General features: G+C 40.3%; 5 protein-coding genes and 2 pseudogenes across 15 annotated transcripts; 5 read left to right on the top strand and 2 right to left on the bottom strand.

Annotated features, from left to right (window-relative positions):
- Positions 1–12,272: 12,272 nt before the first annotated feature.
- On the top strand, positions 12,273–91,795 carry WDR19 (WD repeat domain 19). Of its 4 annotated transcripts, none has more exons than XM_080681425.1 (37): positions 12,273–12,373; positions 14,733–14,824; positions 15,125–15,190; positions 16,993–17,118; positions 19,943–20,058; positions 23,913–24,028; positions 26,484–26,564; positions 27,794–27,906; positions 28,181–28,354; positions 31,189–31,259; positions 31,709–31,881; positions 31,972–32,086; positions 34,174–34,280; positions 34,963–35,085; positions 38,903–39,052; positions 41,374–41,521; positions 41,648–41,852; positions 43,311–43,470; positions 43,841–43,951; positions 47,390–47,499; positions 50,962–51,019; positions 55,616–55,756; positions 55,837–55,919; positions 56,396–56,479; positions 57,679–57,825; positions 58,158–58,282; positions 62,558–62,670; positions 63,964–64,032; positions 64,785–64,862; positions 66,178–66,274; positions 67,098–67,222; positions 69,702–69,783; positions 71,357–71,507; positions 73,080–73,203; positions 73,771–73,847; positions 74,185–74,309; positions 91,669–91,795. In XM_080681425.1, exons 1-36 carry the CDS (start codon positions 12,368–12,370, stop codon positions 74,294–74,296), a joined length of 4,029 nt encoding a protein of 1,342 aa, XP_080537551.1. In that variant the 5' UTR covers positions 12,273–12,367; the 3' UTR covers positions 74,297–74,309; positions 91,669–91,795. The 4 variants fall into 4 exon arrangements, with proteins under 4 accessions (XP_080537551.1, XP_080537549.1, XP_080537550.1 ...); XM_080681423.1 differs by lacking the exon at positions 91,669–91,795 and adding an exon at positions 80,137–80,426; XM_080681424.1 differs by lacking the exon at positions 91,669–91,795 and adding an exon at positions 79,586–79,623.
- On the bottom strand, positions 80,295–150,436 carry RFC1 (replication factor C subunit 1). Of its 4 annotated transcripts, none has more exons than XM_080681458.1 (25): positions 150,169–150,436; positions 136,036–136,164; positions 131,482–131,557; positions 129,580–129,699; positions 117,519–117,751; positions 116,607–116,684; positions 111,146–111,223; positions 109,889–109,976; positions 108,775–109,058; positions 106,146–106,253; positions 104,191–104,370; positions 102,919–103,023; positions 98,848–99,247; positions 97,139–97,251; positions 95,742–95,856; positions 94,391–94,482; positions 93,797–93,934; positions 93,564–93,659; positions 93,134–93,232; positions 91,793–91,947; positions 91,545–91,662; positions 89,756–89,901; positions 85,628–85,841; positions 84,358–84,549; positions 80,295–83,087 (listed from the first exon to the last, which is right to left on the bottom strand). In XM_080681458.1, exons 1-25 carry the CDS (start codon positions 150,169–150,171, stop codon positions 83,004–83,006), a joined length of 3,444 nt encoding a protein of 1,147 aa, XP_080537584.1. In that variant the 5' UTR covers positions 150,172–150,436; the 3' UTR covers positions 80,295–83,003. The 4 variants fall into 4 exon arrangements, with proteins under 4 accessions (XP_080537584.1, XP_080537585.1, XP_080537582.1 ...); XM_080681459.1 differs by having other exon boundaries at positions 97,139–97,248; XM_080681456.1 differs by lacking the exon at positions 150,169–150,436 and adding an exon at positions 140,183–140,380.
- LOC308239090 (small ribosomal subunit protein eS8-like) lies at positions 115,219–115,830 on the top strand (annotated as a pseudogene). Its single transcript has one exon. The product of its transcript is annotated as a small ribosomal subunit protein eS8-like (transcript).
- On the top strand, positions 132,728–133,469 carry LOC308253875 (transcription factor BTF3-like; annotated as a pseudogene). The gene has a single exon. The product of its transcript is annotated as a transcription factor BTF3-like (transcript).
- Positions 150,437–171,290: 20,854 nt separating the features above from the next.
- Positions 171,291–206,145, top strand: KLB (klotho beta). The gene is made up of 5 exons (XM_080649692.1): positions 171,291–172,200; positions 191,232–191,742; positions 194,221–194,489; positions 200,867–202,010; positions 205,456–206,145. Exons 1-5 carry the CDS (start codon positions 171,463–171,465, stop codon positions 205,842–205,844), a joined length of 3,051 nt encoding a protein of 1,016 aa, XP_080505818.1. The 5' UTR covers positions 171,291–171,462; the 3' UTR covers positions 205,845–206,145.
- A 5,972-nt stretch (positions 206,146–212,117) lies between these two features.
- RPL9 (ribosomal protein L9) lies at positions 212,118–216,762 on the bottom strand. Of its 2 annotated transcripts, none has more exons than XM_080677035.1 (8): positions 216,703–216,762; positions 216,214–216,260; positions 216,009–216,124; positions 215,400–215,495; positions 214,117–214,249; positions 212,748–212,828; positions 212,462–212,576; positions 212,118–212,214 (listed from the first exon to the last, which is right to left on the bottom strand). In XM_080677035.1, the coding sequence occupies exons 2-7, from the start codon at positions 216,257–216,259 to the stop codon at positions 212,470–212,472; spliced, it is 579 nt and encodes a 192-aa protein (XP_080533161.1). In that variant the 5' UTR covers position 216,260; positions 216,703–216,762; the 3' UTR covers positions 212,118–212,214; positions 212,462–212,469. The 2 variants fall into 2 exon arrangements, with proteins under 2 accessions (XP_080533161.1, XP_080533162.1); XM_080677036.1 differs by having other exon boundaries at positions 216,391–216,707.
- A 28-nt stretch (positions 216,763–216,790) lies between these two features.
- LIAS (lipoic acid synthetase) lies at positions 216,791–242,648 on the top strand. Of its 2 annotated transcripts, XM_080642099.1 has the most exons (11): positions 216,791–216,992; positions 218,364–218,536; positions 221,856–221,949; positions 222,796–222,876; positions 224,620–224,776; positions 224,861–224,918; positions 226,591–226,719; positions 228,790–228,935; positions 231,101–231,171; positions 237,969–238,080; positions 240,680–242,648. In XM_080642099.1, the coding sequence occupies exons 1-11, from the start codon at positions 216,948–216,950 to the stop codon at positions 240,730–240,732; spliced, it is 1,119 nt and encodes a 372-aa protein (XP_080498225.1). In that variant the 5' UTR covers positions 216,791–216,947; the 3' UTR covers positions 240,733–242,648. The 2 variants fall into 2 exon arrangements, with proteins under 2 accessions (XP_080498225.1, XP_080498226.1); XM_080642100.1 differs by lacking the exon at positions 218,364–218,536 and having other exon boundaries at positions 216,796–216,992; positions 240,680–242,639.
- Positions 242,649–245,046: the final 2,398 nt, after the last annotated feature.

Genomic DNA, 245,046 nt, shown 5'->3' with positions numbered 1-245,046 from the left:
ACACCCACTATGGCCAGCAAACTGGCCCAATCAGGGGGTGGGGCTGGCCGGCCAACCTCCTGCAGCCCCTCCCCCCGACCAGCCCACCCTTGATGGGGGTGGGTGGGAGAGTACCATCAGGGGTGGGCCACCAGCCAAACGCCCCCCCACCCTTCCCCCCAGCCAGCACCACCCCTGATCTGCCCGCCCTCCCATGATAGGCCTACAGCCTCTCCCCTGGCCAGCCCTGCCACTGATTGCACCCCCCACCCAAATAGGGGGCGGGGCCCGCTGACCAACATCCGGCAGCCACTCCCCCCAGCCGGCCCTGCCCCCTATGGGCCCCCACCACCCCTGATCAGCCCATAGCCCCTCTCCCAGCTGGCCCTGCCTCTAATTGCCACCTCCACGCCAAGAGGGGGCAGGGCAAGCCAGCCAACCTCCTGCAGCCCTTCCCCCCCCCCTCCGCCCAGCCCCACCCCAGATCGGCCCCCCCACCCCAATCAGGGACAGGGCCAGCGGGCCAACCACCCATGACCCCTCCCCCAGGCTGCTGGCCCCTGACCGGCACCACCCACCCCATTCGGGGGAGGGGTCAACCGGCCCACTGCGGACAGCCCCTTCACTTAATCAGCCCCCCAACCCCAATTAGGGGCGGGGCACACCAGCCAATCACCCATGGCCCCTCCCCTCATGGGCCCCTATCAGGGCTGGCTAGCCAGCCAACCTCCTGCCATCTCCTCCTCCCAACAGGCCCAGTCCCAATCCACCCAAATTGGGGCTAGGCCGCCGGACCACACCCACGCACGAATTTGTGCACTGGGCCTCTAGTAACAAAGCTCTTTGTTATTAGAGCTTTATTTTCATATTACTGACTTAGTATTTTTTAGCTGTTGCTCCCTTCATTCTATTAATTTGTGGAATATAGTAAACAACATAAACTGATAAACAAAAACAGATCTAGAGACAGAGAAGCATCGATCAGACCATCAAACCTAAGAGGGAAGATAGGGGAGGGTGGGGGTAAGAGGGAGAGATCAACCAAAGGACTTGTATGCATGCATATAAGCCTAACCAATGGACACAGACACCAGGGGGGTGAGGGCATGAGTGGGGGGGAGGGGCAATGGGGGGATAAGGACACATATGTAATACCTTAATAAAGAAAAAATAAAATAAATAAAAATTTAAAATAGAGAGGAAAATGGCATCATCTCAATAGATAAGAAAATGCATATGAAAATTTAACACCCTTTCATGGTAAAAACTCAGCAAACTAGAAAGAGAATGAATTTCCTCAACCTGTTAAAAGGCATTAATGAGTCCTGGCCGGTGTGGCTCAGTTCGTTGGAGCATGGTCCTGTACACATTCTGTACACCAGAAGGTCACAGGTTCCATTCCCTGTTCAGGGCACATACCCAAGTTGCAGGTTCAATCCCTGGTCTGGGTGTGTACGGGAAGTAACCAACCAATTGACATTTCTCTCTCACATCAATGTTTCTCCCTCTTCCTTCCTCTCTCTCTCTCTCTAAAATCAATTTTTTTAAAAAGGCATTCATGAAAAACCCACACCCAGCAATATACTAAATGGTAAAAGATTGAAAGCATCTCCTCTACAATCAGAAAAATGTTCACTTTCACCACTGTTAGTCAACATTGTACCAGAAGTTCTAGCCAAAGCAATTAGGGAAGAAAAATCAAGGAAACCCAATTAGAAAGGAAGAAGTAAAACTATCTCTATTGGCAGTTAAGATCCTGTAAATTAAAAATCATCAAGAATCCACACCAGAGGAGGATCCAAGATGGCGGCGTAGGTAAACACCTAAACTGCTGCCTTGCACAACAATTTCAAAACTACAACTAAAAGACAAAACGTCTATCACCCAGAACCACGGGAAAGCTGGCTGAGTGGAAGTTCTACAACTAGAAGGAAAGAGCAAACAGCATTGAGGGGTGCACAAGCGCTGAAAAGCTGAGGTATGGAGACGCACGAATCGGGCTGGCGATGGGTGACTGGGAGCGCTGCTGTTTTCAACCCGACGGGAGACAAGCTCCCGATTACTCTGAACTCCAGTTTCTGGGAAGACGCGGGGGACCCAAATTCCTATGGGGAGAAGCTGGACTGTCTGCCATGGGGTCGGAAAGTGAGGGTGGCTTGCTGGCAGGGCTGCGCGCAGGAATAATTGTTTATTGTGCTGGGGCGCAGGACACGGGGACGCGGTTGGAGACGCAGAGCCGGCTAACTGGCAGCCATCGCTGTTTGCCACGCCCTAGCCTAGTGACTGCCCTGAGACCTCGCCTGCACAACCTACAAACCCACCCAAGCTCCAAGCAGCGGCTTTAGCATATGAATGGCCTGCCCTATCGCAGCTTAACCTAGCAAACTTGCAGCCCAGGTCAGACAGCTCCAAAACCTCCAAACCCCAAGCAAAGAGGAGAAAACTGTAGTTCTCGCTGTAGCGCCTGCTGGGTAGCCTCAGACAGTAGCTGACCTGAACCCCATTGGAGATCCAGAAGCCAGTGTACCTAGTGGTCAGTGTGAGACACCAGATTTCAACTCCTCACATCCATAAGTGACACATTCAAGAGGCAGACTCAGTGAGCACCAAAGCCCCACAGAAACAAGTCCTGCACCATAAGCGTGTCTCCAGCGCAGCAGTTCTTCCATTATAGACACAGCGGGTCCTCACAGCCAATTGGCCTGGAGGTCAATTCCTCCCAGTGTACCAACAGCAACCAAGGCTTAACTATACCAAGACTTTGCACTCAGCCCACAAAGGGGTGTACCAAAGGCGTCCACCTATTGGGGAGGCTGAGCTACTAACCCCTATAGGTCACCTACCACACAAAGCCACTCCCAGCAAAATGCGGAGACAAAGAAACATGTCACGAATGAGAGAAATGGAGGAAAGCAAACTACTGGACGACATAGACCACATTTATAAGGTTACTCAAGAATCTTCTAAAAACCACTGAGGAACTTAGTGAGACCTTTAAGGATCTTAATGAGAATGCCAAAAAAATGGAAAAGGACCAGTCAGAAATTAAGCATACACTGTCTGAAATAAAGAATATACAGAAACTCAACTGTAGATCAACATACCCCAAGAATCAAACCAAAGATCTGAAATATGAGGAAACAAAAAACACCCAACCAGAAAAACAAAAAGAAAAAAGAATCCAAAAATATGAAGATAGTGTAAGGAGCCTCTGGGACAACTTTAAGTGTACCAACATCCGAATTTTTGGGGTGCCAGATGAAGAGAGAGAGCAAAATATTGAAAACCTATTAGAAGAAATAATGACAGAAAACTTTCCCTACCTGGTGAAAGAAATAGACTTACAAGTTCAGGAAGCACACAGAACCCCATACAAGAGGAATCCAAAGAGGACCACACCAAGATACATCATAATTAAAATGCCAAGGGCAAAAGACAAAGAGAGAATCTTGAAAGCAGCAAGAGAAAAACGGTTAGTTACCTACAAGGGAGCACCCATACGATTGTCAGCTGATTTCTCGGCAGAAACTATGCAGGCCAGAAGGGAGTGGCAAGAAATATTCAAAGTGATGAACAGCAAGAACCTACAACCAAGATTACTCTACCCAGCAAAGCTATCATTCAGAGTTGAAGGTCAGATAAAAAGCTTCACAGACAAGAAAAAGCTAAAGGAGTTCATCACCACCAAACCAGGATTACATGAAATGTTGAAGGGTGTTCTTTAAGAAGAGGAAGAAAAAGAAAAAGGTAAAGATAAAAATTATGAACAACAAAATGACATCAAATACATACCTACCAACAAGTGAATCTAAAAATCAAGTGAATAAAAAATCTGAAGAACAGAATGGACTGGTGCATATAATAGAATCAGGGACATAGAAAGGGAGTGGACTGACAATTCTCAGGGTGGAGGGGGTGTGAGGGGTGCGGGAAGAGATTGGACAAAAAGCTTACACCTATGGATGAAGACAGTGGCGGGGGGTAAGGGCATGGGGTGGGGTGGGGAATCAGGTGGAGGGGAGCTATGGGGGGAAAAAAAGAGGAACACCTGTAATAATCTGAACAATAAAGATTTATTTAAAAAAATAAAATAAAAAATAAAATATAATAAAAACATAAAAAAAAGAATCCACACCAAAAAAAAAAAAAAAAAAAAACACACAAAAAACTGTGAGAACTAATACAGTAATGCTTTGCAAGATACAAAATCAACACACAAATGTCAGATGATTTTTATACACTGGCAAAAAAAATTCTGAGAAGAAAACAATTTTATTTACAATAGCATCAAAAAGAACAAAATACTTGGGAATAAATTCAACCAAGGAGGTGCAAGGCTTATACACTGAAAAGTATAAAACATTGCTGAAAGAAATTAAAGAAGATCTAAATAAATGAATGGAAAGACATCTCATGTTTGTGATGTTAAGATGGCAATACTCCCCTAATTAATCTACAGCAGTGCAATCCCTATCAAAAAACCTAATGGCCATTTTTTTTTTTTTTTTAAGAAATTGGAAAAGCTGATCCTAAAATTTATATGGAATTTAAGGGACTCAAAAGAGCCAAAACAATCTTGAATAAGAACAAAATTGAAAGAGTCACATTTCCTGATTTCAAAATTTGTTAAAAGCTACAGTAATCAAAACAGTGTGGTGCTGATATAAGGATAAACACATAGGCCAGTAGCATACAATAGAAAATCCAGAAATACACTATAGTCAATTGATTCTAACAAGGGTACCAAGACCATTCAATGGACAAAGAATTGTCTCTTCAACAAGTGGTGCTGAACAACTAGGAGGAAAAGGCAAAGTGGAAGGACTACTAAATAAGTAAGGAGTTCCCTTTTGGGGTGATGAAAATATTCTGGAACTAATTAGTGGTGATGGTTATACAACATGGAGAATGTACTAAATGTCACTTATGGTAAATTTTATGGATATTTTACAATTGTATTAGGTACATTACAAAATGTTATTGAAATGTCATAACAGTAAGCATCCTATATAATAAAGAGGTAATATGCAAATTGACCATCACTCCAACACACAAGATGGCCGCCACAGGATGGCCAGCAGGGTAGGGCAGTTGGGGGGACCAGGCCTGCAGGGGAGGGCAGTTGGGGGCAATCAGGCCTTCAGGGGAGGGCAGTTAGGGGGGACCAGGCCTGCAGGGGAGGGCAGTTAGGGGGGACCAGGCCTGCAGGGGAGGGCAGTTGGGGGCAATCAGACCTTCAGGGGAGGGCAGTTGGGGGGGACCAGGCCTGCAGGGGAGGGCAGTTGGGGGCGACCAGGCCTGTAGGGGAGGGCAGTTGGGGGCGACCAGGCCTGCAGGGGAGGGCAGTTGGGGGGGACCAGGCCTGCAGGGGAGGGCAGTTGGGGGGGACCAGGCCTGCAGGGGAGGGCAGTTGGGGGGGACCAGGCCTGCAGGGGAGGGCAGTTGAGGGCGACCAGGCTGGCAGGGGAGGGCAGTTAGGGGCAACCAGGCTGGCAGGGGAGGGCAGTTTGGGGCGACCAGGCCGGCAAGGGAGGGCAGTTAGAGGTGACCAGGCCAGCAGGGGAGGGCAGTTGGGGGCGACCAGGCTGGCAGGGGAGGGCAGTTAGGGGCGACCAGGCTGGCAAGGGAGGGCAGTTAGAGGTGACTGGGCCAGCAGGGGAGGGCAGTTGGGGGCGACCAGGCCTGCAGGGAGGACAGATAGGGGTGACCAGGCCTGCAGGGGAGGGCAGTTAGGGGTGACCAGGCCGGCACCGGAGGGCAGTTAGGGACAATCAGGCCAGCAGGGGAGCAGATAGGCATCAATCAGGCTGGCAGGGGAGTGGTTAGGGGGTGATCAGGCTGGCAGGCAGAAGCAGTTAGGGGCAATCAGGCAGGCAGGCAGGCGAGCGGTTTGGAGCCAGCAGTCCTGGATTGTGAGAGGGATGTACTAGTGCCCGTCAGACATCCCTCGAGGGGTCCCAGATTGGAGAGGGTGCAGGCTGGGCTGAGGGACACCCCTCCCCCCCGTGAAAGAATTTCATGCACCGGGCCTCTAGTTATATGTATAATGATTAAAACTGCATGTATAGGCATCCCAAAGACAATTTTTTAAAATGTGATTTGCAATTAAATAAATTTAAAAGTCTGACAGAGGTCTCTTTAGATCTTAAATCTAGTCTAAAAAGAGAGTGATAAACACAATGGAAACGGTAAGGGGCAAGTTTGGTTTGGAGCTCTTCCCCAAGGCCTGGTACACAACACTCCATAAATCTTTGCTGAAAGTCAAGATAGATTTTTTTTTTATGAACTCTAAAATGTTTGGAATTGTTGCCAATATTTCAGCTCTTACTCAGGAACAAATATTCAGTAAAATGATATGTAATTTTACTGTGACTAGATTATTAATTCATATGGAATATTTTTATTCCATTTCATTTTTTAATTAGAGTAAAATAAATTAAATGCCATGAAAAGTCTAAGCCTGCTTTTGGCATTTCATCTTTCTGGATCTCAAATGCCTTTATCTTTACCAGGTGTACCGGTTAATAATGCGGATTATTTTTCAATAGATGGAGTTACACATATGTTGCTATATATGTGATTTGATATGTATGCTATTTTGTTGTATTGACAGCAAGCTTCAAAACTTCATATGTCAGCCGAAACCGGTTTGGCTCAGTGGGTAGAGCGTCGGCCTGCGGACTGAAAGGTCCCGGGTTCGATTCTGGTCAAGGGCATGTACCTTGGTTGCAGGCACATCCCCAGTGGGAGGTGTGCAGGAGGCAGCTGATCGATGTTTCTCTCTCATCGATGTTTCTAGCTCTCTATCCCTCTCCCTTCCTCTCTGTGAAATATCAATAAAATATATTTTTTTTAAAAAACTTCATATGTCAAATTTTGTGAAGGTGTTAACATCATAGATATTTTTACACTTAAAAATGTTGAATTTTGTGCCCAAAAAAAGAGCATTTGTGGGAAGTTCTAATTCATCACTTTATTTTGAAGAAAAGTGCTGCTGAATGTTATATATACTTCGGGAAGCTTATGGTGAACTTGCTCCACTTCAAGATACTTGTGAGTGCTGGTTTAAATGCTTTAAAAGTGATGATTTCAATGTGAAAGACAAAGAACGTCCAAGTCAACCAAAAAAGTTTGAAGACCAACAATTACAAGCATTATTGGATGAAGATGCATGTCAAACTCAAAAACAACTTGCAGAAAGATTAAACATTGCTCAGCAAACAATTTCCAATCATTTACAAGCAATGGGAAAAATTTTCAAGGGAGGAAAATGGGTGCCACATCAACTGAATGAAAGACAAATGGAAAACCGAAAAGTCATCAGTAAAATGTTGCTTCAACAGCACGAAAGAAAGTCTTTTTTGCATTGAATTGTGACTGGTGATGAAAAGTGGATTTATTTTGAGAATCCCAAATGCACAAAATCATGGGTTGATCCAGGTCAACCATCAACATCGACTGCAAGGCCAAATCGCTTCAGAAAGAAGTCAATGATCTGCGTTTGGTGGGATCAGGAAGGTGTGGTGTATTATGAGCTTCTAAAACCAGGTGAAATCATTAATACTGATTGCTACCGACAACAAATAATCAATTTGAACCACGCTTTGATCGTGAAATGACCAGAATGTGCCAGAACACATGGCAAAGTAATTTTGCTTCATGATGACGCACCATCACATACTTCAAAACCAGTTAAAGACACATTAGAAGATCTTGCCTGGGAAGTATTAACCCACTGTTCTGGGCCACAAACATTGCACAGCCAGGGGTACTCAAACTATGGCCCGTGGGCCACATGCGGCCCGCCGAGGACATTTATCCGGCCCGCCGGTGCCGCTGCCTGTCTTGCTTAGCAGCCAACTCGTCCCGGGCCCGCAGTGCACATAGGAATTTGTTCATAGTGTTTTTTTTAAACTATAGTCCGGCCTTCCAACGGTCTGAGGGACAGTGAACTGGCCCCCTGTTTAAAAAGTTTGAGGACCCCTGCCAGCCCCTCCGTTGCCTGGAGGCAGGATGCCTTAAGACAGAGGGAGGTGGAGTAGGTCACCGAACAATGGGTCCGTTGGAGTTTGGAGGGAGGTGGGGGTTCACGCTCCGGCCAAGCGTGCCCAGGCGTTGCACCTGAGCCCTGAGTTTCTTGGGAACGGCTGAAATGGCTTTTGTAACCTTTGGGTTGTCATTGTACCTGTCCTAACCCCCTCGTGTGGTTCCCGAGTATAAATTTGCTGTAACACCTGTGGTCCGCACTGCAGTTCGGCCTTTACCGCGGTGAAGTGCTGCAACTGCAGTCGCTGGCCAGCTTAATAAAGGCTCATAAATTTTGATCTCTGTCTCTGGTGGTCATCTCTTGCGGGTCGCCCCAGAACACCACCCACCGTATTCACCAGACCTTGCTCCTTCAGATTACCACTTGTTCCGATCGATGGCACATGCACTTTCTGAGCAGCACTTCAAAACATACGAAGAAGTGGAAAATTGGGTCTCTGAATGGTGTGCCTCAAAACAAAAGAAGTTCTATTGGGACGGTACCCACAAATTACCTGAAAGGTGGGGGAAATGTGTAGCTAGCGATGGACATTACTTTAAATAAAGCACTTTTGGACCTAACCGGTTTGGCTCAGTGGATAGAGCGCCGGCCTTCGGACTGAAGGGTCCCAGGTTTGATTCCAGCCAAGGGCATGTACATTGGTTGTGGGCACATCCCCAGTAGGGGGTGTGCAAGAGGCAGCTGATTGATGTTTCTAACTCTCTATCCCTCTCCTTTCATCTCTGTAAAAAATCAATAAAATACATTTTTTTAAAAAAGCACTTTTGATGTTTCTCTTGAAATTATCGGTTTTCTTTGATTACAAAATCCGCATTATTAACTGGTACACCTGGTATAAGAATGCACCAACTCCCCCATCAGACACCCTTATTTGTAAGGCCTCAGAAAGTACTGGTATGTCTATTTTTTATCTACTGGGCCTGAACAACTCTGACACCTTGTATTGATTGATAGGGATATTAGTGTCATGACTAGCCTTGACTGACACCCTAAGTTACCCAGTCCTGAGTAGTTATTTCCTTTGAGCTAATGAGGTGCATCTAGAAAGTAAAGTCAGGGAAGCTGAGGAACCATGTTCAGGGCCCTCAGTCTATACCCAGGCTGAAGGTGGGTCCATTTGATGACATTTCTTTGTGGGTAACAAACAATTATATTTAATTGAAGTATTTTAAAATAGCTTTATATTAGAGAGTGACTATTATTTATGTGATATTTGTGCCTTAAAAATACTGTAAGTTGGGAAGGCACACAATGGCTCAATGACTATTGGGTTATGCTGTAAGTGATGGCGTGACAACTGTTTCAAAACTAGTCAGATTGTTAATATTTTTCTGAGTGAATACTACTCATAAAAGTCTTTTGTTACTTTTTAAGATAGTAAAAACATTATAATTGTAATTAAGGAGAATCAAAATTTTTTGTATAGTCAACATTTTCTTTTTAAGTTAAATTTACTGGGGTGACATTGGTTAATACAATTACATAGGTTTCAAGTGTACATACAATTCCATGATGCATCATCTGCATATTTATTGCATTGTGTGCCCCCCTAAAGTCAAATCTATCACCATCTATTTGACCCTCTTTACCTTTCACTACCCCTCCCCCTTCCCTCTGGTAACCACCATGCTGTTTGCTTGTTTGTCTCACTTGTTCATGTGTTGCTTTCAGTTTTATTTCTTTAAAGTTATGCATCTTCACAAATCTACGTGATAAACTGAGCAGTTCAGAAGAGACATAAGTGAATTCTGTGGAAGGAAAGTGGTCCTTGCTTAGTGGTAGCTGGAGCGAGGAGGTTAGAGAAGCTGTCATTTAAAGAGCTGTCTCTGTTAGTGACAAGAATAGTTGTGCTGAGAGCTTCAGAGAAATAAAATGCTACGTAGTAAGTCTAGCAAAGGCTGACCTACTTATCTGTCTGATTCTGTATCAGAGACTCGGGAGCCAAACTGCAGACAAGGACTGGGGAAGTGAGTTAATCCAATTGAGAATTAATTTACCTCAAACTTTCTGATCAATAAGACACCGAGTGCCCTAACCGGTTTGGCTCAGTGGCTAGCGTCAGCCTGCGACTCAAGGGTCCCAGGTTCGATTCCAGTCAAGGGCATGTACCTTGGTTGCAGGCACATAACCAGTATAACCAGTAGGGGGTGTGCAGGAGACAGCTGATTGATGTTTCTCTCATCGATGTTTCTAACTCTCTATCCCTCTCCCTTCCTCTCTGTAAAAAATCAATAAAATGTATTTTTAAAAAAAGACACCGAGCAAAACAGTGGGGAGACTAAAATCTTACATGGTAATAGACTATAAAACAAAGATGGGCAAAGAATGTTAGTTCCTTAAGGGCACATACTTGGATATATTTTTGTATTCCCTGAAGCAATTAACATTTTATTCACTGTTGCATCTGTAATAGGCTCTCGCTGAACCAGCTAGGGCTGTTATTCCCACTTTAGATCTGGGTGCACAGATTCAGACGAGGGAATTGGCTAAAGGTCAAAGAACTAGTGAATGCCATGAACTGGGCTTAAACTGGGAGTTTAATTCATTATTACACCATGCAGTACTTATGAGAGTAATATTTTACAATAGAAAACACTTAAATATATAAACACATGAAGCAATGCACAAAAGTAAAATCATTTGAAAAATCCAAATGTGGTGCTCAATACTCGTATTTAAATGTTAAATATGCAACGGCCATTACCTGCCAGCTTTAATTATTAGGTTATTGAGAAAAGTTATGTTCCCACGCCTGAAAAGTTTCTCAGCCAATTTCTTGAATGCACATTAAATGGACCCATAATATTATGTAATTTTCATCACAATTGAGGTAAAAATGAAAGTTAAAAAATGAAAAGATAACAGCGCGATTTTATAATACAATAAGAGAAACAATGCGTACAACCTATCAGTAGGTTCTAGCATTCCTAAAAGGATGTCCACACTAGCCAAGAAAAGGAAATAAGACCATCCAGATTGGAGAGGAATGAGTGAAACTAGTAAAATTGACCATAGAAAATTCTAAGAAATCCACTAAAAAAAAAAAAAAAAAATCAATGAGTTGAGCAAGTTTTCAGGGTATGAGATCAATATACAAAAATCAATTCCATTTTTCTACACTAGAAATAAACAATCTAAAAGTGAAAAAAAATAAAATTCTATGTATAATAGCATCAAAAATAAAATACATAAGAATTTAACAAAATAAAGAAAATTTTGTACACTGAAAATTACAAAATTGTTTAAACATATTAAAAAAGAAAATCAATGTAAAGATAGATCGCATTCATGGATCAGGGAACTTCCCCCCCAAGCTTAGGGGAAGGCATTCAGTCTTTCACCATGAAGTATGATGTTAGCTATATGTTTTTTGCAGATGATCTTCCTCACTTTAAAGAGGTTACTTTCCACTCCTAGTTTAGTTTTATCATGAATGTGTATTGACTTTTTAAGGGTATGGAATTTTGTCAAGTGCTTTTTTTCTGTATTAATGGGATCATGTGTTTCTTTAAACATATTTTCATTTCTTTCAGAGAGGAAGGGAGAGGGAGAGAAACATCCGTGGTGAGAATCATCTATCGGCTGCCTCCCGCATGCCCCCTACTGGGGGTGGAGCCCCCAACCCAGCATGTGCCCTGACCAGAATGAACTGTGACCTCCTGGTTCATAGGTCGGTGCTCAACCACTGAGCCACACCATGAGGCGGGCAATGTGATCATGTATTTTTTAAATTCGGTTTTCTATAGCACTGAAACTGTTTCTTAAGAGCTCATTCTGTCCGCCCACTTACGCTGGCTCATTTAGTTGGCCTATTAAGGCCTTGGAATAAACTACCTCTCACATCTTATCCTTTCTAGTCCAGAAACATGGTGGGGGGCGGGAGGGGGGGAAGAGATGACACCGAGGCTCGCACACCCAATCCCTCTTTACATGGACTGTGTAAGAGTGTTTGCCCCAAGAGCCAATCCCCACCTCCTCCCATCCAGCATTCCGCGCCTTTCTCGGTGCCCCGGGCTTCACGAGAGTCGGGGACCCAAATTTACTCAGGGCTCACAGAGCCCGCCTCCCCCGGGCGAGTCTCCAGATCCCATCCAATCAGTGCCCAACCAGGAAACCGGGGCCCTGAAAGGTCTCGCGACGCTCATCTCCTCCGGGCCCTGCCACCCTGGCATCACGTGACGCTATCCGCGCCTCCCGCTCTCCTCCGCGGAGCACCGCCCTTCAGCTGGTGCTCGCCGATTGGCCACTGCTCGCCTGGTCTCCTGGGTGACGGGAACGCGGTAGCCTTCTTGGAGGAGACCAGGTGCGCCTGCGCAATCCCGCGGCCGCGCCAGTCTGGAGATGAAGGTAAGTAAGTTACAAACCGTTGGGGCGGGAAGAGCGGACCACCGGCCCTTCCCTCAGCCTGAGGAGCGTGGCTTTCAGAATCGGGACACCCCCTCTTCCGAGTGCGTGGAGTGGGGGAGGGGGCGGGCAGGGAGGGAGAGAATGGGGGCGCAGTTGAAGGAGCGAGGGGAACGGGAAGAAAATAGAGGAGAAAGCAGAGAGGGAGGCCTCTCATTTCTGGGGTCGCTACCGGAGTTGAAGCGTTGAGGGAAGGGGGAATCCCGGTCCGGCCGGAAATGAGCAGACTGGATCAGAAGAGAACCCAAACTTCGCTTCGCGGAAGGAACGAGTCGTGGGACTGTGTTTGCCGGGTGATGGTGAAAGGGACTCATTCGCCTGTCACAAGCTGCCTCATCTCTTGGAGCGACCCCCCTGGCAAGCTGTGCAACTAACCAGCTCCGTAAACAGAGTGAAGAGCCCCCGAAGGCGAAATCTCTAAGTGTACTGCCTGTGATTTGGTCCTATTTATAGATCACCTGGTGGCGAGTATACAGCATTCGCGGAGAAATCTGCACACGCAGGTGTACACGCTCAAAAGCGTCATGCTCTGCAGGCACGGTTTCCAGGCTTGGGCTTCTCGTGAACCCCACTCCTGGGTCACTGGCTGCAGCTCCTTCACCTTTCCGCTTTCCCACAGTACCCGCCCCACCCCGCCCTGATCCGGCAAAGAGATGGAAAGCTCAATTAAAAAATTCTTTTATACGTCCTTATGCTTCCTCGTGACTATTAGTGTGCAGATTGAAATTGACAGACCGGTCATCAGAACTCACATTTCTAAAGCTCTTCACAATTATGAAGAATCTGAAGGGAAGAGATATTATTCCTGGTTTAAAGTTGAGAATTCTGTGTTTGAGGCAATTTAAGCGACTTTAAGCCCTACAGCTAATGTAAAAAGCAAAACTTAAGTTTTGGTTTTCCGGTTGTGAAGTGAGCACCATTTCCACTGCTCTACCAATGAAGCTAATGAAATTCAACTTCACTAGCAGGAAGGGGTTCCAGGGAAATGTAGTCACAAAATTGCAAAAGTAAGATGCTTTTATACTCTTTTTTTTTTCTTTAAAGATGTCTTCATGCTCCACAAAATTGGATATACCTGTGATTTTTCCCACCTCTGTTTTCAATTGAGATGGATTTCATCTCTTTAACATACAAAATACCTATTGATAAGTGGGTAATTTGGAGCATTGTAAGCATCGTCACTGTGAATATTAAGCCACTTATAGCAGTAGTATGTAAACATATGCCTACATATGGACATCATTGTTTAATCTGTAATTTAACCTAATATTAAAATCTAAATTTTTTTCATTCATGTTCTATGTTCCTAGATGTTCTAATCAGCACTGTTTGATACAAATGTGTGAGCCAATATAATTTAAAAATTTTAATAGCTACATTAAAATATTTTTAAAACAGATAAAATTAATTTTAATGATATATTTTATCCAGTAGATCCAAAATATTATTTCAACATGTAATCAATACAAATATTATCAATGAGATTGTTTGCATTATCTTTTTTATAATCTTTGAAATCCAATATGCATTTTATATTTACAGCACATTAAATTTTGTCTACCCACATTTCAACTCCTCAATAAAATTTCAAGTCCACATGTGGTTTGTGGCTTCCATAACCACAGTTCTAGATTGTCTAAGTGAAAAAAAAAAAGAATGATTTTTCGATTGATACATTGTCCATCCAATGACCAAACTAAACACACTTAATGATGAAGTAAATATAACTGATGGGTAAAGGAAGAAAATAATTTTGAACGAAGTATATCTTTAATCTTAAACATCTATAAAACATGAAACATACATTTTTATAAAGTCAATATTCAAAAACGTTCCAAAGCAAAGAAGTTTTACAATAAACTCTCCCCTATATGTTTTTTAAATATGTTTTTATTGATTTTTAGAGAGAGATGAGAGGGATAGAGAGATAGAAACATCAATGAGAGAGAAACATCATCCATTGGCTGCCTCCTGCATGCCCCCTTACTGGGGATTGAACCCACAACCCTGGGCATGTGCCCTGACTGGGAATCAAACCCATGACCTCTTAGTTCCTGGGTGGCCATTCAACCTCTGAGCCACACCTGCTGGGCTCCCCTATATATTGAGGTCCATACTTAACCAGATTGTGAGCTTTTTCGTTTTGTTGATTAATCGTTTTGTTGTTCTACTGTTGCCTTCTTTTGGATAAGCTCTAACATAAGCCTTCACCATCCTGAATCCTACTGTTTTCATGATCATACTTTGACATCTCTTCTGACTAACCCTTAATCATATGTTTTTATTTATTTATTTTTTCTAGCGTGTTTTCTCGCTACTAGAAAAGAATTGGCTTGGTGCACCAATACAGTTTACCTGGCAAAAAACATCAGGAAACTACCTTGCAGTAACAGGGTAAGAAATCAGTGAATTTATAAAATCATCCTGACTCCCAATGGTTGTATGCCCACATAACCACCCATCTATTCAGTAGAAGTTATTGTGAGATGTTTATATGGTGGGAAAAGTAATATCTTCATCTCCATTAACATCAGAGTTCATGGAACCTTTTCCCCAGCAATAACTTTTTAGATTCAAATTATGAAATTATGATGAGAGAACATTGAAAGCACTTGTATGGCACCTAAACTTTTATATGCATAGAGAGATAAAAGAAACATTCAAGTCATATTTTTGTGTTCTAATTGCTTTTAGAGCTGACCATATTGTAAAAATCTTTGATCGCCATGGTCAAAAAAGAAGTGAAATTAACTTATCTGGGTAAGTACAGAGTTGGATCAAAAACTTTTTCAAGCTTTGTTGCCTAAAAGATTAAAAAAAAATATATTGTCTTAAAGCCACAATCAAATAGAATTTTATAAGATATATAACCTCTATCTCCTCTTTTGCTTTTTCTATTTGCAAAGTATTTTTTAAAATATCTTTAGTTAATGAAATATGTAGATAAATAGCATATGAGTTAGAGTTTAGAAACACCCATATATTCATAGAGAAGCTTAAAGGCAGGATTAGTAATGAATTCATATGAAAGAATTCTTATGTAATTATAAACATGCCTTAGATGTGCCTGTATCACTATAGTATCTCCTGCCTAATAAATTGTAGAAAAATAGTTACTTTCACATACTTTTTAAAAGACAAAGACTTTCTTGTATCTATATTCAGGAAATAATTCTAGATCACACTAAGCACAGTTGAAGATTTTTAATGATTCAGTGTAATCATTACCTGTGTTGTTTTTACTGATAGTCTCAGTGGTTATTAAGTGTGTAGTTGCTCTCACCTAAATGTTCTTACGCTGCCATCCTTTTACAGTTCAAGGCTGCTTTCTGTAGGTGATTGCCACCACCTTTGCAAATCTGTAACAGCCTTTTCCAATTCCTGCTCTGCCACCACCCACCTGAGGCCACCATTCTGGCATTTCCCATTGCTCTGCATTGTGGCCTCTGGTTTCTGTATTCTGGGAAAGAGGTCAAGGTAGTTCTGATTATGTCTAAAATACAAGAAGGAGGCACTTAGTAAAAACTTCAGTAAATTGTATGATCTTTATTACATAAACTCTGCAACATTTATTTTGGTTACACAATGACCTTTTTTTTACTTCCGAAAATTTTTTTTGCTATATTAATTATAATTGAGTTTGACTGACAAAGGATCTCCAGATAAATAAAATGCCTTTAGATTTGTCTTTAATTGATAGGTAATTTTAACAGCAGTTTGAAAGCTTTCCTCTTTTTATATTCCCAAATCTCTAAAATCTACTACAGAACAGTTAGGTCCCAGAACATTTTAACAGTTTGAAGAATAACTGAAGTAATCCCCAGCTATCTTAAATGTAAATCTGTGCAAGAACAAAGAATGTCAAAAGGAAAAATTTGGCATCAAGAAAGAAAGGTCCATCCCCAAGGAAGTTTTTTAAATTATAATAAACATTGGGAATAATTTTGAATAGTAAGAAGCCTGTTAAACAGAGCATTTCCTATTTAGAGCTATTTTGTCATCTCAGTTGAATCACTCTTCTCATTCCATTAAGATATAAAATGAAAACAAATTTCTTAACCATCACTTCAGAATTCAGTCTTTCCACTGTTTGCAATACTACATCTACCCAGCCTTTAACTATTTTACATGCAGTTTATCTAAATATGACTTCATTACATATTAGTACCTTCTTTTTCTCTCTGTAAGTCTAACCCTTCAGATGACCGATTGATTCCAGTTGGGATTCATTTGTAGGGTGTGTTTTACCAAAGGGCCGGGTTCTTTAGAGGATTCAAGGAAATCTGTTAACTTATTAGGTATAATTATATTTATTATGGCATATGAAAATGGTATTTAAAGCAGAATTAAAAATTTTCCATCCTGTCAACAACAAAATATTTAAGTTAGTCTTATCCAAGCAGTGAATAGTGAGTTGTATTTCTCACTAATAATTTTATGACGTATTTAAAATAGCTTGAATGGTCTTGTTGTAGACAAAAATCACAAATAGGTAAGTATTTAAATTTCTTTTCTCTACTTTAAAAATATGGACAGTGATGTTTTGCTCTCTTTTTTCAAAGTAATTGTGTTGCTATGGATTGGGATAAAGACGGAGATATCCTAGCAGTGGTTGCTGAGAAATCTAGTTGCATTTATCTATGGGATGCCAACACAAATAAAACCAGCCAGTTAGACAGTGGCATGAGGTAAGGACAAATCTTTGGTTTTTTTAAATCTTCACTTAGAAATATGATTACTTGTAGGTTTGATGCTAACATTACTTACTACTTTCATTAGAGATGTATCGAGGAGTTATCCTATCTAATAAAAAGGGAATATGCTAATTGACCATCACTCCATCACAAAGATGGCTGCACCCACAGCTGAGGCCAAGTTCCCTTAAGGAGCCTTAACGAGCAATCAGCAGGGACCTGAGGCTACACCCTCCCCCACCCCCATGGGGCTTGACAAGGGACCTCAGGCCATGCCCCCTACCCTGATGTCAGGCTGGGGGACCTCAGGCCTCACCCCCCACCTGGCAGGGCTTGACAGGGACCTCAGGCCTCACCCCCTGCCCCAGCGCCAGGCCGGGGAACCTCAGGCCGCACCCCCCGCCCCAGCACCAGGCCAGGGGAACCTGAGGCTGCACCCCCCTGCCTGGTGGGGCTTGACAGGGGACCTCAGGATGTGTCCCCCACCCAGCAGGGCTTGACAGGGGACCTCAGGCCGCGCCCCCCACCCGGCAGGGCTTGACAGGGGACCTCAATGTGCGCTTCTGTCCTGGTGCTGGGCTAGGGGACCTCAGGCTGCTCCCCCCGCCCCAGTGCCAGGCCGGGGGACCTCAGGCCACACCCCCCACCAGGCAGGGTTTGACAGGGGACCTCAGGCTGTGCCCCCCACCTGGCAAGGCTTGACAGGGGACCTCAAGGTGCACTTCCCGTCCTGGTACTAGGCTAGGGGACCTCAGGCTGCACTCCCCGCCCTAGCACCAGGCCAGGGGACCTCAGACCGCACCCACCCACCCCCGGTGGGGCTTGACAGGGGACGTTAGGCCGCGCCCCCCACCCCAGCACCGGGCCAAGGGACCTGAGGCTGTGTCCCCCTGCCTGGCTGGGCTTGACAGGGAACCTCAGGCCGTGCCCCCCACCCAGCGGGGCTTGACAGGGGACCTCAAGGTGCACCCCCAGTGCTGGGTTGGGGGAACTCAGGCTGCGCCCCCGCCCAGTGGGGCTTGACGGGGGAACCTCAGTCCATGCCCCCAACCCAGTGAGACTTGACAGGGGATCTCAGGCCGTGTCCCCCACCTGTCGTGGCTTGACGGAGGACCTCAAGGCCTGCCCCCCGCCCCGGTCTGGGCTGGGGGACCTCAGGCCACGCCCCCCCGTCCTGGCACTGGACCAGGGGACCTGAGGCTATGCCCCTGCCTGTCGGGGCTTGACAAGGGTGGGACTGGCCGGGTCTGGGCCCAATGAGGGGGGCTGGCTGGGTTTGGGTCTCACGTGATTTTGAGGCGCATGTGGGTGGGCAGGGACTTGACTCTGGGTCCTGTGGTGAGCCCCAGACTCTGACAGGAGGAAGGTTTTCATATACATTTTACTAATTTCCTTTCATCTCTGACACTTCTATTATAGAGAAAGGGCAAATAGCATGTTAAATTATTTCCTCTAATTAATCCCCTTTTAATGTGCACGAATTTTGTGCACTGAGCCACTAGTTTTCTTATAAAAGAAAAAAAAGTTCATTTCTTTTTTTGTTATATGTAGTCCTATTGATTTTGCCCATTAACTAGAATATAATAGTTATGTTCTAAAATATAAATAGCTTCTTAAGTTTTTTCTGATGAAACAGACTAAAAAGTTAAAAGATGAGAACAAAACATATTTGGGGAAATCTGGAGATGGAATTGGCTGTAGGCATGGCTGGACCTAGGGGTTCTGATGATGCAATCAAGATTTTTTTTTTTAACCCTCACCCAAGGATATGTCTTTATTGGTTTCAGGAGAGAGAGAGAGAGAGAGAGAGAGAGAGAGAGAGAGAGAGAGAGAGAGAGAGAGAGAGAGAGAGAGAGAGGAACATCGATGTAAGAGAGAAACATCGATTGGTTGCTCCCGTACCAGGAATGGAACCCACAACCTTTCTGGTTGGTACATGGGATGATGCTCCAACTGTGCTACCCAGCCAGGGCTCAAGACTATCTCTTGGCTCTTCCTTCCTCTATATTTTGTTCATTCTAAGTCAGACACTGTCCATGGCAACTAGCAGCTATTGGCTTATATCATTCTTCACAGCAAGTTATGCCAGAGAAAAGAGCATGTTCCCATCACATCACCCCTGTCCACTCAGTTCCTCAAAAGGTCTCTGAGTGGAGTAGGCAGAGCCATCGGATTGATACTTCCACCAAATGAAGAATGGGGTGAGGGTGAGGGCAGTTCTCAAGTGGAAAAAATCCTAGGCAGACAGAATAAATTACAAGATCTCTGCTAAAACCATTTTCTCATTGGAAAAGAAAAATTTGTCAATATTTACAACTTAAACTTTGCAGTTCTGACCTTGGATAAGTTTCTTAGCCGCTGAGTAAGCCTCAATTTCTTCATCTATGTGTAATGGGTATAAAAGTAATATATGCCTCATATGGCCCACAGGTGGGCAAGAAGAGATCGCACATATACCATAATATGAATCTATACATTCCCAGTTTATTTTCCAAGGAATAAACCCAGAGGAAGCAAGGTGGCCATGCAGAATAGGACCAAACATAACCTTAGCAGTTCCCCTTGACACCCCCCAAAGTGATCCACAAGGCATGCACCCTCAGGTGGTACTGCCCGCCCAATGTAAAGTCTTGCTGGGTCTAAGAACCTTCATTCCTTGCTCTGTCCTTTTACACTTTGGATGTACATCTATTGTTGAAAGTATTTACATATTCCTCCCTTTCCCCTCCCCCCATTGACCTCTTCTAACCCGAATACATTTTAAAAGGACTACTTAGAGGTTGTGAATTGTTTAGTAATTTATATCTTAATGTTACAGGGATCAAATGTCTTTCCTTCTTTGGTCAAAAATTGGGAGTTTCCTGGCTGCTGGAACTGTTAAAGGAAATTTGCTTATTTATAATCGTCAGACATCTCGAAAGATTCCTGTCCTTGGTAGGTTACAGTTGGAAACACGGTTAGATATTAGAGATGCTTTACATAAATGTAAATTTTACTGCCTCTGATTTTCCTGATATCGCAAGGGATGTTTTGTAGTATTAAGACTCCCCTGTCAAACTTCACATATAGCTAAACTAGAAGATCCTTTTTCACTGACCACTAAATGTGTCCTAGGCCACATACAATAGGTTGCTCTAAGGTCAAGGTCAGCTTGTGTCTTTGGGCACCAGTGCATTAATGACATGACTTCCATCTGTCCCTTTCTCTCCCACTTTGTACCTCTGGACATGGGTATGAACACATTAGTAGACGGACTAAAACCTTTGGTGACTGCTTGGACAGGGGATAATCCAGATTCCTAATTCTGACCCCTCATTCTCTGCAAACACCAATTTAACCCAGGTGTGGACTATGAGTTATATTTGCCTCAGGGTGTATGACCTGAGAGTGTTTGTGTGTGTTGGTTCTTTGGCCTTTTTGGTTCAGTCTGATTCTCTCAACCTCTGGTCACTCAGCATCTGCCCTCTGAATACACAAGAGGAAACAGTATCCATTCTTTTCTATTATTGTAACATGCTGGTAAATAGTGAAACCAGTGGACTTAATTACCTCCAAATAGCCAGGAAAAGTATAACTTACTGCTAATGAAGGAATTAAGCTCTGGACATAGAGTGCCTACAAACTACTTGAGAAAGTCCCTTTCAACCAAGGGCACTTAATCATTTTAAATTCTTTTCACATGAACGTATACTAATACTAATATTTTTAGTGCTGCAACTAAGCAGTAATGCCATTGATCCATTTGGAAATTAAACTAAAAATTTTTGAGTTATAAAAATCAATTTTCTCCATCTTAAATTAGTCGAGTTTACTTCAGTTAGACATTTTCTTTTTTTTTTTTTTTTTAAATATATTTTATTGATTTTTTTACAGAGAGGAAGGGTGAGGGATAGAGAGTTAGAAACATCGATGAGAGAGAAACATCGATCAGCTGCCTCCTGCACACCTCCTACTGGGGATGTGCCCGCAACCAAGGTACATCCCCTTGACCGGAATCGAACCCGGGACCCTTCAGTCCGCAGGCCGACGCTCTTTCCACTGAGCCAAACCGGTTTCGGCTAGACATTTTCTATATCTCATTTTATCTGTAGGTATATTCTACTACTTATTTTGTCATTTGAAGTTAAGAAAATAATTTGTCAAAGCATGATTATTTTGTGTCAGGTATTTGTCATATACACATGATTCTATATGTGATCTTTGTATTTAAGATGAATGTGGATTCTGCTCTCCGTCTTATTTATTAACTATGTTAAATGGGCCTGAAAAGATTCAGGATGATTACATATCTTGGGTTAAATATATAGCCTCTTTCAGAGTTGGTTGTGATTTGTGGCTCTGCTTTTTTCCCTTTTAAAAACCTTATTTTCCTAAAACGAAGCCACTTCATTTTAGATAACTACTCCATGGTAGCATGATCTGTCAGCGTGTTACAGTAACTAAATATCTGTGGCCTTGTCTTCTCTTGCACTGATTTGTTTCCTTGAACTAGTCGAGATTCAAGCAGTTCTCACTTTGCGTAGTTCTCATGTACATAAACTTCATTTACTACCGTTTCGATATTACCAGTCTGCCAATAACATGGCTCAAACTTGAGTACCATATATATTAACTATGAGTTAATGTTAATTAAATGAGTTTAATACATGTAAAGTACCAGAACACAATAAGTTAAGCACACAGAATGTGTTAACTATTATTGTAGATGTTAAGGCTAACCTAAACTCTGAGTCCTGGAAGCAAAAGGAAGGAGGAGCAAGAAGAGATTTCCTTCTCCCTTTCTTGGGTGTAGAAAAAAGTTGTCTTTGGCAGCTTTCTCTTCATGTGCTCCTTACTCCCTTCCTAATGCCCATCTCTTTGGATCTCCAGTTCCAGTGTACCACCCAAGTCCCTTACCCTATGATCAGCAGCATATCCTGTACCTCAGTCTCTTCTCTGAATGCTTACTTTTGGGCTCTGATCTCCTGATTTGAAATATTGTCTGCTCCTGACAACTCCCCTATTTATCCCTTTCACACTCTATACCAGCCGTGGGCAAACTACGGCCCGCGGGCCGGATCCGGCTGTTCTATCCGTTCTCTTGCTCTCCCCTCCGCTCCTTTACTTTGAATTTATATTAGTTCACACAAACACTCCATCCATGCTTTTGTTCCGGCCCTCCGGTCCAGTTTAAGAACCCATTGTGGCCCTCGAGTCAAAAAGTTTGCCCACCCCTGCTCTATACTCATACATCCACTGCTTACTCAACATCTTTGATGAGAGGTCTAATACACCGCACATTTAATATCTCCAAAATCATTTTGACCCACAGGTTTTCCTCTCATCATTAAGGATATTTCCTCCTTTTAGATCTTCAAGCCAAATCTTAGCCTTATCCTTGACTTCTCTCTTTCTGATACTCTCCGTATCTAACCTGCCAGAAAATTATACAGTCTACTTTCACATATCTCCAGAATGAAGCCTCTTCATAGCACATCGTGGTAAGGGCCTGAAACATCTTCCACCTGAATTTCTGCAATCTCTTCATTGGTCTCTATGCTTTACGCCTTACCCCGCTATAGAATATTCTCAGCCGAGGACCCAGAGTGAGGCTTCTGCTCAGAACTTACCAATCATTCTGCATCTCACCCAGAGTCAAAGCCAAAGTCCTCACAGGGCCAGCCAAACCTTGCATGTCCTGGTTTCTGCAGACTGTCTGCCTTCATCTCATGCTCTTCTCTCCTCCCTCCCTCTGCTCCCTCCCTCCAGCCACACTGCCTTTCAACACACTAGGCACTCTCCTGCTCAATGTCTACTCTATAACTATTTATTTAGAATCTGCTTTCTGCATAGGTTCTGAATTAGGTTCTCTAAGGGGTACAAAGAATAAAAGGAATGTGCTCTCTTCTCAATAACAGCTAAAACCGCTAACACTTCTATAGCACTTCTTACATGCCCGACACTCTTCTAAGTGCTGTAACTCGTTTGATCCTCAGCCCTATGAGATAGCTCCTACCATCATCCCCAGATTGTGGATGGTGTGACTAAGGAATAGAGAAAGGTCAGGTAACTTACCCACGATTCCGCAGTAAGTGGTGAGCCACTAATTCAAATATAGGCTGTCTGCCTTCAGAATATATACACTTAATTAACCTTGGTGCTCTTGAGTATTTGTTCCAGGACCTTCAATAAGTGCCCACAGTGTCAAGCATGTGATTTTTTCCACTGGCTAGAAGGCTCAATAAAAAAGCATCCTGCCATTAGTATTTATCTAATATCACTCTCTAGCTAAGAGACTCAGTTCTTAACACAAGTTTCCCTAAGGTGCATTCATATTTGCACCTCAGTATTATCACAAATCACTGTGTCCTTTTGTTATATATGAATAGTCCACGCTGTGAATGTTGAAAGCCAAGGGTCCACCACACCACGAAGCTAAATATCGTAACGGTAACTTCAGTGCTTTGGGATTTATTTGTCATACGGCATTACCATTCAGGTTCAGTGATGTAGTAAATAAACTTGTCAAAGAGTAGAATATCTTTTTATTTTAGGGCGACTGCTCATATCCACAGAAAATGTTGGAGAACACTATTGCCCTTATATACCATTATCTTGATTTACAACTTGGTAATAAACTATTTTAAATAATATTTGTCAGACACAACTGATTTGATAAGATTTTAAATTCCTTGTTTGTTTAATTTCCATGGTACATTACCTAAGCTTTCAGATTGACATTACAGATGTTTTAATTTTTTTTTTTTTGAGAAATCCATGTGTTTGTACAAAAGTCATCTCTTTTCCAGGAAAACATACTAAGAGAATCACATGTGGATGTTGGAGCACAGAAAATCTGCTTGCTTTAGGAGGCGAAGATAAAATTATCACAGTTAGTAATCAGGAAGGTGACACAGTAAGACAGGTAATACTGTAACATCGCTTTGGTTCGATATATTCAGGTTTTTACCTAAAGTAATGTTTGTCTATCAGACTAATCTATAAATGTTTAAATCTCTATATGAGAGATGTATACAGGAACTTCATATTTTAAACATCAAAAACTTTTGTTTTTACATATTAGGACATTTTTTTTAACATGACTACTTCATCCAAATATCCTCCTTTGTATGTTTCCATTGTTTAGTATTAGCATGGGAGGTCAGCTCTGTGGTTAGTCAGACAGTATATTTGTGAAATAACTTTTATAAATGTATATTTATAATATAATTGTTCATAGTTAGACCTAAGAATCCTGCTATACCTTGTTTTAGTGGATACCATAAGACATTTAGCAATGTGTATCTTTCAACCCGAGCAAAATAGCATGAACAAAGATGAGAAGAAAAACTTATAGTTTGTTTATGGCTTGCTCAAAATTGGCTTGGCTGAAGGTATAGACTTTGATGAAAATTTACAGAAAATAAGTCTGAAAAAGTTGATCCCCATATCTGGAAAGTTTTGAAAGTTAGGCTGAAGTAAGTAACTCAGCCATGTTGGGCAGAACCATAGTATGATTCAAGTGATTCTTAAGGAAGGTTAATCTGACATAGTGTAAAAAATATTTGCTAAAATACCTCATAATTTTGATTATTCTACTTTGCAGCTAACTAGATGCTTGAGCTCCCCATCCTGATATTCATGTAGACATCATTAGTAGACTCTGTTCCCCCTCCTCACTGAATCAAGACATGGCCTTACAATATTTTTCATTAGAACATCCCAGGAAGACACTACCATTTAGCTGTTATCCTATATAATAAAAGCCTAATATGCTAAGTGTCCGGTCATCTAAAGCATAATATGCTAATGATATGCTAAGACCACTCAACCACTAGCTATGACATGCACTGACCACCAGGGGGCAGACAGTCGACTAGTCGCTTGCTGCTGGGGTCCTGCCTATTGGGACTGAACGAGATGGGCCAGACATGCCCGGGAGCCCTTCCGTGGTCCCTCCCCTGCTGACCAACCTCTTGCGTCCCTCCCCAGCCCCGATTGTGGAACCGGTGGGGTCCCTCAGCCTGGCCTGCACCCTCTTACAATCCAGGACCCCTCGGGGGATGTCGGAGAGCCAGTTTTGGCCCCATCTCGCAGGCCAGGCAGAGGGATCCCACTGGTGCATGAATTTGTGCACTGTGCCTCTAGTTTACATATAAGATAACAGCTTCCCATTTCTGATTGCTAAGAAGTATGCTTCCAGAATTAGACATACTACTTAAGTTGTCCTGTGGTAAACAAAATATACATCAAAGGCATTGCTTTATTTGGTATGGTTTCTGAATGGTTTTGACTTTTGACTATTCTGCAGATCACTCCAAGTCTATGTGGATTTATTTTTTTTTATCCTGCTGAGTACTGTCTTGCTTCCTGAATCTGAAGATTGCTATCTTTCCTCAACTCTGGAAGATTCTTAGTCATTATCATTATCTCTTTGACTATTACTTCTTGCCCTGTCTCTTCTGTCCTTCTGGAGTGTCTGTTAGACATATGTTGGACCTTCTCATATCACTTAATTTCACTTTTATAGTTTCTTTTTGTCATGCTGTGTAATCTGGATAATACGTCAAATCAGTTCACTTATTGTTTCTTCAAATTTATCTGATCTTCTGTCTATCCCATTGAGTTTTTATTTTAATGACTCTATCCTTTTTATTTTTGGAAAGTACTTTGTGGTTCTTGTAAAAATCTGTCAATTTTTTAAAAGTTTTTTCTCATGAGTCATTTTATGTCTTTAGTTAATCTTAAAGTATTTATTTTATGATCTTTCTCTCTCTCTCTCTGATAATTATTTTTAGATCTGCTAACTCTTGCTCTTAGTACATTGTTTCTTTGTGAGTTTCCTCACTTTGAATTGTGAGCTCATATTCTCAGGGTTTTACTGTGGAAAATTTTTGCACCATTGGAAGAGGCTTTGGATTTGTTTTTGCAAAACACTGCAGAGAGTTTCTAGACCACTCACATATAAATTTGAATCTCAGACCATAATGAGGATAGAAGGTAAAGTCTTTGGTTAAAATAGAACCTTTTCAACTTTTTTTCTAACCCAAAGCACAGCCCAAATCAAATACACTTCCTTATTGTCTCCTTGTACCAGCTGCTCTGGATAGCTGCAGTCTCGGTTTCTACACACACTTTCGTTTTCAGTTTGATCTTTACTTACGGTCCTTGGAAATTTTCCTTAGCTTCTTTCAGGCTTCTCTATACATTTAATGAGATAGCTATTTTATCTAGGATTTGTAGATGTTTGTAGCAGTGGGAATTTAAGGTTATCAGTCCAACATATAACAGAAATTAAAGCAAAGTACCTGTTTTATTATTATTCAGAGTGACTTTGAGTGTTGGGTTCATTTGTAGTGATAATATTTTCATCCCTGCAGTCACCATTGAAATCAGAGCCTGGCAACATGCAGTTTTCCACGATGAGGAGTGACGACCGCACCTCTACTGCTGAAAGCACAGTAAGAATTCTAAGTCAAATGCATGCCCAAATTATGCTAATAATTTTGTAGAATACACTCTCTCCTTTTCTAGGGTGGCTCAGAACCTATCGTGATAAATAAATTATGGTCTGTCACTTATTAAACCAATGGTAGGCTCAGTCTCCCAGGCCTAAAAGTTGTTTTTCTGCTACTGACTACCTGGTATTACAGCAAATGAAGCCATCTTCCTAATACAGTTGGTGTGGTAACAAAAAGAGTGGGGGTACCTTTATAAATAGATGTATTGATTTCTATATGATTTCTTATTTTTACTACCAGATGTGACGAGAGCTCTGGAAATTGTAGTTGTTTTTTTAAAATATCTTAGAGATTTATTTTCCTGCAACATTTTAATATCCTGAAATCTAGACTGCTTTTACAGTCAATATGTCTACATTTAAATGAAATAATGTTACTATTTCTTTAAAAGCTATTATTAAATTGGTAGTGACTTATAATTGATCTCATCATAGAATCAAGGAAATATATCAATGTCTCATTATATATATATATATATATATATATACACACACACACACATGTACGTGTGTGTGTATGTATGTGTGTATGTATGTGTATGTGTGTGTGTGTATATATATATATATATGAGCCCTTAATGAGCCCAATTAAAAAATACACTATTTTACCTGCCCAACACCCTCCACTGAGAATTACAGTTAAGTATGGACTTGTGTGAGTAACAGAGGGACACTAGTCTAGCCACATTGACCAGTGACCTACAGGTGATGGAAAGAGTGATGGTAGAAAAAGTCAATCTATAATATTCACATGGGTATGGACCTATCATTCCAGATGACTCAAAATGAGAATGACCTTTTATGATGGAAGATTCTATATTCCAAATATGAATTCAATTTCAGTGGAACTATATCAGACTTACAGGCCTGTATTGCATAGTATTCGAATTAGAGGTATAGAGAATTTTAAAAATTACTCCACCTAGCTATCTATTATACTTCAAAGGATATATTAGATATGTATAAAGCCAAGGATTCTTCCCAGACTATATATTAGTAAAATTTATTTTTTTAGCTACATTGTTCACTTACTAATTACTAGTATAATATTTAACACATCTAAATTTGGCTTGTTTTCATAAATTATGTTCATCTGTTCGAATTTGCTTATTGGTCTTTTCGTGAAGTACTGAGTAATTCATTTCATAATCTCTTGGTCTTCTCTGGCAGATAAGTGTGGTACTTGGCAAGAAAACTTTGTTTCTTTTTAATTTGAATGAACCATATAACTCAGTCGATCTGGAATTTAAGCAGAGCTATGGCAATATTGTCTGCTATAGTTGGTATGTACAAAAGTTCATCATAGAATTTTATATGTTTTTCCTTACTAATTATATTTAAATTTTGCCTATATAATTTTCACTTCTTAATATAAAGTTTTCTGGATTACAGACTATGATTTAGTATGTGAAACTACCTAGCATATGTTATCTGGCACATAGGCCTTTGATAAATTATATTCTCTAATTCCTTTGTTTTAAGGTACTTGCTTTTGTACTGTATTTTCAATGACAGTTAATCTCCCTTTTTACTGATTTATTGCCTTTGTTGCTATAGGTATGGCGATGGCTACATCATGGTTGGTTTTTCATATGGAATTTTTGTGGTCATTTCCACTCATATTCGAGAGATTGGTCTAGAGATATTTCAAGCTCGTGATTATAAAGATAACCTAACCAGTATTGCAATATCACAGACCCTTAACAAAGCTGCTACATGTGGCGATAACTGGTAAGTTATATTTACAAGTTCCCAGGAAAGTTTATATAGGAAATATTCAAGAGATCAAACAAGACTTTGGTAGCCAAAATGAATCTGTCAACCATACTTTCTTTCACTCTTAGGACGTGTTTGCAATGGAAATTTCTAAGACTCCTTTACTTCTATCTTTAACACTCACAGCAAAACCTAAAATACTAAAGATATCCTATATAATAAAAGGCTAATATGCAAATTGACCGAACAGCAGAATGACTGGTCGCTATGACGCGCACTGACCACCAGGGGGCAGACGCTAAGTGCAGGAGCAGCCCCCTGGTGATCAGTGCACTCCCACAGGGGGAATGCCTCTCAGCCAGAAGCCAGGCTCACAGGCTGGCGAGCGCAGTGGCGGTGGCGGAGCCTCTCCCGCCTCCGGAGAAGTGCTAAGGATGTCTGACTGACGGCTTAGGCCCACTTCCCACGGGAAGCACACTTAAGCCGTCAGTCGGACATCTCCCAAGGTCTCCCAGACTGCAAGAGGGTGCAGGCCAGGCTGAAGGACCCCCTTTCCCCCAGTGCATGAATCTCATGCACTGGGCCTCTAATACTAAATATAAAACCTAAAATGGAGTATGCTTGAAAATCAGTCTTAAAAATAAAATAGGAAGTTCTAGGTAACATGGAATAAGCTCCACCCCCTCTCTCTCACTGAATACGGCTATAAAACCTCAACAGAATGCATAGAACAGCTATTTAAGGACTCTGAAAGTAAATAGTAGCAGGCGGATTGACGAAGGATACCAGAATTTGAAGTACAGCTGAACCAGTGATGAGTCTCCCATTTGTCTCCCAGTCTCAGGATTCAAGACAGCCTGAAATCCAGAAGAAGGCACAGAGGATAGACAGAGGAGCTCTAAGAGAAGCTCTCTAGTGCTGGCTCAAGTTGCAGGAAAGAACTCCTAACACTCAGAGAGAGGTGGGGAAATCCCCCAATTTTCTTTTTTGTTCTTTGTTTTCTCATGCCGAGCAATCAAGCAATCTCACCATGGCAGTGGCAGCAACTGATGGAGGGTAACCTTCCTCTCCATTTGGGGGAGCTATAATGCCAAGAAGGTGGGGCAAACCCCTGTTGCTTATTTTTCTCTCTGTCCTCCCCCTGCTTGGTCACAGATGCAGATGCAGTTGTGGGAAATACAAGGCAGAATATGGTAACTAGAGCCCCAGCTTCCAGCTGGAGGACCAAAAAGGGGAGCCCTCATGAAGCTGGAAAAATACCAGGTAGATCCCGGAGAGGGAGGAGTTCTGGAAAATAACCCTATAAAGATATTTATGAACTCCCAGATTTACCCTGAGCCGTGTATATGTATCTCACTCTAAACATATACCAAAGACTTTGAGAACTGAACTAAGGGATAGATCATAGTTCAAGTCCTATAGTGGTCACTGAGTGGGCCATATAGCGACATATCCAAATACCACTGCAAAGGCTTTGAAAATGGAACTGACATTGAAACCATAACCCAGAAGGCTCGTTTAAACTTGTGGCCTAGCCCATTTGGGTTGATTGCCTGCTTTAAAGGGGCGGGGTGGTGGTGGCGGGGGGGGGGGGGAATTAACCCTCTCCATGGGATTTAAACAATCAAACAATCACAGAATCTCATAACATAATATTCAAAATGTCCATAATATAACCCACAATTACTTGACATATGAAGAATGAGAAAATTTTCAACTCACTTGTGAAAAGGCAATTAAAAGACGCCAGGGTCAAGAGGATGAAGATAACAGCTATTATAAAAATGTTTTAAGAGGTAAGGGCTAGCTAGCATTTGCAAAACAAAATGGAAACAGTTTCAGAAAAGAAATAGAACCTATAAAGAAAACCCAAATGGAAAGTTAAGAACTGAAAAATATAATTAATGCAGTGTACTTAAAAGGAGAAGGAGAGTAAAGAGTCAGTGAACTTGAGGATAGACCAATAGAAATATCTAATCTCAAAACAGAAGAAAACTAGATTGGAAAAAATGAACAGAGCCTCAGAGACCTGTGAAATTGTACCAAAAGGTCTAACATTTGTGCCATAAAAATCTTAGAAATAATGGCTGGAAACTTCTCCATTTGGCAAAAGACATAAACCTATGTATTATAGAAGCTCAGCAAATCCCCAAAAGGATAAATCCAAATAAATCTAGTCCCAGATACATCATAAACAAACTGCTAAAAACCAAGATTAAGAAAAAAATCTTGAAAGCTGCCAGTGAACAACATTTTGAATAACCGTGGATTTTTCAACAGAAGAAGGAAACATTACAACATTCTTAAAGTGCCAAAAGAAAAGAACTATCAATTGAAATTCTATATCCAGTGAAAATATCCATCAGTAGGAAAGGGGAAATAAAAAACATTCTCAGATGGCCCTACCTGGTTTGGCTCAGTGGATAGAGCGTTGGCCTGCAGACTGGAGGGTAAAAAAAAAAAAGAATTGCTGAAGAAGTTCTTCATGTAGGAGAGAACAGATGACTGAAGGAAATTTGGGACATCAAGAATGAAGGACGAGAATAGAAATAGTAAATAGCTGGGTAGATATAATGGGCTATTTTTAAATTTTGAAATCTTTATATGTGGCTACTGAAAGCAAGTATTATATATTGTCTGAGTGTGTTCATTGCATGAAGATGCAATACATATGACAACTACAATATAAAGGGGAAAAGTAAGTTCTTATATGTGATGAGATTTCTGCATTCTGTTTGAAGTGGTCTGTTGATTATAAATAGACTATAATAAACATGTATAGCTTGTAATTGTTCATGAACAAAAACCATTTAACTTAGAGCTTGTGTTTAAATTTTTTTATTTTTCAGCGTTAAAATCCATGACTTGGCAGAATTAAAAGACATGTATGCTATAATCAACCTGGATGATGAAATTAAAGGTATTAATTCTTCTGAAACTGATTGACATTTTATCATTCCAATTACAGTGTATTGTGTTCATTTTTGTAGGAGGAATACAATTAGCACCCTCCACTAGAGTTCCCGAAAATAGCCTCCTTATTTTAGTAATTTCATTAAGTCATACTCCTTGACTAGAAGGATATAAGTCCACTTTGATCCAAAGAGTTATAGTGCATTTTATCCCAATTCCAATTGTAAAATCTAAATTATTATATATTTTCCCGTTAAGCCAGTATTGAATGAGTTGGTGCTCATGTTCATATGTCAATCCATTGCGAATTTCCACGTCTAAATAAAGACTTTAAACTTTTAAAGAAAACATTTGGAGATTTGTATGCCTCTGGAAGCTTAAGTAAAAACATTTGCTTTTTTGCCTGCAACAGTATATTTGTTTTTGAATAATTCTTTGTTTTATCAATTATTCCAGGGTTGAGTACCTTGTCCTGGACAGATGATGGCCAGTTGCTGGCATTGTCTACCCAAAGGGGCTCACTGCATGTTTTCCTGACCAAGCTTCCCATACTTGGGGATGCCTGCAGCACAAGGATTGCATATCTCACCTCCCTCCTTGAAGTCACCGTAGCCAACCCTGTTGAAGGAGTATGAAAATGCTGTTATTTTTATTTTATATATTAATAAAATCAAAGCAGTTATAGCAGTTCATTTACTAGTTACTTTTCTATATTATAGGAACTACCGATCACAGTTTCTGTTGATGTGGAACCCAACTTTGTAGCAGTAGGACTTTATCATCTGGCTGTGGGAATGAATAATCGAGCTTGGTTTTATGTCCTTGGAGAGAATGGCAAGTCTAAATCCAGTTGTTTTCTTATCTAGCATATAGTTTCTGATCTTATTTGGAAAGTATTTGTTATCAGACTCTGAGTCATGTGCCTTACACTTCAAAATGCCAAAATCAAAATGTCAGTTTGGTGTAAGGAAAGATTTATTGATCAAGAAGGTGCCAATCAAGAAGATATGAGACTTATCAATGCCTCAACTCTATCTTACCTGCTGAACTAAGTTAAGGATTTTTAAGCTGGAGAAGGGGAGTTGGGGGGCCAGGGGGGAGAGTTAGGGCAAATTCCTTAGGTCTTCTGGTCTCTTGATAAGGTCTCCAAGTAGATTCTAAGGCACTATCAGAAGGTCACATGCATCAGGGGTGGTCTTGGTCTTGTTTTTTGCAAAGTAAGCTTGTAAATTATTGTCCTGTGACCATTACTTTCTCTATGAAGCATCATATACATTGAATTGAGATGTTATCTATAGTTTTCCCAAAATGTTGTTTGACCCAGGAACCATGGCAGTCTCCTTGAGTCCCGCAGTCTAAACCTTAAGCATTCTATGACTACAAGGGAACTGGTAGGTTAACATAGCTTTGTTGGTTAATAGAGCTTTGTTAGGGGAAAAGCAGAAGATCTAACTTGTGGAGATGAGCAGATGGCCTGGCATGTGGGGTACAATTACACATTAAAAGTTTCTTTAAAGACCAAGTTTTTCTTTTATATTTTTCTTCAAACATCCATTTCTTAGATTGAAAGGTTTTATGATTCCTCTAAAAATTTTGCATAATTTTGGGAAAGGTTTTACTCTTTACCTTTATAGTGAAGACAGCATGGTATAAGGCAGTGGTCGGCAAACTGCGGCTCGTGAGCCACATGTGGCTCTTTGGCCCCTTGAGTGTGGCTCTTCCACAAAATACCATGGCCTGGGCGAGTTTATTTTGAAGAAGTGGCGTTAGAAGAAGTTTAAGTTTAAAAAATTTGGCTCTCAAAAGAAATTTCAATCGTTGTACTGTTGATATTTGGCTCTGTTGACTAATGAGTTTGCCGACCACTGGTACAAGGGATAGAGTATGACCTTTAGGATTAGGCCCGGGATTTAAATTCCCCTTCTGCCTCTTTTAACTAAATGACTGCAGACAAAATTCTTGACCCCTCTGAGCCTTGAGTTACTTATATGGAGAATGAGGATTCCTCTCCTTATAAGGGGTCATGTGGAAAATTAAATAAAAGTGTATCCTAGCCAGTTTGGCTCAGTGGATAGAGCCTCTGCCCATGTTCTGAAGGGTTGCGGGTTTGATTCTGGTCAACGTAGGCTCAATCTCCGGCCTTGTCTGGGAGTGTAGGAGGCAACTGATCATATGTCTCACACATTGATGTCTCTCTCTCTCTTTCTCTTTCTCTTTCTCTTTCTCTCTCTCTCTCTCTCTCTCTCTCTCTCTCTCTCTCTCTCTCTCTCCCCCTCCCTCCCTTCCCCCTCCTTCCCTCCCTTCCTGCCTCCCTCCCTCTCTCCCTCTCTCTCTCTCCCCCTTCCTTCCACTCTCTAAAAATCAATGGGAAAGATAACATCAGATTCGGATTCACAATAAATAAATAGATAGATAGATAGATAGATAGACAGACAGACAGACAGATAGATAAGTGGTATCTACCTTTGCACAATGACTTTCTTAGGTACTCCTTAGTCTGGTAGGTACTTAATAAAAGCTGGTTTCCTCTCTGATTTTATTGTTTGGATAATGACCATCAGCATCTGAAGGGAGCCTTGCTTTTCCCCTCCTTCCCCCTCCCACCCAGTCCTATCCCTCACTGGAGGTCAGACATCCCTCAGCAATAGAGCAAGCCTGAGAATTATTCTCAGATAGAAGACACCATTAAGCTTATTGTCACTAAGGTTTAACATTTGTTTTGCATGTGATTTTATTTTTGATTACTGTTTCATGGAAAGCATTATAGAATTCTGGAAGGCAAATTTATATGACAACCATTTTCTTTAGCGTGGCTAAAATAAAAATTTTAGGTTCAGAATATCCTTGCAAAGGTGAACATTATTTGCAAATCTTTATATAATTTTATTCATATTTTAATGTGTTCGTTTTCATTGCTACAGGTGTGAAAAAATTGAAAGATGTGGAATATCTGGGGACAGTAGCCAGTGTTTGCCTTCATTCAGACTATGCTGCTGCTCTTTTTGAAGGCAAAGTCCAGTTACACTTGGTAAGTATAATTTTGATGTCCCGGAGGCCTGCTCAGTTAACCTAGTGATGACGATGAACAGCCGTCTTATTAAAAACTTCGGTCAGGAAGCAACCTTGTACAGACTAGCTGGAAAGCCAGGTATGGATAAAGGAGTAACAAAAATCTTGACCCTTCTGCAGGAGATGTTCAGTTAGCTTTCTAGCTCTATTCCCAAGAAACCCAGAAGTTTATCACCTGTGCTACTTACAACATTGCTAATGGTAAAAATGACCCTGTTGGTAACTGTATGTAGAAACCATAAGTGAACTATAAAAACTGATGGGAACGCCATACATCTGGGCCTCCTGGAATGCACTGACTCATATATTTAGGCATGTTGCTTGCGGGGGTCCTTGAAGCTATGCCTCTTGAGTTGTTCAAGAGATATTGGCCCTGGAATATGGGGCTTCCAAACCAGGGCATCTTCCACATCTATTCTTGGCTCTTTACTTCTGAGAAGCCAGAGAATAGCCACTAGACAACTTCAGAGCCTGTGTTCCCACTAAAGTGGGGTGTCCAATGCTGCCCTGCTCATAAGCCGTGCTTCCTGCCTGATGCCTTTCTGAGTAAACTGGCCTGTGTAGTCTGCTGAGTCTGAATGTTTAATTGAACCTAAGAAAAAGATCCTCCCCTACGAGCCACTGCTAATTCTTTGTTTTAGATAGAAAGTGAACTCTTGGATACTCAAGAAGAGCGTGAGACTCGACTTTTCCCAGCAGTGGATGATAAGTGCCGGATTTTATGTCATGCCTTAACTGGTGATTTCCTCATCTATGGCACTGATGTACGTATTGTCTTCTTTAATATAGAACACGGGGCAATTTCTAGATTTTACTTTGTAATATAATATAATTATCATGTATATGTATATAAATATAGGATGTTCCAAAAAATGTATACACACACTTTTTTATCTATTTTTGTTGATTTCAGAGATGAAGGGAGAGGGAGAGATAGAAACATCAATGATGAGAGAGAATCATTGATCAGCTGCCTCCTGCAAGACCCCTACTGGGGATGGAGCCCACATGTGCCCTTGACTGGAATCGAACCTGGGACCCTTCAGTCTGCAGGTTGACACTATCCACTCAGCCAAACCAGCTAGGGCTATATACACACTTTGAATAATTATAAAGGTAGTGTTTATTAAAACACATTTTATTTTCACAATTGAGTTATCAGCTGTTAAAGTGCATACACATATTTTTGGGACACCCTGTATAACATAATACATAAAAATATATAACTATAATATTGACATAAATAAATAGAGCACAGAGGTGGCATGATTTGCTAGTATTAAGTGCTTTTGTGACTATAAGCAATTTTGAGAGCACAGCAAAAAGGGAAAACTATGGAGTGTAAAAAATCTGAATGTTGCCGAAACCGGTTTAGCTCAGTGGATAGAGCGTCGGCCTGCGGACTGAAGGGTCCCAGGTTCGATTCCGGTCAAGGGCATGTACCTTGGTTGCGGGCACATCCTCAGTGGGGGGTGTGCAGGAGGCAGCTGATCGATGTTTCTCTCTCATTGATGTTTCTAGCTCTCTATCCCTCTCCCTTCCTCTCTGTGAAATATCAATAAAATATTAAAAAAAAAATCTGAATGTAAATATTAGTTCTTTTACTTGCTTGGTGCTCTTTAACCCCTCCAAGCCTCATTTTCCTTATCCAGATGCTTTAAGGACTTAATTTGATGACAAATATAAGACACTTCGTTCAACTTTAGATTTCCAGTGCCTACATTTAGAAGGCATTTACTAAGTATTAAAATTAACGGAATATTGAGAATCCCACTTCAGTCTTTTGGTCCTTTGAACCATCAATACCCTGTACCTCTAAGTATTATGTTAGCCACATGAGCATAAAGCATAGTTACAGTAATAGCATCTATTATTTGTAAAAACATTTTCAAATATTTTTCAAAGCATGTCATACCTGTTATCTTGTTCAGTCTCTAAATTCAGTAAAGTTGGTAGAAGAAAAGGTATTGTTTTTTATGAGAAGAACAATTATTCACTATTTCCATTTTCTCTCATTAAGTTGTTTTTTAAAAAGAGCATGTCTTAAAGCATGCTTATTGCCATTGAGAGACTTTATAAGTTGAAAATAATCAGTCTTTGTGCTAATTTACACCAGTAGGGTAGGTCTGGTGTATCCAGTGAAGTAGTGAGTGATGTGGTAAATAACATTAAATACATACGTTTGCATGACACCTAACATTATAAAGCCTGATCTCACTCATCTCATTAACTATATAAAATAAGCAGGGACATTTCAGAGATGGGGACACTGAAGATTGAGAGGTCACTAAGTCTGTGACAGAGGTGGAACTTGGCCAAGCAAGATTTCCTGATGGAAAATGTACTCTTTCCACTCTGCCACAGGCACTTTGAAGTAAGAACTTAAAGTGCAGTCGCCTGTCAATAGGCAGTATTTATCTGTCTCATTCTTTTTTGTAACTGAAGTATAATTGACATATAACATTATATTAGTTTAAGTGCACAACATAATGATTTGATATTCATATATATTACAAAATGATCGTCACAGTAAGCCTAGTTAACATCCGTCACCATACATAGTTACAAAATTTTGTTTCTTGTGAATCTGAAAATATTGAGGCTTTATTGAAGTATAATTAGTAATAAACTACACATGTTAAAGTTAAGTTTTGACATATGTATGCATCTGTGAAACACCATCAGCTCAATCAAAATAATGGACATATCTATCACCTTCAAAAGTTTTCTCAATCCCTCCTTCCCACCCCTCCCCACTTAGTGCTTTGTCACTATAAATTAGTTTGTATTTTCTAGAGCTTTATGTAAATGGAATCACATAATAGGTACTCCTTCTTGTCTGGCTTTAGTATAATTATTTTGGGATTCATCCATGTTGGTGTTTGTCTCAATAGTTCCATCCTTTTTCTTGCTGAGTAATAGTCCATAGTCAGCATATGTCATAATTCACTCATCCATGAACCTATGGATGGATATTGATGATGTTTCCAGTTTGGGGTATTTACAAATAAAGCTGCTATAATTATTTGTGTTCAAGCCTTTGTATGGACATATGCTTTTTTTAAAAATATATTTTATTGATTTTTACAGAGAGGAAGGGAGAGGGATAGAGAGCTAGAAACAGCGATGAGAGAGAAACATTGATCAGCTGCCTCCTGCACACCCCACACTGGGGATGTGCCCGCAACCAAGGTACATGCCCTTGACCGGAATTGAACCTGGGACCTTTCAGTCCACAGGCCAACGCTCTATCCTCTCAGTCAAACCAGTTAGGGCTGCTTTCTTTTATCTTAGATAAAAACACCTAGAAGTGGAATGGCTACATCATATGGCTTGTGTATGTTTAATCTTTTGAGAAATTGACAAACTTCTCTGACTTGGTTGTACCATTTTACACTCCCATCAACAGTATATAAGTGTTTTCTCCATCAGGGTTGGGGAACCTTTTTCCTGCCAAGGGCCATTTGGATATTTATAGCATCACTAGAGGCCCGGTGCACAAATTTGTGCACTGGTAAGGTCCCTCAGTCTGGCTTATGAAGATCGGACCAAAACCAGCTCTCCAACATTCCCCGAGGCACCCTGGATTGTGAGAGAGTGGTTCTCGGGTGACACACCCCAAAATCGGACTCTCTCCTTTCTGGTTCCGGGTGCATCACCTGAGAACCACTGCTGCCAAGTGACCACAGCTCAGCAGCTCCTGCATTGAGTGTCTGCCCCCTGGTGGTCAGTGCGCATCATAGCTACTGGCCAGTCAGCTGGTCAGCCGGTTGCTTAGGTTTATATATATATAGATTCGAGGGCCATACAAAATTATCAACTTAAAAATTAGCCTGCTATCTTTGGTCATTTAATGAACTCACCCCTGATGCCTTGGCAGGGCCAGACCAAATGATTTCGTGGGTCTTATACAGCCCGAGGGCTGGAGATTCCTTACCCCTGCTCTACATCCTCACAAACACCTGATACTGTCACTCTTTACTTTTAGCCACTCTAATGAGTGTGCAGTGGTACTTCATTGTGACTTTAATTTGCATTTCACTAATGGACTAATGATGTAGAGGCATCTTTTCATATGCTTATATGCTATCTGTTTCTCTTTAGTGAAGTGTCTGTTCGTATTTTTTTATTATTTCTTAATTGGCTTGTTTATTTTCTTATTACTGAGTTTTGAGAGTTCTTTATACATTCTATAAAGTGGGTCACAGACCCAAATGTAAAACATAAAACTTTAAATTTTCTAGAAGAAAACAGGAGTAAAATTTTGTAACCTTGGGTTAGGCAAAGATTTTTTAGACATGATACCAAAAGCACAGTCTATAAAAGAATAAATTGATAAATTGGACTTCATCAAAATAAAATAAAATAAAATAAAATAACAGTATCTGAAAGACACTACTAAGAGAATGAAAAGACAATTTGTTTTATTTTCTTCTGCCTGTATATTGCAAATATTGTAAATACTATTCTTAGACTCTTTCTTCATCAGAAATATGACATTTTTCTCTTCATATTAGAAAGTATGTTTAACATAAATGTTGAAAGTATTTTCTTGACTGGATTTTTTTTTTTTTTTTGTAGACTGGTGTCATCCAGTATTTCTACATTGAAGACTGGCAGTTTGTTAATGATTATCGACATCCTGTCAGTGTGAAAAGGATTTTCCCTGACCCCAATGGGACCACATTAGTTTTCATTGATGAAAAATGTGATGGATTTGTCTACTGTCCAGTAAGTCTAGAAAAGCTTTGACTGCTTGTTTTTTAAATTATGCAACACATGAAGAAAAGTATTTTTTAAACATATTTTATATATAAAATCATTTTCTCGTAAGCAGAGCCAAGGATTATCGTACTTTGTTATTATGTCTGTGATACCATGTTTGTGATCCATTTCATGACTGTTCACATCAAGGAATCTTTTCCCATTATGCTACAATTTTTTATGTCAGCCCCAGAGAGATATTTTAGGGAAAAAATAGTTATTATATTCTGTACTACTTTTAACCTTCTTTATTGTGCAATTTTATAGTGTATCAGCATGTACATGACTTTCTCTCCAGATGTGCAATAAGCCCCAGAGGGCTGGGACTAGACCCTGTCCTTCCTTCACCTCAGTTGATTTTCCTCTTCCCTTAAGGTCCTGAATACAAAGAAAACGTGTTTTCGTATTAGATGATTAAAAACAGATAGACCATTTTCAGTTAACTCATATTTTTGCACATCCTTAAGTTTTTTGAAAATAGATTTAGAAAAAAGGAACTGTGTTTTTACATTATTTACTACTAGAGGCCCGGTGCACGAAATTTGTGCATGGGTGGGGTCCCTAGGCCTGGCCAGCTATCGGGGCCATCTCGCCCAGTCCCAATCGGGGCCAGGCCGGCTGCCGGACAGGCCTGGCAGATGGGGAGAGGGACTGTGGGAGGTTTGCCGGCCAGGGGGATGTTGGCTGCCATGGGAGATTGGCTGTGGGAGTGCACTGACCACCAGCATCTGCATTGAGCATCTGCCCCCTAGTGGTCAGTGCACATAATAGCAACTGGTCGACCGGTCATTAGGTCATAACAGTCGCTTAGGCTTTTATATATATAGATACTTGGAATTTTCATTAATTTTTTATATCCAGCTAATACTTTAATTTGTTCACAGTTTACATAAGCCTACAGCTGCTCTTGGCCCATCTTTAGTAGCCATTCCCAGACATCTGCTTTACCTTAGAGAAGACACATTCCAGTGAAGACAGCTTTCTCCTCACTATGCACTTCCCTCTCTCTCTTACCTCTCTTCCCTTTCTTTCTTTCTTACTTTCCCTTCCCTTCTCTTTTTTCTTTGACAAATATAACGGGTTACCACAGGAGTGACTGGATTATTTATGCAAAATCTCTAATATGCTGGTTCTTACTCAACACATTTCTCTCCCGGTCACAAACCAATGAGGGAAAATGACATAAATATAAAGATAACCTTGAGTTCCCTCTACACGATAAGGAAATCCAGTCTGGTACAGATTTCGTTTCTGTAACAGGCCTAAGGAAGCAGAGCTGCCTAGCTTCCCCGCGTGGGTTCGCCACAGGTGGGAACTGCTACTGAGGGTACACAGAGGGGTCCAGGGACATCGGGTATCTGACAGGAGTTAGTCAGAACTGGGTCTGACTACAGGGAAAGGGCAAAGAGCAAGACCTGCCTAAACACATTGCTACATCTTTCTCTTTTTACAGTTTTCCGTTCCTTGGTAATTTCTCTTAGAGGCCAGTATGACCTCCTTCATAGAGTTGGACTGAGGTATCAGTGAGTTAATCTTTCCATGTTATCAGGCACAGGAGCTAGTTAGCATATGTTGGTTAAAGCCCTGCCCTCTTTCCCACCCTTAAACCCCTCAAATCTGGAATTCTCTCTCTTATTGCTGCTCATCCCCACTCCCTTTTCCAGCTCTAACCTGCAGCTCAGGTATTAAGAAAAAATAACCTTGAGGGGAGAGGGCAATGGGAGGGGGAGGGGCATATGTAATACTTTCAACAATGAAGATTTATTTAAAAAAGAAAAAACAACCTTGTCAAACAAAATCCACACAAAGAATGACTCCATGAGGGCATGTGCTCTCCCTCCTCCAACATGTGGGTGGGTGTTTGCTTTTACTCAAATTAAGGTTTCTTTGGTAGGCTAGAATTTTAAGTGGTTGGGCAAGATACCAGAGGGGAGTGTTGTGCCCACAGGAGTAAATTCCTCTTTTAAATAATACCCAGTCTTCTTTCTCTGAGTGGGGCCAGCTTGGAAGGGAAGGAGAAGGAGGCTTTTTTTTTTCTTAACGTGAAGCTTTGTGCACAGACTTGTAGTTTTGCCTGCAAATTCACCAAATTTTAGATAAAACCCTTGATTTTCCATATAACTTTTTTTTTTTTCAAGCCAGACCTAATATTGGAATGGTTGGAGTGTTGTGGGGTGAGTATGGATCCATAAGCTATGCCAGCTAAGGCTACAGACAGGCTCCTGCCACTGCAAATGATAATGATTTATGTATAGACTGGGGGCAAAACTTTAAATCCTGTTTTGTAGGTTAATGATGCTACGTATGAGATTCCAGATTTTTCACCAACCATTAAAGGTGTACTTTGGGAAAACTGGCCATTGGATAAAGGTGTTTTTATTGCTTATGATGATGATAAGGCGTACACCTATGTCTTTCACAGGAACACTATACAAGGTACTTACTCACCTTTTTGTACATTTGTTGATAAATCAATTTCCATTGCAATGAAATGAAAATTCCTTTCTGATGTTTGTGCTGAGTATTACCTTTCAGCATTAAGATGTCTGTTTTATAATGTAGGATCCAAGGTCATTTTGGCTGATGGCACCAAAGTTCCCTTCTCTCATAAACCTTTGCTGTTATATAATGGAGAGCTGACCTGCCAGACACAGAGTGGACAAATAAACAATGTCTACCTCGACACTCACAGCTTCCTCAACAATTTAAAAGACGTGGGGCCTAATGAGCTGAGGCAAATGCTGACACAGACCTTAGTGCTGAAAAGGTAGGGTTTTAAAAACTTCTCACGGAGCTCGCTTGCTTTTGGGGTTGTAAAGGAGATGATAGCACTTACCTCGTTTACTTCACAGGATTTTTGTGAGGCTCAGGTAAGATCATGGATATGAGAATGTGTATGAATTCTAAAGAAAGTCCTGGTGAAATATCAGTGCTTTATGCCCTTCGGAAATAGTGCAGTTATTGTTATTTCAACAACATCTGACTTTCATCCTTATAAAGTTTGGTTTGGCCTTGCTTGAGATTTCCTCTTCCTGCCTTTTTCTCTTACATTTTAGGGCCACTGTGAGTTCCTCTGGGGTTCTAATGCTTCCCACCATCTCTCAGCTGCTGCTGCTGCTCCTCAGGGAGGGTCCTCTTCTGACTCTCATGCTTTTTCCTGAGTGAATCTTCTCTGCTTACATGGCTTCAGTACCATCTCTTCAAGGCTGACTCCAAATGTGCATCTTTGACTTGAACCTCTGTTTAGCACTGCCTACTAGTCGGATGTAGTTGGGAGTCCCTGAGCTCCTCATACTTGCCCTGTTTAAAAGTGTCTTTCCCACCCTAGCTGGTTTGACTCAGTGGATAGAGCATCAGCCTGTGGACTGAAAGGTCCCGTATTCGATTCCAATCAAGGGCACATACCTGGGTTGCAGGCTGATCTCCAGTAAGGGGCGTGCAGGAGGCAGCCAATCAATGTTTCTTTCTCATCATTGATGTCTCTTTCTTTCTCTTTTTCTTTCTTTCTCTCTTTCTTTCTTTCTTTCTTTCTTTCTTTCTTTCTTTCTTTCTTTATTGATTTCAGAGACAAAGGGAGAGGGAGAGAGAGATAAAAACATCAATGATGAGAGAGAATCATTGGCTGGCCGCCTCCCACATGCCCCCCACTGGGGATTGAGCCCACAACCCAGGCATGTGCCCTTGACTGGAATCGAACCTGGAACCCTTCAGTCTGCAGGCCAACACTTTATCCACTGAGCCAAACCAGCTAGGGCTCATCATTGATGTTTCTATCTCTCTCTCCCTCTCCCTTCCTCTCTGAAATCAATAAAAATAAATATATTTTTTAAAAGTGTTTTTCCCAATCCTCTTTTCTCCCCCATTACAATCATACATGCACATGTCCTAACACAGATACTTACCACACACACACCAGATCCTTTTCCCCTTCCGTGTTCCCCCATCTTAACCCAGGCCCTCACTTGGAATAATGTACTATAACATAACTACTTACTGACTTCACTCTCTGCTGATAGCCTCAAAACAATCTCATCTATTCTCCACTCTTTTAAAAACGTGAGTCTGGCCCTCTGACTCCCCTACTGAAGACCTTTCAGTGACTTCCACAGACTAAAAAGTGTTTTACAAAATTTATCTAGGGCATGACATTAAAGAACGTATAATCTGAAGATTGCCTAGTGGGGAGGAAAAAGAGCCCCCTGACTAAGCTTCTACTCAATCCTAGGTTTTCTGATGCTTGGGAACTGTGCATGATTCTGAAGGATCACGATGCCTGGAACGAGTTGGGCAGCAGTTGCCTCCATCACATGGACGTGGAGTTCGCAATCCGCGTCTACCGGGCTATTGGAAATGCTGGCATGGTGATGTCCTTGGAACAAATAAAGGTAAACAGCACCTTATGAGAATTATCAGGTTAGGATTTAAATGGTATTTATTCATGCATTTTACATTTCTGTAGTTAATCTTACCTAACTCATCAACAAGTTAATTGCTAGAACATTACCACTTCTTACTATGCAAAGTTTTTCGTTTTGTTTTTAGTTAAACCTTATGGCCTTGGCTGGGTAGCTTAGTTGGTTAGAATGTTATCCTGACCACCCGTCAGGGCACATACAAGTATCAAGCAATGAATGCATAAATAAGGGGACAACAAGTCAATGTGTCTCTTCCCCCTCCCTCTCTCTTTCTCAAGTCAATAAAAACAAAACAAAAACACAAAATTTGTATTCTCATTAAAGCTGCTTTTATTTTTAGGGGATTGAGGAGAACAACCTTTTGGCAGGACATCTTGCCATGTTTACTAACGATTTCAACCTGGCTCAGGACCTGTACCTTGCATCCAGCTGTCCCGTTGCTGCGCTGGAGGTATGGCAGCAAATGAGGGGAGGAAGAAGGCCATGTAAAGGGGGATCTCACCTCGTACATGGCTAACATTCCTCGGCACCAGATGCCACATGCCTTGCCCCTCTAGAATTCAGACTTTAGCTTTAAAGACCCTTGAGTACTCATTAACTTCAAAAATATTTTCATTCTGCATTCTGTGGAGCCATAAAAGGCATGGTATTGTACATTACCAAATAATTTCAATATAAATGCATCCAAAGAGAACAGACTTTATAACTTACAAAGACACATACAAATAAAAACAGCCACCATTTATTGAGTGTTCACATGTGCCAGGTACTTTCCTAAGCACTTGATATACTGTTCTTCATTTAAACCTCACAGCAATCCTGGGAAATAGTACTGTTATAGTCTCTATTGTCCAAATGGGAAAACTGAGACACATTTATCTTTTATTTATTGTATGGCATTCTCCTGTGCGTTAAAAGGTGGGCTAAGGAGACCTGGATGGTATGTTCAGTGGTTAGAACATCAGCCGGCACACCAAAGGATCGCAGGTTCGATCCCTGGCCCCAGCACATGTGGGAGGCAACCAATCGATGTCTCTCACATTGATGTTTCTCTCTCTCCCTCCCCACCCTCACTTCCACTCTATCTAAAAATCAATGGGAAAAATCCTCAGGTGGAGATTAACAAAAAAAAAGAAAAGGTGGGCTAAGGATTAGTGTACCATCACTAGTTTCCCAGAGATGAGCATTGCAGCGGAAGGACTAGAACAGAATAAACTACCTAGTTCAACACAAGGAGGAAGAGAGAAGTGGCCATAGGGAACAGTGATTAAGAATGTGGACTTGATGCCGAAACCGGTTTGGCTCAGTGGATAGAGCGTCGGCCTGCGGACTGAGGGGTCCCGGGTTTGATTCCGGTCAAGGGCATGTACCTTGGTTGCGGGCACATCCCCAGTGGGAGGTGTGCAGGAGGCAGCTGATCGATGTTTCTCTCTCATCGATGTTTCTAGCTCTCTATCCCTCTCCCTTCCTCTCTGTAAAATGTCAATAAAATATATTTAATAAATAAATAAATAAATAAAAAAGAATGTGGACTTGAGCCTGGCTAGCATGGTTCAGTGGTTGAGCGTCGACCTATGAACCAGGAGGTCACGATTCCATTCCCAGTTAGGGCACATGCTCAGGTTGCAGGCTCAATTCCTGGTAGGGGGCATGCAGGAGGTAGCCGATCAATGATTCTCTGTCATCATTGATGTTTCTATCTCTCCCTCTTCCTTCCTCTCTGAAAGCAATAAAAACATATTTTAAAAGAAAAAAGAATGTGGACTTTAGAGTCAGACATGTCTGGGCTTAAATCCCAGCTCTCTGCAACTCTGGACAAGTTATTTCATCTTTCCGTGCCCTAGATCCCATCTCTTTAAAGTAGGGGTAACAGTATCTAGCCCACACGGTTATTGTAAAGATTTAAAAAATGAGATCTCTTGGAACTAGGCCTGATCAATAGAAAAGACAAAAGTGGTAGCTATCCACCTCAAATCAGCTTGTCCACAGCTACAGAGAGGAGGTATTCTGAAAACATATTTGCTAATTTCACAACTTACCCTTTTTCAAATTGTTCTGTAGCAAATTTTCATTTTTAAATTTTAAGTGAACTAAATTAATTTTAAGAAAATATTTAGATAATTTTATAATATTATTTGAGATAATTGGGGACATCCTGAGAAATTTTCAGAACTTGGATGGGTATGCACTGAAGTAGGAAACTGGTTGCTAGAAGTGAGGGCAAAGACGTCACCTTAGCTCTTCCATGTTTAGCTATGTTCACATGTTGTGTGCTAAAGATTTGTAAGTCGTTGGAGATGATTGATGGCTCCACAATGGAGAGGGGAGATTGCACCCTGTCGTTCATTTAACCTCCTTTGGAACTGTACCTGATCAATAGGAAAGACAAACGTGGTTGACAGGCTAGCTCGGTAAAGGAAGTTAGAGGCAAAGCCCTCCTGCCCAGCTCTGCCACATGCTGACAGCATGACTCTGTACAGAGAGGAGGTATTTTGAAGCAGCTAGCCTCTTTTGCCTCAGTTTCTGGATCTCTAAAAAGGACACACGGACGATTAACTACAAAAGGCCTGGTTGTGATAAGCAAATAAGCTAATGCCCTAGAACAGTGGTCGGCAAAATCATTAGTCAACAGAGCCAAATATCAACAGTACGATTGAAATTTCTTTTGAGAGCCAAATTTTTTAAACTTAAACTTCTTCTAACGCCATTTCTTCAAAATGGACTCACCCAGGCTGTGGTATTTTGTGGAAGAGCCACACTTAAGGGGCCAAAGAGCCGCATGTGGCTCGCGAGCCGCAGTTTGCTGACCACAGCCCTAGAACATTACCTGGCAGAAAATAACACTTGGGCAATGTTAGCTATTATTCATTCTTTACAAAATGTGAATAAAGCGAGGAATGAACTCTAAAAGATTCTTGTTTAGTTATATGTGGGATTGTATACCAGACACAAATAAAAGACCTCAGGAGCCAGGGAGAAAGACAGATTCACATTTTATTTATGTTTGCTGTTACTCGTGTTGTGATATAGCTTTAGATTTTCTCAGAAAATAACCTCAATTCCTGTAGTAAAGTACTTCTCAACTTTTTAAGAAGGAAAATGAATAATTTAATTGGTTGTTGGATTAATTTTAATTAGTTTTGAGTACTAAAGAATAAGATTTTGTTGGGTAGAATTGAGTGTTTTGTTTTGTTTCATTACTTAAAGTGTCCTTTATTTTTTTCATTGTGATAAAAAACATATAACATACAATTTCCATCTTTTTTTTTCAATTATAGTTCACATTCAGTATTATTCTGTATTAGTTTCAGGTGTACAACATAGTGGTTAGACAATCACATACTTTACAAAGTGGTCTCCCTGATATTTTAAGTACCCACCCTGGCCCATACATAGCTATTACAATATTATTTTTTCCCCCATTGACCTCTCCCCAACCACTCCCAGCCCCCAGCACATGCCCTCACCCGACAGCCCCCTAGTGTCTGTGTCCACTGGTAATGCTTATATGTATGCATACAAGTCCTTTGGTTGATCTCTTACCACCACCCCCACCCTTCCACGGCCTTCCCTCTGAGGTTCGACAGTTCAATGCTTCTCTGTCTCTGGATCTATTTTTGTTCATCAGTTTATGTTGTTCACTATGTAGAATTGAGTTTTGGGGGGCCACAAGCCTTTATAATAATAGCTAAGATGTTTTTGCTCCCCCAAATCAATTTTTACCCCCATGGGAGTTCTGTCACCTCCATTGAGAAAATATACTAGAGTAATGTATTATATTTGCAAAGATCAAGTTTCATTTTTTAAACAAAAAGTTTTGTAATCACTTTACTAGCACTATATGGTGACTGTGCAAAATCACTTGCTCATTTCTTTCCATCCCTAATAGATGAGAAGGGATTTGCAGCACTGGGACAGTGCTCTACAGCTGGCAAAGCGTTTAGCCCCGGACCAAATACCACTGATCTCCAAAGAATATGCTATTCAGCTTGAATTCACGTAAGTCCTCATCCTTATATGTTTCAGTTGGTACCTAATTGCTGAATTACTGACTACTGAAATAATTACTGAATATCTTAAGTTCTAAACTGCCATTGTTATAAGGCCCTCCGTTGATTTAATAATTTCTTTTTCAGGGGAAACGAGATTAATTATACAAACAAAATAAATTTTTTCTAACTAATGTTGTCTTATCCATGCATTTATCCACTTTCATTTTTAGCATCAAGTTTGGGTCTTAGATAAGCCTTTTCTACATTTAGAGTCTAAATATTGTTTTGAATCACATTTGACCATCAGGGTGACATACTGCTTTTCAGAACCTAAGCTCATGATCTTGACTTCTTTGTACACTTTGAGGATTTATTGTGTAATTTCAAGGCAGAGTGAAAAATACCAGGTATTGGACTACAACTTCTATTTGCTTTATTTTGTAGTTTTTCTTTTTTAAATTGAATTGCATATGGACAATATTCAATGCTTGAGTGATGCATGAATAGGCTTCACAGATCTTTCCTTCCTTTGGAAATGCCATCTTCTGTTCTGAGAGATTTAGGATTTTCCAGTGCACTTAGTTGCTAGATAGTCTTAATTATCAATAGTCTTAGTTGACAGACTATAGATTTTTATTTCAATGCTGCACAAATGTGTAATCTTAGAAGCATTCAAGATCCACTTTTAATTCACATTCAGCAATGCTTAATGCTACTAATGCAAATACCCGTAGAGGCAATAAATGAATAATTCATTTGCAAATATAAGTCCCCATGTGTATGTGCAGTGTTAATTACATCACAACTGGACAATTTTTTCTGACTTTTTTTTAAAATATATTTTTATTGATTTCAGAGAGGAAGGGAGAGGGAGAAAGAGATAGAAACTTCAATGATGAGAGGGAATCATCGATCGGCTGCCTCCTGCATGCCCCATACTGGGGACCGAGCTTGCAACCGAGATATGTCCCCTTGACCAGAATAGAACCCAGGACCCTTCATTCCACAGGCCAATGCTCTATCCACTGAGCCAAACCAGCTAGGGCTTTTCTGACATTTTTACGATACATTTCAATTTCAAGAATAATTGTGGTAAAATATTATTCTTTGAACAAAGGAAATATGGTTCTAACATTTTATTTTAAGAAGTTTTTATATAACTCCATTTTATTTTCATATAGACTTTGGATTCATTGAGAATATTGACACACAGATTATAACTGTAGAAATTATTCTCATCAAAAAGTATTCTTTCATTTCTAACCAAGAGACCTTATTTTAAATTTTGCAAATAAAAAACTTTTTGGAGACTATATTTCTTCTTAATCAACCAGGATTTAAATTTGTCATATCTCTGATCCTTACAAAGAAAACTCATTTATTAAAAAGGACAAATTGGAATGTGAGTGCATATGACAGGGACAGGCCCCAGGGCCCTGGCCCTCCATCTCTGTCTGAGGGTGATGGGTCTTAGAGTACAAAGCTTCTGTGCAGAAGAGAAAGGGGCCACATTGGTGACTCACTATGTCCTGGCAGAGCACAAACACCCAGTAAGCCCTCAGACCATCCGAAGACTTGGATGTTCTCCTTCAGGGGAATCAAAGCGTTTATAGCCAACTCTCACATTGTCTCATTGCAGTCACACGAGCTGAGTCAACTGGAAGCCTGTGCTTTGTTGTTGGTATATTTTAACCCTTTCTGCTCAGTATTTGACCATGAAGCCACGAGTTCCCAAAACTTTCACTGCTACTTGTATGCTGGTCCCCAGCTGATCAGGAGAGTTCCTTTGTGATAATAGTAGCAAATTAGGTATATCTCATCATCACCAAATATCCCAGTAGCCTCCAGCTTCTGATTTTGACACCTAAGGCCCTAGGTCTATGCTCAGTTCCAAGTCTGCTTCTAATCAAGACCTTGATTAGGTCAAAGCAGGACCAGTCTGCCAGCTGTGGGAGGGATTTAGCTCTCTAGTCTAGGATTAGACTCATGAGCTAGATCCATAAGGGAGTTCCATAATAAAATGATAAAGTGAGTGAACTAAACCTAAAAATAAGTTTAGAGTTCCAAATACCTTTTTTTAATATTTTTTTATTTATTTCAGAGAGGAAGGGAGATGGAGAGATAGAAACATCAATGATGAGAGAATCGTTGATCGGCTGCCTCCTGCACGCCCCCTACTGGGGATCGAGTGTACATCCCAGGCATGTGCCCTGACTGGGAATCAAACCGTGACCTACTGGTTCATGAGTCGCCACTCAACCACTGAGCCAGACCAGCCAGCTAAAAATCTTGATTTAGCATCTCCTAATTGGGCTTGCCCAGGGAAAACCTTCGGCTCCTGAAGGGAAGATCTGTTGTTCCTATTGTCAGGAGACATTCCTAGCTGTGTTGTGACATAATTGGGTCCAAATATTAGAAATTTCCACTTAGTAACATTTCTGGCTGTGTATCCAAAAGAAAGTTCTCAATCAGCAGAACAGCTTATCTTAGAAAATAAAAATAAAAATAAATCCCCCATCCACCAACAGATGAGGAAACTGAGTGAGGCTTAGAGGGGTTGAATGACCTGCCTAAGCTGACGGGGTGGATCTTAGGTGGATCTCAAATAACACGATCTTCAGAGCTGATTAATTTATTCTGGAGGAGATGTTTTCTCAGAAGATGGATCTCCAAATGAACCTCAAAAAATCACTATCTATTCTGCCCCAAATAATAAAAATGAATGGAGGTCATTTATGTGTCTTCTGGATCTGCAGGTCCATGTTAGCATCAGTCATGGGATTAGGGAGTAATATTATTTATATTTTGAATAATACTTTTTATCAGAAAGAACCAGTGCCTTCAGTGCTGTAACCCCAGTGTTTTGTTCCATTTCTACCCAGATTTTCTCAGTACATATTGAACTTAAAAATATTGGGTGCTTGCCCTGACTGGTTTGGCTCAGTGGATAGAGCGTCGGCCTGCGGACTGAAGTGTCCCGGGTTCGATTCCCGTCAAGGGCATGTACCTTGGTTGCAGGCACATCCCCAGTAGGGTGTGTGCAGGAGGTAGCTGATCAATGTTTCTCTCTCATCGATGTTTCTGACACTCTATCCCTCTCCCTTCCTCTCTGTAAAAAATCAAAATATTAAAAAAAAATTGGGTGTTCGGGGGGGAAAACATTGATTTTTGTGGTCACGTGATTGTCATTTACTGTACCGAAGGAGATAATTAACCAAAAGTGGCCCATAAGATTTTACATAGAATGCTACACATTTAGTGCTTTGCAATCTAGTATAATCCAGTTAAACAGTTGTTTTTAAAGTAGCAACATAATAATGCACTGCGCTTGAAAGAAGCTGGGATATTGTTGTGTATCACGTCTGTTGTGAGCTGAAACAACTCAATGACAAAGATTAACTTCTTAATCTCATACATGTAAATAAGATACTTAAATATGTATTAAAATCCACTCTGATTTTTCTTTCAGGGGTGATTATGTAAATGCCTTGGCTCATTATGAGAAAGGAATAACAGGTGAAAATAAGGTAATCTTGAATAAAGATAAGATATACATAATTATCTTTGGGCTTGTTAATAATTTCATTTAAATATATCAAGATCTTATTTGCATTGTATTTATTCAGTACTTAGCAGGTAAGCCTTTTCTCCCTTTATTAACAATTTTGCAAGGGTATATAGATCATTTTAAGCTCTTACAAACTGAAGATGACAATACATTTAGCGGTTTGAAAAAGATGTTTTCCATTGCATTCTCAACATGAGCTCCTTATTAAGGTTGGGAGTAAGATGGGATCCCTTCCTACTTACAGGCTATGATTTTCATAGGCTTTTCCTTTTAGTCTTTTTTTTTAATTTAATAAATCTTTATTGTTCAGATTATTACAATTGTTCCTCTTTTTTCCCCCCATAGCTCCCCTCCACCCGGTTCCCACCCCACCCTCTGCCCTTACCGCCCCCCCACCCCCACCCCCGCCACTGTCCTCATCCATAGGTGTACGATTTTTGTCCAGTCTCTTCCCGCACCCACCACACCCCTTTCTAACCGAGAATTGTCAGTCCACTCCCTTTCTATGCCCCTGGTTCTAATATATTCACCAGTTTATTCTGTTCATCAGATTTTTTTATTCACTTGATTTTTAGATTCACTTGTTGATAGATATGTATTTGTTGCTCATAATTTTTATCTATATTTTTTCTCCTTCCTCTTCTTAAAGTATACCCTTCAGCATTTCATATAATACTGGTTTGGTGGTGATGAACGCCTTTAGCTTTTTCTTATCTGTGAAGCTTTTTATCTGCCCTTCAATTCTGAATGATAGCTTTGCTGGGTAATCTTGGTTGTAGGTTCTTGCTATTCATCACATTGAATATTTCTTGCCACTCCCATCTGGCCTGCATAGTTTCTGTTGAGAAATCAGCTGACAGTCATATGGGTGCTCCCTTGTAGGTAACTGTTTTTCTCTTGCTGCTTTTAAGATTCTCTCTTTGTCTTTTGCTCTTGCCATTTTAATTTTGATGTGTCTTGGTGTGGTCCTCTTTGGATTCCTTTTGTTTGGGGTTCTGTGTGCTTCCTGGACTTGTAAGTCTATTTCTTTCACCAGGTGGGGGAAGTTTTCAGTCATTATTTCTTCAAATAGGTTTTCAGTATCTTGCTCTCTCTTCTTCTGGCACCCCCATAATTCAGATGTTGGTACGCTTGAAGTTGTCCCAGAGGCTCCTTACACTATCTCCATATTTTTGGATTCTTTTTCCTTTTTGCTTTTCTGGTTATTTTTTGCTTCTTTGTAATTCAAATCTTTGACTTGATTCTTACGGTCCTCTAATCTGCTGTTAGATTTCTGTATAATATTTTTTATTTCAGTCAGTGTATGCTTAATTTCTAGTTGGTCCTTTTTCATATCCTCGAGGGTCTCGCTAAATTTATCGGCCTTTTCTAGGAAATTCTTGAAAAACCTTATAACCGTGGTTTTGAACTCTATACCCAGTCGTTTGCTTTCCTCCATTTCTTTCATTTGTGATCTGTTTCTTTGTCTCCGCATTTTGGCTTCCCTGAGTTGATAGAGTGGCTTTGTGTGCTAGGTGTCCTATAGGGCCCAGTGGCTCAGCCTCCCCAGTTACCTGAGGTGGACACTCTTGGTGCACTCCTTCATGGGCTGTGTGCACAGTCTTGTTGTATTTAAGCCTTGATTGTTGTTGGTATCACTGGGAGGAATTGACCTCCAGGACAATTGGCTGTGAGGATCAGCTGTGTCTATGCTGGGAGAACTTCTGTGCTGGAGACACCCTTATGAGACAAGACTTGCAAAAGCCTCTGTGCTCAGCTTGGATTGGGCGGAGCAGACAGCATTGGTTTCCCGTCAGCCCTGCCCTATGAGGCCCCTGTATCTCAATGTCCCTCGGTAATCACTGCAACCACCTCTGAGAGAAAGCCGCCCTTGAGTTCCGCCTGCTCCAGACAGTCCAGTTTCTCCCCGAATGAGTCTCCCCAGAGTCTCTCCTGGAACTGGAGTTCAGTGCAGTTGGGAGCTTTTGTCTCCCTCCCGCTTGAGAAAGCCAGCTGCATACTCAGTTGCCCACCCTCTCTGCGCGTGCGCCCCGGTACCTCTGCCTTCCGCAGTTGCTCTGAGTCTCAGTGTGCTTTTCTCTTTCCTGACAGTCCAGTTTCACCCCGTATGAGTCTGGGTCCCTAGAGTCTCACCCGGAACTGGAGTTCTGTGCAGTCAGGAGCTTTTGTCTCCCTCCCTCTTGAAAAAGCCAGCTGCGCACTCAGTTGCCAGTCCTCTCTGCATGCATCTCAGTACCTCTGCCTCCTGCTGCTCCTCTGAGTCTCAGTGTGCTTTTCTCTTTCCTTCTAGTTTTAGAATTTCCACTCAGCCAGCCTTCTTGTGGTTCTAGATGATGTCTGTTTTGTCTTTTAGTTGTAGTTTTGAAATTGTTGTGCGAGGCAGCAGTTTAGGTGTTTACCTATGCCCCCATCTTGGTTTCTCCTGAAGCTGGGGTGGACGCCACCGGGCTCGTGCAAATTCACAAGCCAGGTCCTCGGTGGCCGGAAGCAGCGACGGCGACAGCAGCTCTGCCCCAGAATCCCCACAAGGAGACCGCATGTCCTCGCCCCCCTGCCTGCGTCTGTCACCTTTTAGTCTTAAAAACTTGCAATAACCACTTTGAAAGTGAATTCTCAGGCCACAAAAGCTCCGCCGTTCCATCTCTCAGGCTGGGTCTTTTATGATGAACCTGGTAAGCATGAACTTTACCCACTACTCCGACCCATCCTCCCACCCCACAATTTTAGCTCAAGAAAGCTAAACTTTGCAATAAAAATTGATTTTAAGTTAGGTAATGTCTTATAAAGATGGAATTTTTTTATTTTGTTTTATATCTAGCATTTTTATTACAAAAGTAATATAATTTTATTAGAGTCGGTTTTAAAAAGTCACCAAAATATGTAAACATGAAAAATGAGAGTCCAACATTTCTCCTCCATCCACGCCCCTTAATGGTAACCACAATTAATGATTTATATAGTTCCAAGCAGACTCTCTTCTCAGCATACAAATATATATAATATGGGTTCTTACTGAAAATGAAATAATTTCCATTCACTAAGCAAAGATCAACTGAGAATTCATCCCATGAGAAGCAGCATTTTGCTGTCTTCATGGTCTTTCCAAGTCCATGCATATGACTTTGTGTGTTTTTTAAACTTTATTGTTGAAAGTATTATATGTGTTCCCTCCCCTACCCCCAACCCCTGTTGACCCCTTCTAGCCCTGATTTTGTTTTAATTTTAGAGCAATTCCATTGTTTGGAGGTACAGTAATCCCCCTTTACCTGCGGGGGATACGTTCCAAGACCCCCAGTGGAAGCCTGAAACCATGGACTGTACCAAACCCTAAATATACTATGTTTTTTCCTCTACACACATACCTATGATAAAGTCTCATAGGTATAAACTAGGCACAATAAGAGATTAACAATAACTAATAACCGTGGATAAGAGGGAAATACTGTACCATGATTTTTTCATCTATGCCCTTATTGAATTATAGTTGTTTCTGTTTCTATCAACAACACTGTAATGAATATTCTGCCTAGTACATGTATCTTTAGCTACCTAAGATGGTATTTCTGAAGGATATATTCTTACAGGTGAGATTTCTAAATAAAATGTGTGCTTTTAATTTTTTGTACTGCTAAAGGAAATGGCAATAATTCATACAGCTATTTGTCATGTATGAAAGTGTCCATTTCCCCCCACATTCTTAACACAATGAATGTTATCAATTGTTTTTATCTCTGCCAATTTGATCAGCAAGAAAAAGTGTTTCACTTTTTTTTATGCATTTGATTATTAATGAAGTTGAGCTTTTTTTTACTGACCAATTGTATTTTATGAATTGTCCAATCATATCCTTGGCTCATCGGTCTCTTGGCTTTTTGATATTTTCTGTTAGGCTACATCTATTCTAGTTCATTCCTTATTTGTGTTATTAAATAGTCACCTCTAGCCACATGTGGCTATTTAAGTAATTTTAAATAAAATTTAACATTCAGTTTCTCTGTCCCACTAGCCGTTTTTTAAGTGCTCAGTAGCCACTTGTGGCTGTTATAAGGCAGGCATCATCACAGAACATTCTACCGGACACGCTGCTTTACATAAAATGTAATCTGACATTACATTTTACTAGTTCAGGTTAGTTATTTGAAAAATTATTTAGTTATCTTCAATGAAGTAACCAACTTTAAATAAAGTTTTTATCTTTAATCATGCCTAGAGATATCTTCAATTTGATAAATGGGTTTTCTCTTAATTTTATCCATAGCATATATGCTTACATATCCAGTACAATTCTTCTTACATAAAATTTAACAGCAAGAAGACATACAGAGATATGCAAAGGTATTAGGACAAAGGGCAGTAAAAATTTGGTCTTATGTACAAAAGATGTAGACTTCCTAAGAAAAAAAAAATTCCCCCCTAATCTCAAAATACTCCTGAAGGGATTAATGAAAGTTAACCATAACTCTGGGCTCATTTTAGATTTAAATTCATCATTTGACTAAAATATAGCATTTTAAGTTAGGATCTGATTTGTTAGTTGTTTGCCTTTTAATTACAGGAACATGATGAATTGTGTCTGGCTGGAGTGGCCCAGATGTCCATAAGAATGGGAGACATACGACGAGGGGTTAACCAAGCCCTCAAGCATCCCAGCAGGGTCCTTAAAAGAGACTGCGGGGCCATACTGGAGAATATGAAGGTATGCTTTTCTGTGCTTATGTACTCATGTGATCTTATACATAATAAGTTTAGTATTTTAATAATCTCATATCCTTTTAGCAATATTCAGAAGCAGCCCAACTGTATGAAAAAGGCCTCTACTATGACAAAGCAGCATCTGTTTACATACGCTATAAGAATTGGTAAGAATTTGCTGAAATTTGTTCTGAGCAGGAATGGAAATGAAGGTGACCCAGTGGTCTTCCCACCTGTTTCCTTGTTGCTCCTCGTACCTATACATCCTGTTCCTCCTACCTGGGCCTTCCCTCCATCTCCTTTTTTTTTTTTCTTTTCATATGAATTCATATTAATAATACTTTTTTCAACGAACAGCACATTCTATTGACTTAGGGAAATCCCTGATCAGATAAGTTAAGTTACTAGAAGAAAGAAATAGGGATTGCCCCAAAGAGTTAATGAACTGACCACCATTTTCCTACCAGGGTGGCAAAGAGGGTGGTCAAGAGAAAAATCAATTAAATCTTTAACTGTAGGAGCCAAGATTTTTAAAAGCTCATGATAACTGTGTTTTGAATACTGAAATCTAACATTTGATTGTAGGAAGCTACTTTTAGATGAACATCGCAATGATATTTTTCTCCGACATCTACCTTTCTAGGGCAAAAGTCGGTGAGCTTCTGCCTCATGTCTCTTCCCCCAAGATTTACCTGCAGTATGCCAAAGCCAAAGAAGCAGATGGGAGGTCTGTACGATTTCTCAAATTTCCATCAATGTAAAGTAATGTTTTACACACCAACAATGGTGTTTGCAGCCCTCTGAGAAAGGCAAAGCAGAGAAACAGCAAACCACTCTGCCCTGCGCCTGGCCTGAAGTGCCAGGCTGTTAAATTCTCCCAAACTTTATAGATCTCAGTCGAGTCTGCATGTATTCAAATGCAGAATACTAACTCTTTCTATTTGAGCGTTAAATACTAGGAGTGGACATTTTTATTTAATATGGCATGAAAATGAAGTTGGTAATAGTCATTTTTCTTAAGGAGGATAACTTACTGATGCAGAGAGAGAAAAAGTGAAGAAACATGAATTCCACAACTGTGGTTTCACTTTTTAAGCTTCAAAACAGTATTAAAATATAGCAATTGGTAGTTAATATCCTGAATACACAAAGGTCTCTTGCAACTTCATACAAGAAACTCAAAGATGCTAGGAAGAAAAAGACAAGGAGACCCTCAGGAGGAAATACAATTATGAAATTGCATTTCATGCAAATATGAAAAATCTCTACCTTACTAATAATTAAAGCAACAGTGTATCATTTTAACCTATCATATTGGGAGAGATTATATTAAATCAATGACCATACTGTCCAAATGCACTTTCTATACCTTATTGATGGTAGTATGAATTTCTAAAGCCTTTAAAAAGTTATTAAACAATATGTATTAAGAGAATTTTAAAGGTTAATACCCTCTACTTTTAGAAAAGTAACCTTAGGAATAGAGATATACACTAAATAAATGAGCTGGAGAGCTAGTGTACTGAAGAGAAGTTGAACGCCATCTAGAGGTCAACACAAAGATTTTCTCTATCACTGTTAAGCTTTACTAGTATAATTGGGGGGGAAAAATCTATATTTTGTTTTCTAAAATAAGCCTATATTAATATTGTAATATTTCAACTTTGAAAAATAGTAAAATGTAAAATATTGAGATATGATTCAGATGAGAAGACAAAATTCAGTATTGGTATTTTACTGTTAGTTTATTAAATCTATAAAGAACATATTTTAGTGAGATGGTTCTTGTATTCCTTCTGAAAAAGAAGTTCCAGAAAAATAATCAGTTACCACAATAAAAGATAAAAATGCCCCAACCATTTATTGACATTTCCCCCCAAATGTGCAGTGAGAAGAAAGTTTGTCTGAACTAAGAATTTCTTTCAGATACAAAGAAGCTGTGGTGGCCTATGAGAATGCAAAGCAATGGAACAGTGTCATCCGAATCTATCTGGATCACCTCAACAATCCTGAAAAGGCTGTCAGTATCGTCAGAGAGACCCAGTCTCTGGATGGAGCCAAAATGGTAGCCAGGTAGCATAAGGCATTGATAGTTTGATTTCCAAAAACTAGCCTTAAAGCAAAGCCCCTGCTTCCCTTTAGCAAAAAAATTCAAATGGAATACTTATTATTTTCTTTCTTTTCTTTTTTTTTTTCTTTTTTTTGCCTAAGTGTTTAAATTCAAAGACTGTTGTGGTCACTGTATGAGAGGGTGTTTTTCCAATATAAGCATCATAGACTACAGAACTGCAGTTCACCTCATACATTTTTATTGTTAAATGGTTTCTCATGGTTGGGGAATATTTTATTTTGTAAATGACAAGCTTATTTGAAACGAGTCAAGCTCATTTAGTACTTTGTTTTAGGTTTTTCCTACAACTAGGTGACTACGGTTCTGCCATCCAGTTTCTTGTCATGTCCAAGTGTAATAATGAAGCTTTCACACTGGCTCAGCAACACAACAAGATGGAAATCTATGCAGATATTATTGGTAAATATCATTGTTTCCCCTGATTTCTTTTAAGGATTTTTACCATATAAACATTTTGATTCTCACAATCTAATGATCAGGTTGGTATAACCACAAGCACAGGGCATACCCACCATTTTTACATAGAAACACACAAATATCTATGTTACTTCTTGGATTTCAAGATCCCTACTATCACCTTAAAGGTGATACGCAATTATAAGGCCATTTTCATAACTTAAGGATTTGGGGGTAACTTTCAAGAGCAGAGAAGCCAGATTTCCCAAATCCTGCTTTGGATCAGCCAGTGGTAAAGCAAGGTTCCCAAATGAAGGTGATATAAATGCAGAAGAGTTTTGAAAAAATGAATGTTTTTATAAATTTTAAAAAATTGAGTTATAAATTAAGAATATATGGTTACTGAAAAAAAGAATATATGGTTACTTTTGATGAAGAATGATATACAAGATGTTTTTAAAGGTTTTGGAAGATCAAAAGAGAATTTTATATTCTGAGAACACCTGCTTACAGGTTTTCCTTCCCATGTGTGTGATTATTCTTAGAAACTACTGAAATAATGTTCAGGTTTTCATTTTATAGACAATACATAACATTGTCATGTTGTTTTGCTTTGGAGTTTGTTTGTTTGTTTGTTAGTTTTGGGGGGTTAGTGGTAAAATATATGTAACATAAATTTACCATTTTAACCATTTTTAAGTATGGCATTAAGTACATTCACACTGCTGTGCAATCATTGCCACCATCCATCTTCAGAACCTTTTTTCATCATCCTAAACTAAAACTCTATCCATTAAACCATAACTCTCCCCATAATCCTCCCCCCAGTCCCTGGTAACCACTGTTCTACTTTCTGTCTCTAAATTTGACTATTTGTGACACCTCATATAAGTGGAACCATAAAATATTTGACCTTTCATGTTACTTAAGAATTAATGATAGGATTCATGAGAAAAATTTTAAGTCTTCAAGGGAAGAAATAGGTAAAAGCATCTTCTAGTATCTTAGGAAGTCGTTCAGATAATTGGAAAAAATAGTTATTGAAAAAAAGGATGTATATGTAAAAGCAACATTAGCATTATTAATGTCCAACTTGGATATTTCTGTTCTAACATTAAAAATCACCATTGGGAGAAACCAAGATGGTGACATAGGTAAACACCTAAACTGCTGCCTTGCACAGCAATTTCAAAACTACAACTAAAAGACAAAACGGACATCATCCAGAACCACAGGAAGGCTGGCTGAGTGGAAATTCTAAAACTAGAAGGAAAGAGAAAAGCACAATGAGACTCAGAGGAGCTGCAGAAGACAGAGGTAGAGAGACACGAGCACGGAGAGGACTGGTGGCTGAGTGTGCGACTGGCTTTCTCAAGCGGGAGAAAGACAAAAGCTCCCGACTGCGCAGAACTCCAGTTCTGGGTGAGACTCTGGGGACCCAGACTTATTCGGGGGGTATCTGGACTGTCAGGAAAATAGAAAAGCACACTGAGACTCAGGGGAGCTGTGGAAGGCAGAGGTACCGAGGCGTGCGCGCGGAGAGGACTGACTGCTGAGTGCGCGGCTGGCTTTCTCAAGCAGGAGGGAGATGGAAGCTCCCGACTGCGCTGAACTCCAGTTCCGGCGAGACTCTGGGAACCCAGACTCATTCTGGGAGAAACTGGACTGTCTGGCAGCGGGCAAAACTCGAGGGTGGCTTTCTCTCAGAGGTGCCTGCAGCGATTACCAAGGGACACGGAGACCCAGGGGCCTCATAGGGCAGGGCTAAGGGGAAGCCAAGGCTGTCTGCTCAGCCCTGAGACTCTGCCCCATCCAAGCTGAGCACAGAGGCTTTTGCAAGTCTTGTCTCATAAGGGTGTCTCCAGCACAGAAGTTCTCCCAGCATAGACACAGCTGATCCTCACAGCCAATTGGCCTGGAGGTCAATTCCTCCCAGTGATACCAACAACAATCAAGACTTAACTACAACAAGGCTGTGCACACAGTCCACAAAGGGGTGCACCAAGAGTGTCCACCTCAGGTAACTGGGGAGGCTGAGACACTGGGCCCTATAGGACACCTAGCACACAAAGCTACTCTACCAACTCAGGGAAGCAGCGAAAATGTGGAGACAAAGAAACAGATCACAAATGAAAGAAATGGAGGAAAGCAAATGACTGGATATAGAGTTCAAAACCACGGTTATAAAGTTTTTCAAGAATTTTCTAGAAAAGGCTGATAAATTTAGCGAGACCCTCGAGGATATGAAAAAGGACCAACTAGAAATTAAACATGCACTGACTGAAATAAAAAATATTATACAGAGACCTAACAGCAGACTAGAGGACCACAAGTATCAAGACAAAGATTTGAAATACAAAGAAGCAAAAAATACTCAACCGGAAAAGCAAAAAGAAAAAAATCCAAAAATATGAAGATAGTGTAAGGAGCCTCTGGGACAACCTCAAGCGTACCAACATCTGAATTATGGGGGTGCCAGAAGAAGAGAGAGCAAGATACTGAAAACCTATTTGAAGAAATAATGACCGAAAACTTCCCCCACCTGGTGAAAGAAATAGACTTACAAGTCCAGGAAGTGCACAGAACCCCAAACAAAAGGAATCCAAAGAGGACCACACCAAGACACATCAAAATTAAAATGGCAAGAGCAAAAGACAAAGAGAGAATCTTAAAAGCAGCAAGAGAAAAACAGTTAGTTACCTACAAGGGAGCACCCATATGACTGTCAGCTGATTTCTCAACAGAAACTATGCAGGCCAGATGGGAGTGGCAAGAAATATTCAAAGTGATGAATAGCAAGAACCTACAACCAAGATTACCCAGCAAAGCTATCATTCAGAATTGAAGGGCAGGTAAAGAGCTTCAAAGATAAGAAAAAGCTAAAGGAGTTCATCACCACCAAACCAGTTTTATATGAAATGCTGAAAGGTATTCTTTAAGAGGAAGAAGAAGAAAAAGGTAAAGATAAAAATTATGAGCAACAAATACATATCAACAAGTGTATCTAAAAATCAAGTGAATAAAAAATCTGATGAACAGAATAAACGTGAATATAATAGAATCAGGGGCATAGAAAGGGAGTGGACTGACAATTCTCAGGGGGAAAGGTGTGTGTGGGGGGGCGGGAAGAAACTGGACAAAAAATCATACACCTATGGATGAGGACAGTGTGGGGGAGGTAAGGGCAGAGGGTGGGGTGGGAACCGAGTGGAGGGGAGCTATGAGGGGGGAAAAAAGAGGAACAATTGTAATAATCTGAACAATAAAGGTTTATTAAATTTAAAAAAATAAATAAAAATTAAAAAATCACCATTGCCCAGCCAGCGTGGCTTAGTGGTTGAGCATCGACCTATGAATCAGAAGGTTGTGATTTGATTCCAGGTCAGGGCACATGCCTGGCTTGCAGGCTTGATCCCCAGTAGAGGGCATGCAGATGGCAGTCAATCAATGATTCTCTAATGATGTTTTTATCTCCCTCTCCCTTCCTCTCTGAAATCAGTTTTTAAAAATCATCATTGCACTAAATTATTTAAATGTTTCTAATTTCATAAGGATGTGGCTTATGCTATATCATACACACACCCTTCCAGCCCTCCTCTCCCCAAAACAAAGCACCCAACACTTTTCTCCACCTTTCTTTACCCCCTTCTCTTATAAACTCCATATCTGCCTTGGGCTGGAGACATAAGTATCCTACTGGGTCTCCAACTCCCATGAGTAAATGTAAACAATGAATTAGAACTCCAACTTTCTTCCTCTGTGCTTAATATAGTTGAGCCTCAAACCAAAAGAATAACAGTAATTTTCTTCAAATGGCACCTGTTGGCCACTTGAATGTCATCTTCCTTACTTACCTGACAAATGCATAATGACTATTATGTAGACCAGGCATTGCATTATGGTTAACTTGGCTTCTGATTGTTCTGAAACTCTAGGCAAATCATGGTGGAGATTATAGTCACAGTTATTCCTGTTCTAGGAAATGAGATTGAGACGCCTAAAGAATGATAAAAGTTGCTAGGGGTAATGTCAAACCATAGCCTGGATTCTCACAGAGACTCATAATTTCCTCTCCTGATTCCTGTTTAGAGGGCAAAGCTGGAACAAGTTGATATGTGGAATAATTATGATGAATGTGTTTTGTGATGAAAACAGACACTGATAATAACATTATTTGCTTGTGAAGTTTTCAATCAACCTATTTTTAGATCTTATTTTTAGTTAACAATAAAAGTAAAGTTTTGCTCAAATATTTTACTCAATGAACTTCTATTGTAGGTTCTGAAAACACTACTAATGAAGACTATCAAAGCATTGCCTTATATTTTGAAGGAGAGAAAAGGCATTTTCAGGCTGGAAAATTCTTCCTGCTGTGTGGCCAATATTCACGAGTTAGTATGTGCCAAGGAAACATACATTGGACTCTACAGGAATGGTTACAGGAAATAATTAAAAATATACTATGTTTTTAATTCAGCTCTAAAATCTTCTCTCTGCCACAGCCAATCCCATTTTTCCTTCGTAGTGTCTCTCACATCTTCTTTTCATTCCAGCTACCATCAATTTAATCCAAACCCAGATAGCTTCCCCTAGGTTATTGCAATAGTTTCCTCCTATTTTCTCTGTTTTTAGTTTCTCTTCCTTTCATTTATCCTTCCCTTTGTTCCCCAAATGGTACTTTCAGTGCTAAAAAGCCCCTAACGTAGGGTTACTGTGTTCAAGCGAGGGACATACTAGTAAATACGGGAAGCTGTGGGGAACGCTGTGCTCATGTGCGACAGGACAGGGACTGCTGGGTGGCATCTGAGGGAACAGCTGCTGCTCCCTCCACAAGATTGTTGCCAGTCAGGAGTGTGGGCCCAGTCGTGCCAGATCGTATGATTTTTAGTAAAAAACAGTCTGAGTCTCCCAGTTTTAAAATACGGGCACAGGTATTTATAGACTACCTTGCTGGTCAGAGAAACGTGTGTGTGAATTTGCCTTCAGGCCATCAATTTGCGATTTCTAATACTAAGATACTAAGTCCAAACCCTTCCACAATTGGACCAACCAGCCTGCGCTTCCCAATCTGGCACCCAGCTATTTCCATTGAAGAATCCTACACTCCCGCTCACCTTTTCCCATCCTTGTTTTCCAATGAGATCCCTCTCTGCCCTCTTCCCCACTTACCAGTCTTTTAAGCTGTTATAACCTTACATTTCTTCATAGATGTGGTGGTATGATGATCCGGAATTAGACAATTATGGTCTAAATGGTTCCTTATCAGCACATCACACAGACCACCCCAATTAGATTGTACATAGTACAAAAAGATGCCATACATGCCCTCCTGGTCTTCTCCATAGCATCTAGCACAGTCCTATATACATAGTAACAGACTGTCCATAAATATTTGTTGAATGAGTAAGTGAATGAAAATAAATCCTACTGAAAGAGGGCATACTTTTTATTGTCATTTCATCAGAAATGAACTATATTCTTCAGAGGATTCACTGAATCCTTCCATTTTTTTACACTAAACTCAGCCCGTTAAGTATATATTTTAAGATTCAACTCTGCAAACCCCTAGTTGAGATGATACTTTTACAGACTATAATCACTTTGTGTGTGTGTGTCAAAGCTTTGTTTTTCTCAATGTGAAAGCAGTCCAAAGAGTTTTAATTGTTATACAATTCTCATTTCAGGCACTTAAACACTTCCTAAAATGTCCAAGCTCAGAAAATAATGCAGCAATAGAAATGGCAATTGAAACTGTAAGTAAGCTCTGTAATGAAACGTTCATGTTTTTAAACCCTTTGGAGACATTTCCAAACATGTACAAAAGTGACCAAGCATTGTAACGAACTCTCATAAACCCATTATCTAACATCAACAGCTATCAACACATAGCTGGTCTTACTTTGTTCATAGCCCACCCTCCTTCCCTACATCATTTTAAAGTAAATCACAGATGTTATTCTCCAGATGTTAATAGTCACTTCCCTTAAGAAAGTTTTTTTTTTAATGTATTTTATTTATTTTTTACAGAGAGGAAGGGAGAGAGATAGTTAGAAACATCGATGAGAGAGAAACATCGATCAGCTGCCTCCTGCACACCCCCTACTGGGGATGTGCCCGCAACCAAGGTACATGCCCTTGACCGGAATCGAACCTGGGACCTTTCAGTCTGCAGGCTGACGCTCTATCCACTGAGCCAAACCGGTTTCGGCCCCTTAAGAAAGTTTTTATTGAAACATCCAATAAGTATGTCCTCTCTGTGTATATTTTTTAAAAAGTAGTGTTTTGATATAGCAACTTTAAAAAGCTACAGTTTCTAAGGTAGGTCTTTATTAATGGCAACTCTACAAATGAATGAAGAAAAGACCTGAGTTTCTGTTTCAGGCACTTGACAATAGGAATTTTTACATATTTTTAAATCCCATTTCCTTAGCAGATTATTTGTTTTCTCCGTACCTCTTTTTAGTTTTAAGATTTGAATTTACAGGTTCTTTCTCTTCCTAAACAGGTTGGTCAGGCCAAAGATGAACTACTGACCAGTCAACTGATAGACCACCTGATGGGGGAGAGCGATGGCATGCCGAAGGTCCTGGAATGCTTTCTTCACTCTTAAGTGTCTCAGTTAGACTTCACTCTGTCTGTCTTGTTTTTACATATTGTGGCTTTTGCATCACAGACATAAAATTTTCTCTCTGAATAGCCCCGGGTCATCTAGACAGACCCTGCACTTTGGAGGGTATTCTGTACATTCTCCCTTTGAAATAAACATCAGTACCTATGAAATAGCCACAGCTCTAGATAACAATCCTCACCACCCACAATTTTTCTCAAATGTTATAGAGTTTTAGTTATTCTTGAACTGTGAAAAATGATTATTAGAACTATGAGTTAGTACTAACTCCTAAAAATTAGTGTACTTTATTTGTATTTCAAAAATATTGGGAATTAATAAAAATCATATTTAGCATAAAAGTAACTCACTAGAAATATAAAGTAGAAATAAATCATTAAGAAGCTATTTTTAAAATGTGTGACTCTCTTGGAGTTTGCACAGAAACTGGTCTTCTCTCAGTCCCAATGAGGACAGACTCATGCCTGAGAGATGCCCCCGATCTTTCCTTCCCTTTTGCTTTGGGGTCCTAGGGGATCTGCTTGTGAAGGAACTCGGGTCACGGGTTTGGAGAGAAGGCACTAGAATGTCACACCTGGAGAGGATTGTAACAGCCTGATCTCCAAACCCACTATCTGTTTCTTACAGATAAAAACCTTGAGGTTCAGGGAGGCCAAGTTAATCTGCCAAAAGGGCACAAGCCCTTAAACTGTTGTAAACCCCCTCTCCTTCCGTCCACTTATTATAGTAACCGAGAACCAGCACCAAATACGTGAAATTGTCCAGGGTTAAGGAGACTAGGAATGGATGGAAAATGCTCAGAGGCCAAAGAAAACTGTATAAGCCTGAGAAACTTAAATAGGTGTAAAATTCTTTGGAATTTTGCAAAGTTGGTACATTGTATAAGAATACATTTCGTTTTCAGCGTGTGAAAGGGAACTCCATGGAGCAGGGTGAGGAACAGGGTAAAGCCAGGTCACCGTGGAGGATCCTGGCTGGGAGAGGCCCTGCTGGTTCAGTTCTCCATCAGTGAAATTCTGTACCTGTGCCTTCCTCCCAGGGAGGGCATGAAGATTTAAATGAGCTAGTATTTCTCAAGTACTTAGACTATTACCTGGCACATATTAAATATAAATATTTGATAAACTAATTATTTATTCGGTTTTTTAAAACAGTATCAACCCTCAGTTACTGGAAAGCGAATGTGATTCTAACTGAAATGCAAAATGTTAGGTGTTTCTCCCCTTAGTTACTGAAGAAAGTGATGTTTCTCTAATGGTTTGTATGTCAGGATGCCAGGTACCTGTTTCGCTTGTACATGGCCCTGAAGCAATACCGGGAAGCCGCCCGGACTGCCATTATCATCGCCAGGGAAGAGCAATCTGCAGGTAGGTCCCTCTCCCCAAGCAAGTAGTGGAATCAAGCTCCCCAAACCCTCCTCCACCAGGGAAGAGGAGCCCGATTCTAATCGAGGATTGGTTTGAACCAAGAAAACTGGGGGGAACATCATTTTTAAGTTTTCAGAGAAGTGACATAATTCATCATCACGGGGGGATATTGAATATCTCCACTGAAGCCTGCTCTGGTCACATGCTGTTTCCTGTACTCCTCTGGGGCCTCAGCACATGAGAACACACATGCTCGAAGGAGTGAGGGACACTGCGGCACTGGCCATGACTGAGCGGGAGGGGAGGGCAAAGAGGAGGCTGGAAAGGTTGGCGGAGGCAAATCCTGGAGGACTGAAGTTATTGGAGACTTCACTTGGTCCCTAAGGCCTGGGGGAGAATTTTTGTAGGGGTGTGGCCTGAGGTTTTGGGGTGTGGGCTGAGACTTGAGGCTTTTACAAGAACACTGACATCAGAATGGAGGCAGATGATGCTCAGAGAGATGACAAGAAGCATTGGCAGAGGCCCAGGAAGAAAGGCTGAATTTGGGAGACTCAGAACTTGATGACCCATTGAACTTTGGGGCCAGGTGGGTGCCTTGAGGAAGAGAGACGTCTAGGATGATGCCACCGTTTTCTTCCTGAGGGGCTGGCTGGATGTTAGTACCATAATTCCAGTAGGAAAAACTACTGAGTTACTTTATGTAAGAAATTATTAGAATATTACTAATAACGTGATTAAAGTCATTTGTAAAATGAGGGCCCACAGAAAGTCCTCAGAATTCATCCTTTGCAATAATGTCATTTTACCACCTTTTTTTTTCCAGGAAACTATCGGAATGCACATGACCTTCTCTTCAGTATGTATGCAGAACTTAAATCCCAGAAGATCAAAATTCCCTCAGAGATGGCCACCAACCTCATGATTCTGCACAGCTACATACTGGTCAAGGTGAGGTGAGGCCCTTCGAGCGAGTGATGTGGGGTATAACCTGCCAGGTGTGCTTGCCACCTGTAGGGGTTTGCCCTGGGCGCCCCTCCACTGGATTACAGTGACGTCCTCATTCTCTATATTGTTAAGTGACAGAAGCAAGATACAGCATAATTATACAAGATCCCACCTTTTGTGTACAAAAATGCAAAAAGTAAGAATGAATATATATTAATTTCAAATAAAATTAGAAATATATATTTTTAAAAACTAGCAAAAGTAGTTTTCTAAAGGAAACAAGGCGAGGGCAGAGGAGGTGGGGCACCAAGGCCCACCAGTGGAGGGGTCAGAGGGACAGCAGGTTGCTATGTCTTTTTATATTGTTTTGACTTTGAAGCATATAAATGTCACCTGGACCAAAAAGACTTGTGGAAAAAATTTTTGTTAGTTTTCAGAGCTTGCTAGTTTATTAATTATAAGATAGTGGATTTTCTACAATTCCACTAGTTCATTCGTAAAAAAAAAAAAAATGTTTTTATTGAGGTATAATTGACATATAGCATTATATTGATTTTAGGTGTATGCCATAGTGATTCAATACTTGTACACATTGTGAAATGATCACCACCTGAAGTCTAGTTACTGCCCGTCACCATACCAAGTTAACTTTTAGGGTTTACTTTCTTGGCAACTTTCAAGTATGCTCTACAGCATCATTAAGTACAGTCACCATATCATACAGGCTCCAACTTACCTATTTTTCCAAATTTTCACTTACGTCAAAGCACACCTTCCCACATTAATGCTAACTTGGCTTTCAGGCCAGTCCACAAGAGCGTGTTGGACGTGGGAGGCACCCAGCATAGAGCAGCCATTTAATGAGTGATGGGTGGGGGGTGTCATCTCCGGGGCTCTGTCCGGAGAACGGCCTGCAGTGCTGGAGGGCGGGCCGCTCCATCTGCCCTGCGTGGCGGCCCCTGGCCTGGCTGCAGAGCACTGGGACTACAGGAGTGCACCTGATAAACACCATTTTTCAACTTGATATCACTTTAATTTTTAACCTTAAGTAGCCACATGTGGCTAGTGGCTACCATATCAGACCTCACAGGTCCAGAACACCGATTTTAAGGGAACATTCTGAATTCCCTCTGGCCACCCCCAGGAGTGCATTTCCCTTCAGAGCAACAGGAGGACCGTCTCTCACACAGAAAGGAGCAGAAAGGGAGGGAGCGCTTTCTCAGCTTCAGACAGGAGTGGTGCCGCCAGTGTCCTAGGAGCACACAGTCCAGCAAAATGGGAGACTTCAGCGGTCAAGAGGGGAGGATAGAAACAAGTTGGTGGAAGATAGAAGCAAAAATAGGGATTCCTGTAAGAAACCCTGTAGGGCCAGCGCTTTACCATCACAGCCATCGAGGTGGTGCTCAAATCTTTTTCTTTTCCTCTGGCCCCAAGAGCTGGCCGGTCCCTTCCTCCCCTCCCACTGAAGAGCACCCTTTGCTCTGCTCACTTATGCAAGCACCAAACACTTGCACGGTTTGCTAGGATTTTTAACTGCTTGTGATATTAAAAAGGAAACTAACAGACCCTATTAAGTAAGAACAAATTGATGTGAAAATGTCACAGGCATCTTTGCCCCACAGGACTGAAGAGTCGTCCACATTTCAGGGAAAATGGGGCCTCAGCTCTAGCAGACACTTCCTCCCCAGAGCTGGGACAGGGGTTTGGCTGAAGGACAGCCTGGGACCTTTGGGTGTGGGCGGCTGAGCTGGGCAACGAGGCCTACAGAGTCAGCAGGGGTCAGGGAGGACCAGCGGCCAGGGCTCCCCTCCCTGCTGCATGGCAGTGCGTATGTATGGTGACATTGCAGCGCTCAGTAAATTATACACTGTCCGCTCAGACCCGATGCCTTAATCACACAATGCTTGCCCTTCACATTCTGACCAGACATCATCAGTTCTGACTCCCAGTCTGTCCACTGCCCTCACCCCCCTGCCCACCTTTGTGGGTAACCTCTCACCCAATGACAGCAGTGACCTCAGGGGGCCCTGTCAGTTCTCCAGCTCATCATCCTCAGTGCACCCCTCCTGGCAGGCATCACAGACCCCACTGGTACTTACCTAATCTCTGGCCCCTCCGGCCATCATTGCCTTAGGACAGCCAGGGCTCTCCTTTAACAACTCATCCTCTCTTCCTGCATCACTAACACAGCCTCCAGATCTCACAACAACTTGGTAAAGTTGATATAATTAGCCCCGGAATACTGGCCAGTATGAGCTGGATCAGGGCTTCGAACTCATGTCAAGTGGTCTAGAGAACACAGTGTAGAGGAGGGGTGAGGCTGGGGAGGCCACGGTGCCGGCAGCCATTCGCCAGGTAAGTCTGCAAGGATCTCCTGGCTCTGTCCAGGGTCACGATCAAGGATTGTTTATTTGGAGGAACAGAGCACGATTAGGGCTAATCGAAGTCTCTAACAGGAAGTATAATATGTCATTTATTTCAGATTCATGTTAAAAAAGGAGATCATATGAAAGGGGCACGTTTGCTTGTTCGGGTGGCCAAGAACATTAGCAAATTTCCGTCACGTAAGTACTGAGAAGAGCCTGAGCCACATTTCGGCATTCCTACGGCACTGCAAGACCTCTACTCACGGACTGCCAGCCACTGTTCTCTGCATGTGTTAGCCCCCTAACCCTCACAACCACCCCATAAGGCCATGTGACAAGTTGGTAATTCACTAGGACTCACACAACTCAACACAGAGGGGTGCTACAGCCTAGGATTTACCACAGCAAAAAGATACAAAGGGAAAAGGCGCATGGCTGCGTCTGGGGAACGGGCAAGCTTCCAGGAGCCCTCCAGGTGGGCCACGCTTAACTCCTCCAGGAGTGAGCTGTGTGGCACCAGTGATGCCCAGGGCTGTCCTGGGGCTGGTCACACAGGTACCCCCTGCTTAGCACGTACCAAATTTCCAGACTCCCAGACACGGTTCTCAGCATAAACCACTGTTGTATGAAGAGTTCAGGCACAGTGAGCCCCTCAATCAGTTCTGGAAACGGCGGGAACTCCTCCAAAATCCAAGTTCCCAGATGCCAGCCAGGGCCCAACCTTGCACGCAGGTCTTTCAAAGGACAACAGTCTCAAGACTGCACACATGGGTACTATTCTTCTTTTCCCTATTTTACAGACAAGCAAACGGCGGCAAAAGAAATGAACTAACACTTGTCCAAGATCACTGTCGGTCAAATAAGTCTGTAGGCCCTTTCCCCTTTCTAAAAGACATGTTGTTACATTCTTCAGTGAAGAGATTGTGTCACCTTTTATGATGGGGGTCAACAAACTTTTTCTGTACGGGATCAGATGTCAAATGTTTGGGGCCTTGGGGCCACATGGTGTGTCACAATACCCAACTGCTATTCTGGCTTGAAACATACATAAACAAATGAGCATGGCTGTGTTCCAACAGAGCTTTATTTTTATGTTTTTGGACACTGAAATTTGAACCTCATATTTTTCACAAAATATTTTAAATTTCACAAAATATTATTTTGATATTTTCTTTTTAACCACTTAAAAATGTAAAAGCCATTCTGAGCTCACAGGCAGATGTGGCCCACAGGCCATAATTCACCACCTGTTCTCTAAATGTGTTCTTTTTTGTTACATGAAAATTGTACACCATGTTGGCAAAGGTGCAGTGGCACAGGCACTTGTAACTGCTGGGGGATGGATACTGGCGTGGCCTTTCTGGAAAGCAGTTTGTGCTAAGAGTATTTTTTAAAGGGTCATGTTCTTTGAGCCAGTAATTCAACGTCTGGGTATCTGTCCTGAAGAAACAGGTACATGCAGAGAGGTTAGTACATAAAAGGATTGATCTCTCTTACGTTCATCAGCAGTCCTGTCAAATGCAAAAGTGTGTCCAAGGTGTGTAAGGATACACGTGACCTCCAGGGAGTGCAGGCCCTGGGTTAAAAGGCAAAACAGCACCATCAGGGGAAGACATTCGATGAGCAGTTAGCCTGACTGCTCCTCATTCAACAGATCTCGGTCCTTTGCCAGGAAAGGCAAATTCAGAGAGGTGTGGCCCTGCCTTCTTCCCGCAGGGACGGAGGCACGCCGCAGGGACACTGTGCTGTCACTCCCCTGTTCATATTGCAGACGTGGTGCCGATCCTGACGTCCACCGTCATCGAGTGTCACAGAGCAGGCCTGAAGAACTCGGCTTTCCGATTCGCAGCCATACTGATGAGACCCGAGCATCGCAACAAAATCGATGCCAAATACAAGAAGAAGATTGAGGCCATGGTCAGGTACTCCGTGGCAGCGGTGCCCACTGTCTAGTCATGCTTCCCAGGTGTATCTTTCAGGATGCAGCCGCTGGTGGCAGCAGGAACTGCATTGGGGGGAGGGGGGAGGGGCAGTTAGGATCACACTAAGCTACCAGCGCAGAAAACCCCACGTGGCTGAACTAGTGGGGATTTGACTCACATACAAGCCGTTGGAATCCAGGGCTGGTGCCGCTGGGTTCTGATCCCTGTCGTCCAGCTTTACTATCCGGAGCATAGAGGTTCCCTCCACATGGCTGTCTGCCACCACTGGACATCACAGCCCCATTCAAGGCAGGGAGAAGAGGGGAATTAAAAGATGGAAAGGTCTTTGCCTTTTAGAAAGGACCCACCCCCAGGAATCCATTTACATCTCACTGGCCAGTACTCTACCTCTAGCTGCAAAGCATACTGCTGAGTAAAAACAACGTTGGGCTGGCCAGGAAGAATGGCTGTTGTTCTGGAGGCCTCGTTGTCTGCCACAGAGGGACAAATAGTAAATATTTCTCAGTATAAGAAACTTGATAATTACACATCCTATTGCCAGAAGACAGAAGAGAGTGCATTTCCAAACCTTGTGTAGGCCCCAAGGCACATAAGGCATATCTTCACAAAGCTGTAAGTGGCCTGGTTTTCCAAAGCAAAAAGCACTAGTGTTTACAGAAGGGAAGATAAATTGCAATCACACAGTGATTCCATACTCCACTTGTTCAAAGTAGGATGGCATTTGGGGTATCTGTCCGATCCCTTGTGACCAGGCACCCCAGTGTACCTGAATGTTGACCCCGCAGCAGCACTGTAACGAATGGCAGCTGGAAGCAGTCCCACTTTGTCAGCTGGGTTGGGACTGACCCTCACGGCAGAGAACTCTAAGCTGGATAGGGCTACATGAACACTCCCTCTTTAAAAAGGTGATAAGCCCTAAGTAGCTTCACACCAAATCAGACTACCCCAACATGCCTGCCAGCATGGAGCGAGGTGGGAGACGATGCTAGAGCACATTTATCCCCACAGCCCAGCACTGTGCAGTCCTAGGCACTAGCTTCGGAGAGATGCTATTCTTCCCCCATGCAAGAGTGCTCTATAGCTGTGTGGTCCAGTATGGTTCCTGGCAGCCACAGGTCACTAAATTTAAGTTAAATCTAGAACTTAGTTCGCCACACTGCCCATATTTCAAGAGCTCAACGCGTCATGTGGCTCATGGCTAGCCTGCCGTGTTGGACAGCACAGGACATTGCCACTGTCACAGTTTTGCTGGACAGAAGGGAGGTAGCCAGCTCACCACTCCAGTGACGAAGGAAGAGGACAGCCAACCCACCCATGTTCTGTGCCATTTCATGTGCCCTGAACTCCACTCCCCAAAAGGGCCCACGTAATGCTACACTCTGACCACTCCCAATTCCTCTTCCTCCTCCCTGCGCGACAGCGTGGGCCTCAGAGTCTATGAAGAAGTAGGTACCTTTCACGTTCCTCGTTTTCCAAATAAGCCTTTTCTCTGCTATCCACATTACATGGAAAATGAAGTGTTTTTAAATGACGTGTGGTTCTTCCTCACAGGAGACCAGATACATCTGAGACAGAAGAGGTCACAACCCCGTGTCCCTTCTGTAAATTTCTTCTCCCGGAATGTGAACTCCTCTGTCCTGGTTGTAAAAACAACATCCCATATTGCATTGCAACAGTAAGCTTCTTTATAATGATTTCCCTTTCTTTGCATATCTATTTATAACCCATTTGAATATGTGATGTATCAACATGTTTTTCACTTCTGAAATTTCAATCCCTCAAATTTCCTGCAATTTTTAGCATGTAATTTTATGGTCAACAAAGTGAAAGTTATATTCAAAGCATATAATAATTTTAAAAAACAACGAAGCATGTAATTGTTTGAGTATCTAGAAGGCACTGTGAGGCAGTGCAGCACACCCGAGGGGATCAGATGGTCCTGCGCTTACATCCTTTTGCTGCCACTTCTTCGCTGTGTAACCTGCTGCAGTTTGGTTTACCTTGCAATTTAGATAATGTTTCTCAAAATTGAAGACTTCTTCTATACACAAGTCTGATAAATAAAACCTGGCTTTAGTCCTTTTGATGCCATCTCTTTTTAGTCAGTTTCCACCTGTGTGAACTATCAATAATTTCCTAATTTAGAGTGCTAGCTTTTAACTGCTATCCAATTATTATAACTGAGTAACGGTGGGAGTTTTAAAACTAAAGATGAATTTTACTCCTAAATGCACTGTTTTAGGGTCGACATATGCTGAGGGATGACTGGACAGTGTGTCCACACTGCGACTTCCCTGCTCTGTACTCAGAATTTAAGATGTAAGTGTGCATCATTTCACTAGCTCTCGGGGTTTATCCAGAAATAGGCCTGTCATTCAGCTGCTCTTGATCTGAAACCTCCTTATTTGTTCGTGTTCCTAAAGATCTCTAAAGATTCAAATTGTCTTCTTAGGAGAACTTCTCTGACCTTTGAAAACATTATCCTGACATTATGCATGACACTGAATATTCCTAATTCTTTTTTAATTTCTCTAATTCTTAAATTGCATAATGAAGATAATACTAAGAGATGTGGACAGAAATAGTCGTTTTTCACAGAATAACACAAAGGAAAAGAAATATATTTAATCTATTCTGCCTTTTCATCTCCAAACAGCATGTTAAACACTGAAAGCACATGTCCCATGTGTTCAGAAAGACTGAACTTTGCTCAACTGAAGATGATCTCGGACTGCACCCAGTACCTGCAAACAGAGGTGGAGCCGTGAGTGGAACGTGCAGGTCAGTGCCAGACACCCTCACCTTCCCGGGCAGAGTCCACAGCTGTACAGTTTGTATTCGCATTCGCTCCTTTTTTGTGACTCATGTCATTTGTCAGATTTGAGCACAACAAAACCTCTGATTCGTTTTCTTAATGCTGACGTGTAGGTTGTAGTCTCCACAATAACACAGGCTGTTGGGGCAAGCCGCATCATGGATTCCAGCTGGGCCGTAAGGTATCACTGAGCGTTTGTCAGGAGGTTTTCAATTACCGATTCAATCTCTGTAGTAGTAAGTGGTCTAGTCAGATTTTCTGTTTTTTCATGCTTCAGTCTTGGTAGGTTGTTTGTAGGAATCAATTTCTTCTAATTCTAATTTGTCGGCATGTCATTGTTCATAGTAGTCTCTTATGATCTTTTTTGCATTTCTGTGGTATCAGTTGTAGTATCTCTTTCACTTTTGATTGAGTGCTCTTTTTCTTAGTGAGTCTGGCTAAAGGTATTTTGTTTTGAAAAACACAGCTCTTGATTTCATTAATCTTTTTTAGTCTCATTATTTCTGCTCTGACCATTATTTCCTTCCACTACCTTTCAACACAGCTTTTTCTTCTTTCTCTAGTTCCTTGAGGTGTGAAGTTGGATCATTTGAGGTTTTGTTTCTAACTGTAGGCATTTGGCACAGATCTTCCCTTTAGAACTGCTTTTGCTATATATCGTAAGTTCTGATGTGTTGTAGTTCCTTTTTCACTTATCTCAAGGTATATTTTTATTTATCGTTTGGCTTTGATTTCTTCTTTTGACCCATTGGTTTGTTCAGTTGCATGCTGTTGAGTCATATTTGTGAATTTTCCAATTGTACAGCCAGCCACTGTCTTTTGATCAGAGAATTTAGTCCATTTAAAGTAATTATCATTAGGTGTGGACTTACTGCTATTTTCCTAATTGTTTTCTGGCTGTTTTGTCAATGCTTTGCGCCTTTCTTCTCTTGCACTCTCCCTCTGCAATCTGATTTTTTGTAGTGGTAGCCTTAGAATTCTTTATCTTTTGTGTTTCTACTATAGGTTTTTGCTTGTGGATACCATGAGGCTTACATGAAACATCATGTAAGTCTATTTAAAGTTAGTAAGAACTTAAGTTCAAATGCATTCTAAAGCTCTACATTTTTACTCTCTCCACACACACACATTCTATTTTTTTTTTCTTTACAGTAAAACCTCGATATAATGAACTAATTTGGGCAAGGGGGTGTCCATTAGAGCCGAAAGCCTATTATATAATAAAATTTTCCGAATGTGTTAAAAATTGGGATGTTAGTTCACCTATTTTCACTTGTGTGGACACATTTGTGTAAAAAAATTATGTATGAAAAGCTTAATTTCACAGGAAAGTCTCCTACATGTATTACTATAACTTTAAATTTATACTAAATAGGTCTAGTAAATGTGTGCCTACACCAGTCACTGTGAGTAAATAAATGCACACGGTTTTCTTCTCAATGTGAACACAGTAGCACACGTTGAACGTCAGCAGGCTCACATTAAAAGTGCTGTAGAAAGTCACCATGGAACAACAGAACCAATTACTGCGCACAATGCGGCGTGATCGTGCGCTAATCATTCGCTGAACATTACGAGTAGTGACTCTTGGATTTAAATGTAGACTATAGTAGCAGATATGTAATATTTATGTAGGCAAAATTACTAGTGTTTTTTCTAACATATGGCCTATTCACTAAAATTTGTTAAAAATAAAAGTGAATAACAAAAAAATTAACCTGTTAATTATATGCAACTCTTAGTTAAAAGCATTTCAAAATTAACAGGGTGTTAATTTTCACATATGACATACAGACCAGAGATTTTGTCCATTAAATCATCGGTTTACTGTATTTCCCATCACTGTTTATCCCTCCTATACCCTCTTCCACCTCTACCCATTCCCCCCACCCTGCAGTCACCACTCTGTTGTCCATGAATTCTTTTATAATTTGCATCTTTTCATCTTGTGGTGTATCTTTTAATACATCATTGTAGTTAAGAATTTTTATTTTGTCTTTTAACCTTCATAGTAGATTTATGTGATTAACTCACCACCATTTACATTAGGTTATTCTGAATTTATGTATTTACCTTTACCAATTAAATTTACTCTGATGGTTTCCTGTTATTAATTAGCTCCCTGTCCTTTCAACTTAAAGAAGTCCTCTTACATTTCTTATAAGGTTGGCCTAACGGTGGTGAACTCCTTTAGCTTTTCCTTGTCTGGAAAACTCTTTTCCCCTTCGATTCTGAAGGACAGCATTTCCAGGTAGAGAATTCTTTGTTGGCAGTTTTTTCTCCCTTTCAGCACTTCGAATAGATCATGTCACTTTCCAGCCTGCAAAGTTTCTGCTGAAAAATCTGTGACATCTTATGTGGAATTCCTTTTATTTAACAAGTTTTCTTTTGCTTTCAAGATCCTCTCCTTTTAACTTTTGGCAGTTTAATTGTAACATGTCTTGGTGTGGGCCTCTTTCAGTTCCTCTTATTGGAACTCTTCCCAGATCTGGATGTCTCTGTTCCCTTCCCCAGATTAGGGAAGCTTTCAGCCATTATTTCTTCAAAGAAGTTCTATGCCCCTTTCTCTCTTTCGTCCCCTTTGGGTCCTCCTGTAATGCAAATATTGGTCTGCTTAGTGTTGTTTTTCTTTTTTCTTTTGCTGCTCTGATTGGATGCGTTCTGCTGCCCTTAGTTTGCTGGTCCTTTCTTCTGCATCTAGTCTGAGCTTCTCTATTATACTTTTCAGGTCAGTTATTATATCTCTAGCTCTGATTTGTATGGTACTTTATATTTTCTGTCTCCTTGTTGAAATTCTCATTTGGTTCATGCGTTGTTCTCCTGACTTTGATGAGCATCTTTATGGCCATTAATTTGGACTTTTTACCAGGTAAATCACTTACCTCCATTTTGTTAAGTCACTTTTCTGAGGTTTTATCTTGTTCTTTCATTTAACATATTCCTTGTCGGTGTCTATGCATTAGATAAAAAGCCACCTCTCCCAGTCATGGAGTGTTTTTGTGTGAGGAATGAACCTTATTCAACCTGCCCTAGCTCTTGGTTGTCTCTCAAACCTTTGTGATTGTCTAAGTAGCCTTCTTTGTTCTTGTGGCCCCAGTGGTTGAGGGAATGCCAAGATCTGTGTTCCAAATGGAAGGATCTCAGTCAGCAACTACATTCAGGCTGAATGAAAGCCCACGGCTATTAAGACAAGCAAATGGGCCTCCTTCTGGAAAGGTTAAGCATTTCTGTCAGCTGCCTGTGTTGAGCCTCGGTGGCAGGTTAAGAACACTCCCTGGAACAGTCCTGGGGACCTGTGAAAGTAAGCTCTACAATTAAAGGGTGTCCCTTGGAAAGCAGCAGCAAACACCAGAGGACCAAATTTGTACCCCAGGTCCTTTCTGGGAGACACCAGCGACCGTAGTCAGGGCAGAGGGAGAGGACGAAGATGATGCCTGCAAGTCTCTGGGGAGTACTGTACTTGCCCCTAGATATGTTACACTACAAGCCTGCTCTTGGCTGTAGCTCTCAAGATAAACAAATAGGCCTCTTTCACAGAAAGACTGGATGCATTTCAGTCTGCCGCCTCTGTGCTGGCCACGTGGGTTCATGCAATCCCATTTAGAACTAGTCCTTAGTTGTAGGTCGCGTGGATTCAAGGCCCATTGGCTTTCAAAGCTAGATGTTTTGGGGGTCTCTTAGTTGGAAGTCTTAAAATGCAGGATGCCAGCTGTGGAGTCCAAACCCTTCATTCCTCAGAAAGAAGCTGGAAGTTGTGGGGTTTATAGCAAGATTCTGTCTCAGTCTCTCATTTCAATGTGGGTTTTTCTCATTCACTTGCTGTTTTAAGTATCACTTGGCTAGATCCTGGATTTCACTCAGAGGGAACTATTCAGTATGCCACTGTAGATTTGCTGTGTCTGTAGGAGAAAGTAGTTCAGAAGCCTCCTACATTGTCATCTGTGGGTCAGGAGTAGAAGCATGGTTAGCTGGTCTTCTGCTCAGGGCCTCACAAGGTTACTGTTGGTTAGAGCTGTAATCTCATCTGAGGTTCAGTCTTCATCCAGCATGTTTGTTGGTAGAATTTTTTTTTTAATTGATTTCAAAGAGGGAGAGGGAGATAGAAACATCAATGATTGATCAGCTGCCTTCTGCAAGCCCCCCACCGGGAATCGAGTCCGGGCATGTGCCCTTATCAGGAATCAAACAGTGGTTGCTCTAGTTATAAACTGAGGATAAAATATAGCAATACCTGCGGAAGGATTCATTTGCAACTCTGCCACTTCCCAAAGTAGAACATTGTGTTTTTAATAATCCTCCGTAGAGTCTTAGACTGTGGTATCACTGCTACTCAGATAGGCTCAGTGCATGATTATGCATGACCTTTTGCAAAAGTCACTATAAATATTTTATTATACAACTAGAGGCCTGGTGCACGGATTTGTGCACTGGTGGGGCCTCTTGGCCTGGCCTGCAGGGATCGGGCTGAAACTGGCTCTCTGACATCCCCCGAGGGGTCCCAGATTGCAAGAGGGCATAGGCCAGGCCAAGGGACCCCACCGGTGCATGATAGGGGCTGGGAGAGACCATGGGAGGGCTCCAGGGCGTGTCCGGCCTGTCTTGTCCAGTCCCAATTGGCTGGACCCCAGCAGCAAGCTAACCTACAGGTCGGAGCATCTGCCCCCTGGTGGTCAGTGCGCCTCATAGCAAACAATCAAACGAACGGTTGGACACTTAGCATATTAGGCTTTTATTGTATAGAATGAGTACTGGTTGAAGCTATTGTTCACTGACTCCTTTTAGACAAGGAATCCTTAACAACCATTTCATTTCAGAAAAGTTTTTCCTCATTCTTTCCAGTAAGATGGGCCATTAACAGAGGTTCAACAGCTTGTCCACACCGTTTTGCTTTGTTTTGGAGTTTGGAGGGGTGTTTCTTTTTATTTATTTTTTTTTTGGGGGGGGGGAGATCTTCCTATATTTTAGTCTTTTTTTCAATTTAAATTCTTTATTGTTTAAAGTATTACATATGTCTCCTTTTTTCACCATTGATCTCTCCCCGGCTGCCCCCCTACTGTCTGTGGTTATGCTTATATGCATGCATACAAGTCCTTTGGTTGATTTCTTACCCCCCCAACTCCCAAAGCTCAACAGTCTGTTCCATGCTTATCTGTGGATCTATTTTAATCATTTTAAGTTCATTATAGTCCACAAATTAGATCATGTGATACTTATCTTTCTCCAACTGGCTTATTTCACTTAGCATAATGCTCTCCAGTTCCATCCATGCTGTTGCAAATGGTAAGAATTTCTTTTTTTACCGCAGCGTAGTATTCCATTGTGTAGATGTACCATAGTTTTTTAATCTACTCATCTGTTGATGGGCACTTAGGCTGTTTCCAAATCTTAGCTATTGTAAATTGTGCTGCTATGAACATAGGGGTGCATATATCCTTTCTGATTGGTGTTTCTGGTTTCTTGGGATATATTCCTAGAAATGGGATTACAGGGTCAAATGGGAGTTCCATTTTTAATTTTTTGAGGAAACTCCATATTGTTTTCCACAGTGGCTGCACCAGTCTGCATCCCACCAGCAGTGCACGAGGGTTCCTCACACCTTTTTAGTCAGTTGCAAGACAACTGAAACATAATGCTGATGACAGGCTGAAGATTTCTAACGTGGGAATGTGGAGATCCTGCTCCACATTCCATAAACAAGCAAAAAAACTTTAGTGTGCTTGGCTTTATCACTAAATGCCAGTGTTACTGAAACCCTTCTAAAGGAATGTGGGCTGTGTTTGTTGTGCTTTCTAGGTATGTTCCTGGGAAGACAGCATTTTTCCATAGGAGGCTGTGTTTGTACCCCTGGTGGACCTTCCTGGGTACAGAAGACAAAAACCAAAGTGACCTTTCCAGGTTGCCCCTTTCAACTTCTACAGAGTGACAAAACAGTACATATAACACTGCTGTTATTACACTTTGTATATTTCCTCTTCAAAGTCTTACACATTGTATGTTCTGCACTGTTAATAGTAAACCTATGACATAATTGTAAATATTCAGCTTTTTTGAAGTATGTCCTTTAAAATAAAATTGTTAACTAGATATTTGTAATGTTTCTCTGGATTTGGAGACAAAAGAAGGCAGCTTGAAGTACACTGTGCAGCACAGATATTAACACTGTTAAAAGTTTGAAATAAGTTTACACAAATCAAGACTATTTAGCCCTTAAATAAAAACACCCAAAACCACTAAAATCAAATATTTGAGAATGAAACTAGAAGCTGATAGTCATTATATATCATTATATATATAGTCCTGAGTTGTTCCACTGTGTACTATGGAATTCTTGTCACAAAAATTAAATCATTTGATTTCCCCTGAAGACAAAATTATTCAGAATCTTCCCCATATCACACACCACACTCTTCCTACATGCTCCCTTGCCATCCAAGGCCAATGTAACCACAGGCTAAGCAGCTAACAGAAATGAGTCGTGTAGCCTAACTTGAACGTTATCAGATGATAGGTCTTTGCAGAATGGCTACCAGCATTCTGAGCACTACAGAGGTGCCTGCAAGCCTAGGGGACAATCCAAGTATCCGCATGCCTGATGCCTCCAGCTTTATGACCTCTTCTTCCCTCCCAAAGGCCTTGGCCTTCCTAAGTGATACAACACAAGTCATTACCAATAAAGCCACCCGCTACAGGGATATTATAAAGATTTAGGAATAAGAACTGCTGGCACTTGGGATCTGTGAGGTTAAGTACATTATATTCTGGGAGTTTCAGGCCTTAGACACTCATTCATGTGCATAATTGTACCAGAACTTACTTAGGAAGACACTCCTTATTCATGAACTGCCAGATTTAAAAAGATGGAGGATATAGTAGTTTCTTACAGATAACAAAATGGCCAACATCCATCCAATGCATCTCCAAAAAAAGCAAGTATGCAGTTTTATGCTGCAAAGATAATGTGTGGCATCTAGTGGCTCCAATAAGGATACAGACCCCTTAGATTCACATCCAAACTGCTGTGGAACCCCGTTCCTACCTTGCATTACCTCAGTCACACACCTGAGTCGTAAGTGCTTCAGCCAGGAGTCAAACAGACCCATCTTGTCATTCTCATATTTTAAAAAGCACATTTATAATCTCTAATTCTAAAAGCAAAGTTACTCATCTTAATATAAAAATTATGCCAATCATGTGTAGAGCATTTATAATTAAAATCATGAGCAAGTAAAGGACACTGTTCATTGTTCCGACTGCAATGGTATTAGTCCCTTTGCTGGTGAGCACAGAGCACTTAGGCAGACATGACCTGCATATCCAAAAGCAGCAGAAATCCAAGAACATGCGTAAGAAACTCATGCTCGCCCCCCTGGTTAGGTGAGGCAGTCGTCAATCAGAGGTTTCAAGCCAGGCTTGAACAGAGAGGGGCGCGATGCAATAGGCAATGTTTTGTTCCCATAATGAACTTAATCTACATTTTCACATGGTAAATACACTTTAAATGTATGTCTCACCATCCAAACACCCCTCTCCATTCCTTAGACACGGAAATCAGTACCCTGATCCTGATTTTACATTCCTTTCCTCACATTCCTCTTAGCATTTACTGACAAGATTAAAAACAGCCAGACACCTAACTCCAGGCTAGTTCCACAGACTCGGGGCCACTCATCAAGGACAGTTACAACAGAAAGTTCCAGTAGGGTTTGTGGGCTCCATCACAGAACAGAACCATCTCCCAGGGACAAAGTAAACAAAAGCCAGTGTTCACTTTGCCCCAAGCCAGAGTAAGCCTGAGGTCTCACCCAGGTAAGCCCCCGGGTTTAAACCTGATGGGTTGAGACTCAAGAAGGACAGAAAGGACTAGCCATCATTTTGCAGCCACACCCTCTAGTAATGACAAAAAGTCCTCACCATGAAATTCTATTCACAGCATTCACAGCCGTAATGAAGTTGGAAATCAGAGTGCTAACTCTTCAATTGCCAAAGTTATGTTTCACACAACGGGTTAGTAGTAAAATTAACTTCTTTTATCCAATCACTTGCAAATTAGTAAGGAAAATCATATACCAACATAGTATTTTACTATACAAGATGACAGGCTTAGGAATTTGTACATGTATCATATGGGGCATTTTTATTCCTAATTTACATTTTGCAAGATACTTGACAATGTACAAAAAGAATACCCAGTTCTAGGTGGTGACTGTTTTGTATTATGATTTATTTACAAAATTTCACCACATAATAGTAACTATCTTTAAAAAAAATTCAGGATTGGACCTGTAAAGGCCATTAGAATAAATTGTTAAGTTTACAAAAGCTGCCTTAGTACCACTGTTCTCAGGCATATTATTGTTAAATAAAATCTAATTCCAAAGCCCACATGTAGTTTCTAATTCTGATTATACACAGTCATTTTGAAGCACAATCGAATTAGATGGACAGGGGACAGCGGAGGACCCACACAGTCCTATCAACCTCTATAAGAGGTGTACATCAGCCTACCGGTTACATCCTCTAGCTGTACCGCCATTTATCGATAATGGGACCACTCAGTCGCCCTATTATGGTTCCTTTGGAAAAAATAAGGCATCCTCTAGACCAGCTAGACTGGTCAACAGGGTGAGTAAAAAGTGACTTGTCAGTAGTGAAAAACAGTTTCATTTCTTTGAACCTTTTCCTTTTCCTTTTCTGGACTCCTTATCTTTTTCTGATTTCGAAGGATTTGAAGATTTTGTCTTTTTCTGTTGGGAGGGAAAGATGCAGAAAATAGTTAATATCTGTGTTTATGAGTAAATGAAGTAAGTTCATCTCTATAAAAATCTTTACCTGCAACTTAATTAGTAAAGAAGAACAGTTGCAAATATCTATATATCTTTACTGTACCCCCAATGAGCTTAATTTCAATAAACTAGTTGGAGCCTTTAAAAGATAGCCATAAAACTAAAAAGCTACTCAAAATCTAGAACCAACATATGTTCCTCATGTATGCCGTTTCTTGGATTTAGAACATATATTTAGGAACGACATATAGATATATTTAGGAACGACAAAATAAGCAAGACATAATTTACAAACAGAGTAAAAAGTTACTTTTCTTTCAGTTTCAGATTCGAGAGTCTAAACATGTCCAATTTGAGGAGAAGGCAGGAGACAACCTCCTATGTCTACACAGACTAGACAGGAGAGGAGCTGCCCTGGTGAAGGCCACTATTCCGACCCCTGCATATACAAGCCCAGGGAGGGCGAGAACAATACAGGAGGAGACAGACTCATTCCTTTGCCAGCAACAGCGGGCTGATACCATAAGTGATTTTAACCTATTCCAGCAAAAGACAAGGATGTCTGCTCTGAAAAACTTCTACAGGCAGTTCAGTGTCTATAGGAAAACAGAAATAATAGAAGGGAGAGATGATTTCATTGAAAATGCTCTTCTTGGCTGTGCTGTGAAAATGTGTCTGTGGGTAAAGCACAACCCATGATCAAAAGAGTAAAAATCTTACTTTTTCTAACACAGCATATGACCATCAATATGATGGCCTATTTTTCTGCTATTTGGCCCTTCCTCTATTATTAGAAGCTGTTTATAAAAGTGAAATCTAGCCCTGCGTGGGTAGCTCAGTTGGTTGAAGTGTCATCCCGTACAGCAAAAAGGTTGTGGGTTTGATTCCTGGCCAAGGCACATACCTAGGTTTCGGGTTCAATCCCCTGTCGGAGCACATTCAGGAGGCAACCAATCAATGTTTCTCTCATATCAATGTCTCTCTCTCTTTTCCCCAACCCCAAAAATATCAATAAACATATCCTCGGGTGAGGGTTTTTTTTTTTAAATGAAATCTACACCTTCTCCACCTTCAACTGTGATGAACAAAAAGACTTAGAAGTATTTTCAGAGCTTACTCTGCTACTTGCTAAACAGGCCCTGAATAATTTCTGAAGGTAAATTACACAAGAAAAGATAAACTGTTTTGCGGGAGTATCAGAGCTTCTCCTCTCTGTAGCTTGAACTACTACCTTGATCATAGCATCCGTTTCCACAGCGTCTTGCTCCTTCTCATCAGACTGAGAGTCGTCCTCCCGGAACTCCTCACTGTGCTCAGGCTCCAGCGCGGGGCCGGTGCTGTGCCTGGGGGCCTTCACTGCCTGCAGCGAGTACGGAGTCAGGTGGGCTTCCTTGTTGTAAGCTCTCGTAAAGGCTGCCTTCACCTGAAGAAAAGAAATGGAGGGGGTTTTAAAATCTAAGCGCCAGATAATCCTTCTGAATTCTGTACGCCCAAAGATTCTGAAAGACCCTGGGAGCCCCTTAAAATTATTTGCAAAGTATTTATATACATATGTGTGTGTGTGTATATATTATATATATCCATTTTTTATGGAGGTCCATATTTTTCATATTCTTAATAGAGCCCATGACTCAAAAAGATAATCAGTATTTGGAAACTTTAAGGTAGACCCAAAAAATCACTTTTAAGTCATCATTTTTACCTATTCAGTGCTCTCTGCAGTTCTACAAGTGATAAAGTTAGTAATCAATAAGTCAAAAAAGGCTCACAATAAGGTACAAGTTAAAGCTGGCCTTTAATTACCACAAAATACTTTTACTAATAGTGGCTAGTTCAATATACTAAATAACTTGAAAAGCCTTAACATCGAGCTTCTAATCATTGCAGAATTAGTCCATGAATTCTAACTGTAGACGTCTCCTATGAGAAATTACCCACAACCATTGAACCAGGTCAGAATTCTAGAGAAGGCAAGCCACAGAGAACGTCTTCTAAAACATCACCAAATAAACAGGCACAAAGTCAGGTATTAGATAGTACATATTCATGTTATGTCACTTTAGTTTTTTCATGCTCATTATGTAAAGTAGGGGGTACATTACTACACAACACATTATCCAACTGGCATACTGAATCCACAGAATAGGCAGACTAAGTGTAACAATCCTCAGCCAGTTAGCACTTCTTTCTTTTCCTCCGTTCCTTCACCTGGCTCATCTGCCCACCCTTACTGATAAGGAATATATTTATATTTGTTCCTCAACTTTCACATCCTGCTTTTCCACTCAGCATAAAGCAAAGATAAACATACAAATTATAAAGTTAAATCCAGAAGTCTTAAAATTGTACTCAAATACTGTATTTGGAAAGCATAGGCCATAGAAGCAAAAAGCACTGAAAAAGCTAAACCTTTTAAAGCATGGAAAACACCTCTGAGGTACCCCCAATACGAACCTGGTAATTATTACACAGTGATGGAGAGCCACGGGGTGACAATTTACCTTGGGATCCAGCTTGGAGAAGGGACTAGGCTTGCCTCCCCAGCTGCTCATCTCCATGATATTCTCAAAGTCTTCTTTCATCAAATAATAGGCATCCATAAGGGCAACAACATCCTGTACTCCTTCTACCCCTTGTGAGGTCAAGGGCTGTACAAGTGCATCCCGTATATGTGATAGATAATCCATATTTATAGTCCTTTTGCTGGAGTAAGTTCTTAAACCAAAACAAAAGAGACACACCTGTAGTCAATAGCGAACTACCACCAATTCAAGTCACAGTGTGCATACCAACAGCTAATGAGATGGGAGTTCAACCCACTTTTAAAAATGCACAATGGAACGCCTACCATTTCACAGTTGGTGTAGGGAAAGCCTAGTGCTACCCCAGCAGGGTCATGTATAGACACCAACACACTCCAAGGGAATGTTTTACTTACCGGCATCAGAGAGTGCAAACCACAAATGGAGGTTCTGCTTCCATCCTACTTTTTAAGGCCCAGGCAACAACAGTGTTTCTATGTGCTCATACTTCTTACAGCCAACAGCGTCCCTAAAAGTCAGTGAGATTTCCTACCTAAAGTGCCACTGCCACTTCCTAAGAAGGGTCTGAAAAACCTTTTGCTCTCTGGATTGTAACATACAAAATTATATATTAAAGCTTCCCCCACATTTCCTAACACTGTTACTCTGAAATTTTTAGTTCTAGAGCAGGGTTTTCACCAAATCTAATAAACTGCCCAGAATGGTCCTGCATTCTGGCCAGGGAAAAGGGAAGCAGTCTCCAACCGGCTGAGAACTAGAATGGTATCAGGCAAAGGCTGTTTTTCTTTCTATTTAAACACTGTCACTTAAAGACAGAAAAAAGCTGAACAAAACAGTATTTCCAATGTCGCCAACCTAAACCTTCCAACCCAGCTGCCGCCATCTTCAAACCAGGCAACTATCTATCTATGTGTACTTCAAACAAGACCCCTCAAAAGCTGTTGGCTCCAGGACCCACACTAAAATCAGAAAGGAAATGAAAAATCCTTTTAAAAATGACCTATGTCCCTAGCTTAGTGGTCGGCAAACTGCGGCTCGTGAGCCACATGCGGCTCTTTGGCCCCTTGAGTGTGGCTCTTCCACAAAATACCACGTGCGGGCGCGCACCTACAGTGCGATTGAAACTTTGTGGCCCATGCAAAGAAGTCGGTTTTCGGCCTGGCGAGTCTATCTTGAAGAAGTGGCGTTAGAAGAAGTTTAAAAAATTTGGCTCTCAAAAGAAATTTCAACCATTGTACTGTTGATATTTGGCTCTGTTGACTAATGAGTTTGCCAACCACTGCCCTAGCTGGTTGGGCTCAGCGGATAGGGCGTCAGCCTGTGGACTGAAGGGTCCCAGGTTCGATTCTAGCCAAGGGCACAGGCCCGGGTTGTGGGCTCGATCCCCAGTGGGAGGTGTGCAAGAGGCAGCCAGTCAATGATTCTCTCTCATCATTGATGTTTCTCTCTCTCTCTCTCTCTCTCTCTCTCTCTTTCTCTCCCCCTTCCTCTCTGAAATCAATAAAAATATATATTTTTAAATAATAATAATAAATAAAAATCACCTATGGGTCCTGCTCCTGCCTTCAGGCAACTGAATGTCTGAATCACAAGACCCCACGGAGTTCCCCTATCAGAAATCTAGAACCTGGCCTCACAATTGTTTTATTAACTAGGCAAAGAATTCAAACAGTGCTCCCCTTTTTAATTCACCCATTTCCTCTGAGTCTGTCTCCTATAATCCAGCATACTAGTACTTGAAGACAAGTATGAGCCGTAAGCCTCAGTGCCCAAGACAATCATGAAACCTTTTCCAAAATTAGTCTTGTAATTTGTTACATCATTGTTACCTTCTAGTAGGATCACATAATATTAAATCTAGTAAAGTCTGAAGGCATTGTCTAGCCCTGACCGGTTTGGCTCAGTGGATAGAGCGTTGGCCTGCGGGCTGAAAGGTCCCAGGTTCAATTCCGGTCAAGGGCATGTACCTTGGTTGTGGGCATATCCCCAGTAGGGGGTGTGCAGGAGGCAGCTGATCGATGTTTCTCTCTCATCAATGTTTCTAACTCTCTCTCCCTCTCCCTTCCTCTCTATAAAAAAATCAATAAAATACTTTTAAAAATTAAAAAAAATAAAGGCATTATCTAAATCAAGGGTCCTATCCTCAAAAATCTATTACTTCCCCTGAAATTATATTTGTACATTAGTGCATTTGGGGGGGAATAAAGACCAAAGCTTCGGCTTCTCAAAGGCATCTATGACCCAAAAAAGTTTAAGAGTAATAAAGTCACACTTTTCCATTTTTAAAGATAAAGAGAAAACTGGGCTATAAAAGTTCCGTGACTTAATCAGGGTTCAAAAGTTAAGTAGGAACATTTTTTTTTTAAATATATTTTATTGATATTTTACAGAGAGGAAGGGAGAGGGATAGAGAGATAGAAACATCGATGAGAGAGAGACATCGATCAGCTGCCTCCTGCACACCTCCCACTGGGGATGTGCCCGCAACCAAGGTACATGCCCTTGACCAGAATCGAACCCGGGACCCTTCAGTCCGCAGGCCGACGCTCTATCCACTGAGCCAAACCGGTTTCGGCTAAGTAGGAACATTTTAATTTACAAATTGAGAGGCTCAGCACAGATGTGCTTGATGATGATAGTGGCCTGTATATGATTCCTCAAGAAACACTTGCTCAGCAATTCCATGTGCGAGGTGAGTGAGCCTCAGTTCCTACCCCCAGAAATGTTCCGTCGAACGGGAGAAGGGGACAGACATCCAAAAGGACAGCCATGAAACACTGTGAAAGTCCAGTGCTCACAATCCACATGAGCACAGTAAGGCCACCGAAGGGGACACCCTAGGGCACAGGGTCCTGATATGAACAAGCAGTGGACAGGCAGCAGGAAGAAAGCTGAGAGGCCACAACTGGACCAGTGAGGACAGCGGGGGAAAGCAGAAAGCAGCCTTTTCCAGCTCCACAGGCCGCCTGCATCCCTTGGCTCACGGTCCCTCTTCCCATCTTCAAAGCGGCAGTGCAGCACCTTCAATCTCTCTCTGGCACTGCTACCTCCTCCCCCTGTCCCTTTTTTTAAAAAAATAAAGACCTTTGCAATTACATTGGGCTCACCCAGATAATCCAGGATAGTCTTCCCATCTCAAGATGGGAATGAATTTGTGTTTTAAGCCATTAAATTTTGGTCATATGTCACAGAGCAACAGAAAACTAACACAATGGTGGCAATAAAAGGCTCATGCCATAGGCTAGGAAGAGGGAATGGAGCAGGAAGTAGAAGAACTCAGTTCAGCTTTAACCAAAAGCCAAGGGTGAACCAAATATTAATGTCCTCTCCCCAGACCAGAAAGATAAATAAGATTGCTCAAGTAGTTTTCCATGGTTACAAATAAATCCCTAAAGTTCACTTAATATGTGTATGCATGCACATCTTCTAAGTTTTTAAACATTAACGAAATTGTACCAAGTAAGAATTTTGACCATCCTTAAACTTCTCCAAACACACTGGTTCTCAATCATCTGAGTATTGACTTCCTGTTAAAGCTAACCTGTATCCCCATCCTAAATGACTAGGTCACTTTACTACTGGGATAGGTAAAAACTAGTTCATTTACTTATATGGTTCCCTTTCCCAATTAAATTATTCTGAAGCAGAGATATTATATATGACTACTAGTAATAGGCATTATAATCATAGCACTATCTCAGAGGAATACAGTTTTAAAATGTATCTTAAAGTTATAACATTTCTACTACCTGGCTTTATTCTTCCAAAGTATCCTTTTAGTGGTAGAGTAAGTGTTACAATGATCATGGATAATAAAACTCAAGCGCTCTCTCTCTCTCTCTCTCTCTCTCTCTCTCTGTCTCTCTCTCTGTCTCTCTCTCTCTCTCTCTCTCTCTCTCTCTCTCTCTCTCTCTCTCTCTCTCTCTCACACACACACACACACACACACCTTACTCAGGAGTATTTATCTAGTCAGCAATAAAATCAAAACTAAAATATAAATCTCTTGACTAATGCTATCTTTACTAGATAAAGGCTAAATACATTACACTGATAAAATACCAGAAATGGAGTTTTACCACTTACCTGAGACTCATGTGCAATGCTAGATCCTGCACAAGACGATCGTGTCTGCCTGTAGACGAGTGCTTACCCAGCCAGCTCGGGAAGGTGGGGAACTGAGTCATGTACCCCCTCATTAACTCTCCAGGAAGAACACTGGCATAAATGGCCTGGGAAAAAACCAAGCGCAGGCCACAATTTAAATTCCGTACAAAGTTGCTTCCTTAGCTTCCAAGCAGTCTTTGGAAATGAAGCATCCATGTCCCACATACCTAATTCCAGGCCAGCCGGGCCCTTTCTCTCTCTGATCTGTGGGTGTGGAAAACTTACCCCAGAGAAAACAACTGATTATGGTAAACGCCTTGGTCCCAAACACATATGGCCCTAAGAGAGATCATCTTGCCAACTCAGCCTCCTCAACCAACTGATCTCATGACACCAGTTACCTTGTGGATGCCAACGTCAGAGAGGCGCATGCCTGTCTTTAACATAAGCTACTGATAGCTCAGGTGGACCAAAGCATGGGAAACCTAACCATTATGGAATCAAGCAAACTGAGAAAAGTGAAAAGGGGTGTCTTCGAGTATCTTCTATATTCAGGGTTTCACTTGATAAAGCTGGAATTATACATAATTTTATATCCTGCTTTATTCTAATAATTTTTTCATAATAGTTCATCTTTACAAATAATTTCAAAGGTGGCATAATATTCTAGTCAAGAGATTTTACCATAATTCATCATTCTCCTGTTGCTGGACATGGAGAGTCTGTCCAATTTATTGCTTTTGGAACGAATGCTTTCGGGAATACTTTTGTACATTAAGCTTTTTCTGTGTTTAAAATTATTTCTTTAAGATAAATTCTCAAAAGCACAAGTATTAGGTAAAAAAAAAAAAAAAAAAGGAACACTTTTAAAACATAAGAGAAAGAATTCTTTATGTCCAGAATAGTCCTTGTTTTGTTTTCAAACAACGTGTGGTAGGGTTCACAGAAGAGTAGACCACCGGAAGTCCCTTGTTTATTACTGTATAAATATAATACTGTATAAATATGCAAAACTCAAACAAGAACAAGTACTCTTCATTATGAATGTTGGCCAAATCCTATTTTGAGTAAAAGATATCGACTGAAGTAAAGTACCAATACACAGCTGCCTCTTTAGCAAGAAGAAAATGAGAATCCACGTATTAGAAAGTGGCTACTGATCTCCCCTGGCTGCAGTTCAAGGAAAAGCCACTAGTAACCATCTGCGAGAGCCAAGAATGGCAAAAAAAGAAATGTTCTTAAGATAAAACAGAGCAAATGAAACTTTTTAAAAAACATTTTTATTGATTTCAGAGAGGGAGAGAGAAGGAGAGAGAGACAGAAACATCAATGATGAGAGAGAATCATTGACTGGCTGCCTCCTGCACGACCCCTATTGGGGATCGAGCCCACACCCCAGGCATGTGCCCCTGACCGGAATTGAACCCGGGACCCTTCAGTCCACAGGCCAATGCTCTATCCACTGAGCCAAACCAGCCAGGGCAAGCAAATGAAACTTTTGACACATCTTAGTTATGACCAAAATCTAATGTTCCTAATTCCCATATGTCCATTTACATAAAACCATTCTGACTCACTGAAAAATAAGGCCAGATTAAGAAACAGACAATAGTGACCACAGAGTTTTGGACTCTACCAGATGGTATTTTTGCCATAAGAGCCTTAATGTTTTTCTGGTATTTCAAATAACTGCAGGAGCTGACAGCTGTTTTCCTCTCTTTAACTAAAGCAGAGCCTGCGTGCGCTTTAAGGAGAGCACTATGCTTACCTGTGTGGGCAGAAGACTCCAGTTTTGCTTACTCCGGATCTGCCGGTCCACTAGGTCACCATCACATATGCTATCTGCTGCTCTGCTTAAAAGCATCAAGTGCTTTTTTATGTCCCCCCTACAGGATAGAAACCAGTCTGGATTACACCATTGTGCACATACACTCCACTCCCCGCCCTCTCGGCTATCTGGCCTTCGCAGGGTTAGGGAAGTACAAATTCTAACCCTCACTAGCTCTGAACACTCACCCCGCAGCTACAGGCTTCACGTGTATGTAGTTCTCCTGGACAAAGAGGGGCGCTATTGAATAATCATGAAAAAAGAGATCGGATTTGTCCACAAGCGACATATGAGCAGTCTCCTCTCCAGCTGCAAACACCTTCCGGGCAACATCAAATGGGCCCTAAAAAGAAAGGGCCAACATCCAAATGCTGACAAGATAGAACGGTGGCAAAGATGTGGAGCAGCAGGAACTCTCAGCATGGCTTCACTTGGAAAGACAGTTTGGTGGTTTATTACAAAACTAAACATACTCTTAATCACACTACCCAGTGGCTGTACTCCTTGGTATTTACTCAAATGAATTAAAAAGTTCTACCACACAAAAACTTGCACATGGATGTTTAGAGCAGTTTCATTCATAATTGCCAAAACTTGGAAGTTGCCCTTTAGTAGGTGAATAAACAAACTGTGGTACATCCAGACAATGGAATATTATTTAGCACTAAAAAGAAATGAGCTATCAAGCCATGGAAAGAAATGGAGGAGCCTTAAATGCATACTACCGAGTGAAAGAAGCCCATATGAAAAGGCTACACAGTATGATTCCAACTACATAATATTTCCAAAAAGGTGAAACTACGGAGACAGTAAAAAGATGGGTGATTTCCAGGGGGGAGAGGAGGATGACTATGCAGAACAGGATTTTTAGTATGCTACCATGGCAGATACACGTTATTAAACATTTGTCAAAACCCACAAAATGTACAACACTAAATGTGAAGTATGGACTTTGGGTAATAATGATGTGTCGATGCAGGTTCATCAGTTAAACAAATGTATCACTCTGATGGCAGATGCTGACAGTGGAGGAGGTTGTATGTATTTGGCGACAAGGAGGTTTATGGAAAATCTCTGTACTTTCTGTTCAATTTGGCTGTGAGCCTAAAATTGCTGTAAATTTTTTTATTAATATTTTTAAAAGGAGGGGGAAAAATACTGCTTAATCACTGCTCTAATAAATTCTAAGTAGTGACTAGGTGAAATAGAACACAGAGATCACTGATAAGACCTCTAATTTCAGGGAGGTTATTAAGCCATTAAAAACAGTTCCAAACCCATTAAAAACACGAATGAAATCCATGCATCAAGGACTGTGAAAAAGCCACTTTATAATTATTGATGCATAATTATGATTTAAAACTTACCCTTTTCAAAATTTACAACATACATTGACAGTCCTTGAAAAGCATTTCGTTTGCATTAGAAACACTTTTAACAGCTGTCTGTATCTCTCATAAATATCCATAGGTTCCACAGGTGTGTCAAGGGAACTCCAGCCCAACCAGAGAAATGGAAATGCACTTTACCAGTTTGATGTCCTTTTTGGCTCTCTGAGAGTCAGCCTTGGCCTGGTCATAGGTTAGTGCCTTGCTTCGTGCACACCACATGCTCAGGTTGTGTAAAACCTAAGAGAATTGCAAATAAGACACTGTCATGGTGGGACGAAACTGCCACTCCTGCCCAGCCAGTGTGTCTCAGTGGTTGAGCATTGACCTATGAACTAGGAGGTCACGGTTCGATTCCTGGTCAGGGCACATGCACGGGTTGCAGGCCCGATCCCCAGTAAGGGGTGTGCAGGAGGCAGCCAATCAATGATTCTTCATTAATGTTTCTATCTCTCCTCTCTCCCTTCCTCTCTGAAATCAATAAAAATATATTCCACTCCCCCTCCTCAAATAGCTTAAGGCATTAATTCAAAAGAATTCTCAATTCTCATATAATATATATTTAATTTACCTGTCTGATATCTTGATTGGATCCCAAAATTATTTCATTCATAGCTGGAGGGGGAATCTTCAAACCCTCTTTAAATGCAATTGACATCATAGCACCCTAAAATTGACAAAGGAGAATCTTCAATGATTTTTTAAACTTATATAATCAGATATTTTAAAAATATTTATCAGGTACTTCTGAAGTTGACCTTTAAATAGGATAGTGTGATGGGAAAAAAATTCCAAACATCATACCTTAATCTGTTCAACCCGAGGTCTTTGAAAACGAAGATCAAAACAATAATGAACCAAAGAGCGAATCTTAGGATGATTTCTATCATTGCACATACAAATAATGGGAATTTTTGTATGTTTTATCAGGCCAATTAGTTCCTAAAAGGCAAATTTGCAACACAAAAATAATTATTTAAAAAAAAAATACCACACAACGTATGCATTTTCAGTTTTAAAAACCACCTCAGCAACATGCTTTAATTGCCATAGATACCACATAATAATAATTAGTTCTTTATATTTTTTGTGGAAAAAACACACACTAAAATCCAAGAGTAAATCCCAGCCAGGATGGCTCAGTGGTTGGTTGAGTGTCGACGTATGAACCAGGAGGTCAAGGTTCAATTTCCGGTCAGGGCACATGCCGGGGGTTGTGGGCTAGATCCCCAGTGTGGGGCCTACAACAGGCAGCCGATCAATGATTCTCTCTCATCACTGATGTTTCTATCTCTGTCCCCCTCTCCCTTCCTCTCTGAAATCAATAAAAATATATTTAAAATAAATAAACAAATAAAAACCAAGAGGAAAACTACAAAAATACAATGCTTTCTTTACCTGAATTCCTCCCCTGTCCTCATTGCCTGCCATGCCGTCTACTTCATCCATGATGAGGGCGTGTTTCATGCTAACTGAAGTGGCTGCTCCACCTGGCCCACGTTGAGAAGCAGTGGGAAGGGTCAGAAACAAAGTAACAGTTGTTCAAACACTGCTGCTTTATAAGCAATTATATCACACATTTGAAACTGATAACAACACATGGTACAAAATTCAAACAGTACCAGAGAATGCAGTGAGCAGAGATCCTCCCTCCCACCCTGGCCACCAAGGGCACCCAATTTCCCTCTCCAGGGCAAACAGTATGAACGGACCCTTTATTATCCTTTCAGAGATATGCTGTACATGTTAAAAATGTATGCAGAAAAATATACACCTTGGTTTGGTCATCTTATATATTTTTGTGATCTGTTCCTTACCTGTAGATATAGAACACCACACTTTTCAAGGCTGTTTAATAATGTTCCATTTTACACATCTATCATAATTTACTTATCTATTAATAAAATGTGAAGTTGCTTTCAATCTTTTGCTGTTATTAATCACACTAATGAATATCCATGTGTGTGTCATTTTGCTTATATACAAATATTAACAGTGAACCCAAAAATTAGGGTTTCTGGGTTAAAGGACATGTGTAATTTCATTTTGAGAAACACTGCCAGATTGCTCTGCTGAGCAGTACCAATTACACTACCTCCATCAATGTATAAGAGTGACATTTCCCAAGCAAGTTCTTTTTAACAATGACTTTTTACCGTTGAAAGTACCAAGAAATCCGGTGACCTGCAATATACCACAGGTTCTAAACATGCACTGTGCAGTCCGTAGTTGGGCATCTCTGTCCCCGTAAGCTCTGGCCACACTAGAACACAGCGGTACTTTCACACTGCCTCCCCCTCCCCTACTACTCTTGTCTGAAATAACCCCTTGCACCCACAAATGAGTCTCTTTCTCATTCTTCAAGGCCCTGCAAACAAATGTCCCCCTTTTACTGGTAGTTTCCCCCCAAAGCCTCAAACAGAATCACTTCTTCATCTAAAGGCCTCTATAACCTCCCTCAATTTATTTTCTTGTCCTCTTCACAGGATTCACCTGTGAATCCGCTAAAATCATATGCAAAATACATAAACATGTACATGTATGCATTTTTATCACATTCTCAGAAATTTCTAAGACCTAAAATAAAAGGTAACTATTGTCCTATTAGAGGTACATCAGAGGCTTTTCTTATTCTCTCATTTGCCCCAGGATTGAGCAGGGTGCCTCGTACATAGCAGTGGTTACCACACATTGAAATGAACTTGTTTTTCTTGCTTAACCAAAGAAAACAGTTCAAAAAGCCACATACTTGAATAAAAGCCTTTGATGCTGGTATTATTCAGTGACTCAGCAACAATATCCTTTAAACTGTTCTTACTCCGAGTATCACTTGCATTCAGCTCCACATAGCTATATCCCAATTCCTAATCAAAACATCGGAAACCATTACTATCACAAGGCAAATTAACATCTCCCCCGCCCTGAAAAAATGAGAGTTAAGGAAGAAAGAGGGAAGGAAAAAATCACATAAGGAACGAGGGGTAAAAAAAGTAAAGTGTGATAATAACAGACAATGAGGTTAACTATAATACACCTCACAATGAGTTTAAAACATCATATTCATACATACCACACACACATAAACACACATTTAGTTTTAAAACCTCTGCTGACAAATCACTAACCTGGAAGAATATATTCAAATAAGCAATTTTACTGTTTGCTTCTTAAAGTCCTGAAAAGAATTAAATATAACCAACCCAAGATTTCAATATCAGATATACAATTAATCTATTATAAAATGCCAAAAACTAATTCTTGACTTCAAGATAAATAATGAAGTTAAATCATTCTTTGTCTAATTATCCCTATTATAATTGTCCTCTGAAGAAAAATCAAGTTATTATAGTTCATTTCCCAAAATTGATCATTATCTTGATCATAAAGCCTTAAAAAATGCCTTAACTTAATTCCCAAAAAAGGTAGTGACAATAATAAAGGGAGAAAAAGAGTCATGTTTGCTATTGGAGAGACTAGGGGAAAAATATATTTCTTTGGTTTTTAATGTTTAGAGTAGAAAATAGTTATTATACCTGTTAAAAATTTATGCTCTGGTCCCCACAACAAAGATCAAAAGAAACCACCAGCTTATGGGAGAGGGCGGAGAAATCCAGCAATAAATTTAAAGTAAGTTTAAAGTCCTTCATTCTATCATTCTGATACCATTTCATGTATTAGTACATAGCCTTCTGATACACATAAGCTGTGGTTTGCTCTACCACACTGTCTAGATATAGCAGCCAGAGAGACACAAAGCAAAGGCAGGGCCCTATATGCCTGGGTTCACACTGGGCCACCACCGTCCTCTCTCATAGCCCATTTACATTTGTCACATGAAAATGGTAACAGCACACAAAATTCTTAGGAGGGTTTATAAGATACTTGTGTCTAAAGACTATTTATATTATCTATAAAATATTACAGTAAATAGCACCTATAATTATAATGACAAATACTTAAAAAGTATGAAAATAACAAATATCCCCAAAACCAAAGCAAATTCTAAAGGTTTAATTTCAGGAAAGTATATACTCAACAGGTTAAAATATATACACATCACACACATACTCACACACAAGCGCACATATCCCCTACACATGCCCACTCCTACGTTACTCTCCAACTGAACTACAAGCGAATACCCACCTGACAAACCAGAGAGGCCGTGGTGGTTTTGCCAACACCTGGAGGGCCTGAGAGCAATGCCGCTTTAAAACTAGAGCCATCATCTTTGCCGGCAAATTTACCAAACTTTGCTGCTAGGAAGAAAGAAGTTTTAGAGTGTTAGCTATATTAGCTAATAGAAATTCAAAACTAATTGTGCATGAACTTAGCATAGAGAGCAGTCCTCCAGTTTAATTCTAAATTTGCAGAATATTTTCTACAAAGTATAGTTCCCACAGCACTTAGAAAAAGTTCTACTCCCTAGATCACCTCCACCCAAAATAAAAAACTAAAACTCATTAACTTGAAAAGTCTGATTTGAAACAATACTTTTATGATTCCCTTTGCTAAAAAGCACAGGTCATGGAGCAGACTACCAGGCTCCAATCCTAACTCCAACTACCCTTAACTCCACCAGCTGGGAGAACTTGGGAAGTATCCCTCTGGCCTGTTGCCTCCTTTATAAAATGAGGGTAACAGCAGTAACGTGCCTGGTCGGGATGCTGAGGGGATGCATGTGCCCAAGCAGAGCCTGGCATGCCTCAATAAATGTTAACAAGCACCATCGGTTTACGTAATCACAGAAAGAAAAAATGAACTGAAGATGCTGTGCCTTCAATTATCTTGCACAGCTCTACAGAATTCTTCCTCCCCTTCTGACATGGGTGCCTGACACATACAGGGTGCTCATACATACTTACACAATGACTAAGAGAGACTTGAATCTCCTGCAGGCTTGGGAAAAGCCTTAATCTTCTCTAGGCACACAAAGCACTTATCTCCCCCTTTAGGGTAGATTGTATGTGGTTTTGGAAAGAGAGCCAACTTAAATTTAACCTTGTATCGTTACAATTATATTATCTGATACAAATAAAATAAATTGGCATCCTCGGCCAATGTCTAGTGACCACCCACATTAATAACTCAGTCACCACTTTGACGATGACTTTGCTGGGATGCTCACTAAACTTTGCCTTCTTATTTCTTACACAATATCCTCCAGGGCTGCGGTTGAAGCTCAAGAAAACACTACCCACGTTTGTGATCTGAAACCTCTCAACTCCAATAACATTTTAGGCATTAAATGTATATTGTGGTGTTCATATTCCATGACAAATACGTGGTGAACAAGCACAGAACCTAGAGAAGCTAGGACTATCAGGCCTACCAAAAGCAAGGTTTTTAGGCTGCCTAATCTATAACCGTGCCTCTATTTGCACCTTTCCCCCAATCTCCTTGGCACTCTTAGCAGTCTTGTTCACATAACCTTCAGATCTGGTACATGTACCCTTTCCCACCCAACACCCACCTTCACCTAAATAACTCCTACTTGGTTTCCAAGTCTTACCTTAGATACCCCTTCCTCCAGGGATGAGAGCACACATCCCCATCCCGGACTACACACCTCCATGCCCTTAACACCCTATACTAACCCCTATGCCAATACTTAGCACATTACATTTTAATTGCTGGCTCATATGTCCGTCTCCCCCACTGACTGAGCTCCTTGAGGGCTGTGCTTTGTTCACAACAGCACCTCTGGAGACTAGTGCAGCACCTGGGTTCAGAGCAGGCTCTCAATAAAGGCTTGCTGAGAGATGAATGAACCGACTATTATACTCCCTCACATGTGTGCAGCTGAGCAATGACATGGTGACAGACACACAAAAATGAATGAAGCTGTAAATCACCGTGTTTCCTATCTTCGGATGGACTCTTGTGCCAGTTTTGGAGCCAGCGTAGGAGTTTGTTGGCACAGCTCTGGTCACCTTGCTGTCCAATTATGGTCTTGAGTGAGGTTGGCTTGTATTTATCCACCCAGAGCAAATTTGCCACCTTATTTTCATTGCTGTCATCAGCCAAATTCCTAGCCCAGCTGTCACCATTTGTCTCCTCGGCCACCTGCTCCTTGAAGTCCCGGCCTCTCTGAAACACACTTGTTTCCTTTTTTACTGACGTCATAGAGCTGTCCTTTTTGGGAGTCCGTTGGCTCTTTCTGGATTCTGATTCCTTCTTATTTGGACTAATTTTTCTTTTTCCTTGGTGGTTTTTTGGGGGTGTTCTTTGTAATTTGGACTTTTCTTTATTCATCTTAAAAATTGGAAAAGTGAGGGAAAAAGAAACCTGGTGAGATAAAGAATTTCTATCCTGCTCCATGAACTCCAGAGGACAATCTGATATATCCAAATAAACTACCCAAGCTGGGTTTGTCTTCCCAGTGGACCCTGCTGTTTTTGGAAATCATTACCTTCAAAACTTTATAAAAATTAATAACACCCTGAAAAGTACCCAAATGCAATTTTTATTTTTTTTCAGTATTTTATATTCTTCATTTTATTCCAATATGTACGTGTGTGTATAATAAAATAAAACTTATGTATCATGAGTGTAACATTGTAGACAATTTTGAATTAATATATAAGCAAATTTTTACCACCAATTTAACTGTACTATACAAACAGCTTTTATACATTTTAAAAAATAAAACCAAATGCAATTTTTAAAAGTGAGAACCTTTTTTTAATAATCCAGTATGTTTGGGGGAAAAAAACAGGGTAAAGGATTAAGATATTTTTGTTTCAGTTTTCTAACTAGTTAAAAGTTAATGCCTCCAAGCATTATGCAAAGTGAAATACGACAATCAGAGAAATCAAACACCATATGATTTCACTCATATGTGGAATCTAATGAACAAAATACACCAACAAACAAAACAGAAACAGACTTGTAGCTAGAGAACAGAATGACAACTGTCAGAGGGGAGGAAGGTTGCAAGGCTAAGTGAAAAAGGTGAATGGATTAATTAAAGAAAAACCTCACAGACACAGACAACAGCACAGTGATTACCTGAGGGGGAGGGAGAGGTGGAAGTAAAGAGGTATAGGGGAGATAAATGGTGATGGAAGGAGACTTGACTTGGGGTGGTAAACACACAATACAATATACAGATGATGTCTTATAGAATATACGTGAACCTACATTATTTCATTAACCAATGTCACCTCAATAAATTCAATAAAAAAAGAAAAAGCCCTGGCCGGGTGGCTCAGTTGATTGGAGCATTGTCCTGTTCACCAAAGGTTTCAGGTTCGATTCCCGGTCAGGGCATATACCTAGGTTGAGGGTTCAATCCCGTGTTGGGGCACGTACAGGAGGCAACCAATTGATGTTTCTCTGTCCCGTTGATGTTTCTCTCCCCACCCCACCCCCACCCCCCCCGCAGCTTCCTCTCTCTCTCTGGAAAACAATGAAAGCATGTCTTCAGGTGAGAATTAATAAATAAATAATAAAAATTTAAAAAGGTAATGCCTCCAAATAACTGTATCTGGTGTCATGTGGGTGCAAGACTTATTGGGAGATCACTAAGTTATATAAATGTCTAACCATTATACCATACACCTGAAACTAATATATTAGAATGTCAACTGTAATTGAAAAATAAATTTTTAAACAGTTAATACCTCCACAAAAACCTATACACAAAATGTTCACAGCAGCATTACTGTATTATATAGATATTATTTTATATTATACCAAAAAATGGAAATAACCCAAATATCCACCAACTGATGAATTGATAAACAAAATGTCGTGTAGCCACACAATGGAATATTAATCACCAGTGAACAGGAGTGAAGTAATGGTACATGCTTCAGCGTAGGTGAACCTTGAAAATATTGTGCTAAGTGAAAGACACGAGACACCAAGGGCTACATATTGCATGATTCCTTTCAATGAAATGTCCAGAATAGGCAAATCCACAGACACAGAAAGGAGAGTGGTGGTGGCCAGGGGGTGGATATGAGGATCCACTGCGAATGGGTACAGAGTTCTTCAGGGAGTGATGAAAATGTTCTGGAATTAGACTGTAGTGATGGTTTTGCACAACCTTGTGAATATACTAAGATTCACTCATTTATATACTTTAAAAGGGTGAATTGGCCAAAACCGGTTTGGCTCAGTGGATAGAGCATCGGCCTGCGGACTGAAGGGTCCCGGGTTCGATTCCGGTCAAGGGCATGTGCCTTGGTTGCGGGCACATCCCCAGTGGGAGGTGTGCAGGAGGCAGCTGATCGATGTTTCTCTCTCATCAATGTTTCTAGCTCTATGTCCCTCTTCCTTCCTCTCTGTAAAAAAATCAATAAAATATATTAAAAAAAAAAAAAGGGTGAATTGTGTGGTGTGTGAATAATGTCCAAATAATAAATTTTGTGGTGTGAATAATAAAAAAGAAAAAAATTAGTGTCTCTTTACCAGTGAGTGGATACTAAAATTAGTGGGTGAATGTTTGAGGAGAAACAAGATATTACAAGATATTAGCATAGTCTTAAAGTATCTCCCCACTACATTTATCAGTTACAAAGGGGAAACAATCACTTTACTAGTGGAGAAACCCAGCAGACATTGACTTAACCAAGTAACCAAGATTATTATCACCAAAAAAAAAATAACAAAAAAGATTATTATCACCAATTATAAGAGATAGCACATGATGTGGTATCATGCACTGTGAAGGACACAATATCACTTCTTGCCAAAAATGCATAACCTCAAACTAATCATAAGAAAACATCAAATAAATGCAATTTTTTTGTAGAATGGCTCCTCCAGGAATGACGAAAGAACTGTCATAGACTGGAGGAGACTAAGACACAACAACTAAACTCAGTGTGGAATTCCTGGAAGAGAAAAAAAGACAGCAGGAGGAAATGTGAAGTTTGAATAACATGTGTGGTTTAGTTAGTGGCATGGTATCAATGTTAATTTCCTGGTTTTGATAACTGCTATGGTTACGTAAGTTGTTGATGTTAGGGAACACTGGGTGAAGGGCCAATACAAATCATTCCCCAAGATTTTTCTAACTGGAATAAATGGCAGACCACCTTGCACTTTAGTAACAGAGCCGGGGGCATTAAACTTGGCCTACTGGCACCCCTGTGTCCCGCACTTGGAAAAGGCCTGTATGCATGGGAATAAACGAGGCTCACACCAGGAGAAGCAGAGAGACAGGAACTGAAAGGGTCCTGAGAGCACCACAGTCTCCACCAGTAATCCTACACCAGACCCACCTGCCCACAGTTTAGTTATGTAGGTCAACACTTCTCCCTTTTTGCTAAAGCTAATATGGGCTGGGTTTCTATCATAACTGAAAAAGTTCTAATAGTTTTAATTAAAATTTAACTTATCATATTGATAACTATATCATATCTTTAAAGAACTTTTAAGCAATAACCTCTGCACAAAGTCATTGCAAGAATATGGAAAATATGGAAAGTTTAATAAGTAGATATGGTTAAGTGCAATACACTGTCCTCACTCTCTCCTCATATTCCTTTAAAAAAGATAAGGAAGCTCTAGCCAGTTTGGCTCAGTGGATAGTGTCAGTCTAAGGACTGCAGGGTCTCAGGTTCGATTCTGGTCAAGGGGACATACATTGGTTGCTCGATCCCTGGACATATGCGGAAAGCAACCAATCAATGCGTCTCTCTCACGTTGCTGTTTCCCTCTGTCTCTCCCCCTCCTTTCCACTCTCTCTATAAAAAACAATGGAAAAATGTCTTTGGGTGAGAATTAACAACAAAAAAGTTAAGGAGATATCCTGAAGCAGAGTCCACCTGCTCAAAAGGAATTAAGGTAGGACCATTTGCAGTAGAAGGGGAAGTTACTCTTTTCAGCCAACAAGCCTGTAGCCGCCCAAGAAATGTCTATGAAACAGGAACGTTGCTACAAATCAACTTAAATCAAGTTCGTTTTATACAAACCTCAGCTTCAACTGCTATTTCATATTTAGACTTCTTGCCTGGCATAGTTCGAATCAGATCCAATAGGCCATCCTCATCAATAATTTTTGTCCCCAAAGCTGCTGCCTAGTGATTAAAAAGGCAAACCATTAAAAACCTGTATTCCAACCATTACTTTCTGCTAAAAAGAAAAAAGAGAAAGAGAGAGATTTGGGCCTCTTAATTGGTGAAAAACCACATTTGTAAATTAGATAATACTGGAGTTATGTTTTTTAACCATATTCATAAAAACGTACCATTAGAAAGGAAGAAAATGACAGATATATCCCTAAGACTAAGTTGGTGCCTGATGTGTCACAGCACCACTGCTCTACCCTAGAAAGGCAAAGTCTCTAGGCCCTAAGTCCAGCTCTCCACCCCTCTCCCAGGATTGGCTTGTCTGGTAGACACTTTCCCCCACTGTCTCCCCTACTAACAGCACCCCAGTGTATCCATCCCCAAGTGATAAACTATGATCAGTCTAAGGCCACCAGGAAAGTGCTCACCCTCCAACCTTGTTTTTAAGCACTGAATGACCATGTGACAGCTCTGAGATTTAAGTGGGCTTTTACAAGAGGCGTTTCTGGGAAAACTCTTGTAAGGCCAGTCACAGCTGGAATGACATCTTGCCACCACTCCCTGCTTTCTGCCTTGAATGTGGACTTGAATGCCTAGAGCTGTAGCCATCTTGCAACACAGGGCAACATGCATAATGTTTAAGGTTAACAAAATAAGGACGAAAGAGGTGGAAAATGGAAATTGCCTGGCTACATTACTGAGCTGCTGAACCATCCCAGCAGCTGCCTACCTCTGGACTTCTTGTTACATAAGGAAATAAGCAATTTGTTTGAACAAAGGTAGGTAGAGTATTCTGTGACTTGGGAGCTAAAGACAATCACACTTCCAGAGTTCCAATAAAAAAATTTAAGTGGCATATATAAGAATACTTAGGACTAAAAAAAAAAAAAAAAAAAAAAAGAAAGAAAACTGCATTTGCTTCTATCTTCAAATAAGATTTAAATTGGAATACTACACTAAAAAAGTCAAATAAACAGGAACTGTGGCTTCAATTGGAAAACAAAAATCCTGGGATCAAAGCCAACACTTCCATGGAGAAGAAATAGCAGGGAAGAAATTACTTCTCCGTTTTTTCTCCTTAACTCTGTGTAAAGGGCATTACTACAAATGGTCATATCACGAGCCTGCCAAAGCCAGCAGACTGTCTCACTGTGTTGAGAACACAGCAGCACCCACCTTGTCACTCTTGGACTGCCCGCTATCACGACCCATGACAAGGTAGTTTGTTTTCTTGCTGACGTTCCCAGTTACTTTTCCTCCATAACGTTCAATTAGAGACTTGGCTTCATCTCTTTCAATGGACTCCAGCACTCCTGTGATTACAAATATAAGGCCTTCCAAGCAATTTTCAGCTCCCTAAAAACCAAAATGTTCAAGCAGAGAGGAAATTACATGGTAGCTTTCCAAAGAAATATTTGGCATCAAAACTGCAGGAAGTTGATTTTTCTCATTTGACATCATAAACAATCTCAGCATGGAAAAATTTCCCGGAAATTTACAGCAAATAAGCAGAAACTGAAATTAAATCCTGAGACATTCTTATGTAGGCTAACACTTAACAAACTTATAAAACCAGCAATGAAAAAATACATTCAATACAGTTAGCAGAGCTTATTAAAATTAGACAGTCATACTATTTTCATTATTATGTTTAATATTTAAGCTACGAGTGGACTAGTATAACTTTAAGTGAACAACTAGAAACTCCTGCTGTTGTTAAGAAGAAAAGCTTCCATTCTGAAAGCTGAACAAGTGTGAGCTCCTGCACTTCCCTCTGGCTGTTTACCCTATGACAGTAAATCTAACAACCTATATATAACTTAACGGCAAGATACCTCTTGGCTGGAAAGATAACTTGATAATATAAAAGACACTGGCCAAAGCAAGCTGGATGGAGGAGACATTTAATCTCAACTGGAACTGTGTATAGTTATAGACATTTTTTTATTTTTACAATGGTTCAATAAAAAGATATAACCATGCAAAATGAAAATTATGTAAACCATTCTCTTTGAATAGAGAATTAAACAGTCTTAAAACAGGTTTGAAAAGAAGCTAAACAAAATTCAAAGACTAGCACAATACAAGTTCAATCCTTCACCATCGAGGAAAAGAATCTTTTTCAGGGGGAAAAGAATAGATCTGAATCGACTGGGAGAGAAAAGGTTTAACTAACAACATCTGAAGGTCCCTTCAAGCCCTATGATTCTACGATTAAAATTATCTGTGAACACTGCAAGTACTTAAACACCTTTCAAAATAACCTTATAAAATTTGACATGCAAGCCCCTCTCCCACACCCCAATCTTCTATATCTCCTGAACTATCTATCACTCATTGTGGCTCTGGGTATCTTTTTACCTGTCCAACCCCAGCACTTCTAGCCTCCCTACCAAACTCTTCCACTCTAGAGCTCTCACTGCAGGACCAGCAAACCACCAATGTCTTCAACTCTTCTCCAACTTTGCCCCCATGGGCTTATCTTCCCTGAAACCTGACTATCCCATCCCCTAAGGACACCACTTTGCCTAAAGTCCTCTCAAGCAGAGGCTTTCATACACTTTATACAAGAGGCAAGACTGGCACATATATCACAACTATCCTATATAATAAAAGGCTAATATGCAAACTGTCCCCTGGGGAGTTCAACCGACCAGGAGTTCAACCACTCGCTATGATGTGCACTGACAACCACGGGGCAGCGAAGAACGAAGGAAGGCCTCAGCTGGCAGTCAGGGAAGGAAGGCCCTGATCGGCCCTGATCACCGGCCAGGCTTAGGGACCCTACCTGTGCACAAATTTTGTGCACCAGGCCTCTAGTAGGTAAATAATAATTTACTTACAGTCTCTTTCCTGAGTTAGACCATGAGTACCATGAAGGCAGTCTTGTAACTGCTGAATGCCTCAAAGCCCAGCCCCTGGGGTTACTTGTAGCTCACTGAAATTTTTCTAAGTATCAAGCAGTGACTCATAATGGGAATAAATACCTCTAATTAGTAACTATGGTGACTGTGGCTTTTCTGTTAATTTAAATTATCAATTCTCTGCTGCTGTAAAAACATAGTGAACACATACACCGACCCACCGACCAGAGGCCCTGACAGGACGCCATGCCTTCATAGCATTCTCACCTTTGGTATTTCTTTGGAGCCCAGAGCTTTGGGACCTTCTCGATTTAAGTAACTGCGATAAGCTTGATAATTAGTGCGTCTCTTTTCAGAATCTTCAGGACTTATAGACTTTAAGGATAGAGAAAGGAAATAGAACAAAGTCATGCAAAATTTATGTAACATTAAAAATATTAATAAATAAGCATTGGTCCTAAAATTCACACTTTTAGCTACACAGGTACTCCCCAATTTACACATGCCTGGATTGTAAGCATCTCTGCACGAGCCTCTGTCAAACCTTTCCACTCTCTCTAAAGGCACACATCTCAGGGCAGGTTAGGTGCATAAGTCTGCCCCAAGCCAAAAAAAAAAAAAAAAAAATCAAAGGAGTGTATTTCATTTCAAAGATGCATGTGAATTTTACAATTCTATTTCACAATATATCCATGTAAACTGGTTACACAAGAAGACATACTATGTATATCCTATGGCTTTGCACTCCCCTAAAACAGCCTAAATGGCTCTATACCCCTGAGGATATAAACACTACAGTTTTGAGAATTAATGGCTTCATAGAAACAGCTGGCTCAAACAAGGGGCAAACTTTACTCCAAAAAGCAAACACATTCTATATGCCACCACTCTTCCTTCTAGGTTTAATCTCTTCTATTCTATTTCAGGAGACCTTACACTGAGTATGTCTATCTCAGAAAATCATGGGGAAATTTTTCAAACTATATCTCTCTAGACTCACACTAAGTTTCTAATTCAGAGATATAGAGTATGGTGTCAGCATGTGTATTTGTAGGAAAAACATCCTAGATAATTCTGATTTTAAAAACACTAAAAATGGTCACTATTGTTTTTTCTACTCCGTTTTATATTATTTTTAATTTGTAAGCTACCTCAAATACCTCTGAGAGCAGACAAAAATATTACTTCAATACAAATAAGCGATTTAATCAATAAAATAAGTAAGCTGCTTTGGTTATAAAATAAGTAAACCATTATAGATTGGCCCTAGACCCTAACTCTACATTTTAACAGTGGTTCTCAAATGTTGGTGTGCATACCTATGAGAAGCTTATTAAAATACACCTGCCCAGAGAGAGATAGAAACATCGATGAGAGAGAAACATCAACATCAATCCGCTGCCTCCTGCACACACACCCTCCCACCCACAACCAGGGATCAAGCCAACTACTGGGCATGTGCCCTGATTGGGAAATGAACCGGCGAACTCCTGGTACATAGGTCAACACTCAACCACTGAGCCACACTGGCCAGGCTAGACTGAATTTATTAAATAGATGTTCTCAAAACTGCTTAAGTTCTCTAAGTCACTTCTATTCCAACTTTGAAAAATACAGTAAAGAGGAAAATATCACTTGAAGATTTCTTCTGCTTTAATAAATCAAACAAGCCTCTGTAAATTGAACATGTTTAGAGTGCCTGAAGAAAAACATTCACCCACCAGATAAGCATTTAGTGAAGAAAAATCTGAGACCAAAAAGTTCATTGTACCCTTAAGCGTATTTATGAGCACTGACCACAAACAAAAAAAAGCATCTTGAAATCATCACCGTTTCACTGTTCCGCACTAAAAAATGATAACGAGCAGTTAAAATAGGCAATATTCTACTTTTAATTCTAAGTCCCTAGAAGGCTTGAAGGAATGTGACTTCTCATTATGAATCAAAGGGCGTTCCAAATTGGAGATGAAAACACAGAAAACTTTTAAAAACCATTTTGCATTATTTCACTGTTTTCTTTCCTTTGAAAATGATTTCAGTATCTCAACATTGTTATACAAGAGCAAAAAAGCAGTACATTCAGGACAAATACAAATCATTATTTTAATAATAGCAAAAGCTTATATAGCACTTACTGTGTGCCAGGCATTGTTCTAAATCGTTTTACGTATTAATTCATTATTATCCCTATTTTACAAATGAGGAATCCAAGCAGACAAAGGGTAAGTGGCCAGTCCAAGATCACACATCTGCTCAGTAGCAGTGCTATGATCTGAAACTGGCTCCAGTCTCCATGTCAGAGCCACCATGTTATAATGCATTTTTTTGGACTCAGAAGTCCCAAGTTCAAACTGGCTCTGTAACCCACCAGCTGGATAATCTTATAAAAATTACTTAAATGCTGTCATCCTGTTTACTCGTCTTTAGATGTTGAATAATAAAGCCCTGGCCAGTGTGGCTCAGTGGCTTAAGCATTGTCACATGCACCAGAAGGTCACAGGTTCAATCCTAGGTAAGGGCATGTACAGGAGGCAACCAATCGATGTATCTCTCTCTCTCTCTCTCTCTCTCTCTCTCTCTCTCTCTCTCTCTCTCTCTCCCCCCCCCTCAACCCTTTCTTCTAAAAATCAATTTTTTAAAAAGTTGAATATTAAAAATAAATATCTAACAAGGTTGTTGTGAAGATTACATATGTTTTAGTACCATATCTGATACAAAATAACATTCAGTAAATATCGGCTAATTTAGCTATATTAGTAACCTATGACCTGCAACAGCATCTAAATAAGCTGGTATCTTAAAAGTGCCATAATGACTTATAAAGTTAGAAAACTTGAAAATAATCAAATCCAGATCAACACATAGCCCCAGCATGATACACTTTTGAAAATTCTACCTCTTTTTTAGCAGGAGAACTTTTGATTTTCTTAGGACTTTTTGCCTCTCCTTTCAATTCAACGGCATATTCTTTTCTTTTCAAGGATGTAGGCTCTGTTTCTTTAGAAGAACTCTCTTCCTTTTTTTTCAAAAGCGTCAGCTTGGAACTAGCTTTAGGAGAAGTTTCTCCTCTTTTGTGAACTGAAGACTTGGAATGTTGCTGAGATCCTTTTGAACTTTCACATTTAATTTGCTTCTTAGGACTGCAGTTCTTTCTTTCATCCAAAAATTGTTCTGTTTTTACTAGGAAAACAGAAAAGACTGTGATTGTTGTTTTTTGGGAAATGATACCCAATAACAAAATTATTTTTTCATTTTTCTACTGAGTAATCTTAGTAGTGCACAATGTCATAGGTGATTTCATAATGTTTACACTATGGTTTTAGTTCTTCATACAGCACACTTATTAAAAATTACTTCTTTGTATAACCAGTTCAAATTAAGGAATCTGTTTTTAAATACAAATTACTCATTAACTGAAATATGATAAACGACATCTAAGAACATGGATTTTATTCCACAAATAATCTTCAGTGGTCTGAAATTTACCTTGAGAAAACTTACTAAAATATGGCACATAAAAATTCTGTAATATGGTCTTGAAAGCCACAAATCCTGAGAGATTTCAAGACTAAGTTACTATATGAACAGATTTACTTATAGGATTAAGACCATGTATACTAGCAGATGGTTACATATCAGAACCACTAAAAAGTAAAACCTTTGGGCAGTCAGCAGGAGAGCTTCAGATGACCTAACGACCAGTCAGCTCTGAGTTGGAAACATCTAGTTCTTTGTCTTCACATACTGAAGTCCACAGGTTGCACTACACTTGGAGATTAACATGCAGCCAAGAGCTGTGAACTTTCTCAAAACGATCATAGAGCAGAAAGGCACTCTGACTGACTCATAGCAAAACAGCTTCCCAAGTATCTAAGTAGAACACGCTCCAATATTCCTATGAAATAATGTCTACTTAACAATTATTGAATAAAATGATTAAACAAGGTTACCATAAATTTTCTTCTATAAAGATAAATATTCCAGCTTATGTTTTTTTCTGCTAGTATTACCTTTATAAGGACATTTATGTTTTTCTGCTTTATTTAAATTGGCGTGGACAGATGAAAACGTTTCTCTCTCTTCTGGGTCCTTTAAAGCCTAAGAAAATTTTTAAAGTGTCAAATGTGAAAAATGATAAGAAAACTATTACCACAAAATATGTTGTTAAAATTGACCAGTTTTTAATTTAAGTTTTAATTTTAAGATTAAGGGCCATCTTCCAAAGTAGCAGGACAATACAATAAACTTTCATTCATTCATCCACAAAATTTCTGGGGCAAATGAAGCATGCTTTACTTCTTTTAATTTTACAGATGAGAAAACAGATGAAAAGGGTATAAAAAACATATTCTATAAAAAATTATCCCAATTCTTCCAAATTTGTAGGCCTGGAAATGAAAGCCTTATTTCTGCTTCTTTCGTCTCAATTCTCAAATTGTTAGCATTATGCGATTAAAAACTAAAATATAAACCCAAAAGACTACATGAAAAACAATCTAAAGCTCAAAAGAGAAAAAAATATCCATTCTCTTTCCACTGCTTCCTCAGAACTTCCTTTTACAAAGAGATCACAAATTAGGGTGTGTGACCCAGTTTTTGTGGGTTTTTTTTTAATAATTATAATTTGAATGTCTTTAGATGTACTAAGTAAAGCTTTTCAAATGACAAAGTCCTCACGACCCACGAGGTCATACATCTGACTGCCAAAAAATCTTTTTAAGTAGTAAGATATTGATAATGACAATATTAACAGAATGGGATTCAAAATAAATTAAGTCTAATTTTTTTATGATCAAGTACTTAAATAGAAAGAATCTTGATGCTTTTAAAAATTCCCCCAAATACTCATCTTTTGAGACTGTCCTAATACAGATCTTAAATTTAAAATGGCAAAATTGTGCTTCCCAAAATGGTAATAAATATTACAATTATTAAACGTTAGGTTCCACAGGAATCTTTATAAGCATTATTCTCTGAACAAGTATATAAAACCCCTTTGTGACATACAGTCACAATAGCAAAAATTGCAATCCATTGTTTTGTGAAGCAAGGTTCTGGTTGGCTTTGGCTCTATCAAATTTCCTCCGGGAAGAGTAAGTTCCTCAATAAGCTTCCCCAAAAACATTTTTATAAATTAAAACACAATTCAGCTTCTTTCTAGAGGTTAGTCTTGGCAGTATGTTCAGAGGTTAGACTACACAGGTATGAAAGGGAGCACTGATCTATGTTGTACACTCAGTGTGCAAACAGCCCAGTAAAAACGCCACCTTTTTGTTCTTAGGTTCTTCATCCAACATGGCTAATGTTCTGGCAAACTCTTCATCTTCATGCAGTTGTCTCTCCAGCTGTAAAAAAGTGTCAGCAGAGTGAGTTGTTGTTTTTTCTTTTTGTAAATGAAAGTTTTTAAATGTTTGATTCATGATACACAGAAGAAACCAGAAAACATTTTCCAGAAAGTAACTATGACATTTTTCCATTTAATATTAACAGTATCACATGTTTGTGTCACTAAGCCGTATTGGATTTCAGAACAAATGCATCTAGTTTTGCAGGCATGACAGATAAATTGAACATATTTTTAAAGCTATATTTATCACTTGTAAAGTTTGAAATATACAATTTTTTTCTTTATGGTCCTAATACAATACTTATAGATCTATTTTTATTTAAACTCTAGAAAAAGCTCTGAAAATAATCTCATCCTAATAGAAAAACAATAGTCTGGAGGGCACAAAAAAGCGTGAATCAAGAAATCAAGCTCTAGCTGGTTTGGCTCAGTGAATAGAGCATCAACCCAAGGACTGAAGGGTCCCGAGTTCGATTCCGGTCAAGGGCATGTACCTCGGTTGCAGGCTCAATCCTCAGCCCTGGTCATATCCTCAGGTGAGGATTAACAAAAAATAAATAAAATTAAAAATATAAATATAAAAAGAAATCAATAAAATTATACATTTCTTTGAAAACATAGTAAGACATACACAAATATAACTATCAATTACTAATCCAAATGTATCTGTCTGACTTTTGAAAATTTAAATCATCATATCAGAAGTTTTCCTAACATGCTAATGTTAGTACACAGACATTCTCACTTCAGCAAAATGGAGCTCTTCCAGAAATGTGTAGCGGTGGAATACATTTCTCATTAGAAACTAAATAGTTTTATGCCCCCTGATAAAATGGCCTAATGTAACATCAAACAAAGGCATCCCTATATTATTCAAACATATGAAAAAAACTCAAAATCCACCCAATCCTAAAAAGGCTTGGAAAATGGCATAAGTCTGATGAGGACACAGTAACTAAGCCTTTTCTTATTAATAAATGAACTAAATCCAACTATGCAGAGCTATAAGCCAGAGAGATGCATATCAATATATTCTGTTGTCTAATATTTCTTTACCATAACTGCACTACACATCTAATTGCTAAAGTGAATATGAAAACCTTCACCATAAAAAGGTCCTTCAAACTCTAAGCCTCCAGTGGCCCTGCAAAAATTTATGGTTGAACCCATACCATTTTTCCAAAATTTCACACTATGTAGTACACTTCTAGCACAGAGGATTCTAGATTATTTAGATGACAGAAGAAATTTAAATACTTTCATCCAAAATTCATTACTGGTGATTATGGCATCATATGATCAAAAGCCCTGTATTTTATTTTGTTTTTTAATACCTTTATTTACTTTGTCTCTAACAAAGCTAATCAGTAACACATAATGTATTTGTTTTGAAGAGGGTTCATTTCCTAGATTAAATATGCACTAAACATGTAAATGTGACAATATTTTGAGATATGTGATGAAAAGCCCTATATTTTAATACAATGTTTAGCACAGCAGATGGTGTTTAACATACTGTCTACATACTGACTTACTGATTTAGTTATTGGACGCACAACTTAACTAAAGGAACAAAAAGGTGAAAGTCAGAGAAAAAATGAACTTAAGAGGGATAATCAGGAAAGATATCATCAGCCACTAACACCCTAAAAACTCTTCATCAGACTAATAAATTACCCAAACAAGATTCTGAAAAAGTGTGATAGGAATGAGAAAATAGGGAATAATGATAGAGTACCACACCTGGTTTGAAAAGAATGGGGTAAGCCTCCAGTATTTGGGACAGATAAGAAGTCAGGTCCCTAAAAATTAACTCCACAATTCTACCTAGGCCATTTGTGCTGTCTTGAGTTGTATGGATACCTGGTTTGTAGTTTATGTAGTCCAGTGTAATCAAATAAGATGGGAAAAGATTTTAAAAGCCCTGTGAACTGTCAAATTAATAAAATATGGATAAATCAGATATATTCCAGAAGATCAGAATACTATTCTCTCACAACAACACACCAAGCACATAAGCAGTGATGGCACAATAGTTGAATGAGGCCATAAACAGCCCTGGTAGGTAGAGTTTACAGCCCACATATAGGAAGACATTTAGGTAGCAATTATAACAATTATCAATAGTAGCTACAATGGGGCACGACTGAGTATAGAGGAGGGGTTTCTAATATAGCTTAGGAAATATGAGAAAGTGACACTTAAACTAATAAACAGGAAGAGGGTTCAAACAGTAGGTACCAAGGTCTGGAACCTCTGATGGAGATGCTTACTTGGCTTCCCTGAAATACCAAACTCTCCTCATTTCCCTATTTCACTAGTCACTCTTTTGTTTTGTTTTTAATATTTTTATTGATTTTAAAGACAAAGAGAGAGGCCCTAACCGGTTTGGCTCAGTGGATGGAGAGTCGGCCTGCAGACTCAAGGGTCCCAGGTTCGATTCTGGTCAAGGGCATGTACCTTGGTTGCAGGCACATACCCAGTAGGGAGTGTGCAGGAGGCAGCTGATTAATGTTTCTCTCTCATTGATGTTTCTAACTCTCTATCCCTCTCCCTTCCTCTCTGTAAAAAATCAATAAAATATATTTTTAAAAAAATAATAAAAAAATAAAGACAAAGAGAGAGGAAGAGAGAGAGAGAGGGAGACATCAATGATGAGAGGGAATCATTGATCAGCTGCCTCCTGCACACCCCAGACCAGGGGCCAAGCCCACACCCAGGCATGTGCCCTGAACCGAGAATTGAACTGTGACTTCAGTAGGTAGAAGCTCAGCCACTAAGCCAAGCCAGATGGGCTAGCCACTCTTTCTTAAATCTTTGCTGGATCCTCCTCCTCTACCTGATATCTAAATGTTAACAGTGCTCAATCCTGAGGTTTCTTCTCTATTAACCTTCTCTCCCCATGCTCTCATTCAGTTACACAGGTTTAAATACCATTCAAATGCTAGTGATTCCCAAATATACATCTTCAGTTTATTTTTTATTTTATTTTTTTTAATATTTTATTGATTTTTTACAGAGAGGAAGGGAGAGGGGAAGGATAGAGAGTTAGAAACATCGATGGGAGAGGAACATCGATCAGCTGCCTCTTGCACACCTCCTACTAGGGATGTGCCCGCAACCAAGGTACATGTCCTTGACTGGAATCGAACCTGGGACCCTTCAGTCCGCAGGCCAACGCTCTACCCACTGAGCCAAACCGGTCAGGGCACATCTTCAGTTTAGACCTCATCCCTGAGCTCCAGATTCCACTATCCAACCACCCACTCAGCATATGCATTTGGAAGTCTATTAGGTACCTCAAACTTAACATGTCCAAAACCGAATTCTTGATTTCTCTGTACCAGTGTGTTCATCTTAATAAATGAATATTCAGTTGCTCAAGCCCAAAAACACACAGTCTATCTTTGAATCTTCTTTTTCCCTCATACCTTACATCCAATCTATCAGCAACAACTTGAAGTTTATACCTTCAAAGCAAAGATTATAACCACTTCTCACTATCTCTTCCATTACCACCCTGGTACAAGCTAACATCATCTCTCACCTACCTACTCCACATAACAGTGTCCATCTGATCTGCTTTTGCTCCTGCCCCACCATGGTTTATTAGCTTCACAGCAGCCAGAATAATTTTCTTTTAAGATCTGTAAATTCATGTCACATCTATTCAACATTCCAATGGCTTCTCGTCTCACAGAGACTAAAATCCAAAGTCCTTACCATCCCAAGTCCTTTGGGTAGGTACTAAAGGCCTGTCGTGACTTAAGAGTATTTGCCGCTGGCCGTTTCTCAAACTCATCAAACAAACTCTCCTACCTCAGGATGCTTGCACTTGCTGTTCTGTTTAGCGGAAATCGACCTTCGGTAGCCAGCCCCATGGCTTACCATTATCACTTCATTTTGTGCCCCAATATCGCTTCCTCAGAGGGGCTGTCCTGACCCCTCTACTTAAAATAGAATACTCATGCTCTTTCCAGCTGGCGCCAAGCTATGGGCATCTCTCGGGACAACTGGCAGAAGCACCACACGATCTGAGGCAAAAGAAAACTTTACCACAAGAAGTAAGTATATGAGCTGGGACACCCTGCCGCCAACACTAAGACTGGCCCTCGTCACATACACAGAGTCCACATGCGGGGAGGTAGCAATAAGTACCAAGCCTTGAGGCTGGACATGGCAACTTCTCCTGGGGCCCCAAGTGTTGTCCATGCAAACAAAGGATTACTGATGTTGTCTACAATGCATCCAACAACAACTGGTCCGCACCAAGACCCTAGTACAGCACTCCATCGTGCTCATTGACAGCAAGCACACCCTACTGACTGGTACAAGCCCCACTCTGCACTGCCCCTGGACAACAAGAAGGGGGCCAAGCTGACTCCTGAGAAGGAAAAGTTTTTAAACAAAAAATGATCAAAAAGAAATCAGAAGAAATATGATGAAAGGAAAAAGAATGCCAAAATCAGCAGTCTCCTAGAAGGGCAAGCTTTTTGCGTCCATCCTTCAGTACCAGGCCAATGTAGCTGAGCAGATGACTGTGTGCTAGAGGGCAAGGAACTGGAGTTCTAGCTGAGGAAAATCAAGGCCCGGAAAGGCAAATAAATCCTCTTCCCTCCCATCTTAGCTCATGTAATAACGTGCTCATTCTAAAAAAGAAACCCAAAACTATCCCTTTAGTTCTCTTCAAAGCATGACATAATTATTTTAAACCTGGAACTGTGCCATGCACTCAATAAGTGCTCAACAAATGCTTACTGAATGAATATATGGTTTATAGCTCAAGAGAGGACTCTAAATTAGAAACAGATATAGGGATCATCACCATATCCATACAATTAGAGCCACAGGAGTGGATGAGATCACCCACAGTGAAAAGAAAAGAGATATGACCAAATTAAATTATTTTTAACTATACTAAAGGAGGCTTCTATTCAAAGAAATTTAAGCTCTAGCTGGTTTGGTTCAGTGGATAGAGCATCAACCTGCGGACTGAAGGGCCCAGGTTCGATTCCAGTCAAGGGCACATGCCTGGGTGTCGGGCTCAGTCCCCAGTAGGGGGCCTGTAGGAGGCAGCCAATCAATTATTTTCTCATCACTGATGTTTCTATCTCTCCCTCTCCTTTCCTCTCTGAAATCAATAAAAAAATATTTTTAAAAAGATATTTAATAATAAATCTCTAAATAAATAATTATACCCTGCTCTTATCATTTTATATAAATTTAGATGTTTATATACTAAATTTTAACTTATTTTACACATAACTCTTATAATGAGGCTCAATCCAAAATTAGCCTAGAATAATCTTGATTGTTTGTCTGGATAGACTAACAAGTCAGAACATCAAGTTGTTAATGATATCTAAACAAAATGGCAATACCTCTGCATCTTCATCAAGTTGCAATTGTTTGGCAATGGCTTCATCATTTAATCTGGAATCATTTGCATTTTTTGAAGGCTGTATTTCAAAGAAAATCAAGCAAGATCAGCATAAAACTTGTTAAAAATAAGGTGTTTTTTCTTGACTGTAGCTGGTTAAATACACCAGGAGAGTTAAATGTATCAGTAATGAAGTAGTCAGTCTCAATGCACATCAGCCAGAAAGTCATGTTCATGACTACTCGGTGTCCACATCCGTTTTCCTAATGAGCATATATTCTGCAGAGATGGTTCTCACTTAATTCTATTGAAATGTTCAAGAAAAGTAACCCCCAATCTCTCCCCCCGGCCCAAAAAAAAAAAAAAAACACTTGTAGTTTTCTCCATGGTATGACATAATAGTGAGAAGGATTACACTGTCTGATGGAGGTGTAATCAACAAACACACACCATTTGGCAGGCTTTGACTCAGGGGACTACTTTCACTATAGTTTGTCTGTATTTCTGTTTCCTATATTTCCAGAAAAATGTAAATCCAACATCAACCAAAGTAGAAAATGTCAAAAGTGTAACATAGGCACATAAGTTATGTACTTAGAACCTCATTTGGGAACAAACTTATTGTCTAATTCTGTCTACTTGAGGTGAAGAGTAAAATGAGTTTGCATTCTAAGTATTTAAATTCTAAGAATTATAATTTTTTCGTGCAATTTAATCTTTTCCCACTTTCAAATATAAAAAATTAAATAGTCTAACTTCCTCATCCTCTAAAATGATGGCAATAAATTTTGTCCATAATCATAGAAAATCATTTTCATCAATAAAATATGTTGATCTATGACATCCAAATTTCTCCTCTTATTAATAACAGTGAATGAACATTCCTGAACATTCTTGCTTGCATAATACTCACCTCTTTTCTTTTGCTTGCCACCATCTTCTTATCTGATCTTTGGACACTTGCAGTTCCAAAATAATCAAGCACTGATGTGTGGGTAAGTTTTATTGGCGATAAAGGCTTATTCTTGGTCTTAGTGTTTTCTTCATTCTTTTTCATGTTTGATGCTCCAAGATAACTATTTGTAGATCTTCCATTCTCTTTTGATTTAGAAGCTGCCTTCTTACACATAAAGTCATCTTCTTCATCTTAAATAGAATATAACCAAATATTGTTTAATAAATCATCAATTCCAATTATATCAAGGAATCACTTCAACCAGCCCTATTTCTTTGATTCAGTAATTCACAAGAGAAAACACCCTTTGCTTTGGGCTAATAAATCCAAAAAAAAAAAAAAAAAAGAAAACTCTGAAAGGTAATCATGAAGACTAGGTCACTTCACAAGTTGGTGTGTAAAGCCACATATGAATGGGTCTTGTCTTCCTCTCAAGTACTCCCTTACTCAACCAGGAGCATCTGCTAAGGGTTTTATGTACCAGACTAGAGGCCCAGTGCACAAATTCATGCAGCAAGCAAAGACCACAGACAGAGCGCCCCAAACAGCCTAAACACCAGCTACGCTCTGAGGTGGAAATACAGCTCTACTTCGCTGCCCGCGCTCAGACCACCTCCCTCTCCCAGGGGCAGAGTTGCTGACAGACAGACAGGCTGTCTCTCCTACCTCAGCCTCAAGTTTTCTCGGGGCTCCGCCCCCCAAGCATGATAGGTAGCTGACTTCGGGCCATGGTGGCACACCACCATAGGAGCGCTAGCCAATCAGCGGTTGGGAGCCTGGAAAGGTGTGGGGCCAAGCTAGAAGTGGCTGACGGGGGGGGGGGGGGGAGGAGTCCGCATGGTACGGTGACAGAGGTAAGATGGCAGTGGTGCTTACTTTATGTCTTTGCAGTTAGACTGCTGCCTTGCCCCTTCTGCCCCCTCCGAGCTGCTACTCTGTCACAATCAGCATCGGGGTCACTCTCCTCCTGCAGGCTTCCCAGACCCAGATTCTCCAGTGCCCAGAGCCTTAGCAGCAGGGAGGGACCGGCCGGGGGTGGGGTGGAGGGGGAGGGACCAGCCAGGGGGAGGAACCGCAGGTGGTTGGCCAGCTGCAGGGAGGGACTGCGGGAGGTTGGCTGAGGGAGTGCACTGACCACCTGGGGGCAGCTCCTGCATTGAGTGTCTGCCCCCTGGTGGTCAGTGCACGTCATAGCAACTGGTTGACCAGTCGTTCTGGTCATTGGGTTGTAATGGTCGCTTAGGCTTTTATATATATAGATGTGCTATTTCTAGGTGAATGCCATCTCAAACATGAAAGTACCTAAGACAATGTAAAAAATCAAAAAGGATTTAGCCTTACTTTCTAATTTTTATATTTATATTAAAATGAAACTATAAAGTTTACAAAGTAAAACTCTTACAGGTTTCTGATTACTAAATGTATAAAAAGAATCCACCATTTAAAAAGCAAGAGTGGCCCCAGCCATTCTGCCTCAGTGGATAGAGGGTAGCCTCTTGGAATGAAAGGTGTTGGGTTCAATTCCAGTCCAGGGCACGTACCTCAGTTGCAGGCTCCAACCCCAGCCCCAGATTGGGACCATGTGGGAGGCAACCAATAGATGTGTCTCTCTCACATCGATGTTTCTCTATCTCTGTCTCTCCCTCCCTTCCACTCTCTCTTAAAAAAAAATCAGTGGAAAAATATCCTCAGCTGAGCATTAACAACAACAACAAAAAAGCAAAAGTGTACTTACTAGATGTCTCTTGAAGATGCCCATTGTCCTCTACAAGTCCATTTTTCCTAAAACTTACATCCCCCTCCCAACCTACCCTCCAAAGGCTTCCAATAAACATTCTTAACCTGTAACCAAAAGATTTTAATTAAAGCATTGTTTTACTTAACTTCAACTATAGTCAGTCTACCTTTAAGCTTAATTAAAAATGCATCCATACCCATAGATATAGAGAACCACTTGATGGTTGCCAAAGGGAAGAGTGATGGGAATATGGAAAAAAAATTTTTTTAATTGGAAAACTCAAAAATCCAGAATTCCAGCTTATTCTGGAAAAGCAGTAACTCAGGGGGAAAGAGGAAGGATTCATTCACAAATCTTTCCAAGCACACCCAAGGCTTGATATACTTCCATATTTCAGTTCAACCCTGTAAACAAGAGTTGGGAGACTAGGTTCAGTCACTCATATACCTGTTCTCCCTACCTAACAAATCAGTCCTTCTCCACCTGTGCCAAAAGTGGAAAAGATGTTTGATTCTGATCAGTACAACAGACACATGAATCACCCCTAATGGTGCAAATAGCCATTGAGAATATACTCTGAAACTCCTTTCCTTTTCTCAAAAATAACACCATAATGAATTATCATGTTATGGAAACCTTAAAACTTATGGCTGGTCTATTTGAAATCCCTAGACTTGGTTAAGTGTAGCATAACCAAACCAGTTAACATTCAACAACAAACTTTTTTACTTAGCAGTCAAAACAAATTATGTAAATTGCCCTTAAAAAAGAAGATTCACAACAACATTGTTGATACCCTGGCTTTAATAAAAAAAAAAAAAAAAGAAGAAGAAGAAGAAAACCACAAGACTGGGACCTGGTAAGTATAGACAACCAATACATCTCTTAAGGCAGTAAGTGCAAAATTAAAAGCATATTTAGTGTATATAAAGCTTCTCATCTTATCTGAGAGCTTATTAAATTTTATAATTTTTACTACATTTGCATTAAGTTCCACATCTGTACTTCTGGAAAGGAGGGATTCCCTTAATGCAGAACAAAATAACTCTGTATCTACAAAATGATAGCCCTCAACTAGTTTTTTCTCCCACTTTAGAAATGCCAAAAGTACTAACATTCTATTTCCATTACTCCCAGTCATAAGCAATATGACAGAAAACCCCAGAAGTGAGTTGACCCAATCACCTACTGTGTTTTCCTGTTATAAGTTTTCCTCAAGAACTTTCTTGCAAACTAAAATACTATATCTGTCCTGCCTGGCCAGCGTGGCTTAGTGGTTGAGCATCGACCTATGAACCAGGAGGTCACGGTTCGATTCCCAGTCAGGGCACATGCCCAGGTTTCGGGCTCGATCCCCAAACATTGATGTTTCTATCTCTCTCTCCCTCTCCCTTCCTCTATGAAATAAAAATAAAAATAAAATAAATAAATAAATAAAAATATATATACACACACACACACACACACACATATATATAAAATGTTATATCTGTCCTTAAGAACTTAATTCAGACAATGTCAATCACTGCTATTTGGTACAGCCTCAGAAAAGAAAACAATAGTATTATAGATATTTGCAATCCCTAGCTTAACCCTTTCTCCAGCAATCTCGTAAATATTTGCAGGTAATAGACTAGCATGAAATTTAGTGAGATGAGGAGTTTCTAGGAACATCAGATTTAAAAGATTGTTGGGATATGGGACCAACACATATGTGACAATGATGTAAATTTGTAAAAATCTTTATGAGGACAATTTTGCAATACAGGGTGTGGAAAAAGGTTTACAGTTGTGAATATGTGAAACACAGTTTATTCTTGTATTATTATTTATTAATTATTGTATTCTTTTCTATACAAACAACTGTAAACCTACTTTTGCTCCACCCTGTATGTACCAAAACCTTACATATGCATACCTATTAACTAGATACAGCAATTCCATTTCTAAGATTTAGTAAAAATAAATAAACAAATAAACAAAGTACACAAAGATATATGTACAAAATGCTTATCACAGCATTGGTTCATTCAAATGTATGGAAAACAGACTTCAATAGGGCAAGAAAAGATGAAGAAAAAACTAAAGGACTAACAGTTTAGATTTTAAAAAAAGACAACCTCAAATATAACAGGGGCACTGGAGATAGAGATAAGTTTATATTGTTTATAAAATGGGAAAACAAACCTAAATATCTGTTAATATGTTCAATCATGTAATGGAATTCTAGGCAGCAACAGAAAATTATAATGCATAGTCACATTTACTGACATAAAAATATTTATATGTTTAAATGACAAAAGCAGGTAACGTAATGGGATGTTAAATGATATATTTATAATCCATCTATCTATCCATTTATATATACTTTTAAGTTAACATTCAAAGACTAAAAAAAATAAAGTGTTAATTTTTATCACTGGATAGGGGATCATGCATGATCTTTCATTTTTTTCTTCCTATCTTTTTTTATGGATATATTACACTTTTTCTTTTTAACCTCCTTCTAATATTTTACAACAAATTGACTGTCTCCTAGAAACTCCGTGACCCCTTATAGCTTTCTGAGACAGAAAAGGTCTGGCGTTGGTTTCTCCCTCCTCTGCACTTTTATTTGCTTACTTCTTTCATCATTTATCAGCATCTCTGCTTCTTCTGTCACTAGAATCAGAGACTGGGACTGCATGGTACCTTTTTATCTAATTACTATTAATAATAGTTATCATTAGTGAGCATTAAGCTAAATGCCACATTCTTTATAATGGATACCTTTAGTCCAGCGGTCGCCAACTGGTGGTGCACGGACCACTAGTGGTCTATGAGGTCCGACAGGTTGACGACCGCTGGTTTAAGGAAACCTTTGGAGCAGTGGTCACCAACTGGTGGTCATAGGACCAGTGGTGGTCCGTGAGGTCCAAAAGGTTGGCGTCCGCTGCTTTAGTCAACTAGTTCTACCTCGTAGTCAATACATGGGCTCCCATTTTTCACTTTCTTTAAAGAAGTTCATAACCTTTTAGCATAGTAATTCTTGGAGATAATTCTTGGAGGTGCTAACAAATATTTATATACAAATATATTCATCACACTATTAAGAACATGAAAAATGTAAGCAACTGAAATAATCAAAATCAGAAAAATGCTACATAAATTGTGATCTAACCATATAAAGGATTCATGCAGCCATTCAAAATTAAACCCAAATTTCAAAGCTAAAAAAAACAAAACTTATGGAAACAGCAAAATTAAGCTGGCAAGAAAACCAAAAACGCATAGCTTTGTTCTTTTAGGTTAGCGTTAACACTATAGATATAAATGTCACCCCTAAAAGGAAACTTCTCTTCATGAGCTTCTCTTTACATACTGGAGGGTAATAGAGCCATTCTCTAAATTTCTGGCTTAGAATACACGAATTTAAACTTAATAATGTCTTCAAGCTATATACCAAGACAATGATACCTAAACACAGACATAATTTTATAAACATTTTCATAATTTCTGAGTGAAAATATCATTACATATGGATTTTCAAAGAAAAAATATGGCCGTGTTCTGCATGCAATTCAAGCATGTACTTGCATTGGACTAAGCAAAAATTGCAGACATGGCCCCCTTTTCTCTGATAACCATAAAATAAATAGCTCTCCAGGCCGCTTGGAAAGAAGGAGCAATTCTACTGAAATAGTTATGAAAGGAGAAAAAAGACTGACTTGCTTGATTTTGATGCTTACTTAGTGCCCTGTGATTTGTGCATTTCCCTATACTCCTTACACTTATGGGACTAACATGAAAAAAGTCAATTCATGATCCTAAGCATAGATATCTCTTATAAATATAAAGAATCTCATTAAGGTGACTACTGAAAAAGAAATATGGTGCTCACTAAAAATCACAGGCAGCCCTGACTGGTTTGGCTCAGTGGATAGAGCGTCGGCCTGCAGACTGAAAGGTCCCAGGTTCGATTCCGGTCAGGGGCATGTACCTTGGTTGCAGGCACATACCCAGTACGGAGTGTGCAGGAGGCAGCTGATCGGTGTTTCTCTCTCATCGATGTTTCTGACTCTCTATCCCTCTCCCTTCCTCTCTGTAAAAAAATCAATATATTAAAAATTTTAAAAAATAAAAATCACAGGCATATCTGAAAGCATTCTGTCATCTTGCCTTGATAAAAGTAGAAAACCTGAAAAAAAGCAGCATTCTGCTGTTACTATAATATGGCTTCTGAACTACTTTAGGCCCTGGCCCATGTGGCTCAGTTGGTTGAGCATCATCCATGCATGGAGAGGTCACCTGCTCGATTTCCTGCCTGCTCGAAATGTTTCCCTTCAGGGCACATTCCTGGGTTTCGGGCTCAATCCCCAGTGGGGGCATGCAGGAGGCAGTCGTTCAACGTTTCTCTCTCACTCCTTTCCTCTCTCTGTAAAGAATCAATAAAATATTAAACAAAAAAAAACAACTCTCGCCCTTCATAGCCTTGGAAAGGCTACACTAATACATTATGGAGAAAGAAGGCAAAAGAGGCCAAGGATTAGAACAATGCAATTAGCTGCCTGCAAAACGCAGTCATTTAGCAGGTGTTTCTGTGACCATCCTCATGTAAAATAAATATTTTATGAACCTACACAATGTGTAGAGATTAATGTTCCAAATAAAGTTATGGTTGTCTTTCTTTTTCAACATTTGTTCTTATTTTCTAATGAGCCTAAATCTGTTCCTTCCTTGTCAGAAGCCAAAGGCAAAATGTGTTCTCTTCTTCCCAGAAACTTGTAATAAAGCAATTAAAAATAAATCTAAGTCAAATTTCTGACATCTAGTTGAAAATCATGGGCAATTGAACACTCAGAATCTCCCTCTAGGCAATCTGTCTCGTTATAAAAACGCCATTTATTTTTATTTATATACAACATAACTGCAAATGTGGTAACGATCACCAAGTAAGAGTATTATCCAACATACAGCAGAGGAACTGGCTGGGAGAGAAGACTGCTTTGCCACTCTGAGTTAGATGCATTCGTTTATTTAAAAGAATAACAAATGGTGATCTCCCTCCTGGGACCACGCCCATGCCTTTCCCTTCCCCCACCCTACCCTGCACCACCACCCCAGGCACATTACCTTTAGCTTCCTCACTCCCAAACTCCAAGGGCTCTTCCTTTACCTCTAAAACGTGTTTCCTAAGCCCCTTTCTTGTAGGAATTACTGTTTCTACCTCTGTAATTTACCCAATAAATGTTCTGTTACAAAAAAATAATAAGTAATAATATATATAAAAGGATAACAAATAAAAGAAAGTAATGTGCAGGTCCATATATTTACAAGCCAAGGGGTGGGGAATAATAATCCTGGAGTTCATAATGCTAAGAGTTTGGGATTCTGATTTTCTTTCCTTCAGTCAGGAACACACACAAAACAAATTAATAGAGACCATGCCAAAGAGATCTGATCACAGAGATTTAAAATAATTTATTTAGCAACATGTCAAAAACTGAAAGGGGAATCTGAGCCTTTTCCTACGAAGTTCCTTTTCAATACTCCTTGAGTCAATAAAACCTAAATTGTCATTTTGGTTGTAGAAGTAGAGAAAGATCCATGCATGTGCCAAGTCTTCAATAAATATCTGTTAGCCTGGCCGGTGCGCTCAGTGGTTGAGGGTTGACATATGAACCAGTTCAATTCCAGGTCAGGCTCATTCCCAGGCTCACATTCCCAGGTTGCAGGCTCCCCTACTAGTAGGGGGCATGCAGGAGGCAACCCATCAATGATTCTCTCTCAACACTGATGTTTCTATGTCTCTTCCCCTCTCCCTTCCTCTCTGAAATCAATAAAAATATTTTTTAAAAATATATATCTGGCCCAAGCCAGTTTGGCTCAATGGATAGAGCGTCAGCCTGCAGACTGAAATGTCCTGGGTTTGATTCCGGTCTAGGGCAAATGCCCCAGTTGTGGGCTCAATCCCCAGTAGGGGGCCTGCAGGCGGCAGCCGATCAATGATTCTCTCTCATTGACGTTTCTATCTCTCTTCTCTCCCTCTCCCTTCCTCTCTGAAATCAATAAAAATATATTTTAAAAATATATATCTGTTAATTAAGTGGATGGAAGTGAAACGAAACATACCATCTCTTCACCATTTCTGTAATGAATCAGATATCCTATACTTCAGTATGCAGAAAAGCTCCCCACAACAGATAATTATTTGGATTTGGCTCAATATGTCAATAATGCAGAGGTTAGAAACCCTGCCATAGCCTATCAGAAGAGAATTTGGTGGATGACCAGACATCCCTTGTTCTAATATTCATCTCACCTACTAGATGCCACAGTGCCCAACAGCGTGACGAACAAAAATGTTTCCAGATACTGCCAGAGGTCCCCTAGGAGGCAACATCATCCTTGATTGAAGGGCACTGATTTATGGCAAGATGAAGAAATACAAGATAAGTAACAATAGCTACCAAGACTTATAAGTAGTAATTGAACAGCTATTCATAAGAAATTGGACAGGTAGACCCTGGGTACTGACAATAGATTATGGCAAATTTGTCAACTTTGTAAAAAGTTTATTTGTCCCTTAATATTAAACAATTTTACTAATGATTCAGAAAGAAACACAAAGACAGGTTTAGCAAATTTGTAGAAGATATAAAGTCAAATGATATGGGAAAAAATAAGTGGATGAGAGACATTGAAAGAACTACTGGGTTCTTCCACAGGGAAGCTTTGTACAATCTTAAACTGAAAATTGCTTTTTTTACTCTAGTAATGTGTGACTTAGGTACTTTAAAATAATATTAATCTAAAGACTTTACTCACCCTCAAATATGCTAACCTAGTTTCTTTTCTACAGAGTTTTTAGCCCACAATCAACATTAATTTTTAACAAGTACAAAGAAATATAATACACAGTGCTTAGTTTCCTCTCACTTGGAAGAAATTTCTCTCTCTAAATAACTCCAGGTTTCCCTGAAAACATCTAAGAAAAACTCTCTATCCCACACAGAATCCATTCCTATTTGTCTGTACACAAAACTGTATGTCTCTAAAAACTAGCAAAAAGAATGCTACGCACACATCCCCAATATTTTCTGCTACTATTTTCTCAAGTCACGGGTCACTGATATTGCATAGTAACCTGGAGAACACATTTCTAATTTCAGGGTCAAGAGCACTAACTGCCTCAGGAATTACATACTCAATTAAGATGACCAGTCATAAACAATTCTCAACACAGGAAAACCCCCATCATTTTCAACCAAACACCAGCCCCTGATGAAACTGGATAGTACAAGGTCATCTTTGCCAAACAAAACTCAAGGTCTCTCACTTCATTAAACAGCTAAAAGTAAATATATTTACCCAGTACAAGAGTATTTGGTTTGTACCAACCCACAAGAACTTTTTACTAGAGTCAATGGTTAGCTATGAAAATATTTATCAGCAGTTTTTTCCTTTTCCTGTATTTGGGAGATTAATGTAGTTAGGTACTTTAAAAATCAATAAATAATGCAAGATAGATTTAATCAAATGGTGAAAAATATGTCATGGAACTAAATGATAAGCCTAAAGATCTGTACAATAAGATAGCCTAAGAACTATATAATAATATAAACAAAAGCACTTGAACTAGGTTATTTTCTAAATTAAGGTGATTTCCTAAATATGTTCCTCATTGTTCATAAAACACTATGCAATAGATATAAAATGCAGGCCACATATGTAATTTTAAATTTTCTCATAAAATAAATTTTCACATTCAAGTTTTTAAAAAGGGGGAAATTAATTTTAACAATATACTTTAACCCAATATATCCAAATTAGTATCACTTCAATATGTAATCAATACCAAAAAAAAGATAATTTACCTTTTTTTATACTATGTCCTTAAAACCTGTGTTTTACACTAAAACCACTCTCAATTTGGTTTAATCACATTTCAAGTGTGCAATTACCACATGTAACTAGCAGTCCCCGTACTGGACAATGCATATAACATAAATGACGTGAGTCAAATACAATTTCTAAATTTCTAAAGCACTATTATATAATCAAGAGAGCCCTAAGTACTTAAGCAAAAGCAAAATGTCTTCAGCATAGCCTTTAAGGGCAGATATAGGCATACAATAAAATCAAACATAAAAATAACAATTAATACTTATTGAGCATTTACTATGTGCCAGACCCTATTTTAAAGCATTATCTTACTTGATTATCACAAAGGCCTCTGATGTGGGTACTAGTAATGTCAGCATTTTACAAATGAGAAAAAAAAAACACAGGGAAGATGAATGAAGATTTAACCTAGGCAGTCTGACTCAGGAGCTCATGCTCTTTTACACACTATACCTGCTATGCTGCAAGAAAAATACCCAAAATAACAAAGGTTGGTGTATAAAAGATAAAACATGGAACAATACAGCAAAAATTCTTTCTTTGGGAATTAACAGGTTTTAAAGCTGAATCATGTCACATAACCCTTTTCCACAAGAAGATCCAATCTCCAACTAAGACAATTTTAAATCAGAATTTTTATTTTTAAATAATTATCACCACAAATATTCTTTAACTTTATACTGGTAACCTGAATATTTATGATCCAGTACTAAAAATTTATAGTTTTAGTTTAACAAAAGGTGAAGAATAGCAAAAGAATCATTTTAAGGTCAAGAACATTCCAGTTTGTGTATTAATTTCAAGAGGCTGCACTCTTTTATTGAAATTCATTATATTTCTGATTTTATTATGCTAGTTATATTATAGACTTATTTTTAACAGTTTCATTCTCTTTTACATAGGAAAGAAAAAGAGCTTATCTTCCTCTCATTCATCTATCATATCAAGGAATAAAAAAGTATGAGAAGATAAAACAGGCAAGAAAAGAGCTAGCTTCTTTCCTAATTCTAAATTCTAAGAAAAAGCAGAATACTATATAATACTGAACATCATATTAGATGGGTACAAGGTACCCCAAGATTTTTAGCTAAAGCAAGGGACAATGCTCACTTTAACCTGCCCATGCCATCAGCAGAATGATGTAAACATTGCCTAATGTTTATAAAAATTTCAGATAAAATGCTGGACATCTCTTTAGAAAATAATATTCAAAAATACCTGGTCTGAAATAAACAATCCCATGTTAAAGAAAATCTGTGATGAGAGCTTAAGGTGTCTGCCCCTTCTGTGTACCTAAAGATCACCCGATAGCGACAGCCTTGACCCAAAGGTGAAGGCCATGGCTGTCTGCTCACTAACCATGGTGTCTATGGAAAGCTTGATCACACCACCTTCAGTTACTTAATAAACCTATCAACATACTGTTTTTAGAATCCCTCCCACATATTCAAAACTTCACCAAGGTAGCCAGAGGGGGGGAAGGGGACTCTTAATGCAAGAGTTCATTTACACAATGTGCCTGAGCAGATATTTAGCAATAGAACAAAAAGGTTAAAGAGTTAATCTGCTATCTGCCATAATGAAGAAATAACTCAGCTTACCAAAAATTTTACAAATAATATACAATATTCCCATCACATACATTTTGTCTTTGTCTGAAGAACTTTAACAAATAAATTGTCTCAGAGAACTTACAAAGCTAATCTGTGTACTTTTTTTTAAATATATTTCTTTATTGATTTCAGAGAGGAAGGGAGAAGGAGAGAGAGATAGAAACATCAATGATGAGAGAAAATCATTTTTCGGCTGCCTCCTGCACGCCCCACACTGGGGATTGAGCCCACAACCCAGGTGTGTGCCCTTGGCTGGAATTGAACCCAGGACCCTTCAGTCCGCAGGCCAACGCTCTATCCACTGAACCAAACTGGCTAGGGCCTGTGTACTTCTTTTCTTTTTCTTTTTTCCTTTGATTGCCTACATGTCAGCCACTAGGTCTGGCCCTTTCATATGTATCACCCATTAAGTCTTCCCAACAAGTCTACGCAATCAGTGTTTCTGCTTTAAAGAAAGGGAGACAGACTTACTGAGCATTAACTCAAAGTCACACAGCTGTTAAAAGGGAACCAAGAATGTACTCGCCGGGCAGAGCTGCTGACCTTCCAAGTCTCGGGTTCCTTCTACAACACACAATGTTTTTTCCTACTTCATTCCCTATTTACTGACTAATTTATCTACCATGTGTACCTTCATACTCGCAACTAATTGCCCATATATGTAAGCAAAGTTTTAATGTTACTCATATCTCTACAAACCTTGACCTTTATTTGCACATTACAATGAGAAGCACAAGAACATAACACACACTGCTTCTCTATAAAACACATCCAGTATCCTTACCTGTTTCTGAAATGTACGTAACAGGATCCTGCCGCAGAATTTTACCAGGCTTAGACAATGGCAATTTTTCTGGTTGCTTTTTGGCATTTTTCACCTGTATTGTCTCCTCTGACTCTGAATCTGTACATGAGAGGAAAATAAAATAAAGCTTTGAAAGAAATGTAATACAGTGTGTTTTTAAAGTGATTATTGTTAACCAATTCCTCAGGGTCATCCCTTTTGAAGCACATCTCTTCTGTAATTCTCACAGGTTACTTCTACCCAGTGTTAAGCCTTTTATTAGTTTTCTATTGCTCTTGTAACAAATTATCACAAACTTAGTAGCTTAAGGCAACACAAAGTTTTCATCTTACCTTTCTACAGGTTAGAAATCTGAGTCTCACTGGACTAAAATCAAAGTGTCAGCAGGACTGATTCCTTTCTGAATACTCTAGGACAGAATCTTCTTCCTTGCCTTTTCCAGTGTCCAGTGCCTGCCAGCATTCCTTGGCTCATGGCCCCCTTACTCCATCTTCAAAGCCAGCAACATTAAGCAAAGTGCTTCTCATGCTGCCTCTCTCCAGTTCTCTGACCTTCCAGTCAGTCTCTCTTTAACTCTCTTCTGCTTCGCTCTTCCTTGTGACGACATTGGGGCCACCCAGAAAATCCAAGACAATCTCTCCAATTTAAGGCCATGTGATTAACACTTTAATGCAACCTACTACTTTAATTTCCATTTGCCATGTAAACTAACATATTCAGAGGTTCCAAGAATTAGGGCAGACATCTTTGGGGGCCATTATTCTGTCTACTACCACCTAATCACCCAGAGCCCTTACATATAAATCAGGACGAAGTGTAAGTACCCAGTATAGTGCCTAGCACAAAATAAGTATTTCATGAACGTTAGTGTCCTTCCTCTTCATCGTGCATTTAGAAATCCTATCTCATGCTACTCTATATTGTATTCAAAAATTGTTCTATCCAGTTTCCAAAAAAGATGGAAACTCATGGGAAATGGGGATATGTACTTTTTTCAAATTTCTTATGCCCTGGTCAGATGGCTCAGTTGGTTGGGGCATCGTCCCATACACCAAAAAGGTTTCAGGTTCCATCCCCCGTCCAGGCATGTACAGGAGGCAACTAACTAATGTTTCTCTCTCTAAAATCAATAAAAAAATATCCTCAGGCGGGGATTAAAAAATTTTTTTCTTACAATATACAGCAGTAAGACTCAATAATTACACAAGTACTTTTAGAATTGAGTCCAAATTCTTTGTCGTCACTGTCAAAATCCTGACAATCTATAAATGCTTTCTTAGGTTACATTTTTAATTTTAGACTTCACACCAAATGGATCTTCTCCACAAAAGCAAACCTAAAAACTTCTGAGTCCTACCATTATTTAAAGATATAAAAGGCACGCATAAAAATTGACATTCCCTATCTTAAAATTATATTCAAAGAAAAACTTTACAATTGTGTTTGTCCTATTTTAAATGCAACAAAAAAGGACAAGCTCAAAAGCACAAAAATTAAATTTTAGCTGTTTCTAAAGCAATATTCTAAGGCACTATTTTTCAAGTTAAGCTTCTAAGAACCTTAGCTGGACAAGAAGGTAATATTTTTTTAAATAATATAGTCAAAGTAAGTTGGAGACATGCTATATATACTATACATAATATATCCCTCTCTAAGAAAAATGTTAAAGAAAAATGTTAAATGCATTAATATAGATAGGCTCTGATAAAGTCTGCAGTATAATAAAATTGTTTTTTACTGTATCAAGCACAGAGCCTTCTCACATGAGCACTTATTACCATCACAGATAGCTGTGTGTCTCAGAACATCAGTTTGAAAAACTCTGTTCTAAGAAAAAGAAAATAATTTTAAAACTTTAAAGCTCCTCAAAAGAAATATTACCTGAATCATAGATGATCCTCTTTTTCCTGTTTGGTTGCTTCTGTTTAGAGTCATCATCTTTACAAGAACTATTTACCTATAAACATCACAGTATAATTAGAACACAAAGAAGCCTATATAACTTAGTATTTTTTTCCTCATTAGATTTAGGCTCAGTGATTCTCAACTAGAAGAAATTTTGTCCCCAGGAGACATTTTTGCTTGGCAGCAGCAGGGGAGAGGAGGCTAGGTTTAGTGGCATCTAATGGGTAGACTAGAGATGCTACTAAACATCCCAAAATGCACAGGACAGTTATCCACCAAAAGAATTATCCAGCCGAAACCGGTTTGGCTCAGTGGATAGAGCGTCGGCCTGCGGACTGAAGGGTCCTGGGTTCGATTCCGGTCAAGGGCATGTACCTTGGTTGCGGGCACATCCCCAGTAGGAGGTGTGCAGGAGGCAGCTGATCGATGTTTCTCTCTCATCGATGTTTCTAACTCTCTATCCCTCTCTCTTCCTCTCTGTAAAAAATCAATAAAATATATTTAAAAAAAAAAAAATTATCCAGCCCAAAATGTTAGTAATGCCCTGATTAGGCTACAGAATAGGCCAGACAATAATTGCATTGGATGGAAAAGAAGAAATTATAGAAAAGCTATATTATTATTCAGCTCCACTTTCAACACTAACCTGTGTATAATAAAGAGTAAAAGGATGTCAGATACTACAAAGCATAAAATTAAATAAAACCAGGGGAAAAGGTATTGTTTATATGATACTTATATATCACATCTCTAACATATTCAAATTTTCCCAAAAAGCAGACAGGAAAAAACTGACTATAATCAATTATAAGGTAGGATTTTATTTCTAGCCCTTATAATAAAACATCAAAAGTATAAAAATAATCCACTAACTTGCAAGGAAATGAGAAGAATAAACCATTATAATTCGAATACACCACTGGACTAGAGGACAGAATCAGAAGCAATTACTATAACTCAATAGTAAGAGAAGAGGGTATCCAAGAAGGGAGAGAGCCACAGAAGGAAAGTCCAAATCCTGTCAATAAACTTAGCCCAAGTCTGGGGCTATCTCCTAAAATATGTATGCATGAAACAACTCCAAGTGTCCGGCTAACATTAAAAGAACTAAACAGGCCATCTTGCATCCCCGCGTGTGTGTGCTTATTCTCTGCTGGTCTGCCCTAGACCCCCTGAGTGTCAGCCCTAGTCCCCCGCGCGGCCCCGTTTCCTCTCCAACAAGATGAAAGAAACTATTATGAACCGAGAGAAACTCGCCAAACTGCAGGCACAGTGCGCATTGGTAGGAAAGGAGCTGCTCGTAGAAAGAAGAAGGTGGTTCACAGAACAGCTACAGCAGATGATAAAAAACTCCAGTTCTCCTTAAAGAAGTTAAAGGTAAACAATATCTCTGGTATTGAAGAGATAAATATGTTTACAAACCAAGGAACAGTGATCCACTTTAACAACCCTAAAGTTCAGGCATCTCTGGCAACGAACACTTTCACCATTACAGGCCATGCTGAGACAAATCAGCTGACAGAAATGCTACCCAGCATCTTAAACCAGCTTGGTGCAGACAGTCTGACTAGTTTAAGGAGACTGGCTGAAGCTCTGCCCAAACAATCTGTGGATGGAAAAGCGCCACTTGCTACTGGAGAGGATGATGATGATGAAGTTCAGATCTTGTGGAGAATTTTGATGAGGCTTCCAAGAATGAAGCAAACTGAACTGAGTCAACTTCTGAAGAAGATAAACTTGAAGAAGTTTCTGGGAGCTGCTATTTTATATTATGACTGCTTTTTCAAATTTTGTTTATGGATCTGATAAAATCTAGATCTCTAATATTTTTTAGCCCAATGCCCCTGGACATTGCAGCTCTTTTCAGTTTTTGCTTATACACAAATCATTCTTTGCAGCTAATTAAGCTGAAGAAGCTTGGGAGTAAAGTTTGAAACAGGTTAATAAAAAATAAAAAAATGAAAGATTTCAGCTGCTGCCCATCACAGGGAATACAAGAGTCTGGAGTTTGAGTTCAGCAGAGTTAACTAACTGCCTGCTAAATCAAAAGAATCCAAAGTACCTACACCAGTGGTCGGCAAACCGCGGCTCGCAAGCCACATGCGGCTCTTTGGCCCCTTGAGTGTGTCTCTTCCACAAAATACCACGTGCGGGCGCGCACGTACAGTGCGATTGAAACTTCATGGCCCATGCGCAGAAGTTGGTTTTCGGCTCTCAAAAGAAATTTCAATCGTTGTACTGTTGATATTTGGCTCTGTTGACTAATGAGTTTGCCGACCACTGACCTACACTATATCATTCACGCTGTCCATGGTAAAAACCAGGATACAAAGAAATAGGAAAGGTAGCCGATGATGGTCAATTTCATGTATCAACTTGACTGGGCCACAAGATGCCCAGATATTCTGAGTGTTTTTATGAGTTTAAGTTTTGGGATAAATTTAACATTTAATTTGATAGAGGTAAGGCAGATTGCTCTCCCTAATGTAGGTAGGTCTCACCCACTCAACTGAAGGCCTAAAGAAAACAAAAGGCTGACCCTCTCCTAAACATAAAAGAATTCTTCTTTCTTGACTATCTTCAAGCTGAAACATCAGTTTGTCCTGCTTTCAGACCTGAACTGAAACAGGCTCTTCCCGGGTCTCAAGCCTGCCAGCCTTCAGATTTGAATAACACCACTGGCAATCCTAATTCACACAGGCCTTTGGACTCAGAGATGAACCTCACCATCAGCTATTCTGAGTCTCCACTTGTCAACTGTAGGTCTTGGGACCTGTCAGCCTGTATAATCAAGGAAGTCAATTCTTTATAATAAATCTCTTTACACACACACACAAACGCACACACATACCTTACTGGTTCTGTTTCTTTGAAGAACCCTAATACAGATTTTGTTACTGAGAAGTAGAGTACTACTATAACAAATACCTAAAATATAGAAGTGACTTTGGAACTCGGCAATGGTAGAGGCTGGAGGAGTTTTGAGGTACATGCTAAAAAAAGCCTAGACTGCGGAAAAGGGACTATTGGTAAAAATATGTACGTTACAAGTGATTCTGGCCTGACCAGCATGGCTCAGTGGTTGAGCATCAACCTATGAATCAGGAGGTCACAGTTCCATTCCCAGTCAGGGCACTTGCCTGGGTTGCGGACTCAATCCCCAGTGGAGGGCATGCTGGAGGCAGCCAATCCATGACTCTCTCATCACTGATGTTTATATCTCTCTCTCCCTCTCCCTTCCTCTCTGAAATCAATAAAAATATATTGTTTTAAAAAAGTGATTCTGGCAAAGTGTCAGGGATAAAAGGTGAGAACTATAAAGAAAGCCTCTATCGCCTTAGAGAATATACGTATCATCATGAACATAATGTTGGTAGAAATATAAATATTAAAGGTCATTCTGGTAAGGTCTTAGGCAAAAATGAGGTTATTAGAAACTGGAGGAAAGGTGATGCGTGTTATCTATATATATAAAAGCCTAAGCGACCATTATGATGGAACAACCAGAACGACTGGAACAACCGGTCGCTATGACATGCACTGACCACCAGGGGTCAGATGCTCAACACAGGAGCTGCCTCCAGCCCGCAGGCCCCGACCTCCGATGGAGCCTGTCAGCCAACCTCCTGGTCCCTCCCCCTGGCCAGCAGGTCCCAATCAACCAATCAGGGCCAGACCTCAGGCTGGAACAGGGAACCAGGGGTGGGTGGCAGCGAACGCAGACGGTGAGGGAAGGCAGGGAACCGCATGGTGGCGGCGGTGGCGGCGCACGAGCAGCAAGGGAAAGAGGAGGCGGGGAGGCGGGGAGGCAGGGAGGCAGGGAACCTAATCGGCCCTGATCGCTTGCCAGGCCTAGGGACCCCACCCGTGCATGAATTTCATGCACCGGGCCTCTAGTCTATATATATATAAAAGCTAAGCAACTGGAATGACAGGTCGACCAGTCACTATGACATGCACAGACCACCAGGGGGCAGACGCTCAACGCATGAGCTGCACCCTGGTTGTCAGTGCACTCCCACAGCCAACCTCCCGCAACCCTTCCCCCCGCCGGCCAACCTCCCACGGTCCCTCCCCCTGGCCAGCCAGCCCCCTCAGATGGCCCTGATAGCCGGCCAGTCCAAGGGACGCCACCCGTGCACAAATTCGTGCACCGGGACTCTAGTTAAATGATAAAATTCTTGCCCAAGGAAGGCAGGCAAAAAAAATAATAAAGCTTTCCAAAGCCTTTTCTCACCAGAGTCCAATACCATTCACATGGGTATAGGGACTCATGTCTCTCTATGAGCAAACTTTGGTCTTAAACAAAGTTTTTACAACTGCAAAGTGTTCCATCTCTACTTCAGGAAAGCGTATGATTTCAATAAGCCATATTAATTAGAAATAAGTACTAGCTCATTACTTTTCTACTTCCTCTGCTAAATGATTTGAAATCTGTATTTACTCAAGGCTCCCTCAAGTCCTATCAAGTCTAGGAACTGAGTTGATTTAACCTTTCGTACAATTCTAAATTGTATTTGGAAAACTTACCTTGATTTCCTTTATTCCTTTCTTTGCTTTTGAAGTTTCTTCAGCAGACTTTGTTTTCTCATTCTTCTTTACTGTTTCACTTGCAGGTTTCTTTCCACTTGGTATAACCCCAAAGAATTTCCGAATATCCTAAAAGCAAAAAAGAAGATTTATAAACAAACATTAACTGCATAAAATACTAATTTCAATTGTAAAAAGGGACACCTCTATACACACATTGGTTTACCTTGAGTACTTGCTTTTTTTGTTAAATATATTTTTATTTATTTCAGAGTCAGGGAGAGGGAAAGATAGAAACGTCAAAGATGAGAAAGAATCACTGATCGGCTACCTCCTGCAGGCCCCCACTGGGGCATGTGCCCTGACCAGGAATCAAACCATGACCTCCTGGTTCATAGGTCAACACCCAGCCACTGAGCCACACCAGCCAGGTGAGTAATTTCATTATGGTGACACAGTTCCATGTGTAGCAGCATTCTTTTTATATGCAAAAGTGAACTGATAAAATTACCTGAGTTAAAAATGATTTGCCTAATGAAAAACAATATTAATTCTAAGAATCGGGCCAAAAATAAGTGATATTTTTGTTAACACTAGCACAATTACTGAAGTAGCAAGTAATAGGTATTTATTGTTCAATCATGCACATACTCAGACCACCATCCCAGGCAGAGTAGCAAAGAAGATGAAGAGTTGTAAAATATAATCCTTGTCCACAGGATTTACAATCCAGTTTGAAAGAATAACTGCTACAATCCTGATTATTTAAGACTTTAACAACTAAAAACTTTGACATTATTTTCCTTTATATGAGTGTGCCAAGTTCTGAAGAAAAAAATTTTGATGCTTATTACAATACTAGAGGCCTGATGCACGAAATTCATGCACGGGGGGGGGGGGGGGGTCTCCTCAGCCCAGCCTGCACCCTCTCCAATCCGGGACCCCTCAAGGAATGTCCGATTGCTGGTTTAGGCCCGATCCCCTAAACCGACAGTCGGACATCCCTCTCACAATCCTGGACCGCTGGCTCCTAATCGCTCACCTGGCTGCCTGCCTGGTCGCCCCTTACTGCCTCTGCGTGCCAGCCTGATCACCCCTAAATGCCCCCCCCCCCCCCGCCGGCCTGGTTGCCCCCAACTGCCCCCCTCCGCCAGCCTGGTCACCCCTAACTCCCCCCGCTGCCAGCCTAGTTGCCCCTAACTTTCCTCCCTGATGGCCTGCTCACCCCTCATGGCCCCCCCGCCAGCCTGGTTGCCCCACGCAGCCTACTGCTCAGTCATTTGGTCATCCCTCAACAACCCCCCTGTCGACCTGGTCGCTCCACACAGCCTGCTTGTTCAGTTATTTGGTCATCCCTCAACAACCCCCCTGCCGGCCTGGTCACCCCACGCAGCCTGGTGTTCAGTCGTTTGGTCGTCCCTCACTAACCCCCCTGCCGGCCTGGTCGCCCCATGCATCCTTCTTGTTCAGTCCTTTGGTCGTCCCTCACTAACCCCCCTGCCAACCTGGTCGCCCCACACAGCCTGCTGCTCAGTCGTTTGGTTGTCCCTCACTAATCCCCCTGCCCGCCTGGTTGCCCCACACAGCCTGCTGCTCAGTCGTTTGGTTGTCCCTCACTAATCCCCCTGCCCGCCTGGTTGCCCCACACAGCCTGCTGCTCAGTCGTTTGGTTGTCCCTCACTAATCCCCCTGCCCACCTGGTTGCCCCACACAGCCTGCTGCTCAGTCGTTTGGTTGTCCCTCACTAACCCCCCTGCCAACCTGGTCGCCCCACACAGCCTGCTGCTCAGTCGTTTGGTTGTCCCTCACTAACCCCCCTGCCAACCTGGTTGCCCCACACAGCCTGCTGCTCAGTCGTTTGGTTGTCCCTCACTAATCCCCCTGCCCACCTGGTTGCCCCACACAGCCTGCTGCTCAGTCGTTTGGTCGTCCCTCACTAACCCCCCTGCCCGCCTGGTTGCCCCACACAGCCTGCTGCTCAGTCATTTGGTCGTCCCTCACTAACCCCCCTGCCGGCCTGGTCGCCCCACGCAGCCTGCTGCTCAGTCGTTTGGTCGTCCCTCACTAAACTGCCTGCCAGCTTGGTCGCCCCACTCAGCCTGTTCAGTCGTCCGTTTGGTTGTTTCGGATGTGATGGCCCCTGGCACTTTATATATATATAGATACATGTGTACACGCACAGCACACAGAGATTTGTGACTAAGCCAATAAACAAAGCAGATAAACAAGGTACATGGACATGTTAAATTTTCTGCCCAAAAAGATTGAAGAGCCGAAACCGGTTTGGCTCAGTGGATAGAGCGTCGGCCTGTGGACTGAAGGGTCCTGGGTTCGATTCCGGTCAAGGGCATGTACCTTGGTTGCAGGCACATCCCCAGTGGGAGGTGTGCAGGAGGCAGCTGATCGATGTTTCTCTCTCATCGATGTTTCTAGCTCTCTATCCCTCTCCCTTCCTCTCTGTAAAAAAATCAATAAAATATATTTAAAAAAAAAAAAAAAAAAAAGATTGAAGACTTCCCTAGTTTTAAACCCTCTTATGTAAACTTTCCCAATACAGGAAAGTCACAAATCTATCCTAATAAAATCCAAGTCTAAAAAATACTGTTTATGGCCTTAGCTGATTTTATTCAGTGGATAGAGCGTCAGCCTGTAGACTGAAGAGTCCTGGGTTTGATTCCAGTCAAGGGCATGTACCTTGGGGTTGCAGGCTTAATCCCTGCCCCTGGATGGGTCAGGGCTCATGTGGGAGGGAAGGCAAAGAAACATCTCACATTGATGTTTCTCTCTCTGTGTCCCTCCTCCTTCCTTCCACTCTCTCTAAGAATTGATGGGAAAATATCCTCAGGTGAGGGAGGAGTGACAACAACAATAACAAAATACTGTTTTGGAATGAATACCTCAGCTATAAAACCGGGACATTTGTGTCAGGTGCTAAAGAAGAGATGGATGATTTGACCCAGTGATCCCACTTCTAGGAATATATCCTAAGAAACCCGAAGCACCAATCAGAAAGAATGTATGCACCCCTGTGTTCATAGCAGCACAATTTGCAATAGCTAAGATCTGGAAACAGCCCAAGTGCCCATCAGTAGATGAGTGGATAAAAAGCTGTGGTACATTTACATCATGGAATACTATGCAGCAATAAAAAAGAAGAATCTCTTACCCTTTGAGACAGCATGGAGGGGCCTAGAGAGTATCATGCTAAGTGAAATAAGTCAGTCAGAGAAAGACAAGTATTACATGACCGCACTCATATGTGGAATCTAAGTAACAAAATAAACTGATGAACAGAGTAGATCCAGAAACATGGAGCAGAGTGTGGAATCTCAGAGGGAAAGCAGGGGAGGGTGGGTGGGTAGGAGGTAATCAACCAAAGACCTTGTATGCATAACCCATGGACACAAACAATAGGGTGCTAAAGGCCTAGGGTGGGGGAGGTCAGGGGTTCAATGGGGGAGGGGAGGGAGACATATGTAATACTTTCAACAATAAAGAGTTATTTAAAAAAAGAGGAGGAGGAGGAGGAGGAAGAGGAAGAGGAGGAGATAGGTAATAAAAAAGCCACAGTCTTCTGTATAACTTGCACAGAACTGAATTTGAGGCTGACAACTACTTACATTACTGCTTCTGGAGGAAATGAGAATTTCACATTAGATTTTCACTTTTGACATTATCAAGTGATTCTTCATTTCAAACAGTGGTGACTATGTAAAAACACAGACACACAGGCACAGAGTGCACATGCACCATGGAAAAACCAAAACTGAAGATTAATAATCAGGTTTAAAACAGCAGTGTTTTTCAATGTTTTAGAACCGCAAATGCTTAAAACCGCAAAGAGAAAAAACAATTCAGGAAATGAAATTGTTGGTAAGGTTGAGTAACTGCTGAGCGTGCTGAGTTTGGTCTGTACCACACTGCTACTCCTCCACATTGTGACAACCTTTCCTTCCCAAGTAATTCTATTCACAACCCCTGTCCCATCCTTTCCCTTTAGTTGCCCTACGGCCCCACACTCCCCATGCCTTATCCCTGATGGCAGCAGAAGAGTTAAAGAAATCACAGTTGATCCAAGTAACACACACTAAAAATCTAAGCTTTTGGAAAAGAATTTTCAGCAGAATGAAAGCCATTTTACTCATACCTTTTTAGTATTACCTCTAATGTGAGCAGCCATCTTGTGTATAAACATCTAAAAGGCAAAGGCCGCCAATCTGGCCTTACTTTATAGAATGTGACTTCACCTTAGTCTTCAATTAACATTTTCTGTTTAGTATTCCAGGTCTTCAAAGATTTAAAAAAATGTTGAAGAACAAGTCCAGTGGCTAATCATATTCCCAAATAATGAATCTAAACAGCAGAATAAGCAGGAAAAGGCATAAAATTTTGAATTTACTTTTGCAATCTTGGCAAAGAGAAGGCCTTCCAAGCAAAACATCAAGGCTAGAGAACATCCATAAAAACAGATTTGACTACATAAAAATAAAACAAAAGATGCCATAAACAAAGTTAAAATACAAGCAACTAATTTGAAAATGTCTGCAAACATCTATATATATAAAAGGCTAATATGCAAAGTATCACCTCGGGAGTTTGACGGGAGACCGGGAGTTTGACGGGAGACCGGGAGTTTGATTGCTTGCTATGACATGTGCTGACCACCAAGGGCGGTGTGGAATGAAGGGAGGCCCCAGCTGGCAGCTGGCAGCCAGGGAAGGAAGGCCCCTGCCAGCAGCTGGAAGGCCCCGATCAGCCCTGATCACCAGCCAGGCCTAGGGATCCCACCTGTGCACAAATTTCTTGTACCGGGCCTCTAGTATTATATATAAAAGGGTTCCTACAAATCAATAAAAGATAAACCAATAAAAAATAAATAAAAGCTACTAATAGGCAAATTATAAAAGAAATGTAAATATCCAACATAAAAAAGATGCTCAACTTCACAAATAATAAACAGATAAATTAAAACTGTTTCTCTAAGTTTTAAAAGACTGATAATGCCCAAGCTTGTCATGAATGTGGGAAAACAGACGTTCACACACTACAAATGCTGATAAAAGTAAAAATTGGTGCAACCTTTTCAGAAGACAATCCAGCAATATTATCAAAATTATAAATGTGCACACCCTTTGTCTCAATGTTCCATTTCTAAAAGAAATGGTAAAAGAAATAAAGATACTTTTATTTGGTGAAACCAAAAGAGAGTTAATAATTAACTCTTCTTACTTCTTTCTTCTTACTTCTTAATTTAACAAACTGGTCAGTTCAAAGAATGCAAAAAATGTAGGCAAAGATCACATAAAGTGAAAACAAATTTTAGCAGAGATAGCTAATAGTAAGTTTTTCATGATTTTACTTAGAGCTATTGGACATAGATTTATCTCTTTTGATGATCATATATAGTAAACGGGGCAAATAGAATGACACATCTCCATTTTATAGATAAGTGGAACTGTAAATCAAACAGGCTTTTTGTGTTTTGCCACTTATTACTGATGAATTAATTACTTGATTTCTCTGCCCCTTTGTCTCCTCGTGTTGCCACCTGCCTCAGTGGATCCCTATGGGAATTAAAGGTGGCCCACCAAAACCTCCAGAATGAAATCTGATCCTCCTATTCCAAATCTTTTTCATAGTTTTCCACTTGACCATGCCTGCCCCTTCACAGTTGTCCTGTGATTCTAAGGATCCATACAAAAGTAGCCATCCCCCTACAATTAGGAACATTGCCTTTCCCTTCTGATTATTTCTGATACATTTGATCCTGTATGCTTACAGACAGGCACTGTGCCAGGGACTTAAGATGGGAACAGGAAATAACACTCATGGAGCTACCTGGGTGACAAATTAGTATATAAAGAATTAAGTATGGAACAGTCCTAAGAGCTAATCACAGAAGAGCATTATGGTCAGGGAATAAGAGCATTAAGAGCATTAGAAGCACCTGACACAGAGTGCCTCAGGGACAGCTCAAAAAAACCAACACCAAGAAATCAGTATGGAGGTTTCCCAAAAAGTAAAAAATACAACTACCATCTGACCTGGCAATCCCTCTTCTGGGTGTTTATCCAAAGAAATCCAAAGCGCTAGTTCAAAAAGATATATGCACCCCTATATTCATTGCAGCTATATTTATAATAGGCAAGATATTGTCCATAGATGAAAGTGTCCATAGATAGATAACTGGATAAAGATGTGGTACATATATAAAATAAAATATTACTTGGCTATAAAAAAGAATGAAATTTTACCACTGCAACAACATGGATGGACCTAGAGAATATTATGCTAAATGAAATAAGTCAGAGTAAGACAAATACCATATAATTTCACTTATATGTGGAATCTAAAGAAATCAAACAAATAAAACAAACTCACAGATACAGAGAACAAACTGATGCTTGCCAAGTGGAAGGGAGTACTGGGGGGCTACGTGAAAAAGGTGAGGGGCCTAAGAAGTTCAAATCGGCAGTTACAAAATAGTCACAGGGATGTAAAGTACAGCACAGGTAATAGGGAATACAGTCAATAATATTGTAATAACTATGTATGGTTTAGGTGGGTACTAGACTTATTGGGGGAATCATTTAAGTTATACAAATGTCTAACCACTATGCTATACACCTGAAACCAATATAATATTGAATGTCAATTGTAATTGAAAAAAAAAAAATGTTTTTATTTAAAAAAAAAAAAAAAAAAAGGAGCCCTAGCTGGTTTTGCTCAGTGGATAGAGTGTGGCCTGCGGACTGAAGGGTCCCAGGTTTGATTGCAATCAAGGGCGCATGCCTGGGTTGCAGGCTCGATTCCTAGTAGGGGTAGTGCAGGAGGCAGCCAATCAATGATTCTCTCTCATCATTGATGTTTCTATCTCTCTCTCCCTCTCCCTTCTTCTCTAAAAATCAATGAAAATATATTTTAAAAACAACAACAACAAAAAGGAACCAAGGAACCTGTCCTGGGTCCTAAAATGACTGTAAGATACTTTTGATAGTCACAGAAATCTAAATTTAAATACACTGCTGTTAAGTTCCATAAAGCAGGCTTGTCTATCTTACCACTGTATCTCAGGCACTGTATCTCAGATGACTAAACGCTTAATTAATACTCATTGAACACATGAGCAATTATTCCTGATGTCACTAACCTTCACACCTGGGCTCAGAGATATTCTTAATTATGTAAAATAAAATTCATGGTATATTTGTTTTTAAAGATTGTATATTAAAAGAATCTTTCATTAGGATTAAATTTTTGCTGTGATTTTACCAGTTGCTTTAAGAAATTTTAAGTATTAAACTAACACTTATTGTGTATTATTTCTGAAGTAAATTATTAAAGTTAACTTATAATTGATCCTTATAATGTGGACTCTTGTCATATTACTATATTGTGGCTACAAAAAGCAAAATACTTTCACTTTTAGTAGGATACTTCCTCTTCTTAAAATTTGTTTTCAGCCAAAGAAATTTTTTTTTAGAAAAATTCAGAAATATCTCTTTATAAAATCACTATTAATGATAAGTAAAGTCAAACACAGGCCTCAAGAACTTATCTAAGGAAGATACCCATAAGTGAAAAAAAGAAGTGCAGTCTGAATAATCTTTGAATAACAGTTTCAAGCTAAAAATAATTTTAAGGGCCTGCATCAACTTCCTCCATTCAATCATTCATTTATTCATTCACCAAATATTTAGTGAGACCTTCTATGGGCCGAGAACTATTCTTTGTGCTTGGAATAAACAAAACGGCAAAAACCTCTGTTCTCATGGAGCTTTCATTCTATTTTCTGCTTTTGGTCTTTCTGCCTTTAGAAAGTGAGGCAGAACATAGGAAATAAAGAACAGACAAAATAAAGCACAGCGGGGGGGCGGGAGGACAGGAATGGGGACTGGATGAGTCTGGGGAGTACAGTGAATAGAAACTGCTTCTCCTGCTTGCTCTGTAATCTATTCAGTATACCTCAGAAGCTGTTCCCAAGATAATGAAAGACATTTTCATTCTTACTTGTGTCAAGATAGATGTGTAAGATTCTGAAGTTATAATATTTATATCATGAGCCTTAAACTACTCTTTCAGAGAAATACTGTATCACAAAAAGTTTTCAGGTACCTGATCAAAAAATATAAAACTGGCAAAATTAAGCAGAAAATGTTTATCTAATTTAGGTTTAAAATAAGTAAGTTCTTCAAACCTCCTTGGGATAACTGAAGCATTTGAAACTGTTTATGCCCTATCTAATAGTTTATTTCGGCCTTTTGACATTTTCACCAGAGTTAATGTACTATGATTATGGTTTTTATTCATCAAGAAATCAAATTTTACAACTGACTCCAGGATCTTAAAAAATCATATTTAAACTACTCAAATAAATGTTGAATTCTTTTTTTCAATCCTCACCCAAGGGTATTTTTTTAATTGATTTTTAGAGAGAGAGGAAGGGAGAAGGAGAGAGAGAAACATGAATCAGTTTCCTCCCCTACATGGCCCAGCCAGGGATCAAACCCGCAACCTGGGTATGTGCCCTGACCAGAAATCGAAACTGCGAACCTTCAGTGAACAGGACGACACTCAAACCAACTGAACCACACAGGCCAGGGTTGAACATTGAAATTAAGCTCACATCAAAAATACTAGTAGACCTACAACTTAATAGAGTAAACACTGTATTTCTCTAGGCTAATTATTCATTGTCATTAAATGTTCAACAGCTCAGACATAAAGTCATGCAGAAAGGATTAGAGGTGTTTTATAGCAGTAAGTTTTATATTCTAATTCATTTCTCTTTTTTGGAATTACAAAGTTTATTTGTACTTATTCATTCATTTCCTGAAAATGTGCCATGTGCCAGGCACTATACAGCAATTGCCTATCCTTGTGGCCCCTATCTTTGCCGAGCTTATATGCTAGTATAGAAAGCTGTCAATAACAGGTTGCCTATGTATTAAAAATATGCCAAACTGTGTGCCAAGGAAGCAAAGTAGGTCTTTTCACTAATCATACCAGTCATTTTATACAGGTCTGCATTCCGGGCCTCCTCTGAGCTCCATCATGTAACATCTCCTCGATACATCTCTGTCCAAATGCCCAAAGGTCCCTCCAACTCCTAACATCCAAAACTAAGCTCATATTCCGCCAAGACATGTTTCTCTTCCCTTGTTCCCAACCTCACACATAGTACAATCACTCACCCCAAACAGAAAATGAGCACTGCTTTTCCTCCTACCTCTGACCCTCCACCTAGTCATCCTATCTAACCTACGTCCCAAATACGGCTGTCCTCTTCCCTGTTTCCATTGCCCCTGCCCTGATTCAGGGCTCCATTTATTTGTTTAGCAAATCCTTAACTAAATAAATGATTTAAGTGCCTTTAAAAAATTAATTTATGCCCTAACTGGTTTGGTTCAGTGGACAGAGTGTCTGCCTGCGGACTGAAGGGTCCCGGGTTCAATTCGGGTAAAGGACACATGCCCAGGTTGTGGGCTTGATCCCCAGTAGGTGTCATGCAGGAGGCAGCCAATCAATGATTCTCTCTCATCATTGATGTTTCTATCTCTCTCTCCTCCCTTCCTCTCTGAAATCAGTAAAAATATTTTTTAATTAACTTATTTAATTCACAAAACAACCCTACGAAGTTTTTTAACTTCAATTTACAGATGAGAAAATTAATAATGCCAACAATACATTCTCCAGTAAAAGTTTTGAAATTTAAGTTGCTCCTAAATATAAGCAAAAGACTCTTGCATTTTCCTACCCTAAGATGTAACTAACAATTCTATAACACTGTCAGAGAGAAGCAATGCCCATCAAGTGGCCCAAATGTGATTTTAATAAACATGTGCCAAGACTAAGTACCAGACTTCTCCAAGTACTCAGAAAAACAAATTTTCAAAAGTCTGTTATCCAAGGACTTAAACATAAAACGGGAAACCATAGAAATCTTAGAAAAATCCATAGAGAGCAAAATATCAGACATAAGTCGTAGCAGTATCTTTACCGATACAGCTCCTAGGACAATGGAAACTAATAAGAAAATAAACAAATGTGACTACATCAAAATAAAAAGCTTCTGCACAGCAAAAGAAACCATCAACAAAACAACAAGAAAGACCACTGAATGGGAGAACATATTTACCAATGTTATCTTCGATAAGGATTTAATCTCCAAAAATTTACTGGGAACTCATACAACTTAACAAAAGGAAGATAAACAATCCAATCAAAAAACGGGCAAAGGACCTAAATAGACACTTTTCAAAAGAGGACATACAGAGGGCCAAGAGAGATATGAAAACACTGGAGGCCCAATGCACGAAATTCATGTAAGGGTCTCGGCCCTGGCAGCCCTGGCTTCATCTGGAAGGTCATTCTGCTGTTCTGTTTAATTAGCATATTAGCTCTTTATTATATAGGATCCTCAAAGTCACTAATCATCTGAGAGATGCAAATCAAAATGACAATGAGATACCATCTCACACCTGTCAGAATGGCTATCATCAACAAATGACAAGTGCTGGCGAGGACGGGGAACCCTTGCGCACTGCTGGTGGGATGCAGACTGGTGCAGCCACTGTGAAGAACAGTATGGAGTTTCCTCAAAAAACTAAAAATGGAACTCCCATTTGACCCTGTAATCCCACTTCTAGGAATATATCCCAAGAAACCAGAAACACCAATCAGAAAGGATATATGCACCCCTATGTTCATAGCAGCACAATTTACAATAGCTAAGATTTGGAAACAGCCTAAGTGCCCATCAACAGATGAGTGGATTAAAAAACTGTGGTACATCTATGCAATTGAATACTATGCTGCTATAAAAAAGAACTCTTACCATTTGCAACAGCATGGATGGACATGGAGAGCATTATGCTAAGCGAAATAAGCCAGTCAGAGAAAGATAAATACCACATAATCTCACTCATTTGTGGAATATAGTGAACAACATAAACTGATAAACAAAAACAGAGCCAGAATCATAGAAGCATCAAACAGACCATCCAACTTAAGAGGGAAGGCAGGGAGGGGTGTTAAGAGATCAACTAAAGGACTTGTATGCATGCATATAATTATAACCAATGGACACAGACAGTAGGGGGGTGAGGGCATGTGCTAGGGAGTAGGAATGGCTGGAGAGAGGTCAATGGGGGGAAAAGGAGACTTATGTAATACTTTAAACAATAAAGAATTTAAATTTTTTAAAAAGATTTTTTTTTAAGTCTGTTATCCATACCAAGACATTTCCAATTTGACTGGTTATAAATCAATAGTTAAGAGATAAAATTTTGTAGTAAGTACTCCTCAATCCACACTGAGGAAAGCTATCAAAGTATCTTTAATTTCAAAAGGCCAAAGTACAAACATTGATATAAATTCTGACATATAACCAAACAGCTCTAATTACTTTTTTAGATTGCTAATGTCCGCAATCAATAAATAAATTATACTTATCAAAATGCAAAAAAGAAAGCACTGTCTTCATTTACCTATGTCACTGTCTTCATTTACCTTTGAAGAATACAGGACTTTATACAAAGTAAGTACTGCAGTGCTCTAAAGATTAGTTGCCAAAATATTATATTTCAATTTTTATTTTTCTATTTTGAGAACTAAGAATTATAAAAGTTTGATTGTTTTTACATAGTATACCAAATCCACAAGCAGAAACTGATTAGCAACAACACATTTCATAAAATCTATCCAAATGCAAAAAATTTTTATCTTAAAAACCACCAAAATGCTAAATTATATCTAATATATTTTTCTGATATAACCCGTAGCAGCAAAGCAGAGACAAACTATGAAATAATTTTAAATTATTTAAAATTATGTTAAGGCCTTATACTTTGAAAGCAAAAAGCTGTTGGAATGCTTTTGCATCATGTTAGGAATAAGACATGCCTTCCAACATTGTAGAAGTTCTAGCAAAAGCAATTAGGCAAGAAAAAAAGAATAAAATAAAAAGCACTTAGATTGGACAAGAAGTAAAATTACCTCTATTTGCAGATGAAATAATCTTATACATAAACAAATCCACTTTAAAAACCATTAGAATTACTAAATGAGTTCAATAAGGTTGCAGGATGTAAGATCAACATACAAAAGTCAACTGTATTTCTAAACTCTTGCAATGAACAATTCAAAAGTGAAATTATAAAAACAATTCCATATACAGTATCATCAAAAAGAACAAAATACAGCCCAGTTGGCATGGCTCAGTGGGTGAGCATCAACCTATGAACCAGAAAGTCATGGTTCAATTCCCCGTCAGGGTACATGCCCTGATTGTGGGCTCAATCCCCAGTGTGGGGCGTGCAGGAGGCAGCTGATCAATTATCTTTCTCATCACTAATGTTTCTCTTTCTCTCTCCCTTCCTTTCTGAAATCAATAAAAATATATTTTTTTAAAAAGAACAAAAAGCCCTAACCGGTTTGGCTCAGGGGATAGAGCGTCGGCTTGGGGACTGAAGGGTCCCAGGTTCGATTCCAGTCAAGGGCATGTACCTTGGTTGTGGGCACATCTCCAGTAGGAGGTGTGCAGGAGGCAGCTAATCGATGTTTCTCTCTCATCGATGTTTCTCTCTCATCGATATTTCTAACTCTCTATCTCTCTCCCTTCCTCTCTGTAAAAAAGCAATAAAATATGTTTGTTTGTTTTTTAAAAAAAAAAAAAAAGAGTCCTTCCTGAGAAAATTAATTAGTAGAATGTGAATGTATAATGCCTACCACATGCTAGGCACCAAAATGGAAGCTTTACATGTATTATCTTGTTTAATCCTCAAGACACTTATTTAAGGCAGCTGTATTTCCTTCTTTTACAGGTAAGAAGATGGAGGCTTAAAGAGTGTAAAGTTAAGCACCAAACCTCAAACTGATTAAATGGCACAACCACACTAAAACATCCCCTCACTCTCACCTTCAAGACTCCAAATCTCATCAAATTTCCACAATACTATAGTGCCTGAAGTATGATCATTTTATGGAGGGGGTATAAACTAGTGTTCTAATTCTAATTAAACAACGTATTAGTTGTATGACAAATTGCTGAAACTCTGAAAGCCTTCTTTACCATCTATAAAACTAGATTGCTGTGAGGTTTGAGAAAAGGTAGTAAAACAAACAGGTCACATACTGACCTGAAGAAGATACTTCCTCCAAGGTAGCTATAATCATTATTTTATCCCTCTGGGAGAAGAAACACAGAGCTGCAAGGTTTCCCAATTCAGCATAAAAAACTTCCCCCCACAATGCCGGCATTGTGACAAACTGAAGAATGATTGGAGAAATTATGTCTAATCATTCAGTATATTCTGGTGTAATGAACATCATAAATTGTCCTTTGAATTAAAAAAATCTCAAACACAGACCTGTATCTATGGCCCTAGCACCGTGAATGTCTGTTTTGACAGCTGCATAATTATCTCACTCTTCATTTAAATGCTTTATGCACAATCATGCACTGAGGTTTCTGGGATGTTGCTGTGAAGATTTTAACATCAGGTGGTAAGCGATGACAGCTGTCAAATGTATTACATCTGTTTTACTCTGAGTCGTCCCCACCCACCCTGGCGGGGGGGGGGGGGGGGAGGCCGGAGGGGAGAATCGTGTTAACCTTTTGACTTTGGTACACTAATCAAAACAAAACAAGACACCCTCCCCACGCCCTAGGTCTCCAAACGCCTGAGTGAGGAGCTCCGGAAACTGTTAAAAACAAAGTTGAAGGCCTGAGATAATTTATTCATAAGAAAAAAAGTTTGTTACATTCCTTTCCCTTATGACCTAAAAACGCTTTGAACCCTTTACCAAGGACCTAAACCCAGGTCCGGGGCAATGCTGAGCAGGAAAACAACTATTCTGCACCCCAAAACCTCCTTCGAGACTCTCTTCCTTCCTCCCTTCCCCCAAGAGTGGAAAAGAGTGCCACTGCCGCGCAGCCCCAAATGCCCGGCGCGCTGGCTGCCAAGGGAAGCTGGGCGACCGACGCCCGGTGGGTGGTCCCCTCCGTGCCTGGCTCCCCTTGGAGCCGCGCACCCCGTTCCCCCGCCCCGCCCCTCCACACCACGAGGGCCCCGTCCACACCCGCCCGCGGTCTCCCGAGCCCAGAGCCGCACGGCCTCCCCGGGGGCTCACCATCGCAGCCCCAGGACACAGCGCGGGCGGGCGGGCCGGCGGGTTGGGGAATCCGTTACCGGAGCTCGGGACCCATTCGCGCCAACAACTTCTCCCTCGCAGGGGAAGGAGGTGGAGGCGCGGCGCTCGGCGATGACGTCAGAGGCGCGCGGCTTCCCGGCGGTGCGGGCCGCGGCGGGAAGTGCGACGTGGACGCCGGGCGGCGCGGGCGGGCCGCAGCCTCGCGAGGAGCGGCGGGACCCCGCGCAGAGTCGCGCCCTCGGGTTCTGGCGGGGGCGCTCGAGAAGAACTTCCGAGTTCGGCTTCCTGAGGAAGGCGGCTCCCCAGGTCCTCCCGGCCTCACGTTGCGGGGTGCCCTGCCCCCCACAATAGCTTTCAGCTGTTCCCACCCGCAATAAGAAATACGTTTAGGAAGAACGTTTCACATATTATACTTAAGTCGCTATTTTTAAACAAGAGTTTCACCAAACGGTATTTACTCTGATGTTTATTTTTTTTCATGTTTGGCCCACCGATTGGTTTTTTTCACCTATTAAGTGGAGACCCATAGTTTGAAAACCACCAGGGTAAGGATAATCTTTGGGAGCAAAAAAGGACTAGTGAAGTCAGCTGGCCATCACCACCCACTCCATATTATAAATGAAAAATATGAGGCCTAGTCCTGCCCGCGTGGCTCAGAAGCTGAGTGTCGACCAAAGAACCAGGAGATCACGGCTTGATTCCGGGTCAAGGGCACATGCCCGATGTGCCTGGATTTCAGGTTGGATCCCCTGTGGGGCGTGCAGGAGTCAGTGATCAAAGATTCGCTCTCGTCATTGATGTTTCTCTCTCCCTCGCCCCTCCTCTCTGAAATAAATTTTAAAATATTTTTTAAAAATAAAAATATGAGACCTAAACAAGCTAAGGAGTCCAGCTTTATTCCAAAACTAAGCCAGACTAGGAATCTAGGCCTCCAAACCTGCCCTGCCAAGTCCCCCAAACAGCAGCAGGGGGAGGGGGGTGTGAAGCCCAGTCATAACCAAGGTGCATCTTTTTTTTTTTTCTTTATTGATTAAGGTGTTACATATGTGTCCTTATTCCCCCATTACCCCCCCACCCCCCTCACTCATGCCCTCACCCCCCTGTTGTCGGTGTCCATTGGTTGGCTTATATGCATGCATACAAGTCCTTTGGTTGATCTCTCCCCCTTACACCCACCCTCCCCAAGGTGCATCTTCATAGAAAAACAACGATCCCAAAGCTTTTGGAGTGAACAGATTTTATATTAATAGACTAGAGGCCCGGTGCACAAAATTCGTGCATGGGGGGGGGGTGTCCCTCAGCCCACCCTGCAGCCTCTCCAATCTGAGACCCCTCGAGTGATGTCTGACTGCCCATTTAATGGGCAGTCGGACGTCCCTCTCACAATCCAGGACTGCTGGCTCCCAACCACTCGCCTGCCAGCCTGATCACCCCCTAACCGCTTCTGCCTGCCAGTCTGATCGCCCCCTAACCACTCCCCTGCCAGCCTGATCGACAGCTAACTGCTCCCCTGCCAGCCTGGTCCCCCCCAACTGCCCTCCTCTGTGGGCCCAGTCACCCCTAACTGCCCTCGCTTGCAGGCCTGATCGCCCCCAACTGCCCTCCCTTGCAGGCTTGGTCACTCCCAACTGCCCTCCCCTGCTGGCCATCTTGTGGCGGCCATCTTGTGTCCACATGGGGGCGGCCATCTTGTGTGTTGGAGTGATGGTCAATTTGCATATTGCTTTTTTATTAGATAGGATAAGCAACAGAGATGTGGAATAAAATGTGACATTTGCATACAAGTTTAAGAGAAAACATAAGACCCTAAGGCTTTCAGTGAGAAGAGCAGTATCTCCAGCTTCAGTCCTAGACTTTCAAGTCCTCGCGAGCCGCTGTTTGCCGCTATGTTGACTAATGAGTTTGCCGACCACTGTCCTAACCCACCCACCCACCCACCCTGTTAGGACTTGCACTTTATCACACCAATGTCTCTACAATGAGAGACAGCGAGGTCTCTGGAATACAACAATGGCTAAGGATGGAGAGTTGGTATTTATTAAGCACCCACTATAATCTGTGTTAGGCTTACAACTATGGACTGTCCTAGTTTGGTTCATTTAATCCCCACGATGACACTGTCTACTATTATCCCCAGTTTACAAAGAAGTAAATGATTACTCATGAACAAGGCCTCATTGCATGGGTCCCTTTGAAGCCAATGTGCTAGGGTTCCCAACCCCACCACATTCTGTTGGGTCACCATGGGCAACTTACTGTGCCTCAGTTTCCTCATCTGTAAAATGTGAGTAATAGTACTACTTCATAGGCTTGTTATAGAACTCTTCCTGGCACATAAGCAGGTAATAATTTTTTAAGTCAGCTATTTTTTAATATATTTTTATTGATTTCAGAGAGGAAATGAGCGGGAAAGAGAGATAGAAACATCAATGATGAGAGAGAACATTGATTCGCTTCCTCCTGCATGCCCCACACTGGGGATCGAGCCCACAACCTGGACATGTGCCCTGACCTGGTCATGTGCCCTGACTGGGAATCGAACCATGACCTCTTGGTTCATAGACCAACGTTCAACCCCTGAGCCATGCTGGCCAGGCAAGTCCACTATTATTATCATTATTAATTACACAAGGCTAGGTATTATCAAGGGAGATAACTCTAAAAATGAACTTAGCTACTTCACAATTTTGCTTAGAAATACTTGAATGGGGAGGAGAGGAGTCATTAGATTTTTTGAGAGATTAATAAAAACTGTGAACCTGCCTGGCCAGTGTTGCTCAGTGGTTGAGCATCTGCCTATGTACCAGAAGGTCATGGTTCGATTCCCAGTCAGAGCACATGCCCTGGTTACAGGCTGATCCCCAGTAGGGGGCAAGCAAGAGGCAGCCAATAAATGATTCTCTCTCATCATGGATGTTTCTCTCTCTCTCTCTCTCTCTCTCTCACTTCCTCTCTAAAATCAATAAAAATATTTTTTAAACTATGAACCTACTCCTCAGAAAAATGTACATAGAAGACACATCACATAAACCTTTGCCTATATGAATCCATAATGATTTTACATATGAATCCAAATATGAATCCATGTGTGGAAATATCCTCCCACCAATTAAATAACCAGGCCTGGCTGAGAGGAAGTTGCACTTCCCACTCTTGAAATAAAAGGGAGCCAGCAAGCAAGGGCACAATGTAAATATCCTATCTAATAAAGAGGGAATATGCTAATTGACCATCACTCCGTCACAAAGATGGCTGCACCCACAGCTGAGGCCAAGTTCCCACAAGGAGCCTTAACAAGCAATCAGCAGGGACCTGAGGCTATGCCCTCCCCCACCTGGCATGGCTTGACAGGGGACCTCAGGCGGCGCCCCCCGCCCTGGCACCAGGCTGGGGGACCTCAGACTGCACCCCCCCACCCGGTGGGGATTGACGGGGGACCTCAGGCCACGTCCCCCGCCCCAGCACTGGACCAGGGGACCTGAGGATGCACTCTGCTGCCTGGCTGGGCTTGACAGGAAACCTCAGGCCGTGCCCCCCACCCAGTGGGGCTTGACAGGGGACCTCAAGGTGCAACCCCAGTGCTGGGTCAGGGGAACTCCGGCCATGCCCCCGCCCAGCGGGGCTTGACGGGAGACCTGAGGCTGCACCCCCCTGCCAGTGGGGCTTGACGGGGAACCTAAGGCTGTGCCCCCCTCCCGGTGCTGGGCCTGAGGCTGTGCACGCCCTGCTTGGTGGGGCTTGACGGGGGACCTCAGGCCATGTCCCCCATCTGGCGGAGCTTGATGGAGGACCTCAAGGCATGTCCCCCACCCCGGTCTGGGCTGGGGGACCTCAGGCCAGCCCCCTCCCATCCTGGAGCCGGGCCAGGGGACCTGAGGCTACACCCCCTGCCCGGCAGGGCTTGACAAGGGTGAGACTTGCCGGGTCTGGATCTAGCCCAATGGAGGGGGGAAGGCTGCTGGGTCTGGGTCTCACACGATTTTGAGGTGCATGTGGGTGGGCGGGGACTTGACTCTGGGTCCCATGTTGAGCCCCAGACTCTGACAGAAGGAAGGTTTTCATATATATTTTACTAATTTTCTTTCATCTCTGACACTTCTATTATAGAGAAAGGGCAAATAGCAATATTAAATTATTTCCTCTAATTAATGCCCTTTTAATGTGCACGAATTTCGTGCACCGGGTCACTAGTAGCTTAATAAAATCCTTAGATTGAGACTCTAATAAAGTAAAAATTGTTATTTACCAAAAAAGTATGCAAAAACTGACAATTCATGCCTTCATGTATAATAGTATGGATTTTTCAATCTTTAAGGATACGAGTTACCCATTTGTGTTAGCAACTAAAATACTGGTGAGGCTCCAAATAAAAGTAATAAACCTATTTGTCCCCTCATTAGTAATTTTTAAAAAATATATTTTTATTTATTTCAGAGATGAAGGGAGAGGGAGAGAGAGATAGAAACATCAATGATGAGGGAGTATCATGGATCAGCTGCCTCCTGCACACCGCCCCACCCCTGGGGATCGAGCCTGCAACAGGCATGTGCCCTTGACAGGAATCGAACCTGGGACCCTTCAGTCCACAGGCCGAAGCTCTATCTACTGAGCCAAACTGGCTAGGGCCCCTCATTAGTAATTTCACTACTTATATTGATTCTGACAGTCATAGCAATCACATATACTATTTACAAAAGCAAGATTTATCCACATTACATAAAAACTATCCTATATAACAAAAGCGTAGTATGCAAATTGTCCCCTTGACCAGAGTTCTTCCGAGAGTTCAACCAGGGGTCAGACCAGCCAGGAGAAGGGAAGGAGGCCCTGGCCGCCTGCCACCAGCCACCAGGGACCCTATCAGTGCACGAATTTCGTGCACTGGGCCTCTAGTAATTTCATATGTCTTTATCACTACAATAATCACAAGAATAATATTTATCCACTTTACATTTGCTGGTTCCTTTACCTGGAGTCCATATATGAATCTTTGCCTATAAGTTTAGAGGACCTAAACCAATTTACAATGTTTATTGTGTTTAAATAAGTAAATAAGATGTATATTAAAAGTTTTTATCTTATTTTTAATTATAGTTCACACTCAATATTATTTTGTATTAATTTTAGGTGTACAGCATAGTATAAAAAGTTTACATATCTTTTCCATTATATCACTTTTAACTTTTTTATTTATTAGCATTTTGAAGCCTCCTTTGAATTTAGGTGGGACTTCGATCAGAAGCCTGTAACTTCCAGAAAGATACTGAATTTAATTTCTTGGATTTTTTTTTTTTTAGGAACATTTGCTTGGAAATATTGTATCTCAGAAATATTAAAAATGACTGCATCTGCTTTGATACTTCTCACCCGATCCTGGGCTGGCCTGTGACTGATTGGACCAAAGAAACGGTGAATACAACACTATGCCAGCTCCCGACAGCTTTAAGAGGACTGGCGACTCCCACCTTGCTCTCTTAAGAGGCCTCAGCTGCCATGTAAAGTGAGAGAAGGGGCCAGCGGAGCCCAGGTCCATAGCCATCTCCACCAGGTGCCAGAATTACCAGTGAAGCCATCTTCCCAGGTGCTGGTGGGATTCCACCGTGACCCAAGCCAACACTGTGTAGAACAGAAAGATCACCTCGTCACGGCCTGCCTCAATACTCTGACCCACAGTAGTGTGAGCATAATAAAATGATTGTTCTTTTAAGGTGCTAAATTTTGAGCTAGTTGGTGTGAAGTAATAGATAACCAGAATAGAAATATTTTAAAGGGCTCAAAAAAATAAGTATGAATAGAAATCTGATGCCTATTTTTTTTTTTACTGTGGTGATTTTTACTCATGTACTATTCAACAAATATTTATTGAGCTTCTGCTATGTCAGCACTTTTTTTGTGTGCATGCTGGGAACTCACAGTAAATAAGAGAGATAGGCCCTAACTGGTTTGGCTCAGTGGGTAGAGCGTCGGCCTGCGGACTGAAGGGTCCCAGGTTGGATTCTGGTCAAGGGCATGTACCTGGGTTGCAGGCACATCCCCAGTAGGGGGCGTGCAGGAGGCAGCTGATCGATGTCTCTCTCATCGATGTTTCTAACTCTCTATCCCTCTCTCTTCCTCTCTGTAAAAAATCAATAAAATATATTTTTTTTAAAAAAAGAGAGAGAGATAGTCCCAGCTTCCTTGAAGTTTTTTTTTTTAATATATTTTATTGATTTTTTACAGAGAAGAAGGGAGAGGGATAGAGAGTTAGAAACATCGATGAGAGAGAAACATCGATCAGCTGCCTCCTGCACACCCCCTACTGGGGATGTGCCCGCAACCAAGGTACAAGCCCTTGACCGGAATCAAACCTGGGACCCTTGAGTTTGCAGGCCAACACTCTATCCACTGAGCCAAAATGGTTTCGGCGAAGTTTATATTTTTGAGGAAAAATAAATTTTTTATTGTTAGATAACAGTGAGTGCTGTAAAGAAAATGAAGCAGCATGCCCAGCCAGTGTGCTCAGTGGTTGAGCATCAACCTAAGAACCAGGAAGTCACAGTTTGATTCCAGGTCAGGGCACATGCTTGGATTGCAAGCTTGGTCCCCAGTAGAATGCAGGCAGGAGGCAGCCAATCAATGATTCTCTCTCATCATTAATGTTTCTATCTCTCTCTCCCTCTCCCTTCCTCTCTGAAATGGATAAAAAATATTTTTTAAAAAATAAAATGAAGCAACATAGAGTGAGATAGAGGAAAGCTGGGGAGAAGTATGGGGAAGTATTGTAAGTAATTGATCAAAAAGACGTCTAAGAAGGGGGCATTGAGCTGAGACATGAATGTTGAGAAGGGACCACAAGTATAAAGGCCCTCATATGGTATGAGTTAAATATATTTAAAGAATAGCCAGAAAGCCAATTATATGACTGGTGCATATATGTCATGAGTGAGTTTCTTTTTAAGTTTGTTTCTGCATAATAACTGCTTCTGGATTTTAACCCTTACTTGTCACTATTCTATAATAGTGTTTAGTTTGAATTTGTTCCAGGCAAAAGACCATTCTATATGCACCTTCCATTTCTATATAGCCCTTCTTTGACGAGAATAAAATAATAGGTCATAACTACTTCCATTTCTAGGTCTTAGTTGAAAGACTGCACTAATGCATTCCAAGAAATTGGGAATATACAAAGAATATAACAAACGAGGCTGCTGATATTTTTTAATCCTTACCCAAGGATATAGTGTGGTTTGGGGTTTTTTGTTGTGTGTGTGTTTTGTTTTGTTTTTTGTTTATTTGTTTGTTTGTCTTTTTAAGAGAAAGAGGATAGAGAGAGAGAGAGAGAGAGGCAGAGACAGAAACATCGGTGCTCTGACCAGGGGATCAAACTTGTAACCTGGGAATGTGCCCTGACCGAGAATTGAACCTGAAACCCTCTGGTGCCCAGGACGATGCTCCAATCAATTGAGCCACACTGGCCAGGGCAGGGCTGCTGATTTTTAGATAGTTTTTCAGAGAGGCATAGAAAAGTCAGTTCTTTATTATATAAAACATTAGCTAACAAAGATTCCGTGCATGTTTTATTAAAAGTATTTTGATCAAAAGTTTTCTTTATACTCTCCTTAGTCATTAGTTCAGCTCTTCTTAATATCAACATATATCAAACCAGCTGATGAATAAATAAGACTAACAATTCATTTGTAGAGTATAGTTGGTAACAGATAATACAGCACTGTATTACAGTTCCAGAATTAAAGACACCTATTGAAATCCTAAAATATTTTTTTCTTATCCTTATAATAATGATTTGAGACCTAACATGGAGAAGACAATTTTTAAGGGATATGTTATATATTGGATCTGACTACCTGATGCTCACTGGCCTTGTCTTAGTCCTTCAAAGAAAGGGCTTCGGGGAAAACTCTATCCACAAAGCCAATTTTGTGCAAGTCAGGGGTCTCCTTCCTGCCCCACTGAGGGACAGATCTCTGTGGAAGAACTGTTTACATTCCATGAAGAACTCTTTACTCCTAGAGTTAGAATATTGACATTAACATCTCTCTGAGTATGTCTCTAAATTTGTGAATGGTTGGGATTATGCTGAAAATATTATTGCCTCTCTTTCCATATCTTGTACAGAGAGTTAAATCGCTGCCCTCCCATTCAGACTGACAGATGTGTATTCATTAAAAAGGGCATGATTGTATTTGGTCATCCTTTATAATCTCACTTAACTACTGCGTGTAAGTGAAAGACAACTGCAGAGGTCAATATAAATCCTCAGCGGTTATCTTATCTAACTTATCTGTGCCATAGGAATACCTCTTCACCTGGAGTCACTTTGAACTCCTTCTCAGGAGCACAATTGTTGCATTGTCTTTCACATAGACGTTTATAAGTCAATAGGAATGAATCGAATTTTCACTGTGCAACAACAAATGTGACTTTCGGCCCTCTGGATAAATATTAGCCTGCCCTGCTTGGGCAGGGTTTACTGGAACATTTTCCTTATAGGAAACAGTCCGCTAGTCAGCTTGTCCTCTTCTGTGTTTGCGATGACTGCAGACCCAGACCGGTGATGTCGACCTTGTAATCCATTTAGGAACATAATCATTAAGTCATATCTGTTACATTAAAGTGCACATATTCTAATTTAGAATATTAGGCACTAACTATGTCATCTATCTTAATTCTTGGATGATATCCAGTTAACCTTCTTAATGTGATTATGCTTGAGTAATCTAAATTTATATAAACTAGCCTGAAGATTTTTATAACCTATAAATAATAGAAAGTTTCTCCCAAGGAAATCAGTATTTTCACTTAGGTTAGAAGAAACATTTACATTTAAAATAGTGAATTTGTTTAAAAGCATAAAACTTTACTGCTGATGTACACATTTGATTATATATAATGTATTTCAATGTATTTGATTATATATAATGTATCTCTGTGTATAAACAGAGCAACGGGAATACCAACAGCATTTGGTAGTGATAGGTTTTAGGATTAGGATAATCTTTCATTCCCCAAGTGCTACAAATCAAAGTAATTCCATCATTTTGTTGTTGCTGTTGTTTCATAGAAACTATGTGAGGCATGGTGAATAAAGGAAATTGCCATCAGTTATTATTTGAGAACAACGGTTATAGTAAGAATGACCACATACCTGGATATGACAGATCTTTAAGACTCTTGAGAATCTGAGATTCTATGATAAGGTATGCCCAGAACCTTCATTTATATTTTAACAATGTTAGCAATAAAAATAAAATTCTAACTTCCATGCAAATTTCACAGGTCATATTTCTTAAGATGCAGTTGAACTAAAATTGAATATAATCACTGTTTATAAAGACTAGGGTATATTGGAGGTAAAAAAAAATCTTGTAAATGAACACAAGTCAGACTAGAAGACACATGAAAAAGGAACTCCAATAAATTCACATCTTCCATAAAATATACAGCAAAAAACTTATCAGATAAAGTCTGATTTATTGCCACAAAAGGGATATAAGCAATACTTTTTAACATATGCATTTAAGCTGCTACCTGCTATAGAGAGAACTAACTTTGCTTTAAGACAAGGTCGCCCTAGCCGGTTTGGCTCAGTGGATAGAGTGTCGGCCTGGCCCACGGACTAAAGCCCTGGTCGGGGTGCACTCAGGAGGCACCAATCAATGTGTCTCTCTCACATCAGTGTTTTTCTCTCTCTGTCTCTCCCCATCCCTTCCACTCTCTCTAAAAACCAATGGAAAAATATCCTCAGGTGGGGATTAAAAATAAAATAAAAGAGAAGGTCAAATGCTTTAGACTACACATTTTAAAATATTATACCTGGTTTGGTGCCTTTATAGAAATATTATCGTTAGCTCTGGGATGCACTATTGGTGAAGTTAGTGCAGCATCATTACTAATACCTTGAATTTTCTAGACATTTTTTTAGAAAATGTTTCAGTTTAAGAACACTTAACATTATTGTATGTTGAAACTCACTATTATAGTTAAACTAGAGGCCTGGTGCATGAAATCGTGCATGGGGGGATCCCCTCAGCCCAGCCTGCACCCTCTCCAATCCGGGACATCCCTCTCACAATCCTGGACTGCTGGCTCCTAATCGCTCACCTGCCTGCCTGCCTGGTCACCCCTAACTGCTCCCCCTGCCAGCCTGATCGCCACTCACTGCCTCTGCGTGCTGGCCTCATCACCCCTAACTGCCCCCCCTGCCAGCCTGGTCATCCCTAACTGCCCCCCGCTGCCAGCTAGGTTGCCCCCAACTGCCCCCCCACCAGCCTAGTCTCCCCTCCCTGCCTCCCCTGCAAGCCTAATCGCCCCCAACTCCCCCACCCCCCGCCAGCCTGGTCATCCCCAACTGCCCCCCCACCAGCCCAATTGCCCCACACAGCCTGCTGTTCAGTTGTTTGGTCGCCCCTCACAGCTCCCCCGCTGGCCTGGTAGCCCCACGCAACCTGCTGTTCAGTCTTTGGTCGTCCCTCACTAACCCCCCTTCCAGCCTGGTCATCCCACGCAACCTGCTTGTTCAGTTGTTTGGTCATTCCTCACTAACCCCCCTGCAGGCCTGGTCGTAGGCAGCCATCTTGTGAGGGTGTGAGGATTAATTTGCATATTACCTCTTTATTATATAGGACTAGAGGCCTGGTGCACGAAAGTCATGCACGGGTAGGATCCCTAGGCCTGGCCAGCAATCAGGGCAGATCGGGGCCTTCCAGCTGCCAGCTGGGGCCTTCCTTCATTCCGCGCCACCCCCTGGTGATCAGTGCACATCATAGCAAGCGATCGAACTCCTGCTCTCCTGCTTAAACTCCCAAGGGGACACTTTGCATATTAGCCTTTTATATATATAGATTCCACCTCTTTCCCTTCCTTCCTCCATAGTCTAAATCTGATCATGAGACAATATTAGACAAACCCAAAAAAATTTTTAATATATTTTATTGATTTTTTACAGAGAGGAAGGGGGAGGGATAGAGAGTTAGAAACATTGATGAGAGAGAAACATCGATCAGCTGCCTCCTGCACACCTCCTACTGGGGATGTGCCTGCAACCCAGGTACATGTCCTTGACCGGAATCGAACCTGGGACCTTCCAGTCTGCAGGCCGACACTCTATCCACTGAGCCAAACCGGTTAGGGCTGACAAACCAAAATTGAAAGACATTCTACAAAATTACTGACTAGGATGCATCAACAGTGTCAAGGTCATGAAAGACAAGGAACAACTGAGGAACTGTCACAGATTGGAGAGGACTAAGAATATATAATAACTAGATGCAATGTGGGATCCTGGACAGAAAAAGGACATTAGGAGGAAAATGGTAAAATCTGATTGGTTCGTACTTCAGTAAATAAAATCATAGCCATGTTTATTTTCTGGTTTTGATCATTGTAAGTGATTATGTAAGTTAGCATGAAGCAAAACTGAGTGAAAGACATGCATGAACTCTGTACTACTTTTGTAAGTTTTCTATAAGTATAACATTTTTTAATTAAAAAATAATAATGACCCCCCAAGGTGGATGGTTGTACTATTCAACAAACAGGATTGGGAGTCGGAAACAAGAATTTGTTTTTGGACATTTTATGTCTAAAATGTCTATTAGATTTGGGATGAAAGAAATAATCATGAGCAAAGAAATAAGAAAATTTGTATTTATGTATAAATAATGTATAAGATGGCTGTGAAGATGATGAAATTTGTAAGAAAGTATAATTAATAAATTATTAACAACCTGAAAATTAAATCTCTATGATTTCAATAAAATACCTCTTCATGAGGAGTTTTCTTTTTTTTTTAATATTTTATTGATTTTTACAGAGAGGAAGGGAGAGGGATAGAGAGTTAAGTTAAAAACATCGATGAGAGAGAAACATCAATTAGCTGCCTCCTGCACACCCCCCACTGGGGATGTGCCCGCAACCAAGGTACATGCCCTTGACTGGAATCGAACCCAGGACCCTTCAGTTCGCAGGCCGATGCTCTATCCACTGAGCCAAACCGGTTAGGGCGAGTTTTCTTTTTTTAACACATTTTTATTGATTTCAGAGAAGAAGGGAGAGGGAGAGAAAGACAGAAACATCAACGATGAGAGAGAATCACTGATCGGCTGCCTCCTGCACACCCCTCACTGGGGATCAAGCCCGCAACCTGGGCATGTGCCCTTAACTGGAATCAAACCTGAGACCCTTCAGTCCGCAGGCTGATGCTCTATCCACTGAGCCAAACCAGCTAGGGCAGGAGTTTTCTTTTCTTTTCTTTTTTTAAAAATATATTTTATTGATTTTTCACAGAGAGGAAGGCAGAGGGAAAGAGAGCCAGAAACATCAATGAGACAGAAACATCAATCAGCTGCTTCCTGCACACCCCCTACTGGGGATGTGCCCGCAACCAAGGTACATGCCCTTGACTGGAATTGAACCTGGGACCCTTGAGTATGCAGGCCGACGCTCTACCCACTGAGCCAAACCAGCTAGGGCAGGAGTTTTCTTGATGAAGTACTTTCTTCACTTGGTTTCAGGGACATCAGTAGTCTCCTGGCTTTCTCCCTCCTTCTATAGCCATTCCTAAGATGCTGATTTCCCTGTCCTCTCCATACGTGACTGCCTGAGGGCTCATTCCTACACTCACTGCCTGGTGAGCTCACCCAGCCCCATAGCCTTGCATACTGGCTGAATACTGACACTTTTAAATTTGTATCAACTGCTGATTTTTCCCATGAACTTCAGAATTGTATGTCCATTTTCCAATTTCACATCTCCATTTGGCTATCTAATAGATATATCAAGTATATTAGCTATCTAATAGATATATCAAGGTTATTATGTCCAAAACTAAATTCCTGATATTCCCTCACAAACCTGCATCTCAACTAATAGTACTGCCATTCTTCCATTTGCTCAGGCCAAAAATTTTGAAGTAATCCTTGACTCTCTCTCTCTCTCTCCCTCTCTCTCTCTCTCTCTCTCTCTCTCTCTCTCTCTCTCTCTCTCACACACACACACACACACACACACACACACTCAAGCCTCAGGAAATTTTGTTAGCTCATTCTTCAGAATATAACTAGAATCCAACAAATCTCACCACATCCAGCATTACCATGCAGGTCCAAGCTACCGTCATCTCTCTCCTTGTTACTGTCTCTTGACAAATCACTCTGACTCTGCCTCTGTCACCCTTAGAGTAGACTCTGCACACATTATCCACAGCGATTCTTTTCAAATGTATTAGATCACGTCACTCTGCTAAAAACTCTCCAGTGCTCCTCTCCTCACTAAGAGTATAAGACAGATTCCTCTCCATCCCCCTGTGCCATCTGGTCCCATTACCTCTCTGTACTTACTCCCTACTGCAGTGGTCGGCAAACTGCGGCTCCCGAGCCGCGGTTTGCCACTCTGTTGACTAATGAGTTTGCCGACCCACTGCCCTACTGCTCTCTTTCATTCCACTGGCCACACTGGCTTCATTATTTCTTTTCTTTTTTTCCTTTTTATTGAATTTATTTGGGTGACACTGGTTAACAAAATTATGCAAGTATCAGGTACACAATTCTACAACATCTCATCTATACATTGTGTCTGTTGGCCTTCAGTGTAGGAAAGAGAAATCAGTCTGAGTATCGTGTGTTCGCCACCCCAAGCCCAGTCTCCGTCCCTAAAGAGTTCATCATTTCTTGAAGGTGCCGGACATACTTCTACTTCACGGACCGTTTACTCACTACGCACTGTCTACCTGGAGTGCTCTTTTCCCTGATATCTGTATGGCTCACCCTCTCACCACTTGCAAAGTGTCCACTCACAATTAAAGACGACCAAGCACGCCCTGGCTGGTGCACTCAGTGCTTAGAGCGTCGGCCCGAACACCGAAGGGTCTCAGTATATCCAGTCAAGGGCACATAATTGGGTTGCAGGTTCGATCCCTGGACTGGGTCAGACACATGCAGGAAGCAACCAGTCAATGTGTCTCTCACATTAATGTTTCTCTCTCTTTCTCCCCTCCCTCCATCTCTTCCACTCTCTCTAAAAATCAATGTAAAAAGTATCCTCAGGCCCTGACCGGTTTGGCTCAGTGGATAGAGCGTCAGCCTGCGGACTGAAGGGTCCCGGGTTTGATTCCAGTCAAGGGCATGTACCTTGGTTGAGGGCACATACCCAGTGGGGAGTGTGCAGGAGGCAGCTGATCGATGTTCCTAACTCTCTATCCCTCTCCCTTCCTCTCTGTAAAAAATCAATAAAATAGATTTTTTTAAAAAAATAAAATAAGCCCTAGCCGGTTTGGCTCAGTGGACAGAGCGTCGGCCTGCGGACTAAAGGGTCCAGGGTTCGATTCCAGTCAAGGGCATGTACCTTGGTTGCGGGCACATCCCCAGTAAGGGGTATGCAGGAGGCAGCTGATAGATGTTTCTCTCTCATCGATGTTTCTAACTCTCTATCCCTCTCCCTTCCTCTCTGTAAAAAATCAATAAAATATATATTTTTTTTTTTTTAAAGTTTTTCTTTTTTTTTTTTTTTTTAAATATATTTTATTGATTTTTTACAGAGAGGAAGAGAGAGGGATAGAGAGTTAGAAACATCGATGAGAGAGAGACATCGATCAGCTGCCTCCTGCACGCCCCCCACTGGGGATGTGCCCGCAACCCAGGTACATGCCCTTGACCGGAATCGAACCCGGGACCCTTGAGTCCGCAGGCCGACGCTCTATCCACTGAGCCAAACCGGTTAGGGCAATAATAAAATATATTTTAAAAAAATAAAATAAAATAAGTATCCTCAGGTGATGATTAACAACAACAACAAAAAACCCACCACAAAACAAAGATGACCAAGCACAAGCACCATGAGTGAGAGTCAAAGGAAACAACCAAAAAGAGGGCATTTTGTTTTGTTTTTTTTGTTTGTTTTTTTTTAAACTAAATTTGGTACTTAATATGTTAGAGGGGCAGGGGCTGAAGAAATGAAACCAGATGCCATCACTAGGCTTCTTTGTAAGGTTACCCTTGGAAACGGCAACTGATGCTGCTGTTGTCACTACCACTGCCACTGCCACAGCCTCCCTTCCCTCACTGATGAAATTGGAGACGTTCCAGGGACTGTCACTCTGGCTGCTACAAATACCAGTGATGCCCGGGGTGGTCCATCAGGCTCTCCCACCACCAGAATCATCACCGCTGTCTCCCTTCAAAAGTTTATACGAAAAGGAGCCCCAACCTAGAATTCTAAACTCAATCAAACAAACAAATGTGTGGGTAGAAAAAGACATGTAGTTCCCCCTAAGCCTCCCTCCAAAATTGATTCCCTCTTCAGCTTTTCTCAGGAAAGCACTGGGAAACATGCTTCACCAAAATGAGGGAGTAAAGAAAGAAGAGGAAGACATGGGACACAGAAAACAGGTAACAGAGCACCTGAAAAAAAGGAGGGGATCCCAGGTGGCAGCTGTGCACCAGGAGTAGAGGGCAAGCAGTCTGGATGCAGCGGTCGCTCAGGAGACAGGCAAAGCAAGAGCTGTCATCACTGTGCCCTCTGGACCAAGCTCCTGGGACATCCACTCCATGATAATGAGGGAGTGAACCAAGGAAAATGAAAGAATCAGATTCAAATAACAATACAAATCAGGGGAAAGGTAAAGGAATTCCTAAGACAGTAGCAAAGGGCAGAGTCCCGAGACAGCAAATAGTCAGAGCATCACCAGATAGAGGGGAACAAAGGTCTCTAGGAGGGCTAACTCCAAGAGAAAAGATTGAAACTAATAATAAAAGAGATGGATCTTATGGAAAATTGTAGAGAGCTGTGGGAAGCCTTAGCAATAGCTACAAAGACAACTAAGCAAATGAAACAGAACGGGCAATAATTAAACTATAAGAAAAAAACAAAAAGAGAACATAATCATAGTATACTACAATACTCAGCAATGAGTAATATTTATGTAAAAGTAATATAAGCCCTAAATATCAATTTAACCAAAAAAGTAAGTGTTGGTTTGTTTGTTTGTTTGTTTTTTTTACCAAAAGGAAATCTAAAACTTCATCTATCAAAACAGGAAATTGATAGCCTAAAATTAATTAATTGAAAGATACCACTACCTGAAGATTATAAAAAAGAAATATGGAGATGTACAAATTCTAGAAGAACAGTTATAAGAGTTGAAAGTGGGAAGAAGACTGGGGCGAGTAAATAACTTTAAAAATTTTTAATTTTAGCCCTAACAGGTTTGGCTCAGTGGATAGAGCGTCGGCCTGCATACTGAAGGGTCCCAGGTTCGATTCCAGTCAAGGGCATGTACCTTGGTTGTGGGCACATCCCCATTGGGGGGTGTGCAGGAGGCAGCTGATTGATGTTTCTATCTCATCGATGTTTCTAACTCTCTGTCCCTCTCCCTTCCTCTCTGTAAAAAGTCAATAAAATATGTTTTTAAAATTTTTTTAAATTTTTAAAATTTTTTTTTAATTTTAAAAAGATCACAACGTGTAAAACAAAACTATAAATGTACTAAAGCGAAGATATAAGCGACTATCAATATAATTTTAGAGTGGGCATGGCTTTCCTAGCCCAGAAACATTAAAGGAAATGAATAATAAATTTGGTTGCACAAAAATTAAAATCATTTGCACATGTAAATACATTAAAACGGAATTAATATTGTTCTAAAATTGATTGTGGTAGTGGTTGCACAGGTCTAAATACACTGAATATACTAAAAACTGGTGAACTGCATACTTTTAGTGGATGAATTGTATGGTATGGAAATTATATCTCAATAAAACTGTTCTTTAAAAAGTTAAAAGACAAATTGTTGGGAGAAAATATTTACATTTATATCACACAAAGAATTTACTGCTTTATACTAGTATATAATGAGCTCCTTCTAATTCATTAGAAAAAGACAAAAAACAGGATAGTAAAACAAAGTAGATGAAAAGGCAACTCACATGAGGAAATAGAAAGAACCAATAAGAATATGAAAAGATCAATAATCAGAGAAGCCCGAATGAAGGCAAACATGAAATGCCATCTTTTCCTTATCATACTGACAAAAAGCAAAGGGACTGGAAATACCCCGTACTGAGGAGAGCAGAGGAAACTGGCTTTCAGGTGCTGATGGCAAGAGCTGAAAAGTACCAACCGCCTTTCTGAAAGGCAGTCAGGAAATATCCATAAACAGAAAATGCACTTACCCTTTAACCCAGCAATTCCAGTTTTAGCAATCTCTTGTATCTCTTACATATGCAGTCATGAATCCAGGGTTGTTCATTTATGAATTGTTTGTAATAGAAAAAAAATAGGGCCAGCTAGCATAGCTCAGTGGTTGAGTGTCAGCCTAGGAACCAGGAGGTCACGGTTCAATTCCTGGTCAGGGCACATACCCAGTGTGGGGCGTGCAGGAGGCAACCAATCAATGATTCCCAGTTAGGGCACATATCCAGCCCTAAGTGTGCATATTAGGCTTTTATTATATAGGATAATTGACATATAACATGGTATTAATTTAAGGTGTACAACATAATGATTTTATATATGTATATACTATAACATTGTTACTAAAATAAAACTTTTAAATGTAATAATTTACACCCTCACAAACACACCTAATTCAAAAACATATAGCCACAGAAATGTTAAGATGGTAAATTAAAAATAATATAGCCACAGCAAACTGAAAGAAAATAAAAGTAAATATTAATCTATAATAATAAAAGCATAATATGCTAATTAGATCGATGTCCTTCCAGACGAAGCCGGGGCTGCGAGAGAAGCCTGGGTCCCGGGTGCCTACCATTGGCCAGACGGAAGCCTGAGTCCCGGTGCCAGAGGGAAGCCAGTGCCGGCAGCTAGGGAAAGGAAGGCCTACTCTTGCATGAATTTTGTGCATTGGGCCTCTAGAATAATAATAAAAGCCTAATATGAACATTTATGTGCATAAAACTTTTAAATTTTATAGTGAGTTAATGTATAGTGAGCCACTAGGGACCCTACCTGTGCATGGATTTTGTGCACTAGGCCTCTAGTATATCAATAAACCTGGAAAATTTTTATTTTATAGTGACTTAATTGTACCAACTCCATTCATTCCATAAACAATAATTAAGCATTTTCTATGATAAACAATGACAAAAAATTTAGATAAGAGATAGTCTTACAGTCTAGTGGAGGAGACAAACCATTCTAGGATTATGTGATAAATGTAGTGATAGAGGTATACATAGTATACTATAGGTACATTCATTCATTCATTCATCGTATACTTTAGTGGCGACTAGGCCCCCTATATTCAATAGTCAACTAACTGGTCATGATTGCTGTTTTTTAAAGAAAGATAGAGAGAACAGTGGAACAGAGAATACAGATAAATTTACTGTGTAATTTATTGATTTATTGTGTGATGACTGTCCCAGTAGAGAAAGCATGAGCTGCCATGGGAACACAGAGGAGATCCATCTAAATCAAATCAAACTGGCTCTTTTCCTTCCTGGCTGCCTGTGGATCAACCACCACCATGAACAACACAGTAACTGCCTGGTCCAGGAAGTTTATGACCAACCTACTACTTCAACAGAAACAAGCCGTTATTGACATCCTTCACCCTGAGAAAGCAACAGTCCCTAAGACAGAAATTTTGGGAAAAACTAGCCAAAAATGTGCAAGACCACACCAGATATCATCTCTGTATTTGGATTCAGAACCCATTGTGGTGGTGGCAAGACAACTGGCTTTAGCATGATTTACAGTTCCCTGGATTACACATACACACACACACACACACACACACACACACACACACACACACCCAATGAACCCACACATAGACTTGCAAGACATGGCCTGTATGAGAAGAAACAGACCTCAAGAAAACAGTGAAAGGATCACAAGAACAGGATGAAGAAAGTCGGGGGGCTGCTAAGGCCCATGTTGGTGCTGCAAAATGTTGGAGATTGGACAACAAAGGAGTAAAGATTCTGCAGTGACCTTATCTGCAGTGATTGTGCAGATTTTTCACAAGAGGATTAATAAAATGTAAACATTTTTTTAAAATATATTTTATTGATTTTTTACAGAGAGGAAGGGAGAAGGATAGAGAGTTAGAAACATCGATGAGAGAGAAACATCGATCAGCTGCCTTTTGCACACTCCCTTCTGGGTATGTGCCTGCAACCAAGGTACATGCCCTTGACCAGAATCCAACCTGGGACCCTTGAGTCTGCAGGCCGACGCTCTATCCACTGAGCCAAACCGGTTAGGTCAATAAACTGTAAACATTTTTTAGAATTTAAATAAATAAACTCAAACTGGGAGTCAGAAAGGCTTCCCAGAGGAAGTAGTGAAGTTTTGAAAAACAGGTAGACATGAGCATCATCAACATTGGTTTTCATCACGTATTTTTACTTTTGATAATTTTGAATCTTTTATAACGTTTGGTAATTTTGATAATTTTGGAACATTCTATTAATTAAAGGTGTACAACCTAATGATTTGTTATATGTATAAACTGCAAAATTATTACTAAAATAAAACTTTTAAATGTAATAATTTACACCCTCACATGCAGTAGAATACATCCTATGCAGAGAGCACATGTACTAAGGCACAGAGATGTGAGTAATTAAAATGTGTACAACCTTAATGAACAATATAAACTGATGAACAAAAACAGATTCAGAGACAGAGAAACATTGATTAGACAGTCAAACCTCAGAGGGAAGGTAGGGGAGGGTCGGGGGTAAGAGGGAGAGATCAACCAAAGGACTTGTATGCATGCATATAAGCCTAACCAATGGACATAGACAACAGGGGGGTGAGGGCATGAGTGTGGGGGTGGGGAGATAATGAGGGAATAAGGACACATATGTAACACCTTAATCAATAAGAAATTTAAAAAATAAATAAAAATTAAAAAAATTAAAAATAAATGTGTACAACGTATAAAAGGTGTTTGCTCTGGCCCTGGCTGGTGTGGCTTAGTTGGTTGGAGAGCATCATCCTATATACCAAAAGGTGGCTGGTTCGATTCCTGGTCAGGGCATATACCTAGGTTGAGGGTTCAGTCCCAGTTTTCACATAAAATTTACAATAGTAACATTTATTGAGCCCTTACTATGTGTCCATCTCTGTTGTAAGTGCTTTACATGTATTTAGTCCTCACATTAATCCATGCAGTAGATACTATTAAATGTATTTTCTTATATAAGAGAAAGTGAGGTGCAGAAAATGAAATAACTTTTCCTAGTCACACAGCTATACTTAAACTTAGGCAGTCTAACTCCAGGTACCAAACTATTAACCACTCTGCCTCTCATTAGTATGTGATATTTCAAGTATTTAAAACATTAAAACTTGCCAAGGTTATTTGGAGGCTATAGATTCTGTACAATATTTATTTCTATTTATTCTTATCCCAGAATCATGCTGTTTAATTTGTGCTTTTTTTAATGTTTTCATATCTGAAAGTAGTCTATGCTTTCACTATTTTCTTTTTTAGATTTTTTTTTTGTAATTACTACCTATTTATTTATTCTTCAAAGGAACTTTCACAATAATTTTGTTTAACTAAAATTTGGGATTAGAGGATTTGGGTTAAAAGTGCATTAAATTTATAAATTATATTGGAAAGTATTAAGTGTTTCCACCAAAAAAGTGCTATATAGTTCTTCATCTTCTTTCAAATTTAGCAATACAGTTTTATCATTTCTTAAATTGGGTAACATTTAAGATTATTCTTAGATGTATCATAATTTTTGTGAAAGTGTAATATCTTATGTTTTCTAACTCTTTATTATTGGCATTTAGAAATGCTATTATTTGCATATAAGATTGTTTTTCCTGAAATGTGAAATAATAAAATGACCACTCAAAAATTATAAAAATAAAAAAGGCATATACTGTAGGCAATCATTGTCAAAATATTCAGGAAAGATTTGAGTCAGTATGAAAGGCTACAGAGAAAATATGGCATTTTTATTCATTGTTTATATATGTTTTAGTTACACATTCGGACTATTGTCACTGATGCATTTTCATCTAATTCTTCCCATAATAAGAGGATGAAATGTGTTGGTGGCTGTAATAGAGCCACCTCCCTCCAACTACGTTGCTTTCCATGGCCCATCCCAAGTCTCACACTTCAAGCTAATCATTGACAGAGCTTTACAATCACAAGCTTTTACTGAAGCGTTGATAAGACAGTCGAGCAGTTAGTGGCGAGTGAAGCCAGGCTGTGCGGCAGAATCTCCAGGGAATGAATGGATTTGCTTCAGGACTGATGAAAGCAACATACGCTATAGGGAAACAATGTCCACCGGGGGACTGCAAAGATCTGTCATCCTGTCAACATTTATTCTCCTACGAGCTGTTACTGGATTCTCCGGAGACGGAAGAGCTATCTGGTCTAAAAATCCTAATTACAGCCCGGTAAATGAAAGTCAGCTGTTTCTCTATGACACTTTTCCTAAAAACTTTTTCTGGGGCGTTGGGACTGGAGCATTTCAAGTGGAAGGGAATTGGAAGACAGATGGAAGAGGTCCCTCTATATGGGATCATTTCACCCAGACGCACCTTAAGAATGTCAACAGTGTGAATAGTTCCAGTGACAGTTACATTTTTCTGGAAAAAGACTTATCTGCTCTGGATTTTATAGGCGTTTCTTTTTATCAATTTTCAATTTCCTGGCCAAGGCTCTTCCCCAATGGAATAGCAGCAGTTGCCAATGCAAAAGGTCTCCAGTACTATAATACTCTTCTGGACGCTCTAGTACTTAGAAACATTGAACCTATAGTTACTTTATACCATTGGGACTTGCCTTTGGCACTGCAAGAAAAATACGGGGGGTGGAAAAATGAAGTTCTAATAGATATCTTCAATGACTATGCCACATACTGTTTCCAGACCTTTGGGGACCGTGTCAAATATTGGATTACAATTCACAACCCATATCTAGTTGCTTGGCATGGGTATGAAACAGGTATGCATGCCCCTGGAGAGAAAGGAAATTTAGCAGCTGTCTACGCTGTGGGACACAACCTGATCAAGGTACTGTACCGCTGGCTTCATATTATAGCTTCCAAATATGAGGAGCAGGAGTTCAAAAGAAACCCTAAGAAATGTATCATCTGTTTAAATAAGTCTCTTTATTGCAATCAATTCAACTAATTTTATTCTAACCCTCAAGGTCTATCCTCAAATTTCATGTTTAAAGTATTGTATATTTTATTTAAGTATTATTAATGTATTAATATTATTTTCCTTAAAAGTGCACTTTTAAAAATTAACTATTTTTAAATCTACAATTATACATTAGAGCGTGAGAATATGAGTTTCCTTTCATTCTGTGGAAAACCAGTACCTTATAAATTTAATTGTTGGAAATCCTTTTCTGACAATATGCAACCGTTTCAGAATTATGCTAAGGCATGACCATTTCAAATATGTATTTGTTGTTACTATTGCTATTCTTAGTGGTACTTAGCTATAGTAAGCTAAGTAAATGTTAGCTAACTGATACATAATAAATGCAGGAATTGAAATAAATGTAATTCACAGTTGGTTTTTTTGGTGTTACATAGCAGGAAAGATTAATTGTTCTAGGAGTTAAAATTAAACTAGTAATATCAAAAGTGGAAGAATATGCTCTACTAAGTATTTTAAAGCTGTATAGTTCAAAAGCTAGACTTTATGCTGGGAAATGTTAAAATGTTAAATAATAGTGAAACTCTAAGCAAAATAAATTAATAATCACTGAGTGTTTAAAGACTACTTTAAGCATTTTACTTGCATTATCACATTTAATCATCATGATAACCTTATGAACTATGTCTTATTATTATCCCCATTTTAAAGATGAGAAAACTGAAGCTTGGTGAGGTTAAATAGCTTGCCCAAGGTTAGAGAGTAAAATGCACCTGTTGAAAACATGGGCTTTATAAATGACAACATAATTAAACACTAAATGTCTTTATTAAGAATGTTTTTAAAGGAACAATCTTTTGAAAAATTTCAAGAGATTTTGCCTCACATTGAGGCTAATATTTAGAATCAGGTTTATCTTTTTAAGTCAACTAGTTTACTTGGGAAAAATAAATTACTCTGAATAACTGTTACATTTTGAAAATGAAAAAACTATTAGTGCCGAAACCGGTTTGGCTCAGTGGATAGAGCGTCGGCCTGCGGACTGAAAGGTCCCGGGTTCGATTCCGGTCAAGGGCATGTACCTTGGTTGCGGGCACATCCCCGGTGGGAGGTGTGCAGGAGGCAGCTGATCGATGTTTCTCTCTCATCGATGTTTCTAGCTCTCTATCTCTCTCCCTTCCTCTCTGTGAAATATCAATAAAATATATTAAAAAAAAAAAAAAAAAAAAAAAAGAAAAAACTATTAGTGGGGTTTCATCATGTGGTAGGAGAAGTAATCTGATTTCTAATAATCAAATGTTAAATATATAGAAATAGAAAAATGTATAGGAACATAAAATCACTCCATGTCTTAATTTGCACATACAAAAATATGTGAACTTTCTGGATTATTGTACTATGATGATTCAGTCACATCTGCCCTTGCAGTAAACAGATTGTATTATAATTTCAAGATCATTTACATATCTTTGAGTAGAGTTGTATATAGAACATATTAATGCATGGGTATTCTGTGATTTGGGAAAAAGACATTAAAGGGGAGAAAACTTACAACTGTCAATTATGAAGAATATACATATTTAAGCTAGAAAAATATTTCTTTTATCTAGTTCTTTTAATTATTAAAACAATACATGCTGGTGTAAATTGAGAAACATCAGATTGTACCAAAGGATATAAAGTGAAAAAGTTAAATTCTTCTCTCCCTCTCCATCTGACAACTCCAATCTTGAGGAAACTGCTGCTAATAGTTTCCGATATAGTCTGTTAAAGTTTTCTATACAATTACATGTACATATATGGCTATTTAACATCTTATTTTAAAAATTCTAAATTGTTGAAAAGTTTTAAGTTACCTGGGAAAATGTTAACAATTAGAAATTTCATTAAAAATATGTTTAAATGGCTAATTTAAAGCCTTAAAATTGGCTATCTGATTAAAAATACACAGGAAAAAGATGTAACTAACAAATAGATACTGCTTCCAAACTTAGTATGTAAAATGCTATATTTTCAGATATTTTTCATTTTTCTCTAATTTGAGATAAACTCTGTCTTTACCACAAAATTAGCACTCTGATGGAGATTTTATTGTTTTAAACTGAGGTGTTACATTTTTAAATTATTGTGTTTTCTAAGTAATTTCTTCCACCTCTAAAATTTCTAAAGCACTAGCCTAAGGGGTCTCTTGGGTGGGGGGCACACAATGCAACGTGCAGATCAGCTATCATAGCGAGGTACACTTGAAATCTATATAGTTCTATCTATCAATGTCACCCCAATAATTTTAATTTTCAAAAAAAGTGAAATATACTGCATAACCCAGTGACTTATAGCACTAGAGAGAAATCTGGCAATGGTTTGGTAGCCTGAGGTGAACTTGTTTTTCCCACTTGTCCTCTCTCTGCCTTTCTTTTAACATAGAAAAGATTAATTGGATATTTTATGTTGCAATGGAGTGTTTCTTCCTTATTATGCCACCTTGTGACCCAAAAGAAGCATTCTTTAGGGTTAGTTTTTAGTCCAATAACATTTATTGAGGGTGTTTTTTTTAAGCCTAATATAAACCTAAATTAATGGATGGTTATTATCACTCCATTTCCCAATCCTCAGCTATTGAGAAGATTGCATAGTGGCTATAGGGGCTTTTAAATTCCAGGATGATCTTGAAAACTCCATCTCAGTCTGAAATGTCCTGGTTTGGAGGAAACCTGAATTGTCTAGCCAGTCCTGAGACTGATCTGGACAGATCCGGTCATTACCTGGCTTAAAGCAAGCCTAAGCCTCAGACAAAAATTTGTCGTAATCACACCAATGGATGCTTCACTCTGAATCCATAACCATGTTCAGAACAGAAAGAGCACGCCTTGATTGACTTGGCCATCTTTAAGCACCGCAAACATAGCTTTAAAGATTATCTATAGTTTTTGCAACAATATTGCTAGGTGCCGGTTATTATTCCCATTTTACAGAGCAATACTTCTTTAAAATGCATCATGTCACTTCCCTGCATAAAATCCATCAGTGATGTCCCAAAACTTCTGGGGATAAAGTCCCAACTTTTCATCAAGATGTTCAAGACACAAACACGGCCTCCATTCCAGGCTCTTTCCTGGCCATTCTCCCATCCCCATGGCTAATGCCAAACCTTTGCAACCCACACTCAGCTGTAAGGCACTACTAAAGTGTCTGGATTTTACCTTACTATTCCCCTCTGCTCAGCCTTCATTAATGCTCTATTCAACTAAAATGCTTTTCTTACTCCCAGCTTTGCTGATAATGTCCTTCGAGACTCAATATAGGCAGTTACCACCTCTAAGTTATTCTTGATCCTTTAGAGTCAGTGCCCCTCCTGAAGGCTCACATGGTAAGATGTGCATTGAATTCACACCATATGGTGCTTTTTTGTTTCCCCAACTAGCCTGAGAGTTCTTTGAAGGAAGATGCTATTTTTTGTCTTCATAGTTCCAGCACCTTGCACAGAATAGTAGATCCATGCTAGGTACATTGAATAAGTGGTTTAGGAATTTCTGTCTTAAACTTGTAATAAAAGACCCAATCTCAAGTATAAAATACATATTTCGTTGCATTATTACTAATTCCTGGAATTGCCTGTATTAATCCAGTGGTGTATTAGTGTGGATTCTTTTGGTTGTAAGTAACAGAAGCCTAATTCAAGTTGGCTTAAGCAAAAATGAGCGACCTCCTGGCTCAGTAACCAAATCACAGGAATGAATAGACCAGATAACCAAGACACTCTCAGAAGCCCTTTATCTCGGTCTTCCGTGTCCATTTCTTCTTGTAGGTTGGCATCTTCCTTCTTGGTAGAGGAAAGATTTCTTTCTCCCAAGTTCAATTTTTAAAATTTCAACCTGTGTGGCCTATGCTCTCATTCCTCAGATCAGCAGAGGCCCAAGGTTTCACATTAGTAAAGGCAGTAATTGTGCCTGTTTTTATTTTTAGATCACTATATATGCATAATATAATTCAAATCTGTAGATTTCTTCCCCACTAAAAATGGAATATTTGAGAGCCTCTGAGGAAATATGCATAGAGGTTGGGGAAGATGAGTTTGCTCATGAGATGGTAGCTGATTCATTTAATTACTCCACTCAATGCTGCCAGCTTCCATGATAGTCTTGACCATTTCACAGCTCTAAATTATTATCTTTCATAGCCATATTCTGTCTACATAGTACCAGGATTTCTCAATTTCGGCACTATTGACATTTTGAGCCAGGTAATGCTCTGTTGTGGTGGGTTATCTTGTGCATTGTAGGATATTTCGCAGCCTCTACCCACTAGATTTCAGTAGTATCCCTGTTGTCCAGATTGTGACAACTGAAATGTCTCCAGACATTGCCAAATATACCCTGGGGGGAAGGGCAAAATTCCTCTTCCTTCCCTCCCTTAAAAACAACTGACGAAGTGGTTAAAGGCATGAAGCATAAAGAGCAAGGACATTGAAATATAACCAGTATGAGGGACATAAAAAAGATAATTTACAAAATCACCTCAAGGAGATTTTCACCAGATCTGTAAGTTGCACACAAACTCAAAATTAATTTATAGTATTATCAGGATGTTTCAGGAGAAGAAACAAAGCTTTAAGAAATGTTAAATGAGAAAATAATGTTGATGATTATATCTAGTTTGACTTTTCACATATTGGAAATAAAGACTGGTTTTCAGTTATTTGTGAAATCCTTGAAAGAGCTGGCCCAAACCATTGCTCTTACATACATAGTTACTTATGAGCAAAACACTAAACCTACTTTTTGAAAGCTTGTACTTTTTAAAAAGCAAAATTTAAGAATTCACGCAAAATATTATAGAAACAATTTTTATCCATTTTTGACACCATAACATTGTGTTTCACAAAGTGTAGTTTTTGGCGCATCACTCCACGTTGGCTTTTTTGTTTGTTTGCATATCCAAGAATCACATGTACTCTTATTTATTAAAACATATTAAAAATGTTTGTTTTAAAAGGAAACTTTATATTCTACTATACATGAGAGACCAGTATTTTCTAATACCCTTAAAATAAATATGTAACACTTAAAATAAAAATTTTCATTTTTGTTACACCTAATGTCATCTCCCATACAAAAGAGGTAGGTGTACCAAGACTTGGAAAACACCACAGAATGGGCAAATTTTACTCTGCATTTTAGTCTACATTCTGTCCTAAAACCAAACACAGGGTCATTTAAAAAAATGTGTCATAAAGTAATTTTTCTTATGTCATTAAAATAATCTACATAATGTAATAGTGTTTATAAGATGGGAAAATGCTAACATTCATGTTTGTATATTATGAGTATTTTAAATATGCATTGTTTATTTTCTGAATATTTAAAGTAAACTTTAAAATCTTTAGTAATAAAATAGACTATATAAGTAAATATATGTCAACACTTTTGCGTATACTACACACACATGATGAAATAATGTTTTAAATTCCTCAGGGGTTTAAGAGATTGTTTAATACTGGGAAAGAGGCTTTCAGGACAAGAAGTGTTGGGAAACACTAATCTAGGTCAGGGCCTTAACAACTTGTCCTCTGCCTGGGATATTTACTTCTCGCTATTTTTTCATCTTTGGGAAACTGTATCTTAGCATTTCTTGCCATCATCCCTTCAGAGAAGCTCACACCAGGCTGGGGTATGTGTTAGATAGTCAATAAATAATTCAATTGATTATTTTATAATTAAGTAAGACCTGCCTTATCCCAGAAAGGATTTAAAATTGCAATTGAAGAGAAGTTGATTTCAGACACACACACACACACACACACACACACACTTCAACACATACTCTGGCACAAACATACAGTCTAGTCTTTTCAGAACATGCAAATCAATTAGGTATGCCAGTTTCTATGAACATTTTTACATTAACAGCCCACCTTGAACCAATCTGCAGAATGCTGACAACTCTCCAAGGTGAGCGATGTGTTCACGGGGGTTCACTGTGTTATTCTTTCGATTTTTGTATACTGTGACAATTTTCACAATTAAAAGTAAAAAATAAAGTAGACGGTAAAGAAAATATGTTATATTTTAAAATAAAACAATCACCTCTACACTTCTTGAATGCTCTGTCTAAATTCTTAACCAAAATTTAGTGTGAAAACTGCAAAAACAGCTGTGAAAAAGCCATCATTCACATGATTAACAGCTAAGCCTTCTCTGCCAGGAGGCTGCTGTAACTGCTTTCTTGAACAAGAAGACTGCATATTTCACAGGCACATTTAAATGGATTAAATGTCATTTTTAAACCTCTCCTGCCCAACCCCCCACCAATGTCTTAAAGACTAAGTATAATATTTTGACATGGAAATACTAGCAGAATCCTTTTTTAGTTTGTTTTGGTTAGATAGAACCAAAATATTCAAAGATCATCTGAAATGACTTTTTTCCCATAAGATAAAGGAATTTTTAAAAAATTCCTGCATTAAAGTTGGGCTGCTAAATCTTGTAGCTAAAAAGCTAGCCCAGCCCAGCCGGCATGGCTCAGTGGCTGAGCATCGACCTATGAACCAGGATGTCATAATTCGATTTCCGGTTAGGGCACATGCCTGGGTTGCAGGCTCGATCCCATGCAGGAGGCAATCAATCAATGATTCTCTCTCATCATTGATGTTTCTCTGTTTCTCTCTCTCTCTCCCTCTCTCTCTCTTTCTCTTTCTCTCTCTCTCCTCCCCCCTCTTTCCTCTCTGAAATCAATATATATATATTAATAATTCTTTATTGTTGAAAGTATTATATATGTCCCCTTTTCCCCCCATTGATCCCATCCAGCCTGCCCACCCCCCTTTTTTTTTAAAGCTAGCTCAAGCTTTTCTGTCAATGAAGGACAGAAAAAAAAGGTTAAAAAAAAATCCAAAACTTGTTATTTGCTACTTTCCATACTTTGCCCTCCCACCCCACTCCCCAAAAAAGAATGCAGAAATGGGGAGAAAAAAGGATGGAGATTGGTCTTAATTCTTAAGTGGAGTGTTGAAACATTACTACAGGTAATGTTTTGACATTCTATACTACTATTCTTAGTAATTATTTTTATAGTAAGACTATATTATTGCATACCTACTATAGTTTCAGAAACTGCCCTAGGTACTTTTTATATATTGTTTAATTTTCACATCAACCCTACCAGGTAAGTATTCTTATAGCCATTTTATAGTTGACTAGAGGCCCAATACACGAATTTGTGCATGGCTGGGGTCTGGCTAGCCTGCCTGGATGGGGTGGATTGGACTGGGCCGGCCAGGAGGAGGGGCCTTGGGCAGTTAGCTGGCCCATCTCATCCCTGGTCAAACTCCCGGTCAAGAGGATAATTTGCATATTAGGCTTTTATTGTATATGATGAAACTGAAGCCCAGAGAAATTTGCCTGAGGTTACACAGCTGATAAGTGTTTTTTTTTTTACTCCATAGTAAGTATCAGAGCCAAAATTCAAATCTTAGCCTGAATCCAAGTTAGCCAGGTTTAATGGCATGAATTAGCTACCTAGGTAGATTCAATGAAAGATAACCACTTACAGCTTTAAACCCATAGCAATCACTAGTGTTGATACTGACTCAACAGATATTTGACTTCACTTTGCCTATTTCAAGACCAGAACAATCTATGTACATGTTTTATTTGTCCGCAAAATCTATGAACAATTTATCACTGATTCATTGCCCCATGATTTTATTTTTTATTTGCTCAAAACTTTAGTGCTCACCAGGTTGGCATGGCTCAGTGGTTGAGCGTCGACTTATGAACTAGGAGGTCACAGTTCAATTCATAGTCAGGGCACATGCCCGTGTTGTGAGCTCAATCCCCAGTGTGGGGTGTGCAGGAGGCAGCCCGTTGATGATTCTCTCTAATCATTGATGTTTCTCTCTCTCCCTCTCTCTTCCTCTCTTAAATCAATAAAAAATATATATTTTTTTTAATTTTAATGGTCCATTAAAGTGATGTTAAATCACATATGTGTGCCCTTGGCAATACCATCTAAAGTTTAAGTAAATGTTAACACAATTATTTATGTAATTAGCTAATGATCATAGTATTTATATGATCATCCCAACTCCTCTCCATTAGGACCTAAGACACCTCCAACAAAATACAGAAAATAATGATCCAACAAGTTAAAACTAGCATTCTTATACACGTTTCTAATCAAATTTGAATAAAGATGAAAACCGCTTACAGATCAGAATTGCCAAAGACAGTTTCTGTAATCAAAAAGCACCGTTAGATACAAGAATCATGTAAAAAAAACAACTATTTATAGATGACAACTGGAATCCAAAACCTTCAAGAGAGCAATGTTTACTTTTTCTAATCATTAAGTAGAAAAAGTTATACTTCAGTGAATGATTAACAAGCGTTTAAATAAATGTAATTATAAATGCTCAGAAAATAACATTGGGATCATGTTTAAACAGCTTGATTTGATATGAACACTCTCATACATGGAAAATTAGGTCCAACTGGAGATCAGAAAATAACGTTATGTAATGGAAATAGTACTAAATATGATGTATCTATGAAGTGAGGGAAACTTTACATTAGTTTATAGTATAAAATGTCATTTAATTGTATATAAAAAGGCTTACTGAGAAAACTCAACATTAGGAAATAGTCTTTGTTTCAGAAAAAGGTATAATGAAAACTATTAAACATTAACAATGATTTCGTTGCTGAAAAGTAGCAGGGATGCTGAGAATACAACAAAGCATTTCACTTACTAATTAGTAATGAGTGCATACTAAAGTAATCAAAGTGGTTCTTGGGTGAACTAGTACTGCTTCCCGAAAGTGTGTCTGGGAGAGTCCATTGGTTGCTTCTTCACAGCATCATATCTTGACCAGAGATTATGTGATTGAGTCTTAAATAAAGGGCTGGGGTTTACTGTTATCAGTTCTTCTTTCATGTTAATCACATATGCATTGTACGTCTCCCCCTTTTACCTTTAAATATCAACGTATTGTTACAGAATAAACAAACATTCTTTAATATATAATGGAATCCAGAATAACAACTTTTTTTTAAGTTTCTGGTTTTTCCTTTGAGACTTATGGAACTTGTAGAAACTGAAGAGTGAAAGCAAAGAGCAATTAAATTCACTGATAGAAACTATTTGTTTCAACCAATGCTCTTGACCTTTATATTTTTTATTTTTTTAAATATATTTTTATTGATTTCAGAGAGGAAGGGAGAGGGAAAGAGAGATAGAAACATCAATGATGAGAGAGAATCATTGATCGGCTGCCTCCTGCATGCCCCCCACTGGGGAGTGAACCCACAACCCGGGCATGTGCCCTGACTAGGAAATCAAAGTGTGACTTCCTGGTTCATAGGTCGACGCTCAACCACTGAGCCATGCCAGCTGGGCTTGACCTTTTTAAAATACAAAAATGATGCATTTTTACCACAACGTTCAAACAATACATAACACATAAAGTTGAAAATGAAGTCTCAAAAAATAAATGAATTATCCTCTATAATTCTTACTTCCTAACTCCATATCCAGAAGTAACAACTGCTAGCAGCTTGTTCAATGTCCAAATACTTTTCTATGTATATATAAACACATGCATTTGGTCAAATTTTTAGTAAAATTTGAATCATATTAAGTTTTTGTTATCATTTCTGATTAATTGAAACATAAAACTACACTGTTTTTATTCTATTTGTTTCTGTACTTGTCTCTCCTAAAAGAGGTCAGAGGTTATAAAACACGCACTATTTTGTTCATCTCTATCTAAATGTCTACCATAGTGCCTTGTATTTGTTAAATAAGTGTTTGTAGACTTGAATTTAAGGAAATAATCAATGTAAATGAATGAAGAATAAAGAAGGATAAAATAATAGCTATGGGTTGAAAGAACTTCAAGAAAAATGATTTATCTAAACTTGCTTTTGATGCTGTATATAATTTCTGTAAGGGAAAAAAGTTAAACAGAGCAGAAGATAATGCTGATGAATTCTCCATTTAATTGAGTAGCGAGGTGTTGCTCCAGACTGCTTCTCTCCTGAGCATGTTCCTGGCCCCCTTACACTGACACATGGCTTTCTCAGTCCACTGGCCCCTGATTTGGGGCCATGGCTGTTATACGAATACACCCCTTGCATTTTCACAGCCTGTTCAATCACCATTGAATCTAAGATATAAAAGTGTGTTTCAAAGGCACATAATTTAATTTTCATGATGATATGACAGTGAACTACAAGGCTGAAGTACATATTTCTAATTCTAGCTTTGCCACTAACTGGGACTTTGGGTAAGCCATTTATTTCTTGAGTTTCATCTTCTTCATTTAAAATATTTAAAAAATTTTATTGATCCAAATGACCCCTAAGGTTCATCCTCTACCTCTAATTAGCAGGCATGAGCACAGAACTTGGAGCAACACAGCCTGGGCTTGACAGCTCATGAAACTCACCTCTAAAATGGGAATGATAATAGTACCTACTTCAAGAAATTTAAGTGTGGATTAAATGAGACAAATGTGGATTAAATGGAAAGCACTTAGAACAATGCCTGGCACATTTGGCAGTAATAGATGTTAGTTCTTATTACCGTTTATATTATTAATTTTCTATGGTTTTGTAATTTAATCACTATTCTGTTGTTTTTGATCAAGAAAGTCACTCATCTTTAAGGACCATATATTAATGACTTGTTTGTAGGTGATGCAGTGCTAAACACTATGCAAGCACGGCATCCTGCCCTCTCAGTCTAACACTGACAGTGGTGTAAAGATCAGCATCCTCAGTTGAGACAGTCAAATGTAGAAATGGTCCATAGGGATTCATTTAGCCTCTGAGACCAGTGAGGACAGTGTCCAATGCCAATCCTGGGACAGGGAAATACACATAAATGTTACCGGCTGTGCTGGGCACTTGGACTACTATGTGGTCTTCTGAACACCCCAAATTTGCTGGCAGGTCTTCCAGAACCTTTCTAGGTGATCCTGAATTCCAGACATACATAGACATTTTCTTCTCAGCATGCAAGACTGTTTAGTTCTTTTAATAACCAATTTCAGTGGAAAGAAAGCATCATTTTAAAACAGTATGTTGTGGTTCATATCCAGTGCTCTTTCCCCAACAGCTTCAAAATTTAGAACTGGCACATACGGAAAGCAGGATGGTTTAGGAAGGTGATCAGGGAGACCTGGGTTCAAACCCTAGCTCCACCACTATCCAGCCTCTGGGGATTTCAGTTTCTTCTCTAAAATTAGGAAAAGAAAATCTGCCTCGCAGAGGCTGTCAGGTGACCAACATACTAGCTGGCTCATAGTGGGCATTCATTCAACAAGTATTTTATGCCAGGCTCTATCCTGGGCATCTGTATGCACAACTGTGGACAAAATACATATGGTCCCTGCACTCGAAAAGCTCATAGGCCAGGCGTGGACCTGTGTGGCGCTGGCCTGAGACTTACACAATCTGGAGGCCCTGTGTAAAAAAATATATGAAAAATGACAAACACAAAAGTTGGTACAAAAGTGAATATTTAGAATAAGAGAAATCTTACATCAGATTGCTGTAGTCTCAGAGATTCGGATTCCTTTTTTGCTGAGGTCTCTTTAGGGAATTTATCAGAAATCCTTACCTAGCAGTGCTTCCAAACACAGCCTTACTCAGAACTCACGTAGAGCATTTTACAAGGACCCATGCAAATCAGGGACCTGAAGCTTCAGCTCCTGAGGCTCAAGGTGAATCTGCCTTTCTTGCACGCCCCAAGATGGGGCCTTATTTTTTAAAATTTATCTTTATTGCTGAAAGTATTACAGATGTCCTCTTTGTGTGGCTTTTTTCCCCCCCACTGACCTCCTCCTCCCTGAACCTGCCCTCCCAAGCCTTTGCCACACTATTGTCTGTGTCCATGGGCTCTGCATATCCTATATAATAAAAGGCTAATATGCAAATTGTCCCCACGGGCTGGAGTTCCACTGACTGGGAGTTAGACATGCACTGACCACCAGGGGGCAGCGCAGAACATGGCGGGCGTCGGCAACACAGCACTGGCAGTAGGCAGCAGTGGAGGCGCTGCCAGCCCCAATGGGCCCCAATGAGAACGGGACCACGGCAGGATGGTGGAGCAGGTGAGCTGGCGGTGCCAGGCCAAGGTGGGTGTGAAGGGAGGCCCCAGCCGGCGGCAGCAGTAAGCAGCCAGAGTAAGGGAGGCCCTGGCTGGCAGCCAGCAGCCACTAGGGACCCTACCCATGCATGAATTTCATGCACTGGGCCTCTAGTCCTATATAATAAAAGGCTAATATGCAAATCATCCAAACGGCAAAACAACTGGTCGCTATGATGTGCACTGACCACCAGGGGGCAGATACTCAATGCAGGAGCTGCCCCCTGGTGGTCAGTATGCACACACAGGGGGAGTGCCACTCAACTAGAAGCTAGGCTCATGGCTGGCGAGCACAGGGGCAGTGGCAGGAGCAGTAGGGAGCAAGGCATCCCGGACTGCGAGAGGGATGTCCGCCAAGGGGTCCCAGACTGCGAGAGGGCACAGGACGGGCTAAGGGATCCCCCAGTGCACGAAATTTCATGCACTGGGCCTCTAGTATTCATATAAGTTCCCCCAGTTAATCTCTCTCCCCCCACCTTTCCTCTGATATTCATCAGTCTGTTCATGATTCTATGTTTCTGGATCTATTTTGTTCATCAGTTTATTTTGTTCATTAGATTCCACATTTATTTTTGTTATTTTTTAAAATATATTTTTATTAATTTCAGAGAGGATGGGAGAGGGAGAGAGAAAAACATCAATGATGAGGGAGAATCATTGATCGGCTGCCTCCTGCACGCCACCTACTGGGGATCGAGCCTGCAACCCAGGCATGTGCCCTTGGCTGGAATCAAACCTGGGACCCTTCACTCTGCAGGCCAACGCTCTATCCACTGAGCCAAACCAGCTAGGGCTACTTGTGTTATTTTAAGAATTTATGATTTCCAGAGTGGCTTTTATATTGACTTTATTTTTTAAAATATTTTTTATTGATTTCAGAGAGAGGAAGGGAGAGGGGAAAATAAAAATATTGATTAGCTGCTTTCTGCAAGCCCCCACTGGGGATCGAGCCCACAACACAGGCACATGCCCTGACCAGGAATCAAACTGTGACTTCCTGGTTCTTGGGATGATACTCAACCAACCGAACCACACTAGCCAGGCTATATTGACTATCTTTAACTCTTCATTCCTAAATCCTGAGGAAAAGCTTCAGGTTCCCAACCCAGGCTATTTTAGCTTTAATTATACTCTGAGACATGGTCCTTTTGCATGAAAAAGTTACTAACAGGATTACCATTGTTAATTTAGTAAGAACAGAAAGCTGAAATTGGCATACAAATATTATCTCTGGGCAAGGAACCTGGCCGGCCTCCAGTAAAGCTCCAATTTACTAATATTGATTTCTTCTAAACTCCCTTCTAATATCTGGGGAAACCACAGATGCTTCGTTTAATTAATTAGGAACTTTATTCTAGAGCTTTTTCCCTTTATGTTGCCAGGTTTAGACTCTGGCTCAGGCATTGATTTAATTTAGTAATATTATAATGGAAATTAGAGTTCTATAACAATAAGAGGACCGTTTTTTAAATCTTATACTCCTCAGGAAAACATAGCAGTATTGAGCGTCTATTTACATACTATGAAGATCTTCAATCTTAGGTCACAGAGTTAAGAGCTCCTGGTTTTGGTCCATAAGCTCTCTTTAAAGTGGCCTATAGGACCATTTTCTAAAGGAAGAAATATATTAGAGCTTAGTTTTTACATGATTCCTATGGGGAAATCCTGAAAACTATACAAACTGAGAACAATCAATGATTTGTTAAAATACTCTGCAAATATAATGATTACAAAGAAAATGAGAGGAAAATTAATTTTATTAAAATGAATTTTAATATGATTATTTCTGAGTTATTTCAACTATAGAAAACATGAATTTGAACAATAAAAATAGGATGGGTAAATATTTTCCTTATGAAAGGTGGTAACTTTTTTTAATATTTAAATATTCTCTCCTAAGAATAATGAGGGTAAGATATTTCTAAGAGAGTTTCAAGATTGTCAAAAACATTAAAGAAATGATAGTGATATATTTAAGGAGATAATAGTCATCATTTTTTAGCAATGAACTACTGTAAAGTTCACATACCTTAAACACCTAATAAATACTTGTAGAATGCAGAATGAATGATTGGAGGTTAAAGAAATCTGGAACAGCAATTGTAATCGGTAGAATACAAGTATAAAGAAGTGCTGAATAGATGAAAAAAATGAATCAACCTGAAATTAATCTCAGTCCAAATGGACAATGAATAAAACTCAGTCAACTTCAAAAATAAAAATAAAATAAGGACAAACAGGTTAGTCATGAAACTCAAGGGGTAAAGGAGAGTTATTACAACATTATTTATGACAGGAAAAGGGGAAGGAAGGGAGGGCGGGAGGGAGGGAGGAAGGAAGGAAGAAGGAATCATTTCTATTAACACTCTTCATCCCACACAGACTCCCACTGTTGTTTTCCACAGCAAGTTAATTTTCAGCTTGCTCTTTCAAAATACTTCAAATTTACATTTGTGTAGTTTGCACAGGATCTTCACATATATTACCTCATTCCATCTTCACCACAGTTCTCTGGAGTGTTTATTTTTAGCTCAGTGTAATGGAGAAGGGAACTGAGGCTGCTGAATGGGAAATGCATTATCCAAGATCATAAAGCTCATTAGTCACCATGCCAGTACTGGAGGCTGGGTGTCCTGCTTTCAGACCCAGGCCCTGTCGCCTAGAGTGCCATGTAGGTGAGATGCACCTTTATAGCATTCTTCATGGCCATTTATCCCTAAAAAAGAGCAATCAATATTTTGAAGCAGATGGTCAAAGAACACTCACACCAAAGGACAAATTGGCCGAAAAACAATTTGGAGATATGTAAAACAACTTTTAAAATTGTTAGGTAGTCATTCTGGGATTAACAAAAAGAAATAACTCAAACAAATTAAAAGCTATATGCCTACCGTTAGTTATTACAACATTATTTATGATAGAAAAGGGGAAAGGGAGGGAGGGAGAGAGGGAGGGAAAGAAGGAAGGAGGGAGGGAGGGAAGAAAAGCTAATTTCTATCAAAAGAGAGAGATGACTAAATAAATTGCATTTCATAAAATTGGTGAATTATTATACTGTTAAGAGAGTTATGAAGACTGAAAACAATATGCAATATGTTCAGTCATTTTGGCTGGGAAATATACTGGAAAAAGCTGGCAGGGAACACAGAAATAGGAAAACAGTTTGCTGTGATTGTGGAGTTTAAAGTAAATTTTCTTTAATAGTTTTTACTTAATACTTTGTTAAATAGCTTTAACAATAAACAAGTCCACATGAAGATATTTCAGCCAAAATGTGACTAAAATTAGGCACCGATTTGGAAATTTAACTTCGGACAATTGATTGGAGGTAACTTCGTTACAGACACGTGTGACATGCTAGGTGTGCTCCGTCTGTCTTCAAACCATGCCGCCAACAGCACTCCCTTCCACCCGCGTCCCGCCATGTCTCCCGACCTCTAGCCCCTTCTTCTTGGGCTTCTAGAGTGTCATATTTGCTTCCTATCACCCACAGAACTGATCTGAGTCTGCATTTCCAGGGGCATCAAAGAGAACTGCCACGCTAGGCCAGCAGCTGCCTCTCAATGATATGAGGCCCTGATAGCTGACCCCCTCACACACACACAAAAAAAGCTGCTGGCTTCCCCTTTAAGCTACTGAATTTAAAGAACAAAGGTTGAAGCTTCCTTAAATCAATCATTCCAAAGGTAGAGGGCCTTGTACAGACAGAGGGTAACCCTGGAGGGCCTTGTACAGATAGAGGGTAACCTTGGAAAATCGCAGCAAGGCTCTTGTGCAAGGTTGCAGGGCCGCACTCCCCTCCTAGCCCCATTTTAGTTTTCCCAGTAGCCCTCCTTTATGAGCATCAGACCAGCGGACACACGTAGATATCTCTGTGCCATCAAGGTTTATGTCAAACTCACTATCTCTGAGCAATACTTTTACCTTGTTACTTGGCAAACAGGATCAAGTTATAGCTATAAGCACTGTCCAAAGAACCTCCCCCACATTCTCTACACAAGAATGGAGAGGCTGCCTTCAGCCCAGAGCAAAGATAACCCTAGATACCTTGATAGCCTATGCAAATAGCAGAAAGGTGAAAGAGACACTGTGGAACCCGAAGGTCACCTTGGGCATGACGAACCATGTATGTGCTAGTAGATATATAGATCCAGAAAGCTTGTTTGGAAAGATGTTGCAACGGTACATATCCGTTGTCTTCTAAGCTGTTCTGTTTCTCATTAAAATGCTGATGCCACCAAGATTTTATCACAGCTTCGGTTATCTTTCATACAATCACTAAAATATGCAATAAAACACCTATTTTAAAGACAGGCCTCCCTCCCTTTCTTTTTCCTATTAGGACTGGTTCATTGCTGACTCCATCTCAGTGTCTGTTGGCGTCATATTCGCACGGCAGCGAGTTTCTGGCCCAGGATCTTACATGGGTGCTGAGCTTTATAGTTTACACGTCCGAGGTACATGACTGCCCTGGTCAAGTATCAAGGCATGAAGTGACTGATTAGAAAAGCAAGCAAAGAATTCTAGCAATGCATGACTGCTTTTGTTTCAAATCAGAAAAAATACGCAGTTCTCAAGACGTTACTCTGTGATTCAGGCTTTTCAGCCCTGACAGAGCAGCTGAGAACACTGAAGGTGGTGTGTGTCCCCAGGTCCCCTTGTGGTTCCTTCCAGAAGCTGGAACCTCAGGCTGGAGGCAAGGGAGGAGGCTGCAGCTTGTACACTTCTCTGACGGGAGAGCATTCTTACAGATCCTTGGGGACATTTGGGTGCTAACTGGTTGCAGTGAAAACCAAGTAAGATCAGATAGACAGAGGTAATACCTCGAGATACCTACTTAAGAACATCTTCCTGGGAATGATTTCAATGAACTCTTCTTCCATCAAGCAACAAGGCACCAACTTTGAAATCCTCTCCCTTTATTGCCTACCTTTCCCCACCCTAACAGGATTTATGAAACACAATTGCTGTCCGCCGGGTCTATTAGGTTTGAACCATTGGGCACATTTTCATTGTTCTTGACTTACAGAGGCCCTTTCAGATAATTCAACCCAATACACAACGTCTCTAATGAGCAAAAGAAAAGCCAAAGAACAAAGAAAAGCAGACTTTGTGAGTTAAAGGGAAGGGGGTCATACTTGTTTTAGAAACAGCCAAATAGAGGAGAAATTGGGAGACCTGGGAAGAGGCAAGCAAGTCAGATGCTGAGGGAAAAGAGACATGGTCACAGATAAAGGATGATTTTATGACTGGCCAGGGGTCCTTAATTGGAGTCCTTAATGTTTGCTCCTCCTTCTGTTAGAGCTCATGGCTCTTTAATGAACCTGCCTTTTTGCTTTAAATATTTTTTTTCATTTAAGGCCTTATTTTATGCCATTTTATGTTTCTTTCACACATTTCAGTCTTATTTTTTCAATAAGATTATTGGCTCCTGAGGGCAAGTTCCTGTTCCATTTATTTCAGCCTCTCAGGGCAGGCAAGACAGGCATTGAGTGACACTCGTACCTATTAAATAGACTGGAAGCCAATCATGAGGCTCTGTCATAAGAGCTCAGCTGGAAATGTAAACTCCAGGAGACTAATAATAATAACATCCATGCTTTTTTTTTTTTTTTTTTTTTAAGAGAGAGAGAGAGAAACATCAATTTGCAGTCCCACTTAGGCATTCATTAGTTGATTCTTGTATGTGCCCTTACCAGGGATCAAACCCACAACCTTGCTGTATTGGACGATGCTCTAACCCAGTGGTTGGCAAACTGCGGCTTGCGAGCCACATGCGGCTCTTTGGCCCCTTGAGTGTGGCTCTTCCACAAAATACCACGGCCTGGGCGAGTCTGTTTTGAAGAAGTGGCGTTAGAAGAAGTTTAAGTTTAAAAAATTTGGCTCTCAAAAGAAATTTCAATCGTTGTGCTGTTGATATTTGGCTCTGGTGACTAATGAATTTGCCGACCACTGCTCTACCCAGCCAAGGCAATAACATTCATCTTTAGGCAGTAGCTGCTAAGTGCTACATATTTAATTCTGTGCCACAGATTTAATTCATACATTAGCTCTACATTTAACAACTTTACAAAGGATATTATTATTTCTAACTTCATTTTACAGATGAGGACAGGAACAGATTTCAGATAGGTTAAGTGACTTATCTAAGGCCACACATTAAACACCTGAACTTCAAGCCCCAGTGTGCTGACCTCAAGACCTACGCACTGTCCCCTGGTTTTCTGCTTTATGCAGCGCCTGCCACACTTTTATAATGATGGTAATAATAGCTAAGGCGTCTATAGAAGTTACTCTCTGCCAGGCACCGTTCTGAGGCCCTGCACACACATTAATTCATTTAAGCCTCACAGCAAGCCTAGGAGGTGGCTCTATTATTATTCATTTACAGAATCTAGATCCCACATTATCCTGGACTTCTAAGTCAGGGCCAGAAGGAGATTCTGTGGGACAATGAAAGCTCATTACTCTGTGTCTTTTTATCTAAAGGAAGAAATCCTCTAATCCGTATGGTATCTCACCTGCACCAGCCCCAGGAGGGCCCAGGAAGAAGAGAAGATGGAGTTTGGACGAGGGCTCTGCCTGCCTCTCAGCAATCCTATAGGAGAGGCTTGGGTTGCAAGCCAGGGGAAGTGGGCAGAGCACCGACTTTGAGGCCATCGGGGTTTCCTGGCAGCTCTCCTCTGCATCACCCTACGCTTCATTCATTTATCCATGAAAGACCTTCTGTCAACCAAGTCAAACCCTTGTAAGAACAATAAAAGTTAATCATATTTTCTTCTTCTCAGGCTCACTCGAAAGTGTGGCATAACTACAACATAAATTTCCGCCCGCATCAGAAGGGGTGGTTATCGATCACACTGGGATCCCATTGGATTGAACCAAACAGACCAGAAAACATGATGGATGTACTCAATTGCCAACAGTCCATGGTTTCTGTGCTCGGGTGGTTTGCCAACCCTATCCACGGGGACGGGGACTACCCAGAGCTGATGAAAAAGCAGCTGCTCTCCATTCTGCCCCTTTTCTCAGAAGCAGAGAAGAATGAGGTGAGGGGCACAGCTGACTTCTTTGCCTTTTCCTTTGGGCCCAACAATTTCAAGCCCCAGAACACCATGGCTAAAATGGGACAAAATGTGTCACTCAATTTGAGAGAAGTGCTGAACTGGATTAAGCTGGAATATGGCCACCCCCGGATCTTGATTACTGAGAATGGCTGGTTCACGGACAGTCATGTGAAAACAGAAGATACCACAGCCATCTACATGATGAAGAATTTCCTCAACCAGGTTCTTCAAGGTTGGTTGCACATTAGCTCAATTTAAAAAAAAATTTTTTTAAATATTTATGCTGTATATTTAAAGTTGCCTTTGACTATATGATTATTGTGATCGCAGCTTTTTTATTCTCCAGTGTTGACAGAATTATTTTTCAATATATATATTTTTTATTTCAGAGAGGAGGGGAAAGGGAGAGAAAGATAGAAACAACAATGATGAGAATCATTGATCAGCTGCCTCCTGCACACCCCCTACTGGGGATTGAGCCCGCAACCCGGGCATGTGCCCTGACAGGGAATTGAACCATGACCTCCTGGTTCATAGGTTGATGCTCAACCCCTGAGACATGCTGGCTGGGCAACAAAATTTTTTAATGTTATCTCATGTTCTTTTTTAGTGAAAGCTTGAGAACAAAATAATTTTAGACTGTAGGTGTAGATCCATCATTAATTGGCAACAAGATGCTGTTTCTTTTTATCAAAAAGGACATAATGCTGAGAAAGATGTCCAAAGTTTTTTTAACAGTAGAGCTTTAGTCTAAGATGCTGACGGCTTTCTTGGAATCGTGCTTTCACTCTATTACATGTCTAAATGATGAAAAATCTGAAGACAAAGAATGAGCCATGAATGTCAAAGCTGAGTCATTTCTATTGATCCTGAGTATTTCTCTGACCCTTTCTTATCCCCTCATTCCTTTTCCATTACTCAAGTAGTGACATCTACAGGTGGCCGATTGAAATAATGGAGAACACAAACTGGAATCGTGATGGCTCTGTCAGAGCTGGGCTCCATTTCATGCAAATATAAAGGAATTCTCGGTAGATCCTTATAAAACTCTGTAGCTTTGTTTAAAAGCCACACGTCCGGAGAAAAATCCCAGATTCTGCCGAAGAGAGTGCTCAGGGAGGGTCCTCAGGAAGAGCCAGAGCCTGCTGCCCAACCTGCAGGAAGGAGCAGCATGGAACCGAGTCGTGCCCAGCCACAAGCACGTGCATATGGTGTCTCTGGAGCAGAAGGCCTGTGCCCAACGCCATGTCCGTGGGCAGAAGGGTGTCATTTCCCAGGCGTTACTATTCCACCTCTCCCCAGTGCCCTACAATACCAACGGGTTAGAACCAGGGCCTGATAAAATGTGTTTATTTCAAACATCAGTGATCTCAAAGAAATCTCTTGGTCAGGATTTTCTGCCTTTTAGAAAAAGGGTGTCAGTGATAAAACCCAAAAAATGCACCCTAGCCAGTTTGGCTCAGTGGATAGAGCAGGGGTCCTCAAACTTTTTAAACAGGGGACCAGTTCACTGCACCTCAGACTGTTGGAGGGCCGGACTATAGTTTAAAAAAAAACTATGAACAAATTCCTATGCGCACTGCGTGCCTGGGACGAGTGAGCTGCTAAGCAGGACAGGCAGCGCCCTGGCGGGCCAGATAAATGTCCTCGGCGGGCCGCATGTGGCCCATGGGCCGTAGTTTGAGGACCCCTGGAGAGCATCGGCCCACAGTAAAGGGTCCTGGGTTCGATTCCGGTCACGGGCATGTACCTCGGTCGCAGGCTCGATCCCTGGCCCTGGGTGACAACCAATCGATGTGAGACACGTTGATGTTTCTCCCTCTCTCTGTCTCTCCCCCTCCCTTCCACTCTCTCTGAAAATCAATGGGAAAATATGCTCGGGTGAGGATTAACAACAAAAATCAAAAGTGCAGAAGTGAGGCATTTCTACGAGAGAAATGGAAGCTTTTAGTAAAAAAAAAAAAAAGGTTCCTGATTGATTTTGAGTCTTGGTTGCTTTTATTGCTGCTGTTGATTGTCATATCTCAGGTTTACCCAATTCTAAAAGTCACTGAATCAGCGTTGTAAAGTTAGAAAGACCCTGAGAGATCATCTTTCCAAACTTTTCTGTTTACAAATGAGGAAACTAAAGTCAAGAAACTTGCCCAACAGTACCCTCCCTTCCCCTGCCCCTCAGCCCAGTGCGTGCTTGTTCTCTTACATCACTGCACGACTTTCCCCTCCTTATATTTACATCCACTTATGTTCATTCTCAAAGCTAATTTTTCAGTCCCTGAAGGACAGTTTCATAGAAGATAGTTTGTCCACAAACGGGAACCAACCCAAGCTTGAAATGAGAAACTCTTGGTCATAAGCAGACATTTGTCCCAACGAGTTCTGGGAATTACCACGCCCTCTGACACAGATCTGCACACTGAGTCTCAGGAAAATGTTCAGGTTGATGCTTTGACTGTGTGGTTCACTTGCTGGGGGAGGACCATCCTGGATGGAAAAAAATAAGTGCTGCTTTTCAAGGATAAACATGAATTTTCTATTTGATCTAATGGGCCTAGAAATTGGGCAAAAGGTTGGTTTCACAACACACCGTCCCCCTGGCCTGGTGTTAGTGAAGCCATAAACATGAACGAGTGTGTTTTAGGCCTCCAAACATCTCTGATTTTCTCTCTCTCTCTCTCTCTCTCTCTCTCTCTCTCTCTCTCTCTCTCTGCAGCAATAAGGTTTGATGAAATACGAGTGTTTGGCTACACTGCCTGGTCTCTCCTGGATGGCTTTGAATGGCAGGATGGCTACACCACTCGTCGAGGATTATTCTATGTGGATTTTAATAGCAAACAAAAGGAAAGAAAGCCCAAGTCCTCAGCACATTACTATAAACAGATCATACGAGAAAATGGTTTCACTCTAAAAGAGTCCACATCCGATGTGCGGGGTGAGTTTCCCTGCGACTTCTCCTGGGGTGTCACTGAGTCTGTCCTCAAGGTAAGTGGCTACTTAACTGTAAGGTGGGACAATAGCATACGATATTTTATTTCACTTACTCAATGGCAGCTAGGAGATAGCTGTCAGACCATATCAAATGCCACGATTACTGGGAGGTTCTGAAGGGAACTTGGGGGAAGAGGAAGGACAAGGGAGGGAAGAATGACGGCTTCCCGAGAGCCTTGTGAGTGCCGGGACTGACGATGGAGAACTTGGTGAAGGAGTCAGAGAGGCTGCCCTCAAGGGGCATCCAGTTTAGAAATAACTGAGTTATTTTTGTGAGAGGCACTTGTGAGCAGTGTTAAAGTTATAGGGGGAAAATTTTATAGGTTTTTGTTTTGCCAAAAGCAAATTACTAAGTGGCCCTTTATTTAAGTCATTCCTGCTGTTTGATAGATTTAGGTAATTTGCCTTATGAGGTCTTTATTTCTTTCATATAGCACTCATCACTCCCTAGCATATTATGGACTTTACACATTTCCTCCTTCTCCAGGTTATATTTATTGAAATATAAGTGATATAACAACATTGTGTAAGTGTAAGATATACAGCTTTTGTTGATTTGATACGTTTATATATCACAAAATGATTACCAAGGTGTTAGCTACCATCTCCACACCAGCACAACAATTTCTGTTTCTTTTCACGGTAAGAGCGCTTAAGATATACTCTCTGCCAGGACGGTGTGGCTCAGTGGCTCAGCATGGACCCATGAACCAAGAGGTCACCAGTTCAATTCCTGCTCAGGGCACATGCCTGGTTGCAGGCTCGATTCCCAGTATGGGGTGTGCAGGAGGCAGCCGATCGATGATGTTTCTCTCTCATTATTTCTATTTCTCTATCCCCCTCCCTTCCTCTCTCTCTAAAAATCAATAAAAACATATTTTAAAAAAATCATACTCTCTTAGCAACTTTCAAGTATATAACACAGTATTATGAACTATAGTCACCATGCTGTACTTGTTAATCTTATAACTGGAAGTGTCCCCTTTGACAAATATCTTCCCACTCCCCCCTGCCCAACCCCTGGTAATCATGTCACACAGTCTCCTTATTTATCACCCGTCTTCCCCACTAGAATGCAAACTTTCTCCGCATGAGGGGAGAGATGTTTGAGGCTTTGCTGCCTGCTGTATGTATACCTTACTAGAGAAGCTCATGTTCAATACATAGTGAATGAATAAGGTCAACTTTTATTGTTGTTAATCCTCACCCAAGGATATTTTTCCATTGATCTTTCAGAGAGAGTGGAAGAGGGAGAGAAACACCAATGTGAGAGAAACACATAGATTGGTTGCCTCCTGCACGAGCCCTGACTAGGGCCCTGGCCGGGGAGGAGCCTGCAATCCAGGTAAATGCCCTTGACTGAAATCAAACCCGGGACCCTTTGGTTCGCAGGCCGACGCTCTATCCACTGAGCCAAACCGCTAGGGCGAGGTCAGCTTTTAGAACCAGGTGAGACTTTAGGGAACCCCTGTTCCAAATCCTTCATTTTATGAATGAGGAAAGTGAGATATATCAATTAATAATCGATACCGAAGTGACTTGCCCAAGGTAACACAAACAGTGGCAGAACAAACAGGCCACCTTCAACCCCCCAGAGGCAGAGTGCTTTTTCCAAAATAATAACAACTATTTTAAGCCCTTATTATGTGCCAAGCATTTACCTAGATCCGTGGTGGGCAAACTGCGGCTCGCGAGCCACATGCAGCATTTGGCCCCTTGAGTGTGGCTCTTCCATAAAATACCATGGCCTGGGAGAGTCTATTTTGAAGAATTGGCAAAAGAAGAAGTTTAAGTTTAAAAAATTTGGCTCTCAAAAGAAATTTCAATCATTGTACTGTTGATATTTGGCTCTGTTGACTAATGAGTTTGCCGACCACTGACCTAGATGTATGCAAGTTGTCTTTAGCTAATCTTAAACCCCTTATTTTATAGGCAAGGAAACTGAAGTTTAGGGAAGTTACATAATTTGTCCAGGTTCCCCAGATCTGTCTCCTGACCACTATAAGACTTCACAGTACCACACTACTGCCTGTATTCCAGAAGCATATGGAAAGACAAGATGTACAAAGATGGGACCAGACAAAAGGGCTCAAACCATAAGTAGGCAGTGTTCACAGGTTATGAATCTCAAATCCTGTCAATATTTAAACAAGACTTTAGTAAAAGCTCAGAAGTGATAAAAGGAGAAAGATACATAGAACCACACAGACACAGTGACTCACCTTCAGCTCGTGTACCCTACAGAGCCACCTACTTACCCATTTCCTGTCTCCTCCTCCACACAGCATAGTCAGACAGCCATCTCTTCCCTGCCACTTCAAGTGGGTTTATATTTTTCAAAATTCCAGGCCTAGCAAAGAGAGATCCGAAAGAGACAGGAGTTCCTGCCTGTACATGACCCAACCTGCAATTTCCTCCTCCCCTTTCTGAAGACCTCCATCTGTTTCACATTGATTGGTGATGTGAATGTCTGCCCCATCCTAAAGACCCTGTTCCTAGTCTCAAGAGCTGATCACTTGGGTCAGGGGAAGTAATTCTGCAGTCAACTCGGTCTGGGTTTCATGCTCACACCTGCAGCCCAGCAAGAAGTCAGCTCCCGCCGAAACCGGTTTGGCTCAGTGGATAGAGCGTCGGCCTGCGGACTGGAGGGTCCCGGGTTCGATTCCGGTCAAGGGCACGTACCTTGGTTGCGGGCACATCCCCAGTGGGAGGTGTGCAGGAGGCAGCTGATCGATGTTTCTCTCTCATCGATGTTTCTGGCTCTCTATCCCTCTCCTCTCTCTTCCTCTCTGTAAAAAATTAATAAAATATATTTAAAAAAAAAAAAAAGAAGTCAGCTCCCTTTGAATTTGAACTAAGAGTGAAGGTGAATCGTTTGCCAAGAAAAATTAGGATGCTTTCTGACATTTCAGCCAGAGGATGTATGAATAGATGCTGTGTTGGCAAAAACTAGATGTCTCTATAGGAAGATTGACAAAATGAAAGTATCATTTTAAGAATATTATTGTGCCACCTGTGACAAAATGAATGGACCTAGAGGACATTGTGTTAAATGAAGTAAATCAGAGAAAGACAAATACTGTATAATTTCATTTATATGTGGAATCTAAAAGACTAAACAAATGAACAAACAAAAACCAAACAGACTCAGAGAGAGTACAAACTGATAGTTGCCAGAGGGTTGGGAGATGGAGGGATGGGCAAAAAGGTGAAGGGGATTGAGAGGTACAAACTTCATTATAAATAAGGGAGGAGGCTACAATGTGCAGCATAGGGAATACAGTCAACAATGTCACAATGACTTTGTATGGTGACAAATGGTTACTAGACTTTTCGTGGTGATCACTTCGTAAGGTATGCAAATGTCAAATCACTAGTTGTACACCTGAAACTAACATAATATTGTGTCAACTGTACTTTAATTTAAAAAAGCTTTACATCCCAAAATGAAAATAAATAATTACTATGCCTACTCCCACATATCCCCACCTTATACCCCTTCACCCCACCTCTTAGCATTCTTTCCTCCTCCAACGTTTTGTTTTGAGAAATTTCAAACTAGTATAATAAACACACATATTCCCCTCATCAAGACAAATTGACTGTTAACATGTGGCCACATTTACTTTTTCTCTCTCTCTCATTATAATGTTATCAAATCAGAAAGTTTAGTATTGATTCAATATCATTTAATGTACAATCCATATTCAAATTTTCCTAAATGTTCCAAAAATGTCCTTTATAGATTTTTTTTTAATTGATGACAAACAAGGGTAACACATTGGCTTTCATGTATCTTTAGCCTCTTTTAGTTCAGAGCAATCCCCCCAACCTCACAGTATTGACTTTTTTGAAGAGTCCAGGCCAGTTGCTTATAGAATGTCTCATGGATTTCTGATTTCCATCTAGGCTAGGAGGATTGTTCCTTTATTAGATTCAGTTAACCATTTCTGGACATAATAGTACATAGATAACGCGTATCACATCAGAGGGTACACGATGTCAGCTTGTTTCATTCCTAAAGATGTTAGTTGAAACAGTCGTCACCAGATTTCTTGGTTCAGGTGGCATTTGCCAGATCTCTTCACTGAAAGGTATCTTTTCCATTTGTAATTAAAAAGTAATCTGATGGTGATTTGAGACCGTATAAATATCCTATTCCCTAACAGCATTTCACCCAATGGTCTTAATAATGATTCATGAATCTTGCCTGAATTATACTTTGTAAACTGCAAAATGGTGAATTTATCCTGTTTGTTTGTTTTTATTTATTGATTTGAGAGAGAGAGGAAGAGAAAGAGAGAGAGAAACATCGATTTATTGTTCCACGTATTTATACATTTGTTGGTTGATTCTTATATGTGCCCTGACCTGAGATTGAACCCAAAACTTTGGCATATTGGGACAATACTCTAACCAACTGAACTATCTGGCCAGGGCCAAAATGGCAAATTTCTAATTAGATTATTCCATCTACATTTATTATGTGTTTGTGTTTTTTAATTCAGTGTGTTATAACACATTGTTGTCATTGTTTCGTTATTCCTTTTGATGCTCAAATTGGGCCAATGGGACCCCTTTAAGCTGCTCCTGTCTTTTTGACATTTCCTTTTCTATTCTTAAGCACTTCCTTATTTTTCTGGCACAAGATGTACCAGCATCACCGCATTCTCTTCCTGCCCCAGGCCTGAAAAAAGCCATATTCCTCCAAAGCTCAGGATCCTTTCAGTGGGGAATAATTTAAAACCAAGCTCTGGGAGCTAGGGTTGAGATCAAGGTGCATTATCTTTAACTAGATCTGTTAGCAGATTAATCACACACCACTTGCTAAGACTAATGCTTTCTGGAGGTTTTTAAAAGTAAGACATTTTCATTTAATATTGCCTTACCTTATGGCAAGATTGCCCTTTGTAAACACCCTATCATCACCAGGATGCTCTGACGTTTCAAGACACTGAAACTGGCCATCTAGGCTAGGAGGATTTTACTCAAATAATTATATACAGATTTAACTTCATGCTCACCTGATCAATGTTCTCTCAGTTTAATGTTCTAGATAACTGGTTGACAGATGGCAAGTGAGCAGTGATATGGTTTCGTAATTAGAGTATGAAAAATGACACATGAGAAAACAATTAGAGGGAAAATATTTACCAAAGGTTAATTATCATTTTTTCCAGGTGCACTTAAATTCAGCCATGGGGAGAAAAGTACTTTAAAACAAGAACTTAAAAAAAGTCATTTTAAAAAAAGAAAAACACAACTTTTACTTTCTCTTATTAATCTTGATTTTGGAAATGTTTTTTCTTAAGCCCTCTTCTGTTATAATTTAGCCTAACAGGCAATTATTGCAACCAGGGAAATCTACATCCAAGTCATGTCTAGTTTATGTTTGTACAGTGCTTTAGAGTTGACAGAGCACTTTCCCAGAGTCACTGACTCCTCACAGCACATCTGTAAGTTGAGAGAGATTGAGCGGTCACTATACCGGGTTGCCAAACCTGAGTTTCAAAGACAGTCCAGGGCTATCTCCTTGCGAGGAGTAGGGAACGAGACACCCTCAGATCAAAGAGTCAACTTGGGAGTTTCTGGGGAGTATTTTACTGTCTTTTCTGCTGGTATCCAAGTACCTTGCATAAAGAGGGTGTTCAGTGTTCTCCTGGTGGATGAGTAAATGCTATGTTCTCACAGGCACATGGGTGGGGAGAATACAATGATGCACATGTGATGATATCATTTGACTTTTCAAATAGAAGAGGGTGTTAGAGATTTGCATTCAGCAAATGCAAGGGATCATTCTCTACCCCATCACACAGGCTTCTTTTAGGAACTTTGGCTGGGATCAACTAGCCTCCTCTAATCCAAAGTGTTGACCTCAGTGAAATCCTCTGCACTGGAATTTTAACTTTGCTTCCATTTATGGCAGTGTTTAAAGGGTCCATCTTTCATGATTCTTTTCAAATGAGAGTACCTAGCCAATATCCTGATGCATTTGAATGAAATCACATGAGACCCCATCATCTGACCTGGGTTTCTAGGACAAATTAACTGGAAAACAGCCTCTCAGGGTTTTCTGTAAAGCAGCTTATTTTCCAAGCTAAGCCCTCCGAGGTGTGCTTCCTTCCTTAAGTCTTCTGGTCTCCCTAGGAAATTTCAAGGGCTAGAAGAGAGGATCATCCATCAGGCCTTTTCCATGACATCACCAGAACAGCTGGAACACACAGGTCATTATAAAGGACATACTCATCATGTATCTTCTCTATTGTCAGTGAGAGGCAAAATAAGAGCAGGCCCTCCTCCCTCTCAGATGATGCATGCTGACAGCCTGTCCACCGGGGTGTACTTGACCTGAATGTGCTTGTTTTTCACAGCCAGAGCTGGTGGCTTCCTCCCCACAGTTCACCGATCCTCACCTGTATGTGTGGAATGTGACAGGCAACAGGCTGTTGCACCAAGTGGAAGGAGTGAAGCTGAAAACACGGCCAGGTCAATGCACAGATTTTGTCAGCATCAAAAGACAGGTTGAGATGTTGGCAAGGATGAAAGTCACCTACTACCGGTTTGCTCTGGACTGGCCCTCAGTCCTTCCCACTGGCAACCTGTCCACAGTTAACCGACAAGCTCTGAGGTACTACAGGTGTGTGGTCAGTGAGGGCCTGAAGCTCAACATCTCCCCAATGGTCACCTTGTACTACCCGACTCATGCCCACCTAGGGCTCCCCACGCCGCTGCTGCAGAGCGGGGGGTGGCTGAACCCATCGATGGCCAAGGCCTTCCAGGATTACGCTGGGCTGTGCTTCCAGGAGCTGGGGGACCTGGTGAAGCTCTGGATCACCATCAACGAGCCCAACCGACTGAGTGACATCTACAACCGCACTAGTAACGACACCTACAGGGCAGCCCACAACCTGCTGATCGCCCACGCCCTGGCCTGGCACCTCTACGACCGGCAGTACAGGCCGGCACAGCGCGGGTTGGTGTCTCTGTCTCTGCATTCGGATTGGGCGGAACCCGCCAACCCCTATGCGGATTCGCACAGGCAGGCGGCAGAGCGCTTCCTCCAGTTCGAAATCGCCTGGTTCGCAGAACCCCTCTTCAGGACCGGGGACTACCCGTTGGCCATGAGGGAGTACATCGCCTTCAAGAACAGGCAAGGGCTCTCGCGCTCCACGCTGCCTCAGTTCACCGAGGAAGAGAGGAGGCTCGTCAAGGGCGCTGCCGACTTCTACGCCCTGAACCACTTCACCACCAGGTTCGTGATGCACGCGCGCCAGAACGGCAGCCACTACGTCACGGACAGGGACGTCCAGTTTCTGCAAGACATCACCTGCCTGAGCTCCCCCACCCGCCTGGCCGTCCTGCCCTGGGGAGAGCGGAAGGTGCTGAGCTGGATCCGGAGGAACTATGGAGACCTGGATGTTTACATCACAGCCAATGGCATTGATGACCCAGCTCTGGAAAATGACGAACTCCGAAAGTACTACTTAGAGAAATACATTCAGGAGGCCAGGAAAGGTGAGGTTCGCGGGCCGTCTCAGACACAGTGAAGTATGTCGTTCCCAGCTACTGTGAACAGAGGAGGAGGGGAGCCCTGGCCGGTGGGCTCAATGGTTAGAGTGACAGCCCCACGCACTGAATGGTCGCAGGTTCTATTCCCTGTTGGGCACATGCGGGAGGCAACCAGTCTTTGTCTCTCTCAAGCCGATGTTTCTCTCTCTCCCCCTTCTTCCTTCCCTCCCACGCTCTCTGAAAAACAATGGGAAAAATAAATATCCTCTGGTGATGATTACCAAAACTAAAAGAGGAGGGTAGGCTCCTTAGTGACAGTGTTAGCTCATTATGGAAAATTTGGCAAGTATAGAAAAGTATTTTTTTAAAAATAATCACCTGAAATCCCATTCCCCAAAACAAGCATAGACTTTTGCTTGCTAGACACTTAATACAATTAAGCTCATGCTGTAATGCAATCTTGTACCCAACGTTTTAATATCACATTATAAATGTGTTCCTTGTTAACATTATCTTAATGGCTCATGTATAGGAGAAATGGGTACCCATCCCTGAGGGCTTAAGTCTTGGCCCATGAAGGAATACACCCCACCCCCATTACCAATTTTAGACCTAATTTAGTACAAACTATGGAAGCAGACCTTCACCTCCTAGCTTAAAGCAATACTAGGACTGTTATTACATTTGAAAGCAGAAAGTCAGGAGATCCATAATAAGAGAAAATAACTTTATTTACAATACTGGGTATTTTTAATTTTTCTTTTTAAGGAAAAAGTTGCATTATTTTTCTGGGGTGCACATGAGAAAATTAGTGTTATGGTCAAATTCCTGAGACACTAGCCAATAAACATAGTGAACCTCCAAAAAAAAAAAAAAAGTGGAGATGGTGAGAAGTAGATATATATTTTAAAAAATATTTTAATATGTTTTTATTGATTTCAGAAAGATGAAGGGAGAGGGAGAGACAGAAATATCAATGATGAGAGAATCATCTATTGGGATGCTTCCTGCACACTTCTTACTGGAAGATTGAGCCCACAACCCAGGTATGTGCCCTGAACTGTGACCTCTGGTCATGGATTGACACTCAACCACTGAGCCACACTGGCTGGGCAAAGTGGGTATATTTTTAAGGTAAAGTCAATAGGATTGCATGTGAGAAAAGAGTGAAAAATGATTCCAAGGTTTTGGCTTGAGTAATTAAAAGAATGAAATAGCCCAGCCGGCGTGGCTCAGTGGTTAAGTGTCGATCTATGAACCAGGAGGTCACGGTTCAATTCCCTGTCAGGGCACAAGCCCAGGTTGCAGGCTCAATCCCCAGTGTGGGGCATGCAGGAGGCAGCCAATCAATGATTCTCCCTCCTTCTCCCTTCCTCTTTATAATCAATAAAAATATACTGGGGGAAAAAAAGGATGAAGTGGCCATTTACTAGGTTAGAGGAGACTAATAGGCAGTTTTGGAAATGAGTTGATGTTGCACAGTTTGAGATGTCTAGTATAGACATCCAATTAGAGATGTCAAGTAGGCTAATAGGTGTAAGTCTCACCTTCAGTGGAGAGGTCTAGGCTGAGATACATATTTGGGAGCCATGAAAAAAATGGATGGTATTTTTAAAAATAGGTCTCATTGAAATCACGGAGCAAGGAAGAAAAAAAGGGGGCCTGAGTTCTGGAACACTTCAGTATTCAGAGGTCAGAGATGAGAAGTCAGCAAAAATCAATGAAGAGGACCTACTGCTGTAAAAGATAACCAACAGCCTGTTTATATGGAAACTAGAGGCCCAGTGCACAAATTCGTGCACAGGTGGGGTCTGGCCGGCCCAGCCCCAATCGGCAGATCAGGGCCAGGCCTGTCAGGGGGAGGAGGAGACGGTGGGAGGATGGCCAGCCAGTCCACCCTGATTGGGGCAGATCAGGACCAGCTGGGGGGAGCGGCTGGTTGCCCCACCCCCAACTGGTGTGTGTGTGGGGGACGATGAGGGGCGGAGCTGGCTGGAGGGGCCTGTCCCGCCCCCAAATGAGGGGGCCAACCGGGGACCAGTGGCCTGGGGGAGGGGCCATGGGTGGTTGGCTGGCCAGCCCTACCCCTGATCGAGGTGGTGGGGGCTGATTGGGGGTAGGGCCGGCGGTGGGGAGGAGCTGGGGGGTGATTGGGGTGGAGCGGGCCCATTGGGGGCGGGGCTGGCCAGAGGGAGGGGCCCTGGGAAGTTGGCCAGGTGGCCCCATCCCAGATCGGGCCAGTTCGCTGGCTGCAGTGGGCGACATAGTGACTGGTCATTCCGGTCACTGGCTTTTTATATATATAGATGATCCAATAGTGAAGGAAGATACATGAGAAAACAGATGGAGTAATGTCCTTGAGTAGGCAAGAGAAAATAAACTTCAAGTGTAAGTGGAGGAATCAGCCTCTTCCAAGAGCACAGACAAGTCAACCAGAGTAACAAGAAGGCAGAATATATAAGTGCAGATGCCAGTAGGTAGGTAGATATTTGTGGAAGATTGAAGAAGTTCCCTGAGCACTTCAGTTTTTCAGTGAAGTACGGAAGGTCATTACTTCAAAGCAAGAATGATAGAGGACCCCTAGCTAGTTTGGCTCAGTGAATAGAATGCTGACCTGAGGACTGAGAGTCCCGGGTTTGATTCCAGTCAAGGGCACATACCTAGGTTGCAGGCGCAATCCAGTCAGGGCACATGTGGGAGGCAACCAGTCGATGTGTCTCTCCCCCTCCCTTCCACTCTAAAAATCAATGGAAAAATATCCTCAAGTGAAAATTAGCAACAAAAAAATAACTCCCCCATAAAACCATTAAAAAAAAAAAAAAAAAAAAAAGAGTGAGTGACTAGGGGAAACCAAGTGTGGTTATAGGGCAACACTCAGGGTACATTTGAGGTTTGGAATCAGGCCAAATAGGTAAGATTTTTCCCTATGAACAAGTGATAGTTAAATCCTTCATGGCATCAACTCTCAGATTTGCTTTTCCCTCCAGCTGTGTTTGTGTCATTTATAAATCAAAGTTTTACTTCAAATTTCTTTTTTAAACTTAACTGTATATATTTTCACCACCTTTGTATCAATTACAAAAGAATATATAAGTCTTTTAGCATGGCCCGTGTGATTCAGCAGTTGAGCGTCAACCCAGGAACCAAAGGCCACTGGTTCTATCCCAATCAGGGGCACATGCCCAAGTTGCTAGCTCGATCCCCAGAAGGAGGTGTGCAGGAGGCAGCCAATCAATGATGCTCCTCTCAAATCAATGTTTCTATCTCTCTATCCCTCTCCCTTCTTCTCTCTGTAAAAAAAACATTTTTTAAAAAGACCTTTAATGAAAAATCACCCTTTTTTATGGGCATGGGTTTACCTTGTTTCAATGAAAACTAAATTCTTATTCAAAGGTGTGTTATAGTCCATTTATGGTTAATAATGTTCATTTCTGATATTTTTCTTTTTCAGCATACCTGGTTGATAAAGTCAAAATCAAAGGCTATTATGCATTCAAACTGACTGAAGAAAAATTTAAACCCAGATTTGGATTCTTCACATCTGACTTAAAGGCTAAATCCTCAGTTCAGTTTTACAACAAACTGATCAGCAACGGTGGCTTCACTTCTGAGAACAATAGTCCTAGATGCAGTCAGACTCAAAGAAACACAGAGTGCACTGTCTGCTTATTTCTTGTGCAGAAGAAGCCACTGATATTCTTTGGCTGTTGCTTCTTCTCTACCCTGGTTCTACTTTTATCAATCATCTTTTTTCATAAGCGAAAGAGAAGAAAATTGTGGAAAGCAAAGAACTTACAACACATACCATTGAAGAAAGGCCACAAGAAAGTTCTTAGCTAAACTGATCCTACTTCTGCCTGCATGATAGAAAGCTTAAAAATTCACTCCAGTTACATGTACTCATAACTTACAGAAGATATACCTATATTGTAACAAAGAAAAATTTGAGATATTAGTGGTAGTCAAGATGATGACAATCGATCTCTTCTGTGTTTCAAATGAATTTTCCTTTAGGTGTCTTAATGTCAGTGAATTCAGTTCTTGGATCTGAAGATAAAGGCTTTGCCTAGACCAACAATTACCAACCTTTTTCATCTCATGGCACACATAAACCAATTATTAAAATTAAAATTCTGTAGCACACCAAAAAATTTATTTTTGCTGATCTGACAAAAAAAATGTAATTGTGATTCATTCACACTGGATAGCTATTGTGTTGGCTGTTGTCTTTTTGACAATCTAAAGGAAAAGAGGTCAGTGCCCCTAAATAGTAAGGTATTGCATATTTTAAATATTCTTGCAGCACACCAGTTAAAAATCACTGACCTAGACAATAAGCTATGAGGATTATCTGATACATTGCTTCAATGATGTTTCCCATCATTCTTCTTTTATAAATACCAAGCTACTTATAAAAAAGTTACTTTGAAAAAGTACAACTTTGTTTTGTTAGACTCCATAGCAGAGATTTAAAACCAACACTGGATGATCAGTGATATACTCTGTCACTTCTACGGTAACAAGGTGCTCTGCCCTTTGTGGCAGGGTGGTTCTCAAATGGAAGGAAAAAACACAATAGGGTAGTGCTGTCTATAGCCAGTTAGAGCATACTCCTAAGCACATCCCTTCGTTTTCCTCAATAGAAGTACAAATTACCTAATTTTGTGAGGTCTCTCCTTTTATTAAATGATTTTTAAAAAATAACATGTTAACCTCCATTAACTTGTCTCATGAAAAGATCGGAATTAATAAGATTAAGGACAGCAAGACCCAAAATGCCTGTGAAGATAGAGAAGTCCACCCAACCTCACAGTATAGCAACTCTCTTTAGACAAATTAACATTCTTCCTCACATGATTTTTGTGGTAACAAAATCGTATCTAGCACACTTAGGAAATGTGTTTTATTTGTCAAGTCATCAGACCAAGGACCGTATCATTCCCCAAGACTAGCTCTCTCCTGAGGAACTTCACTCTTCAGATACCACATGCATGCATGGACCTCTCAAGATGTAGAATGCAGCCACATCTGGACCTAGCAACTGTGACTCTTTGGATGCAATTCAGAATGAGGAGTCTGAATAAGTTACAACTTTGTACATTGCAGCTGGGATTTAGTGAATTCTTAAGTCTAAACTTGGAGTTTTAACTATAATTCTGTGCTTATTTGTTCAGTGTATTCTAATTGTTGGAGGAATAAATCTTGCATGTGAACCCAATTATGCCCATTTTCTTTCTTTGTTAGTCAACATTTAAATAACCACGGCAGCTAGTCACTAGCCATCCTCTCCAGAAATTCAGATTTTTTTCTTTTCTAAATATATTTTATTGATTTTTTACAGAGGAATGGAGAGGGAGAGGGATAGAGAGTTAGAAACATCGATTCAGCTGCCTCCTACACACTCCCTACTAGAGATGTGCCCGCAACCAAGGTACATGCCCTTGACCGGAATCGACCTTGGGACCGTTCAGTCCGCAGGCCGACGCTCTATCCACTGAGCCAAACCGGTTAGGGCCAGATTTTCTTAAGTCAAAGGGAAACTTTTCAGTTCAAAAAGGCCTGGTAGGAAAATAACCTAAATTAAGGCAATTGTAATTGTTTTCCAGGTCCTCCTCTATCAGAAGCCAAATTATGTATAGGAGATTCTAATTGACAATAAATAAGTTTCAAAGATACTATAAAGAGGTAACAATTGATCAAATGCCAAAGGAATGAGAAATCAGTTTGCTCTTTGGTTGGCCAAATTCAAATAGTAAATTTTGGCTATTGCTTTTTGTCTATTTACCTTGCCTTCAGCGCACCCACTCCTCCAACGGTGGCTATTTTTAGGTTATGCAAGGAATTTTTGATATTTTCTTATGAGCACTAAGTGGGCCTGAAGGTATACACAACTAGTCGATTTTTTTTAAATAGAGGCATTTAAATTCATCACTTGGCTCAGGTTTTTCCTTTGTGTCACATAGATTCATTCTGACCTCAGAGCTCCAGTGAATAGTCTTATAGGAAGTACCAGTTAAGAAACTCTATCAAACTTTTTTTCCATTGATTTTTTTATAGAATGGAAAGGAAGGAGGGAGGGGAAAAGAAACATCAATGTGAGAAACACATCCATTGGTTGCCTCCCAATGTGCCCCCACCCCACCGGAGCCAGGGATTGAACCTGCAATCCAGGCAACAAACCTGAGACCCTTCAGTGCGCAGGCCAACCCTCTAACCACTGAGGCATACCACCCAGGGTGAAATTCGATCCAACTTTTTAACCTGTAACATAGTTTTGAAAAATGCGTATTTTCCCATAGGAATAACAATGGAGCTAAGTTTAGGTTTTGCTTTTTTGGTCTCTACTTTGTACCTTGTATTCATGGTTTACAAGTCCATTAATCAAACTATTTTTTAAATATCTTCACATTTAGAGCTTAAAAATGTATTGTCCTTTTTCTAACTTGTTGCCTTGCCATAAATGCTTCCAAATATGCAAATTCCAAACCCAATGCTTATAGTTCTCCTTTTCTGCCACTTGGGAAGTATTTCAACACCATTTAAGAATCCTTAGGTAGCCTGGCCGGCATGGCTCAGTGGTTGAGCTTCGACCAATGAACCAGGTCAGTTCCAATTCCTGGTCAGGGCACATGCCCTGGTTGCGGGCTCAATACCCAGCATGGGGCATGGAGGCAGCCAATCAATGAATATCTCTCATCATTCATGTCTCTTTCCTTCTCCCTTCTACTCTGAAATCAATAAAAATATTTTTTTAATATGTTTTATTGATTTTTTACAGAGAGGAAGGGAGGATAGAAAGTTAGAAACATCAATGGGAGAGAAACATCGATCAGCTGCCTCCTGCACACCTCCCACTGGGGATGTGCCTGCAACCAAGGTACATGCCCTTGACCGGAATCGAACCCGGGACCCTTCAGTCCTTAGGCCGACACTCTATCCACTGAGCCAAACCGGTTACGGCAATAAAAATATTTTTAAAATATTGCATTAAGCCCTAACTGGTTTGGCTCAGTGGATAGAGCGACAGCCTATGGACTGAAAGGTCCCAGGTTTGATTCCGGTCAAGGGCATGTACCTTGGTTGCGGGCACATCCCCAGAAGGTGTGCAAGAGGCAGCTGATTGATGTTTCTCTCTCATCGATGTTCCTAACTCTCTATCCCTCTCCCTTCCTCTCTGTAAAAAATCAATAAAATATATTAAAAAAATAAAAATATTGCATTAAAATACAATTTATCTTGGTTATCCATAGGTAAGTACTTAATGTGGCTCATGACCAATTATATTTACTATTTAGGTTTAGCTAAACTTATTTAAAAATCATAAAGGGTCAATCAGAAATGGTTGATAGCATTTGACAGAGTAAGATCTTTAGAGTTAAGTTTTTGAGACTTGGGAAAATAAATCTTAAAAATCTAACTTGTTACAGTTGTGTATGCAATATAACCATCTTTCACTTACAAGTCTTTGATATATGTATATCGAAATATCACAACATAATTATGGTTTAAAGAGCTTCTGGAAAATGAGGTCAGTTTATTGTAACTGTTTAATTTTCAATGTAATTTATTCCAAATTGTTAACAATTAGGTCAATTGTAAGAATTGTAGAATACGAATGGGTTTGATGTTAACTGGGTGCTATACCAACACTGCCTCCCCCTATACTCTCAAGCTGTGTGTCAACCAGATTAACTTCTCATTATAAAATATGTACTCTTCCACCTCAAAGTTGGGGCAATACACAAGTGCTTATCCATAGAAGACCCAGAAGATACAAAAGACTTCCTTAGGGAGAACTCGACTTTCATTTACCACCCAAGTAACGAAATGGAAATCACACCTTGGCTACAGCCAACCTCCAGTAGTTATCTCCAGTGAAGGTCTCACCCTGCATACCAATCCACTTCACTCTTGGAGAAATCCCACTTACTCTCAGAGCTGCTACTGTGGTCTATTACCCACACTATTAACATCTCTATTCCTCTGTAATATTGCCACTTGAAAATTTCCTCACATCCATTTCTGAAATCCTGTCAAAACATCTCCTTTACACTTCCACTGCTATTACTGTCTTCAATCTTTATAAATTGAACCTCCCTGGCAATCTGGGTACCACTCACTTGGCAAACAGATATGTGCCAAACACTGTTCCAGGTACTTAAAATATCCCTATAGAACCCCACCCCTCTATGAAGGTTAAATTCTAGCATCAAGAAAACATACAATCAATACATGACAAAGTAAAATATTACATTGAAACAGGGTAAGGGTTGGGGGTGAGGAGTAAGCACAATAGGGTGGTGAAGGTGGGCTTTACTAAAATTTCAGGTCATTGGTGAGTCCAAAGACAACTTCCAAAGGGAAGGACAACTTGAAGCCTTAGGTGCAGCAATACTGGATAGAAAGGTCAGTTCAGTCAGTGTAAAAGGTAAGGGGAGGTTCAGAGTTTAAAAAAAGCATTCCAGCCCTAGCCAGTTTGGCTCAGTGGATGGAGCATCCACCTGCAGACCAAAGGTCCCAGGTTGGATTCTGGTCAAGGGCACGAATCTCAGTTGCAGGCTCCTCCCCAGCTCAGGCCCTGGTATGGGCTCGTGCAAGAGGCAACCAATATATGTGTTCCTCTCACATCGATATTTGTCTTTCCCTTTCTCTTCAGCTCACTCTAAAAATTAATGGAAAATTATCTTTGAGTGAGGATTAAAAAAAAAAAAAAAAAAGCATTCCGGCTGCTGCTGAAAACATGGAGGAACAAAAGTAACCAGTTAAAAGACTATTTCAGCCGAAACCGGTTTGGCTCAGTGGATGGAGCGTCGGCCTGTGGACTGAAGGGTCCCGGGTTCGATTCCGGTCAAGGGCATGTACCTTGGTTGCGGGCACATCCCCAGTGAGGGGTGTGCAGGAGGCAGCTGGTCGATGTTTCTCTCTCATCGATGTTTCTAGCTCTCTATCCCTCTCCCTTCCTCTCTGTAAAAAAATCAATAAAATATATTAAAAAAAAAAAAAAGACTATTACAGCCCTAGCTGGGTTAGCTCAGTGGATAGAGCGTCAGCCTGCAGATTAAAGAGTCCCAGGTCCCTTTCCAGTCAAGGGCAAGCACCCGGGTTGTGGCCTCGATCCCCAGTAGAGGGCATGCAGGAGACAGCCAATCAATGATTCTCTCATCATTGATGTCTCTCTCTCCCTTCCTCTCTGAAATCAATAAAAATGTATTTAAAAAAAGAAAAGTCTATTACACCAATCCAGGCAAAATATACAGGGATTTTTGTTTCATTTCTACATTATGAAAAATTTCAAAACTTTATGTAATTAGGAATAGTATAATGAAGCCCCATCTAGCTTCCACGAATTATCAACTTGGAAATAACTTGTTTCACCTAAAATGCTATTCAATGCCTATCCCAATCCTACCTAATACTTCAAAGCAAATCCTCGATTTACCATTTCTTAAACACCTAACCATCATAATCATCAAACCAAACAATATATATTTGCAGTGTGACACATGAAATTAGAATTATGGAATGTTACCAGTTTTTTAAATATCAAAGACTAGGATATGAAAGTAAATAGATGATGTAGGGTATAGGGTAAAGGATAACACGGAGAGGACCTTGGAGCACAGCAACTATCCTACACAATAAAGAGCTAATATGCTAATTAAACCAGACTGCAGAAACCACCTTCTGAAAGTAGTGGGTGCATCCGCGAGGCAGCCATGGCTGCCAGGGTCAAGCCCCTTGCACAATTTTCGTGCATCGGGCCTCTAGTGTTTATCATAAACACAAATTAACTGCATCTCCCAATACTTACTAAGGGTGTACCACTTTTTTTCCCTTCGCAGAGTAAGTTACTTGTATACAGACAAATAATTCAGACACACTTGCCTCAGATTCAAATTCATGCCTCTGCAAAATCAGATCCCTTCAGGCCACCCCCCAGAATTCTGCATTCAATAATAAACAGCTACATAGTGTTGCCTGTCACTGGTATATTCTTGCCTTGATATTCTTTCAAAAAAAAAAAAAGACGTCACTCTTCCCATGAAGTCTTACTAGAAACTTAACTGTTTACTAGTAAAATAGTTGGAAAGAATGATCAGTTTAAGAAAAAAGTCCCAAATCAATACAAGGCTTTTATTGTACATCTTTATAGTTTCACAAACAAGTGTGACAAATCATTCGGCATCTCGGTGTTTCTATAGCTGGACAACTGTAAAAAGAAATAAAAATGTCTGTAAATCTCCATTAAAATCCTTGCCCAGAAAAGTTATACTCTAAATCTAAAACACAGATTCACATTTTAAAATGTAAATGCAATTTCATTTATTATCTGCCAAATTTACTGTTTCAGATTGCAACTCTTCATTTCTGCCACTATAACTCAGTAAGTCTTAGTAAATTAAGATCCGCCCCCCAAGTAAAGCAGTAATAAAACTTAAGAGACTGTAAGAACCTACCTTAGATCTTATTCATCAGCCTGCTGAACTGTTCCTTTTTCAGAAACATAGATACCATCCAAAAATTTTCTGATATCCTTGTTTTTAACTGTTGTGGCTTGCTGAATCAAAGCAGCTATAAGAGATAAGGCAATTACTTTACCAGCCAAACCCATCTTAAAACCTGAATATTTTGAGGAAAGCTCTTAATTTCCACAATTATAAAAAGCTCACCAAATGAACAGAATACCACATATTCAACTATAATATTTAGACAAAATTTTATAGGCATAATAAACATACAAACCTGAATTTGATACAAGTTCAATGTCATTTCCTTCAAGAATCAACTCATCTTTCTGGGCTTGAGATACTGAACAAGCAACGCCTAAAAGGGGAGAAGGTATTTGCATAGCGTCAACATACAATCAGATTTGCAGAGAAAATTTTTTTTTAAAATATATTTTATTGATATTTTACAGAGAGGAAGGGAGAGGGATAGAGAGTTAGAAACATCGATGAGAGAGAAACATCGATCAGCTGCCTCCTGCACACCTCCTACTGGGGATGTGCCCGCAACCAAGGTACATGCCCTTGACCGGAATCGAACCTGGGACCCTTCAGTCCGCAGGCCGACGCTCTATCCACTGAGTCAAACCGGTTTCGGCTGCAGAGAAAATATTTAAATCAAGTAGCAATTTATTCCATTTAAAATTCCACAGACCAAATGAAACTTCTCTTGAGAGAAGTTTTGGTTTTACAGGAGCTAATTTATCTGGGCCAAAAATCTTGTTTGTGTTCCTGCTTGAATGAATCTCTTCCATAGTAGTTACACGCTGATCCAATTAAGGAGTAGAGAAGATGATATTCAGCTAGTACATTTTAGCAATATAAAGCTTGTATTCCCATCCCTCCAGACCCCAATGGAATAAAAAGCACCGAGCTTATAAATTTTAAGTTTCTACGCTCTGTCCAGTGTGACTCAGTGGTTAGAGTGTGGACCCTGAAGAATAATGATCTGGGGTTTCCCATCAAGGGCACAAGGGAATGTACCTAGTTTGCTGCAGGTTCGATCCCTGGCCCAGTCTAGTTGGTTCAGGAAGCAACCAATTGGTTCGGGAAGCAACCAATCGATAGTCCCCCCTCCCCCCCCCCCCTCCTTTACCCTTCCCTCCCTTCCACTCTCTTCAAAAATCAACAGAAAAATTATCTTCGAGTGAGGATTAATACACAATTTTCTAATGATTCGGTGTTTATTATGTATCAGGAAAGAACTGCTCTAAGTGCACTTCAATTTTAGCTTGTGAGATGTTACCAGTTTTACAAATAAGGAAATTGAGTTACAGAGATAATTGGCCCAAGGTTGATTGTGAGGCCTCAGAATTGAACCTAGGTATTCTATGCTATTAACCACTATTCAAATGGTCTTTTTTAGGATTTCAGTTTGCAGAGCAAATTAAACACAACTACCATGCCCTGCAAACTACTCCAATGCAAAAGCCTTCAGGAATTACAATTGGTATATAGCCTTTAACAAACACCAAGAGTTATTATAAGCATCATCAAAACAGACAATTCTGAAAAATAAATTTGGTTGTATTCATAGCTAACCCAAACTACCAGCCTTCACAAGTACAAAGGAAATACTTCTGAACCACCAGAAGGTACGCACATACCTGACCTCATCCGAACTCTGCGGATGTATTTTTCGCCCAAGAAATTTCTAATTTCAACAAGAGAACCATTCTCCTGAATAACGACGTTGATGGGGAAGTGGGCATACACAGACCTCATCTTGTAACGGAAGCCCTACATTAAGTAAACAATTAGCAATGCTGAGAAATTTGAAAGGCAAGAAATCCAGTTTTAAAAATTTGTAGGATACTTATAATTTAAAAATGAAACAGTCCTCACATAGCACTTGTTGTCAAGGTTTTATAACTGTCACCTGAACCAAGCCTTACAGAAATTTTATACACAAACATTTGTTCCAATGTCTCCTCACTGGACTGTAAAGTTCCTTAAGGAAGCATTACGTATTTTTTCACTTACAGTTTACATACATATTATTTTGTATTAGTTTCAGGTGTACAGCATAGTGGTTAGACTATCATATACTTTACAAAGTGTCCCCCAATATTTCCAGTACCCACCTGGCACCATAGTTATCACATTATTGACTACATTAGGAAGCATTATTTTACTACCTCTTGTGCCCACAGCAATCAACGCTAGCTTCTTTTAATAAGAAACCCCAAGTCCTTTACCTTGGACATTAGACTAACCTTTACTTAGTCATTAAGGTAGGACAGATGGCAAGAATTGAGGATATTAAGACAGGCACTCTGCCCTCAAGGAACTTATTAGGTTAGGAGCAAGGGGTAAACAAAGGGAGACATGGCAAGATAGGCTTGTAATGGAGTCCAGGACAAGTTGCCATTATCAGGTGTACTCTAGGAGGACAGAATTAAAAGAAAAGCATTTCAGCAAAGGCAGAAGCATCAATTTTATTTTAAAGGCTGGGGAGAGGGATTTGGAAGGAGAATAGTGATATCAAATATGCTTTTAGGGAAATGAACAGGGAGCTCAGAAATTAGATCCATCTTTTCCTATCCCTATCCAGAGGACTTGGCGGTGAGAGGCATACCATAAATAAATCAAAACCTACCCAATGTGCTACAATTTTCAATAAAAGCAAAACAAAACACACCCTCGAATTGTGAATCTAATTTTGTGTGAAAAACAGTATCAGCCCCACTAAGACCATCTGGTCTTTCCACTTAACCCTAAACACTTAAAGGAGACCCTAAGTAAACACTTTTGCTAAGGTCACCTTTTCCCACATTCTAGAGCTCAGAAATTTCAGTAAATCACATGCATAATTTATTCCCTACAGTAGACACTAATGCTGCCTAAAGTACAGCCACCCCTTAAAAAGTTGTCTGATGGATTTGCTTACCAGTGTAACACCCTTGATCATGTTCTGTACATGACTGCAGATAGTGCGAACTGTGGCCAGTTCCTTTCTATTTCCCCACCATTTGTCAACCCGGAGCTGTAACAAAATAAAAACTTTAGCAGATTCTTTCCAATAATAAGTAACTTGGAAGAAAAGTCCATTTACCCAGAGAATTACTCTACATTCTAACATTAGGCCTAATTAAAGCATATATATATTGCCCTCAATAATTAACAGTTATCACTGTTCATCACAGGTACACAATTTTACAAAGGAACGACAACCCACTTCACTTCTAGAAAGCTAAAATGCTAAGTGCAAAAAAATCTACTGCCCGATTCCGAAGATTCTTACAAAACAATCCCGAGGAACTTGCAACAGTTAAGACCTACCACTGACAAGCATGGAGCTTTATAGTCCACTCTTCAGAAATTTGGTTCTCCAATTTCGCTGAAACTACCTACAATTTTTGACACCAAATTTACAGCTAAAACATTAAACCTCAATTCTGTCATTTTTAAAGCAGCCAAATATGATGTTATTAAAGCACAACTTTGCAAAACAAGGAATGAAGATGTCAAAAACACACACACACACACAAAACCTTACCCTCTTCTTTTTCTTTCCGAGGAGACTGAGCTCTACATTGATGTGGTTGAAGTCCCTCCGCAGGGTGCCTCTGGGGCCCTTCACAATAACTGTGCGTCCCTTCAGAGTGATGTCCACTAGGAAAGAACGCATTGGTGAGGCGGCGGAGCCGGGGACAGAGCGCGTAGTAAAGGCGAAAGAAAAAGACTAACATCAAGTCCCCTACCATTTTCTGGGATGTCCACAGTCTGATTGCTGAGAATGGTCTTCATCCTGAAACACAAACACTCGGGGTAAGAAGACCTGAGCAGGGCCAAGTTTCGCCCAAACTACCCTGCCCAGAGTTTCTCATCTATCGGAGACCGGCAGGCAAAAATCCCGGGGAGGTCACGGGTGGACCAACCGGGAGAGGCGCCCCGTGCGTGCTGGCCTGCGAGCAGCAAGCCGGTGTCACGAGGCCCAACAGACTAACTCCGACCCGCTGCCACCCTGGAAGCCCTATCAGCCAGGCGCCATCCCGGCAGGGCTGAGGGGCGGAGGTAGGCCTAATAGCCGGGACAGAGCTCGAATGCCAATGCCGCCAAATCCAGATAGGACTCGCCGCGCGGGGGAACAGCCAGGATAAAGCCTCCGAGCGCCAGACCGGCGCCGCTGGCTTTCCCAGAGCCGATGGCTTCAGATTCCCAAGACCCACTGAAAACAGACATAAGCTCACCTCGCAGTAGATGCGGCAAAGAGGAAGCGTCTTTCGTCATCACGTTCTTGTAGCCGTAGGAGCCCTGCGTATTACGTCATGAGTGCGCGACTCCACTCGGCTAAAGCAGCCAATCGTGAGCCAGCTTAAAGTTCCACAGGTTCAGTAGTAGTTAAGGTCATCTGTCATAAATACTGAGAGGCTTCTCCAACTGTTTTTTCCTGGTAATTAAATCCCGGGACCCAGCTGGAATACGACAGAGGGAGATGTCTCTACGATGTGGGGTAGTCGTACGCACCGTAAGACCCCAGGTGAGCGGCGGGATTTCAGGGTGCGGGCGTGGGGTGGGGGGCTCCATTCTCTTCAGTGCGCCCAATAATAAGACCAACAATTTCTGATCATTTACTTCTACCCAGGCACCCTCCTAATCTTTTTTTCTTTTTTTAATGGAAGCAACAAATTGCTCTATTCTCGTGGCCGTCGGGATAGACATAATATGTGCTGCTTCTTTTTTTTGAAAATATACAATATATTTTTTATTTCAGATAGGAAAGGAGAGGGAGAGAGAGAGAGGCACATCAATGAGAAAGAATCATTGATTGGTTGCCTCCTGCACCGCCCATCCACCCCTGGGGATCTAGCCGAAAGCCCTGCTGGTGCCGTAACCGGGAATGGGCCCGCCCAACCACTGAGCCATGCCCGCCGGGCTCTAATCTTTTTTCATGTGGTATCATTTAATGCTCCCAGCACCCCTGTGTGGTACAGTATCTGGTACTGGTTTCTTTGTAGGTTCTCTGGCCGACGTTGAGAGCTTTTCTCTCTGTTTATCACTGATTTGAACCCTGCACTTTTTGGAGCATTTATAGGAAGGAGCACTGCATTGAGCACCCCTTATTATTTACTACTAGTGGCCCAGTGCGCGAGATTCTTGCACTGGACCAGGGAGGGAATCAGGGAGGTTGGCCAGCTGGGGAGGGACGTCGGGAGGGCTCCAGGGCCTGGCCGGCCCATCCCGGATTGGCTGGACCTCAGCAGCAAGCTATCCTGCAGGTTGGAGCGTCTGCCCCCTGATGGTCAGTGCAGGTCATAGTGAGCGGTTGAGGAGCCTTAGTATATCATTAGCATATTATGCTTTGATTGAACAGGATGAATGGACACTTAGCATATTAGGCTTTTATTATATAGGATAGGATATATAGGATGTACTAGACACCACTCTGGACTCTGAGCACACAAACCTGTGCTGTAGGCTTTCCCAGAGACAAGGACAAGTGCTGTAGCAATCGTGCAGCACCATTAACAGACACTCTTCTTAAATTGTTGATTCTTTTGCGTTAGATGTACTGACTAATGACTTTTGTAGTGTTTGGGTTATCTTGTCACGTTTGTGTTCACATCTAGAAGCTAGTGGTTTCTTATGGTCAACAAATGTATAGTTGACCCTTGAACAGCAAGGGTCTGAACTGCAAAAGCCCACTAACACGGGGATTTTTTTCCTTCTATCAGCATTTAGGAATCCTGGTGGGAAGGTAGGGTTGTATACATTGATCCAGTTCATTTTATACAGGGGACTCGAACATCCTCGGGTTTTGGTATCTGCAGGCAGGTGGGGAGAGGGGATAGTAAATGGTAAGTAAATTATTCCAAACCCCACTAAATAAATGTCATAATGAACTCTTTAGGTATTTGGAAAATATTTATGCAGTCCAGTCAGAGCAGTAAGTTCCTTGCCAGATAAAGAAAAGGAATTTTTACAAAATGGACCAGACCTTCAAGATTTTCTGTCTGGTGATCTTGCAGACAAGAGCACCTGGGATGAATATAAAGGAAACTTAAAGCGCCAGAAAGGAGAAAGGTAATTGAAATTTTGAGATCATTTTAATGTCCCTTTCCTTCATCTTGCATTATTTTAAGATGTAACCAAACCTTAGAGTATATTTTTAATCAGACTTGTTAAATTTACCTTAAAATCATTAAAAGGAAGTGATAACAGACATAGAATAGGTAAGTAGGTGAAATTGTTGAAATACTTTTCTCAGTGCTCTCTGATAATTTTCCTTCACCCATTCTAGGGATGAACCATCCTACACCCCCATCTTCTTTTTTCTATTCATCATCAAATTTCTTCAGAAAGTGAAGGTTATTATCTTACTACTAATCCATTAGACCTTCTTAAATTTTTCATTGTAATTGGGTGTTTATGATCTAACTTGTGCTTCTCGAAGTCTATGTACATATGACCTATGGATATCTTGACTTAATTTAAAAGAATGGTGAGGGAATTTCATGCAGAGGACAAATTGTTTTGTGTGTGATTTTTTTGGCATTTTAAAAAAATAAATCTTTATTGTTCAGATTATTACATTTGTTTCTCTTTTTTCCCACCATAACTCCCCTCCACCCGGTTTCCACCCTACCCCATGCCTTTAACCCCCACCCCCACCCCCCACCCCCCGCCACTGTCCTTATCAATAGGTATAAGATTTTTGTCCAATCTCTTCCCCCACCCCCACCCCCCCCCCCCGAGAGTTATCAGTCCACTCCCTTTCTATGCCCCTGATTCTATTATATTCACCAGTTTATTCTGTTCATCAGATTTTTTATTCACTTGATTTTTAGATTCACTTGTTGATAGATAAGTATTTGTTGTCACTTTGTTGTTCATAATTTTTATCTTTACCTTTTTCTTCTTCCTCTTCTTAAAGTATACCCTTCAGCATTTCATATAATGCTGGTTTGATGGTGATGAGCTCCTTTAGCTTTTTCTTATCAGTAAAGCTCTTTATCTGACCTTCAATTCTAAATGACAGCTTTGCTTGGTAGAGTAATCTTGGTTGTAGGTTCTTGCTATTCATCACTTTGAATATTTCTTGCCACTCCCTTCTGGCCTGCATAGTTTCTGTTGAGAAATCAGCTGACAGTTGTATGGGTACTCCCTTGTAGGTAACTGTTTTTCTCTTGCTGTTTTTATGATTCTCTCTTTGTCTTTTGCCCTTGGCATTTTAATTATGATGTGTCTCGGTGTGGTCCTCTTTGGATTCCTCTTGTTTGGGGTTCTGTGTGCTTCCTGGACTGGTAAATCTATTTCTTTCACTAAGTTTTCAATATCTTGCTTTCTCTCTTCTTCTGGCACCCCCATAATTCTGATGTTGGTACGCTTGAAGTTGTCCCAGAGGCTCCTTACACTATCTTCATATTTTTGCATTCTTTTTTCTTTTTGCTTTTCCGGTTGGGTGTTTTTTGCTTCTTCTTATTTCAAATCTTTGACTTGATTCTTGCGTTCCTCTAGTCTGCTATTGGATCTCTGTATATTATTCTTTATTTCAGTCAGTGTATGCTTCATTTCTGATTGGTCCTTTTTCACATCCTTGAGGGTCTCACTAAATTTCTCGGAGGTTTCTAGAAGATTCTTGAGTAACTTTATAACTGTGGTTTTGAACTCTATATCCAGTAGTTTGCTTTCCTCCATTTCTTTCATTCATTTGTGACATGTTTCTTTGTCTCCGCATTTTGGCTGCTTCCCTGTGTTGATAGAGTGGCCTTATGTGCTAGGTGTCCTATAGGGCCAGTGGCTCAGCCTCCCCAAGTACCTGAGGTGGACACTCTTGGTGCACCCCTTTGTGGGCTGTGTGCACAGTCTTGTTGTAGTTAAGCCTTGGTTGCTGTTGGTATCCAAGGGAGGAATTGACCTCCAGGCCAATTGGCTGTGAGGACCAGCTGTGTCTACAATGGGAGAACTGCTGTACTGGAGACACCCTATGGGGCAGGACTTGCTTCAGTGGGGCTTTGGTGTTCACTGAGTCTGCCCCTTGAGTGTGTGCTTATGGATGTGAGGAGTTGTAATCTGACCACTAGGTACACTGGCTCTTGGATCTCCAAGGAGGTACAAAGTCAGCCACTGCCTGAGGCCACCCAGGAGGAGCTACAGAGAGATCTGCAGATTCCTCCTCTTTGTTTGGGGTGTGGAAGTGCCCAGATGAGGCCCAGCTGTGAAGCAATGCAGGCTGCTGCTGCAGGGCATTAGGCCTTCTTCTGGAATCTTTGGAGCTCTCTGACCCAGCTGCAGTTTGTTAGGTTTTAGGTTGCAAAAGGGACAGGCCATTCATATGCAAAAGCCACTTCGCACAGCTTGGGTGGGGTTGTAAATTGGGTGGGGCGGGGTCTCAGGGAATCACCAGGGTGGAGCAAACAGCAATGGCTGCCAGTCAGCCCTAGCGCAGAGAGGTCCCGGGTCTCTGTGTCCCTTGGCCCGTGCAGGAACAATGATCGCTGCAAGTACCTCTTAGAGAAAGCCGCTCTCACTTTCTGGCCCGATGCCAGACAGTCCAATTTCTCCCGGTGTGAGTCTGGGTCCCCAGAGTCTCGCCGGGAACTGGAGTTCAGAGCAATTGGGAGCTTGTATCTCCCTCCCAATTGAAAAAAAACAACAGCTCACCCAGTTGCCAGCCTGTTTCACGCACACCTCCGTACCTCCGCACCTCCTACCAGTCTCGATGCACTTTTTTCTTTCCTTCTAGTTGTAGAACTTTCACTCAACCAGCTTTCCCGTGGTTCTGGATGATATTTGTTTTGTCTTTTAGTTGGAGTTTTGATGTGGTTGTGAGAGGCAGCAAGTTCAGGTGTTTACCTATGCCACCATCTTGGTTGTTCTTAAGGACAAATTGTTTTGCTGGATACTTTACCCAACAACTTCTAGATCACAAGTGGGTGGAAGTCAAGGGGAACCTGAGGATACATAGTCTTCACTCCAAATTTCAGATTTTTCTCATTTAATAATCAACATAAAAATTAAGAATATAAAGTAGAGCAGAAAGTCCTCCTTAATCTGAAAAAATACAGAATTTTTTCATTGGGAAATGAGATGTTCAAAACTTCTTCATTCTTTCTTATTAGGATGGTGTTATTCTGTGCCTTTGCAAATGATAGACATGAGCATAGTGTCCTGTTAGACACAAATATCAGTGTTTCCTAAAATATTTGAGCAAGCCTAAATTTGAATCTCTGTTCTTTCTTCTATGGCAAAAATTATAAGTTAATTCAGAATAATAGGGGGGGGGGGGCTGCTTAACCAGGAATTAATAGATCAACGTATGATTATTAGATGAATTAATAGATCAAAGCTGTATGATTATTTGGGGATATGTTTGTTAATGAATGGTTTTCATTTTCCTCAGGTTAAGACTACCTCCATGGCTAAAGACAGAGATTCCCATGGGGAAAAATTACAATAAACTGAAAAATACTTTGCGGAATTTAAATCTCCATACAGTAAGTTGTCAAAGTGTTAAATATTTCTCTTAACCAAAAGCCGTACATTTTCTACATGTGTAACTTAAAAATTAATAGACTACATAGCAATAACAGTAAGGAAAGTGTTTAGGATACATTACTATTAATAATGGAAATAAATTTAAAAATTATTTTCCCTACAAAAGAAACAAAAAGTAATTGAAGCCCTAGCTGGTTTGGTTCAGTGGATAGAGCGTCGGCCTGCTGATCAAAGGGTCCAGGGTTCGATTCCAGTCAAGGGCATGTACCTTAGTTGCAGGCTCCTCCCCAGCACGGGCCCTGGTCACGCTCATGCTGGAGGCAACCAATCGATGCGTTTCTCTCACATCGATATTTCTCTTTGTCTTTCCCTCTCTCTTTCACTCTCTAAAAATCAATGGAAAAATATCCTTGGGTGAGGATTAAACAAAAAATTTTAAAAAAGTAATTGAATTTCTTAGCTTCTCATTTAATAGTAAGAAAAAAAAAGATTTTCCTGCGTCTTAGGAAATGAGGGTTTGTTTGTTTTATATTACAAGTTAAGAACATGCTTGTAGGAAAGAGTATAAAGATAAATGTGAAACATCATATACATAATCCCAAACGTTAAATATATCACTTTAACTGTTCAATATATATCCTTCCATTTCTTTGCACATTAAAATGTATACATTCATCTAGTTTTTAACTTAATAAAGATACAGTTTGGCAACTAACAGCATTTTTAAATAGTGAATTTCTTCATAAATATGTTGTAAAGATGCACAGGTAAAATGCCTGGTCACTCATTCGTTCAATTGGTAAATACTTTCAACCTGGTTGTATTCAATTCCCTTTTACTCACAGGTGTGTGAGGAAGCTCGATGCCCCAATATTGGAGAGTGTTGGGGAGGTGGAGAATATGCTACTGCTACAGCCACAATCATGGTAAGACCAGCCTCAAACTCTAAAGCTTTAGTCTAGAAATTGGAAGGAAATGTTTTATGTCTTTCTCCTAAAAATATGCATTATGTGCCTCTGATTAGATTTTTCATTTCATATGAATTTTTGCGAAATGCGTGGAAAAAAAACAACCTGAGAAAATAAACCAGCCTGTTATGATCTCTCCCTTCTCTGAATAAATCTATTATTGATTTTTCCATCTGTCTGACAGTTAATCATGTGCTGTCTTGAGCTATATCTTCTATTAAGTTTTGGAAATGTTACTTATGGTTGCTGAACTTCTTTTTTCCCCCTAAACAACAAGGATTTATTTTTCTCATGGGCTTTTGGTTGGCTGGGGTTCTACTGATCTTGACTGAGCTAAGCTGAACTCCAGGAAGTAGGTTGGGTTCAGGTCTGCTCTAGAGCTTTATTTACCTTGGACCAGCAGCTCTTCGGGAAATTCTTATGGAGAATGGAAGAAGTACAAGAGGGCAAGCCAACCACCTGCACATTTGAGCTTTCTGCTTGGTCATGCCTGCTATCATTCTATTGGACAAATTAAGTCACATGGCCAAGACAAACATCAGTTGGGATAGACACATAAATTCCTCATCCTGTGTGGGGGGGTGGGAGGGGGGAGACTGCAAGTTACATGGCAAATGGTGAGATGTATAACCTTAATTTGGTTGCCTAAGAATTGGGATTAACAGTGCAGTCTACCATATTTATCCAGAGGGGTATGGATATAGAGTTATTGAGGTTAACCTGTATTATGTGCAATTGAGAATTCATATTTGTCTGGGAAGTTCTGATAAACCATTGAATTGTACCAGCAGGGGGCTATTTACTTGAGGAAGCGGGGATTCTTATGAGATAGAGCTCCTTATAATGCATAGCCAACCAGGAGCTTATCCAAGTTACACAACCTCAGTTCTTAAAGGAGTAATTCTGAATACTCCATGATGGGCATCTCTGGCTTCACCCCTTACCAGGTCCCCTTTCCCACTGTTGACTCATAACTGATTCCTGGGGAGAGTTCATAGTTTCAGTAAAACTCTGAGACATTGAGCCTAAGCATCATTGCTGTGAGTCCCCTCTGAGAGAGTTAAAGGGGGAGAGGAGCTTTCTCCCCTAAACTACAACCCCTACGGAACATCTGCAATGGCTGTGCCCAGGGTGTAGACCTGGGAGTGACCTGTGGCAGCAGAAGCAGTGTCCTGAAGAAAGTGATACCCACAGAAAGCAGATTATTAACTTTTTATGTGTTTTCTGTCCATCTATTTAACAAGGAGCTGTGCCTTCTATTTAATTTCCACAGAGACCTGCATATTGATGTTCATTAAACATTTCATTTCTTTTAAATCATTTTGTTAATATTAAATAGATACAAAAGAATCTTTATAACTTACGTGTAAGAATATCAATATAGCAAATAACCCGATACCTCCAGTCTGAGAGTAGAACATTAGCATTATCTTTGAACCCACCTATGCATTCCTTGCTGATCCCATCCCCTTTCTTTTTCCCTTAACACCGTTCTTAGTCCTGAGTTTATCATTTCCTATTTTTTTCTAGTTTTACCACATTATATTTGTGTCCCTTAACTATATTGCTTAGCTTTGAATGGTTCGAATTTCTTATAAACAGAATCAAATTGTGTTCATTCTTTGTAACTTTATCCTCTCAATATTATATTCTTGAGGGTCATTTGTCTACTTGATTGAAATTGTAACATCTCTATTTTAGTTGATGGGTGACACATGTACAAGAGGTTGCAGATTTTGTTCTGTCAAGACTGCAAGAAAGCCACCTCCACTAGATGCCAATGAGCCCTACAATACTGCAAAGGCAATAGCAGAGTGGGGTCTGGATTATGTTGTCCTGACATCTGTGGATCGAGATGGTTAGTGTCATTATAACCTCTTCCAGAAATTGGCTCTTACTAATTTGTGGCATCACCTTGAGCAGTGGGCTCTCTTGTTTCTAGATTTGCCTGATGGAGGAGCTGAGCACTTTGCAAAGACTGTATCATACTTAAAGGAAAGGTACTTGTTTAATTTAAGGACTTTTTTTGTCTCATATAAATTCAGTATGGTCTTTACTTCAAAGCAGTGGCTATTAACCTTTTGCGGGGTGTTATATAAATCCCTCTGATAATCTGCTGGAAATTATCTGCCAGAAAAAAGCATATGTGAACGTACAGGTACATATTTGCAGAAATTTTAGGGAATTGGGGACGCGACCTCATCCATGAACCTTTGGTGCATAGAGCCCTTGCTTTGTATTTGAGTGCTAGTCTAAACTTCCTTTGAGTAATTTTAAAAGAAGTATAAAGCTGCAGTCTTCCTAGTACTGATTTTGAATAAATCATCATCTAGAAGGAATAAGGATGAGATAAGCTCCCACATTGTAAAAATATGTAAGTCTTGATATAGAGTTTATCTGTATTTATATGTCCTTGGAATTTTACCCATAATCCACATTTTTTCGGCTTTAATCTCGTCCATTTAAAAAGATTAAAAAAGAAGTTATGCCTATTTCCTATAGCTCAGTGCTAGTCTAGCACCTACATACTTAGTAAATGTTTCTTCAATGATTCCTATAATATTTTCTATTTAATATATTTTATAATTTATTTTAAAAAATGTTTGTTTGCAGCCCACTAAATTGATTTCACAAACTACTAATGGGTTTCAACTTGCATTTAACAAACAGTGAGTTATAGGATGTGTTCTTTCAATACTTTTTATATCCATGAGAGGGTATTTTTTTTTACATCTGTTCTCTTAGGAAACAGCTCCAGAAACTTTGCAGTTGGGTTTGTGGAAAAATTTGTCAGCTGTCCCGGTCATTTCTACTGCTGTCAGAGAAAGCAGCTCTATGAGCTAGTTCACATTTCAATGCTTGAATACATAGATATAGCCAATATAAATAGGAAGATTAATGTTTAGCTTACATTTTATTTAAGCAAAGCTCAACTTGACTCAGCAACTCAGAATAGCTTTTAAAGCCCATAGCACTTGTGAAATATTTGCCTAGACTGCAGTGGTCAGCAAACTCATAAGTCAACAGAGCCAAATATCAACAATACAACAATTGAAATTTCTTTTGCGAGCCAAATTTTTTAAACTTAAACTTCTTCTAACACCACTTCTTCAAAATAGACTCGCCCAGGCCATGGTATTTTGTGGAAGAGCCACACTCAAGGGGCCAAAGAGCTGCATATGGCTCGCGAGCCGCAGTTTGCCAACCACGGGCCTAGAAGAAGAGAGGAAAGTCCTATTTGATGAATTTTAAAATAAATAAAAATTAAAGCAATCAAATGATTACATTCAGATAGAAATATCCCAATTTACTTTCTAAAAATTAAAAAATATTTTATATTTAACGTTTTTATATTTTAATTCCTAAAAAAATACATATTTTTAAATGCCTTCTTAGTAATGCTTAAAAATCTGCACAGTCTTAAAATGTATCCTGATTGTCATTTGCTTACAGGTGTATTTTAACCACTGTGTACATATTATTTGATGTTCTAGATTTATTTTTTCATTAAACAGTTCAGATATAAACATTTGTATGTTCATGCTTTTTGGGGCAGGGTTCTAAAGATTACTGTGTTGAAAGTGATACAGAATGTGTGGGGTGATTTCTGTTTTGAGCAGCAGTTATGTCAGTTCTTTTCCTCAGTTTAATGCTTATCTTTTTTTCCTTTAGGAATCCAAAAATTCTTGTGGAATGTCTCACTCCTGATTTCCGAGGAGATCTTAAAGCAATAGAAAAAGTCGCTCTGTCAGGATTAGATGTATATGCACATAATGTAGAAACAGTTCCAGAATTACAGAGGTGATTACACATACAGAGTAATATTGGAACGTTTTCTCACTTTTTTCAAAGGAGAACTTTGTAATAGACTTATAAAGTGAATTTTTTTAAACAAAAACCACATAAATAGCCAAAACCGGTTTGGCTCAGTGGATAGAGCATCAGCCTGCGGACTGAAAGGTCCCAGGTTCGATTCCGGTCAAGGGCATGTAACTTGGTTGCGGGCACATCCCCAGTGGGAGGTGTGCAGGAGGCAGCTGGTCGATGTTTCTCTCTCATCGATGTTTCTGACTATCTATCACTCTTCCTTCCTCTCTGTAAAAAATCAATAAAATATATTTTAAAAAAAAACACATAAATAAGCCTATTACAGAAAAATTAGATAATATTGCCAACGAAAGAATGTGATCATCACCCATAATATTTCTACCCAGTAATATCAATTTTCAACATCAAAGTATAAATATCTTATATATTTATGCATGTGTATGTTTTGTTATACACACATAATGAGCATCTTTTTTTCTTTTTTTGATAGTATCTTATTAGAAGTGCCGATGAGTTATTTTTTCAAAGAACAGTGTTAAAAAAATTACACAAGAGCAATTACTTTTATTGTAATTCTAAAAAAAGAAACAAAAAATAAAAAAAGAAACAAACAAACAAAAATACTATAAAATGCATTTGGCATTAAGATATGCAATAAATGATGCCGAAGAAAAACTGGTATCATTCAGATGTATTTTAAATCTCTTTTAAAAAGTAGACACTATACTTCTTTACTTTTTCTAAAAATTTTAGTGGTTAGGAATAATTATAGATTGTTATTCCACATTGTGACTACGCTCATATTTCAAAAAAATAAAAATTATTTTAACCTTTAACATTCATTTTTATTAATTTTAGTAAAGTTTTTGACAATGGTTTTGTTAGTTTATAGACATTATAATAGAACTTGAAAGAAGTATGATAAAGAATAACCATCATTTCCACTAAATCATAAACATTAGGGAGCATAATTTAAATTCAGTGGAGAAATACTTTCAGAAAATAATGACTTTATATATTATCAGTTTTATGGTTATTTTTTAACTCATAAATTGGTTTCCTCTCTTCTCAGGCAACTGGTCTCTGGTTAAACATAACCACAACAACAAATCAATTACCCAAAATAAAGGTTGCTTTTGAATTCAAATGAATGCTGGTTTAACATCAGCAGTTTTAAAAATATATATTTTTATTGATTTCAGAGAGGAAGGGAGAGGAAAATATAAACATTAATGATGAGAGAGACTCATTGATCAGCTACCTCCTGCACGCGTGCAACTGGGTCACGTCCCCTGACCAGAAATTGAACCATGACCTCCTGGTTCATAGGTCGATGCTCAACTGCTGAGCCATACCAGCCAGGCTAACATCAGCAATTTCTATCCATTGGGCCTTATCCCAATTTAAACCATCGTGGTTTGGCCCCATTGAAGTCTGGCACACAGCCTGTTCCAACCCTGCCCTATCTCATTATACCACCACCAGTGGGTGCCAGTTTCCCTGTTTTCTTTTAAGAAAAATTATCCTTTCCAGTGAAAATTCCAGAATCCTGCATTTTTTTAAACTAGGAGATATCAATGTTGTATACTCACCAGCAGAGGGCAGCTCAGTCTTTTGAAAAGAAATTATAAAAGTTTCAGCCCTGAAATGTGGGTTTAAGTTAAACAGTTCTTTCTTTGTTCAGTATGGAGATTTTCTTCCACTCTTTTTCCTTTTTTTTCTTGACTATCCCTTATAATCACTTACTTTCAGCTTCAGAATTCTAGCTTCTCCTCAAGTACTTCATAAATTATACTTTTATTTTAGTTTTCTCTGCCCCAGACTTGAAAGGCCTTAAAAGTCAACAGCTAGGGTGCCCAGCAAAGCCTTATTTTCTATCCTAAAGTAATAGTTAGACATTGGTGCACAAATTCTACCATTGAACCATATGATGTAATGTAATGTCCAGAATGTACTTTTCTGGTCTTTCATATTGCTTACATAACTATGTGCTTAGTTGAGCTTGTGGTTGTTCTTGCTGACAACAGCCCTGCTGTTTTCAAGGAAAGTTCGTGATCCCAGGGCCAATTTCGACCAGTCTCTGCGGGTCCTGAAGCACGCCAAGGAGGTTCAGCCTGATGTCATTTCTAAAACATCTATCATGTTGGGTTTAGGCGAGGATGATGAGCAAGTATATGCAACAATGAAAGGTAAAGGAATTGAAAATTAAAACTCCTTCTCATTTCATTGAATAATAGCAGGAACCCCACTTTTTTTTATTGATTTCAAAGAGGACGGAAGAGAGAGATAGAAGCATCAGTGATGAGAGAGAATCATTGATCAGCTGCCTCCTGCATGCCCCCTACTGGGGATGGAGCCCACACCTGGGCATATGCACTGTCTGGGAATCGAACTGTGACCTTCTGCTTCTTGTGCCGATGCTCTACCACTGAGCTACGCTGGCTAGACAGGATCCCCACTTTGAAGGCCCCATTATGATTCCCTCCATAATCTCAGTGAAAGTTCCAGTAAGAATTAAGTACAGTATATGCTTATAAACAGTAACATAAAAAGGGAAGGATGTATGTTTTCTTAGAATTTTGTGGAATGATATGCAAGAAGGTCAAGATATTGCCCTAACTGCCGAAACCGGTTTGGCTCAGTGGATAGAGCGTCGGCCTGCGGACTGAAGGGTCCCGGGTTCGATTCCGGTCAAGGGCATGTACCTTGGTTGCGGGCACATCCCCAGTGGGTGGTGTGCAGGAGGCAGCTGATCGATGTTTCTCTCTCATCAATGTTTCTAGCTCTCTATCCCTCTCCCTTCCTCTCTGTAAAATATCAATAAAATATATTTAAAAAAAAAAAAAAAAAAAGATATTGCCCTAACTGGTTTGGCTCAGTGGATAGAGCATCGGCCTGCGGACTAAAGGGTCCCAGGTTCGATTCCGGTCAAGGGCATGTACCTGGGTTGCGGGCACATCCCCAGTAGGGGGCGTGCAGGAGGCAGCTGATCGATGTCTCTCTCTCATCAATGTTTCTAACTTTCTATCCCTCTCTCTTCCTCTCTGTAAAAAATCAATAAAATATATTTAAAAAAAAAAAAAGGTCAAGATATGAAATTTGCATCCCATTTTATTTTCTACCTTTGTATCAAGTAAAAACATGATTTTGTCCACTTTTCTTGTTCAGTCAGACAATTTTTGAAAGCCATCCAGGTACCAGGAGCTCTGGCCAGCACTGACAGTTAAAAGATGAGTAAGATGAATCCAGGCCTTTGAGAAAGAGCTTATTGGCAACATTGTCACATAACATGATATATTTTGGACTTTGCTAACCTTAGTCCTGTAAGCCCATTTGCTTTGTGATTCTTAGGCTTTTTAAATTTTTAAATATAACAGCTTTTATTTTACCTGAAAGTCCTTGGCCTTCTTGTAGCTGTTTATTGTTTCAAAGAGTAATGAGTTCAAATAGTAATTGAAAGCTTCTCTTTACCACAGTTCATAATGTTTTACTAGAAAGATTCTGAAGTCAGAGATCAAATCACATCCTCGGTGCATATCTTGTACATTTACCTAAAGCCTTATATTATCCTAATAAAGAGGGAATATGCTCATTGACTGTCATGCCCTCACAAAGATGGTGGCACCCACAGCCAATAAGGAGGGAATATGCTAATTGACTGTCACGCCCTCAAAATGGTGGTACCCACAGCCACAAGATTGGGGCGCCCAGGGCTGGCCCAAGGCGCAGGCAAGCTTCGGATAGCAGCTGCCCAGCCGACCAGGGCCACCCGAGGCTTAGATAACCAGGGTCAGCTGAGGATTGCACTGCTGGCAGTGGCAGCAGCAGAGGTGTGATGGGGGCGTCGCCTTCCCCTGATCACCGGGTCACCTCCTGCCCCTGAGGGTTCCCGGACTGTGAGAGGGGGCAGGCTGGGCTGAGGGATGCTCCCCCTCCAGTGCATGAATTTTCATGCACTGGGCCTCTAGTATAGCATGTCTGGTCTACAATGTGGGTGTTTTTGGGCCTTTGATATACAGTTCTTTTCGTCTTTTCTGCCTAACAGACTCCTGCTCTAGACACTTTCCAACCCTATTTTTAACATTTATTCCATAGTACTGGAGTCATTCATCCTTATATCGGCCCCCCATGATTGTCTTAATCATTCCTGTTTTCAGACCTTACTATATCTCCTGACACATAAATACCTTTGAATGAATGGGTACAGTCTTATTTTCCAACATCAGGATTGTAGGCCAGGATAAAGTTCACACTGTTCTATGGTGAAATTACTTTCTGGAAAATTATGCTTAAATGTACAATTTTAGCTTCATAAAAGCATCTGCTAATGTAATGTATTTTTTTTCCTCTCTAGCACTTCGTGAGGCAGATGTGGACTGTTTGACGTTAGGACAGTATATGCAGCCAACAAAGCGCCACCTCAAGGTACAGCTACCATGAATTGCCAAATGTTGGTAATTTTAATTAAATTTTTATTTTCCACAGGTAAAATTACAAAGCTGCTGGCTTTTCTTTAAAAATACTTTTTTTTTTTTAATTGATTTCAGAGAGAAAGGGAGAGAAGAGAAAGAGACAAACATCAGTGATGACAGAGAATCATTGACTGGCTGCCTCCTACATGCCCCAAACTGGGGATCAAGCCCACAACCCAGGCATGTGCCCTGACCGGGAATCAAACCATGACCTCCTGGTTCATAGATCAATACTCAACCACTGAGCCACGCCACTGCTGGCTTTTCAATAATATGTTCCACGTATATTTTCCAGTTCCAGTTTCCATTATATTATCTGTATAAAGCAGCTACACTAGCACTTATTTCTTGCCCTCAAAATTATAAGACTTAAGCAAGCCAACAAAAAACTATATTTAAAAGTTGGGAAATTATATTCATTCCCAATGGTGATCTTGTGGTTTGTTTTAGAGTTATATGAAGAGCCAGAGATGAAGTCGGTCTTCCTATTTTTATATTGGACATTTAGTCATTAATTCAAGAAACTTTTCTTGAGTAGTGACCATGTGCCAAACACAATGCTAAGCAGAAGATACAAAATGAGTAATACACAGCGTAGTCCTCAATTTTATAGGAGTGACTAGTTCTTGATTATATTTGTTAGTTCATAAAGGAGTGATGCAGATATATAATCTCTATAAACAATCTCATTTTTTTTGTCGATCCTTTGGAATAGCTAATATGATACCAAAATTGATGTTCCCCCTCCTTTCTAATTCCCTGTAATTACATTCTGATAGAGTGGCCAACAGGTAACCAATAAACAGGTAGTCAGTGAGAAGGTAGAAGAAGAAACCTGGGCACACCTGGATAAATTATGAAGTTAAAAACCACCGTAAGAGATTAAAAATGGTATAACCAATGGACACAGACAGTAGGGGGTTGATTGACTGCTGGGAGGTGGGAGTGGCTGGGGAGAGGTCAATGGGGGAAAAAGGAGACATACGTAATACTTTAAACAATAAAGAATTAAAACATGCCGAAACTGGTTTGGCTCAGTGGATAGAGCGTCGGCCTGAGGACTGAAAGGTCCCAGGTTCGATTCCGGTCAAGGGCACGTACCTTGGTTGCGGGCACATCCCCGGTGAGGGGTGTGCAGGAGGCAGCTGATCGATGTTTCTCTCTCATCAATGTTTCTAGCTCCCTATCCCTCTCCTCTCTCTTCCTCTCTGTAAAAAATTAATAAAATATATATATATAAAAAAAGAATTAAAACAAAAACAGATTAAAAACGGCAGCAGAGTAAGTGGAAGCTACACTGACATTCTACCAGTATCACATGATCTCACTCATATGTGGACTCTAAGTAACAAAATAAACTGATGAACGAGTGGATCCAGAGACATGGAAGCATGGAACAGAGTACAGATTCTCAGAGGGAAGGCGGTGGGGGTGGGGGGGTGGGGGGTGAGTGGGAGTTAATCAACCAAGGACCTAGTATACATATCTGCATGGCCCATGGACACAGATAATGGGGTGGTGAGGGCCTGGGGCGAGGAGCAGGGGTGGGCTGAAGGGGATCAGTGGGGAGAAAAGGGGGACATATGTAATATTTTCAACAATAAGCAATTATTTTTTTAAAAAATCTTTGCCTAACCCAAGGTTGCAATGTTTTTCTCCTATGTCTTCTAGCAAATTTAAAGTTTTGTGTTTTACATTTGCATAAAACTTTATAGAATGTATAAGAACTCTCAAAACTCAGTAATAAGAAAATAAACAAGCCAATTAAGAAATAATAAAAAAAAAATCTGAACAGATACTTCATTAAAGAGAAATAGATAGCATAGAAGCATATGAAAAGATGCCTCTACATCATTAGTCCATCAGTGAAATGCAAATTGAAATAAAAATGAAGTACCACTGCACACTCATTAGAGTGGCTGAAAGTAGAGAGTGACAGTATCAGGTGTTTGTGAGGATGTAGAGCAGGGGTAAGGAAACTCCAGCCCTCGGGCTGTTTAAGACCCACGAAATCATTTGGTCTGGCCCTGCCAAGGTATCAGGGGTGAGTTCATTAAATGGCCAAACATAGTAGTCTAATTTTTAAGTTGTTAATTTTGTATGGCCCTCGAATGATGCTATAAATATCTAAATGGCCCTTGGCAGAAAAAGGTTCCCCACCCCTGATATAAGGAACTAGAACACATATACTGTTGATGGGAGTGTAAAATGGTACAACCAAGTTAGAGAATAGTTCGTCAATTTCTCAAAAGGGTGAACATACACATGCCATATGATGTAGCCATTCCACTTCTAGGTGTTTTTAAGATAAAAAAAAGCATATGTCCATAGAAAGGCTCGAACACAAATAATTATAGCAGCTTTATTTGTAAATACCCCAAACTGGAAACATCATCAATATCCATCCATAGGTTCATGGATGAGTGAATTATGACATAAGCTGACTATGGACTATTACTCAGCAAGAAAAAGGATGGAACTATTGACACAAACACCAACATGGATGAATCTCAAAATAATTATACTAAAGCCAGACAAGAAGGAGTACCTACTATGTGATTCCATTTACATAAAGCTCTAGAAAATACAAACTAATTTATAGTGACAAAGCACTAAGTGGGGAGGGGTGGAAAGGAGGGATTGAGAAAACTTAAAGGTGATAGATATGTCCATTATTTTGATAGAGCTTATGGTGTTTCACAGATGCATACATATTTCAAAACTTAACTTGAACATGTATAGTTTATTACCAATTATATTTCAATAAAGCTGCTAAAAAGCCCCAATATTTTCAGATTCACAAGAAACAAAATTTTGTAACTATGTATGGTGACGGATGTTAACTAGACTTACTGTGGCGATCATTTTGTAATATATACAAATATCAAATCATTATATTGTGCATCTGAAACTAATATAATGTTTTATGTCAATTATACTTCAATTAAAAAAAAAAAATGAGACAGATAAATACTGCCTGTTGACAGGCAACTGCACTTTGAGTTCTTACTTCAAAGTGCCTGTGGCAGAGTGGAAAGAGTACATTTTCCATCAGGAAATCTTGCTTGGCCAAGTTCCACCTCTGTCACAAACTTAGTGACCTTTCAATCTTCAGTGTCCCCATCTCTGAAATGTCCCTGCGTATTTTATATAGTTAATGAGATGAGTGAGATCAGGCTTTATAATGCTAGGTGTCATGTAAACGTATTGTATTTAATGTTATTTACCACATCACTCACTACTTCACTGATACACCAGACCTACCCTACTGGTGTAAATTAGCACAAAGACTGATTATTTTCAACTTATAAAGTCTCTCAATGGCAATAAGCATGCTTTAAGACATGCTCTTTTTAATAAACAATTTAATGAGAGAAAATGGAAATAGTGAATAATTGTTCTTCTTATGTGGAAAACACCTTTTCTTCCAACTTTACTGAATTTAGAGACTGAACAAGACAGGTATGATATGCTTTGAAAAATCTTTAAAAACGTTTTTACAAATATTAGATGCTATTACTATAACTGCTTTATGTCCATGTGGCTAACGTAATACTTAGAAGTATAGGGTAATGGTGGTTTCAAGGACCAAAACACTGGTCCTCAGAATTCCATTAGTTTTAGTATTTATTAAATGCCTACTAAATGTAGGCACTGGAAATCTAAAGTTGAATGAGGTGTCTTATATTCGTCATCAAATTAAGTCCTTAAAGCATCTAGATAAGGAAAATGAGGCTTGGAGGGGTTAAAGAGCAACAAGCAAGTAAAAGAACTAATATTGCCCTAGCGCAGTGGTTGGCAAACTGTGGCTCACGAGCCACATGCGGCTCTTTGCCCCCTTGAGTGGGCTCTTCCACAAAATACCACGTGCGGGCGCGCACGTACAGTGCCATTGAAACTTCGTGGCCCATGTGCAGAAGTTGGTTTTCGGCTCTCAAAAGAAATTTCAATCGTTGTACTGTTGATATTTGGCTCTGTTGACTAATGAGTTTGCCAACCACTGCCCTTGTGGGTTTGGCTCAGTGGATAGTGTCAGCCTGTGAACTCAAGGGTCCCGGGTTCGATTCTGGTCAAGGGCATATACCTGGGTTGCGGGCTCGACCCTCCGTAGGGAGTGTGTAGGAGGTAGCTGATGGATGTTTCTCTCTCATCGATGTTTCTGACTCTCCCTCTCTCTTCCTCTCTAAAATCAATAAAATAAATTTAAAAAATTAAATAAAATTAAAATCTACCTATAAGTTAAAAAAAAAACCAACCTGATATTTAAATCCAGGTTTTCTACACTCAATAGTTTGCCCTTTTTACTGTGCTCTCAAAATTGCTTATAATCACAAAAGCACTCAATACTAACAAATCATGCCAACTCTGTGCTCTACATATATTTATTTGTGTCTATTTTATAGTAGTTATATATTTTTATATAATACATAATATATAACATATAATATATACAGGGTGTCCCAAAAATATGTACACATACTTTAAGATCTGATAGCTCAATTGTAAAAATGAAATGTATTTTAATAAACACTGCCTTTATAATTATTCAAAGTGTGTGTATATATTTGGGACATTCTATATTTATATACATATACATGATAATTATATTATATTACAAACTAAAATCTAGAAATTGCCCCGTGTTCTATATTAAAGAAGACAATACGTACATCAGTGCCATAGATGAGGAAATCACCAGTTAAGGCATGACATAAAATCCGGCACTTATCATCCACTGCTGGGAAAAGTCGAGTCTCACGCTCTTCTTGAGTATCCAAGAGTTCACTTTCTATCTAAAACAAAGAATTAGCAGTGGCTCGTAGGGGAGGATCTTTTTCTTAGGTTCAATTAAACATTCAGACTCAGCAGACTACACAGGCCAGTTTACTCAGAAAGGCATCAGGCAGGAAGCACGGCTTATGAGCAGGGCAGCATTGGACACCCCACTTTAGTGGGAACACAGGCTCTGAAGTTGTCTAGTGGCTATTCTCTGGCTTCTCAGAAGTAAAGAGCCAAGAACAGATGTGGAAGATGCCCTGGTTTGGAAGCCCCATATTCCAGGGCCAATATCTCTTGAACAACTCAAGAGGCATAGCTTCAAGGACCCCCGCAAGCAACATGCCTAAATATATGAGTCAGTGCATTCCAGGAGGCCCAGATGTATGGCATTCCCATCAGTTTTTATAGTTCACTTATGGTTTCTACATACAGTTACCAACAGGGTCATTTTTACCATTAGCAATGTTGTAAGTAGCACAGTTGATAAACTGCCAGGTTTCTTGGGAATAGAGCTAGAAAGCTAACTGAACATCTCCTGCAGAAGGGTCAAGATTTTTGTTACTCCTTTATCCAAACCTGGCTTTCCAGCTAGTCTGTACAAGGTTGCTTCCTGACCGAAGTTTTTAATAAGACGGCTGTTCATCGTCATCACTAGGTTAACTGAGCAGGCCTCCAGGACATCAAAATTATACTTACCAAGTGTAACTGGACTTTGCCTTCAAAAAGAGCAGCAGCATAGTCTGAATGAAGGCAAACACTGGCTACTGTCCCCAGATATTCCACATCTTTTCATTTTTTTCACACCTGTAGCAATTAAAGCAAACAAACACATTAAAATATGAATAAAATTGTATAAAGATTTGCAAATAATTTTAACCTTTGAAAGGATATTCTGAACCTAAAATTTTTTGAACCTAAAATTTTTATTTTAGCCATGCTAAAGAAAATGGTTGTCATATAAATTTGCCTTCCAGAATTCTATAATGCTTTCCATGAAACAGTAATCAAAAATAAAATCACATGCAAAACAAATGTTAAACCTTAGTGACAATAAGCTTAATGGTGTCTTCTATCTGAGAATAATTCTCAGGCTTGCTCTATTGCTGAGGGATGTCTGACCTCCAGTGAGGGATGGGACTGGAGGGGGAGGGGGAAGAAGGATGGGAAAAGCAAGGCTCCCTTCAGATGCTGATGGTCGTTATCCAAACAATAAAATCAGAGAGGAAACGAGACTAAGGAGCCATTGTGCAAAGGTAGATCCCACTTTTTATTATTTGTTTTTTTGTTTGTTTGTTAATCCTCATCCGAGGATATTTGTCCATGGAGGGGAAGTCCGAGAGAGAGAAACACCAACGTGAGAGAGACATATCGAGCCTGCAACTGAAGCACGTGCTCTTGACCAGAATCAAACCCGCACAATTTACAATAGTTAAGGTCCCAAGTGCCCATCAGTAGACGAGTGGATAAAAAAGCTGTGGTACATTTATACCAGGGGATTCTATGCAGCAATAAAAAAGAAGAATCTCTTACCCTTTGAGACAGCATGGAGGGGCCTGGAGAGTATTATGCTAAGTGAAATAAACCAGATAGAGAAAGATAAGTATCACATGATCTCACTCATATGTGAAATCTAAAGAACAAAATAAACTGATGAACAAAATAGATCCAGAGACACAGAAGCATAGAACAGACTGTGGAATCTCGGAAGGCAGGGGAGGGTCGGTGGGTGGGAAGAGATTAACCAAAGACTTGTATGCATCTATGCATAATCTATGGACACAGACAATAGGGTGGTGGTGGCTGGGGGCTGTGGCGCGCTAGAAGAGTCAATGGGGGAGGAAAGGGGACATAGGTAATACTTTTAACAATAATTTTTTTAAAAAACCACCTTGGATGCATGGGTATCAATTTTCTGTAGAATCAAAATGATTTATGGAAATTCAAGAATCAAAATTAATCATTTAAATCTAGGTTGAAGAATACATTACTCCTGAAAAGTTCAAATACTGGGAAAAAGTGGGAAATGACCTTGGATTTCATTATACGGCAAGTGGCCCTCTGGTGCGTTCTTCATATAAAGCAGGTGAGATAGACTGCACGGGATGGTTTCATGCAGGCCATCACTTTCCATATTTACATTTTAATAGTTGTGGTTGTCATTTGTGAAGAAGAAAAAAGGTGGGGAGGAACTTCCTTAGGAGATTTGTTTCATAAGGGTCATATTGAGGAAAAATTTACTCTCAGTTGTTTGTGAAATGAAGAATCCTTCCCTTCCCTACCTTAATATGTAATAGCTCAGCTACTCTGATGAAAGCAGAAGTAATCAGTTTGTTCTATGCTTGGATATCAATAGTAGGTTACTCAGAAATGACAAAGTTCCATCAAGCATATAACATGGTTTTTAGGAAAACGTGGTCATTTGACAATAATGCCAGCTGATTCTCCAAACTCCAGATTTTAGATCACATTAAACCCTGAAAAGTTTTTGAAAGCATTGCTGCCTGCAACATTAAAATAGCTTTGTATTTTTCCTCCCAGAAGCAACAGAAAAAAATCTATAAGATTATTTTCCCTATAAATATTTTTTGTTTTTACTAGCTACATGCAATTTTTCACCTTTGTAATTTCAGCTCTTATTTTGATCCATAGTTTGAGCTGACTAGTGAAAATAAAAGCTTTTTCCAAGAGATTAAAAATCATGTGATAATGGCCATCAAAAGTCTGTGAGAACATATCTGAAAATTGAATTTAACCCAAAAAATCTTTATGGTGTTTGCCCTGTCAGTTAGACTTAATTATAATTTTTTGAAGAATAAACAGCTAGTTATTTTCTGGATGTGTCTGAGCCATGTTATTACTATTAATGATCTTTTATTTTTATTTCATTTTATTTTTAAAATATTTTTATCTGCTCTATCCCTTTTATTTTATTTTTTAATCCTCATCCGAGGATATTTTTTCATTGATTTTAGGGAGAATGAAAGAGAGAGGGAAAGACAGAGAGAAACATCGATGTGAGAGAAACACATCAGTTGGTTGCCTCCTGCAGGAGGCCTGACCAGGGCCCAGGCCAGGGAGGAGCCTGCAACCGCTGTAGGTGCCCTTGACTGGAATCGAACCCAAACCCTTGGGTAGAATCACTAAGCCAGACCGGCTAGGGCTTAATGCTCTTTTAAATGACTGGTTTATATTAGGGTCTAAATCATAGATATGCTTAAATTTGGCATGAATTATATTTATAATAATACAAAGTATAAGTAATATTTATTGTATTCCTGTAAATAAATTTAATGAAGTAATAATAGCTTATCCTAGTTACAAAACCCAAGAGTTTGATTGAATGCATTGACAGGATGTGGGGGCTTTGGAAACTAATAATTACAAGTGATTTATTCTTCTTCAGGCAGTGCTAGCAAGCTAAAACTATATATAAAGAATAGAAAGTCCGCTTCCGGAGTGGTTACAGTAGAGTACTGTCAATTTGAAAGGAGTTTTTATTTTGTTGTTTTTGGTTTTGTGTACATGTGTATGTTTTTAAGGAAATTTTCTAACATTTATAAGGAAGTGAATTATGAACATTTTAATGCTTTTTAAATTAGCAGTAAGACATCAAATTCTGGTTATAGAGCATTAGATTCAGATCATGCATTAGGATCTGATAATAACGTTGGTTTCACTCCTATCAGATTTAGATAGAGGTGTGGAGCAGCAAGGATTATTCTCTCCATTACTTGGCTAGTTTATGAGCTTCGGGATTCTTTGTGATTGTATACGGGAAGGTTGCAATTCTACTCGTATGTTTAGATGACAAAGAGACTTGATCAGACTCCTCATAAAATCAGACCTGCAGCTTTGAGCTCTGCCAATCAGCATTGAGCTGTGCTGTCACAGTGATAGACACACCTTAGGGGGTGGAGGAGAAGCCATTATAAAGGAAGAGCTCTTGCTTCCCTAGAGGGGAATGAACTAAAGAGATTCCATCAGATGAGTCTGCTCAACTGAAACGAGGTCTGTTGTATAAACACCACATCTAGGCTAATAATGTAGCAGAATTGCTCTCTGAAATGAAATGTGCCAACAGCAATACCTTTGTCAGTGATGAGGACTAGAACGTGCACATAGTGTGGAATAAATGTACAGAAGACCCATAGATACAGTAGGGTCATGCTTTATAATACTGAGTTACTAGAAAGAATAATAGTAAATTACTTCATTCATATGTGGAATTTAATAAACAAACTGATCTAACAAGCAAAATAGAGGCAGACCCATAGTGAGAGAGCAGGCAGACAGCTTTGGTGGGGGGTGGTGGGGGGATGGAGGGATTGAACAAAAAAGAAAAAAAACTCGTGGACACAGGCAACAGTATGGTGATTGCAGGGGAGAGGAAGGTGGGTGGAGGTGGGAGAGGGTAAGGGGGGATCAATGGTGATGGAAAAAATATAATAAAGTGAAAAAAACAATAATAATAGTAGAGATTGTAGTGATTATAAAATAATTTTTTTTAAAAATAATGACTAATCATTATTGGGGAAAGAGCCAAAGATATAGGAGAATTATTGTCATTGAGAAGAGAGAAATGCAACAAACACAAAAATCTCCTTTAAAGGGAAACACTGAAGTGTAATTATCTGACATTGACTTTAGGTTGATATTAATCTATTTTCATTTTTCCTAAATAGGTGAATTTTTCCTGAAAAATTTAGTGGCTAAAAGAAAAACAAAAGCCCTGTAACACTTAACAAGACATTCAAGATCACAGGAATTTTTGGAATTGGATTCCATTTGCCAACAGAGGTGGTGGCAGAATGCCTGTTCTTCACTGGATGAACCCTAATTTTTTGTTTTAAGAAAAATGTCAATGAGCTGTGCATATTTAATTATAGCAATTTATTTGCCTTTCAGCATCTTTTTTGTCCCAATAGACAGTTGCTTGCTGTGATGTAATCATAAAACATCCTTGTAAGAGTTTACTGTTTTTACAGCATAATTTAAAAATACATTGAAAACTTGTAGCAAACCTTAGGCCTCTTTTACTTGTGCATCATTGACGTATTGTGTTTCTGATACATAACATACTGTGATAATAACATACTGTGATAAAACAGGCAATATAGCTGGAGACTCTGATCAGATTACGTAAAATTAGATATGTTCTTCACATAACTGTGTAACATCATTGGAATGATTTAGAAAGGCTTAAGAGTTTTCGTGTTGATTTTTACATTGGTGTGACCATTTTAGTTCGGCAAAATAGTTTTGTATTGATTACTGCTTATTTAGGGCCTCTGTGAAACCAAGACCACAATGTTGTCCAAGACAGAGAAATGTAATCTAAGGGCAGTTTGCTGTCTACATGCACTATCCCTTTTATTCCTCACACTGCTCTGATGAGGTGGTTGTATGTATAATAGTAGTGATCTGAGTAAGGAATTTCTTTCCTAAGTACCAGGAACTTTTGACTCTGAACCTTGTCTTTCTTCTACACAAAGAGAAGTCTTTAGGTGGCAATATTGTAAAATACGTAATGTGGATAGCCAGTTTTGTTTTGAATTTTAAAATATGTGAACTAGTATTTTTTAAAAAAAATAATGCATAACTTTGAAAATTAGTACATTTTAATTTCACTCACAGGAGTAAAACATACTTTGATTCACTTTCTTTATAGATCCTAGTAAATTTTGCTGTGTAAAATTAACTCCATCACTTTAAATGTAAACATCTCTGACAACCATCCTCCCTAAAATCTATTTTTCACGGGAATAATAGATTAGACTCTGATGTTTCCTAATTTTGTACACTGGAGGTGAATGGGAATGAAACATTTTAGCAGAAGAATATTTTGTCAAATGAAATTTAATGGAATCCAATGTAAAATAATTAAAATGGCATAACTAACCATTATACCATGACTAAAATACATGACCTAATGCCTGGGTCTTGCTGGACGTTTGGATGTGATGAACATATGCTGTAAAGGTATACTCCCTTGCACACCTGTAACAGACATACAGGCTTGAATTTTTAAGAGGCCAGGGCAGAGCTTTGACCTTCCTAAACAACGATGCATTAATAAGAAGTACATTTAGCCCTAGCCAGGTTGGCTCAGTGAATAGAACGACACCCTGAGGACTGAAGGGTCCCAGGTTCGATTCCAGTCAAGGGCATGTACCTTGGTTGCAGGCTTAACCCCGGGTCCTGGTCAGGGCAAGTCCAGGAGGTAACCCATCAATGTGTTTCTCTCACATTGATGTTTCTCTCTCTCCCCTCCCTTCCACTCTCTAAAAATCAATAGAAAAATATCCTCCGGTGACAATTAACAACAAAAAAGTAATTTAAAGGCACAGGCACGGCAGGAGGTCTCTACAAAAATTCTTGATTCGGCAGCACAAGTTAATAAATACATCAGTGTTCTCCCGTGTATTACAATTTGTTATGTGCCCATTTCAGTATGTCTGCTCTTTTTATTTATGTAGCACAGATGGTGTTTTTAAGAAAAATGAGTGATAAATGCACATTGTTGTGTTTTTGTTTTTGTGTGTTTTTTTTTTTAAAGAAAATGAGCCCCTTTCCAACTGAGAAACCACCTCCTGTAACCCACTTCCTGTTTGGTGAGCTAATAAATGTCTTTATATATTAATGAAACTGGCTTAAATAGGAGTTTCTCTTCCCTGAAGCTGAAAGCATCTGAACTTTAGAGGTATTATTACATTAAGGAATGTGAGCACCAGTGGCCATAGGCAGAAAAATGGGGAAAACACCACCAAGAAAAATTCAGAATTTAAGTAGAGCAAAATAGCAGGAGCAGCAGCAGCAGCTGAGAGGGGTGTGAGTGGTCCTTCACGCCCTGGGGATTCCCGGCAGCTCAGAGCCACACGTCCACACTTTAACATACATTTATGCTAATGATATACCGTTGTAATGTATTTTACATTGGGCTTCCATGGAGATTTCATACAGCAAGGGTTCTCTTGCTAAAATTTTGGCCACCACATTTAAATTTTCAAGAGCTCTTTGATTATTCCATATTTTAAAAATAGCATCCTGTTCTTGTTTCCTAGCTGCAATATCAATTTTCTCTCTAAAGATAGCTAGTTTTTTTTAAGTTGGCGTTTTCTGCATTGAACATTGTCTGCTTCCTTTGTCTTGGTCTCTGCCTCTTGGGTTGAAGGCTCCCCTCAAATGCCTGGTGATCCTTGGCTCTCCATGCATACTAAATGTTAAGCCACTCTACAGCTAGCTGGAAGCTGGGGTCGGGGGCGCTATCAGCCAGTCAGAGAAAGACAATACCATAATGATCTCACTTATATGTGGAATCTAATGAACAAAATAAACTGACCAACAATATGGAAACAGGCATGGACACAGAGAACAGACTGACAGATCTCAGAGCGAAGGGGGGACTGGATGAATGAAGGTGAAGGGATTAGCCAAAAACATATACAGAACATATAGACACAGACAATAGTGTAGTGATAGCCAGAGGGAAAGGAGGGTGGGGAGAGGTGGAGGTGGGCAAAGTGAGGGAAAATGGGGATGGAAAGAGACTGCTTGGAGCAATGAGCCCACGATGCATTGTGCAGATGATGTTTTATTGAGTTATACACTTGAAACCTGTATGGTTTTGCAAACCAATGTCACTCCAATAAATTCAATCCTGCCGAAACCGGTTTGGCTCAGTGGATAGAGCGTCGGCCTGCGGACTGAAAGGTCCCGGGTTCGATTCCGGTCAAGGGCATGTACCTTGGTTGCGGGCACATCTCCAGTAGGAGGCATGCAGGAGGCAGCTGATCGATGTTTCTCTCTCATCGATGTTTCTAGCTCTCTATCCCTCTCCCTTCCTCTCTGTGAAATATCAATAAAATATATTTAAAAAAAAAAATTCAATCCTATATAATAAAAGCATAGTATGCAAATTGTCCCCATGACCGGGAGTTTGTGCAGGAGTTCGACCAAGGGGGCAGGGCCGGCCGGGGGAAGGGAGGGAGGCCCTGGCTGGTGCTGGCAGCATTGGCAACCTGGGGAAAGGAGGGAGGCCCCAGCGGCAGCAGGTGGCTGGGGGAAGGGAGAGGGCACCGGCTGGCAGCTGGCAGCTGCTAGGGACCCTACCAGTGCACAAATTTTGTGCACTTGGCCTCTAGTTTAAAAATAAAACTTTACTAGGGTGCTGTGAGGGGGAGGGTTTGAGCTGGATTTTTCTCTTTATTACTTTTTTAAATCTTCACCCAAGGATATTTTTTGTTTTGATTGATTTAGATTGAGGAAGGGAAAGAGACATGAGACAAACATCAATCAGTTGCCTCCAGCACATGCCCCAACCGGGGATAGAACCCCCAACCTAGGTATATGCCCTGACCAGGAATCGAATCTGCCATCTGTCAGTGCATAGTGTGATGCTCCAACTAACTGAGCCACACCAGCCAGGGCAATGAGCTGGATTTTTCAGTGAAGGACTCACAAATGTCAGGATTATTCCTCTAAAGCCATTCAAGTTATCTTTCCTTGAGGGTTATAAACTTGGCTGTCAGCTTTGGTAAGTTACCATTTTGGTAAGGAGAGAATGAAAATAGAGCATGTATTCAATTCAACACTTGTAACTCAACATCCAGAGTGTCCTTTGACCTGCGGGGATTGGGCCGAAACCAGCTCTCCAACATCACATCCCCCGAGGGGTCCTGGGTTGCAAGAGGGTGCAGGCCAGGCCGAGGGACCCAACGGTGCACGAATCCGTGCCCCAGGCCACTAGTATGTATATATTTGTTTAATCTCTTCCTGCCCTCCCTCCTACCCCCTTCCCTCTGAGATTCATCAGTCTGTTCCATGTTTCCATGCCTGTGGTTTCTGCTCCTGTGTTGAGTGTCTGCCCCCTGGTGGTCAGTGCGTGTCATAGCCACTGGACGGTTGGCTGGTTGGCCATTCGCTTATGCTTTTCTATATATAGCTTCTCCCTAAGGCCATAGGTACTCATATTAGTACCTCTAAAATTAGGATGCTTTCAACTAAGAAAAGCTCCTATACAAACAGTTCTGACTTGAGCAAGTTATTAATC

This window comes from Plecotus auritus (genome assembly GCF_963455305.1).
Source record: "Plecotus auritus genome assembly, chromosome: 1".
Classification (NCBI taxonomy): Eukaryota; Metazoa; Chordata; class Mammalia; order Chiroptera; family Vespertilionidae; genus Plecotus; species Plecotus auritus.
The sequence above is the reverse complement of the archived record's forward strand: the minus strand, read 5'-3'. Positions and strand labels throughout refer to the sequence as shown.

Excerpts from the sequence above, each read along its gene's own strand:
- WDR19 (XM_080681425.1), top strand. Across the intron at positions 26,565-27,793 it reads CCTCTACTGCTGAAAGCACA|ATAAGTGTGGTACTTGGCAA; the intron begins GTAAGAATTCTA and ends CTTCTCTGGCAG. Across the intron at positions 28,355-31,188 it reads GCTACATGTGGCGATAACTG|CGTTAAAATCCATGACTTGG; the intron begins GTAAGTTATATT and ends TTTATTTTTCAG.
- RFC1 (XM_080681456.1), bottom strand. The coding sequence starts at position 140,230 with ATGTTTATACACAAGATGGCTGCTCACATTAGAGGTAATACTAAAAAG. Across the intron at positions 131,558-136,035 it reads AAGGAATAAAGGAAATCAAG|GTAAATAGTTCTTGTAAAGA; the intron begins GTAAGTTTTCCA and ends TGATGTTTATAG. Across the intron at positions 129,700-131,481 it reads GAGGATCATCTATGATTCAG|ATTCAGAGTCAGAGGAGACA; the intron begins GTAATATTTCTT and ends TCTCATGTACAG.
- KLB (XM_080649692.1), top strand. The coding sequence starts at position 171,463 with ATGTCCACCGGGGGACTGCAAAGATCTGTCATCCTGTCAACATTTATT. Across the intron at positions 172,201-191,231 it reads TGGGACACAACCTGATCAAG|GCTCACTCGAAAGTGTGGCA; the intron begins GTACTGTACCGC and ends TCTTCTTCTCAG. Across the intron at positions 202,011-205,455 it reads CATTCAGGAGGCCAGGAAAG|CATACCTGGTTGATAAAGTC; the intron begins GTGAGGTTCGCG and ends TTTCTTTTTCAG.
- RPL9 (XM_080677035.1), bottom strand. The coding sequence starts at position 216,259 with ATGAAGACCATTCTCAGCAATCAGACTGTGGACATCCCAGAAAATG. Across the intron at positions 215,496-216,008 it reads TCGGAAAGAAAAAGAAGAGG|CTCCGGGTTGACAAATGGTG; the intron begins GTAAGGTTTTGT and ends ATTTTGTTACAG. Across the intron at positions 212,577-212,747 it reads TGAACTTGTATCAAATTCAG|CTGCTTTGATTCAGCAAGCC; the intron begins GTTTGTATGTTT and ends TATCTCTTATAG.
- LIAS (XM_080642099.1), top strand. The coding sequence starts at position 216,948 with ATGTCTCTACGATGTGGGGTAGTCGTACGCACCGTAAGACCCCAG. Across the intron at positions 221,950-222,795 it reads GGAATTTAAATCTCCATACA|GTGTGTGAGGAAGCTCGATG; the intron begins GTAAGTTGTCAA and ends TTTTACTCACAG. Across the intron at positions 222,877-224,619 it reads CTGCTACAGCCACAATCATG|TTGATGGGTGACACATGTAC; the intron begins GTAAGACCAGCC and ends TCTCTATTTTAG.